The sequence below is a fragment of the Anomalospiza imberbis genome, chromosome 1, assembly GCF_031753505.1.
Source record: "Anomalospiza imberbis isolate Cuckoo-Finch-1a 21T00152 chromosome 1, ASM3175350v1, whole genome shotgun sequence".
Lineage (NCBI taxonomy): Eukaryota > Metazoa > Chordata > Aves > Passeriformes > Viduidae > Anomalospiza > Anomalospiza imberbis.
In genome coordinates, this window is record NC_089681.1 from 86,602,563 (window position 1) to 86,868,560 (window position 265,998).

General features: G+C 40.3%; 4 protein-coding genes and 5 long non-coding RNA genes across 14 annotated transcripts; 3 read left to right on the plus strand and 6 right to left on the minus strand.

Moving 5' to 3' along the window:
* Positions 1–2,542: 2,542 nt before the first annotated feature.
* On the plus strand, positions 2,543–91,344 carry BMP6 (bone morphogenetic protein 6). The gene is made up of 7 exons (XM_068199152.1): positions 2,543–3,116; positions 65,170–65,362; positions 77,506–77,654; positions 78,843–79,040; positions 86,205–86,281; positions 88,184–88,294; positions 88,386–91,344. Exons 1-7 carry the CDS (start codon positions 2,690–2,692, stop codon positions 88,533–88,535), a joined length of 1,305 nt encoding a protein of 434 aa, XP_068055253.1. The 5' UTR covers positions 2,543–2,689; the 3' UTR covers positions 88,536–91,344.
* On the plus strand, positions 22,450–23,477 carry LOC137478988 (uncharacterized). Its single transcript, XR_011001932.1, has 2 exons — positions 22,450–23,206; positions 23,275–23,477. It is a non-coding gene; the product is annotated as an uncharacterized lncRNA (long non-coding RNA).
* Positions 53,501–61,272, minus strand: LOC137478973 (uncharacterized). 2 transcript variants are annotated; one of them, XR_011001926.1, is made up of 5 exons: positions 60,987–61,272; positions 59,584–59,643; positions 55,718–55,930; positions 54,955–55,642; positions 53,501–54,387 (listed from the first exon to the last, which is right to left on the minus strand). It is a non-coding gene; the product is annotated as an uncharacterized lncRNA (long non-coding RNA). The 2 variants fall into 2 exon arrangements; XR_011001919.1 differs by having other exon boundaries at positions 54,955–55,930; positions 60,987–61,271.
* Positions 89,648–114,202, minus strand: TXNDC5 (thioredoxin domain containing 5). The gene is made up of 10 exons (XM_068199157.1): positions 113,945–114,202; positions 109,306–109,455; positions 106,442–106,547; positions 105,071–105,167; positions 102,684–102,799; positions 100,486–100,572; positions 97,638–97,784; positions 94,786–94,868; positions 91,905–92,034; positions 89,648–91,344 (listed from the first exon to the last, which is right to left on the minus strand). The coding sequence occupies exons 1-10, from the start codon at positions 114,163–114,165 to the stop codon at positions 91,222–91,224; spliced, it is 1,260 nt and encodes a 419-aa protein (XP_068055258.1). The 5' UTR covers positions 114,166–114,202; the 3' UTR covers positions 89,648–91,221.
* An 11,429-nt stretch (positions 114,203–125,631) lies between these two features.
* LOC137480864 (uncharacterized) lies at positions 125,632–126,515 on the minus strand. The gene is made up of 2 exons (XR_011003155.1): positions 126,388–126,515; positions 125,632–126,097 (listed from the first exon to the last, which is right to left on the minus strand). It is a non-coding gene; the product is annotated as an uncharacterized lncRNA (long non-coding RNA).
* A 16,603-nt stretch (positions 126,516–143,118) lies between these two features.
* BLOC1S5 (biogenesis of lysosomal organelles complex 1 subunit 5) lies at positions 143,119–151,429 on the minus strand. The gene is made up of 5 exons (XM_068199167.1): positions 151,264–151,429; positions 149,970–150,052; positions 147,723–147,852; positions 145,984–146,042; positions 143,119–143,765 (listed from the first exon to the last, which is right to left on the minus strand). Exons 1-5 carry the CDS (start codon positions 151,376–151,378, stop codon positions 143,586–143,588), a joined length of 567 nt encoding a protein of 188 aa, XP_068055268.1. The 5' UTR covers positions 151,379–151,429; the 3' UTR covers positions 143,119–143,585.
* An 8,153-nt stretch (positions 151,430–159,582) lies between these two features.
* EEF1E1 (eukaryotic translation elongation factor 1 epsilon 1) lies at positions 159,583–176,695 on the minus strand. 2 transcript variants are annotated; one of them, XM_068199178.1, is made up of 4 exons: positions 176,475–176,695; positions 174,302–174,502; positions 167,170–167,265; positions 159,583–160,229 (listed from the first exon to the last, which is right to left on the minus strand). In XM_068199178.1, the coding sequence occupies exons 1-4, from the start codon at positions 176,649–176,651 to the stop codon at positions 160,089–160,091; spliced, it is 615 nt and encodes a 204-aa protein (XP_068055279.1). In that variant the 5' UTR covers positions 176,652–176,695; the 3' UTR covers positions 159,583–160,088. The 2 variants fall into 2 exon arrangements, with proteins under 2 accessions (XP_068055279.1, XP_068055290.1); XM_068199189.1 differs by having other exon boundaries at positions 176,450–176,606.
* Positions 176,696–219,536: 42,841 nt separating this feature from the next.
* Positions 219,537–225,232, minus strand: LOC137479020 (uncharacterized). Its single transcript, XR_011001937.1, has 3 exons — positions 224,918–225,232; positions 224,432–224,526; positions 219,537–219,768 (listed from the first exon to the last, which is right to left on the minus strand). It is a non-coding gene; the product is annotated as an uncharacterized lncRNA (long non-coding RNA).
* On the plus strand, positions 225,138–237,232 carry LOC137479024 (uncharacterized). 4 transcript variants are annotated; one of them, XR_011001940.1, is made up of 3 exons: positions 225,138–225,262; positions 228,942–229,033; positions 236,782–237,232. It is a non-coding gene; the product is annotated as an uncharacterized lncRNA (long non-coding RNA). The 4 variants fall into 4 exon arrangements; XR_011001939.1 differs by lacking the exon at positions 236,782–237,232 and adding an exon at positions 234,769–234,862; XR_011001938.1 differs by lacking the exon at positions 236,782–237,232 and adding an exon at positions 232,057–232,526.
* Positions 237,233–265,998: the final 28,766 nt, after the last annotated feature.

The following is a 265,998-nucleotide window of genomic DNA, read 5'->3' on the forward strand; positions in this document are numbered from 1 at the left end:
TCCAGGCATAAGTAGCATACAACTATGGAAAGCACTTCCGGAAAAAAAGTGGAACACTAAATAAGGCACAGTGACTTCTTAAGGAGGGCATTAGCTTCCCACGTACAAGAGGAAATTTCCCTCCAGAATAAAGTAACTTAAGAGGGAACTACTGGAAGGTTTGCTGTGTGTCCCTGTCCTCAGACTTCTTTAAACTCAGATGCCCAAATGCTTCCAACTGTTATAACAGCTGCTGTTTATTGCAGTAACCACTATTTCAGATTAAAAATGTAAAGGTGATATATGTTTGAGAATCAGAGGAGCAGAAACACTCAAGAGCTGCTCCAGAGTTTGACACTGTCTGTTGCTAAATGTGCACCATCTCTTCCCGTCTCCAAGAGAAGCAGGGGACACTTTGGATGGAAAGGTTCATTCTTCAGCAATAACCGTGTAATGGGACACTTCCCTCTCTCATTGTCAAAACAGGAAGCCGAGGCTACAAAGCTTTTCTGGACACAGCAACAGGAGCTACACCCAAACAAGCTCAGAAACCGGGAAGTGAATGTCTGTGGGAAGTGGCTGTTCTCTTCCCCCAGCACGTGCGGGATAAATACCTGCCTAGGAAACGTCCCTTACTCACCTAAGGGCTCCTGCACTTCCTCCCAACCTCCAAACGCCCTTCCTAAGGGATAACAAAATGTCCTGCATCCCTCTCAGCTCACCAAGGGGACAGCTTGTGCACTGGGCTCTGCTCCTGGGGACCTGGGTTTTCCCAGCAGGATCCCATACTGCCTTACAGAAGGAAAGGTGTGTTGCTCACCACCTCTCTGGGAGTGAGCCCTAGTCTCCTCATCTAATAAAAGCAGCCCCATTGCTCTATGTTGAGAAAAGTGAATGAATGAACCAGCAGTACAAAAATTTCCCTGGACATTGCCTTCTTTAGTCCTTCCTGGAAAACACAGACCTCTTTCACGAAGGTAGTGGGATCCACTACAGCAAAAAGAGCATGTTGGGTCTGCCTATCACATGCACCCCCATTTTCAAATTTTGAGTGTCTTCACAGTCTGGGAAGAAAAAGAAAAGATAGTTGCAAAAGAAACTTGTACTCTTCCCTCCCATCCCCATGACTTCTATGCTCAAACCTCCTAATAGATGCCCTTTTTCCTATCAAAACAAGTTTTAAAATATCCAGCATTACAGTGTTCCTTGACTGGTGCAGTTAAAACACACATCTGTAACCTTGCTTTCAGAGACATGAAGGCTCAGTGTAGCCTCCACTTCTGAAAATACTGTATTCTGTCCTGAATATTCTCAGCTGTGTCTCTGGGAAGCTGAGTATGAGCTTATTGCCAATTCTGATTCTAATAAAGTTAATGGAAATTTTGCCAGTGACTTCAAATGGTCCAGATATTATTCTCAGGCCAACTCCTATGAAATTATCCCAGTTCAAACCTAGAGCAATTGCACTGATTTCAGTGGGACTAGACTGGCTTTAGTCATCCAGTCTGAGGAAGATCCATGAAGTCAGAGATCAGGGTATGGAAGAGCTGCCTCTTGCTCAACCAAACTGCTGTTATCGGAGTGTTTGATGGTGTTTGGGTTTGGGTTTTTTTTTTTCCACTCTTTGATGAAAGTCATGAAATCAGGGCTGCAGCATTACTGTAGGAAGGGCTATGTTCTTTTCTGGCAGTATAGCCTGCTCCATAGGATGCAGACCGGTACTTCATCAGAGCTGGCGTGGGGTACCTGGGTACACCCAGCCATGCACCACAGTTCCATGTTCAGTTTTGCAAGATACTCCAGAACAACAACAACAAAACAAAAACAAAACAAAACAAAAAAAAAACCCACCAAAAAACCAAACCAACCAACCAACCAAAAACCAAAACAAATAACCCCCAAAACTGTGTAGTATGTCGTAACCTGCTAAAATGAACCTCAACGCTTATTCAGATTTAGAAAACTACACCTATTTTCAGGACAAATAGCCAACACTCGCTGGAGGCAGAAAGGGTGGCCGAAACCCTTCCTTCAATAAGAAACAAGACGGCAGAGGCGGCAGGAGCCGCAGTTCGGCGGAGCGCCGCTCCAGCGCAGCGAGTCCGCGACATCCGACGGCGGCGGCACTTCTCAACCTGCTCCTCCGCCGCCCCCACCCCGCCCGTCCGCCCGCCCCCGCGGGGCCGCGCTACCTGCGCCCGCTCCCCGCCCCGGAGGAGCGGCCGCCCGCCCCGCCGAGAGGCGGGCGCGCTGCTGATTTGCCTTCGCTGTCAGCAGCCGCACTCCGGCCAGCCCGCGGGGACCGGGGCTGCAGCCGCAGGAGCCGCTCGCTCGCTCGCTCCCTGCCTCGCTCCCTGGCAGCGAGAAAAGTTTGCTGCTCTTCACCCTGCTCCTTCTCCCCCCGTACGCAGCCCCCGCGGCCCGGCGCGGATCCCCCGGGCAGGGGCATGGCGAACTGAGCGGCCGGAGCGGGCCGGGGGCGGCCCCGCCGCACCTGAGCGGCGGCGGGCGCGGGGGGCTCCGCAGCGCGGTGCCCCGCGGGCGGCCATGCGCGGCGGCGGCGGGGGCGAGCGCTGACCCCCCACGGCCTGGCCGCCCCCCGCCGGCCCGGGCCGAACCCGTCGCGGGGGGGCAGGGCTGGAGGGCGGCGGGCAGCCCCCAGGGACAGCGCGGAGCGGGGACGTCGCCCGCCCGCGCCCGGCCGAGCGCCATGCCGCGCCGGCTGGCCTGGCTGTGCTGCTGCTGGGCGCTGCTGAGCGGCGCCTGCCGCCCCGCCGAGCCCGCGTTGCCCGCCGAGGGCGGGGAGCCGCCGCCGCCCGCCGCCGCCTCGGGCTTCCTCTACCGGCGGCTGAAGTCGCACGAGAAGCGGGAGATGCAGCGGGAGATCCTCTCCGTGCTGGGGCTGCCCCACCGTCCCCGGCCGCTGCCACGGGAGCCGCCGGCCCCGCCGCCGGGACGGCTGAGGGCGGCACCGCGCTTCATGCTGGACCTCTACCACTCCTTGGCCGAGGGCGCGGAGGGCAGCGCGGGCGCGGAGCGCGGGGGCCGCCCTCCGACTCCTGCCCCGCCGCTGCCCAGCCCGCAGGACAGCGCCTTCCTCAACGACGCCGACATGGTCATGAGCTTCGTCAACCTGGGTGAGTCGGGGAAGGAGGGAAGGAGTCCTGGGCTGCGTGCAGCCCACCCAGCCACTCGCCCGTCCCGCGGACACCTCTGGCCCAGGCAGTGGGGACGGGCGGCCGCTCCCCGGTGGGGCGCGACGGGGTCGGGGCTTTGCCGGCTGGGACCCACCTTGGACTGCGCGGGTTTCGGTCAGGAGGGCAGCTCACTTCGGGGAAGGGCAAACCTCTCGCAAACAGTAAACAAAGAATATACCCCAGCATGCAAAACCTTGTGGGGAGGGAGTGAGAGGAAGGAATCAAAAAAAGAATAATTCTTTTTTTAGTAGTCCTTGTTCTGATGGTAGTGGTCAGAGCCTGTAGTTCAGAATTAAGCACGCCCTTCTCTGCTTCTTGGGCCGCAGAGCTGGGGTAATGCTAGAGTACAGGTTGCACTCACTCTATGCAAGGTCCAGCAGCAGAGATGCCTTTAGGGCTTGAACAAAGTACAGCCACGCTACTTCACAGTGTCCTCGTCGTCTCCTTTTTAAATATTTTTTGTTTGTTTTTATTTTAAGGGATCAGAAGTAGTGTGGTGGTGAATATGTGTACTACTCCGTGTATGTTATTCTGGTGATTGAGCACAGGAACGTGATAAAAAACTGTATCATGTGGAAATCTTGAATTAAGTTTTGTTAGATGTCAACCTGCTCTTCAAACAAATCATCCTGTCAGCAATGCGAAGGGCTCTGAGGCAGGCATTGCAGTGGGAAAGTCATTAAGTTTTTTACTTAAAGGAGCTCTTAGTACTATACAATTGTAAGGAAACAGTGTAATTAGATTCAGACTAATGTGGAGAATGAAAATATTTCAGTTGGCAAATAACAGTTCCTTTTTTTAGGGAATTCTTGGGAAGCTCAAGTGTCTTAGCTGATCAGCTGAAGACTATGCCTTTTTACTTGTGCTGACAGAGCTGTGTGCCAGAATGACAACCGCTTGTCTTGTTAAAAAAAAAAAAAAAACAAACAAGCCAAAAAACAAACCGAATTTGTTGTGTATTTACTTGTTTGGAGCAGGGATATGTTACTGCAACAGGAAATTTCTCAGAGCTCTCAATGCTGGTACAGGTGTTCAATAGCTTTGTGCCATGCTGTGGCATCCAGAAACAAGAGCTGATTAATTTTTGTACCTGATGGAAATCACATAGTAGGTCAGAAGAGCTGAAAATAGTTGCTGAAGGATTTGTCTACATTGAAACCGAGGTGACCACAACCCGTACGGGTACAGCTGAGCTGCCTTAGGTGCCCAGACCTTCCAGGAGTGTGGAACCCTGTTGTCTCTTTGTACTGCAGGTGTGTACCTGTCAGGGTCTCATCTGCCTTGTTTTAAGTCAGCTTAAAACAAGGGGATGTTTAGGTGGTGCTGCCAGCTCAGAGCTTGGATGTATTTGATTGAGACATCCTGAAATTGTCCATCAATGAAACTAGCATGGTCTGTGGTCTCAGCTGTCAGATCTGGAAAATACTGTACAGGTTTTAAATTCAAAGGGCACCTGTTTTTCTTCCCTCCCAGCCTCCCCAAACCTCTCTGTCCTTTGAGTACACAGAGGTGCTGCTGCTGTCTCTGTTCTTTTGCCTTGGGGATTTTCAGGACCTATACTTGGAGCTGTGAGTTTAAGAAGCGTGGTGCTGGTTGTAACTGTCTGCAAGCAACCCCCATGTCACATTTTGCTTGAGGGATGTGAAACAAGGTGCCTGCAAGGGGCCAGGCATTCTCTAAAGAGCTGATTTCAGGGATAAGTGTGAGCATGTGGTGTTTAAGAAGGTAATTAGCTATTTGTAAGGCACCAGGAGAGTATTATTAGATGGTACAATCTGAAGGTATGTGTTTCTTTTGAAAATAACCCCTTCCACTCATATGATTCAAATCAGTTCTCATAACTTAGATCTAGACACTTATGTAACAATGAGGAAAATTATTCATGTGATGTAGTAAAATAGTGCAATTGAAATGCTAGTTATGCGTCTCAGGAAGCATGAATCAACTGTAGAAATTTCTCATCAACTTCCAAATCCCAAGTCATAAAACATAATGTCATTTAATGTGATTATTTGTTACCAGAGTGTTGACAAATCAATGGGCTGGGACTGAACAGCTGTTTGGCTGTTTTCTGTGGCTTCTCTGACATACCAGGGATTTTCTGGGGTCTTTCACCTGTGTATTGACATTTACTTTTCCATTTAACTGTAATTCAGGTTGGTTGGAAAACTAGAGGAAGGCTAAGGTTATATTCCAATATAGAAACCAAAGGTTTAATGGGAGAAAGCCAGCTTGTGATCTGATTTGTCAAAGTAGCTTATTAGATGAAGTCAGAAATGCTGCAAAAGATGGTGCGATCACAGCAGAAAGGGAAGAATTCTTGGTTTCAAGCACACTGTCTGATCCAATGAAGTACATGTCAAACAACCCTGACAACTCACAGCTGGAGTCTGCTTACAAGTGGACACTGCCAGAATTATTTCAGTTGGAGCTTTCAGTATGTGGCCATATATACACTTAATTCAGTTCAGTTAAAACTGACTTCTGAAGAACTTTGTGTTCAACCTTAAAGACTTCCTGTTCCATTCTTGAAGGGGCAACTACCAAAGAGATCTGAGGGACCCTTGCTGTTCTCTCAGGGTGAGGAGTGTATGGTATCACCTAGATATGCAGGTGAATATGGCTATGTGGGTGTCAAGTCAGTGTGGGTGACCTGCCTGCAGGTGCTGATGCTGCTTCTGCTGCAGCTCAGAACCAGACAAAAGTTTGATGCATCTCGTTGTGCTGGAAAGCCATAATCTAGGTCAGCTGTACAGAGGAGTCCTATTTTGTCACGAAAGTTTGCAGGTGTTGATGTTATTATAAAAGTGCATTTAATTTTTCCAGCCCTTTAGCCCAAAGAGAGTCACTAGCTTGTAGTCACTGCTGATTTCAAACATGCAGGGCTCCAGCCCTTCTTGACCAACCTACATCCTTCAGTCTGGGGACACAGAAGATGTGTTCTCTCTAGGGAAGAATATGTGCTCAAGGTATGAGTCCTCTTTGAAAGGTCTTGCAAAGATGAGGGACTTCAGTGAGGTCTCAGATTATTCAGGCAGTGCAGGCTTGTCCCAGTCTCAAAGGTGATGGTGTTCTTGGAGATGGTTTCTATTTTGTTTTGGGGCTTTTTTAAAGTGAAATAGGAAGGTCACAGGTGTGGAGGTTCTTCACACACAGGGAGTTGCTGTCTTACAGGGAGGAAAAGAAATACCAGTCTTTGAAATGGAGAGTCTGGGATTTATTTTGCTTACCTGGTGGTGTCTGTATTGTGGTGTGGGCAATGATTCCCAGAGGGGCTGATTATGGGGGAGCTTAATGTGTCCAGGGTTTCCAGGAGATGCTTAGCACTCCGTTTTATGAAGCACCTGGAGAGCAGTATCAGGGAGGAGTGATAATTTTTTGTTCCCATTACAAGCAAAATCACGCAAGATATAAACCAGTTCAGATAATTTAAATAATAAATTTGTCAGGTTAAATACCAAAACATAATTTGACAGAAAACATAGCCTGCCCTTGGTAAATCTGGTCCCTTTTTTGGGAAGATGATCCTAGAAGTGTCTATTTCAGGTGTTTTCATTAGGATGAAGCATCTGACAAGTGCCTGTTTCTTTTCATTTCACACGTAGGAAGTCTGGATAGTTAGCACAGATGGAAAAATCTTCATGGATTCACTGACGAAGCAGGATACCAAACTTCTGTGCTGTGGAAATGGCTGTACAGCAGGGTTGTGGGGCTGGGGTGGGGGTTGCATTGTGGGCCAGCAGGTATCTTTGTGAAACGGTTCAGCTCTTCTTGTAGGAACAGCCTTGATATAAATATGTGGCGTGTCTTGACACAGTACTGTTGGGATAATAATATCTGTTAATGTTTCCTATCTGGAAAGTGTACCTTCCTCATGGCACGAGATAAGGTTATCTCCTCTTGGCAGAACAGCCTGGGGTTGGTATGGAGATACCTCTTGAGGCAGTGATGCTGGATTGACAGCTTAACCCCAGTGTTCTCAGGCACATCAGTGCTGATGGGAAGGGGATCTGCACTGCGTCCTCTGTTTCACCAGCTGGTGTCTTCAGAGTTGTGCATGCTGCGTAAAGCAGCAGCAAACAAAACTCTCAAAGACTTTGCTACTTTAACGGCATCCAGAATTATGTGTGTGCCATGAAAGGTGCTGTGAAGCAGTCCTGTGTCAGAACATGGTCTTTGCTCATGTCTTCCTATCCTGGCATCCACACTGAGAGGAAAAACAGGCATGCACTTCCTGCAATCAAACCCAAGGAGTTCAGTGGCAGTCTGAGTTTGCCATGACCCGAATCTGGGGCTGTTGATAGATGTGCAGGAGAAGTCTGAATCCATCAAACCCACCAGAGATAAGGATCATAAAAAGTGTGCTTTGGGGTGTGGTACCTGGTTTTTCAACATTGTTGCTTTTTGTAGCAGACTAACAGCACTGATTCACTTTATGTCTACTTTTGGAGAGAGGGTTTTCCCTTTTATCATAAGACCCACAGGTCCCTTGGGAGGGCTTCATGGAAAATGTTGAGGGAAAGCTCACCTTTTGCCAGGCAGTCCTGCAGTCAGCCCTGAGGCTTCAACACTATTTAAAATGGGGTTGTGGTGAAAAGCCTCTTCTATTTTTGAATCCCCAAACTCCAGGCAATCCCCATCTTCCCTGCAAGACTTCCAAGTGTCAGCTGGGGCAAGGGTGCTCCCTTTCAGTGCAAGGAAGTTGCTTGGAGGTAGATATAAGACTTGTTTTACAAATACACGCTCTCTCTCTCTCCTTGCCTATAAAGTAGCACCTTATGGATGTGATGTCTTACAAACAGGCTTTTCATCTTTTTCGCAGCGGTGACCTATCAGATTTCCTTCTAGGAATGATCTTGCACAAATCCATAGCACTTTAGGTGCAAGCAATATGCCTTTGTTCTGCACAACTTTTCACAGGAGGGAAGCAGTGCTCCAGCATCCTTACATGTGTTTCTAAAGCAGGTGAATTTTTTCATCTGAAGGATTTGATCAGCCCACCTGCCTTTTTCCCAGTACCATGCTTGCTGTTGGGAGATACGAAATTAGGCAACCAAGATGTATCAGGGATGTTGTGTGATTGTATTGATGGGACCGTACCATTCATACTGTCATCCCATCTGTTTATACTCTTGGCCACGTGTTGTAAAGGTCAAGACATCTACTCAGAGGGAATAACTGGAGTGTGTGATGCTGCAGATCTGGCTGTGCTGCCAGCTGGCTGTGTACAGCCTCACTTGCTCGGTATGTGAGCAGTGTCCTCCATGTGTGTCCAGAGCAGGCCAATATTAGAAATCATGAACCTGATGATGGGAATGAGTTTACTGACTTCTGCCAAGCCTTGTATAGTGGGCTTTGATGCTAAGACAGATTCCCAAGTGGCGAAGAGCAGCCTTATATTTGCTATCAACTGATGCAGCTTGAGGTCCTCATTTGTGTAATCTCCTTGAAGTAGCTGCTGCTTGTGAGCTGCCTGCTAGTAGGAAGCTGCCTGACAGCATGGTTAAAGAAGGGGCAAATGGTCTTTTAGAAGTCCTCAGCTCCTCTGGAATTGGAATTTGAGGAACTGTCATCCTTCTGTCTTTGGCTAGGAGCCCTAGAAGATGTGTGGCTCCTGGAAATGCTGCTCTTCAAAACCTGTACTTTTGAAATAAGTGGAGGGTCATGTGCATGTAAGCAATTTATCCAAATCTGACTTTCATCTGGACTAAGCTACTGGAAACAGACAGTGTGACATTAGTAGGATTATTCTCTGTCTTGTGAAAGCTTTTCAAAGCTTCAAAATTGACAGTCTTAGACTTCAACATTTCACACAAAATTTTCTTCCAGCAACAACAATAACAACAGCAATTTATTGTAATTTTAAAAGCTGGTATTGCCAAACCAGTCTTGATTACTTCAAGCCATTTTTTTTATCAGTAAATAAATGAAAAGTTGCATTTTGAATTAGAAACCCAGGTGTGGGATTTTTTTTTTTTTTTGTAAAAATAAAAGCAGGACTTCCTAGTTCTTTCCCTCAGAAAAAAATGAAGCTAAACCACTTCTTATAAAAAGGTTTTCTTTTGGCATTTTTTTTCCATCTCAACATGGCTTTAGTAGAAAATCACTCGGGCAGCTGTCATGGATGTCTTGTGCTGAGCTCCTGCTGGGACTGCTTGCTGCAGGCTTGTACCTTTGCCAAGGAGCTGTGGATCCTTGCTGGGTCTAGCCCGGTGCATTGCAGTGGTTACACTCTCTCTTGTAGTTTTAAATATAAACTTCTAAGCAGTGTTTGTGATTTAGGAGGAAGGAAGGTGATGTTTAGACTTTCCATGCCATGGAGTCACGATTCTTTTTAGGTCATCTTGCCTCATTGCTAACTTGTAGGGGGTTAGAGGAAGGTATGATTTACTTGGGATGTAAACAGTTTCATTGTGTGTTTCTGTTGTATCCCAGCAAATGCACAGCTATGCTGTAAAGCACAGCCCACCTCCTCATCATTTAACATTTCCTCTTGACCATTTATATAGCAGTGTGAAGCAAAGAGCAAGCACTATTGCCCAAATGGAAAAATGGCTTATGGGTGAGAGATTCCCATTTGTTACAGCAAGTATCAGACCTCAGAGCCTGGGAGATGGAGTTTAAGGACTGGAAAACTGCTGCTCACCTGATTCTTGGAGCCTGGTTTTGGATTACACCTAGGTTCCCTGTTCAATGGAGCAGCAGTTTTAAACTCAAAGAGGATAGGTTTAGATTAGATAGAAGACAGACATTTTTCAAACAGCAGTAGTGAGACTCTGAGGAGTTCCCCAGAGGAGCTGTTCAAAATCAGGTTGGATGGGGCCTTGAGCAATCTGTTTTACTGAACAATGTTCCTGCCCATGGCAGGGATTGATTTGGATGACTTTTGAAGATCCATTCCAGCCCAAACTGCCTGGAATTCTAAGGGGGAATTGGGATGGCACTCAGGACTGGGATTCTGTAGCCATGATATGCTGAGGGTGAGGGGACATGCCTGAGAAACATTCAGTGAGTTGTTTCTTTCCACCATTTTTTTCAGTCGAGGCTGGCAGTGGATGAGGAGTGGTGCCTTCTGCAGAGCTGCAGCCCTTGCAGCAGGGGTGGCTGGCAGCAGCACACTAAGTGGCCCGGTGCTTTGCACCCAGAGCAGGCTCCCACACAGTGGCTTTGGGAAGGGCATGTGGCTGCAGCTGCTGCAGGGCTGTTGCAGGAGAAAAAAGCTTAATTAAAGAAACTGAGTCCCTGTGGGATTACAGGGGTGTTTAATACCTCGTAATGGACTTTGATTCCTAAAAACTGCTGTGGATTGGGGCTGGCATTTCCTGAACTTTCAGTTACTTAAGAAACAGTCTTTTAGTGTTGGGTAGAGTTTGGAATGGATTTTTTTGTTTGTTTGCATTTTGGGTTGGTTGGGTTTTTTTGGTGATGTAATGAGATTTTTTTTTTGTTTGTTTTGTTGTTAAGGGCACAAAGATTTTGACAGCCCCGCTTTCAGCTCTTTTTATTTTACGTAGCAGTGTTCATCAGTGCACAATGACAGAATTGAATCAGTGGTAGCAACAGTGGGAACTTTTGGCAAAAAAGGATAATGTAGACAGAGCCGAAGTGTTCTGCTAACTAAAACAGTAGCTGTATTTTTCAGAGAGCTAGACATGACTGTTTTGATCCAATGTGGTGTTAATCACAAGAATACATAGCTGCTTTCCTGTGAACTTTCCCCTTAAAAATATCCAATGATATCACCTGATGTTTTGCACTAATGCTTAATGTAACTAGAATTTAGAACAGCTGGCTCCATATAAACTTGGAACATTCATAGGTCAAATATTAGTGTATAAATAAAAACATTTTGAAGATGAAAACAGAAGCACAGTATTGGAAATATACTGAATGTGCAGATGTATTTCATGGCTTGAATAGCTTTACAAATTAAACAAGACAGTGTTAACACTTGTTCTGAAGAGTCAAATTTCCTGATAGTAAATGAGAGAGTGTTTTCAAACAGTATTCCAAAGATGTGTTATTCCATGTATGTTAATGGTTGTTTGCAGTGTGAGAAATGTATGAATTGGCTATTTGAAACACTCTTCTAACGAATATATATTTGTTCAACCCAAAATCTTGTCAAACGGAGATCTATAGTTTCTTTTATCAAGTGCAGGCTGTAAAATGTGCCATGTTTAAAGAATGCACAGAGATGTTTATGTTGAAGTGTACTGCTGCAGCTTTCTTATCTTGTTGCTCACCTCATCGCATTCATGTGGTGTGTATGGTCAAGGTATTAGACACTCTGTTTGTACAAGGGCTAAAGGGTGACATAATGTCTATTGAAGCACAAGTGTTAGGCTCCACACCAGGCAACAAAGAGCACTTAAAAAATGAGAACAGATTAGAGCTCATAAGTAGGGTCTGATAGTTGCACACGTAAGCCAAGAGGTGTTGGAGGGAGGAAAGGGTCGACAGCTGAAGTGTGAAACAGATGTGCCTCCTTGCATCCTTCTCTCTCCTGGGTTTTCTAGACCACTTAAGACAAAAATCCAGAAGAGTAAGGCTCTTAGCAGTCAATTCCAGTCTTTTTACAAGGAATAAAATCATCCAAATAAGTTGGAAAATAAGGTTTAACTGTAACTAACGTGTACAAGACGACTTGTCTGCCTCTGCCTTTGTAAACTCTGTAATAATACTAAGTTGTTTGAACATGAACACTTGCTGCAGCCTAGCTTCTGTATTTTTCAAACTGCTTTAAATATCTGGATAAAGGTTCTGTAACAGGGATTAAAGAGGTGGTCAGAGCAATAATTCCTCATGGCACAGATGCACAAGCTCCTTCTATCCAAATTCAGACAAACAGAGGTAGAGGTAGCCGTATTTAATCACCAGATGCTCTGCAGGAAAAAAGGAGGAGGCATTTCCTATGTCACTTACCATGGGCTTACCATTCACATTTCTTCACTACTTTTGGCCGCACTGATGGTGTGGCGCAGGAGGAGGCCTTACACACTTTTAATGTACCTGAGTCTTCATAATGATGCCAAGCTTGGTTCTTCAAAATATTCATCTGCAAGCAGGGAGAGGCTTCTCTGCAAGCCTTGACACGTGTGCACAATTTTGATGCAAAAAAGTAGCAGGATAGTTCTAAAATTTAAGCCTGTTTTGAAATTCATGTTTTAATATCTACACAAAGATTTGATTCACAAGTACAGAATCCAGGTGCTCAACTTAAATGATGAAGGTTGGCAAAGAAACCTTTCATTTTAGAAAAGCAGCAGCCTCTCTTGCCCACTAACCGTCATCCTGAGACAGCATTTCAAGCATGCAGACCTTTTTGCTTAATTATTGTAACATCAAACATCTTTCACATGAAAGGGACCAAGCAGTGGCTATGTAAGATAATGACTTGTTTATAAAAATAATTTAAACAACATATGAAAAGGATAAACATGCATGTCCTGCCAAGATTCACTGTATGTTCTGCAGGCTTTGGTGATTGTGAATCTCTTGGCTTGCTCTTTCAATTTTTTTTTTATTTTTTAATTTTTTTTTTAAACCCACAAAGAAAAAAGGCAGAGGGTGGGAAGGGAATGAAGAGAAATGAAGGGAGACTTTAAAAAAAAAAAGAGTTCTCATATTTAAGGAAGTTCCAACTTACTATGCTATGGAAGATAGCTGGAGAGAAAATACATTTGTTTAATGTATTACAATAGATTTTCTCTTTGAGATGTCTGTGTCTTGTCTCTTGCATGTAATAGTTTTTACACTTTAATGATTGTAGCAGCTGTCCTGTCCAAAAATGTTCCATTCTGCAGGATATGTAATGCTCGTTACTTGCTAGACAACATCAAGATACTACTCTGTCTCTTATTCAGAACCTCAAAACACTTCATAAGCATTGAACTCTAACAGTGTGCTCTGTGCTCTGACACATGTAAATCACTCTTATACTGATTTTCCAAATAACTAGGCTGAGGCTCAGGGGTTATGACTGGACCAGGGCTGTGATGAGATCCCTGAAATTCTTGCTTCTGGTCTTGCAATCTCACCTGTTTTACTGCCCTGGCCAGTCCTCCAGTGGCTCATGGAGCCAGTGAAACAAGGGGGTCTTATCTGGTGAAACCTGGCTTTTTTCAGGTGGCAGCATGAATCAGCTGGAGCCTACAGGTTCTCACTTGGCTTAGGCCTTAGTTCTTCCTACTTGTGAACCTTGCTCATCAGTGTTGCACAGGCTGTGCCTTTTGCAGCTATGCTCTGTTAGGGACATGGCTCTTCAGACATGCTTGCCAACAGCTGAAGACAGGAGAGATGAAGGAGGTCACAGGCTAGTGCATGTTTCATTTCAAACTGTTGGCAAGACTAATAAAGGTTTGGTTGACTTTTGGTAATGCTCACGCTGCAGGCAAGCTAATAGTCAATGTTCTTCTGAATTAATTGAGAGTTTTGTTGAGAAGCTCCCCATAAAAATGCAGTGTAACAGCTGAAGTTGGTATAATGACTCCTTTATGTTTAAGAAGCTATTGGGATTGGGTCTGCCTGATACTGTTGCTATCTCTAGTCTCAGTAAAAGCAGTTTTATTGGGTTCCCAAAACAGTCTGTTGCTTCTGGCAGCCAGAGAGCTGGCAGCTCTGATGCACTGAGGCTTGAAGAGATAGTTCATTAATTCATGGCACTTTCCAGAATAAACATGGCAAACCTCCTCTGAAATAACAGACGGTAAATCCTCCTTGTCACTCAAGACTGCACATTTGTCTTCAGAAGGGGGCCGTGAAAGAAGCTGTCCATCTCCTAATGAATGAACAAATAAATAGAAGAAGAACTGTGCATTTGTTGTGCTTGACATGGTGAAGCTTCGGGGTGGAATAACAACAAACCTTTCCTCCCTTAGCCCTGTTAATTGTGGACCGAAAGCAAGCGATGCCCACTGGGCAGGCTATCAGATGGCATAAACTATCATAGCTCTCTGCCAGGGATCCCTGCTGGGAATGACAGCACTTTTTGCTCCTTCTTTGACTCTTTTTGGGAAAGTAGGTGTCAACATCTCTCAGCTTCAGGTCCTCTGGTCTCTCTGTGCTGGGAGATTTGTGAAGGTTGCTGCAAGCTGGAGTTGCTCGGAGCGCACAGATGTTTTGTGCAGCTTGTTATTTTCTATGTTGGAGGTTATGAGTCAGATTACTGTTACCAAAATGTTTATGTGAAATCATTTCTGAGTCATATATTTGCATCATATACAACCTGTCTGACAATCAAAACATTCAGCGCTCGGCTAATGATTATACTAAGTTTTCCAACACTCTGCTCCAACAGAACATAATTACACAGCAGAGTGCAATATATTACTTTGACAGGGCTCTTCATGCATCTTGTGATGTCAGAACATCATCATTGCTATTATTTTAAATTATCAGAGTATGTTGCATGAAACAAAGTTAAAAATAGGGAGAGGTAGTTCCTCAGAAACAAAATGCCCTGCAAATATTCCTGGGCTTTTTCAGTCCCCCAAAGAGCACATTTCAAGAGGTTGCATAGTACTTTTAACTTTATTCTCTCCAGAGAGGTGCTTGATCAGGACTTACTGGTTTAATTGACAGATTAGCTGTGGATATTTTCCTGAAGTAATTGTTTGGTGCCTGTACGACTGTTTGGTAGTTTCTCTAAAATACGTTTTTTAAGATCAAACCAGAGTATTTTTAGCAGCATGAAGTCCCTAAACTACAGTTTAATGCACTTTCTCTCTTGTGTGAGTTCTAACATAAATAGGAATTGCTTACAAACATATTCTGAATAACTGGAGCGAACATTTAAAATTACACTTCAGATGTGTGAGAACTCGGCAGGTGTGTTTGCCACCATGTTCCAATGATTTCAGTAACTCCTCTTGAACAGTTTATTCCAGAGCAGGATGGGGAAAACTGAAGTACCCCCCAGCTCTGTGCTAAGGTAATGGTCAAAGAGATGAAAAGGGCATAGGGGCAAAGGGCTGCTCTTTTCTTTGTTTTGAAATACATGTCAATGAAAAAGCACATGAATGTTCTGATGGAAAATGATGTTAGGGCTGACTTGTCTGAATTTGGTTTACAGTCTTTTGGAGCTGGCTTTGGGAGCTCGATTATAAGTGTGAAGGGCACAGGCAGGTCCCTTTAAATATAAAATATTGTTGCATTTCATCACTCTTACTGAACTGGCAGAGTGCAAAGTGCAGGACGGATTATGATGGAATTCTTTATGTTCCTAGTGAAAAAAAAAGTATGGACAATACAGTAGTGGACTTTCCTGGCCACAAGTGACTGGGCTGTACTTTGTAATTTAGGGAGCCCGCATTTGGAGCAATAAAAGCATCCCTGTGTAGTATTAGTGAGCACCATCTTTGCTTATGCACTCTCCTTGGCCAGCATTAGTGGCAAATACATAATTGGTCTATGAGGACCAATATATTGTGAAGTGTAGTGGAAAATGCCAAAATAAAATTTCAGTTGGATGAAGTCCATTTGTCCTGTGCTAATTTCTAGCCCTGTAAACAAACACAGCTGCTGAACGTAGAATCAGTGCTCAGAGTGGTTAAAAACAGTGATGCATTGCTAGTGAGATCACAGCAGAAAAAAATATGTAACACATGAGGCTGCAGTAAGGATCAAGACTATTCTCAACTCTGAATAATTGTTTCTGTTCATCTATTTATGATGTTTAGAATGTAAAGATTACTGTTGATTATCAGACCATTCAGCTGGGACAGTCAGAGTATTGAGTATTGATGAGCCAATTGTCATGAACTTTTGCGAAAGAGTGAATTGGCAACCAAAGGCTTGATAAATGTATATGTATTTATTTTATATTTCTCCCTTTTATATGAATCACCCCTTTGTCGATTCATATAAAAGAGAAAAATATAAAATATCACCGCTTTGGTCATCTGGGCTTTGTTGTTATTTGTTTATATATAAGGATCCATGCAGATAGCTTTACCTGTCACTTCATCTTAATTAAAATGTCTTTAGAAGTACTGCAATACTGAACAAGGAACATGAGACCTCATACATTAGAAATCTCAGGGTCAAGCCTGCTAGGTCATTGGCAAAGTAGCAGCACTTACACTGTAATTTGTCTCATGGCCCAGTTATATGTTTTGACATCCCTGAGCTGACTAATTGCTCTAGGGGTAAAAAAAAAGAATCTTGGTTACTGTAGTAGAAAAGTTTCCAACTTCTTCTGTCCATCAAATCCATTATCTAGGGACTGCTGCATGGTCAGCCCCAGAGCTAGCAGAGTAGGGTGCTTTTGAACAGCATCAGTTTTAAAGTTTTGGGCATTTTATAGCCATTTTAGGGCTTTGACTTGTGGTAGGTGCATCATTCCATGCTCTTGCGCAGCACAGTTTGGTGCCACCCTCTTCAGAAGTCTCCTGGGGCTTGAGGAATAATTGAGTGTTCACATTGCTGTGTGCTGGACTCGTGCCATCATGGATTTTGTCATGTCTGCAGAACATGACTGGGGTCCATCAGTGGCCCGGGTTCTGGAAACTCTCCTAGTCCCTACCCCAGCTCAACTACCGGCTGGCATGGAGCATTTAAATCGCAAACTGTCAGTCTGGCACGTTCTGTAAACACTAAATTGACTCAGAGTGGCTGGGTCTAGTGCTATAAAACATACCGTTCAGGTATTATTGCCAAGGAAAAAAAATTACCTGTAAATAGCAGACTTACAGCATAGGAGCTTATTTCTGTGCTTATGCTTTTTACATTTCCATTTTTGCACCAGCTCGGCAAGAAATTTACTTAAATGTCAAAACTATTTTTATGTAAATATATGCATTATTGAATCTCTTACTCATAAAGCAAATAGTACTTTAAACCCACACAAAACAGTTGAAGCTATATATATTTTCTCACTACTGAATTTGGCTTTTAATAACTTGGAGTGAACTGTCCAAAATAAAGTTAGGAATCAAGGGCACTTTATTTTCCAGCTAGCAACATATGTATTCTTGGCTTTGCACTGTACCAATTTGAGATGGAAGAAAACCTGGATTTGTACTACAGATCCTCTCAACAATCAAGAAGAGAGAAATATCATAGTTAAATAAACTCATTATTTTAAAATTAAAATTTTCTAAAACTCTATGAAGCTACAAAAAATATGAAGGACGATTAAGAGACAGTGGAGCCTTTGATATCAAACAGTGGTTTTCTAATGTGTTTCTCCTGCTGAAAGTGCAGCCTTTTGCCAGAGTCAGAGGCAGCAGTTACCCAGAGAAAAGATTTCACTGCTGCTATTTGAGGAGTAAGGACAGCAAAACTTGCCCTCAGCACATACAGACAAAACCTCAGCTGAGGTTAGGGATTGTGTGCTAAGCCCAGGTCATAGTGGCCTGGCAGGAGATGCTTGCTGTCCTTTGTGGGTTTCTTGGTTTGTCTCCATGTCACGGATTTTCTTGCCTCACTGCCCTCTTGCCTGTGGGAAGTTACTCGAGATCGGTTCTGGATCCCAAAGATAAGGTGGGAAAAGTCACATCAGGAAGTCATGCAGACAAGAGCTTGTTGCTGAAGAATAGCTGGCCCGTGCTCTGCCAGAGTGTCCTGGTGGGATCCACCTTATTGCTGTCTTATTTCTCCCTGCCACACCCTCAGTGTCAGAGCTGTAGCAGAGGTCTCCACTGGTTTTGCCTTGCCCTGTGCTGCAGCAGGAACTCCATGAGCATGTGGGTGTGTTCAGGCTAACAGGGATGCAAAGAAGCAAGAGAGAAGAAGAGGGGAATCCTCAGCAGAATTGCATGTGATCTGCCATCCCAGATTTCAATTCAAGCTTTTAAGTCAATTATCCAGGAATTCAGATCATTTCTGGCTGGGTTGCAGGGTATTTGCCTGCCACTGTGTGGCATGAAGGGCACACATTGCTACTTCTGCCCTTTCTTGTTGAATAAACCCAAGCCGTACTCGAGAAAAAAAAATGTTGGAGTGCTTTCTGGGGCAGCTGAGCTGTGAAAGCTGCTTTGGTTATCTGAGGCTGAAGTACATGTGAAGCACAACTGGGGAAGACCCTGAAAAAAGTCAGCCCTTGGAATGCTGGATACAATCACAAGCAAAATATGGAAGACTCCACCAGAGTTGTATTAAATGCAGCAGCTGGTCATGGGTGGGTCATGTCCAGCAAATCACACGGGCTGGCCACGCATGCCTGATTTCATGGACATGAAGGAGAAGAGAAACTCTGGAGAAGGAGGAATGAACTGGACCAGAGAGAGGGTCATGGCTCTTGCCTGTGCAGTCAAGTGAGTTTGAAGGATGGTGACTAAGAGATTCTGGTTTTCTAAAAATAATGCTTTCCACTGACTAAAACCACAGGTCTTGCTGATGCAGCTTTTGATTATTTTACCTCTTATTCTATCTTTCCTAGCTTGCATGATTCAGACTTATGTAAACACTAGTAATGTTGCCTCACTGTGGTGAGAGCAGAGCTGTGTGAAAGAGACAAGGCTCACGGGGACAGGAGATCTGTCCTGAAAGCCTTTTTGTCCATGTGATCCCCTCAAGCAGCTGCTGGAGTGAGGGGTCAGATAGCTCTGTTTGGTGGTGCCCAGAAGAGAAGTCTGAGGAAAATGATGCTGCTTTCTTTTCTTGCAATGTCCTCTCCTACAAAACTTCTTTGTAATTACTTTTGTTGTTTCTCATTAAATGCAGTCTATGTGAAAAGGCTGCTGAGAGTGGGGTGCTTCGGGTTGTCTTTAAACACAAGCCTTAAGGAAAAATTGAAACAACAGACTAATAAAGTGGTTGTTGTTTGACTTGAGCCACAAAAACTATTTTCCTTTTTAAATATGTTTTTGGAAGGTGAGGGGAAACCAATTATGACCAAGTTTAAAGCAAGTAGACTTTATTTGACAGATGTGTGATTCATCTTGACTGGCTTTTTCTTAGTTTTTAAGTCATTCTGCTTGTGTTGCATTCAGTCCCTGATCTTATTTTGTTAACCTTGCCACCTGAACAAATTAAGCACGTGTCTTCATGTGGTGTTCCCTTAATTAAGTACTTGCTGGTCACAGTGGGGACACCTATATTTGCATCTGCTTCTTTGTGTAGCCAGAGGACAATTAATGCTGCAGATTTTTTCCCAGTCTTTGAAAACTTAATGTTCTGTTTTTCCATCACTTTGGCATTTCTTTGTGTGCTTGGAGTGCAGAGGTAGTAAAGGTAGAGTACAACAGTTGGTACTTCCATTAGCAGTGGTGGTGTACACAAAAAGCCCAAGTCTGAACTAGAAAGGTAAATTCATGTCAGGACCCTCAGAGCTATTGAAAACAAAGATGTTGTAGGCATTTTGTCCAGCAAGCTCCACAGAAATCTGTTCCAGTTTTCCTCCATGTCTCACAGGTCACAGGACTTCTGCCAGCTGCCCTGAAAAAAAAAAAAAAAAAGTAGGAGTGAAAAAGTGAAAACCAGCACCTGCAGCTGTAAGCTGCTGGGGAAGATGTACTGGGAGCAGGAGAGATCAGTCACTGGTGTAATGGGTCCTTACAGCAGTGCAGCAGCTGTTAGGTGGTGTTCCCAGGTGGATGTGAACTGTTCTCAGTGTTACAGAGGGAAAAAAAAGGTACCTAACATGCAAACTTCTCCTGCTGCTTTGATTTGAGGAAAATTTTGTCACTAGTCCTAGCCTGAGCATGTGAGAGATTGTCAGTAAGTCAGTAATGGGGTCTGAGCAGGCTCTTGCCCCACAAGAGTCACTGAGGCTCTCTAGCTTGGGTCAATCAATACCTGATGCTTCTTCACAGGACCACAGGAAAAGGCTCAGATTGTTGATGTAAGTCACAAAATGTGGGTCTGATACAGTGTAACTATGGGTGAGATGAGCATGGGAAAAAGAATTATCTCCTCCCACTTTGTTGTGCTCTAGCAGTACTGACAAATTTGACACCTCTGTCCTTATTTCCCAAGTTTCAATTTCCCGTTTCAGAAGCTGCAGGAGCAGTGGTTAAATAGGACAAAGCATACCCCATCTCTTCTCCCAGTTTTTCACGTGGATGTGTGCATGCTGTGCTCATGTGCTCTTCCCCTCCTGCTCAACACTTTCAGCTTTCTATCTAAAATCTGAAGTTTGCAGTGTGAAGGTGTTGGAGGTGGCTTGTGAGAGATGTAAAACACAGGTAATGCGTATTGGCTGTGGTGGGGAATGGTCTGCTAGTTGAAATTTGACTTTTTGTTCTGACTTGTGACATCTATATTGGTGTAACCGTATAAGCATTACTATTGTTCGGAGCAGTGACTGAAAACACTGTTCGGTGAATGCCTCAGGCACGAGCATTGGTTTAGATAAAGCTTGACTTTATATTCTTCTTGTGTGTATGGTGGAGAACAGCTTCAAAGATCTCCAACTCCATGCAAAATTATTTTGAGTGGTATGTGGCCAGTAGGTACCCTGTGTGAAAGTAACTGGTGTGTCAAGAAAATGAGACAGCTTCATGATAGTGGGAGAAAAAGCCCTAGAGTTTAACTGAAGCAACATTAACAGATTGTCTCTTGGAATGCAATCAGCAAGCAGTAAGGGTTGTTAAATAGATATGAAATTCAAGTGACTCTACTCTTAATAAAGAAACAGCTAAATAAATATTTCAAGAAAACAGTGAAGTCAAATTGCAATAAACGTTATTATTTACTGCACTTTTAAGGCCCCAGGACGGGAATATATCTGCATTCAGGAAAGCACTTAAGCACATGCTTTCCTGCATAGGGACAGTCTAAGGCATATACTTAAGTGCTTTCCTGAATGTGGGCCAAAGCCTCCTAAGAGTTTATTTTAAAGACACTCTGCCATTAATTAAAACACTTGGTCAATGTAACAATTAGGTGTCAGCTTGCTTACTGTCACACAGCAACTTTCTGTAACAGCAGGCGGTAGCACTCTACAATGACTGAGGCCAGGAAGCAAAGGCTACTTCACCAGTTGACACTGTGAGAGGAAACTCAATTTTTATGGGCCTCCCAATAGTTCCCTCTGGCAAGTGCCAGAAATCTAAAATAAGTTGAAGAGCTCTGCTAAGAAGTGTCCCAAAACTGTTTACAGGGTCTGCCGTGGAACTAGCCTGAGCTCAAGGCTGGAGCTCATGCTGGTGCAGCCAGTACGTGTGGTTGGATCTCAGTCGTTCTGCCAGGTGTTCTGTTCCATTTATTCAGATTTTAAATTTTTATTTGATCATTCCTCACAAGCATCCAGTTGTTCTTTTTCTCACTCAGGTGGCTGGGAGCCAGTTGTGTTAATGACACTATCAGATGTGCTGGGGAAAGTGGAGTTGTTGCAATGCTGCTTCTCCCTGATCCAGGGTCCTGGTTGGCTCTGAAATGTAGATGAAGCACTGGTGGCTCCTCCTGCCCTTCCCTGCATTGGTTGTTTGGTGCTTTCCAGCTGGAGGAGCAAGAGTTGCCAAAGTAGTTAAGAAGTTGCCTTGCTGGGAGGGACAGGTGTGACCTGGTCACACTAGTAATCCTGAAAATGAAGTTGTTCTGGAACATGTTGTCAAGGAGTCCTTGTTCCCCAAGGACGTACCCTTCAAGCATCTCCTGTGGTGCCAGGAAATACAGAAGAGTAAAAGTTTTATTCTACCACCTTGGAGGCAGACAAGTGACTTTGATGAGAGAATTTCCATACAGAGCTCACCTCAGGTCCTGTATTTGGGGCATCCCTGTCCAGAAGCCATTTTGGTGAAGTGCTGGAAGTGATGTTGGATTCCTGCCTTGTAGCAGCCTCAGCTGTCCTATGAATAAGGAAATTCACCCTTTGGTTTTCCTGAGGAGCTGGACTTTATGTTTAAAGTGTGTATGGTTTGAATGCTTGTTGCATTTTCTTTCTCTCATGTTAGGCATAATATGCCTGCCCTCTAGCTCGTAACTAAAGCAGTTCAGTGTCTTCCCCACTTCTGCTTGTCCTTTTGAGTTGAGTCTGTTGTTACGATGGTTGCCCTGTCTCACTTATTTTTATATTCTTTGCTCTAAATTTGTGATCTGTAATTATGGGATAGCTCACAGCAATCCAAGCTGTTATCTTTTTGTATGTGGTTCTTCTGAGTGAAAAAAATTGCATACGGTTTTCATCAGGTTGCAGTAACCTTGATTTTTACATCAGCATTTAATTTCTGATGTCCAGGGATGTTAGATGTAGGAAGGATATAAAAGGTGAGGTGGAAGCAAGTCCACGCCACATTCAAAACTGCTCCTGAAAGATTTTCCCACACTAAGCCTCACATGCGGTTGTCCCTTTCTTGTCCTTTTGGATGTAGTTTCAACTTGAGCTTGGGGAGACCTAAAGCTTGCTCTTGGCTCTTCCTGGCAAAGAGCAAAGGAGAATTTTTTTTTTTTTTTTTTCTGGAAAAAGGTGAAGAAGGATGTACGATTTGGTAAACAAAGACTGAAAATTGCATCCCTGATAGGTTGAATTTTCCACTTTATGGAGAATGTGCCAGAATACTACAATAAAATACATAATGTGTTTCCTCTGCCTCTTCCCATTGTAAAACTTGAGAGTCATGGCATATTAACCAAAACCAGATACATCCATTGAGTTTCCATACTCTGAAGCAGTATAGGGTGGGGTGAAGCTGGTATTAATAGGTCTATTCATCACAATAAATGTTCCTGGTAGATGTGGGTGGTTCAGACTCAGTGAAGAAATGGCTCAGAAGTGATCAGTCTCCACCCAAAGAAGCAGGAATTTTTAGCAGGGAGTGTCCCACATACCGGTAATAAAAAATGATGGCTAACTGAAGAGTCTTTTCTTGAAGGGTTTTATTTTAAATTCAGGTGACCTGAGGTTTCATTACCACCAAGAGTCATTCTGGTTCCCCAGCTGTTTCCTAATGCAACTTGCTAATTATCAGTCCATGCTCCATAGGTAAATCTGCATTTGATTAAGAGCTGGCTTTAGGCTGTCATCTTCTCATTTCTGTCCCAGCGTGCCATAAAAAGCCCTATAAAATATGGAGGTTCTTGAGGGAATTGGCGTCTGCAGCACTGACTGACACGAAACCAGCATTTTTGTGAATTTGTGTCATTATGTAAGTTGTACATTCTCTTCAGAAATTTATCTATTTATTCATGGGTTTAATTGCTATTTCTTTTACAGCAGGGCTTGGAGTTCGTAATGAGAATTCTGTGCTGGGCGTTGTACCAATACATAACAGAGAAGGCAGCTCTGCCCTTGACTGCTAAGAGGACATGATGGGATGACAGGAATAACAAAAGGGGTGGAGAACAGAGTAGCAAAATGCTCAGAGATTAACAGAAAAGTATGTGTTTACCCACATTAAATAAATTATTTGAAATACAGTGTGTTATGTATCAATATGCAGGAATATTGGGCTTCCTGAGTATTTCATGTCACATTTAGAGATTTGTATGTTTTTTTTAATCTTTAAGAAAAACTAAGGATTGTACAAAGTTTATTTCTGTACAGGCAGAATACTCTTCTGTACCTAATCTTGCTTTCATGTCCCTGGGAGGCGTGTGTATATGGAAATCATTTTTAGGCTGGTGCAGCTGAAACGGAAAATGAGACATTGGTGGTGTCTGGGTTTAGAACTTGGATATCTGCTCATAAATGGATGTTTTGAACTCTCTGCTTGGTGGAGAGCAGAGGGATCATTTCTTATGTTGAGTGATGGACCTGTATTGATGGTCTCAGCAGAATATTCAGAATCACTTGGCATTTTGGAGAACAGCGTGTAGGGGATTGAGTCAGTTAACTGAAAAGGAGAAAAGCAAGCAAATTTCTATTTTAGTGCAAAACCCAAAGATGGACAGAAAGGAATCTTTCCCCTTAAAGGTATTTTTTTGGGAGGATGGCGAGAGTTTATATAGGGTTTATGACACAAAGCAGTCACTGAGGTAAAGGTAACCTGTCATTTGCTGCCTACATTGTTTGCTGTGGCTTTCAGAGGCTTTTAGGCATGGCTTTGCATTTCATGGTATATTCTACAGGGGAGCTTATGGACTCACTGGAGGTGAGAGAAGCACATTCTTCCTGTGTCTGCTACATGGGCTTTCTGGCCATTTTGATGTCCATACTGTGAAATCACAGAGATCAAGTGGGTTGAACAATGGACAAAAGTGCCTGAGAAGTCTGGAAATGCAAATGCATTCCCATTTCTTACAGTAATGCAGGTATTGGTCTCAGCTCTGAGTTTGTTTGCTGTGGGCTTTCTGCAGCAATTGAATACAGCCCATGCCTCAGTGGAGGAACATTGTCTCTTCAGCTATGCAAGGGCTTGTAATTTGATCAAGTAATTCTGAGGTGGTCGCATTTTTGTGGATGAATGTGGGAGGCTGCGTGCCACGTCGCACCCTTGCTGTCTTGGGTTTTACCATTTAAGCCTCCTGTTCGCTGATTACGCAAATGCTGAGGTTTCAGTCTTGGGGCTTAATTTCTGCATCTTCCTGTTCTTAACTTTGAAGAAAGTAGCAATCTCCACCACAGTCCAGCCAGTGCTCACAATGTGACTTCTGGGTTGGCTTTGTACACGCTGTGGTTTGCACTGATGATCTGCTAGCCTTCATGGGTGAGAGGTCGCTGGTGCCAGGGTGAGTTTGGACACTTGTGGACTCCTCTGAAATACGTGGCAGTGAAGAATTCCGATGGTAAATCGTGTTCCTGGTTGGTGGTGGTGAGAACAGATGAGTACTAAGTCAGGCTGAAGTGGAAAAGTGGCCAGAGGCTGGGGCCAGGACTCTGCATTGGTCAGTGATGGAGGGGAGAGAAATGTGGGACTGGTGAAATAGATGAGTCAGGCAGGAATGTTTCTGCACAGATTCCTGGGTGGAGGAGTGAATTAGGTGGATTACTGATGCGCTGTGTGAGCAAGTTGGCGTTTTAAGGTTGCTGCTGAGCTTCTGGTCATAGCTGGCACAGCACTGCAGAAATGCAGTGCTCTATGTGGAAGCAGTGGTAAATGGTGGCATTAAAGAAATTGAAAGAGTGTTCTTAAGAGTTTAAGATGCTGAATTACCCTACAAGTGATATTTCGAGGGAGTGGGCAAGTTTGCAAAGAAAGTTGGAGTAATTTTACTACTGTTGACTTTCAGTGGTGCTTTAACCTAATCTCAACCACATCTGCAAGGAGGAGGAAAAGGCTCTTGAGCACTGGGTGCCAGAGTTCCTACTCTGAGTCATCTTTTGTCCTGTCTGTGGCCAGTCCTCCTTGGGGATGAACTGGGTGCCAACATGATCCCCTCCACTTCCTGGGACCATGCTGAGCATCCCTGCCACAGATATCAAATTATTCTAAACCTTGTTACCGCATACGTGATTGAGGGGGAGGACTGGGCATGACCTCTGCTTGCCTCTTCTTCTGGAAGTGCTGGGGGCCACCAGTTTGCAGTTATTTTGGAGTCTGAGTTGCTCGCAGGTGCCAACAGTGAGCAGATGCAATTTGGCTTGAAAGTAATCCTTCTCCTATATTTTTGATTAGTTCTAGTAAATAACAATTTTGGTATTAAGTAAGTATGACTTGTCATGAGTTGCATTGCTGGGTTTTGGCATTGTTGTTGGTCAGTCGTTTTTTAAAAATTAACATTTTAGCTTTTTAACAAAAGAGCCAAAGTGTTATGGTTTGGACTTTAAGGACATTATTCTTCTTTCTATTGAAATAGAAATGAAAAATGGAAGGAAAAGAAAAAAAGAATAGTGTCTTTTCCATTAAGAAAGATTCTTTTTTCCATCCTTTTACTGTCATATGTGTTGGTTATTTGCAAAAGTTCCTTTCATATTTTTAAGACCCCCCAGCCTTTTTTTCTTGAAGGAAATGTTTTAAATATGGAAAACATCATTTTTCATTAACTTGATTTTTCATTTACTTAATTTTGGAGGGTTTTTCTTGCTGTGAGCTCAGTTTACCAACTGGAGCTACCTAGTTGGTCTCTTGAATCTGTTTTTGTCAGTGGACATCTGCATAACAGTTTCCCTCTTCTTTTTTTCCAGAGTAGGATTAGAGTGAAAGAATCAGCCAAAAGATAGAGAGTGTGCATAGATTAAACTGATAGTTCAGATGAATTATGCAGAAAACACGCATCTCATGCATTGTGAAAAACACCAGGGGTAAAAAGTGTCATCTTCTGAAGGTTAGCTTGTAGAGTGTAAATAAAATAACCAGATTGCAGCACTTTGGTGCAGATTTTTTGCTTCCCTTTGAAATAATTGAAAAATCAGTTATTTTCATACAGTCATGCATAAGTATTTTAGTGTTGACCTTGCCTTTTCATAACTTTTTCTTGCACAGCTCTTCAAAAATTCCTTTACTGTTTTTCTCTGATTTTATCTCAGAACATGTGTTTTTGTCATTAATTTCATTCTTATATCTTCATTGTTTCACCAATTTTTTGTTGGCTTATAGTCTATCTGTGTGTGTCTTATTATCAGTTCCAGTTCAGTTTGTCCTACGATATGAGCGTGATTTCTTCTCCTTCCCTTCATCCCTGCCTTTCCCCTCCAAGATTCCCTTTGTAATGCTAAGCTTCTGATGGCTGGAAGAGTGTGATGATCCTCCTGTGTTGTCTTGCCTTTGTCCCTGAACATTTCTTACTGGCCACCTTTAGAAACAAGGCTCTGGGCTTCCTGAGTTCTTGGTCTGGTCTATCAAAGCTCTTTCTGTGATCTCATCAATCTGACTGTCTGGTTAGGGCTGTAAATAAGTGTGACTTGCTAAGTGCCACATCACAGACAGAAGGATCAGCCTCAGCCCTCCATCAGCCTTTGTTGGCTGTTGTTTTGGTTGAGCAAATGAAAAGGAGGAAGATCTTTCCGTTTTTGAGCTTGTCATGAAGCAGTATCAAGAGACTTTATTGGAAATTGTCCCTTTGCTTGCGTGTTGCTGTTTTTTTTTTTTTTTTTTTTTTCTGAGAAGCTTTGCTCACATATTGCCTTACAGCACCTGGCTCCAGGGCATGAACCTGTGGGCAGTCCACCAGGGACCCACAACCACTTCTGTGATTTTTGCCCCCATCAGCCTTTTCCCACATGAAAACTGTAGGGAGTGGATTGCCAGCCTTTCTTTTTTGTGTATTTCTAGAGCAGAAATGAGCAACAAAGATCAAACTCCTCAGGCTGTTGTCTTGACTGAAAAGAAGTTGGTTAACATCTTTGTTCTTGGCTTTTCAGTCTTTCGTTCTGGATTCTCCTATAGAAGTCTAGAAAGATACCTTTATATGTGTCATTTATTGCCAGAAGGAGTTATGTTTAGTTTAGTGTCTGACTCAAAGGTTTTGAATATATGGCATCAAATGTAAATGTATCATAAAAGACTTATGATAAAACTTCTCAGTATGGGAATGGGATGAAGTGCAATATTGATGGTACCAGAGCATCAGCTGTATTGTGGCTGCAGAAAACCCCTTCCTGTTGGTCTGCTGGACAGATTGTGCACCAGGCAAGCTGTGTTACACTGATGAGAAAAAGTAGGTACCAGTAACAACTATTTCAGTTCTAGAGCTGTTCAGTAGAGGTTCTTGAGCAGATACCCAAGTGGTGAGCTACAGACCTAAGAAAAAAGTAAACCTGTTATCAATATGGACTTCGAGTTAGGAGAGCACAAACAGGGAGTAACCTTTTGAGGCAAGATTGTTTGGTTTGGACATAACTACAATTAGAAAAACAAAAATGTGCAAACAGATGTTTTGAGGTTTTGTTTTGTTTTGAATTAAAATATCCAGTCCTAGCTCAGGGTTTTTTTAGGCTGAGTTCTGGTACAAAGCAGGTGGGAGATTTAGTGACTGACTTAGAAAGCCCTGAAATGACTCAAAAACTGAGCACCAGCATAAATTGTAGTGATACCCATGGACATCGCTGACCTACAGATTCAGAGTGGACAGGGAAGCTGACCCTCTGCCAAGTGGCAGTCCTGCAGTGGGGCTGCTTTCACTGATCCTGGTCTTTGTGCTGTGCATTATGTTCTGGGAGGCAATGCTGTGTTTCTGTGTGCTTTTTGGATCCTGCAAGAATTTTGTTGTTTTGGTTTGGGGCTTTTTTGCAGTCAAGTGAGTGGACAAATTAGAAATCTGTTGCTGGCATAAGCTTTTAGTAGGGTTGTATATGTGAATTAAAAGGAGCTGCAGATTTGGTATCCATGGAACAAGTCAATGGGATGGCAGTGAATGGCCTGTTTGCAGCTGACAGGCCCTGGAAATTAGTTGTAAAAAAGAGTGGAATGAATTATTCTGACTAACAGATCTGGGTTGTTCACAAGCTACTCATTGACAACTGGAAAATGGAGTAAGATCTTTTGGCTGGTTAAATCCTTGAAGGATTATTAACCTTGAGAACAATAGCACTTGATGGGTGGGAGGACTGCTTCAAATAAATAAAGAAACGAGTTCAAGAGTTTTTGTTGCTTTTTTTCCTTTCATACATTGAAATATGGAAAGATGCCTTTCACAGCAACTGTCAGGAAAAGTGAGTGTGATATGAATTGCCCTCATCCCCTTGAGAATCCTCAAAGAGCTGGCTGCTGTCAATCTCAAAATGTCTCTTGATGATTTTGAGAGGTCATGTCCTGATTTTAAAGGGAAAGAAGGAGGATGCTGGAAATTACAGGCCTGTCAGTCTCACTTCAGTGCCTGGTTAAGTTATGGAGAAGATTATTCTGGGAGGTATGGAAAAACACCTGAAAGACAATGCAGTCAATTGGTCACAGCCAGTGCAGCTTCATGAGAGGAGAGTGCTGATTATCAAACCTGATTTCCTTGTATGGCAAGGTAACTCACTCAGCTGATCAAGGGAAGCCAGCTGATGTAACCTTTCTGGATTTCAGTAAAGATTTTGATAGTGTCTCTCACAGGATCCTTCTGGACAAACAACACATCATGTGATGGGTGAACAAATGGCTCACAGGTCAGGCACAAAGGGTTACAGTGAAGGGGGTGACATCAGATTGGTGACCTGTCACTAGCAGGGTTCTACAGGGCCCCGTCCTTGGCCCTGTGCTCTTCAAAATCTTCATAAATGACTTGGATGCAGGACTGGAAGGGACACTGAGCAAGTTCACAGATGATACAAAACTGAGAGGAGTTGTTGGCTCCTTCAAAGGCAGAGAGTGCCTGCAGAGAGAAAAATTAGAGATGGGCAATCCCCAGCTATGTGAAATTCAACAAGGGAAAGTTCTGGATTCTGCACCTTGGACGGAACAACCCTGGATGTACAGACAGACTGGGGAACGAGAGGCTGGAAAGCAGCCCCATGGAAAGGGCCCTGGGGGTCCTGGTCAGTGGCAAGTTGAACATGAGTCAGCAGTGCCCTGGCAGCCAGGAGGGCCAAGCCTGCCCTGGGGGGCATCAGGCACAGCATGGCCAGCTGGGCAAGGGAGGGCATTGTCCTGCTCTGCTCTGAGCTGGGGTGGCCTCAGCTCGAGTGCTGGGGGCAATTTTTGGTGCCACAATAGAAGAAGGATATTAAGCTACTAGAGAGCATCCAAAGGAGGGCTATAAAGATGGTGAAGGGTCTGAGGAAAAGCCTTATGAGGTGTGACTGAGGTCACTTGGTCTGTTCAGCCTGGAGGAGACTGAGGGGAGATCTCATTGCAGTCTACAGCTTCCTTGTGAGGGGAAGAGGAAGGGCAGATGCTGATCTCTTTCCTCTGGTGACCAGTGACAGGACCCAAGGGAATGGCTTGAAGTTGTGTCAGGAGAGGTTTAAGTTGGATATTTTCACCCAGAGGGTGGTTGGGCACTGGAACAGGTTCCCCAGGGAAGTGGTCACAGCACCAAGCCTGATGGAGTTCAAGTGTTTGGGCAGTTCTTTTGGGCACATGGTGTGGTTCTTGTGGACAATGCTATGCAGGCCCAGGTGTGGGACTCAATGATCATGATGAATCCCATCCAGCTCAGCATATTCTGTGATTCTCTGGCTCTGTGAGCCATCTGAAATGTATCACACTTCTTTATTCACTGGGCTGATGGGTTTCTAAGATGAACGATTTACTTCTTCCATACCCACTTCTCTGAGACGTTTCTGACACTTTATCTCAGATGCTGAGTTTTGTTTTGACTGTCCATTACTTCTGTGAGTTCAGAATATAGATGATACAAGTTTGGATTGCAGTTTGGGGGATGTGAAAGGCACTTTGGAGAATTCAGCAGGGCCCTCTGGACTGCTCAGGACAGCAGGGCTTTGCACAGGGATAACTTCTCTCTGGATCAGGTGTATTGCCTCAAGGAAATATTGCAAGGATTAAGGAGGACATGCCAGTAGCTGACCCTACATTGTTTCTCTTGGAATATCTTGGGCTGCTGAGCTGCTGCTGAATCTGGAGTCTCAGGAGAAATGTGTTGCATGTGGCAGGAGGTGCTGGGAGCGTTGGGGTCCCCAGTTCCAGCACAGGTATTACAGGAGGATCTCAACCATGAGATCTCAACCAGCTGCAGAAAAATTGCATCAAATTTAGCCCAAAACCATACTCAAAAGAAATGAAAATTTCCTAACAACTGGAAATGCTGTTTTTCTGCCAGGTACCTGGCTCCAATTTCATCTCCTAATGGAAACAACCTGCAAGATCCTAATTACTGGCTGACAGCTTGGGACAGAAGAGGTAATGGCACTGCTAAATGCAGGAAGGAGATTTCATCAGGGCTTTGTCAACTGCCCTGCCTACTCATTGATGTGAGGCAATGACTCCACTGTGGATCTGTGGTCTGGCCCCAGGTCCCTGTCTCAGACTGGAGATCACTCTGCAGTATGCATGTGATCTGGATCAGCTGTGAACAGATGACATGGGATATAATATGGGATCTAAAGCTACCTCGGTGCTTTTATGTTGGCCTTATATTGTCTGTAGGAGGCACAGACTGACAGATGACTTGGCCAGGAGCCTGCCAATAGAAATTTGAATAGGTAGCAAGGAGTGGAGCAGGTTTCAACCACCAGAGGAGAGTTTTCCTGTATCTTGGTTCTTTATCACATTTTTTAAAATTTGGTAGTAGGAGTTTTAAAACTGGATTCACCATACCAGTAAACCACAGCATCAGCATTAAAACTGGTTTTCATCCCCTTTCCTTCTGATTTGTTTAGCTGGATTGTTTTGCAGATCTGACCTGAGCTTGGATTCACACACACTTAATTCGGCACAACTAGGGGCCAACAAGAGCCACTGAGGATGTGCTGTCTAGAATGGCATCCTGGAAACAAAAAGGCAGACAGCAACCTCTAAACTGTCTCTGCCACCAAGGGATGTAGGTTGTGGGACTCCCTTCTCAGAGCTAGAATCTGCCATCCCAGCTTTCCAGCTGGCTTCAGAGGTGCTTCTTTTAGTGCTGAATGTTATTCCTTTCAAATACAGTTTGTCTTTGCCCTTCTTCTGTTCTTTTTGGGTTGTTTTTGTTTTTTGTTTTTTTTCTTTTTTCTTTTTTGTTTTTTTTTCCCTTTTCTGGTGCTTAAAACCAGTTTTGTGTATTTTTTTATTGCTGTAATTAATGACATTTTATCATTAGAATCACAAATTATACATTTATTTAGAAACCCTGTCTACAGATACTTTTTTGTTCTAATGAACCTGAAGAAGTTAAATATACTCAATTTTGTAATATGAGGTAAGAGCCTTCAAGTGTTGTTTGTAGGCCTTTAGATGTGTTCATAAACAGTTACCCCAAATGTTCTCTATTAAATCTGAACCCCAGAAAATGGTAGGGTGGGTTTCCTTTGGTCTTTCCAGAATTCTTCATTCCTGCTTGTAGGCACACATGTGTACAGATATACTGATGTGCCTAGCTTGTGTGGCAGCTAAATGTTTACATGATTTCATTGCAGCTCTTGTGAGGTGACTGTCTCTCTTGCTTCTGCCTTCCCAGAAAACCTTGTTGATTTTTCAGTTTTAAGGTTAAATATAGATAGACCTAATATAGATATTGCCCATATCAATCATGTAAATGCATGTATATGTAGAAAAAGGAATGAAGTACAGCTGGGCAGAAGGCAGAACCTTGTTTTTTCTGTATCAGTATTGATACATTAAAAACTAAAGGGAAAAAAGTAAAGAACAAATCCCATATAAAAAACTCAAACCCCGTCCCAAATCCCCTCAGCATTCTGTGGTGTGTGAAGACCCTCTAGGCTTTGCTCAAATCTCTTCTCCAGGTCTGAGTGAGAACAGGCTAAGAGATTTGTTGTCTCTTAACGTCTTTTAAGAGGGTTTCCTTTAAAAATCTGTTTATGGTTGGGGAGGACATGCCTGAAAAAATATTTGCACATAAAACAGCTGTTAAGTGAATCTCCACACACTGAGATCAAGAGAACGTGAAGAAATATGTACTTCCAAAGAGCTCTCTGCCAACTTGGAGCCTCCTTCAGAAAGTAAATACAATCGCCCTACAAGTCTCTGGTAACTTAGTTACTGAAAAATAAATTGAGCTACTTAGACCCTTGAACCTTCTTATTTTCCCCCCCTCCTCCTGCTGGGTCTGAAGCAAATGCATAAAAATTGTGCTGGAATGATATGCACCAAAGCCAAATAGATTGATTTTAATGTTTCTTTGGTATGTTGTCAGCTAGTGAAGTGCAGGCAGCGATGGAGTTCATCTGTGTGTGAACTAACCACTTCCAGTGGTGCAGCCGCCAGCCTTCCAGCAATAAACTAAAACGTCACAAAGCCCTTTTTAAATCTCCTCTTGCTGCCACTCACTAAAAAGATCACCACCTGTGAGGAGCTGTGGGAGTTGCACTACAGTGTTATTAAGGACTTTTTCTTGTTTATAGTTTTAACTTGTCTTTCCTTCTTTTGCCTGGCCCCAAAAGCAGAGGGTTCACTGTAGTGGCATGACTCAGATTTGCTCTGTTTTTGTTTTTTTGGGGGTGCCATTTGGTCCTGGTGTCTTTCTAGTCAGGGTGCTCAGGTTCCAGTTCTCTGTTGGAACTTCATGGCCCTTTAAAATGCTCTGTGGCCACAGCCAGAAGCGGTTGGTGGTGCACTACAAATGTTTTTACAGTTCGTTTCCGAACAGCTGCTTTTTCCTTCTTTCGTCTGTTTTTCCTTTATTTATCAAGTCCCTGAAGAAGGCTGACTTCTCACAACCCTGTCAGGGGTCTCTCTGTAAGAGCCATAGCACGGAGCCTGAGGGCAGACCCCTGGCAGCACCTGCTACTGCTGGGGAGGGTCACTTCAGCAGGTTGCAGGGATCCTGGGGATGGGGGTCTGCAGGCTCAGCCATGGGTGGACAAGCAGCTTCTCCTAAAAGGGTCTGGGAAAAAGATGGAAAATCACTTGAGACAAGGGTCGGTCATGCCAGGGCCCCTCTATGGTGGCTGGAGCTGTCCTCTGCCTTGAGGGAGTGACATCTGAATAGCTTTTGTCCAGCTACAGATCCTTAAATGAGCTCTCTGGCTTAAAACATCAAGGCACGTACCCTGTCTGTCATCCCGAAGAGGAGTGCACGCTTGCTCACCTGCTGCTGTCATCCACCCACAGTGTTCCCTCATGTGCCTTCAGCAGAGATTTGTACTCTACTGAAACCAAAAGTTTTGATTGCAGGTAGTGGGCAGAAGGAAGAATGAAAACAAGCCAGAGGGCCCTATTTGGCCAGCTGACAAAAATCCCCAGGCGTTCGCACCAGTCCTTGGCTCGTGAGACAGATTTTTCCCATTCGTATTCCCTTTCAGCAGGCAGATTTCTGTGGATTGTTTTGGGCAAGAAGTCCAAAGATGAATCCTTTCTGCACTTGCCTTCTAACAAAGATGTTTGTTTCTTAACTTGTTTGCAAAATCACGAATATATTTAATCTGCTGCTTTTTCTTTTAATTTTTCTTTATGGCAGTTCCTTTCTTCATTGGAGTGCAGGAAAAGTGAATGCTGTTGGAAGGCTCCAGGGTTGTTACAGCCATGTTTGCTTCTGTTGTGTGGGCCAATAAATCTGGGGCTGCGTTTTCCCAGCAAGGTTTCAAGTTTTATAACAGCAGATTTCAGATGTCTCGTGACTGGAGGATGCTGATGGAATTGGTTTGTTGAAGGTCTGGTCCAGCTTTAACTCGAAGGCCTGTCAGCTCTTTTGTCATTGTTTTGTTAAGTCTGAGCTGGGCAGATAATTACTTGTGACATCTTCACAACTCTGAGAAATAAGGTTGATTTTTTTTCCAGTTCAGACTCTTAGAGCAGCAGCTGGAAGGTTGGATGCCGAACCAAAGGGTTTGCTGGATAAAGAGACAAGTGGTAAAATGATTTCGTGTTTTGTGATTCTTTTGTAAAAGAGCTCAGCTGGCCACCCCTAATGAGGAGTTAAATTGGCTGTGTGGTCTTGCAAAAGGAAGAGCAAGACATTGCCATTCTCTTTTAATAAATGGCCATCGTGCTCTGGCTTATTGCAGAGCACGGGGAGTGGGGGCAGCTCTGGCATGGAAGGAAGAAGCACTGGGAAATCAAATCTGAATAGAGTAGATTTTTATGCAGGCTGGCAGGAAGCTTTGTGTCCTGGAGAGGAATAACAGGGGGCCTGAAGGATAGTCTTCTGCTTGAGCTGATTTCTGGGGATCCTCAGCAGAGGGTGAGGTGGAGGTTGCCTGTGGCAGGGGAGCAGCAGGGTCAGAGGGCAGCACCACTGGTGGGGGTCCTTCCTGTCCAGGGGCAGGGGGAAATGCGTGAGGTTGGGTGAATCGGGTTGGGCTTCTATCCAATATGTGCTTGTGCAGCAGGGAAGCCAGAAGGTTGCAAGGATACCTGAGAAGAGGGTCAAGGTAGGAATGTGGTGGCACTCACCCTCTGGGCTGAGGTCAGAGTGCCCATGAAAGAGAATGATGTGTAAGTAGTCATCGTGGAGACATTGCCATGTCTGTCCTTCATGCCTGTTGCCCAGTTTCCTCACACAGCTGGATCAGAGATGGACTCTTCCCTCTCTTTCACTTGAGCAGACTACTGTTCTGCAAGTGGTTGGAGGTGTTTCTCATTTGAAACACCTTCCAACTTAGCTTTTGAAAGAGAAAGTCACTTTTTGTTGGCATTTGAGTTGTGTTACTCCTTTCAATACTGACCTTTGTACATCAGTGTCACTGACCTGCACCTCCCATGCCAGATTAAGTGGGTTAAAGCTGAACATGCCAGACTCATGTGGTGTCATGCAAAATTAAATGCCATTTCTTTGCCTGCTGTGTCAGGAGGGCCAAGAACAGGGATGGCATTTGCTAGTTAACTCCTTTCCATACTTTGGGTATTTGGCAGATTTGAGCTCTTTTATCTTTCTGTTGAAGCAGTTAATTTGTTTCAGAGCTTATTTGCTGCTGAAGTAAACTCTTAAGGGTTAGTGTCGTGAGACGCAGTTTGGTATCAGCAAAAAAGTTTTGCAGCAAGTTTTTCCTATGATTTTATCATTATTATGGCATTTGCAGTATTAGGAAATGTGCTATGAAAAGTATTATAAGGCTAGAAAGATGTATTTGGCTTTCATATTTTTAAAGATGTTCTTTAGGACAAAACCACTTTTTAAGGTTAATGAAACAGTAAGATTTGGGATTTTTTTTATATCCTGAAGTGAGGCACCTTTATTCCTAATAAATAAGAGGTCTGATTTATTTTTTCAGTTCATGTAGGTTTACCAGTCCTGCCCAGATGCTAGCTTAGATAGACAGCTCCTCTTTGAAATCTACTTGCTTCTGATTTAGGTTTAAACACCACAAAAGCTTAAGCTGATACTTAAACCTGTGTACTCAGAAAAGACTCATTAAAATTTGAGTGGAATGCAGACAACTTGAAAAGCTGTGCATGTGAATACCATTTTGGAGGACTGATGGAGCATTTGGGTTCAACTGAATGAGAGCACTGCTTTGTTCTGTGTAGCTTGAGAAGCATAACCATGCATCTTCCTGAGAGCCTCTTTCTGCAACCCCCTTCTCTTACAGAGTTGTTACCAGCTGACTTCAGTGAATGATACATGCTAAGAATCTTTATCACCCATCATCGTTGCATTTCAATGACTGTTTGAAAACACTGTGTAGAAGTTCACCCTTTAGAGAAGATTATGGGAAAGCACTTAATTTCACTTCAGTTTAGGATTATTTTTGGCCAAGTTTTTTTACCAAAAAGGGCTTAGTTTCAGAATACTAAATGTGAAAATCTGTACTGCATGACTTCATTTATTAACAACAGAAAAACTGTCCCATATGCTTCACTGGCAGGGAAAACATATTTTTACATAATAGAATTAGAGTAGAAAATATTGTTCCCTCTTGGAAACATTATAGCATATTAAATATGAACTTGGGAGCTACATTTCCAACAGTTTGATTGTAAAAGCTTATTACAGTTTGATGTATGCTCTAGTATCTTTCACTTATGCTGGTAGCAGGCATATTAATTAGCTAAGAAAATGTCAATTGATGGCTGTAAAATTATGAATGTGTATCTTGCCACTCCTGAGTCTTTGAGCAATTCTCAGGGACTACCTTTGCTTTTGTGGGGTTTAAAACTGGAAAGGCAGTTTTCTTGGCTAAATAAGTGAAGGATGTGAATACATGACTGGCCTTTTATGCCTTAAGAGCTACTCCAAGCACTGACATTTATGAACATACTGTTTTGTTTGGTTTATGCTGACATCTGGAAGCCTTGATCTGAACTGGTGTTCTCCTGTAGTGCAAGGCACTGTACATAAAGATCAATCCTTGTCTAGGAGAGTTCACAGTCTCATTAAAACTAGATTCAATGTGTAGCTTTGCAAAAAATTCAAAAGGGAATGGGAAGAGGGAAATGGTAAAGCGCGGTGTTTTTTGTTGTCTCTGGATTCATGTTTTAAAGTCCTCAAATTCATAGGAAATTGTGAAAGCGGTATTTTAAGTTATGAAACTCCTTGTTTTGCTGGTATATTTTGCATTTTTTTCACAGTTGGATTTCTACAGCTGTGTTCAGATGAAAGTTTGAAGGTTCAATGGTAGAAAGATCTCCTGGTGGGAGCCTGGACAAGTGCAAAGCTCATGGAGACACATCTGCTGGAGTCTTGGACCTATGTGCTGCAGCCTCAACTGTCAGCAGCTCAGTCTGCAAAGAAACACAGGCAGAAAACTAATAGAAGTCTCTGCATTATTACACTCCCACTGAGCATCCTTGACCAGACATATAGTATATGCCTTGACCTGTTCATGATTCCAGGTTGCTCCTAGTCCTCTCTCTGCCTCTGATTACAAGCAAGTTGCAACCCATGTTGCTGGTAGGAGTGAGCCCTGCTGGAAAAATGTAGGTGTTGCCTTGTAAAACAGGAGGGTTAAACCACTGCCTGCTCCTCCTCAGGACAGGTTTGGAACCTGTGGACAGGTTTGGAATGAGCAGCAGCAATACACGCTCTGCCATGTTGTTCCACTGGTGTCCTCTCTCCTCGACCTGGGGACATGGTGGCTGCATCCCTCTTGTCTATTAAAGAGCCTTTCCACAGAGATGGGCAAGAAAGACTCATTCTGAGATGGCTTCCAGTTCACATTTCTTCTAGAACCTGAACTGGGAAAAACCACTGCCCTTCCCATCCCTGTCTCCCACTAGAAAGGTTACAAACATTTCATCAGGAGTTTATTCGTTCAGGGTACGTTTCAGCACAGCAGGGCCAGTAAGGAGACATCTTTGTGGAAACACCTACATCATAACAAACCTACTGTCACTAAGAAAAGTAAGAAGTTTCTTGTAACTCTGGATGTATGAACTAAATCTTATATTCAGTTTTTATATTTAACCCCCAGTATTTTTAATGTAGATGATTACTGGAGATGGAGATGAAAGAACTCTCTTTGGAGAGATGCCTTCAGGCAGTAAATGGAGATTAGAAAAAGTATTTGAAGACTGGCCTAAGCATGTTTTAACAATACTGAAAGAAACCAAAGGCAAAATTCATGGTGTTTTTTGTTAGCATATTAAGTGAGCTTTTGTTATCATCCTGACTGTCTGGTCAGAGAATGTTTTATTCATTAGGCAGAGCAAGTTGGACTATAACTTTTTTTACTCTGTCTTTGTCTTGCATTGTGTGTTAAATGTTCACATGTGCTTTCATGAACAATGAAGACAGTATCTTGGGTCCCAAGTAAGGTAGGATTTGAATTAAGATTTTTGATGTGGAACACACAGATGAGAACTAATGAATGCCTCTGTCAGCTGGGATTGTAGGGAGCTCCTTGAAAAGGCTTCAGGTGTTCTTAAAATCCCACCCATAAAATATCCTCCAAAATACCACTTCCCTCTCTCTGTCACAGAAATCTAGGAAGTGGTGTGATTTGTCATGAAGCTGTTTCAGTCCCAGGCTCTCTGTGACAGCAGCAGCTTGCAGGCAGATGGTTGCTCCTCTGATTTGCTTCCCTTGCCCAGACTTCAAATGAGACTCTGTGTAGGGTGAGATTTAAGAGCGCCAGAAGCTGAGTCCACATGGCTTGACTTAAGGAGGTACTGGGTCCCTGTGACCATCCTTAGTGGCAGTGGGGCTTGCAAGTGGTGCTGCTGCCCCAGGCATGTGTAACTGAGCCCTTGCTAAGGCTGCCATTGGCATCTTTGTCCAGAAAAGCTCCTGTTCATTTTGTTGGCCTTTGGGTTAGACCCTGTGTTTGGCAGGCTGTACTTAATCATGCTGTCACTGCAGGACAGCCTATTTGTTCTTCACAGTCATCCCATTACCCATGTTTATGGACTGTCAGCAAGTGCCGTAGGCTGTTAGCCACCTCTCCGTGCCCACGCTGTCTTCATAACCAGATGTTTCCACAACAGAAAAGGGGATTAGTCACAGGAGGAAGCAGGTGTGTCATATATAGGAAAGAGCATGATTGAACAGTGGTATTTTCTGCTTTGGCTTCTCCAGTGAACTGGAGGAGTCATCCTCAGCACGGCACCCCCTGTGGTTCAGCTGTGAGGCTTATGGGCTAACACCTGCATTTTGTACAGAACCATGCTGCCTTTAACTGATCCATGGGAAGTTTTCTCCTTTCTGCTTGTGAGGGAAAAAAAAAAGTTCTTGAATTCACAGTAAATATAGTTATGTTATAATTTCTTTTGTCCCTTTTTAGTTAAAGGCTTTCCATGTCTTTCTTGAAATTGCTGGGGTTTTTTTGCTGAGTTTTGCCACCCCTGTGATGGCTGGGAATCAGAGCACCCTTGTCTAAGGAAGGTGGTGTGAAGGGAAGAGAAGAAGTTTTGGCTTGCTGCTGTTGGTACCACCCAGAGCAGGTGGGGAGGTCTTCTACTCCTGTTGCTCTGCTGTATCTGTGCCTGTCAAACTATGTTTGTTCCTGACTTTCCTGGTGGTCCAGCAGCCAAACATGGGTTTCCAGAGTGATACTGTAGTTACTGGGGTCATTTTTACTTTGCCTTAACCATAGCAGGCCCTTTTTTTAGCAGAAGTTTTTCTCACATGTCAGACTGCCCCTGCTTGCAGAGGGAAGATGTGTACCTTAATTAAGACTGCACCTTGGCATCCTTCTTACTTTTTCCTATATCAAAATGGCCACATATTTCTGCTTTTCAAACCTGGGCTGCAGTTGCTGTGGAAGACTTTTTTTCTGTTTTATTTAAAAGCTTCATTTTTGATTGTTATGTTGCTAGACCAAAGTTGAACTCTGTGTCATTGGTTTTTGAGATGTTGAAACGTGTTAGAGAGAAACCTGTGAGAATTTGCACTGTGAAGCTGTTTTTTGCCTGGTTGGGTGTGAGTGCTTCTTAACGAGAAGCAAATCCAGATGAAGGGAAAATTGTTTCCTCTTTACCAACATTGTAGAAGTAAATGTCACCTTCAGCTGTACCTGTGTTGCAACTACTCCCATGGCAAAAGGGGATGAATTTAAGCTTTGATGCTCAGATGCTCTGATCTACCTTGTCTATGAGACAAGATTCAAATGGATTTTTCCCAGTCACATGTTGATTGTGTATTTATTTTTCGAATATACTCATCAATAGTTTTAAGAAATGGCTGAAAAAGTCCAGAATGTAAGTTTATTGTTCTGCTACTGTTGTTCAAGCAATTCATAGTAAAACACTACATGTATTTTGAAAGAGACAAAATAAACAGTAGAACTTTGTACCTCACTACCCTTCCACAGCTGCTCTGTTTATCAACTGCAGTAATGAAGTAATAACACAAAGATAGTTGCCTCCCTGGGGTGGTTTCTAATTTGCAAGCAGAATTTATGAGGGTGCATTGTTCAGGAAAATTATTTTCTCTATGGCAGATACTGCAACCAAGTTTATGAAATGATGTGTTGCTGAAAATAATCCCTTGTATTTCGACAGCAGCTTCTGAAACCCCCTACCTAGTTCGAGGATTATCTTAATCTGGATCAAGAGATACAGATGAGAGTTTGTAGGAGGCAAATGTATTTAGGGGTGTTTTATGTACTTCAGGCAGCTAAAGAGTGATCATGGACAAATTTTGCTGATATCCTAATTTCAGTGAGTATCTGAAATGAGTAAGGGCAAATGCCGTGATTGGACTGTGTACTTCATCCTCTGATACGAATGAATGTTGCTAACAGGGTCTCTCTTCTGTCTGATGGTCATCCTGGCAGCACTCTGCCACACATGTGGGGAAAGAAAACTGTGATAGAAACAACAGGGAAGCAGCACCTGGGCATGCAGTTATGTTAGGAGGTGTTGTTCTTGTTCAGAGGTGACATGGAAAGGTTCAGAGACCTCTGTGTTGCTGCTTTCTCTAACCTTCACAGTTGAGAGATCATATCATGAGAATATGGTCAAAATATTAGGTCACTAGTAAATAAAAGATGATTATGAGGAGCATGGCAAGACACGAATGATATGAGGAGGTTTGAATGCGAGTAGCCTTTCACATTAGCTAGTGTGAGCTGGGGGGGTTTCGCTCATAAAGCATAGCCAGTCAGCAAGTGGGATGGATGGTATTCAAAGATGGTCTCAAAGTAGTTTTGTATTCTTTCTGTCAGGGGCAGGAAGCAGACCTTCTCTGTCAGTAAAATTTTATAGAAGAAAGAGCTTTGTTCCAACTGGTGACAGGGCCAGCATCATCCCTCAAATAATTGTATCCACCACAAAAGGGATTTTGTGTCAAAGGAGCCTGACCCGATTCATCAGGTGGGTGAGGGGCTCCTTTAATTGGTCTGAAATTATGATTTTGATGATAGACATGGAGAGCAATGAAGTTAGGCTTGGCTAATTGCAGGGTTTCTGAGCAGCAATTAACATGTCAGAAATGTAGTTATGCTTGAGGGAAATGCTGATACTTTCCTTGCCTCCTATTAAAAAAAAAAAAAAAAAAAAAAACCCAAAACAACAAAACCACAAATGGAAGTCTCCTGTAAACTAATGCAAACAATCTGGTAATGCTTAGGAACCTGTTTGTCGGTGGTGTCACCCGATGGCTGTAAAGTGGGCTGCCAGCAGCTCTAGCTTTGCTCTTACTGAAAGCAGAGGGGATCACGCTGTGTATATGAGCCTTGCTAATGCCCCTGGCAGCTGTAAGAATTGCCAAGTCTATAAAAGCAGCTTATCTCCTGAGGAGGAGAGCCCCTCACCAACCCCCTCCAAAATTAGACAGATTAACTTCCTAAGAAATGGAGAGTTATTCTGCCCCAAACCTATGCTGCTCATTCAAGCTAATCTCTGGAGGGCTGAAAGGCCTCTTGTCTGTGATTGGAATCATATGATAAAGCCTTGCTTGCTTTCTCTTTTATTGTGCCAAAAAGTTTTTCTTGCTTTTGATCTAGCTGAAAGCTGAAGTAGCTTTTAGTCTGTTTATATGTCATGCGGAGCATTTTGAGACAAGAATTTTGGGTCTTGTCTCTGGGTTTCTGGCATGGTATGTCCTCATACCCCATGTGGTGCTCTCCTCAGGCATCAGCTGTACCTTCCCCTGCCTCGTGATGGTTAAGAGCACCTCCCAGGGAGCTTTTCCACTGACACGGTGGGGCAGAATGCAGACTAAACAGGGGTAAAGTTATCTCCATTTGCAGATTATATTCTGTTGGCTGAGAGGGAGAGAATGTTACAAGAAATTGTGATCACTCCTCTCCTGTGTCCTGGCCCCACATTGGGGAATGACACTTGTGTCTTCTGCTGTACTCAGGCATGACCTGTAAAATTACTCTTACTAAACACTGAACTGCACTAGCTGTATAGTAATCAAGAGATGTAATGAAGAATCTTTGCCCCACTCTTCTCTACAATCTCCTAATCCTTGCCTGATGAACACCAAGTTTACTTCTGAAGAGGTCTAACTTTGGCATAGATGTGTGAAGGCTATAAATGTTGTGAGGCTTTTTCCCCCAAAAAAGACTAACTTTCCACTTTATTAAATGCTTGAGAGTCTTTTACATCAAAAATCTGTTACAGATTTTTTCCTAAGAACAAGCACTTTTTCCTCCTCCCACACAAAAAAAAAAAAGTCCCAAGGAAAAAAAGAAATCTTTCCAATGTTCAATACATCAGGGTTGTAAAAAGGCAACAAGCCCTGAGTCCATGGGTGACTTCTCTGCTCCGCAGGACTGGATCCTCATTGCTCTGCCGAAACATAGCACATAGGCTTTGCTTGGACATGCTAAGGTTGCATTTCAGAAGGGCAGGAGAACTTCCTCCACACTGTGTTTTCAGTGCTGATGCTGAGGTGTCGCCTGTGCTGCTGCAGCTGTGTCTGTTGTTACAACCTTCCCCTCTTGGCATGAGGGGCTCTACTGGGAGGTGTATGGCAGAGCCAGAGTGTGCTAGTGCTTGGCTGGTACTGGGGGAAGCTGAGGGCTGTGATGTGGGCTACAGACTACTCCCAACAGTTGGTTACTCTGAGCTTTCCCAGGGTACAGGAGATTGGTACCACTCCTGCTTTATTTATTGCCAGCTGGGATTGAGGGTCCTGGGAAGTACTTGTCCCTGAAAGTCCTGGAGGGAGCAAGAAAAGAGGAATTGCAGGACATGTGGTTAGTTGAGCACTTAATAATTTGGGAACATCAAGGCAGACTCTCAGACTCTCTTCTGATAAGATGAAACAGTGTAAATGGTGTCAAAAATGAAGCTTCCAAAAATATCTGAATTTGGATCATGGCTTGGACCTTGACTCCCTCCTGACCTTGTGTAAATAATGTAATTTCCCCTAAGAAGCATTAGGGACCTTGACCTTTGAACCTGTGATTCTTGGCTCATCCCTTTTCTGGCTTTCCTGTTCAACTCCTGGAAGCCATTCTTGTTTGCTGTCAGGTTGAGGAACTGACTGCTCTGTCTTCTCTTTGCAGAGCAATGGGAGAAGAGTAATTCATTCATCTGGAAGCTAGTTTCTGTTGCAACAAAGTTTTTGCCTTCCTCATTTTTTTGGTCTGCCTTGCTGGTACAAAGTCTGAATGACAGTTAAAAGCCTGCCTAGCTAATGACACATGAGGAACAGAACATTTGGGAGTAATGGCGGGAGTATTGATATTGTTTTCCTGAATCCTTGAGACATGTGATGTTTTGGGCAGGGGAGCCTCTTATCACTCACTGAGCATCCTGAAACTCTTCTCTATATCAGGAGAAGAGCAGAGCAGCTGCCTTGCTCACTTTGTTTGAAAGAAACAAAAATACTTTTCGTACACAGTCTGTACTATGCTGTATGCACATATTTGTACCATTAAAAAGCATTGTTTTTTTAAAAACCTTTGTTGTTTCCCATTAATTGATCAGAAATAGAGTAACCAGTGTCACTTCAACTGTGTTTTGCTTCCTCCATCATTTCTGTCAAGGCCAGCATGGATGCTTTGGTGGCTGTGTTAGTGGAAGCTATCACTGAGGGCTTGCCTTTATTTTTTTATTTCTGTGATGATTATAAAAACCTGATGTTCCTTAAACCATCTGTGATATTTAGTGCCCTATTGTTTTTCTGCTTTGCAAGCAGGAAGGGAGAAATGTATATTTTCCTTTACAACAAACTGTCCTTTGTCAGATGTTGACTCACTTGGTGAGCTGGACTGCCACAAATGGGCTCATTGTAAATGTCTAACAATGTGTAGTTCATGCCTCATGTTTTTTGAATTATGAAATCATGTACTGATATACAGGTATGAGAAGGGCTCTGGATCCATTCAGCACAGGTAAGATTGTTATCTAGACAGTGATTAGCTTGAATAGGAGACTGGACTTGACTGTTTCCGTATGATAGCTTTACAGAGTTCAGACATTAAGATGCTTATGTTGGGGGTTTTTTTGCATGATCAGGTTGCTTTTCTTCTCACAGCTTATCTCTGTTTTAAATAGTTCAAAATAGATGGCATTTTAATTATACAGATGGTCAGATACTTTGGAATGAAACCAGATCTTTCCCAGTAAGGGTCGTGCTGAAGTTTTGATGTAATGAGAATGACTATGAATCAATTACTTGAGACTTCATTATGACGAAAGAAAACAAACATGGCATCAACAGTGAGTTTAGCAGCCTTTGTTTCAAAAGGGAACTTGCAGAACCATTTAAGGCAAAATAGAATCCCAGAGAGAAGCATCAAAGGGTTCAAATGAGAGCATAAAATACTGTACAATGAAGAATGTCACAAGAGCTTCAATGCCTTAGATATGTATGTGAAAAATTTCAGGCTGAGCCTTCCCACACTATGGGAGGTCATCAAGTAAAGCAGAGCTAGCTCTGTTTATCTCCAGTCAAAGCGACACATGACTTCATTTGGGTTTTAGACTCATTACTGCTGAAGTGTGAAGTGTCAGGTTAAAAAGACTACACGCTTTTCACCCCTAGGGATTGCTCTGTTTTAATGGGTCAGGTCAACTCTATGGCTTAAAACATTTAAAACGATTAATGTTTAATACATTTTAAACTGAAGTCCTTGAGAATACAAGATTAACCCTGTAGATATCTGTGATTGGGACTTCTTGGTATTCATCTGTTTCAAGGAATATAGTGTGCTATTACTGCTGGCAGTGGAGGGCTGAAACAGAACCAGAAGAACATATTTTTTTCAAACCCTATTGTTCATCACTGAGTGGTCCTTGCAGTCTCTGTTCTCTTGCATCCTCAAAGGTTGCCAGGATGAATTACATTACACAAACATGTCAGTCTTGGGCTATTAGAGGAGAGCAAGTGTCCAACCTAAGTCAAGCAAGAAAGTGTTGCTACTTTTCAATCGGGAGTTTCCCATTTCTGACTTTACCTTCTACATTCCTCCTGTCATATAGTGAAACTGAAAAAAAACTCCAATCGAACAAAACCAAACTAGACAAAACTGAAAAAACGGAAAAAAAACCAACAAAAACACCCCGAAACAAACAAAACCAAAGCCTCCAAAAGCCCTTACCCAGAAGGGTGAAGGTTGCAGTTACTATTGCCATTTTAGTGGCAAAAAATAGGTGGAGTGGCCTCCTAATGCCCACAGTTTAAAAACCTTCCATGAGCTTTTCCAACACACCACACAGTATCTCTGGTGACTTTTGGCATTGTAACTCTAGTGGTAGATGTCTAAAATGAGTAACTAAAAGAAACTGGTGTCTTCTTCTATCTTGTCAGGAATATCACTTTTGGTGATGGCTCATCATTCCTTGTTAAGTCTAAATAATTCAGGATAGATTGGCTAAGAAACTGCTTAATATACTGCCTTTTTTGAGAGGCATGTGGACAATATGCTTTAGTCATAACTTTAAAGGAATGCAATAGCCTCTGCAGTATAAAATCTTAAGAGGAACACATTTCTGTGGTGGTAACATTCTTCATTCAGACCTTTCCTTTAACCTAGACTACTGGCTCATTTATTTCAGAAAGGCATAGATTATGTCAGTGTTGATTTTGTGGCTGTGTAAAACAGTGGGAAGATGAGTTTAATTAGTGTATATTGCTTTGTGGCTTACTTTTCATATGACTTAGTAAAAGGAAGCACAATCAATTAAATGTTTCAAAATTTAAGATCAATGTTGTTCTTCTAGGTGTTTCATCTTTTAAAGTCCTCTCACAGCTTTTGTTGTTGAATGTCAAAGGAAATATTATGATCAGCAAGGCCTAACGGAGGGATGTTTCTAAAACAGGATTATGAATCTTGTAAATCTTTCTTTAGGAGCCTTTTTCACAGTCTTGAACATTAGGCTGGTGTGTCACAATCTGTTATTCTGGACTCAGTGGAACAAATAGCTCAGTTGACATCCTGGTTTTGAATTTTACTTTTTTTTATTTGAACATTTGTTCTTAGGAAACAGAAAGGCTTAGAAAGATGTTGATATTTCCCCCTCACCGCCAACGCTGGAGTTGTCTATTTTTATTTAGCTTGAGAGGCAGGGGAAATTGGACAACTGGCTGAACCACTGTAACCAGCATCACCTGCTTCTCATTATTTCTGATGCTTCCTTAAACTTCTGAAATCTTGAGGCTGTAAGGAAAGCACAGAGTCGTCTTCTTCTTTTTTTTTTTAACTTAAAAACCACATATATTCTTGCAAAAATTCCAATGCTTTCAAGCAATGACAGGATATACACTCTTGTCTTTGATTCTTACATTGGGAAGGGCCTCACCCCCTACCCCATCCCCATCCTCCTCCTCTTTGCAGTTTAACTTGGACTGTCAGAAGTGGTTTCAGAGTATAATCCTTTGCAGACAGAAATAGATCCACATCCCTACAAGAGCTAATTTGGCTGGCAGTCACCAAAAAATAAAGCTTGTGGTCCTGGTGTTTGCATCCCAGCTTACTTTGCTGAGAGATGAAGCACTTTTTAGCAGATGAGCTGTCCCAAGGAAAAGTGAAAGAGCAGCTCTCAAGCCAGGAGAAGAATGTATAGTGTGGATGCTGTTTTTTCTTTGTGGTAGGGTGCAGGCAGAAAAGGATGAAAATGTGGTTCAGAAATAAAATGCAGACAACCTCTGTTCGCCTTGGAGGGCACAGAAAGTGTGTGTGTGCAGGAGACATTGCTGGCCACTGACCACATCCCACTCACCACCCATTAGGGATTTTCAGAGTCCACAAGCAAGCCAATGGCAAGAGACTGGTATCTTTTTTCTCTTTTTTTTCTTTTTTTTTTTTATGAGGGGCAGTTTATTGTGAGTATCTCTTCTAAGTTTTTGCAGCTGGCGAGTTGGGTTTCTATCTGAACTTGAGGCTTTATCTGGGCTGGGAGGGGGTGGGAAAGGTTCCTTAGACAAAGAATGGGGAGTTTATTGGGGCATTTGCAAGTTCTTCCTGGGGATTTAAACTATTTGTAGATCTAAACCTCCGATTCAGCTCCCCTATGGAAGGGGATTTGTCTTCTCTGTTTTCACTCTATCCTCAGCATTTTGAGGACAGTAGCATAAGGCTTTCAAAATACTGCGCTGAATAGTCTCAGTCTTAAAAGGCTTTATTTCAAAGTGTGGTTGGCTAAGTCTAGACAAGTGGCTTAACCCATTTCAAGTCCACCATGTCATATGTTTCTAACTCACTTAAAACTTGCATTTTGAAGTTCAGCTCCTGGGATCTGGGCCGGTGCTTCCAGCCCATGTCCTGGCACTCCAGCATGCCAGGGGCTTGCACTGAGTTGGCAGACCACTGGCACTTCCCAATCACCCTGAGCTTGTATGAACACTGCTGTGGCCAGTCAAACTTCTGTAAGCAGATTCTAGCATCAGTCCTCTCATTAACCTTGACCACATGTAAAGGAGGCTAAAATTCACATTTTCCCACTCAGAGGCTTTTATCAGCTTTATCAATTCTATTTGATGTGCTTTCCAACTGGGTTTGTATATATCATAAAAGTCTTTTTCCTCCTGTACAGTTAATCAAAGCTGAATCTAACATGCAGAAGAAGTTCATGTTCCCAAAATTCTTATTCCCTTGATGAACCTCTGTGCTTGGTAAGAAAAAGCCAGGTCCTTGCCACTGCTCTCCTGGTGAATGTGCTGGAGGTGACTGGGGAACCAGTAACTTGTTTCCCTCTCTGAGTTTTCAGGTGCTTGAGAGAGAAGCACACATCCTCTCCTCCCAGTGTCTCACCAGTGGTCTCTGACAGTGCAGTATGCAAACATCCTGGTCCATGTAGCCAGAACAAAGGGAGGACTTAACTTGATGAAATTTAGTTTTTGAACAATTGTCTTGACCTCTTATTTGAGAGATAAGAGAAGTGAATGGGGTGTATGTGCCACAGAGGTGCTTCTCCCTTCCTGATGGAGGCAAGTGTCTATTGCTGGAGCTAATGTAGCACTTTGTGTGGATACAAAGCATGGCCCTCTCTAGATGATAACTGATGGTATGGAGGACCTGAGGCCTTCATGATGTGGATGCAAACTCAACAGACAAGAAAATAGTGAATTTGAACATCTGTGTAGACCTATCTACTGCCAGTCTCTCATCACTCAAATGAAGGCAAGCATTTATACCCCGTCCCACTACTGCCGGTTTAGTGAGTGTACGTGTGAGAGCAAGGGATCGCACACTTGGAAGGGAGCAACTTGGTTGGAGGGTGGAAAACCTACATGCCCACAGTGTTTTGTGAGTCATGGCAAAGGTGCAGCCAGTGAGCAGGAGAAAGAAACATAAGAGCTGCAGCTCATCTGTGATTATGCTATTACATATGCTGATCAAACGAGAGGGAGAGTTTCATTCCTTTAGTAATGCACCTACACTGGTACTTAGCAATACCATCTGCCTCAGAGCTCTTCCCCAGCTATAAAACACAGTTACATCTACAGGAAAAATTAGGAAATGGCCTGAAAACAAATTTTTTATGCTGTAACATTTGTAACCTGGATAAAAGTTTAGCAAGTGCCTGCATGTATACTAAATGAGCAGTGGAGAGTAGATTTTTAGGAGTTAAAATAGCTGTTGAACAAAGTAGATTATGCAGTATTTGATCAGGCATTTTCTAGTCTTTCTGAGTGTCTGCTCCTGTACCTTGTGATGTGAATGCTATTTTCTGCAAATGCAAACTTTTGTTACAGTTTTCTGCTATCTATAGGAATGTGAAATGAACTCTAAATATATGGAAACTTTCTATTACCTACATAGACCAAAAAGCAGATGTTAGTCTTGAGTTGGTGGAGGTGAACAGCCAAATAAAGTTCAGCCAATTTTTAGGGAAATTAGGAAAATCAAGTAGAATATTTTCCACCATTAAATTGCCTTGCTTCTCCATCATGCTACAGGTATTAAAAATATAGATTTGCTGTGGGTGCCAGCAAAATAGTTCGTCTTGTAGAAAGAAGAGCATTGTAAGGGAAGCTGCAAAATAATTTACATTCTATTTTTCCAAGGTCTTTCCAAGGTCTTTATTGGGGAAAAAAAAGCAAAAAAGCAAAGTGCAGTTGGTAAATAACTTGGAGAGAGGTGTTTTTTGTGGGAAGGGGTTTTCACAAGGCTCTTAACAATGGCTTAAGAATGGAAAGGGGTTTTCATGAGTCTTTACCTACCCATTGCAGTTTTGTGAAAAGTATGGCTATTCCATCACTTAAAAAACTTGTCCTAAAGAGCTTTTAACTGAGGCACTGTTTTGATTGCAGTGTTTCAAATAACTCAGGAGTGTGAGGCATGGTTTTGATTGAGCCGTCTTGCTCAAACCAGAAGGGCCAAGGCCTTCTGTATTTCTGGTAATTGTTTCAGCTCAGCTGAGTTCTTTGTGAATTACCAGGAGTGGCTTAAGTGTACTTTTGGATTCTACCTGATAAAGCAGCAACTTTTGATGAAACTGGGTCAGGTTTCCTTGGCCTCTTTCTCTTAGCTTGCTCTGCCTTCTATTGAGGTGAAATTAGGCCATTTGTATATTTCCATCTAGCAATTTGTGTTTTCTTAGAAGCTGGAGTTTTTATGTACTGTTAGCATGAGACCTTTTGCTTCAGTTAAATATGATTTCAGTGGTTTTGGTTCACTTTGGGATGTTTTGGTTCCAGTCTGACATTAAAGAGTATCCATTTGGAAGTGTTGAGGTTTTGAAAATGGAAGCTCTATTTCTAGCCCTATGATAACTCCAGGATCCCAAGACCCCTGGGTGTGTTCCTGTGACATTCATCTTTTAATGCTTCCCTGTAAGGCATCTGAGCTGTGATGGTGGCCATAAAGTTTGTAAAGTATTTCATATTGGAAGATAAATAAGAAATACTTGCTTCTCATTCAGTAACATTCCCTATTGAAGCTCTGTTTCCCAGTTATGTGGAATTCAAGCAAGACCATGACTTTCCTAGCAAATGTGGCTGCATTCGAAAGGGATTCTGAGGGGCAGTTTCTTGCTGTTGCTTAATGCATGAGCTTGTAATGTTTGAAATTGTAAGCTGTATCTCCTTGAATGAGGAATGAAAGGTAGGGATAGAAGGAATATTTGTTGTATTCTGAATATGACATATCAGTCCAAAAGACTTTTGATTCAGCCTGTGCTGGTTATTTAAGAGTATGCAGCCGTTCAGAAACTTTTAGTTTTAAGAAGAAAACTATTCCAAGTCAGAAAATAAAACATTAAAACTGCATATAAAAGAAATGCGAGTCTTTGAAGAAGGATATAGTGAAAATACATCCCACAGCTTTAACTGAGCCATACAGAAATGCAGCTTTAGCCTCTACTGCTGTTCTGCATACAGGACATCGTGAATAAGGAGCGCAGAATGTTAACTTGAGCATTGGCTATTTGTATCTAACAGCAGGTTGTAAGTGTTCAGGCATGGAACTATTGCATTCATGTTTCTCTTTATTTAAAAATAGCAAAACTTTTTTTTTTATTCAAAGTGAATCAGCGTGTACTTGATTCCACACTTATATATGTACTAGTTGGGGAAGTTTATCAGGGCACATTTTGCTGTTAGCAATGTAACCAAAACTAAAAACCTTAGCAAATCCAGCTAAACTTGCATTTATTTATGGATGGACTAGATAATATTTCTCCCTTCAATCCATTCTGAGAGCAGAATTCACACTTGACTGTCTCTTCAAAGCCTTTCAATCACACTTTCTTCTGTGTGCAGAGTACAGTTGGCTCCTTTTTAAAAAATTAAATAGTCCTACTGCTTCAGATACCTGACTAAAGACCTTGATATTTGTGCTTTGTAATCCCATGGTACCCAAACAGGACTGGTCTGTTTGGGACACTGAGCCAAACCAAACATTCGAGTGTAGCAAATCACAGGGGGTAATAACCTTATCTCAGGTCAGCCAAGCTGTCAGTTATCAGGCCACGGCCCGGGCCCTGAGCCATTTTGGGTGAGATGCAACTTGGTTTGGTCCTATGACAAACAATGCATTGGATGCAGGGCAGCCATCCCAGCTGCTGCTGCTCTGCTGAAGAAACAGCAGAAAGGCAGTGACAGAGGAAAGAAACTTTTCATAAAATTGAGCTAGACGTATGAGGTTAAAATAGTTACTCAAAAAGGTTTATTTAATTTTTACTGTTGTTGATTATCAAGGTTTTTTGTGTAGAGAATAAAATCTTGTCTTTGAAAAACATCTCTTCCCACTGAAAAAAATTTACTGTGCTTTTTTTTTTTTTGTTTTCCCTAGTAAAAAAATATATTTCAGATCCCAAAATATTAAGAGCATAATTATGAGAAAAGCATTTCTTATGGAAATAGTTATAAGAAAATATTTTGTCTTTGCCAGGATTTTTTTAGGTCCCCAGCCTTATCTCAGTGCCTACAGTAGAAGCTGAGAGCTCTGTTTCACCCAGCCTCTTTCTGGCTCAGCGTAAAGCAGAGTTCTTCAAGCTATTGATATTTTCCACATGGTGAAGGCAGAAACTTTTCATCCCATATAAAAGATTTTCTAATATTGGATGGAAAGACCTTCTAACACTTTGAATGGATGCTATCCCCAATAAGATAAACCTTCTATCTAAAATATTTTCCATCTCAGATTTTCCTCTGATGGAAAGATATCAAGTGATTCTTTCCATGCATTTGAGTACCGGGGTGAAAAATAATGTTGCTACAAGCTCTTCAGGATCTTGAAATACAGAGGCGGTATTATTCAGGTTAGGGTTTTTTTTTTGTGTGTGGTTTTTTTTTTTTGTGTGTTTTGTGTGGGGTTTTTTTTTGGGTTTTTTTTTTGTTTTGTTTTTTTTATAATGTCTTCATATGAAAAGTGTGGATCAGAAAGAATCTGGAAGGTTATATACATCAACACCTAACCAAGACACCAAGCATGTGGAATTCAATATTGCAGTGATTATGCTTGAAAGAATGCTCAAAAGAATTCTCCTCAGCTACCCAAACAAGTGCACATATATCAGGCAGTCACAGGTCTTCAGAAAACAAACAAAAAAGTCCACCAAATAATCCCTTCATGAGTTGGTCTATTTCCTGTAATTTTCCAAATAGTATAAAGTAGCCAAATTCTGTGGTCTAGACTGGTTTGTTCTGCAATTTTTTTTCTTAGGGATTTACAAACCACAGAGAGTTGGAATGGATCAGAATAAATATTTGCTCATGCATCTACTGATTAGCGCTTTCAGAGTCCCCAGTCTTGTTACAACACATGTGTGAGAATTAGCATTAATATAGGTTAGGCAAATATAAGAGGTTTCCTCTCTACCCACTTCTCCCCTCCTCAATTTCAGTTTCATGGAGACAACACTTTAAATGTGGTGCATTTTTCTTTTGGTATCCCTCAGTGTTTTCTGTGTGACAATTATCTGAGACTGTTACTATACCAGAGAGCACATTTTTTAGAATCCTTTTTATCCCCCTCCCTTAATATCAAGCATATTATTACTCATCTTGGAGCACTTTATCACTGCTCTTTCTGAGTTGGAGATTTCTCCAAGTATGATAGCAGCTGCAGCTAATAACATCAATTATATAACACTGAGGTTCCTGTTCTCCTGTTTTGACTGGAGGAAGTTCTTCACTAGGACTTGCCATATAATTAATTGGCTTTTTCTCTGCATGCAAACATTATAAAAGCTTTAGTCTTCCTGTGTCTATGAGAGACTAGCTATAAAAAGATTCACTTGCTGAAGCCACAATCCCACTTGTTAGGGTGGCTTAGTGTACAGGAGAGAAAAAGATTCAGTAAATTTGTGTTAAAAACGTCTGGTGCTTTTCAATTCTCCCCACTGTCTATATGTTTGCAAAAAGTGTGCTTTGATGTGCTAACCTGATCCAAACTTTCTTATGGTTGATGGTTTTCTTATTAAAACACAAATAAAAACTGAGTAGGTATGACAGCTGTCTCCATGGAATCTTGTTAATACTGTTAGATACATAGCATTACACTCCTGCTGTAACTTAAAAAAAGTATTTTAAAGGACTTAAGGAAAAAAAAAAGTAATTTTTTTAACCAATGTGCCTAAAGTCATAACCTAAAATAAATAGTCACAAACTAAATCATAAACTGAGTCATAAACTAAAATCTGTGTCTGAGTAATTTAGTTGTTGACAACATTAAAAACACTTCAGACACAACAAAAGATAAAATATGTATTTTAAGAATAAATTTGTTTAATTTGATTTAAATCAATTTAAATTGATTTCTCTCTATATATTTATGTATACTCAAATTTTAAAGTGTTTTGATGTTTTTCTCCAAGGATGGCATGCAACCAGCCAAGGCAAGAGAGGAGGGCATTACTAAGAGAGAAGAGCGGAAAAATAAAATCAGTGATGACAAGGCTGGATTGGGTGGGGCAGAGAAATGCTGGGACAGCCAAACAGCCAGGACATGATTGCAAGGAGTGAAGATATAGAATCCAAATGTCTAAAAATTAATTTGTAGGCAAGCAGCTCTTCTGAAAATTTGAACACATTCTCTTTTTTTTTTTTTCATTTTAAATTCTGTCTCCAGGAACCTGATAACTTACAGAAAAAGGGCAAGATAAACTGAAAGCCAGAAATGCTAACATACCAGTTTGTTTTTTAAACCAGTGAAGTTTATTAATTTCCTATTTGTTAACTTGAGACCTTTTGGAGTCAACTTATGTGCTATTACTTTAAGAACATTTGTAGGTAACTTTTGACTTTTAAATGCCTAGAGCCCAAGGATTGCTGTGGGTATTTGGTGCAAGTGAAGGGGGTGGGGAGAAAGGGGAGTTAAAAAAGAAAGTAGTACTTGGCAGCCTGTCCCTTTTCCTGCTGGATGTTTTTCAGGTGAGTTACCCAGCTATGCTACTGTATGTAAGTCAGGCCAACTATGTGGAACTAAGGATTATTCCACAAATCCCCTTTTAATAGTTCTTTTAATGGTGCTTTTCCTCAAGTCTTACTTTCCCCCTAGGATTTCCTACCCTGACTGGGAGTCTCCCATCATTCCCAAAGCATTGCATCTCCCTGGCTTTCACCTGGGCTGGATACTGTGCTCTGCAGCCGGGAATAGGAGCTGTGTCCCCCGCAGGCCCGGCGCGGGGCTGCCGCCACTGATGGCTTTATCAGATGGACAGAGACATTCCAAGTATGCTTCTGGTCACTGTGGGATATGGGAATATAAAAAATAATGAAAAAGGAAGGCTTAGACCAAAGGCGTTTTTGTCAAGGCTTTTTTTTTTTTTAATTTCTTTTCTTAAAGAGTGAAATTCTTTACTCCTAAGCAGATTGTTAAAGCTATGTGATGTCATTTTCTTTTCTTTTTAAGGCTGTGTTTTGAGCAGCTGAAAGCTGCAGGTTAGGTAAAACTATTAATGACCATTTTTTGACCTCTGCTCCAACCGCCCACAGCGGCTGCAAATTTTTAAACGTCTGACGGCTGCTTGGCTCTCTGCAGCATCATTATGTTGGTTGACAGCAGATGAGGTTTCAGAGGTAAAAAAGTCACTTCCCAAATTGCACCCTGCTGGCATGGCCAGTAGACAGATTAAAAAATGGGAGTTCAGTGGCATGGTAGGGCAGGAGAACTTGGTTTTTATGAGCAAGGCATGCCAAGAGTTCCCTCTGGTTCTCTCTGGCTGCGTGCATGCTGGGGGCAAATCATGACACAGGGCTAGTGTGGGGAGAGGGCTTTGTAAGGTGTTACTGCCTCAGAAAGAGGAACAGTTACCTCACATTTCTGTAAGGGCTGTAAAATAATCTGGGATTTCTGGGGGGTTTCTTTCAGTTTTCATGGTTGCTGCTCTTGAGCACTTCCCAGATGTGTTAGGGTTGCACAGTGAGCGGCTTCACAGCCCTTCTGCCTTTGCCAGAGAAGGCTGTGGAAGTGGTGAGACTTTCCTTTGCCTCCTCTGTCCTTCTTTGCCCATCCTCTCTCTTTGCCAGCTTCCTGGCCTGAGAGAGTCTTGCCTGAACCTACAGGGAACCTGTCAGAATGACCAGACAGAAGGACAGGGAGGAAGGAATGATAAATAAGAAGGGTGGCAAGAGAAATAGTGGGTGTTTCAAAGGTGCTCTGGTATTTCTGTGTAGATCAATGTCATCCAAGGTGCTGTTTCTTCCATTTGGCACAGGGAGTTGTCCTAACACCGTGGTGGTGTTCAACCCCAGTGGTGGTTGAGAATCTCCCACCCAGTGACATGTTGGAACCCCTTCCTCTGGATTTGTGTGCCAAGCCAGCACATAGTGAATGGATGCACTGAGGGGAGGTTCACTAACAAACCGTGCTGTTCCTTGGACAATATACATAGCCAGGAATAATAGGGAATAATAGTCTTTAAAACACTTCATTGTTTCTTCAGGCACTTCATGCATTTGCTCTCCTCAGTCTTCAGAGCTGTAGCATCTTCTTGCCTTGACTGTCACAAAGAGTGTTTGCTTTGTAGACATGTTAAAGGTTGGGAATTTGTGGGATCTCCAGACCATGATTTTACTCTTTTTATCCCTGTGGTCACTTTCTGCCCTTCTTAGGGGCAGTGCTTCCTCCTTTCTTGTATCTCCTGTTCTCTGGCTCATGCCAAGTCTGGTGTCCTTCATGCTGTCTCTCAGAGTGCCCTGCCCATTCCCCAAAGCCCATGTTCTTTGGTGGTCTTTTGGCTGGATGCTGCTTAATTCAGTCATTTGAAATTGGAGCCTTGTGTAAAATACTAAATATTGAACAATAAGTGAGGCAACAGCACTTCCTGGTATCAGCTGGAGTCACAAGTCATGTCAGCAATGGCCATGCCCTTACAGTGGTGGTGTAATCTCCAGGACAGCCTGACAACCTCTGGAGCAGGGCTGAATTCTTCTGTGTATCTGAGTCTTGAATGCTGGATTAAACTTTTCCAAAAATTTATAAAACCGTAAGGGCTCTGGACAGTATTTTTATGGGAAGTGATTGCATTGTGCTCAGGAGATATCTTTCTCAGCTGGGCTATTAAATGAAAAGCTGAAACCTGCCTGTTATGCCAAGAGATGAATGCTCAACAAAATGAAAGCTTGCAGCTTAAATTGCAAACATTAATCTGTTGCCTGCTTACCTACTTGCTGCTGGTTGATTCACAGTCACACCAATAAACATAAAACCTCACCTGCAAGAAAACCAGAGAGGGTAATGGCCATAAATGAAAAAAAACCAAAAAACTTCCCTACTTTGCACAACCTGCATTTTGAAATTTAGCTCAAACTTGCAAGTGAATTGGTCTGTCCTGCCTTAAATTCCTGCAGAAGGACAGATAATTTTGAGAGATGGTGTGAGATGACTCTGCCATTTAAAAAATTCTGAAAATGTTTCCAGACCCAGTCAGTGTACCCGGGGCAGCTGCACTTCCAGGGAGCTGCATGCCAGTGGCCGTGCCAGCAGGAAATGCAGCGTGACCTGTGGCGAACCTGGAGGGTGGGAAACGCTGTGAGAAGATTTCTACGGGCAGCTCTGAGTGTCCCAGGCAGTTACTGTGTGGGTATGGACACAGGAGCCAATGCTAAGCCAAGCAAGCAAGCAAGCGGGAGCAGTAGGAGAATTCTCTTCCCACCATGTGCACAGCTGCAGAGCAGTTCTGATCGTGTCTCTGTGCCGATGGGCTGACAGCATCGGCTTCTCCCCTCCTGCAAGCTGGCTCTGCACGCATGAAGCCTGGCTGTGAAATAGGAATGCTTTTTGAAAAGCATAATATTATTTTAATCACAAGTTATTTGGAAACGCAATACAGAAATAGCTTCAGATCACTTCTTCCAGAGGGCTGTTTTTGCAGTCAGGGTCTTTATCAGCTTCTCAGTGGGAACTGCATTAATATTGCCACAAAAATGCAAACAGTAGTGCCTTTGATAAAGCAGTTTGGCATCTCTTAAGCAAAAAGATGTTTTGTTTTCCTAAGATACAACACTGTTTGCAGTGCAGGGACCTGCCATATGTGCCAGCATATGGAAAGAAAACACCAGCTTTGTTAACATTTGTGTTGGGAAGCTGTGGGGAAGGAACGAAGGAGGTGGCTGTGGAAGCAGTTGCTCTGTTATTGCAAGGGGGACAGCCCAGGAAGCCCAAAAGTCAGTGTTGGTGGCAGAGGTGCTGGTGGCCTGCAGTCAGCCTCCTGGCTTAGCTGCCCCCAAGCACTTTGCCAAGGGCTCTCCTTCTCCTCAGTTTTCATTCAACTTTTCCCGTCATGTGCTAGAGCAAGGCTGGTCCCCACTGCTGCCTCTTCCCGTTGCAGAGTGGAAAAGCTTAAGTGGCCGTACAGTAGGCATCTTTGTGAAAATGTGAAAATGCCTTTTTAGTACTTTCTGTTGTCCCATGGGTATTATGTATTTGATTAGGGCATTATTTTGATTTTTAGACAGCCTTTGGTTCAAGAATCCTGAAAGGAAGCTGTTGTGCAACTATTTTAATCTGATTTTACAAGCTGATTCCAACTTGATTCCCAGCAGAAAGAAACAAAGAAGATCTCAGTTGCATTTTTCATCCAAAAGTAAAAAACCCCTCCTCCTTTGAAGCTCTTCTGTACAGTGTTATGTTTAGAGAGAGATTTGCTATTGTTTAAATTTAATCTCCATAATTGCATTGGGATTGGATTAATGATGGGTTATTTTCTGAGTCATTATTTGCTGGCACACATAACTATTGAGCATAAAGCCAGGTCTTCATCGGCTGTAAACTGGCATCACTCCACCAAAGCCAGTTGAATAATTCCACTTTATATTGTGTAGGCCCAGATGTGATATTAGAGCTGTTTTGAAGAAAGCATCCTTTTGGAATTTGTTGGCCTTGAATCTTCATATTATTGTACAGGTGTCTAGGCATTTACTTAAAACTGCATTAGATTTATGGTTGCACAGCTGGTTGTTGTGTCTAACCCACCTCAGCTGGACACGGAGGGATCAGCAAATGTTGCAATGCCAGACTGAATCGTGGGTATCTTGACTTTTTTTATGTTTAAAAACTGCCTTTTTTCCCTGTGGATGTGGGACAAGTTCATCAGGGAGGTCTGGCAAACTTTTACATGCTCTTATCTATGAGAACAAACCTTGGTCAGTTTGTCTGGGATACTGTACTGAAAATCCAGGGGAGATGTCCAAGAAGCAGAGGGACAGCTTCTTTTTGGAATTAGTTATTTTTTGCTTATTCTGCTTTTCAGAAAATGATGAAGGAGCGGGGTGGGGGGTGGGGGGTGTGGAATTTGGAGAGATCTGACATGTCGAAGAGCTGCAGCAGGAGCTGTAGGCAGTGGACTTGATGTAAGTGATGAATCCCTCATCATGATTGGGGTAAATTAACAATCATTTTTAGGAGATTCTGAGAGGCTGTGTAGAATTGCTGTGATCACAGATGGTAGTTGAAGTTGCTGGGCTGAGACCAAGGTGGGAAGAAATTATCTCCCCACCTCTTGTGCATGTTGGGCAGAAAAGGGTTTGCTTTCAGACCTTGTATTTTAGTGTCTCATCTGAGTTTCTTCTCTTTTAAAGAATTGTCCTTCTCACCACCTGTGAAATGGCTTGTTAATAAATCATAGTTTTGAAAAGGGGAAGGTTTTGCTTTCTTTTGGGTCTTTAGAGTAAAGAGAAAGTGATCAGTCCTGTCCATAAGCAGTAGTGCATTTAGGATGTCTCTGCAGTGGGATGGACCACTTATCTCTTTTGTCTTGGTGCCCAGGTGACAGTGGCACACACTGTGTATATGGAAGTGGGAAAAACAGGCAGCAGTGATCCTTTTCTGAGGCATCCTCACTACTTTCTGGAGACATCTGTTTTTGCTGCTGACCTGCTCTTGAACCTGCAGGTTCACCTAGAGCAACGTAACTTCTGTTTCCTTGTTAAACAGCAGCAAGTACCTGTAAAACCTTTCAGTCTTCTCCCCTTCCTATTTGAAGACATTAAACTGGTATATTGTGCTCTTTGTGTTGTACTCTGCAGTTTTTAAAACAGTGTTTAGGAAATGCTGCTTATTTTAGGAAGAAATGTCAGCTTTAATCTTTAAGAGTAACAGTGCTTCTGCAGTTGTGATCATCTGTCAGAGATGTGGGACTGTTGGGGAGACTTGGTGTCTTTTTTTAGATTGACCTGATGGATTTGGAAAGCACAAACAAGCCTTCAGGCACATTGTGGGCATCTCTTCAGAGTAAAAAAAATGTGCTGCAGACCCCATCCATGTAGATCCACTGTGAAACAGAAGGCAAATTGTAAGACCCAAGTAAAGACTGAGTCTTGCTCTAAAGCTGGATATCCCACAGATTGGGTGTACAAACGCCCACATTCTTACTCTCTTTTGCTTCTAAAGAAGCAACTATCAACTATAGACCAAGATCAAGATGGGAGGATTTAAGCTTACATGACTTATGTTCTGTGCAAGCAATTGTCTGCCAGTATTGAAGAAATTCTGGTGATGCCACTGTAAGTTCACAGCAGTAGATCAGTCACATATGTACATGGTCCATTTATTAGAGGGGATTGTTGGAGCTTTAGTAATGCTTAAAGCATTTGAGGCATAATACACTGCTTCATTTCTCCAGATGTGATAAATGCTGTTGACTTAGAGCAGAAGTTGGTGATGTAATACAGAGGAATTGACTTTGTGCTGATTATGTAGATGTGGTGGTGAATCTCCTATTAGCAATTGCAGTTTTCAGATGTTTTCTTATTTTATTTGGGAGTGGGTCATGTGTGAAGGCTGAGAAGAAATAAATAGGAACTACTTACATTTGTTCTCAGACTGAATTCAGGAACACTTATGCAAAACTCACTTTGCACAAGCAGGTTATGAATCCTGGCTGCTTTTCTTAGAGAATATGGCCCTGCGAAACCAAGTCACCATTAAAGATCTTGATGTGCAAAAAGATTCTTCAGTAGTTTCAGCTTTGTTGGGGTCAGAACAGATGCAGAATATCCTAAATAGTCCTATCTTAATAATCTGTAACCCCATGCCTTCTCTGCACCCTCCAAGGAACCACATTGTCATGGAAATAATAATTATTTATATAGGAAATTTCTTTTCAAAAATTACTTCTGGAGCTCTAGGTTAGTATTTTTGGCTTTATTACCTAGAGTTTGAGCTAGAGACTTTCTTAAGCCAGTGTTTTAATTCTCACCTGAGCACTTGACCTAACACTTTTCTCAGCAGCTGAGAACTGGAGAAAATCACCAGATATCATGATACTTGGTGCTGCTGTTCTAAGTGAAAATTGTGTTTCCTCAGGAAAGGCTCTTGACCTGTTATTTCTGCATACTGGTTTAATTTAGATCCAAAAAGAAATGCTTAAAATTCCAATGCAGAAGGAGAATTTATTTCCATGACTGTCATTAGGCTTATGCTTCCTTCGGTCCTTTGTGCTACACAGTCAAATGGAAGTAGGATGGTATAGTTGCCAAAATAGATGTGTTAATTTCTCAATTAATTTTTTTTCTGTGCAGTGTTTTTAAAGTAACAAGTATTGTAAGCAGCACGCTATTTTTAAACCAGGGACATTTTGTGCTGAAATTGGCTATTGCAACACTGGGTTAGAACTAGAATACACAAAATTCAAAACCACAGTAATCCTAATTTTGCCATTCTTGCCTTTTTAACTGCTCAACAATAGTGCTATGTTTGTATAGTATTTAAAAATATTTGTTAAGGGAAATGTAAAGAGCTACTGGCAGGCTTCTCTGTTAACTCTTTCTGCATGCTCTGCCAGTCTGCTCAGAAATGGACTCTACTGAAAAGTTAGGGGTGAGTCCAATGTCCAGCACTCACACCTTCCTTTGCATTGCAAGCAAAGGAGCAGCCACCAGCCAGGCTGGGGGCAGACCTGCATGGTGGAGTGGGCAGTCCCTCTGGCTCATGATGGGCTAAAATCTGTTTGACATCTCCTTTCCCAACTCACCCTGATACGTGCAGGCCTGGATTTGTAATCTCCAAGGACTTACTCCAGCAAAAGAATAGTAGTGTTTGGGATAATACAGTCTGACCATGAAGATGAATTTTATAGGCTGTAGTTCATGCCATAGCCTTACAAAGATTGGTTCTGCCTGGCTTGGTCCTAACGTTCCAGCCAGCACTCTGGGAAAAGGTTATAGGAGCCCAACACCACTCAGGGTTTCTACCTTCCAACCTGCCCCAGCTATGAACTGCGTGATTTTACCTGCAAAAGCTTTGCACAGTTGGGACATTCTTATGTCCATCGTCAGACAGAAGTTAGCTTTGGATTTCACATCACCGGTCAGACTGACCCAAATGTATTCATGTGGAAAAAAAAATAATGGGAAAGCAGCTTGAGAAATGATTTCTGCTTTTTGCTGTTGCCTTGCATTTTGGTGTATGCTGTCTGTATTTTGAATACAAGCTCATTTGATGCATTGTAATGCGATAGCAATCCAGACTGGGTTGCAGTGATTCCTGGGAACCACAGCTTGAATCTTGCCTTTCCAAATTTTGCTGTTTTAAAACTTGATTTCTTTGTTAAAAATGAAGAGTTTCCAGGGGGCAAAAAAACCCCAGAGAAGGACTGTTGGCATTTCATATTTTTAAGCTGTCTTGCTGAATGAAAACAGTTGATTATTAACTTGATGAGGTGACAATGAGTGTATAGAACTTAAATATCTCACCACTCCCACAAAGAAAAAAAAATCCACCCTCCATTGTATCATGAGAAGATACATAGCCAGAAAACTTTCCAACTCATTAAACTTTTATACTTGCTTCATACAAGCTTAATGTAGGCTTTTTTCCATCCTGTGATGTTGTTGGGCTGCTTCTGAAACGATCTCAGTGGAGAAAGACACCATCAGCTTAGCAGTATTTCTTTCTTATATCAGAAATATGCCTTTCTTATAACAGAATGAGCTGAATTGCTTAATCTGAAGGATTAAAAAAAGATTTCCTTGTTTGTGTGTTTCAGGTTGTTTATTCTGCTAAGCCTGATAATGAAATCAGTCTGAATGTTTCCCCTGTAATCAGTTTAGTCAGCTTCTATGATTGTGTGGCATATTTGGGCAAGGACAGGGATAAAGGAAGAAAGTTTGAAAAAAACAGGAAAATACTATTGTGAATATATCAGACAAGTTATAAACTGGGAAAGGGTAATTGGAGTCAAGCATCATACCTGCTGCTACTTGTCATGCTCTGTGGTAGTTGTTTTGGTGGACTTTTCTTATTCTTGGGACTTGTGTTTGACTTTTTAGGAGAGAGTGTGGGAAAATACTGATTTAAAGGACTAGAGTTTGGTTGTATCACTTTTAAAGTGCGCATTTTGTAGTGATGAGTGGAGGTCAGGCCACTGTAGCTGGCTTGAGGTCAGAAAGGAGCAACAAAAAGTGATGTTTGGGCTCATTTTGAGCTATGTGCTGTGTGGGACAGCTCCAGGCTCTCTCATGCGCAGAGAGAGAGACCATATCACATCTTGATGTGGGGCAAGAGATGGCAGGAAGCATCAATGACTCCTTTGCTGTCTCTGGTGTAATTTTAGTTTTCTGGCACCCTGATGGAGTTCTGTTGCTTATCCTGGTTGTGTCCTTCCCCTTGCTCTTCCTGCTTCTTCTTTATCATCCTCAGCCACGAGCCTGGGGAAAAGCCACCTCACTGCACCTCGCCTGTAGGTCAGCTTATCCCTGTGACAGCATGGAAGGGGGTGTGGGTTTCAGCTGGTCACTGCACCCATGAGCAAGGATGTAGCGAGTTCTAAATTGAGAACTGTTGCTTCATATGTGTGCCTCTCCAAACCCTTGGATTTAGACATTCCCTCACCATTAATTACATCCTCTCATCTTTTAGCAGCAAGTAAACGGGCCAAGCTGGGCACGTCCTGCTGCAAGCAGCCCAACGCAGTTTCTCATTGGTTGGCTACTTGCAAATTTCTCAAAGTACATGGCTCCTGTTTTTTGGGAGGTGGATCCTGTGGGACTCTCCTCAGGATGGAGAGTGATTGGGCAGCTCAGGTCCCGTCTCGGAGGGTGTACATGCAAGTGACACCAACCAGTCCGGTATTGCCGGAGTTGATCCCCACTAAACACAGGGGAAAGTGCTCCAAAGGGAAGCCCAGATCACCCATAACCAATAGCCAGAGAGGTAATTCCTGGTGGCACTGGAATTGAGTGTGTTACCATCATTGGCCTTAGTGCAGTCTCTCTTGGTGGCCTTGGTGACAGAGATGCTGGGTGTCACAACCTCATTTCTGGAAGCCATAGAGCACAATCATCCTCATTTGTCTCTTGTTTGACATACGAGCTGCTCAGACAGATGCAGTGCAAGACTAACAAAATTGGCAGCGGTGTCTGACTCTGACAGCAGTTTGAGAATTTGCCTGTTTGCCTTGTGGCAGCCCTTAACACAGCGTCCTCCAGTGTGGTGTCCCACAGAATGCTTGGCAGCAGTCACGAAGAAGTGAAAAGATTTCCAGGTGAACTTCAAAGAGAAGGATGTGACTAACTGTCTTACAGGGAGCCAGGACGTGGACGCAGCCAGATGAGGTAGCTCACATGGAAGGGCTGCCAAAAGAAAGGGAGAGGACGGATGAAACTGTGACTGGAGAATGAGGAGGAATAGGCAATTGGGCAAGGTAGAGGGGAAGGTCTCCAGGGGCTGTTTCCAGCAGCTGGGAGATGTCTGTTCTTTAGGGAGGTAACCTGTGGGTAAAGCGCCGAACCTCAAGCACACTGGCTGTCATTCCTGGCTCTGCCACAAGCCTCCACTGCCTGTCCTTGGACAAGTCACTCTCCTGGTGACTCAGTATCCCAGCTGGAGAACAGGCATTGCTACTTACTTCATGGGGATGTTGTGAGAGTAGGCCTGTGAATGCCTTTACAGTCTGGTGTATTAAATGGAGGCAGGGGGGAACAACAAAAAGTGACCATAAAGACAGACATTAAAAGGGATCTGTTCTTCCCTTGCTGCCTCTGCATGTAATCATGTCCCTAATGATAATGTAGGGGTGACTTATTCATCACTGACATACACTCCTTGAGTTCCACTGGTGGGAACGGCTTTTTGTTTTTACTTTTTGTCCCCTCAGGCTTGTAAAGATGTAATTTTGTATGTTTATATAATATATTAATGTTTTAAGCAATTTCTAGTAGAAAATTAGAAAAAATAACAAACAATTAATCAAAGTCAGACTAAACTGAGATGTAATCAAGTAATACAAGAGTGGGACTGGAAGCAGAGTTTGCAAAGGCAGCCCCAAACAGAGAAAATGTAAATCCTGAGACCTAAAGAAGGAGGAATTCTGTTTTGTGTCTGTCTTAAATCCTATGCTTGAGAGTATACCCAAGGAGGTCTAGGACCAGAAACCTAAAGTTGTCACTCTTCAGCTCTCTCCTTCTAAAATAAGCTTCTGCAAAAGGAGGGAGAGCTCTGGCTGACTTTAACCCTCAAAATAAATGTCATGTTAATCATATTCACTCACAAGTTGGTCCAATGGCTAGTGTACAAACCTGGGAGCCAGAAAACAGGATGTTTTAGGACACTTAGAGAATTGGTTGACCTGGTGCTATCACTTGGTTCTGCCTGTGCCTGTGTGTGCTAAAGCAAAATGGAGCTACTTGTCTCCTTGCTTGGAAAAGGGCTATGAGACATAGCGAAATGCTGTAAAAAACATGGAGAGCCAGGTGGAAGATGCTGGGAGTTGGTCCCAAGCTTCAGAGTTTTCCACAGGAGCAAAATGCATGGTCATATTTCATCTGTCGAAGCTGTCTTTCCTTTAAAAAATAGGAAATCCCAAAGGAATTGGCTAGAGAGGAGGAACATTCATCTTCACTTGGTACTGTATTTGAAAAGCTTTAATTGCATAAGTTTTCCTGACACTCACCAGGGCTATCTTTGGAGAAAAAAACAAGATTCTTAGTTTTTTTTGAAGGAACAGGTGGCAGCATGTAGAAACCTTTTGTTGTTAAATTTTAGTCATGGTTCCTTTTTTTTCCTTTTCTTTCCTTTTCCCATCTGCAGTTGAGTATGACAAGGAGTTCACGCCTCACCAGCGGCACCACAAGGAATTCAAATTTAATTTGTCTCAGATTCCTGAGGGGGAGGCCGTCACAGCTGCTGAGTTTCGGATCTACAAGGACTGCGTTGTGGGAAGCTTTAAAAACCAAACCTTCCTTATCAGCATCTACCAGGTGCTGCAGGAACATCAGAACAGGTATGCAAGAGTGCTCTGTGCCACCAGTTACTGTCCTGGAGAAGGCTGAGCTTATGCATTAATATTGATAGGGCTGAAAATAAATATCAGGTTTGTTCATGTTAACAGGGTTATGTTATTGCAATGGTCCTTTCCTTATGGGAAATGGGCATGGTAGGGTGTGAATGAGGGTGTGACTTAGCTGCAAGCTTTGTCTTTAAATAAAGAAAGAATCTGCTGAGAAGTAGTAGATTTTTAAAGCACTGCTGGCATTGCTGTTGTATACTGAAATTCACATATCCCCTTTCAACTTAATACTAGCAGCCTGTTTGAAAAATACTGGTAATTAGCTCAGACTTGATCTGCTCTCAGCTGGACTTATATTAAAGTAAATAAAGCAGAAGAAAATTCAACATGCTGACCACAGGTACAAAATAATTTCTGGTCTTTAAGTGGCAATGAGAGAGGAAAAGTGAGAGAGGCAGGGTAGAAACTGTGACACGAAAATCCAAACAAGTGTAAATGGAGTGATTAATTTTAAAAGAGTAATGTTTCAGATGGAGGAATCATGTAAGGCTAAAAGATGGAAATACATGGTCAATTAAATGTCAGAGTAATGCTGTGGTACAAAAGTGTTTCATTACTTCTACCGAAACTTGTCAGGACTGTAACTGTTCCTCTGCTGCAGGCATTAAAAAAAAACAAAATCAAAACCAGCAGTGTTTAAAAAAAAAGCTCCATTTGTTTTCTCTTTGAAGGCTTCATGGGCATTTTTGTTTCTGCTCCTTCTTTCTCCAGCCTTTCCATTTGGAGGGATTGGCCTTTGATGATTGGCAGTTCTTAGGACAACATCAAATAGCTCATGGTTGTTCTGTGGGGAGTGTGGCTTCTGGGGAAAAGAGAGAAATACTTGGGTAAATAGGTGATGGGGAGGAAGGTGTGGGTTTTGGGAGATCAGTGTTCCCTTTGTGCTTCAACTTGCAGATTTCTGGAGAGCCTCCTGGGGTGATGTGCCTGCTGGTTAGGATGTTTTATCAGTGCCTAGTTGAAGAACTGATCAAAGTCCAGACAGTCATGCAGATTTCATAGACGTTAGATATATTGTTCATTTGGAGACACATTGCAGGAAAAATGGCGAGTGTTAGTCTGCTTCAGATTCCAGAAGTAGAGATCCCACCTCTGGAGCAAGAAGGAAACCTCTGCCAAGTGTCTGTGGAAGAAATTAGTACGCTGCTCTGTGACAGTCACTAAAGCAGGGCACCGAGTAGGAGAACTGTCAACTTTTATGTGGATATAACATTTTTTCAGAGTAAACTGAGCAAGCAAGGCAATATAGGAAAGAGAATAAAGTATTAGATAAAGTACAGGATATGGCCCCTAGCATACTCTGTTCCTAACAAATTTACAAACTCTCTGTTCTGAAAGTGGCTGTGTGCAATAATGATGCTGAGACTTTGTATCTCTGTTTCACACACCATACCAGAAGCATGCCAAAATGGGATTGCACTGCGAAGCTGTGACGTGTCCTTTGGCATCTGCATGTCCTGGGCATCCCTGGGTGCTAGAGGCCTCCCTACGGACAGAGCAGAGGCAGGAGCACCCGGTGGGGATCACCAGGGTTGTCTCTGTCCAAGAGCTGGCGAGTATTTTGGATCTTTCCATTCCCTTCTGCTACGTTCCTTCTGCCGTTGCTGGCGGCCATGCTGAGGGGATCCCGCCACTGGGACTGGGAATCCTAATGCGGCTTCCTCCAGGCCCAGACTGCCAGCAATTCCCTGTCCCTCCTGACAGGGGCTAGGCGTGAGCCGCTGGCCCAGGGATGAGTGTCTGTAGTTCATTACTAACCTCTGACTCATCCAGTCCCTCAAGGCTCCCTTTTTGTTTCTTTTCCTGCTTTATTTATTTACTTTTACTGGTGGGAAGGAGGGAGATGTTTGGCTAAAGCATTTTGTACTTCAGATGAGTGTGTGGGACTTGTCACATCATCCTCACAGAGGTGGACAAGATGTGGCTCACAGATTCTTGCAGCTGTAGAAAGGACATGCCCTTTTCCATTCTTTTTTCCTTTCAGCTTAAAGGACTCTTTAATGTATGTGTAACATATAAAATCATATTTGAAAAGTGTGCTTCTCTATTAATACATGGATAGGCTTCTATTTTCTGTACATAATCTGTAAATGAAAGTGCATATATATTTATTAATTGTCCCCTTTATATTGAAAATATGCAGATGTTAAAAGAGTTAAGATAGTAGAAGCTGCATATTGCATATTCAGTGTTACATTCCGTTGAGATCTGACTCCATTGGCTACAAACATTCACCCTCACTGGTGACCTTGGTGGACTTAGGCCTCTAAACATTCTTGAAAACAAATGCTAAAAAATTGTATTTAGCTGTTTGCTAATATCTCTGCATGGATGTGGAAAATGCCTCCGATTATTCTGGTATGCCTGAAGAAACTATATTATTTGAGAGATTATGGGTTTTGACCATCCATTCATTGACTTGCTTTTACTGGAGGGAAAAAAGTCCAAAATGTTTTTTTTCTCCCCTCTTGTCTCAGTGGATTAATTTGGAATACAGTGTTCTCTTTTCCAGATCAGAACACTGGAAGGTTAAATTATAAGGGAAAAAAAACCCCCACTGGGTTTTGAAGGAACTTGCTAAATATTTGTAAGGCTTATATTGAATTTTAGAGAACATCTTATGACCCAGAAAATAACAGCTGCCTTTGACTTAAAAAACCAACAGGTACTAAAAAAGTTGTGTCACACTTCCTTTAGATTAATGGTTTTGAACAACAGCTTGATCTTTCCTGACTTTTATTGACATTTTATTGCATGAAGAGGAGTTTATACAGATCTTGAAGTCTAGCTGGTGAACTAGCAGGTGTGAGAGAGGAGTTGATGTCACATATTTTTTCATCTTTTTGTTCTGACATATATTCCTTCTGGTCAGGACAATTCTTCTCTAAGGGCTGCAGAAGGTGCCTGTTCAGTTAACATTTGCAGTCTTCAGAGAAAGTTCAAAGATACGATATTAATCTTGGTGTTTATGAGGTTAACAGTTGTCTGGAGCAATTATTGGTAGCTCCTAAAATACTTCTGGGCACAAATTATTCTTAAGAGGGCAGCTGGCATGTATAGGTTTAAACCAGGAGTCTACAAGAGAAAGGCAGCATGCACCTCTGGGGGAAAAATATAAAGAAAAAGGATCCTGCCTGCTTCTGTCAAAGAAACAAGTTTGACAGGGAAGGAGATAAGAGAAATCTTCAGTAAATACAAATCTTCACCAAAGCTCAGAGCTTGGAAGTATCCCTTGGCTCCAATTAAGTGTAATGAAATGGCTTAATTCAGTACTACTGGAGCAAGGGGAAAAAAAAGCTCATCTGGACAGTAACAGTGTGAGCGTGTGACTCCAGCCCAGATGTGCGCTGCTGCACGGATTCGTGAGGCATTGCTGGCTGCTCCCTGTTGGCTAAAAATGGAACCAAGCCTGAGGCTAAAATTTCTGCCAGTTACTGAATTACCAAACTGATTTTTGCCACTGTAGACAAGGCTAATATCAGGGATTATACGGGCCCATTTGAGGCTGTCTTCTAGGTAGACATGTATGGAAAGAGAGCATGAATGATCACAGATCAATGCTGATTGAAATAGCATAAAACCTCTGGGCAGAAATGTGACCTTGTCCCATCAGAAATACGAAAAATATACTTGTGGGGGCTCCAGGCAGTTAAACTCACATTGAGGACAGTGTGGTCTATGTACATTCTCTCTCAAAAAAGAAAACATTTTTAATACTGACTCACTTGTGTCAGTAATATTTTCATCTCCCCATTCCTTCCACCCTTTCATAAGGTAAGAAAAATAGTGCCTAGAAACGAAGCTTTTGTTTTTTAACCAAACCGTGGTTAACGGCCACATTTTGTCATAACACAAACTGCTGGAGCTCTCAGTGGGATGCTGCACAGAGATTAATGAAATCCTCAGGATGGATGGGTCAAGCTTGTGGCCAGCCATCAGTGGTATGCATTTTGGATTGTGTGGAGAAGAGGCTTCACCAGGCGGGGCTGAGGTGACATCTGGTTTGCTTTGAGGGGGCTGGCTGGGTTTTGAAACAGGCTGTGGGCTGTAGGGGCTGATGCTGGGAGAGGGAATGGGTGACACATCTGGCGGATGTTGCTGCCCTTCAGCTTCTGACCCCCCAGAGTTTTAAGAGACTGGGATGTTTGAACACTAGGGTAGGATCTTTTTCTTCTTTTTTTTTTTTAATTTTGATCCTTTGGAATATGCAGAAAACAGGGACGTTTGCCAAAGCACCAGTTTAGGAAGGCAAGTGTTGTCTGCTTCCAGGTGCTTGTCCCACTTTGGCTGTATCTGACAGGCTGTTTAATTTCAGCAGGCAGGAGCTACACAGCCTCAACTCTCCTCCCTTGTGTGGTACCAACACACAGCTAAACCTGGCACCTGGACTTGAGTCCAAAGTGCAGGACTGATTTTGTGGAAGAACCAGCAAAGCCCTCTGCAATTTCTGGTACCTCTTGGGAGTGGAATGCCGTGTAAACAAGACCTTTACAAGGGAAGGGAAGAAAGGAGTTTGTCCCTGAAAACCGATCATTATTTCTTTCTTAAACTTCCATGCCCTCACCCAGAGAGGTGTCAGGTCAGGACTAGGGAAGGCAGTTTATGGTTGATCAAAGATGTTAATCCTTGGTTTGGATCATCAGTATGTTTTCAAGTGTAAATATCCTGCTAATGCAGAGCTCAAAACACTCCCACACTGTCCAAACAACTGATCTATGAAAAACACAGTGGCCTGTGTTAGTGATCAAAGGAAGATACGGTACGTTAATGGTCAGTTTATTAAACAGTTTCGTTTGCACCCAGAATGAAATATGGGAACATGATGGTCAGGAAGATTCCTCCTACATGAAAAGACACGTGTGGACATAAATGTGCCCTGCAGAGCAACTGCCTGGGGACCATGTTCCTGTTCTACTGAACACAATTCCTTAAGGGTTAAGGCGCTTGTTGGTTTTAGCTGCTAGTTATAGCAGTAATAAAGTCTTCCTCTTTGCAACAGGATATTTATACAAATGTGATCCGAGCTTCTAATCTAAAGGGCAAATTGATTCAACTGCAGTGTTTATAGCTTAGAAAATAAATAACCCTCCTCGACTGGGTTTTGGAATGGGTTGTGTAATACAAATGACAAAGCTAGCATCAATCTGTTTCAAGTTGGGGTCAGATCTGTATATAGTGTGCATATATTTGTATATGATGAAGCTGTTTCCATGATGCTATAGAGGAGCATCTCTCCACATCTGAGTTCAGCTCCCACTGTGGGTATGTGATTTATCATGTTTTAGGCTAGTTGGTTTAGAGTAGTTTGAAAGTCAGAGTTATTCTGGGTGAAACATACTGGTTCCATAACCAGCTGGCATTTTCTATATAAACTAAAGAATGCCATATCAGTGCTTTATTTCTTTACTTAATGGACAAAGATAAATACTACTCCTTTGTCTTCTCCCCCATTTTTGTGCCTCAAAATGCATTTAAACTCTGAAGTGTAGTAATATAGCTGTCACTGCAGCTGGAATGCTCCTTTTTCTTATAGAATTGCAGTAAAAAGTAAAAAAAAAAGGTAAATACATTTCTCATTCCTATGACTTGGGATGATTTTTTTCTTTTCTTTAACTGTTCCAATTGGTAAAATACTAATTCCTCAGATCTGTAAAACTCAAGGCCTTAAGCTGAATGGGTTAGGACACCTTTACACCAAGATATTTGTGTTGACTTTACTGAGGATTATCTATCATGTACCTGTAGGTTGAACTTCCCATAGTCTTGGATTCTTCTAGCTCTAGGCTCTGATTTTCCACCCTTTGCCAGCAGCAGCTCTGAAACCTGTATTTCACCTTGCTGCTCTCTGGTGAGTCTGGAAGACTTAACCCTCTGTCCTTGGAGACTTTGCTGCCAGAGACAATGGACACAGTGTTACAGAATATTCTTTTCAGCACAGGGTCACTCATTACAGGGAGCAGTGGAGGTGCAAGGCTGAGTTTATCCATACCTTCTTGTACTTTTCTATGTCTGGATGCATCCAGGATGGCTTTCCCCTCCCTATGCTGAATTGCAGACCTCCTCCAGAATGTTCCAACATTCTGTGCTTTTTTTCCTCTGTTGACTCTCAGTCCTTGCAAATCAATGCCCAGCTGCTGGTCTTCTCTTCCACCTTGGAAGCAACTTCATTTGTAGGTTGACATTTCTTCATATTTCCTTCCTTGTTTCTAAGAAACTCTTACAGGCTGTGTGCATCTCTCCTGGCCTTTTGGCCCACAGGTGGCATTGCTTCTTCAGGACAGTTAAACTGAACCTCACTTCTCATGAAACAGTAGAGACTGCCTTTGCTTTCCGTGGTAACTCACTCCAGGTGCTGGCATTCCCCTGCCTGAGGCTGTCTTTTCAGGGGAGCACTGATAGATTAAATTTTCTACGCTGCTGTTAAGTCTTTGGAGTGCTGGTCATTTAGATACACTAAATGTGCTGGTTATTTAGATACACTAAGTTGTTAAGGTTTTGTATTGCATCTCTTGGCAGTACCTCGTGCCGTGGGAGTTCCACATAAAGTCCATTCTATAAGTAATAAACACTTTTAAATTTGAAGTAGTGCTTACATCTACTGCAAGATGGGGGATCTACAGGTCTGAAGAGGCTGAAGTTTCAAAGTTTTATCTATGTGGAGCTCTATCCAACTCTATAAGACCAAGTCAGTTGTGGGTAAGAGTTATTTGCCCATTGAAGGTAGATAAGAGCAAATAATCTTGCTAGTTTGCTATACACAGGATACATTTACAAAAAGTTGATGTCACCACAAACTAAAGACGCTAATCCTGAGGTATGCAGAAGAACATTTAGAAAGTGTATTAATTAAAATGTAGATTCCACACACTTCTGTGCAAAATTCCCTTTTGAGAAGCTGCTGCTAGGCAGTCTAGACTATTATGTCAACTTGTCTTTGAAGAAAAGTAAACAAAAAGGTTGAGCTGAGGAAAGTTTTAGAGACTTATAGTAATTAATGTTTTGGTAAATGGCTGTTGATGCGTAACAATCCTTTAAACACCTGGGTAATTGCAGGCTTTGAAGTTGGGCCAAAAATGTTGTTCCAAGACATGTAATTAAAATACGAGACCTTTAACTTGGTCATTTTGAAGGTGAGATTTCTGTTTGTTCTCACTGTCTCCCTGGTAAAACTTCTGTCTGCTCAGGGAAAGAAGGCCAGGGAGGGTGGGAAAGTAAAAAAAAACTACTTCAACAGATGCTTCTTTAAATTTAGCTTTTTATAGCTTTGGTGTTTTTCCTGTAGCAAAGTTCCATGTTGTAATGTGTATCCAGAACAGAGAAATTATTTTAATATGAGCATTTCACTAAGTATAGTAACTAAGAGAAACCACTTGACCTGGTTAGTAATTTGAATTCTAATTTAATTAGTGTTCAATTAAAAAGAATTAACACCTAGAGATGTTCTGTTGAAAGGTTTACACAGAGGTTTCAGTTAACAAAATATTTATCTTAGAGGGGGAAAGCACTGAAGTTAAATGCGCTCTGTTTCTCCTATAAATGCCCTGAGTACATGATTGGGATGCTGGCATTAAGAATAGTAGCTATATTTGATATTTATATCTGACAAATCTGCTCTCTGAGGACACTGGAGCTAAATCCTGCCTCCTGAATTACACAGGCCATATTTTCTCCAGTAAACTGTGTACTCCATTCTGTTTATTGCAGGCACTTGTGATTGCTGTTGACCTTTACTTCTCTATCCTTCTCCAAAGTCTTCTGAAGGCCATGGAAACACTCCCATTTTATTTCTTGAGACTTGAGCCATACTTCAGGGCCTTTATGCAGAACAAAGAGCTCCTGTTTTGAGCTGGGAGTCTCTAATTTGCATCTTCCTATTTAATCTACTCTCTTGTATCAGCAAAGTTGTTTCAGCTCATCATCTCAGTTTCTCCAATTCACTTACTTCTCTTTAATAATAAAAGGTTAATACATAATATGCCTTCAGCAGCCTTCCTATGGAAATCAGTATGTGGACTCATCCAGATGTCAAGCACACTGAAAATAAAGATGAGACTGTTGGGCCCACTAGTAACAATGAGGTGGCAGTAGCTGTGTGAAAACCCAGAGGCAGGTTTAGACAGAGAGGACGATAAGAAGCTGCCTGTTCTGTTGATGAAATTTATCTTCTGTATACTGAATTTTAAAGTCCTGTGGAGATGCCAGAGGTCCTTTGATGTCCTTGACATCTGGGGTTGCTTCGGTGTGAAACCTTTGCACTGACCCTGCTTTCTTCAGCCTATGTTAAGAGCAGATACTTCTTCCTCTCTTTTCAATGATGCTGGCTCAAAAATTTCTTCCAGCCTTTATTTTTCTATTTTTTTCTTGTTCCTCACACTGTCTTCCTGTTTCCCTCAGGATCCATCTTGCCTTTGTTGTTCTCAAAAGCTGAAGCTTTCAGACACCCTTCCATGGATGTGACCACATACACAGTTGCTGCTTCCTCTTGGAAGGCCGCTGCCCACCTCACTGCACAGGATCAATGTTATCATTTAATGACTAGAAATTCAATACTTTGTTTTGTGTGACTTGTTCATGTATGATTCATTTCTCACTTTCTTGTTCACTCTTAAATTTTGCTTTGACTGTGGGCTTGCATCTACTTATGTGTAGTGCTCTTCAGCATGATGTTTGACTGCTTCCTAAACTATTTATCTTTTGGACATGGCTATAAGGCCTCATTCTGGTTGTGCAGTTGAAAATCTTTGTAATCCCTTTTTCTCTGCAGACTTTTTATCCAAGGTCTCTATCTAGTCCTTACATGTCTCTGTGTCCCCCATGACTAGAAAAAACCCTCCACCTTTCCCTGTCTAATGAGGTATTCTTTCCCTTTGACCAGGGGTTGAGATGACATGTTCATTCCCTTTAACCTTCCTTCCTATTTCTCTTTGACCAGAGGCTAGTCTGGGAGATTTCCCAGGGTCCATTTCAAGATCAGACATCATACAGCTTTTTTTGCAGGAGTAGCAGGGGTATCTCTTAGCCACGCAGCTGTAGGAAAGAGCAGATTCCCCTCAGGTGATTGATGGTATTTGGTTTACCAGGGGGGAAAGCATGGGAAAGTATGTTCCCTGCATGCAAAAAGTCCAGAGAATTTTTTTGCTAAGAGCTGAATCTCTGTTGAGCCTTTGTGGGCTGCAATTTTCAAGTACTTACTGCTTGGCCAAATTTGAGGTGATTTTCTTAAGTGGGGAGGGACATACAAGGTTTCTGTTGTGAAAAATATAAAGGTGTGGTTAAAGACACAGTTAAATAGCTAGGAGGTTTTGTTATGTGAGTAATTTTTTCCCCCTCTTCCTCCCTAGTTTTGTCTTTGGAAATAGATGACTGAATATTTTTTAAAACCTTCATGCCAAAATGGAAACTAGTAATGATACGCAGTTCTGTGCAGCCTGCTGAGGCTTGGGTGACAAATGTTGATTGAAAAGAGGCTTAAAGAAAAGGTACTCAGATGTGTTGCCTACACATCCACTATGCCCTAAAATACTTGTGGGGTGAACCTTCATCCAGTCGAACAATGCAAAAGTCGTCTAAATAGCAGAGCTGATTGAAAACCAGTCCTATATGGGACTTTTTGCAGAGATTTAACTGGACTGGAAAGCCCGATGGTCCATTTTTCTTCATTTTACAAAGGAATCAAAATCTTTCCAAAGGGAGAGTGACAGACTGAGATAAAGTGGCTCGTTCTTGTTTGGTAGAATTATTCTTTGGTCAGGCAGTTTTCCTACTATATTTGTGGAGGACACTAAAATGGGGGATACCCATTGGAAGGCAAGTCTGTATTTTAGGCGATCTAATAATTGTGGAGGTTCAGCCTGAGGTGGGGTGGGGGGAAATTTGATTTGGTGGAAAGGACAGTTGCATTTGGACATGAAAAATCATTGATGTAGATACACCCCAGTGAATGACGGTGTCCTTTGCGGTTCAGCAGCATGAATCTAAGGATTATAGTGGATCACAAGGTGAACATGAGTTAACAGTGTGAGTTTTGTGAAGAAGCCAAAATCATATTCTGAGGTGTATGAGTAGAGGCACAGTCTGTGAGATGTATCAAGATTATCCTTCCACTGTACTCAGCATCGGTGAGGTCTTGATCTGAGCTGGGTCAATAAAAAGCCATGAGAGAAGTGAAAGTCTATAAAACAGGGCTTGTTATGGAGAGACTGAAGCTATTGTTGTAATAAGAAGGGGATATTGTTGTGACATTTAAGTTAGATAATAGAGGAGGGAGAAAGGTCACATGAAACCCATTCAATTTCCTGGAAAGATGAGAGAGTTCCCGAGGCTGGAGATATACAAGATCAGGTCAGGCAAACATCTCTCAGGAACAACATGATTGTAGGTGATCCTGCCTGGAGTTCAGGGAGTGGGCTACATGATGCCATGTGAACCATTTTGGCTTTACAGGTCTCTGATGTCCAAGTGCCTTCCCAGAGGTCAAGGCAGTGGGATTGAAAACTTTCAACCTCCTCTTTGTGTTTATTTAGACCTGACTACTATGTGTGTGTTTCAACGTTCAGGAGGGTTTGCTCTTACAGAGTTCCTTGTGTAGAGGAGTTACAGAGATCAGGAAGCAACTGGCGTGAGGAGGAAGGTCAGAACAGGTTCTAGGAAAACCCCTTTTCAGATATAGTTGACTTCAGGCATTGGAGAGGCCCAATGTTTAGGTCATATTCAGAGGTGGGAATGATCTAGAAGTTCATTCCTCTCTTAAAAGAGGGAAAGAGTGGTCACAGCTGCAGCTGCTGTTTGCAGTTGCCTTTAAGCAACATTTCAGTTTAAATATCCTGCCTGGGATAGCCCAGATCTCTCAACCTTAGGGTTTCCAAAACATGTAGCAGCTGACCAGCCGTAGCTGCTTGCTGCTGTTGGAGGTGAAGGCCAGAGTTGATCCTGAACCCTCTTCCCGCTGGAGGAACGGTGGCAAAGACTCCTGTAGGAAAGGCTGCTGAGTCAACTGCAGTGTGCAGCTACCAGTGAGGTGGAGGAAAGCCTCCGTGCTCTAAAAATAGCTGCACTAGGAGCTCTAGTACACTTAAGTGCTTATTTTTCCATGTGTGATCTCATGCAAACCAAGCTGCTGGGCAGTATGACATAGCAGTTGGCCAAAAATAAAACATAATTCAATATTTTTTTTCTGAACTTAACCTTTGGTGGGTAGGAGAGACAGGTACCCTGCTTCCTCATTTGCATTGTTGGAAAAAAAATCCAGTGGGGAAAAGAGATGAAGATGGGATTGACACTTGGTATCCATTTTGTGGTGATGGCCATGGGTAAAGGGTAGGAATCATAGCTTTCTTGCACAGGAAAGTTACATCTCTAATACAGTAAGAAAATGTACATGGGATTTCTCTGGGTGCTTCTGCAGCTGATTTCACTGAATAGAGTTTGGGTGAGTACTTGGTGCTGCAAAAAAGTTATTGACTTAAAAGCATTTGAAGCCGAAGCCCATGAAGGTGGTGCAAGACCAGCAGCCTTAGAGCAAGGTGTCCAATCATTGTTGATAAGCCTCAAAAAAATGTCTTTAGAGGCCTTTAGAGGTCCAATTTCCTTCACTGTTTGATGCTTGGCCAGTTGTTTATTTGGGTCTTTATTTTGATCCGTTGAGGTAAGCCTGTGTTTGTGTATGGGAAGCTTAAACCATGATACCCCTGTGGCAAAAGCCATTGAATGCCTGGTCATGCTGGTGGTTCTACTGGCTATTAATGTAATAAATGTTTGAATGAAGTAATGTCAGGGCTAGCTGTGCACTCTTCAGGAAGAAGAGTGCCTTGCTCATCCCTTGCTTGTGGAGAAATGGACAGCCCTGAGGAGTAGGATTGCTTTCCTCTGTCTTAGATGTGGTGAAAACCTTTATAATCCTGAATTTCACGTGTGGAAGTATGTGGCAAAACTCTGGATACAAACAGGCAGATTTGAGACATTGTTTTGTTTTAGACATCAACATAACTTAGAACTATTTTGGATTTTGTTTCTGTAATACCAAAAGCTGGGAGAGAGAATCCCCAACCTCACAATCTTGTCCTTACCCTTCTCTGCAGGGCCTCTGACCTGTTTCTGCTGGACACACGGGCGGTGTGGGCATCAGAGGAGGGCTGGCTGGAGTTTGACGTCACTGCCACCAGCAACATGTGGGTGATGAACCCCCAGCACAATATGGGACTGCAGCTGAGCGTGGTGACCCGGGATGGTAGGTTATGGGCCAGGTGACACGAATCACCCCTCAGTCTCTTGGATGCCATCTAGAAGTGGTGCTAACAGAGCTCTGCTGGGATGAGGCAGGGTGAACACTTTGCATTCCTAAGGCAGCTGTAGCCAACACCACGAGTAAGATGTCTGAGGACACAGGTGGTGGGCTCTTGGTTCCTGGTTGTCCTGTGATGGACATGTCTTTCCCCATAAGTGAGGTCAGCTATCCCTAGATAGTACCAGGACCAGCTGGTAGAGGTGGGTTTGAGTAGGGCGTCAGTTTCTGGGTTGGAGGTGGAAGGGGACATGGAACTGGGATGCCATGTGGGGTGAGGTCTGGGGATGAGAGGAAGAGAAAAGGCCTTCCCATGTGGGTTTATGTCAGCTGTCCTTGCTGCTGTGGCTGCCAGGATCAAAACTGACGTGGGAGCACTGCTGGAGATTGCACTGATGTGGTTGCTGTGTTGGGCAGCTGTAATGGCAGCATTTCACAGCCTACTGAAACTTTGAAAGGTGGAAAAGAAAAGAAGATACTGCAAAAGAGCATGAAATTGAGTGTTGAGAGATAAGCAATGGAGAGGATCTAGATGAGCAGAAGGTGACAGTGACATCTGTATTCTAAAGGAACCCATCTCCAGCCTTGTTTTTTTCTATTGCTTCATGCTGCAGTTCAGTACACCGGTGATGTCAAGTAAGACTAGAGGGGCTTGTCCACTTCTCCCTGAGGAAATGTTAGTGCCAAACTCTGCCTCCCCAGCTGGGCTGAGAGCCCATCACTGTGCTCCTGGCAAAAGCACACCATCTCTTTACCCTCTGCTGTCCCTAGACATCTCCTAATCTCATGTCTGCTTCTTGTATTTCAAAGGCAGCAAGACTAATGTCATGACACATCAGAGTTTAGTGTTTTACATATCTATATATATCTATATAACTCTACTGCCAAACTGGGACCAGAGATGCCAGAGGGGAACCAAGGAACCAGATGCTGCAGTGAAGTCTTGTGCAGCATAGGTGGAGAACTGTCATAAAAATGCCCATAGTTTGTGGTGGCAGGAAAGGAATGTTTGGTGTTTATAGAAGAGTATGAGCAAAAAGAGAAGAGACACTGCTTATGGGGATACTGGGTTGCTGAAAGGAGCACAACTGCACCGTTTCTCTAACTTTTCTCCCTTTTCTGTTTGGCTTGAAGGTTTCAGTGTGAACCCTAGAGAAGCAGGGCTGGTAGGGCGAGATGGCCCTTACGACAAGCAGCCTTTCATGGTGGCCTTCTTCAAAGTGAGTGAGGTTCACCTACGCACCACTAGGTCAGCGACCAGCAGGCGCAGGCAGCAGAGCCGGAACCGCTCCACCCAGACTCAGGACGTTTCCAGGGTGTCCAGTGTCACAGGTAATCATGGAACAGGGGTAGTCAATCATGCAGCACAAGCTGGGATGATTTCTTGTAATGGCTCTGGATGCCTTGGAGGGCAGAAGCAAGAAGGGGGTCATGAGATGGGATGCTCTCCTTGGGGGTATAGGTTACATCAAACATTTCAGCCTATTCTAAGTTGCTTGATTAATTTGCTTATGCTGCCCCCTTCGTTTTCAATAGGATCCCTGCTTTTCCCATGTCTAGAAATGACTATGCCCCAAGGAAGAGAGGCAGCTGTATTTTTCAGTCCATGTCCAAACACAGCAGAGGGAGATGAGCCAGTATTGCTGATGCTTAGCTGGTGGGAATATGTAGGCTGTTCCCTGCTCTTGCATGCTTGGATTGTGGGTGAGCCACGCTTGCACCCAAGGTGGCTCCATGCTGCCGGGAGCAGAGCCAGGGTGGGAGCCCTTCCAGGGCTGGCAGCCAGGGTTTGTGCATGGCTGTGTGTTGACTCAGCTCAATTGCTCCAGCCCACTGTGGTGATGGACTTGCCCTCTGGGCTAGTGTGTGCCAGCAGCAGTTGGCCACTAGTGGCCTTTGCATGTCCTTGTGGCTCACACTGCAGCGTGGCTGTGGGTTCCAATGCCATGCCATGCGAGTTCCAGACTCGGCTGGGTGTGAGATGGCTGGGTGTGGATTTTAAAGGCAGGAGAAACTACTTGGTTCTGCAGCCCAAGCTCCCTAGGGGAGGCTGGCCAATGCCAACTTGGCATTTCCGGAGGAGTTATCATCTAATCTGCCATGGGAACACCTTCTGTGGATCTGAGTTGATGAGACCTGCTTTGGTCCTCCTTCAGATTTCCGCACTTTTTCCAGTTTTAAAGCTGGGCATCGTAGCTGCTTGCCGAGTTACTTTCCCACGTGATGAGCTTGCCAAGGGCACAGGTAGTTTATTCATCTGGGTGTTGTAAGCCCAGCTGTTATGCAGACAGTTCTCCCACTTAGGTAGGCTCAGCTTCTGTGCTTCACAAGAGCCAATTTTTTAATGCATTCACGGTGCTTTGGGAAAGTTACATGCTACACTGCTGTTTTGTGGTGCTAGTGGCACTTGGAGTCAGGATAAGTTCCAGCTTTCTCTCCCTGGCTCTGCAAACTTCACAGTGCTGAAACAAAATTTGCACACTGTTAAATCAGGTGATGTGACTCAAAGCCCCAGAGGGGCTCCCCAGAGGGAAAAGATATGTTGGGCAAAAAGGGCCATTTGTACTGTGATGCTTTCTTGACTACAACACGCATCAGGTCATAAAATTCTAAAATGACAAAAAAGGAAAATAGCTGGTATTCTGTGGTCTTGAGGCCTTTTTTGCACCAGCTTTAATTTAAAACCTGGAATTTGGCAGTGCAGTAGTCAACAAGGTATAGTTGAGACTGTAGATTTGAGGCAGGGGAAAGGAGGGGAATTTAAAGTTAAGATGTATGTTTGGTTGGTTTCTGTGTTTAGAAAAGAGAAACTACATCATCTTGTTTTCCTTTTTAAGTGTGACACTCTCAGATTCTGTTCTCTTTAAGAAGTGGTTGATTTAACAGCCCAAGAGGCACCAATGACCAAAAAGTGTTTTTAGCGTTAGAGATCGCAGGGCTTTTTTCTTTTTTTTTTTTTTTAACCTGGGAGGATAAAAAAATCCTGGTGCATGGTGGGGCTGAGGAAGCATTTTCCCCAGGACAAAGCAGTAGGCAACCCCAGATATTATCCTGAAGGCTACCTAGCACTTCTGAGGGTGCCCTGATGCATCTGAACCCAAAGTGGGTGCAGAACTGGGATGCTGCAGTTCCCTTCTGTGCCTCTCCTTGCCTGTGCATCTTCTTCTCTTGTTGCATCACACATCTTGTCAGATTTTTGGTCAGTGCTCTTCCCCTAGGTAGGATTGCTGCTCCCTACCAGAACTTGAGAGTAGTTTCTTTTCTGCAGAGCAAGGCAGTTTTTGGTTTTGATGGGTGTTTTTTGTAGACTGCAACTTCTTTACTCTGTGTTAATCAATACACGGGGTTTTCTTTATTCAGTCCAAAAAGGAACGCCTTTCCCAAAAGATGCTGTGAGTTGTTTTGGGGCAGTATGTTTTAAAAAGCCCCAGTTACTAGATATGGCAAGTGTTTCAATCAGTTTGGAGTGCATGAAGTGTGCTGCTGGGCTAGTATTGGACCTGGGGAGGCAGGGAGTTAGGTGAGGGCATGCTGCTGTGTGTGGGAAAGGGACCTAAAGAGACCCCAGTTTGCTCCCTTTGATGTACAGTTGTCCTGCAGTCAGTACCAAGAGCTCAGATGCTAAGGCTGTGTCTGTGGCACAAGGTTCTCAGTGGTCTGTATTTTTTTGCCAAGAATGCTTATTTCCATGTATTATAAACACGTAATTATCACTGGCTTATATAAAGCAGAACTGAGCGACCCCCATGGTTTTAAACTGCTTTGACATAGAGTCCTGCGTCAATGCATTCCTTGAGCCTCAATTCTTCTGCAGAAGGAGGATGAGCAGGAAGAAAAGGGAGTATTTTCATCTGCTGAGGCAGGAAGTCACATGCCAGGTCTGGCCCCAGACATGGAGGGACACGGTGGGTGGGAGGAGCCCGCAGGTGTTTCTCTGCTGCTGTCTGCAGGGTCTGGAGGTCCTGGCTCAGCTGAACCTTGCAGTGGCTTGAACTCGTGCTCTCAGACTCTTGCTGACCCCTCCAGCTGACCAAAGAGATGGGACTGTCCAGTGTAACAGGCGGTGAACCTCTGCCCTTCAGCCAACTCCATGATTTATGGGTTTTGCACAGGGCTATCTCTTTCTCCAGTGGCGATAATCTTTCTCTTCTGCAAGTCAGCCTCCAGGCACATCTGCTCCTGTCAGCCCCTCCTCATAGAGAGAATTTAAATGCCTGATTTTGGGCTGCAGTTGCTGCTCTGAATGAAACTCAAGCCAGGTCTCTTTTCAGGTCCTCCTCTTTAATGCCCCCTGGACTGATGTGAGGTTCTTCATGAAAAATGGAGAAGTCCTTTAAGTGGCCTTTCCTTCCAGCAGACATGCACTGCACCAGACAGATTTCCCCATGTGTACAGGAACCAGATATTGCAAAGGGCAGCATGCACAAACACTGAAGGCAAATAAGGCCAAATGCTTTTGTGATGGCAAGGGCCTTGTTAATAAACTTTGTTATCTGGGAGCCAATCTTCCCTGCAGTATAGTTTTCCCTTCAGTGCAGTGTTTGGATGCAGACTGGAGCAGCGTGGCCAGCATTTCTTTATGTGTCTTCACATGCGGGTTCACGTCAGCCCAACATCTCCCCTTCTTCCCTCCCAGGCAGATCACTTTCATGTGAACTGGGCTGTTATTAACTGTGTGATCAGTTTACACCAGCTTTATCCGGACAAATCACCAAAGTCAAACACCAAGAAGAAGGGGCTGGCCTTGGAGACCTCTGTCAAAGCTATTTTGAGTCACAGAAGCAATTAATTACTGTGTGGAATTTGGTAAACTGGCACCTTGGGAGCAGCGAGGGTGTTCTCAGATGGATCGACCGCAGTAAATATTTATATGTTCTTTGCCAGCACTTAAAGTGGGAGAGGTTATAGGAAATCCAAGGTGGGTGCATAAGTATCTGTAGGAGGAAGACCATTAAGGTCAGGCTGTTCTCTCACCCTTTTCAGCAACACACATGCCAGTGTCCAGCCTTAAGAGAAACATCTGTGCTTGCAGAAAGTCAGACTTGGGTCCTGGTGACGGCAGACAACATTCAGTGCAAACACAACACAGAGACAAGCCGTCTTAGCTGTGCTGTTTTAACTGTGCTGCTCTGGGAGTTATTTTTAAGTGCAGAACTAGGGGTTTGAACTTTTTTTGAATCTGTTTTAGACAAAATTGTTTGCAGCGTGATTAAAAGCAGTGCCTAGTAAGTGCCAAGTTAGCGTTTCTGAATTGGTATGTTCAGGGGAAAAAATAGAGACAATTTTGCTAAACCCTCAATGAGCCTACAGGAGCTCCCAAAGCAGCTCCCTAAACTCTCAGAGATGCTGAAGGCTTCTGGCGTGCAATGCCTGCCAGTTGTGACATGGCATTGTAGGCCAGCCCTGTGGCAGTTGTTTGCAGCACGTCCCCTCTGCAGACTGCCTGCTCTTGGCCCTCCTGGCTCCCTGCTGCAATGCTGCTGGGAAGGGACGCAAACCCTGTTGCCTCTTGGCAGTTGGATCTTGCACTGCAAACCACCCCAAGTGGCAATTTGGGCTAAAACAGCTGAGCATGCTGGCCTGGGTTGGCTGATGCTGCTTTCCAGGCTTTGCAGAAAATGTGTTGTGGAAGCCAACTTGAGTAGCTCAGTGAGCTTTAGCTCACTGCCAAAAACCCTGTGACTCTGCGTATTCCTCTTCTTTTCAGGCCCATAACTGATGGGATTTCAGGATGTATGCCCAATGTAGGGCATATGCTGAGGCCCTAACTGTAGGGAATGGGTCATGATTATGTACATCTGTACTGCTGCATCTTTTTCCCCAATTCAGAAAGCCACTGCTAAGGGTTGCTTAAAGATTTGTGATTTACCTAAAGTTGGGCTAAAATAGCTTCCATAAAGCAAACATAGTAGGCAAACACATAACAAGAAAAGAGGGCAGGGGATCTTGGGGTGAGGGTTAAACAGGGAAGAGTGTAACGCCAGGGATGTTTAGTGTGTTGATGTTTAGAAAAGCAAAGGCTGAGGCTGGGCAAGTGAGGAGGTAGAGCTGTCTGCTTCTGCCCTGGGTGGAGAGCAGCCAGGGCTCCATGCAGAGTGTGAATCAGGTGACTCTGACCAATGAGCTGAGGAGAGTTTTTGGGGGTAGTGTGAGAGAGGACACGTTCATAACATGTTCTGCTTGGTGTAGCTTGTTAAGCAGCTCTTTTTTTCCACTCCTGTGTTTTCTTAAACTTGTGATTGCTTGCAGCCTTCCTTCCCACTCCTGTTTTCTCTGCCTCCCTTGTCTTCTTCCCTTTCCTGTAGCAGATTTGGGTAACTTGTAGCTGGATTTGGAACATAGCACAATTTTACCCACTCAGTTGTGAATAGATCAATTCCACTGTCAAATACAGATGATTTTCCTCTAAACAATCTATATATCTCATAGAAGAACCATAAAGTTGTGTTCTCACGTGCTTTAATGAAAGCCATTGATCACTAAAAGAATCTTCTCATTTTTTTTCCTCATTATGAACAAATCATTTTGAAACATCTCATGCTAGAAATGTGCTCCTGGGCTGAGCCAGGGACTGGAAAGCTTCATCCGAAATAAACCACCACACCCTGGTTTCTACTGGGTATGTCTGGTTTGAAAATGGAAAGCTTGAATAGAGAGACTCGCCTCCGTTCTTGCTACCGCGTGCTCCTGGAAGAGCGAATGTTTATGCTGCAGCAGGCTGTTAACCAGCTCTGCTCACCTGATTAAATCTGTGATTGAAGCGAAGCTATTCAAAGTCTGAAATGCAATCCTCAGAGTTTAAAACCCAACTGCTTCTAAAAACAACTCTCTAATCTTTGGTGGTTGGGAAGCTGGGTTTGAGGTGTAGGGTTTTTTTCAGCCCTCAGTGTTAACTGTACCCAGCTGTACGGCTGTGCTGCCCTTAATGTCAGTTGGATGTGCTTTTAGTATTATAGTTTTTCTTCTGAATAAATATTTGCATTTGTAGTTCCCAAACTTTGGGGCGGGGGGGGGGGGGGGATGGGGTGGGGAGGGGGAATGGTGCTGGAGGGAAGAAAAAGGAAGGCTTATTCAGAGCCAAGGAAAAAAATCACTAAAAATATTTTTCTATCCCAGCTGCCGCATTTGGGGAAAGCTGCACTGGGAGGGTGCCCTTTCAAGCCATGTTAGGAGCACCAGGGGGCTGGTAAGCCGAAAGGTTCAGGGCAGCAGGAGGCAGGGGCATCAGCCTGTGGCATCTGCCTGCTGACAGGTGTGCCTTTACTTGCAAATGGGAGCTCTGAGGGAGGAGAAGGCCCCTCTGGAAATGCATGGAAGGCATGGAGCCCAGGACAGTGACCTGGGCTCTCAAGCTGCTTGGCTGAATTTGTTGCCATCTCTTTCTCTTGTGCCTACCATCGGGTGCAAAGCACAGGATCAGCAGCTGTAGCTGGTGGTCAAGTCACCTCACTGCAAGGGTGGTTTCTGTGGCTGCTCTGCTGAGCTTCAGCAGCCACCTGAGGTGTGACAGCAACCACCCATCAGGGTAGATCTGTGCAGCCACCTGGAGATGAAAGGCCCCTCTGTCACAGCTCAGCTCCTCTGCTCACTGTGGTTTCAGGTGTTCCCATGCCGAGCTGCCTCTCTTTCCAAATATAAATGGGAAATTCCACTTGCTGTCAATAGCTATAGTTTGTGGGAGCATCAGGAGCAGGTCCTGCATGGTTGAAACATTCCCATATATTGTGCCATGGCAAGGGAGATTGTCTTGTTCAGAGCTTTGCATCTTATGTCCCCACTTTATTGACAATAAGGAGCAAGTGAATGGTGAGAGTATGTCAAATGCTGTGTCACCTTCAGATAAGCAGTTTATGGAAAGGAGAAATGTGTTTTTCAGAGCATGGTTTGTAAAGGTCCAAGGGCAGAGGTGGTGCCATGGGTCATATGAATTGTGTGGGACAAGCTGGGGTAAGGCACAGAGAGGAACAAGGACATGACTTCCCTGCCTATGGGACACCTTAGCTGTTTAAGGACTTCTGCAGACTGGTGCAGGGGCACCAGGTGATGATTAACCTTCCTGGTGCTGTAATTCTCTCCCTCAGTGAGTGTGTGCAGACTGAGCTCCCCACCTGGGGCAGCACATGCCAGAAATGGGAGCCGAGGAAGTGGGGTGAGTGTGAGCACCCAGTGGGGATGCAGCCTATGTGGGGTTGAAGCAGTAGATTTATTTTTAAGAAGTCGTTTCACTGGAGGTGCTTTCCAAGCACTTTAAAGACAGCTGAAGTAACTATAACTGAGTCACTGTTACTTGGGTTCCTCCATTCCCACAGGCATCTTAAAAGCTTCAGCCCTGCTGTGGATGTCCCTCAACACCCTTATCCTTTTAGCTGCTGAGGGAGCTCGTCACTTCTCGCTGCTGAGCCCGCAGCATGCACACATCTGGCCAGATGTGCCCTCCAGCAATGCTCGGCCTGTTTTACTTTCTAAATTCTTGTTTTGATCTTTTTCTTTTAACAGATTACAACAGCAGTGACTTAAAAACAGCGTGCAGAAAGCATGAGCTTTACGTTAGCTTCCAAGACTTGGGATGGCAGGTGTGTGATGTTTCTCTCTGGGTAAACCAGACATTTTGTTATGAAATGTTATCTAAACAGTGTCACGGTAATTCCACTCGAGTCTGCCATTATGCTTTAAAATGTCCCTTGTGCCTCCTCACTAAAACCAGTCACAGAGAAGGGCAAATAAATATTGATAGTTGTGACATTTGATAAGACCCAGAGAAAGCTTGATACTTTATGGGATTCAAGTATACAGTCATTCTCTGTCACTCATGGGAGTCATGGTACGGGCAAGGGCTTATATCTGTGTACCTCTAATGATAAGGAAAACAATCTGATGTTAAGCAGTGATTTTAACTAAATTTTTTTCTAGTGATCACCCTGATTTTAACCTTGGCCATTTTTTGAAATCCTCCACAATCCCTGCCCCACAATTAGCACTGCCTGCGGTAGGTAGACTGAAGACTGAGTTTAGTTGCAACACCATGAGGCCAGAAAGTCATTTAGAGTAAGTTATTTAGGACAAGGCTATAGTACAAACAAACATCACTTCAAAGAATGCCCTCACCTTCTCTTTTTAAATTTTTTTTTCATTCCTTCATTCAGCACTCATGAGGGAGGTCCCATTTCTATCAGCTAATGTTTCCACCAGGTTATAATTCAGGATGCCAGGGCTATACCTGCTGCTTCTGTAATACCCAACACATGCAAATCCTCTCTCAGCTAATGGGACAGCAGCATTTTTTGTGGCTCATGTGTCAACTCCAGCCCAGTAGCTGCAACTGTGGGTGTGTGCTGAACTCTATTCCCCATTACTTATGGGTGGCTTTTCACTTGAGCAGTTGTTCCACCTCTTCCTTAGCTTACTTGCTCTGCTTTTGGGCAGGAAGTGGATTCCAGTTGGGAAGTTCATGATTATGAAGGCACTACCTTCACCATTCTAGTTGCAGAAGGGTAAGATGCTGCCAAAGAAAGGCCACAGCCACAGCAGGACTCATTGTAAGAGCTGGAATCCAGGTCCTACTTTTTGTAGGAAGATGATCAAGGCAAGGTAAAACCCCTTGCAGTCGTTGGGCACTGCTATTTCCTTCAGAACAAACTTGGCTGGCAAAGCCACAGCAAGAGTGCATAGCTGCTCAGACCTACTGTAGCAAAATTCAGGCACTGAGTTAATTGCCAGGTAGAGTGGAAATTGCCTAAGAGATATATGCATGTGAAACATACCAGTATGTCCTTCTACAGGGTGACCTGCAGAGCCCAACACCAAGGGGGGTCAAGTATCTCCTGTTCCGTGGTGCTGCTTTTAATTTTCCTTTGGCTCTTTTGTGTCAGCAGCAAACAAGCTTCGTTTGGTGAATAGTCCCCTTTTTGCCTAGCATGGCATTCAGATTGCCACTGGGGCCACCTGCTTGCTCATGCAGCTCAGGCTGCCTGTCCTGTCCCTCCTTTAGGAGTCTGGCAGATGTGGAGAAGCTGTTAGGCAGCTAAGACACCACAGTGTCTTTAGCAGTGGAGTGTCCCTCTATAAGAGTGTATAAGCTAGGCTCTCTCTGTGGGACACCAGCTGTGGCTGTGACTCAACCTAGGAAAGGTATTTCAGCCAGAGGGCCTGCAGGAAATGTTGGAACATAAAGGACTCCAAACCACAATCCCCACAATGCAACCCAATGAGAGTTTTAGGGCTAAAGCCCTCTTAGTTAATGGTAGTTGAGCTGTAAATAGATGTACATCATTCTTTAGACATTAAAATCAGAAAAAGTCCATGGAAAACGACTTTTTTGACACACAAAAAGAAATTTAAAAACCCAACTAAAACCCGAGCAGTTTCAGTGAAAACACGTTTTCACCCTCAAGGAAGAAGTTAGTGGAAAATTTTCAGCTGCTCTTAATTGTGTGCAGTTGTCTGTTGAACCATGTTCTGTTTGTTTCCCTAAAAAGGACTGGATAATTGCTCCAAAAGGCTACGCAGCCAACTACTGTGATGGGGAGTGCTCGTTCCCACTCAACGCTCATATGAATGCAACCAATCATGCCATTGTACAAACTCTGGTAAGTCTCCAGGCAGCTCAGTGCCAAAGCACCAGGTGAATTTGTAAACAATATACCAGTGGCTCAGTTGTGTTTTCTTTTTTGACAACAGGTTCATCTTATGAATCCTGATTACGTTCCCAAACCATGCTGTGCACCTACCAAACTAAATGCCATATCTGTCCTTTACTTCGATGATAATTCTAATGTAATCTTGAAGAAATACAGGAATATGGTAGTAAGAGCTTGTGGATGTCACTGACAAACAGTCTTCACACGGACTCTGCAATGCTGCCATGAACTTGGATACAACCCTCCCTGTTTTCACAACCTTGGGGGAAAAAAAACCATGTGATGAACGACCCTTTAGAACACCATGTATGTGCCTTGTGGGAGGAGGGGGTGTGGGGACCACCCCTCAGGGTGGGAGCAGACTGCTGGACTTCTTACAGACTGACCCCACACCACGGTGGCTGCCCAGCTCAGCTCAGCAGCAGCAAAATGCCCACACACTTTATTTGGCTGGGATGGTCCTAATCTCACAGAGAAGCTTGACCTGTAGCAGGTGCTTGGATATGTGCTGCAGTTTTACCAGATGAGCACTCAACACCCAAAACAAGAGAGGTCTTTCTTTGGGGGCGGGGAGGGAAGAGGCAGAGAAGCTAAAGAAAGTGGTGTTAGCACTTCAGACACACAGTGTGCATCTCATGCAAGATACTTGTGGCCAGAAGGACTGGTTACTGCACCTAGACTGTTAGTCTTCTCCTGACATCTATCATGACAGTAAGCATCTAAAATTGTGCCAAAGCAGATGTTTCAGTTCTCTTATGCTCCCAGCACTGTTTAACTCTGATTTTGCAAGTGTAAGATGGCATGGCTGCACCCTGTGTTAGAAACACTACCATGAACTCAGACCCTGTCTGGTCATCCCAGCTCACCATCTGACTGAGCAATACAAATTTATACACTTGCTCTTATGCAACTTCCTTCCACTCCCCACATGGAGCTGCCTCATCTACTACCACTTGCCCAGGAAGGAAGTCAGGACACTTCTTCAGCTGTAATTCAGAAGTAAAAGCTTAGGGAGCATTCATTCTCTAGCTGGACAGTTTGTTTACAGGAAGACAGAATGTCAACAACATTTGCAATTTTTCCCTTTCAACTCATGCAACTAACAAACTGGTATAAAGGACATGCAGCATAGAGCCATGGTTTGTCTAGCAGAAGCTAATAGCAAATTGTTTTGATCAATATTAAACTTGTATTAAATGCACTTACCTCTACTTGCATTTAAAAAGTTTCTTGTAAATACAAGCTATAATTTATTGCACTTGTCACTGTATATTCATTGTGCTGTATCATTTATAGAAAGACTGCTTTTTTAAAAAGTTTTTATTTAGAAAAAATCTCAGTGTAAACAATTGTACCACTTTGATTTTATACAAGAAACTCATGAGATTGTGCTTCACTAGAAAGTTGTTAAAACATAATAAAGGCTTCCTGAAAGGCAGAAGTACACACAGTTGATCCAATACATCTGCCAGTACAACACTTAGCTTTCACTGTGGCTTTTTCACCTTCACACATTTTCAGACTGCACAGAATCAAAAGTTCTGGACAGACAGTGAAGTGAAGAACCTGGAGAAATTCACTGGTTTAAAAGTTCATTGATGTTTTGCCTTTTTTTTTTTTAATAAAAAAGAAAAGCAACCCAACTTACTCCATATGATGGACAAAACCCAGCATCTTGACAGATTAGTCAAATTAGCCTGTAGCAATCCTCATTCCTCATGAGTTTCTGTGCACATGAGACAGCAGAATTCAGTCCTTGGTTTGCTGTTGCCTTTGTATCGTGACAGTCTCTGCAATTTAAATTCTTTGGCTTTCAGTTAAGTCTAACATGGAACATCTTATGCACCAAAGAATAGATTCATATTATAATTAAAGACACCACAAAATGTGTGGTCCTAGAATTCAAACTTATCAATGCTTACAGCTTGGAAAAAATATTAAGGCTCAAGAAGAGAGGGGGAACTATTTTACACTACTGCATAAGAGCTGAATGGAAAAAAATATTAAACATTGTATTACTTGTTGTTCTCTAGGTACTCTAAGGAGCAGGTCAGCACAATGTCTGGATTCAGGCTGGGGTAGGAAACACGTTGTTAGCTCCGGAGTCTGACTGATCATTTACCATTAAAGGAGAAGTTGTAACAGCACCTATTTTTTCACTCTGGCTCTAGAGAAGTAGAGCATAGTTGTGCCTCTGGAGCTGGATGGCAGCAGCCTATGGAAATGCACCTGACACATGTACACTATGGCATCAATAATGTTCAGGCACATGTTACAGTACCATCACTTTCATTATGGCTAGACCTCCCATGCTGAGAGGATTAACAGGAAACAACCAGCTCATGGTGGCCTGGTATCTTCCAAAGATGTGTGTGTTTTCAACTTTTCAGCAGCTATATTAAGACAAATAAGGATTAAGTACAATTCTAGGGGCAAAAGTGACTCAACACAGCTGTAGCTTTTGCCTTTCTAGTAATGGTAAGAAGTTTGTAAGGATTACTTTTTAAGCAGATCTAACCTGAAGACAAAAATATTCTACTGCTGCCCTTCAGTTGGTTTTCTTAATGTATTTTGGTCTCAAAGGAAACCATTTACACTTCATTGTAGGAATGCAGAAATGCAGTGCAACTACCAATGCTGCAAATACTCTTGATTTGCACACTAACTACTTGTTAGCTTTCCTTCACACACACAGAGACATGTCTCTTAACACACACACAAGGGGAAGATACCAAAGTTTAGTACATTCAATTTCCTAGAAACAAAGAAACAAAAAAAGCCCCACCCCCCCAAATACACTATTTGAAAATTAGCAAAGATAGAAATCCCTCAGCTACTGTACAGAGACAGTCAGGGACAGAGCATCCAGACTTTTATTACAGTTCATCCCTTGCCTGACGCAAGACAAAGTTATGCAGTGATTCAAGGTCTCTTGTTCCATTGTGTTCACTGACTTTCTTTCCACCTCGGAAGAGCAGAAGTGTAGGATAACCACGTACCTTCAAAAGACACATAAAAAAAGAAACTTGCTATTAATAATGTTCAAACTTGTATCCATCATTCATATTTACCTGATTCTGAAAAGCCATCAAACCCCTCTAAAACAGTAAGCCATTTTAATTTAAAAAAAACAAACTCGCAGCAGAACTTTCAATGCCAACCTGCAATTTCTGAACATTTTTAAGAGAATGGGGTAATACATGCTCTAGGCTCTTGGAATGACAGCCTCAGCTCTGTCTTCAACTGCCTGCCTAACAGCTCTGAAAGACATTTTTTCTCTAGGAACAGAATTTGGCATTGGATACCGCAAGACAGCTTTAGTGCTTTCAGAGAGGTTTCCTAAAGTAGGGACTTCTTCAGCTTTGTCCAATAATGAAAATGACCAAGCCCGAACAAACAGTTCAAGAACAAAATGGTGTCACCTCTTTTTGGCTAACAGAGACCACAGCTGTACTGTCACCAGGCACCTGGAGTGCAGCAGCCAGTTGGGCTGCACACTGGACCCTTCAACATCTGGTACACAATACTGTCCCCTTCATTTCGGAACTTTCACACTTACAGAAAATCTGTTGCAGACGTTACGTTCCACAGTGCAGTCCACTTCTGCTATTTTGACATCAGTCAAACCTGGAAATTGCTCTTTGGCAAGGTTCTCCCAGGTTGGAGCCAAGTTCTTACAGTGGCCACACCTAGAAGCAAAGGAGGGATATTTGTTTAGCAGAAACACTTTCCACTTTATCTCTACTGTCTTGCTGCAATTGCTGTAAGTTTAACTAGCAGCCTTTCCTATCCCCTAATGATTTGGCCCTCCAACTCCCTTGCACTATTATGTCAGTAAATGAGTTAAGAAAACAAGTGATTTTATTTAAGTTAAGCACATTCTGGCCTTTGTTAGTCTTCCCTAGAATGGTATTCCAGATCTCGATACATTGACATTTCACCCCCGAGAGGAATATGAAGCCAAATAAAGACAAACAGAGTGAATATTTAAATGGAAAAAAAAGATCTCTTGGAAACCAAAATGCTTTTAGGAAGACACAGAATGTCTGTAGTACAAATTAATTTTTCAGGCAGCACATACCAGTCATGCTAAAGTTTTAATTAGGTAAATGAGATTTTAATTTCCCTATTAAATTTCTTCTAGTTCCTAATGGCCTCCTTGACCATTAGCATTAATTTTGTTTATATTTTAAACTTGGTTTAGTCAAGTTCTTAATGTGAACTTCTTACTGCCTTTAAGAAGAATTCCCAAAGAACTTTAGACTTTAAATCTTCATTGCTCATACTATTCTAACCCAGCTGCACCTTAATTAGGTTATTAAAACAGACCCATAATTGCCTTGAGGCTAGATAAGGGCATTTACAAAAATAATGAAAGATGTCTCAGCGCAAGTTTCCTTAATGCAAGCCAGTGTATATTTAAACTACCTTTTTAACACACAGTGACAGTATAAAAGCATTTCTAACCATGCACAAAAACTACAAGAACTGGATGATTTTGTGCTTATGATGCAAGTTAACATTAATATTTATCCAAAACTAACTGAAGGGCAGAGCTAGAAAGCAACATAATAGTGTTCACTGAGCCCTACGTAAGTTAATCCACTTGGAAGAGATTATGGTCATTTATATGCAGAGCACTACAGGCAGTCACAAGGCTGACTTTCAGAGCCAAAACTAGGATATGAGCTACATAAATATAGGAAGCATTTTCCTAAATGGTGGCTTTCTGAGCATTGCAGCCAGGCAGCACACACTGGTGGTGACTCTACATCCTGAAACCGCTGTTTCTCAGCCTGCCATCCAACACTGATCCTATCTGTGAAATCCAGCAGCATCCCATGAGAATCTCATGAGATGAGGACATGGTATTGTTAATAAAAGATAATCAAAAGGGTAGAATTTCTTGATCTCAAACTCTCCCAGAAAAAGTTGCTCCAGGTATGCCAACAAGCCCTGGGTTCAGAAATCAGACTGGAAGGTGCTCTTGAGCACAGGTGTGAACTGAATTTCCCAGCCAGTTCTGCAGGTGGGGCAGAAGCAGCACAGGCACAGACTCAATCTAAGTCCCTCCCAGAGTACAGAGGGGATAAAGGCAGTGAGGAAAGAGCAGTAAACGATGAGGGGTGTGCATGCTATGGGCAGGACATTTCTTTACCCAGTGGTGGCAGATACTTGCTCACATCCAAAAGCAGATCTTACAGATGGAAGAGAGCATAGCAGTGGTTCTCGAGCAGCAAAAGGTGACAATACTGGAAAAGCCTGCAGCATTGAGCTTAAGTGAAATGAAATGCTCCCAGGTAATTCTTGCCTACACTAAGAAACACATTCATGCCTACTGTTGAAGTTAAATGGCAATATTTTGAGAAGCCTGAGCACATCTAAATATGGGTGGCATTTGCTTGTGTTGCTTTGTAATGGGGCCTTTTGTAACATAAAAGATCTTTTTATATTTTACACATTGTGTTAATGGAATGCTAGTGATTAAATCAGAGATGTGTTATCTTTCACACAGTGAAATACAACTTAATTTTAATCTCTTCCCCTACACTAGGCTTCCTTCTGTTGGCTCAGCAATGCATGAGCAAGATGGCATGCAAGTTTCATCAAATTCAGTAGAGGCACAAATAAGATGAATTCTATAAACCAGAGAGAGAAGCATGATACTTTCTTTTAGTCTCAGAAAAGGAATAGTAAGAAAAAAGGGGGAATACTTTTTCTACAAGTTTGTAATACGGAGATCTTAACCCATCTGGGGTCCCAGGCTCTGTGGATATAGCAGAAATGGCAGATGCCAGACGTGACTTTCAGTTCCCCCTCCAATGCGTTCCATTGGGTATCTACACCTACACCATCTGCACTGGGCACTTCTACCTTGGGTCCCTCTAAGAACATACTGCATGAACACACACTCTTAAGAACATCTTAAAATTGTTACTTGTGTAAATTAGTTTTTGGACAGTTATTTGAGGAGTAACAGGCAGTTAATTATCCATAGCTCTACAATCTGTATCAAAACTCAGGTGCTCCAATGAGGCTTCCAAGCGAGGCTGGAGAGTGCCCTAAGGCAAGCATCCTCTCCTTTCTCAGCACTGAGATATGGTGATATGCTCCCCTCATCTTACCCTAACCCAGGGATAGGAACATACTGCACCTGCAAAGAAAGCTACACTCTCCCTGTTACGCCAGAAGTACCAGGAGGCTGACACGGTAAAGCTTCTGTGTCAGCCTTTTCACAGAGAGGCAGCTCAAGGGAGCTAAACAAGACTGAGCTTTTTTTTTTTGCTGTGACTCTTGCCAACACACACATTCTTCAGCTAATTCACAGTTTAGATCAAGACAACAAATACAGTACTACAGCACAAAGACCTACACCATCTACTGCACTCACATCTTAGGCCAGCAATAATCCTGAACAGCAACAGCTGCAAACTTCTTACCATGGAGCGTAGAATTTAATAAAGGTGATCCCCCTAGCAATGGTTGCATCAAAGTCTTTTTCAGAGAGAGAAAGCACTGCAGCCTGCCCCCAAAAAAATAAAAAGAGAAAAAAAAAGTCAAAAATTTTTGTATATACAACATCAGCCTACTGAGCTTTTACCTTCCTAAAAGGGAAACTGGAATTGGAAAAGATAATACTGTTGGTAATATAAAAAGAGTAGCAGCAGCAGACCTGCCTTTTACTTCTCAGCTGCTTTCCCTCCCCAGAGAGATGCAGAGAAAAGCCTATTTTACACTGAATCTCATCCATAACTGAAGAAACAAAACTTTCCTATTTTCAAAGGATTTGCCTGTATCCAGATTTTCAGTAATTGTAAAAAATCACCTTAATTTTAATACACTATGTTTCAAGGAACAGTCCTTAGAGGAGTTGGCTTCAAGCAGGTAATGGCCATCTGAGATTTTAATGAGGTGTTCAAGGCACACAACTGATGTTTCAAGAGCTGTTCTCTCTGTTCTTTCTTCCCCTGCATTGCATGCATAGAAACAGCTGTCACCAAAACCACAGATTTGCCTGTCAAGAGGACATCATCACACCACACTTGCATGGGTGCCAGGAAATGTTTCTACTTCGGATAATATCAGGAGCAAGGGTATGATGGGAGGAAAGCACATTGCTTGCAGTCTCATATGAGAGTGTGGAGCTCTCATATGAGACTGCAATTTCATTTTTTGTGTGAGATCTTTAAGGGTGGGAGGGATTAAAAACAAATAAATACACCTCATGCCTATAAAAGCTTCAAAATCAAATGAAAGTAAAGAAAAACAAGATCACAGCTGACAGTACTATCAATTCTATTTTAACCCCAGTAAGTTTTGTGAAGCCAAAAATAAATTTGAAAATCCAAATTATCCAGTACCTTTAAACATTTCTGTAAATAACTGTTAGTTCATGGAATTATTTCACCATGCTGATGTATTATTACCTCTAAATAATTATTTAGAAAATAGAAATTATACTTTTATACTTTCTAATTATTAAATAATCAGAAATAATCAAAGGAAGCAAAATGTAAGCACTATGCTTCTACTCTGATTTTCCTAAATGGATATCTAAAACTGATGTTCCAAACATAATATACAGTCCAAGATACAAAATTAGAAAACCGGATTAGTAACAACTTCCCCACAATTTGCACAGTAAAAAGAATTTTAAAGATCTGTAGATTACTATCAGAAGAGCAATGTGAACTATATAACCACAAAAATGAATTTAATATCAGATATCTCAATTTTAGCTCTGTGTCTCAAAAAAAGACATCTAATGCAATCACATAATCTGAGCATCTGCTGGTCACACTGCCTTAATCCACCAGGATCATTTTTTGAATTATTTTAGCCATGTCTGGCAGTAGAGAAGTCTCATGGATGTAAAAGTATAGCTTCTGTAAAAGGGCTGGCAGTACTTGGGCTATGTAAGACATGGGAAAATCCAAGTAGGGGTCAACACTGGGACACAAATTTGGAGTGGGAACTCATTGCTTTTGCTGCCTGTGGTCAACTGATGGCAAATGCAGTCAGTGTTTGCTGGCTACAGGGGCTGGCCCCTTGTTTCAAAATTCATGAAAACAAAGAGTCAGGGGGTCTGAAGATAAAAGTTGGAAGGACAAGTTGAGTCCTACACTATGTCTACTATTATTTGGCAAAAAAATCCCCCAACAATCTTTTCCCCCTTGTGTGTGTGCTGGTGAATGCAAGGCAGAAGTGGGAATTTGTGTCACATGTGGTTTGTGTTATTTCTATAAAAATAGAAAGACAACTAATTACTTTCAGCATTGTACTAATACCAGCTCATTGGGATCTTCCAAATATGAGGTCAATTAAGAAAATAAAAATTGAAGAGTATGAAAATTGCAGATCTATGTGGTCTGTAATGTTTTCTAAGCCACTTTATGCAAGATGGGTAATGCTGCTGGAGAAGTCAGCTGAGAAAGGGAATATTCTCCTGTAAGAAGCTGCATAGAAACTGTATTTATAATATTGTTGCCTAATTATCTATATCACAAAGGAGTGTAAATCCCTGTCCCTTATTTGATAAGCAGAAAATATGTTCTGCACATTTAATGAAAAATTATGTTTGAAATCCATCCCTAATTTCTCAGACTCACCAATTTTTCATTCATCTCCAAGAAAAATGGCAGATGAAATGCAAAAGGGATTAGAAAAGACAGAAAATTATATGACATGAACTACAATTGTACAAAGGTTATTTCTGTCAATTTCTTCACAACATAGGCCTGTAGCTCCAACAACCAAGATAAAAATAAGTCTCCAAACCCCAAGGAGTTTTCTTGTCACAGGGCACATTACCTTACCATATTGGTACTGGTCTTCATAATCTTTGTTCATTGTTTCTGCAAATAGATTTTTAAGTATAGAACCCTGGCTTTTTTTTTTTTTTTTAGGGGCTTAGCAGTGTGCACCATCCTCCAGGGTTCAAGTCATAATGTTGCAAGAAACGTTCATCTCTGTAGTGGTGAAATATGCTGTCAGACCCAGGTGCCAGCAGTTCCATGGGCCAAAAAGACCACATTTATGCCTGTATCTAAATAATTTATTGCAACCATAAAATAGCAATTAGATTTTTTTCCTTCTCCAATTCATCAGGTTAGTAAAAGTGTATCTAGGATTTATTATCTGATTCCACTGATTACTCAAAAAAATAACCAGGGAAATATTTGGTACAGTTTACATCCAGAAATTTTCAAGCTATCAGAGAGAGAGAAACACATAGAAGACTCAGGCAGCTAAAACAGTCTGAACACCTTACATTGCTGCAGAGTGCAGGAACACTTACCTCAACATGGGTGGGCTCTGCAGGTGGCTGTGAGGCTTCAACAGATTTATCTGCTGGTGGCTCTTTCCCAGAGCTCTGTAGTTGGGAGTCCACATATTCTTTTAAAGAATCAAAATCCCTCTTCCCTTTGTACTGGTCACCCTACAATTAGCAAATAGTTTGTGCAACCTCCAATATGCAATTGATGTAGCAAATAAATAATTACAAGCAAAACATAAGATTGCCAAGGGTAAGCATATAAATAATAAATATGATTATCTAGTTCTTAAACTTCTTTATGACATTCCATTCACTCCATGTCTTCAGCTTTTGCCGCAGATTCTTCAGTACCCGAAGGAAATTAAAGGTATTTTAGAGACAAAGAAGCAAATTTTTGAAACATTTCCACTTTGACCTTCTGGTCTCACCCTAGTCAGTTTTTTCTAACTCTACTACAAGGAACAATAAAATATCCACTGTGGTTTGGGTGTGGTCTCTGTTACCCTGTGAGCTCTACACAGTGCTTTGACAGGGCTGAAAACCTTAACTTGCCTGTCTCTGGACTACACAGTCATTCCTCTGGCCTACAGACTTGCCACAACTCCTTGGAAAATCCAATTAGTAAGGCATTGCACTCTGGACACCTAAGTTCACCTGGGAGCAAGAGACAACAGCAGCCTGCTGCAGGGCAGACATTTCCAATGGCACCACTGTCCCAAAAGTCTAATCCTATTTTTTAACTTGCACATAAAGCAGTCAGCCAGCCAGATCTTTGAGAGGCCACAGTTTACCTTGGATGCTTCCCCATATTTCAGATACTTTCCAAATCCAGAGAACATGACAATCAAGTGATTGTTAGAACAAGAAATCAGAGCACTTGTGAGCAGCTTTTAGTCTCAAACCCACTGTCGGCCCTCTCCAATTTGGCTCTTGCATGATTGCCCTCAGGGCTGTCTGTGAAAATTAGTATTAATTTTCCTGTTCAGAAGAAAGATCATATCTTTGAGGCATTACATATCCATTTTAGATAGAATTCTTGAGATGTGGTCCTATGTGATGTGGGCTGCAAGATGTATTTCCTCTTGCAGATGAGGAAGACTCTTTAAGAAACAACATACAATCTTCCATACATTAGAAGGAAGAACAGACATCTCTTCAACTTCCCTTTATCATTGGAACTCTTTCTACACATTTTCCTTCTTTAGTAATAGAAAATGTTTCCTGTAACTACTGCCTCTCCTGGCACTGGGTGTCAATCCCTAAGGAGAGAGAAGCCGGTACCTGTTCGTTTGTACCCATGCCAGCAGGGCAGGGTCAGGGTTCCTCCCAGGGTATCTGCTGCATCTCACCAACAGCAGTGGTGTGATGCCAGATTTCAGTTATGGCAAAGGGGATGAAGATATTACAGACACGGCCGGATGACTGAACCAGTTCTCCTCCTTCCCCTCACTGATCAGGAGATAGCTGCCAGCGAGAGTTTAATGAATTTCTGGGCCAGATTATTGGAAAATTGTTGAGGTTGTTCTGTGTTTTTTCAAATATGTTGTATCAGCCCATGGAGGAACATGTGATTTTGGTAGCAGTATTCCACCAAGGAATGCCACACTGCCAGCAGGGAAAGACAGTTTGATGTCAACTGAAATACATTGTTCAGATTTAAGACTGAGGTTCAGCTTTACCAAATGCAACAGCAGTGGGTTTTTTTCTTTCACTGCACTCTTGACTGAAACAACTCCAAGGAACTTCAATTATTACAACGTTTAAACTAAAGTTTAATTAACTGAAAACCTCTAGCCTTGCACATGCCACCATGCTTGATTTGAGCACTCCCTCAGCTTCCAGTTGTGCTGCTGACGTGTGTGCCGTGAGAGAGCACAAGGCTGCGCACTTATGTGAACCTGGTTAGGATTCAAAAACCAGGGGTTGCTTCATTTAAATTCCCTAGTGTCTGATCTTATAGGGGTGCTTATACCAAACCTCATATGGTGTGTACTAATGGCCAGTTTGTTTTTAGAGTGCCAGAAAATTGCCACAAGTAGTGGCCACTACACTGTTTCAAGTAACAAAACTTAAGGTTGCTGATACTGTAAATGTTCAAAAAGGAATGCAAGATGAATGGGAGAAAACCCCGTCTTCCTTTCCCCTGCCAAGAACTTAGCATGTAAGAGCTAGAAGTGTAGCCCAGGGTTCTCTTGCAGGCCTGTTTTTAATATCCATTGAATATATTTAACTAATCTTGAAATTATGAAATATAGCATAAATAACAATTTATAATATGTTTATTTACTGCTTTTCAGGTATGTGGTATTTATAAATACTTTATCTCCCCATAATTTTAGAATATTTTAGTTCTTTGAATTGCTGCAAGGAAAAATGTCAAGTGGGCCCACAAGATTCTCACTTGCATGTGAAATGCGAGTATCATGTGAAATGTTTGGGTTTATATAAGAAAGAAAATTTGCATCTCTAGACATCACTCAGCAGATGGGCACCACTTAGAGGTGAGAACCTTCTGACACACATTGTGAAAATTACAATCCTTATTATTATTTCTATTTCAGTTATATTTTTGTGTCCCATACAAAGCAAAATACTATGATAAAGTAAATCCAGAATTCTCTCATATAGCAGCATAACTGGAGATCCTGCTTACAGGTTTATGAGCATTATGTCAGTTGTTTGCAAAACAGAGAACAAAAACCTTTAACTTTTATCTGTGGACAAAGTCTATCTCTTCTAGTACCCAAATGAACATCCAACATCATTTCTCTCACAAGCAGATTTTTTTTTCCAGAATGTAAGCATAGTCCAAATACTATTCAGAGAAAAACGGTGTGATCTTTTGCTGAACTTACAGACTCACCTTTTCACCATTCCTAAACCAGAGGAGTGTGGGATAACCACGAACTTGGGTTTCAGAGCAGACTTCATAATGCTGGGTACAGTCGACCTACATTTTGGGAATAAAACCCAAAACTATTCAGTGCCTAAAACAAACATGCAACAAGCATCACAGCCTCCCTTGTTTAAAAGCTCAGAAAAATACAGGAACAAGCAATACAAGGCTTGGCAAAACTCAATACCAAGTATTGTCTTGAGAATGGTTATGTCTGCCTTCCAAACAGTGGTTTGGTTGTATAATTGGGAGGCTCTTTGTGTATTTTTTTTTTTAAGGAGGGATCAGGGAGGGAGGTATGGCTAGAAGGAAGTAGTAGCAATTACAAAGAACAGTGAAGACATAATTAAATATTTCAATTAAAAAGTACTTGGTATTGTCAGCTAATAAAATCAGTACATGGACAATGAGACACAAAACACTAATGTGAGAGAGCTTTAAAGTGAAGACATACTGGATCACCCATTTTTTAAAAGAGTACTCGTTAAAGACTTCAGAAGGGATGTCAACAACTAGCAAGTGAACTGTGTTCCAAGGGAAGCTCCAAGTGCATAGCAACATTCAATTCCAATATGTCACAAACCAGTCTGTAAAGTTACTTATTTATAAGCTTTTCACTGAAGATCAATTTTAAAGATTAAACAGTGTTAAGACACTATTCCCCCAAATTAGATGAAGGTCATGGTTCAACCTTCTTAGAAACAGTTTACAGACTTAAAATTCTAGCCAAGACATGCTTCAAGATATATTTCACAAGCTATACAGTTAAATAAAATTGTCTAAGCATCAAGACAAATCTTAGTGGAGGTACTAAATAGCAAATCTCAGTAATATGAACTGCAAACACCACAGACAACTGATTAAAGCAGAAACTTTGGAAATTTATTGTTTATTTTTCTCTGGGTAACTCGGAGAAAACTCTGGTACTGTTCTCAGAGAACAGTAACTTCATAAAGATACTTAAGCAATGATTTCATCAGACAGCAAACAAGGCTATCAAAAAGTACAGAAAGATCCAAAGGAGAAAGAGCTTCTGATGTTCCATTCTCAGAGGAAATCTAACTTTATATCCACCAGGTCTGAACATATATATATATATTTGTGTGTCTTCTCTGAAGTTCAACTGTGCTTATATATATATATGTATGTATATATGTATATATATGTCTCCTCTAAAGTTCAACTCTGCTGGCCTGTACTGTACATGTACAGCATACCTGAATTAACAGATTTTCAAAAGCAATTTAAAAAAAAAAAAGTCAAGCTCATCCCTGCAGCTGAAAGTGCTGCAAGGGCAGCGGCAGTGGAGACAGCAGAGGGAGAGTCCCTCTACAGGAATGACAACACTGCTGCCAGGCAATATTTCAGGTCAGTGGAACCACTGGGAAAGTTTAGGGACATGGAAGTTAAACCCAGTTCCATTTCCACAGTTGGCAGAAACAGAGATTCCCATCATGAGCCACCTGGACTTAGGTATGGGTCAGCAAGTAAAGCCAGTAACTGCAATTGCCAGACCACCTCCATACCTCTGCACAGTAGTCACTCCACGTACAAGTAACAAGCTCCCATGGTAAATACACCACAGAACCTGGTTATCAACCCTAAGGGAAATAGTAAAGCAGGACAAGGTATCAATTTTTAAGGTGTAAGACCCCCTGAAACCTTTTAAAAGTTTTATGGGGAAAAAGAGGAAAAAAACCAAAACCAACAAAGAAATAACTCATCATAAATACCCAGTAGGGCTAAAACTTGCTAAGGAATCCAATGCTGCAAAGAACAAATTAGAAGTCACTTTCCCACTCAAAATAAATACTGAAGTCTATCAAGTTCTGACAAAGCAAATTAATAATAAAAAAAAAAGCCTCAAAATATTATTCCCTGCATCTGAAATATCAGACTTGTTCCCAGCTCTCTGAAATGCAGAGAGGCAGCTCTGTTTGCAACAAGGCTTTGCTTAAAATGCGGGAGGTCCTGTTAATTGTGGATGTGTGAGAAAAAAAACATGACCATCTCAAAACAAAAATATAAACTATGAATATAAAAGGATTTAAGAGGTGACAAACAAAACAATTGTGATTTGCAAATTATAACACAAAAGGCATGATTCTTGGCTGAAATGTATGTTGACACAAACCATATTTTCAAACTAAGAGTGCTTCACCTACCTTACCAATTTTGACAGCTTCTGAATGCTCAAAGACTTGAGCCAGCTGTTCCCAGGTTGGGGCCAAAGCCTTGCAGTGACCACACCAAGGGGCAAAGAACTTGATGAAGTGATTACCTTTTAAGTAAAAAAAAAAAAAGAAAAAAATATTTAGCTAATTTGGAATTAACTTGGCTGCAATTAAAGCCTAGGTACTAATCTCAGGCTGCAAATTTATCATGGTATTTCCTGAGTTAAAGATAGGAAACACTGTGAATCAAAGGTCAGGACAAAATATTTCAGCAATTAGGTTTTCAATACTGTATGCAGTCCCACAGCGTTGCCAAATTTCCTGAAAATTCAAACAGCTTCACAATCTCAAGCCAACAAGTGAGGTATTAAAACTGATACTTTTAACCTAACCATTTACTTAGTGTTTAATTCTAGTATGTCAATCAGTTGCCCTGTTACAGAGTAGAAAGAACTACCAAGGAATAAATGTTGATGACAGCATAAATCGAAGTATTAAACTTCAGCTTCATGCAATGGTGTTTCCTAAGAAAACTTAAGTCCATGAATTAACTGAAAAATGTTGTTCAGTTTTCCATTCTTCTTTTTCTGCCCTGCTCTTTGAATTTTCATGTCAACTACTCAGAAATTTCTGCCTTTAGTAGATGTTCGAGGCATTTTATGCAGGGGAGAGTCCCTGTGCCATCTCCTACTAAGGTTTAGTTTAAAAGTATATATTATTATATTATGCAGAGTACCAGAATATGCAATTTCTTTCAATTAAGATTAATTAATTCAAATTGCTGCACATTTTTGCAATATATCAAGGCAAGGCTCTGTTAAATGAAATAAAAATGAACTTAATTAAAATAAGGAAAAAAAAATCAATTTGCAGGAAAGACCAGCAACTGAAGAAAATCTCTTTTTAGCAGAATTATTCATAATTCTTTGAAGAATGCTTTGGGGCTGGTATTGAATTAATTTCTAGTTTGAAGGCTTGTCCACAAAGGAAGGTCAGAGGAAAGACCGGACTTGACTGGTCTGTATGTAGAAGATTTTCAAACTGATTGACATGCTCTGTACTGGTCAAGTAAACTGCAAAATTAAATTTCCCATTAATTAATAAGAACACTAGTCAAAATCAGCTATTCTTTACCATTTACTCTGACATACTCTCCTCAACAGAAAACAATATAACTTATTTTTGTCTCAGAGCAGCAAAAAGGTAAAAGGAGGCTATTTAAGAACAGAAGTCAACTTTGCTGGTGTAACTGCTAAGGCTCACATTAAATTTAAACACTGAACTTCTCATAACTGAAGTCAAGAGAGGACAACAGATTTACAGATGACTGTAAACCTGTTTAACCATCACATATGACCATGAGAATGTCTCCTCTATGAAGGCCAATGGATACATAATAAAAACACTAAAGCATTTACAATGCACTGAACTTTACAGTCTGAGAAGGTAGTTAAGTTGACAAATACTTAGCGTATCGCTGATGGCTTAGAAGAAAATTAATTGAGAATTTCAATTGAATTCCACATTAAGCCAGACATGCTGGGAAATTTTAAGTTAGCTGCACAAAATGCTGTTTTACACATGAAAATATTTCTAATGAGCTAATGGTTACTTTAAGAAGTTCTAGTTCGACCTCCCTAGTGATTTCAAATGGGCAAACATTTAATTTTATCCAGCCTTTCTTTTTCAGATAACAGATGGAGAAAGTAGGATCCTCTGTTGTCATGCCAGCCCAAAGTTTGCATTCTAAGATTTTGCTCATTGTCTAAAAAAACATGTGAGTGGTGAAATTTCCCATATTAGGTATCCCTCCTGGCGTTAATTTTAAAGCTTCCAGACAAAATACTTTTTAAAATAGCCCAACAGACAAAGTGTTTTGCCCACATTAAATTCTGGAGGAAGGAAGCTAAACAATATCAAAGAAAAGGCCAGACTGGAGTGGGATGGGGGCTGGAAGGAGGAAGCGGGTGGATTTACTTATCCAAAATAACAGCCTGGGAGGAAGAACAAGCCAGCACCTAGGGAAGGAGGAAATGGGACTTGCAAAAACACAAAGTGGCAAGGCTGTGACTGAGCAAGGAACTCAGGAAAAGAGACAGTTTAGTTGAGCAGGCCCCACTAGCTTCTGCCCCGGAGTTAGGAGCCATAATTTTACTGCCTTCTGAGTGCTGTACTTCAACTTTCTCATAGTCTGCAATATGTAATTTAACCAATTTAACCAGCATTTTTACATAGGTTGCAGTTTCATCCTCTTTCACTAGGTATTACTGTAAAATAAAAGTGGGAAGGAGGTACTCTGAAAACTAACATTTCTGGTGCAGACTTCCCACTACTAATGTCTCCATAACCAAGTTTCTCTTGTTCAGAAAAAAGGTTACCTTCTGCTATGTGCATCTTGAAATTGTCTGCTGAGAGTTCATACATTCCCTGCTTAGGTTCAGGGGCTTTTGGTGGTTCCACATCAGATTCAGGATCCTATTCACAAGAAAAATTAACTTTTATTTCTCTTCTACAGCAAATACACAACATTTTTTTCTTGTATCACACCATTCTGTGATAGTGCCATAGACTCTGAAATTTTAAATTCCTAAAGCAATGTCCTTATTTAGCTTGATTTAGGTACCTAATGTTTCCTAAAAAACACATACATGAAAACAAAAGATGAAAAGAACTGCCACATAAAAGAGAGTTACTAGAGTGTGTGGAATACCAGTCTTTCACTGTGCTCTAGTACAGTCACAGGGCACAGTAATTGCTGTAGCATTCATTGCATCACCATACATTAACACACTTAAATTATATAACAGTGCCTCCAGAGCATCACACATCAGCCACAACTGCCATCACACCCATTTCAGTGGTCTCTGGGCTATTTAAAAATAGTGCAAAAGCTATTTTCTGTTCCCCTAGTACCAGAAGGAATGCTCTCTACCTAATGGCTCCGTGAAGACCGTAACAATGGAAATAGAGTAAACAATATATGTAACTTGCAAGAAACTCATGAGCATTTCAGCAAAAGCAAGTGAATACTTTCTAGACTCTAACCCTAGAGCCGAAAAGATTTTTTTAGGAACCTCAAAGTGTATTTCTTAAAATAATTTAGCATTTAATGTTCAATTATTAAAAATACCATGTTTGTTTAAATGTAATCACATTCTAACTGTGGTTCAGCAATCACTAAAGCTTTCTCTTGATTATAAATAGCAATCAAAAATTTAATTTTAGGTGAGGCTTGGCTCCCATATGTGAATGATACCCCTAAACTTAAGGATTCTCCTAGTGATGGTATTAGCTTATCTTACTTAACTGATCATTTAAAACCTTTTCTTTAGGCCACAATATTATCAGAAAGTAACTCAGCCAAAGATGGCAACTATGTTCTAAGAGGTAATTAAGCCCAACACAAATGCAATTTATAATGTATTAGAGCTAAATTGCTATTCTTACTCTAGAAACATTATGGCCTACAGGTGTCAAATGAATTGACAGCAAGGACTGTAACTTAAAATGTCAAATGTATAAGCATTAAAACTGCATTATGTTCTGCAATTTTAAAAGCAGGAAACAGAGAGCAGGTCACAGGATGACAGTTTTAATTACTGCTCTGACTTACATGTAAGCCGTTTCAGATTGATACTGCAACCTGACTTTTATTCTCAGGCACAGATTTTCTCCTGGAAATTGAAACCTAACTTAAAGAAATTACAGATAAGTAAGCATGCAGAAAATATTATTTCCTTTAGACTTACAGATGGTTCCTCATTTAGTTTCTCCAACATCCAGTTTTCCAGTGCCTGGAAGTCCCTAGGGCCTTGGTATTTCAGAGGTTCTTGTCCTGGTTTAAGCAACTTTAGCCTAAAGGATCAAAATATAGAGAAGAGTGAGGCAAAAATTTTCACACAGGAAACATTCTCAGAAAGATAACGTGCTTTGCTAATCCATGGCAATGCATCTCAGACTGTAGTAACAGATCTCTTGACTATTAACATCAGCATCAGACACTCCTTTCAGATGAAAGTGTCATGGCTAGAACTTAAAAGATCCTCTTTCTTTCCCATGTAAGCTTTAAGGAGATTTTTAGAAGAGAAAATAAGACATACCAAGTTAAAAATCAGAGTAGTGTAATATTACTTTGATCAATAAGAAAGATCAATTTAAAAATTGCAGCATTCAGTTATATTAATCCTATTTCAGTTTGTCAAAGAGCATCAGTTTTGTTTTGTTCACCTCTCTCCATCACCAAAGGAAAAATATCTAGTGTTTGTTTTCCTAGGAATTTCTCCTTCACCTCTTGTTCTCTGACAGCTGCTGTAGTGTAGGGCTTGCCATGTGGTATTAAACTGATTAAAAACACACTGAGACAAGTCAATAGGACAAGAAGATGACTGCTTGGAGGCATCCAGACTTCATTATTATAATGTTCAATAATCGCCATCAAAACTTTTCCATAGACTACATAAAGCTTCTACTACCAAATTTTAAGTTAAAATTGGAAGTATATTTAATAAAGGTGTGATACTGAATTCTGACCTAGTCTTATTTTTTAAAGCAAATCAGAGTTTCAGCTACTATTATCACCTAGAACTCAGCTCCCCTTGCCAAGCTGTCATTTTGTACTGCTTCTTTAGTTTCTTGAAATGCTTTTCTTTCTCTTCTTCTTCCACAGTTGGAAGAAATGAACATATGAAAGTGTTGAAAAAACACATAATGCAAATACATTCAAAAGAGTTAAGAGCTCCCACTATTTTTTCTGTTCAAGGTACTCTTGAATGTTCCTTGTGATGACAGAAAGTCAGAATAATAAGGAAGAAAAAGAAATTAAAAAGGAGAGCATCTAAAACACACCTCCTGGCAATACTTTTGAAAAGTAACAAAAGCAAATTCAGGTAACATCTTAAAAAAAGCTAGCTCCACCTTTATTTTCTGCAAACAAGGTTAAGTTTTCTCTCTCTCAGTTGAGAGAGTATATATTTTGCAGCACCAAATAATCCTGAGACAACTGTGATAGGAAGTGCAGGGACCTGCTCAGTCATTTTTTCTCTGAGGGGATGAAAAGAGGATGCAGTCTTTTCTTTGACAGGTGTTTGGAAAAGCAGTGTAGGGATCAGCATAACCTGGACTTGCAACAATACCTCTGCCTGAGGAAGCTGTGAAATTTCCCTTGCTGGAGGTTTTTTAGAAACAAGCTTGTTCAAACCTGACTCAAATAGGAAGAGATCTGATACCATGAATTCTCCTTCATTGCTATATTTCTATACCTAGCAGATAACTACCTTATTATTCTTAACTTTTCAAATAGATAAAAGCAAGCACTAACTATTCCTATATGTTTAATGACCTTAAAGAGGAGGAAGGGGAAAAAAACCTCCAGCAATTACACATCCATTGATTTTTTTTCCTACTGAAAAATCTCTGCCACTCTATTTTAAGAGCAACAGCACCATAATATAATCTATGCAAATAGGCAGCAACAACCAATGCTCACTTCTGGAGATATGAAAACTGTAATACTCAATCTTGAATATTCAAGAGTTTCAGAGCTGTAATATTCATTCTTTCTTGGTATTTGTAGTGGAAGCAAGACACACACTGCCCTTAAGGATAATTCCTATCTCAACAAGGACTATGCTATTTATAACTCTCAGCTTCTACTCAGTCACACACATCGGCGTCCAAGTGGGTGCAGCCAGGAGCGAATGAAAAGTTCAGGCTGTTGCTGGGGTTGGCAAAAACACCAGACAAAGTGAGCAAAGGGAAGGAAACTGAAAAATACAGGCTGTGGAAGGGCTATAGATAATAATCTATACAATCTCCACTTATCCCCTCTAAAATGAGTAATTAATAAAGCAGTTGAAAGGATCCCACCCTATTTGCAAGAAGCTTTAAAGAAGACACGAGTGAAAAAGAAATCCTTTTGCTCCTTTTCTCTCAGTTTAAAAGAGAACACACATCTAACCCAAAGGCACTGACTTCTCATAGATACTCAAGACCATGTTCTGCCTACCAAAGCTGAGGTAGCAAGACATACATCCTTGATAACAGCATAAACACAGCAACCTTAAAATACTAGACCAATATAAGCAAATTTAGCTAGAAAAAAATCCACACAATATCACCTCCGCTATGCTAAGTGATACTATTAATTTATGAGCACTAAGTTCACTAAAAATCTAAGAGACCACCTAAAATGCAATTATGAAGGATGCAGTGTACTGACAAATTTGTGGCAAGTTACTTTTAAAATTACTCTTAGTAGAAACCAGCTCTGTCATGCATATCACAGCTGCACAATGTACAGTTGCTTCAGAAAGAAGTACTCCCACACAAAAGAACAGGAAAATTCTGGACTTCAGTTAAACACAGCCACCTTCCAAGACATAAAACAGCTTCTTGAAAGAAAAAAAAAAAAAAAAAAAAAAAAAAAGTCGAAGAGTACTATGTATCACATGATATTTGGCAACATTGCAAAAAGGCTTAAAATTAATCTAGCAGGTCCAAAGGGCTACAAAGAAACCCAGCAAAAATATAGCTTAGAAGTTAGCTTCAAGAAATTGGCAGAGGATCATGGAAAACTAAAAGAGAAAAATAGGAGCAGACTTCTTTCTATACTTACGTAGGGTATCCTCGCACGCCAAATTCAGAGCACAGTGGAATATCTACAGTACAATCCACTTTAACAACATAGACCTGTGGGTTTTCCATATTGTTGTATTTATCTCCCAAATCATTCCAAGTTGGCTGGAGGCGCTGACAATGTCCACACCTGTGACAAAAGGAACAAGATACTGTTTAATAGCTGCTCCCACTTAGAGGGGAATGAGCCCATGGAGAAGTAAAATGCAGAACGGTTATTTTGATAAATTTAAACAAATTTTAAAATCAAAAGCTAAATCAGTTACATCAGAAATCTTCCATACTCAAGCACTGTTACACTAAGCAGCAGCAAATGCTATTAAGAACTGTAGCATGCTGCAAACACATCTCGTGTAAAAATCATCAGGATTTGAGAACCTCTTGTTACTCTCCTTTTACAGTACAAATCCTATGAATACCCCCCGAACTTAGTAAACCTATTAATCAAAGCACTGTCAGTCTTTCAGCTTTCTAGAAAAATCCTGCAAGGTTGCCCAGCTTTCTTTACATTCTAATATTTCAAAATTACTCTTTTTTTTAGCAAGTAGGTAAGAAGATAATAGTTTCTAGCCTCTTTGCAATGCCACTTGCACTTCTATGCTTCAGAGGAATTGTAACACACAAGTCAAGAAACATCGCATCCAATTTCGTGATACAGTTTCCCAAAATTTTGATGACCCTTGCGGGTCACTTCCAGTTCAGAATATTCTGTGAAAATCCTCTCATCCTATGCCCTGCCCCAGCAGGACGCCATCAGCTCTTTATATCTGCATACACACAGAAAACTGGCTTCATATAGTTCCTACAACAGCACCTCCCCAGAAGCAAAAAAAAAAGCTATTATTCTTCTCACTGTTTTCCTAGTCTTTCAAATCATTATAGCAGTACTGCATTTCTCAAAGAATGATAGAAAATTTTAAGAAATGGATTTTAATTTCTCTTTAATGGCTGCTTTTGCCAACCCTCCAAGACATCTAAGAAATACAAAGTTGGAGTAACAGAAAACATTCTCAGACTGACAGTATGAAAGCAGTTACTGCTTGGCATTTACAACATGTAAATACAACAATTTATATGTTGTAATATATAAATTATTACAACATCTGCTTTGTAAGTAACAATTAAATCACCATTAGGTCTTTGGAGAACTTTGCTTGGACTTAAAATAGTTTCACTCATGCAAATGATTTTGAGTACACTTGTAAAAAAGTTGCACAGATTCACGCCTTTCTATACTGAGATCATTAAGAGAAAAAAAAAACAACCAAACAAACTAACAAAAAAACCCCTGAGATTTACATTAAGATAAAGAATTTTTTCTGATCTTAATACGGTCCTGTAACAGGCACAATGGGTCACACATGCACCCATGATGTGGCTGAATACAATCTCTTATGTGATCTTGTTCTGAATTGTCCTGGTGAAGGGATACAATGTGTAATTATTAAAAATCAAATATTCCTTAAAAAATTGACTCCTGACTCAAGTCCCTCCATAGTCAACTCCTTCACAGAGCTTGAATTGAGAGGAGGATTTTGGATACCCTGATCCTTTCCCCTAGTGGATGCAGTGATTCAAAACACCAAATGAATACTGGCTGGTGTTAGAGAACAGAGCATGGAAAACTAGGTAAGGGAATCCCCATTAATTAACCTCCTGTTTTTTAAGCACAACAGAGCTGTCTTGTCCCTACTAAACACTGTGATCTCTGCTATACACACCCCTTTCCTTCCTTCTTTGGATTATGGAAGCTAAAACTGAGACTAAAGCAGGAAAAATGTTCCTATCTGAATCAGTAATCGACTAGTTAGTCATTCCCAGTTTGAAAGAAACCAAAACAGTATTATATAGAAGGAAATACATGACCATCCTGAAAACACTTTTTCTGAAGTTTCCAAGGAAATATCTATAAAACCAAGGAGGGCAAAATCAAAGAGCAAGACAATGCAATATCACATGCTTCCCTCAACCCCATGCACCTACACAGTCCTTTACTGCTGCCACTCTACAACACATTAGTGGGGCTGCAGGAGCTGCTGGGGACAGTGGAGACCTGGGTGTCAATGATGAGTTCTGCTCTTTCATCCCTACATGGGCTAGAAAGCTGTAAGCATCCTCAACCTCCACTGACAAGCACAAATGAAGATCCAAAAGAGACTAACACAGATGTTTCTGGGGGCCACTAGTAGAGCCTGAGCCCTGCAGCCAGCAAGGGCAGCTCCTCAACAAGGTACAGCTCAAATCCTTATCCAGCTAAAAACATAAACATGGTATAAGCAGCCTAGGACCAGTCTTGCTCTGCACAGAATTCAACTGAAGTAAAATCCAGTCCACAGAGTTGGACTCAACAACAACGAAGTCTGGTGATCAATTCTGCTGCAGCTCAGTGGACTTGCCAGGTTTACCAAGTAAGAACATATGTTGAAAATACCCGTAAGAGTCAAAATAATGAAGTGAAACTACTCAGTTGAGATTCCTTCCTGCTAAGGAACCAGGGGAACCTCACTCCTCTGTAGAAATGCAAATGGCATGGCAGACAACTTAAGAATACTTTGTGCCACCAAGGGAGTAACCTGTTCTATCCCCAAGTGTACCTACCAAGTGGGACAGCCTTCTGAACAAAAACCTTATAACACCTGATGGCAAATGACTTGGAATGCTCTCTTCTTGGAGTATCCTGCCATCTTTGAAACAAATGTAGGCCCTCATGTGTACCACCACTGTTTCTGAGAGAGGTCCTCAGCAACATTTGTTTCAAGAATCTGGAAGAGAAGGGCGGTAAGGTGTTGGCTCTAACCCAGCTCTTACTGGTAGCATTGATGATGCAACATTAGCAGCACCCACATAAATCTGAAAGACAATCCCAGCTGAACATTGGACTGTTTGCCTTGGAACGACAGACAACAGCCCGTAGGAAGCATTAGGAGATTAGCACATCACCTCAGAACAGGATGAGAGGCTCTAACATAGACTCCAGGACTGCCAGGCTGCCCACCCTGATCCCACTGACAAACTCCTGGTGTGTATAAGCACCTCTCTCAAGCTCTTGGATGTTCCCTTTGTTCTGCTCTTCCCTTGGACCTGAAACCTGGCCCTATTGCTGCCTGTCAGGAGCCAGACATCCAGATCAAGGGCCCTGAAGCCAAGAACCAGAGATCTAGAGGATTTTCTAAGGATGAAGAGAACATCCAGAGAAGCTGCAACAAATCTGGTAAAAAAACACAGTTCCCTCACACTTAAGCTGGGCAGAGATCCTCAGCCCTCCCAAGGGCACAGTGTGATCCAACTCTGCCAGCGCTCCCTTTGATCTGTACTGAGGATGTGCAGCATATACTGGATTTTGCAACTGCCCTTTTGGCAGAGGGTCTCCTACAAACAGTGTCTCAAGGATAAGAGAGAGCTCATCTGGTTTTAGGGATGTCTGTGAAAGTCAGTCAAAGTGTGGACAGACACAGATATCATCACCTGAGTACAGAAGAGAACACTCCTGCTCTGCACAGGCATTTCTTAAGCCTTACTGGACTCTCAGGCAGAAGTTCTTCGCCAGCAAGTCAGGCGTCCTTCACTTTTGTGATCTTCAGAGAACAAAGGCATCTGCTCTTTCAAGCTTTTACTTAACATTTTCACATGGCATAAATAAGTCAGTGTTAATAACAAAAAAAAGTTTTCAAAGGAAATGCTTTCCTGCTATGGATTTCAAAGACTCTCATACGCCTAAATGGCACCATGTAGCAATGGATAATTTTGGATCAAAACATAACTTTTGCACATTGTTCCCTTAACTTTATTTTATCTTGATTAAACAAAACTTGGGAGAAAAAAAAAAAAGTAAAAAAGAAACCTAACAACAGAACTACCAATAACATCTACTGGATATCAGTAAGATAAAAAAGGGTAGGGGAAGAGGCAGAGAGAAGAATATGAGCAACCATGAGAAAGACCCAGTGATGAGAAGTACTGTGCTCTTGACTAGGAATAGCCAGTAAAGCACTGTTCCCTCATTCATCTCAACGATTCTCGTGCCAAAAGTACCAGTCCAGGACAAAAGCCCAGTGCATCTCTCGCAAACCTAATTAACTCTCCAGCTCTCCTACGGATACCTGTGGCCTCGGGGACGCAGCACGGTGGTTAACACAGCAAAATTACCCTTAAATTTCGTGTATGCAAAGAGAACATAGATTCTGCAATGAAAACATCTGCGAGCTTGGGCACAGGATAAGTAAGTGACGGCGGCCAAGATGCAACAGCTCTCGGTCTCTTTGAGGCACGCCGGAGCGGCTCCCCCCGCAGCCCCAGCCGGGGGCGGCTTCGGGCGCCGATAGGTTGGACCTGATGATCTCAGAGGTCTTTTCCAGAGCCCGTGGCTCTGTGACGGCCGCCGAGGCCCGGGCCGGGCACACGCGGGGGTCCCGCTCCCCCGTCCCGGCCCATCCCGGCCCCCGGGGCTGCCCTTCCCCGCCAGTCCCCCCGCCGGCCCCGCCGCGGGGCTCGGGGCAGCGCGACCCCGCGGCCTCCCCGCCGGCCCGGCCCGGCCCCGCCGCCTCCCGCCGCCACGTCAACGGGGAAGAGGCGGGCAGAGGGCGCGGGCCGGGCCGCCCGCGCCGCGCTCGGGTACCCACCACGGGGCGAAGAACATGACGAAGTGGGGGGCGGCGGCGGCGCCGTGCCGCAGCATCTCCGCGCTGTAGAGGTGCCGCCCGTGCGGGTCCTCCGCCGCCGCCGGGCCCGGCCCCGACCCCGGCTCCGGCTCGGCCCGCGCCGGGCGGCCGCAGAGCACGGGGCCGAGCACGGCCAGGGACAGGACGCGCCACCACGCCGGGCCGGAGCGGAGCGGAGCCATGGCAGCGCCGGAGAGAGAGCGGGCGAAGCCCCGGGCGGCCGCTGCCGCCTCCGCTCCGCCCCGCCCGCGGCCCCCGCCCCCGCCCGCCTCCCTCCCTCCCCCCCTCCTCGGGCACCCCCGCACGCACAGCCGGACCCTCCTGTCTGGAAATATACCATTCTGTAAAAATGTTGTTTGTATAGCAAGCGACATCTATTTTTTAATGTTCCTTAGTAATTAAATTGCTCTAGACAGCCATATTAAAGTTTAAAATAACTGCAGATTTTATATTTTTTAATACATAAATATGCTAATTTTTTAATCCTTAATTTTATAAATTTATTTAAATACCATATAATAGCTATTTTTATATTATATTTTGATTCTATTGAGCCATAATTCTATATTAGAATTTAAAACAATAGCAAATTTTACATCTTTTTATACACAAACTCGTTTCTGGAAATAAATAATTTTATAAAGGCCTTAAAGTATTATTTCTATAACATGTAATATCTGTTTTATATTATATATTAGTTATATGGATCCATGGATTTATATTACAATTTCAAATAATAATTTCTGGGTATATATTTACACACGCACACACACTGCAATGAAGCTTTTCGTACCATAAATGAGTGATGAGAAGGCAGGTGTGATGGTACCGGCCAGGTCAGTAATGGTGCTGTGCCTCTGGGAGAAAGCCTGGCCCCCGAGGTCCTCAGTCCCAGCTCCATGCCCAACTGGAAGCAGGTCTCCATTCCCTTGGCTTGGTTCCCTTACTTCTGACGGAAGGGAACAAATGGGTGCTTGCACTGCTTGAAGGTTTTTGAACTGCAATGGAGTAATGATAATCAGTAAACAGCAATAATATTCGCAGCAAATAATAGGACGAGGAGATCAGTATGAGGTAGCTGCAAGCTGATATAACATTGGGAGAAGGGGGCTGTATTTCATGGAATCACAGAATGATTTGGAGTCAAAGGGACTTTAAAGATCATCTAGTTCCAAAACCCTGCCATGGGCAGGGACAGCTCCCACAAGAAAAGCCCCATCCAACCTGACCTTGAACACTTCGAGGGATAGAGCATCCACAGTTTCTCTGGGCAACCTGCTCCATGGCCTCTCCACTCTCACAGTAAAGAATTTCTTCCCAATACCTAATCTAATCTAAACCTACCCTCCTTCACCTTAAAGCCCTTACCCTTGTCTTATCATTCCATGTCCCTGTAAAAAGTCCCTCTCCAGTTCCCTTGCCCCTTTAGGTACTGGAATGCTATTCCAAGGTGTCTCCAGCGCCTTCTCTTCTCCAGGATGAACAGCCCCAACTCTCTCAGCCTGCCTTCATAGCAGAGGTGCTCCAGCCCTCTCAGCATCTCTGTGGCCCTGCCGTGGGCTTATTCCAACAGGCCCATAACTTTCTTGTGTTGGAGGTCCCAGAGCATTTCTATAATTGCTTCAATTTTAATTATTTTCAGTTTAGATTTGAACTTCAAGTCGTTGAGCTTGTGATAACAAAGTGGGTAATAATCAGAGATTCCCCTTGTACACTTTTATGAAAAACTAAATAATTCACCATGCACATGTGCACGCAGACACATATCTGACCTTTGTACCTGCAGCAGTCTGTGTTGGTGTAATATCAGGACTCAAAACCAGCAAGACAGGCTCATCCTGACACTGCTCTGCTCGCTGACAAGCTGCTGCTTGCAGTCAAGTGCCCGGACAAGTAGAGTTCACTTCAAATTTTGTCCTCCAGACTCCTCCTTCTCCACATAATCTCATCACTGAACGCTTCACTCTAACATCCCCTCTTCCACAGGACTAACACAAGGAAGGACCTGGCTGTGCTGCCCATGTACTTGTGTAACATCCATCTCATTTCCTGGGCTTGTTTTTGTTTAAAGCAACTCTTGGTTGCTCAGCTCACTTTTATGCCACAAAGGCCATCCTTAGAGTCAAGAGTCAACAAAAATCACTTCTTAACCCCTCCCCCCCCACCTAAAAAAAATAGAAATTAAAATGAGATGTCTTTTCTTTGAAAAATTTTTATTGCTTTCTAAAGCTATTATCTGCCTCAAAATTAGTCTTCAAAAATTCCTCATTATGTATACATGAAACAACTACAAAAGACTCAAACTACACTTATTGCCAAGCTAGAAGAAAGGACAAGTCTAGAATGTCCAGAAAAGTAGCTAACCACCTGAATCAAAATTTAATTTCAAATCACTAAGATTAAATACAAAACAGTAGCCCTTTCTTTAAACAAAGTTTCTTTCTGTGGTGTTTAAATTAAGTGATTGACTAAAAAAGTGATGCATCAAAAAAAAAAAAAAAGAAAAAAAAAAGACAAGTGTAGATTATTTCCCTCTTCAGCTTATGAAAAAAGCCAACAACCCCCCTAAATGAAAAGGCAGTATCAGAAAGGGTGAGAATGACTAATTCTCAGACCTTGCAGAATACAAGTGTTGATACAACCAGGTGAGTTGTCTAACCACAGAAAGTACCTCCTGTTGTTAAGAGAGCTGTTTCTTTTCCCCAAGAGGGTATTTTTGATCTGCTTTTTCTCTGTACATTTACCATACTTAAAAATAGACTTTTAAATTACAGATCCTCTTACCTTAATTAAAAATGGACTAATTAAAAGGTACTATAAAATATTTTTTAACGAATGTGTGGAATTAAGCCTTCCATCTAAGGTACATACCACAGAGAAAGGGACAGCAATATGACATCACTTTCAGTAGAAATGTGAGTACAATATAAGATAACATTCCCTAGAAGAACAGGTACAGATTGTAGTTAAGCTCTTGTAAATTAGCCAGAACTACTACTAGGTCAGAACAGCCAATAATAAGAATAATTCTTTCTCTGAGAATACCTCTTTCCTCTCCATAAAATGCTTATAAGTTTAATATTGCTTATATAAGTTAGTGTTTCCTGCTTGCTGATTTGCATTTTGATTAAAACTCAATTACTTTGTCCATCACCTCACTCCAGCTCCCTGCTCTTTCTACCTGTCCCAGAGTAAATATTATGGAACACCAGCATCAACCACTTATGCTTGCTGCAATTGCTTCTCACTGGTCAGCAGCTCACAGCAACTTATTTTGGGTGAGAACATGCATCTGGAGGTAAAAAACATTAGGAAAGACAAAGCTAAAGATGGTAGCTGATGGTTGCAAAAACTGATCTAGACTAACCTCCTAATGGAGAGGAAATTGCCAATACACAGCAATCAGTCCACAATGTTTATAAACATGAGGGCTCATCTTTGGATGTCACAGTCACTGCTGATTATGACTCTCAGTGAATCCTACAGCCCCTGTGCACATATGCCATCTCCCAATGTCCTCTTGATCTCAGTTCTGGAAGCACAATCTCAAAATCTTTGCAGAGAAATAATCCTGATACCTCAAACCTAGCCCACTGCCTCTTAACTCCCCATGTAGCCAGATCTCTCTAGCTAAGAGGCACCACCTTATTCCTGGTGGAAGCTTTGACCTACAGAGGTCAAAGAGGAAAACAAATTATTTACCCACATGTGCTCGGCCAAAGAAAGTCCTCAGTGGGTAGTATGTGCTCAGGGAGGCTGTGCAATGCATAGGTCTGATGTAAATGCTTTGTAGGACCAAGGAGCCTAGGACTGAAAAAGACCTCAAAGTGGATAATTTTAGACCTCATTCTGCCAGATAATAGCATCATACAATCCTATTTGTAAATTGTCTCATCTCTACTTTAAAACAAGCAAAAGGTTGGAGGTTTTTTTGCCTACCCCTCTCTGAAAGTTAGTTCCTTGCCTAGGATTATGAACTTTTTCATAGTCAGCCTATATATATTTATAGCTTAACCATACCAGGGCATTCCTCTGCCACCATTGTCTTTTCAATGAAATACTCTTTTCCCCTCTGACAGTATTTAGAGATAGCAGTGACATCCTTTCTCTCTTTGTTCTGCTAGAGTAAACAAGCCAACAGCTCCCATTCATGCCTAAGTACCATCCCACAAATCTCCTGCACAAATCAGACTGGCAAATAAAAACAATCATTCGTGTTCTCATTCATTCCCACACAGCTGAGCAGCAAATATGTGTTCTAATGCTTGCACATCTCAGTCGTCTTACCCCCAGTGTTAAATGCATTTCAGAAATGGGACTAACATCTAATCTGAGAGTTTGACTATTTTGCAGATGTTTCCCTTTCCATTCATGTCACAGACAACTGCTTCCTCTCAGTGACTCAGACCTGAAAAGGTGATATTATGTATGCATTCAGTTTGTTTCGGGGCTTTTTAAAATGTCATTTTCATGCTGTCAAACAAAGCAATATACAGCACAAAACTGCCCTGCTTGATAGAGTCCAGAAACAGGCACTCTGACACACACACCCCCTCTCTGCCTGGTCTGCAACGACCATGAAATAGTGGGGTTACTGGGAGGAACCAAGGAGAGCATGCAGCAAGCTCACTACTCTGGACTTCAGGAGAGCAGACTTTAGCCTCTTCAGGGATCTGCTTGGTAGTATATAATGAGATAAAACCCTGCAAGGAGCCCAAGAAAGCTGGTAAACATTCAAGGATCCCCTCCTCCAAGTTCAGGGATGATGCATTCCAACAAAGAGGAAGTCAGGCAAAAATTCCAAGAGGTCTGCATGATGAACAAGAAGCTCATGGACAAACTAAAACACAGAAACAAAGCCTACAAAGGGTGGAAACAGGAACAGGTAGCCTGAGAGAAGTACCTAGAAGTTCTCCAAGCAAGCAGGGATCAGATTAGGAAAACTAAAGTCCTGAGAGAATTAAATCTGTCTGGGGACATCAAGGGCAACAAAAAGAAAAAAGCTTCTATAGGTATGGTAGTGATAAAAGGAAGACTAGGGAAAATGTGGAATTTCTTCAGAAGGAAACAAGAGACTTGGTTACCAGAAAGATGGAGAAGGCTGAGGTAGTAGATGACATTTTTGCCTTGGTCCTCACCTGTAAGTGGTCCAGTCACACTGTCCAAGTGACAGAAGGCAAAGGCGGGGACTGGGGGAATGTAGAACTGTTCACTGTAGGAGGCCAGCTTCCCCCACTGACCCCACTGACCAGAGGGATATGACCCACCACAGGATGTTGCACTCATCAATAAAAGCTGGGAGAAAGAAGGAGAAAAAGGGAAGTTCAGAGTTATGTAATTTTTCTTCTTAAGTCACTGTTATGGAAGATGGAGCCAAACTTTTTTAGAGACGGCTGAATATTTTCCTGCCAGTTGTGAACTGTGAATGAATCCCATATTTTGCATTGCTTGTGAACACATCTTTTGCTTCACATATTAAACTGCCTTTATCTCAATCCGTCAGTTTTCACACCTTGAGCCTTCTGATTTTCTCTTCCATCCGACTCAGAGGGAGTGGGCATGAAGCTGTTTAGGGAAAAGCCCCCACTGGAGCTTAACCAGAACATTCACTCAAACCAAGATACTTTTCCCAATCTTTTTTTTTTTTTTCCTTTTTTTTTTTCCTTTTTTGTTTGGGGAAATTTTGGAGAAGTTTTCTAAAACTACCCAAGTTGCCCCTTCCAGTCACAGTCAAAGGTGGTAGTGAGACTCTTTGATTTAATGCTTGTTCACAGTAATTTGCAGATACTCAGTGTACAGCAGTTAATGCTATTGGAGCACAGCTGATGCCAGACAAAACCTGGAAAATCAGAGCAGATTTTACTACATATTGCATGATGTGATAGTATACAAACCAAAGGGAAAAGCCACAGGATACCAAAACCAACTGGGTCGTTATAGTGCTGTCATTTGCATAAGCCTGTGATTAACAGCAAAACTAGTTATTTTAATGTGTTATTTATATCTTGTGTGTATCATTTAACTTACCATGTAAGTGTAGTTTTTTCATTAACATTCCATTGTTAACTCTGCCTCTAATTCACACACACACACAAAAAGAGAAACTCTTCTGTACAGCCCACTAAGAGACTTTTAAAGCTCAAAATAGAGCAACTTCTATTTTGACAGCTGTCCTTTGAATTCCAAACTATAGCCCCTCAGGGGACAGATCATTATGTAATTTTAGTGACAGCCCAATTGTCATTCAGCTAGAAAGAAGGATGTTGTGATCTCAATGGAAAAGAAAAGCGATACTGCCATCTGTAAGCTTATAGACCTTTTTCTTTGGTAATTTGTACCTCTCATGAAGGGTTAGGAGTGGAAATTACTACAAGCTGTTGAGTAAAATGACATCACTTTGCCACCCACAAAATATTATGAGTTTGTCAGCCTAGCAAATGGCACAGCAGCAAGGAAAGAGCAGTCTCATGGCAAGTGAGGGCTCTTCTCTCTGGAGGAAACATACTCTCGTTGTGCTGGCAAGCCACTCTCTCTGTGGGACTCTGACCACTGTGGCCACAAACCCCAGTTTCAATGGTTGCTCTCTCCATTGTCTGCAGGAAAATAATATATAATTGCTGGGAATGCTACTCACTCCATGGTCCTCCAATTTTTATGGTTCAGTCAAATGAAACTGAATTTTGTTTTCAGGCAATTTACTCTCAATTGTAAGTCACTATGTGGCAAAATTAATAAATGGAGAAATTCACGTTTGCAATTAGAAGTTGTCAGGAAGAATAGGATAATATAGATTGAAAATTTCATGGATCATAAAGAAAGAATTTCCTGCTATTAATTCTGCAGCTGCTTTAATGTATTCCTCTTAATGATGGAATACTGGAGGCTATTTTTTTTCCATGGTTGAATTCTCTTCCATTACACTGCACACACCCTCTTAAGTAACCTGCAGCTGCTTTTATCTGCCAGTATGCTGATCCATTGTGATATCTGACACATTACAGAGCCCCTGTGATTTCTCCACATACCCTAAATAAAACCAACCTGAAGCTCAAGAAATGGTGGCTGCAGGCATGAGAAGAATTTTAAAATGCCCTGACATTGAGAAGGTGAGTGAAGATTAGGGGGAAAAAACCAAAAAGCACATCTGTAGACAGACTTACTCACTCATAGCTTTTGGCCAGCTCCACATGCTGTAACGCAAGAAAACTGGTTTTAATTATTTTTTAATCAGCAGTTTCTCCCTGATCTGCCCTGCACTCTTCTGGTGGCTCATAACCAGCATACTCCAATATCCACCCAAAGAAAATTTGGACTCTGATGTTACCCCTTGAAAGCCAGCTGCAATTAAGAGGACCAATAAGAGCAATTTTTTTCCCTTCGTTTTTCTCATTTGAACAGCGACACCACCTCTCTTCAGTAAAGAAGACCCAAAACTGTAAGGACTGGACTGGGAAGGACTGTAATTCTAACTGACAGGGCTGCCATTACTTAATGTTTGTTTAATACTTGCAGTATGTCACATAACCTAATTTGGAAGTTTTGGACCACTAATGAACTTCTTTTCCCTGCAACAGCTGATGTCAAATGCAGTCTTCAGAGAAGCAAAAAGGATGTACAGAGATTAAAAAAAAAAAAAAAAAAAAAAAAAAAAAACCAAAAACCAAAAAAAAAAAACCACCCAACCTTTTAAATGGGATCTAGCTGATTTGGTTGTAAAGAGAAATGCCTTCATTACGTGCACTTCACTCCCTTCAAAGCTGGCTGTTCTTAAGAGCATGAGAGCAGCTGTAAACTGCTCTGGCTGGCAGATCCCACCTGAGCCTGGAGAATGAATCAGGGACCACTGAGCACACACCACACTCAGCACTGCAAAATGTTACCTATCAGGGAGCAACCAGGCTGCAGGGGGAGATCTCAGAAGGGGCTGTCACTACTTACACCTTTTTGCTGATAGATTTACTCATGGCAGGTAAAGCAAAGGTCATCAAAGGTGCAAATATTATAGAAAATGCTAATGTCTTGGTAAGCTGGACACTTTAGCAAAGCCAAATAAAAAGTCTTGTGCTTTAAAATAAGGGATCATACCCTAATCTAGAGAGTAAAGGATGGTGTTCAGGAGGCAAGAGCTTCGCAAGGCACTTGGGAAGCGTTTGGCTACACAGTGGGATGGCCAAAGACAGAACATGGTGGTACCTTTCCCTAGAAACCAAAGAAGGGAAGGGAGAACACTCATGGAAAAAGAAGACAGGAAAACAGAGATGAAACGGGAACTAACAATGTCACAAAATTCTAAAAAAGACAGATCTTCAGACATGACAAAGTCATCAAGCAGGCCAAATGTAGCAGAAAAACCTGCCATCATTGCCCTGAGCACCGAGAGATGTTCATGAGCTCTTTGGAAATGCGTATAACTGTATTTCTGAAGAAAGAGAAAACACAAGAGGATGGCAGATAACGGTGATTAGATATAAAACATTTGGCTAGACCATGATTTAGCCAAATTAGGTCTTTCTAGCTCACCCTGAGGGATCTGTTCAACTCCTGCTTGGTGAGAAAGACATCAAAACATGAAGCAGGTTAAACACAGTCCTCAACAGATTTTTTACTACTACTCCTTTGCAACATGGGAAGAGGGGCTGTGGTAGGATCTTTGGAAGGTTTTTTTGATGCTTTATGATCAGTGCAGTTTCATCAGCTTTTCTGTCATTCTCCTGTGTGTCCAAATTGTTCCTAAGCAGAGACATGATCATGTTCCTAGTGTATTTGGTTTGCTAGAAAAGTATTAGGTATCTATATTTCTGACCTAATCCTTGGGTAAATACCACTAAATCAGTGACCTTAGGCATTCATCTAGGGAGAAATCAATTTTCTGTGCTGATGTTCTCAATGAAAATCTGAGGTACTTCAAGCAGTTTAACAAAACTAAACATGCTGCATTTTCTGTGAGGGCTTAGTCTATGTGATAAAATGCAAACCCTTCCTTGTTTGCCATCTTGCCAAGACACATAGACTATATGTGTGCCTACTGCTAGAAAACATTAAATAAATATATTCCCTTGCTGCAAGCTTGAACACACTTAGTTAAAGCTCTGCATGTAAAAAAATCTAAATATTATAATTACATAGTCACAGCTCTATACATTTTGAACAACTTAGATTTTAAGGAAACTCTTATGCAACCAACCACACAAGGGCAGCTACTCTGAAATTGCACAGTTAACTATTCTTTCTCTTCCCACTTAGACTCTGAAAATGAAGGAAAGACAATCAGCTGTTGATACATAATGCTGAAGTTGTCACTGAGGCACATGGACTCCAACGTGATATCCGATAGGAAAACAGCAGTAGGTTGCAAAGAGGCTGGAGGAGCAGAAGTTACTGAAAACTTAGAACATCCTACTACCAACCTTTGAACAATTTAATCTTTTTTTTTTTTCCTCCATCTGAAGCAAAACAACATTCCATTTGATCAGAAACAAGGAGGTACCAAAAGTAGTCCAGGTACATTCAACCCACATAAACCCACCAAAATTCCTGTATCTGTGAAGCCGTCTTAATGAAAACACTTCACTGGGGAGTACTGCCAGTTCCTCATGCTCTGTTTCAGGTCATAATATTCCTCTCAAAGACAGTAGGTCACCAGCAAAAGCCTCTATAAAGTTTCATTCTCTACAAGCCTTGCAGGTAAATAAAGTGCCTTTTACACCACCTGTTCTTCTACTCAACTTTCTGTTTGAAAAGGGGGGAGGGATGAATCCCTCTCTGTTTTTAAAACATTAAAAACTAATGTATTCTCACATATCACATACTGAACTTGCATTCTATATGCTGATCAATGATTTCATGTACTCAAAACCAGCAATTGCCTCAGGATGTGATTTTCTGTCGCACTAAAGAACTCTCATCCTCTGCAAACAGCAGAACCGAAGCCATAACTACTTGCTTTTCATGTTTACAAAGCACTACGTGGAGTCCCTGATGGCAAACAGATCATATCACTAAGTCAACAACACAATGTAGGCATTTAACAGCCATTCCTGCTGGCATGGGGCACAGGAGGCAACAACAAACCAAGTGCCCTTCTCACACTGGAAAAAAGGAAAGAACCTTTACTCTCATACCAGCAAGACGCTCTACACAGTGGATATATTTTTTATTCAAATTACAAAATTAACTTCAATGAATATTAAATTCTTCAGGAATATTGACTCAGCTTTGAATCACTGTTTCAGTTTTGTACTGTGCTTCAGAAACATTGGGACAGTAACAGGCAAGGGCTAAGCATGTTTTGGATGATAGGGCCGGGAGAGAGAGGAAATCCAGGGTTAACATGAAACACTTGTCCACCTGACAGTTAGACTCTTCATTCAGATATAATGCATTCATTCTATATAAGTTTAAATTAATTTAAATCCATTCTACATAAGTTTAAATGAATTTAAATGAATGTAAATCTGAAATAACTCAAGCGAAGAACAGGGCTGTGTGTCCTGCCTACAGAGTACCCCTGCTTCAAGGTATTGCAGTGAAAACAACTGTAAAGACATTTTTAACATTCACTATTAAGGCTTATGTGCCAAGGAGTGTTTCTACTTAGAGATTCATGTGATGGACTTCCTTTGATTGGAAATATCTACCTGTTCTAGGACCTGAAGAAGCTTTCAGCTAAAAAGGAATCTCAGACTTTGAATTAACCACCTTAAAATGACAGGGCATAAAAAAATCCATGAAACCACTTTTTTCCTCCATGTGTGAATGAGATGGATCTGCACAAATGCTGCCTGGAAAAAACATTTTGACCATAGTATGAGAAGAGAAAGGCATTTTGGCTGTGCCTCAAGGCATGCAGGAGCCATCCATGTGTTTACAGGCTCTGGATCCTGTTTGATACAGAGCAGATCCTCCTTGAGTCAGCAGCACCTGTGATACGAGCATTTGTTTCATCCACTGAGATGTGGTCCTGGCTAAGGTTTCTTTCTCTATTATCTCAGAGTGGAGGCAATCTAGGGTTCTCTTGATAAGACTGTGTACATAAGGCTTGTTTGGACATGGAAGTAATTTTTTAATGGCAGAACCTGCTTTACATTTGATCTTTTATTGGCAGTGTATGACTGACAGGCAGCTGGCTTGAGCCTCCAGCACTCCTGGCAGACAGGCACTGTCTGTGCAAACCTACCTCAGCAGCCATCAGCCAAAGGATCCAAACCAGAAACTCCAGTGCTACCAGGTCTGGAGAGACACAATGAGCTCAACATCTTCCTGATGAGCCACTGTACAGCGACAAGTCTGTACTTTTGCTTGGTTGAAAATAAATTTATACTCAATCCACAAGAGTGCTGTAAGATTGATTCATGAATACTTGCAAATTACTTAGGAAAAGAGATATAAATAGCAAATAAGTTTTATTGAGCACCCCAGCTAGCAAATGCAGGAACAACTTCTAGCATATGGTAAACTTTTGCTTCATTCTTCCTTTAAATTTGTTGTTTCCTGTTCTTTACAGTCACTCAAATTAGAGTGAGGTTACACTTCTTAAACAACTCTACTTGAACATTCCTACTGTGCCGCAAAATATGAAAACATGGATTTTACAATGTGATTATGAGAAATCGTGCAAAAAATAAGCTTTGTAATATCTGCTGTCACTCTTAACATCTCTTGCCACAGAGACACCTGACTTGGGAGCTCTGCAGATAAAGTTCAGGCAGTGGAAGAAGGAAGTGCAGTTCCTTGACAGAGGTCCATAAGTCAACATGTGTCACCGGCTTTATTGCAGTGAGTCATCCCTCCAAGCCTCCGTGTGCTCAGCACCTGACAGTGAAAGGAGACTTCACCATTTCAGGTACTCTAGCACAGCAGCTACTGCTTTTGGACTACAATTACAACAATTACAACTTGTTGGAACCCGAGTCATAAATTTGAGATACATACCCAAGCTTTCACAAAGTTGGAGGGCACATCGACACCAAGGGCTTTGCCTCACTCCCATCTTCAGCGGCTCCTCACTGCCTCCAGCTGCTTAAATCTTCAACAGTTGTAGAAAATGAGACACTGCAGAGAAGGATGTGGGGGTTTACATGCTGCATTTCTCATATGGACATGCCTGAAGTCCCACTGAAACAAATGGACCTGGTTTTAATGTGTAAACTATTAATTTTATGTGGCAATATTGTACAACATTTCATGTTTATAACCATTCTTACAAGGCACCTCTCTGACAGGCCCAGTACCTTAAGACATTGCATTTTCTAACTTTGTCAAAGAAATAGAGAGGGAAATGGGAAAGGAATCAGTTCATAACATATACCAAAATTCTGAAAAAGGCTTTGACAGAATGTCCAACAGCTTCCAGATACCACCTTCTGAACTGAAACCTCCAAACCAAGCTATCACCCCACACATACCTTTCTTTTGATGGGGGCTGTGCCGGTGCTGTGCATGCACCATGTCTCAAACTGTGGGAATGCCCTTGGTGTCCTCTTAATGAAGAAAAAAAAAAAAATCGCTTTTCCATTAATGTATTTAATTATTAATAGGAAGGAATTTTCCATCTCTGAGTAGAAGTATCTGTTGAAAAGTTAAATAATCTTTTAGATCTCTAGGTTTCTGATCTGTTTGGATCCTTTTAGGGGACAGATTCTGCAAAACCTATAGATCTGGATTAAATTAGAATAGTTCTCTCCTTGGCCTGTAGCTGCAGGAAGGGTTATTTGCCTTTGCCACTTTCAAATGCTGTTTCAGAGTAACATCATGTGCTCTTTCTCAGCCAGCACAGTGAGCGTGCTCAGCACTGCTTGTTCCTCAGTCCCAGAAACCTCTACCAGGTGCATTTGGCAGGTGCTAGCAAAATAACCCTACAGGGAGGGGGAAAACCACAAACAGCTGTGTCTGCCCATGTAGAACGTGAGATGGCAGCTGTAGGTGTTACCCAGCTTCTAGAGTCCTTTACTCTGTCAACAATAGAAGGCTTCTACATAGTGCAGCTACCAGCTACAATGTCTTGTGTGCTGTCTTTAAGTTTGTTAACTTTTGTGGTAAGAGAGGGCTTGAAGAAGGACAAGATACCTGCTTAGAGTCCTCTAAGCCAATGTTACTGCTGTGTATGAATAAGAAACTAAAAGAAAAAGCTGAGGGTCCCAATATAATGCTCCCTTCTGATCTCATGAGAAGGTGTTCAGCTTCCTCTCTTCCTACATTTCTCTTGGGAATCAAGTGTAGTTCATGCTCCTCATCCATATTTTGCTACTGATAAGACAAGAAATCTACATCACTTTATAAATTACATAACATCCATTCAAGATGGAGAACTGCATTCCAGCTTCCTCAAATTCTTGTGGAAACCCTTAGAATTCAAATGAAAAGCAGAACTGAATCTTTGGCAAAGTTAAGATTATGCCAAAAAAAGGAAACTTTAGGAGATATTAGATGGGAAGGAAAGGGGAACAGTGAAAACACAACAGGCAAATGGAATCAATAAAACATCATTTTAAAAAAGTAGATTAAAAAAAAGGACATCAAATAACAAACAGACTGCACATTGCTAATGCTTGTATGGCTGATTGCTTAGAAACACATGAAGTAAGGTAACGGGGTGAACACCCCAATATCTTCAGGGGAATGAATACCATTGGGTTTTTAAAGCCATGGTTGTGACTTGTTGACTCTGGGCTAACGCTGGGAACAAAGGGACACTCAGCCCCCACTCACCTGGCTGATGTAAGTAGAGAGCCATGACAACATAAGCAGCTTCTGGCCCCACCACTCCTTCTCCCTGCTCGTCCCTTCCCTCTTCTCCTGGCACAGCTGTGCACACCTTCACCTGACGGAGCCCATCAGGGCACCAATCATGCTCCAAACACCTAGCACAAGGGAAGGGCACCACTGCAACAAGGTGGGGAGCCCTGCTGAGCCCCATCGGGGTTCTGGCAGCTCACGGAGCATCTCTGGCCTTGGCTCTGCAGCCACTGCCTGACAGTGGCTTGCAAGGTGGCTCTCAGTCACTGGCCCAAAGTTCTGGTCTGCCTCGTCATTTAGGTGTCCCAAATGTCCTTGCATGGCATGGCAGTGTCTTCAATCAGGAACAGGGGATTTCATTCATAACACTGTCTGTGTTGATTTCTCCCAAGAGTGGTTGCATTTTGAAAGGAAAATATTTGTTTGTCGATTTCTTATTTTGCCTTGTGATCTAATGTACCTGTTTTTTCTTTCCTTCCTTGTCACCACACTAGTTATTATTTATTTATAGGGCAAGAAAAACTGGATAAATTCTTAGAAAAAATAGATATGGGAAAGGCGTGGTCTCTGGTGCTAAAAGTCTGACTAGATGTGATGGGGTAAAGTGGGAGTGAGAAGGCTGGAGGTTACGATGGGCTCATGGACAAAGATTACAGCATAAGTACATTTTGGATATTCCATTTTTATAATAATATTGTTGATTCACAGAAAATCATTATTTTGCCATCCTGACCTCATACCTCAGAAATCAGTAACTTTCTCATCACTTGGTCTAGTGGTTATGAAAAATTTAATTGCAAACCATCTTCATGCTGTTTTTTCACCTCTGTTGTTTCTGCTGCAAAACAAAAATAATGTTAATAGTTCAGGAAAGCCTAACTTTAGAATTCAAAATACCAGGAAATTTGAAGTTTAAAAATTGATAGCAATTTTTCTGTCCTGTGTTGAAGGAACTAGAGTCCTAAATTAGATATGATGCTTCACAGAAGCCAAATCTGAGATCTGAAGTGAGAAGTAGCATGATCAAACAAATGTAAGCGGAGCTGGAATTGAAAACTTGTTTTGGGGGAGAAGCATATGTCTCTGTGACCCTTGCAAAGAGCATTTTGCTAGCTGAAGAGTAATACATGGTACAATAAAAGCTCAAATCAGAAATTTGGGGGAAATTGTGGAAAAAAACACTCCTCAGAAAAAAAAGTGGAAGGATCTGAATACCATCTAGCTGTATTGACAGGGAAGAGGGAAAAATAACAAAAAATAATCTGTACTAAGCCAGATTGGAAAGACAGTTTCTGACATTGAGTCATATCAAGAAATAAATTTGATTTAGGACATATAAGAGATGCAGAAAAAATTGCACGCTCCAGTTTCTCCTTAATCTGAAGTGGGTTTAGCAGTATGAATGCCAGCTGTCGTGGACAATCCACAACATACCATTTCCCATTTCTGCCCACTCTAAACCCTCAGACTTTCTATATTCTTTTGTTAAATTAAACATATTGAGTAGTATTTAATGAATCATGATAAAATTTGTGTAACAGAACTTTTATCTCCATCAGTGTTCCAGTTACATTCAACATGCTATTTGGTAAAATGAGTCTTTTGTCCAAAAAGCAATGCAAATATCAGCTGCAAAGCTGTAACTTAGAGTTATCATTTTGGTGAAGCCTGCGTTTCTCTGACTAGCTAGCAGAGGGATCTCCTCTCAGAGAGAGCTGTAATGCAGCTCAGATGTTGATATAGTTTTTGTAAGAGAATTTGCCTCAGGTGTGGCTATAATTTTACCCTTGAGCAAAAGAGTCATCCAGATCAAACACAGAAGCATTGATATGAACAGGTGATCACTATTTTGTAGAATAACACTGGAAAGAAACAGGTTGAAATGTCAAATGTGAACTGCTGTGAGCTCGTTTCACATCACCCTTACTACAGGACCTGACTGCTGCTTACATGTGAAAAACACGGCACTTCATCTGAGAAGACCTCAACCAACTCAAGGATGTGTGTGCATTTGTGGACAACATTTACCTCAGGACCTAATTATCTTCAGGGTTTTGTCAGTGTGGCTTTGGCACCTGAAAAAAAAGCTGCATTAGGCTGGTACTAATAGTAGACCACTTAAAATGACTGGCTGGCTCTCCCAGAGTGTTCCAGCAACTGCCTCCTCCTCCTCCACTAGGTAAAGCCTGCAATGCCTGTTGGCTCTGGGTTGCTGCCTGCTGTTTATCTGTGGCATGCAAGCAGAAGTCCCTCTGCTTCCAGAGCTTCAGCCTCTCCCCATGCTGGTGATAAGTTACTCCTCGAGTCCTTTCTGCCAATTGTTCTTGGCAAAAGGACCAGGGAAGACTTTTGTTGTTGCTGGCTGTTATCTCTGCCTCTGACTCCACTTGGCAGAGGTGCAAATCCATCTCTCTGGTGTGGAAACAAGCTGCTGGACTTTGGATGAGTCAACTCATTAATAAACAAAGAGTTACAAAGGAAGCAGGGATCAGTCTTAACAAAATAAATGCTTTGAAAGTTTGGATGCTAAGGTATTTGTCCTCCCCAGCATGACACTCCTTTATCTTGGGCCCCAGCCTTCCTATCAGAAAATGGGGAAGTTCGTAGTTTATCAAATTTTAATCAGCTGAAATGCTGATGTGTTACTTACATAGCATGGAAAGTATTTTCTCTGCTGTTACTAGTGAAAGTGGGTTATTTTTAATTATTAATTCATATCTGTTTCTATACCTTCCCTGCTTTGTGGAATATGCCAGTGCTAACTGGAAGACCTTCCATCACCGACTGCTTACCCTATCTCTCTGAAGAAACCTAAGGAAGCTGCTCTGTGGGAAGCTCAGGACTGAAGTATTAGGTTCCCATTGAATTCTCTTCTTTGCTGAAGTAGAAGTATGTGATCAGATTCAGGAACATGGGACTTGGAGGATGGGGGGTTGCAGCTTTTTGGTGGATGGGGTTGGTGAGGTTTGCTTTGTGTTAGTTTATTTTTTTTCAAGGAGAAGATATTTGGATTTTCTCCTTGTCCATAGCCCACTGCTGACCAGGAAAAATTTCCTTTGGATGGAGCCTTAGCTTTTGTTCAGCAACACCACTGTAGTGGTAAAAAGGAAAGCCTGGCTCAGCTTTCTGATGCTCCTTATGCCACCCCTAAGGACAGCAACCCCTCTTTCCTTGTGCCAGCACTGGGAAAACCTCACAGTTTCCTCATCTGCAATATGTCCACAGCCAGATGCCCTTCTCTCACCTTCAGAAGCCAGTCTTGCTCTCCAGCAGACACTTCAACAGCCAGCCCCTAGTGAAGTCCACAACTATTCCAGTGATATAAAAACAAAGCAAGATAAGTACTTTACACTTCAGAAAAGCTGTAAGCAAAAGGTGCTGTAGGCAACCATGCTGCTAGACTATTAATTCCACATAAAGTAAATATGGACACATAGATAAAAAGCTTATTTACAGCAAACTTAATAAGCAAGAGCAACAAAATACTACAAGTTTGGCATAGACTGCAGTCACCTTGATGTTCAATACCTTTGCATGGTAAATTTATTTGAAAGCTTAGAAAGTAATTCTAATGGCATAGATGTACTTGCTTTATAGGGCAAAAAAAATGGGATCCTTTGTATTTTCCTAGAAGAAGCATGTCCTCTCTCTGCGCCAAGTCAATGTGTCATTTAGTTTCCCCCCAGGGCACCTTTCAAAGCCATGCAGGATCCAATGTCACCCCACCTCCTCCAAGGTATTCCCAACCAACTGCTAGGAATGAATTAACAAAAAAATCTCACATTTTACTGGAAGTATGATGTATCATTTTTCCTTTAACATTCCCGCATCCTATTGCACCTCACTGTTTTCCTGGGTAGATAAACATTCATGTGCATTTCACAAAATTCTTGAAGAAGAGAATGTACATATCTGGTCATATCTTGTTTATTTCCAGTGTTAAACTTGTCAGTGAATTTTGGGCAGAAAGTTGTTTAAGAGTTAGGAAAGGTCACAATGAAATTAGGCCAAGAAAGCCAATGGAAAGTTTCCTAAGCAGAGTCCTTTGATGAAGCGTGGACAATTTTCCCAGAAAGTTCACTGACAAAGCAGTTGGTCAATGGCAACCTACAGTGTGGACAACAAATCAATTGCGTGTTACATGAAAATCCCAATTTCTCTAATCAGTTGTAACAGTCACATAGATTTAATCAATTTTCTCTCTACTCTTGGATAATAAAGGAATATTAATAGATCTATGATTTACTTTGTACTGTTTACTGTATTAAAAACTTCAGACTCTACACCATGCCTCTAAAATTTTCTCCCTACATACACACCTCTCAAAACTTCATTAGATTTTTGCTGTCCTTTTCCCTTCTCAGTCATATTCCTTCTGAAGTGGAGCAGACTGTATTTAATAGTCCAAGTACATACTATATATCAAGGTTTTATATTATTTTATTTTTAGTACTGTTCTTTATTCTTCTCTTAATACTACCTAATTTCCCATGTAAGTCCATGCTTTTGAGCCAACATGGTGTGATGGAAAGATCCTTTCTCTCAGTTCTTCACAGCCACATCTGCGTCCTTTTCTGACCTGGTTTCAATGAATTAAAATCCAGTATATACAAATAGTCAACATTGTTCTCTAAATCACATTACACTGCAATATCAGCTTCATCATCATGTCAGATTGCCTGATCTTTGTTAGCTCCTTCCACATTTCCTTCTCCTCCTTTCTAAATGTGACTGAGTAATTTCTTTGGGGCACGTGTTGATTTTACGATCCCACTGCTTGTGCCTTCCTCCAAATTAAACATTAGAGAGCACCAGCACAAACTTTGGGGGAACTCCACTTAACCTTAATTAAACTCTATGAAAACAACTTGCATCCACCTTTTCCGCTGTAGAGCCTCATACTTTCTACCATAAAGTAAACCAAACTGACCTCTTCATGTTAAAGAAAGAAAAAAAAAGAGGAAAAAAACCCAGAACTGTGCAATCCCTGATATAGACTTGTTGATGAAAAAAGTGGGTAAAAGATAGAAGTTAGAGCTCAGAGGGCATCATTGCTCACTAGGAAGCCAAGTACAAAATAGAAAGGAGAAGAGAGAAATCAGAGGAGTGAATGCGACCCTTGAGGGTGAGTCCCACACCTCTCAAGGAAGCCATACAAACGATGGCCACTCTCTTGGTCAAACCAACACCACCTGGCATGGTTAAAGAAGGGACTGGTCATTGCTGAAACATGCACGTCCTCGAAGACCTCATCTCCTGCAAGTCCAAAGGCAGCTGTTGTACCCATTGCCAAGGGTTTATGGGATGAAAAACCAAGTCATAAAAAAGGAAAAAAAGGAAAAAAAGGAAAAAAGGGGGGGAAGAAATGTGCTAAAACTCTCCAGTCCTCCCAGGTATAATTACAGAAAATAACAACAAATATAAGGTAGCTTTTGGCACTTTTGGTGTTCTGAGGTGTTTACTGTTTTGAGTCTCGACTGCGGTAACGTGTAGGATGCATAAACTGTGGAGCTGGCCAAGCAGAGCGGGCACGCAACCTGCTAATTGGGGAAAGTCTGCCCAAGCATCCGGCCACGGGATGGCAACACAGCAGCCCCCAGAAAGTCAATTTTAATTTTTTAATAATTATCTTAAATGGTGGCTCAACCACCAATCTAAACATTAAATGACTATCCGTTTAATAAGCAAAATCAATGGGTTTTGTTCTGAATATGCATTAGCTTTCATCCCTTCTCTGTTTGTAGCATTTAATAGTAAGGAATATATAAAAATAACATAACTGCCAATGCCTTATCTATGTAGTATTTCTGTCTCTACAGTCTGGGTTTTCTCCTTTTCCTTAGTTACACAGAAGTTACACAGATCCCAGGAGCAAGAAATTATACTCACCACAAAACACAGCTATTCCACCAGCATATTCAGGAACCACCCCCCACAAAAAAAAACCCCAAAAAAGCCCTACAACTCCCCCTGCTACTACACTTGGATGCACAGTAAATTTACCTGTTAGAAAGAAACACAATTTGAGACCTTTTTTTCCCTTTCAATTTTATAGAAAATAAATTTGGAGCCTTCATGACTCAGTTACTTGCACACTAAGAAAAGGTGACAATCCTGTTTTCTGTAGACATTAAAATAACGGCAATAAATTCCACTCTTCTCTAATAAATTCCATGTTTGTTTTTGTTTTTTTTTTTTAATATACAATAGATCGCCTAAGGTTTCCAGACAACATATTCTAAAATATAGTTTGCTTCCAAGCAAGCTGACACTTGAGTCTTCTTATCTAATCTTTAGCTGTTTATTGCTCAGTTAAATTTCTTCTGAACAAAGGGCTTAGCAAAATCCATATAGATATTATGGAATACCAAGACATAATGACTCTTCACTTACTTTACTCAGTTCTCTGGGACTGTTTTTTCTCCCCTCCTTTTTCTTCCTTATGATCCCATATGGAGTGAGGGTCTGATTCTCAGTCCAGGTTTTAGCTAATTGCACAGGGCCGCAAACACTTTTTAGGTAGGTAAACTACATACTTCTAAGTGTGAAAGGTGGCAACCAAGATAATGTTTCACATTGTAAATTATCTGACCTCTCAGTTAAACATCTGTTACTGGCTTAATGGCCACTAATGGTGCTCCAGGAACAGAAATAATTTACTGCCTTTTTCTCCTTTTGTATTACTGCCAACTCAGCAATGGGCTGAAGTAAAGCCAAAGGGACAGCACTGGTGGAAAGCAGAGCATCAAGCCCCATGGCAGTCATAAGTACAAGGCCATGTGAAAAAGGACAGGAGGTGAAGCCTGTAGGGCTCTACCAAAACAATTGTGGAAACTATTAGCTTATCACCTCTTTACTATGAGCAAGAGTAGAGATGGCAAAATGGAAATAAGAAGTTCACCTTCATATGTGCCTGTTTATGCATCCAGGGCTATCAGGTAGGAAAAGAAAGATCTACTTAACAACAAACTAAATTTAACCTCTATTATTTTTTGGTTCATGTAAAAGCCATTGTAACATTTTGGGTAAAAGACAAGGTACTCTTATTACCTACCCTTCACAGGTACTAACAACCAGCTTACTATTCATAAAATGTGGCATGAGCCATGAAACACGTTAAAGTTCTTTGACCTCATTACTCATGAGATGCCTTCAAATTTTAAATGCTTGGAAAAAGCTAATTTTGAGTTGTGATGAACTACTTAAATCTTGATACAGGAAACAGGATCACATCTTCACTATTTCATAAAAGAGAAATAAATAGCTAAGTTGAAAACCTACAAAAATAGATTCAATTTGACAAAGATCTAAATAGCATGGACATGAAAGTTCAGTGGCATGAGAACAGTGATTACATTAATCAGATTTCCTCACCAGAGTTCAAGACCATTATTTGAAAATGAGACTAGTTGCTTCTGTCCTCAAGAAGTCATGCCTGATTACAAAACCCCCGGCTAAATTCTAGCTGCAGCGACGTTTATGTGAATTTTGCTAAAGGCTTCAGCAGGAGCAGGATTTTGTCCTGTTTTCCCTGGCACAAACACAACACAATGGGGAGACATGCAAAGCCCTCTTCTGAGTCCAGGTCTTTCTGGCCAAGCAATCCCTTGTAAATGTTGAATGTGCTTCCAGATGCTGAGTCCAGACCAGCCTCTGCAGCCTCTGCTGGTGTGCTACAAGTGATCTCACACAGCCCTGGAGCTCGTAGAGCTCTGTCAAGCCCTCTCAAAGAAACAAGAAAAGAAAAACAACTCTAAGGAAGTCAATATGATATCTATATATTCTCATTAAACCAGCACTATCTCCCTTCTGAATTAAATGAAATCAATACCTTTTGCTTTTAAGAATATTTTCTTCATACTCCATCCAGATGCAAGAATGAAAGTAAGTTCAGTTAAGGGTTTCTGGTTTAATTCTACTTGATTTTCGATGTGCATTGACTTGCAGTTTCCTTATTATAATTTCACAAATTTAATAGTGCAATGTTCCCTGAGCTGCCTTACTAAGATTCTTGATTTTGGATCCAACACACACTTTTCAGAAGTATTTTTCATTTGCTTGATTATTAAACATGTAAAACAAGCTCTTCAAAGATCAAGAGCATCAACTCTTTTCCCAGGAGCAGTGTTTCATTTTTTTATATGCCAATATAATGTCTATCATTCAGTCCAAATTGCAATCCCCTCTAAGACCTACTCAAACACAAATTAATGAGTAAGCTGAAGATTAACCTGCAAAAGCAATTATTATTATTAAAAGCATTAATAAAACAAAACAAAAAGAAGAGGCATAAAATGAACACAGAAAGCAGATGCAGTCATTGAGTGACAGAAACTGGACCAAGATAATGCTGGTAAAAATGACACTCATTGAGATGCATAAGAAAGAGATAAGAATGCTTTGTCACCACTCATTTTTTTCCCATATGTTTTCCTGGTACAGCACATTTCTGAGACCATGTCACTGGCTTTACTTCATAGAGATAAAATGGGAAAACAATGTCTGTATTGTACCTTCCTATCTCTAAATAAATTTGATTTGATAAAGGTACTTTGCCATCAGGTTCCTCTTCCTTCTATGTGTTATTCATGTGATTGCTAATCAAAGCTCATTAAGAAAGAAGCTTTTGCCTGTCACCGGACAAAGGAGGATGTAAAAGCACTTCATTGTTCCTGCTCTGAAGGAAAACAATTTGCCATAGCCAGACCCCCCCCTCCCAGCAGTGCCAAGCACATGGTAATTTATTACCTCTGGATGTCTGATTCCAAGTGAAGGAAACTGAAATGTCATACCTTCATTCATAACACCGTCTCATGGAATTATTTTTTCCGGATTCCTGGGAAGTTGAAATATTTGAGAAGAATATCAGGAACTGTTGTTTTAGCCTGTTTGGTGAATAGATAATTGCCTTCCAACTCTATTCTTTCAGGAAATGATGTGAGTGTTGCATTGTTCCTAGATGGGGGCAGCAATGTTTTTTAACAAGACACACACATACATATTTTTAAAAGAAACAAAACACAATAAAAACATGCATTCTATGCCACTGGACTGGACCAGACTTTTTGAATCTGGCAGAGATAAGGGGTTGGCCCAGACAACATGTCCACATTTCACATAACTCAGAGCATTCTTTAGAAGGGATGTAAGCAACACTTTTTGTTGAAGTACGAAAAAAAAAAAGGCATTTCAAACAAAACCTTTTATGATGTGAGAGTAAAAAGCTCATTATGTTAAGTGATATCAAGCATGACCAGAAAAGACCCTAGGGAGAAATTACACTTTCTTTATTGGATTCTGTGGGACAAACCAGTCTGGGAACTTGAAAGAAGAAGGAAGGTGCACGTGGAAATCACATCATATATGAAGAATAATTCCTTACCGTGTGAAAATTATTTGGAAATAGTTTTCAGCTAAAGTTTCTCTTCATGGCAGCCTTTTCAAAGGGAGCACACTGAGGCAATGACCTACAGTAGCACTGATACAATGGCTGCTGGATAACCTCCTCACAGAGGTATGTGGTCCTAGTCCAGTTACGTGTCAACAGGCAAAATATAATGAGGACTGAAACTTGTAAGAACAAGGGCTCAGTTTGAGCCTCTTTCTTTATTTTGACTAAAGATAATGGCGAAAATTTAACACAGTTAAACTTCAAAAGAAATAAAAGTTAACACAGTTAAATTTTTACAGTTTTTCAATTTAATTTTTGATTGAAGTAAAATTTGGCCTGGAAAGGGTGTACTACTTCTTCTAAGGGAGAGGGGTTTAAGGACTAAGGGACAGCATTCAGGAACTCTGCTATGACTTTCCATGCTCCAGATTCACCACCACACATTTATCGAGAGCTTGCATCCTCTGAAAACAACATTAGGAAGATTTTTGCATTTAGTGACCATGTGCTGATGGTGACCACCTCAGTGGCAAATACAAACTGTACAACAACCTGGTGTAATGGGCTGCATTGTCCATTTCCCCCTACCTAAACATCTGGCTAAGAAACAAATGTCAATAATTAGACAGCTTTATTACATAATATTCTGTTTCTGGATGTTTTAAAGGAGATTGCATTTGCTGTACCATCTGCAAGTCACAGCTGCAATAAAGTTACAAAACACAATGCATCCTGGCCACCTCAAATTTATTTTTTTTTAGTACATGTGTATATATTTTGAGATTTGGTGTTTCGGATTTTTAAGTCTTTTTGAAACTAGAGATGGTAGCCAATGATTACGCCCGCTTGTCCTGGATACATGGGTACACAAAAAAGTGTTAAAAAAAATGAGAGAAAGGTGCTGTCCTACACTAGGTATCTGTACAGTATTTGTATTCTGTACAAGGTGCCCCAGACAACAAATTAATCACATTGGCTGATAAAATGAGCATCTCAAGACACAAGTATCACAGTCCTGTTAGCTTCAAGTGCTTCTTGATTCCAGAAAATTTTTCAACTCTGGTGATGTATTGCAGGCTGCTTACTGTAAAAAAAGTTTTGAATCCTTAGGACTTTGAGAACTTGATAGTTAACTGTTTCTTAAGATTCCAAAAGCTAATTTGTTGTTTGAAACCAAGCTGCTACCTAGGCATACTACTGTAATTCTACTTTACAATTTTGAACATTCATTGTTTAGTAAATAAATGATGCCCAATTTTCTTTCAAATCAGTACATTGGAAGGATGCACAGAATTTCCTATTTATGTAATTCAGCTTAGAAGGTTTCTAGTTGACATAGTAAATATTGGAATATATTTAGAGCCATCTGGAGAGGGGATTTTCAGGAACCGGAATTTATTTAATGAGGGCTAAAAACATCTGGAAAGGACAAACTTGTATCCATTCATAAAGGACTTCCTATGACTTCAAGCAAACCTGAACTAAATTTCCCAGGCCTAAAGCTACTGAAAAGTGCTGTGCACAGTCTAGAATACGTTGCAGCAAGAGGCATTTTTGCATATCCTATTTTGGGAAAGCACTGACTAGGGACCATCCCACAGGCCTAAATCAAGATGGCAAATTTATTTTACAATCAATTCAAAGACACATAAAAATGCTTATCCAGCTCCTGCAACATTTACAGCAGCAAGAACAAAGGTTTGGGTTTTTTTTTCCCAGATTAAAGAATATTGGGACCATATGTCACGAAATGCTGGATAAATTTATAGAATATGTCCATCTCAAAATGTTAGTAATGAGTACCAAGCAAAAGCCATAAATAGTACTTTGGTTCCCACTAAATTCCATTACATCATAAATGCAATGTCTGATAAAAACCAATAATAATAATAAATATGTATATACTCAAATGAGGGTCTCCTTGTATCCACCCAGTGAGGCATTAATGGAAGACTGAGGAAATGCAAGGTTGTATTTTAAATTACAGTTTTAACATACAGTATTGTCCACCCTTCAGTACAGTTGTCTTGAAAGCTCATCTTGCAAGGGTTGTCTTTTTCTTCACCATCTACAAAATGAGGTTAAATAAAAATCTGAACCAACTATGTTCTGATTTGGCCCAGATAAAGCATGGAAGGTGGCAAACAAACTTAGCTGGATAGTTCTACATGATTTCTATTTAGGAAGTACAAGCCTGAGCCCAGATTTTCAAAGCTACAGCTTTACACCCTAGCAGGACTTCCGCAAGGTTTTCTTCTTTCTAATGCTCACAATTGTCTTGAGTAAATTTGTTCCTACTTTGCTCATTGCTTATACATCAAACCACCAAGGTACTGCAAGCAAAACTGTACGCTCTGCAGAACTGGAAGTTACATGGATGTGGAGTAATGTATTTTACAGGATTTCTTTCAACCCCTAGAAAACTCCCTTTGTTAATTGCTTCAAAATAGACTCTGATGCTTTTTGACTTCTGCCTTCTAAGTGTCTACATTATTTGGATTTTTTGAACAATCTTTGACTATTAAACTATTTATGAAAGTTGTGGTAACCATTAACATCCTACTACAGCTACTGCAATTCCATCTTCCTGCAAATTCTGCTGCACCTTGACACACAGACCAAAAGCTTGGCCAACAGCACTGGGCATACTGCATCTTTAAACACGTTGAGAAGTTCATTGCATCATAAGCAATTAAAATAACTGGCCTGTTTCTAAAATGTGTGGTACAGTAATTTGGTTCAAAAATTTTATTTGCAGAAGAGCCCATTTCCTTTTTATGGTGTAATCTCCTTCAATAAGCTTAAATTTTTGCATCAAATCTTCAGAAAACCTGATCCACTAAAACCAACAGTAGTGTTAGAATGCAGCTCTTGAAAGTTTTAATGTCCAACATTTGAGTCTAATCTGAGACTGTAATAAATTTTAATTAGAATGCAAAAGAACTGCAGACAACATTGTTCACATCAGCACGTTAAATAAATAAAAGTGTCCTGTTCTAATGGAGCAAACGCCACTTGTAGCAGCCACTTGTAAGTAGTGTCACCTTATATTATAAAGTATGCGGTTTCATCCATCAAATGTCTTTTACTTACACAAAACTCTGTGTTACAACAGAACAGCAACATTTATGTTTCATACCTCGTATAAAACCAGGCTTCCCCATGCTCCTTCTCCAGACTACACTGACACCTGCTGGGGAACTGCTGTCAACCTCAGAATCCACACCCTTGAGACTATATTCAGCATTTTTCAACTCAGCAGTGAACTGATTCAATTCACTGCCTGATTATGCCATCTATCTGCTGTATAGTTTGACTTCTGAAAAAAAACCCCACAATTTTTGAGGAAAGATCTAACAAGCCATAAATTATCAGAGAAGATGTAATGATCTACCTTTTCTTTAAAATATAAGTAATTTCTTTAAAATCACCTAGTGTCACCATGAAAAGAAGCAGAGGAAGAACATACAAATCAGCATTCTCCTTCATTCCTTGGAATAAAACAATGTGGAAGGCCTTAGATATAAAACATTCCAAGAACAGCACTTAGGTTCATTGTTAATATAAGACAGTTAAAGAAACCCCAAAGCCTTAAATACCTCTCCAGTTCCTCAATTTGTTATTGCTCCTAAGCAGGGGCAGATTTCATAAAGCAGTTCCAAGGAAGACACCAGCTTCTTGCTATGTGTTCGTTAGAACAGAAAGACTAGGAAAATATTCCAGTGGTTACATGACACCCAACACCACTTTCAGTTCCAAAGAACATTTCAGCAAAATAAGCAGCACTAATATTTAAACAAAAAGTTATACACACAGCCTGGTACGAAAAGGATTGCAAAACTCACCATTCATACTAGAAGTTAACCTAATATTGAGGACTTTTTTCAACTCCTACTGGAATCCAATGCAAACTTCTATCAGGTTTAACAGGGATTAAATAAAGCCTCAAGATTTTTAAAACTATGGAATCCAGTCATGTAAAATTGCAAGTATAATGTAAAACACTTCCTTCATCACCAATGGCATAAAACCAACTATTAAACTATTGATTTTTCTATTTCTCCCAAATAGCTGAGACTATGAATAACAAAATCTGGAATTTTGCAAAGAAAGTTGCACTGTGGAGGACTATTGTGCCCAGACAGACCATAGTCCCACTTTGACAAAAAAAATGCTGAAGATAGGAATATTTATCAGTCAGACATACTGAGATAGTACTGGACACATCAGGTATTGGTTGAGATTTTTTAAACATTTGGACAGAAAAATAGGTTTTCCTACAAATGTTGGCAAGTTGCTTCAAACGTGATTAAACTTTTCCAAGCACCTACAGCATATAATGCAAAAAAAAAAAGTGAAAGTTACTAAATGAAATTATTTCAGGAACAGATATTTTTCATTTAGTCCCCACAACAAATAACATTGACCAAGAGGAAGACACATTTTGAACAAGTGCACTTTCAAATGATCTCCAGCATAAAACATTCTGAAAGAGGAACGCATTTTCTGTGTTAGTACTTAAGAAGCTTTCAAAAAAAATCAGGAGTACACATCCCACTTTTAGGAAATACCACTTTATTTTCCAGTGAATATCCAACTTGTAACACTTGCATAATTGCTTATGAACCTTCAAATTGATGAAATCCTAAAACCTACATGTCCAGTGCACAGTTACTTAGATATCTAAATCTTAATAAAAATTATCAGTGCAAAAATAAAAATTAATTCAGAATGCGGTTAAATGCATTTTGTTAGAAAGATATTTGGGCTTTGAGCACATATACATGAAATAATCTGGTAAGAGAAGCCACTTCCAGTCTGTGCTCCAAACAAAACTATTCCCCACCCAATTCTAAAGACAGGCAAGAACTAATTTTTTCTTTTTAAATGAAAAGTCTGAGCTTAGTTACAACATTCATCATGGGTACACAAGCTGAGAAATATTACAGAAGTCGCTCTCTATTCAGATAGGAGTTGTTCAAAAAAGAGGCTTTCCTATTTTTCATGTGTGGGATCCTTTTGAGACATCTATGTTTTTTCCATTCAGAACAGAGAATTAACAGCATTCCAGCGTGCCCAGTGTTGGCAAATCCTCTTTTCAGTCCAGATACACAATGATGATTGATGAAGCTGTTGGGCCCACGGTAGCAGGCAGAGCACCTTGGCAGGAATTCAGTGTTATTGAAAGAAGTCTCAAATACTTATTCCATCTCCTCCACAAACTTTAATCACACTATCAAAATGCTGCCAGGAATGGAGCCTTGAAACCAAGCCATAAACCTACACAAGCAACCCTTGTTGGTACATTACTGCTGCAATACAGGTAAAGCGTAAATTCTGTTTATTTTTACCTGTTTCCATTCTACATTGGACACCAGCTAAATTATGGAAAGATATTTCCTGCACTAACGGTTAGCTTGTAGCAAATTTCATTATGGTACTATGTCTCATTTTCCTTAGTTCATGAACTGATTGAGTTAACTTCTTCAGTTACACTGCTGGTAACTGCAATTTTGGGATAAAGGAAAGCAGTGCAGGAGCGTATTTCACATACACTGTAAAAGTTGGTAAGTAAGCAGATCAGTACTACAGGCATTTAACCACTAATCTGCTCATTTGTTATGCTGATAAAGAAACAAAAATCTTACCTCAATTGCTTCACAAAGTTCTGACAAACTTATCCTCAGTAAACCAACAGCATGCCAAATATTTAAGCTAAAACTGTACTAGCTACAAAGCTAATACAAAGACTGATATGTTTCTCATGATCACTTTTGTAACTTGTTTTGGCTTTGCTTAGAACAGTAAAAGAGATGCCTGAGACATTTACAGGGAGAAAAAAAAAGGAATTGAAGGAATTTTTGACCAAGCTTACCTTACAATTTTTTTTGTTAACAAAAGCCATTCAAATTGCAACTCTACTTCATAATACTGAACATTCAACCCAAAAGTTTGAATTACAATTGGATTTAAAACTCTGTTGAGATCTTTCACTGGTTAATCTTCAAAGTAAAATATTCCATAAGACAAGTTTATTTTCTTTAAATCTACAAGCAGAATATAGTTTTCCCAGTGAATTCACAGCTAACCATGCTGGAATCTATTAACCTACTTTTTGGGAAAGGGCTGTGGCTGCACACCAGGATAATTGATATTACATTAGTCTCTGTTTTCCCAAATGATACGATACTCTGATGATGGGAGAGAACTCCAATTTGCAACTCCCTGAGCTTGATGTAGCCACACAATTTCCAGTTCCACCTTCCAACAAAGAAAGAAATACTGGCATTCCACCTGCCCTGAACCAAAAAAGCATAGATAGGCACTTAAGTTGAAAGTATGCAAACCTTTTCTTCCTGTACCAAGCCTGTAGAGGAAATTCTCCTTTTTTCTATCAGCTTCAGCTTTCCAAAAGAACCTTAATTTAAGTCAGAAGCAACTGAGCATGGCACAAATCCAGCATTATTGAAAAAAGTCTTAAAAAGAAGCGTATTTGGCCAGTTCCTTCTCCATCTCAGAGTACTGCTCTTTGAGACGCTCCATAGCTTTTCTGTGCTCTTCATCCACCTCTGCACGTTTGTTCTGCTGTTCTTTCATGAACTCCTCCCAGTGGGCAATGCACTTCTCCTCACGAGCCATCACCTTGTCTGCCTGAAGCTGACAGGAGGAAAATAGGAAGCTTTTAACAATCATTTCCATAGTAAAATAGGGGGGTAAATGAGATCTACATAATGTTAAAGTATCTGGAAACTAGCAAGAAAACATATGGAGAGGGGAAACTAAAAAGAAAACATTTATTTTTGTATTGCCAATCCAGAGCAAGTGGTAATATGTCTGCAATATTATTAATGTGATTGTGTTAGCAATGATGCTATTTCTATAAAATACGATAACAGAGATATTAAATGTTTTGAAACTGGCAGCTAGTGTTTCTGCTTTAGCCAGCTAGCTCTCATTGTGATTAATGTCTTCCTTTACAAATAAGTTATTTTTCACCTCATATTTTCCTACTGCTTGGCTACTGTTAAGTCTAATTTCATTCACTGTCTTATCTTGAAAAAAAAATCTAGATAGCTAGAAAAAGAGATCATACACACATCCAATGCACATAACAAAACACAATTCTGTAATTCTGTGGATTGCTTGCAAGCTGTATTGACAGTCAGGCCTCCTTATATTACAAGTGTAGAAGCCAAAATAAATCTAGGCAGTTGTTCTTCCATTTGCTCTATCTCCCAGCAAAACAGAGGATTAATCCTTCTTTTTTTAGCCCCTCTACTTTTCAGTGTATCAACAATGACTATTTCTTATGTGTGATATTTTTGTCAACTAAAGGCACTGGGAATCCATTTATATATTCTTACACACTCTGCTGTTCTTCAAGATCACAGAGCATGGGCTAAATACACGACTTTTTTCAATGCAGCCTTTGATACACTTTAACAACATTATGTCAAGATCCATTTTGTTTGCACCCAATACAGTAACATTTCCTGACAAGATACACTAGTGCACACTAACAGTTTGACTGATACACTACTTTGTATTCAATAGGTTTTGAAACACTGGTGTTTCAAACACTTTTTGAGGCAATTACACATCACCTAACCAAGCCTGATGCTACATTCTGCCAAAATCTCATTATTTTTTCAGAACACATCATTTCAGAAAAGTAAGGAAAAGGTAATTCACCTCAAGTGGCTGCACTACAATGACAACTTTTACCTTTATTTTATAAAAAGCTACCTACACGTTGCTACTCCCATTTGGAAAGTTTCAAGCCAGAAAGTTGTACTATGCAAACTTTAAGAAATGCTACGAATCCTGGATACCTGTAACTACGCTTCCACTACATATTAAAAGAAAAAAAGAGTGGAAAATACAGCTAATATTTTTAAAAAAGATCAGTCACCATTCTTACTGACTGTTCATTTTCTAAGTTATAAATTTCTTATTAAAGTTTTTCTTACTTCAAACAAACAGTAGCAGAACTGTAAGAATCTCCTACCTCTCTATGAATATCTACTCTAGTGTCAGACACAAGCAAATTCTGTCAGTGCTCAGACGTGTGTGTTGCCCAGTACCATATTCAATTAAAACTGCCCATCTTCATCAGTTGCAAAAAAGGAAAGAAAAGCATGACTATCAGCTTATATCCATGAATGCACAGCCTGTTTTGCTTGATGGCCATGGAAATGTCTTTGGTTTTTCCCAAATTAAATTATAATCAACAGCATTTTGCAAGTAAACAGATAACACAGGAATACAATAAAGAAGTAGTAATTGGAATACATGAAACTAATTTCTTGTATAATTTTCCAGGTTTTAGATTCAGAGCACATGTATTTCAAATAAGCAAAGTGTAGCCAACTGAAAAGGTTCCAATGATTCGCATGTTCCTATAATATACCTCTTCATTAAATAACCCATCCACAAGTGAAAAAAAACACTTCCTTTTCAACAAGCAATATATATAATATGGTCAATGTTCTCAGCTAACTAAGAAAGATTTACATTTCCATTCTGGTAGGTCAGTAGATGTTTTTTGTTCCACAGAAAATAAGCATTTTTTTATATTTAAGCTTTCCCTGTATGTGACAAATGTTATAGTCTGAGCTAGGAGGAAAAATAAACCAAAGGAAATAAAAAAAAAAATAGTTTCCATATATCAGGAGATTGTAGAAAGAGTTAGCTAGATCCATTAACTTTGCAGTCAGCATTTTGTAAGTGCAGAAATCACCCCAAAAGAAGTTTTACTGCCACTATATAACATATTAAAAAATATGTTTTTAAGTTTTGCTATACTTAAGGCAGACAAACTTGCTGTGAAGCACAAGACTCTTGGATCACAAAAATCTCTCCATCCATACTTTACCTTTCTTGCTTCACACTCCCTCTCTTGGAGTCTATGGATCATAGCATTGGCAGCTTGCACTGAAACAACAAATTGCAGTAGATCAGTCTGCTGTTGGAAATCAAAGAGATTGCCTGAAAGGGATTTAGAGGATGCAAGTCTGTTGCAAGGTGAAGATTATATTCCACTGTGTCATTTAACTCTGCCCAAGAGTCACCCGTGCTTGCAGAAAATGCTTTACACTTACAACTTTAACACTTATAAAAGTAAGCAGCTTATTGCAGAATTCAACCTTTGTATGTTCTAGAAGTCAAAAGCAGGAAGGCAGTGAGGCCCTCTTGTGCCCACACTCTTAGTGCTGCTGATGAGCTGGAGTGCACTCCTCAGCACCTCAAAAGACATCAAAAACCACTCTCAAGTCAGTAAGTAGAAACAGGTGATCAAACTCTAACTCTTAAGTTAGTTGGGTTTTTTTTTTTCTTTATTTTTCCCCATCAGCTGTGTATAGACTCTACATATACAACATCTTTATGCCGAAGTCCATCTCTTCTCTCCCAGACTAAGCCTGGGAAAACCTGTCAATGGAAATAGGAACTGTATTGCCACACACTTCCCCCCTCCCTCATAACTTATTTAACACTTAATTTTAATGCAGAATTAAACACACTAATTTCCCAAGCAGTAACTGGATGCAGTCCTGGACAACTGGCTCAAGCTGCTGCTGCTTGAACAGTGAGGTTGGACATGACCTCCAGAGGTCCCTTCCCACCTCAACTATTCTAGGATTCTATTACTGAAGATGTACTGCACAGCTGGCCATGAGAAAGTCAGGGAGCAGCATCGAAGGTTCACCCCAGTTAGATGGTATTAGGATGCCGTATTTGCATGACTAAACTTTAAGTTTCAATGTTTTCCTGCAATCCTTTTGGTGTGTAAAGCACCATCTACCATTTGCTATTCTGTATATGCCAGATGCCATATAAATAAGTTATAGGAAATTAAATGCTTATACAACATGCCACACATAAACTGTAACAAAACCCAGAGAGGCATGTTTCAACTGCATAAAGTTGCATAAACTGCATAAAGTTCAACTGCATAAAGAGTGTACCCACACTCTTAGAATCTCTTTTGAAGAAGTCATCTTGCTAAATGAGTAAGAAAAAAAAGAACACTTCAAAACTAGTACAAATTTGAAACCTTCTTTTTAAGTCTGTGCAGTAAATAAATATATTAATAAGGATGAAACTAGGATTAGCATGCAATTACTATTACTTCCCAATTTGTGACTGAATAACATTAATAATATAAAATTTCACAGCTATACAGCAGGAAGTTTTGTTTTAAGTGATTTAAGGGAGACAGTATGCACTCCTGTGGGAAAATTTAGAAACTTGAAGTTCACATCACAGCATGCTTCCAACAAACCAGGAAACTGAAATTTTGTCCATGGCTTTAGTCAACGTGGAGCCCTATTTCCAAGTGAATAGGAAAAGAATGAGCTGAAACAGCTTCTACTTAAACAACAAAAAACTTTAATGTAACCTTAGCAAGAGCTGATTGGCTGGACTACTACATATCAGAAAACATCCCTGTTGTTTTCCTTTTAAAGTTGTTCAGAAGTGAGAACAACACACATAAAGAATAGAAAATTACCCAAATGTGGTAATTTTTTAACAAATCATACTTTGAATCCAAACTATTTAAATTTTGATTCCTCAAAATGATGCATCAAGAGCAATAAGAAGCAACCTGCTTACATCTCTTGAAGGTTTCACTCAAATTGTCCTGCATTGCCTGCTCACACTTCGGAAGAACACGCTCATTTGTTTCAAAGATTGTATTTTTGAGATTTTCAAGTACTCGCAGTTCTCGGAAGCCACGTTTTTCCTGCCACAAAAATGAAAGAAAGTGAGTGGCTAGCAAGGAATTCCACTTCACAAATTAGAGATGGTTTCTCAGTTGATAAACTAATAGCTTTATCTCAAAGACTAGACCATTGTCTACTGAAGTGTTACTCTACTTATATAACAACATAGATAAAATTGCCAAAAAAAGAGAGCAATGTCCCATTCTTCACGTTAAATTACAAAAACCCTTTCAATGGCTCCTCTGGCCCTTGTGAGAAAAGACAGTATTAACTATTTACACACCGTGGCGAAACATGTCCTGTTTTGTATAGATAATTTACAGCATCGTAAAAACAACAGAAAGCAACAGAGCTTGAAAGCATTTCATTTTTATAATTCAAAATTGAAGTTACTGAGAAATAACATAGTAGTGATTCTGCTTGCTTGATGCCTGGCCTTCCACATTTAGTATGGCAGGAGGTGAAAACAATGCAAGTATAATTGTTTTAACTGAAATAAAACAATGAAGTTGACTAAAAAATAATAAAATACAGTTGAATAAAAAGGCAGCTCTTCTAGATCACTACTGATCATGATTAATTACAAGTACACTAATTATAATCTTGTTTTATTGTCTAAATTTACAAAATAATCTATTTGTCTGAAGCCACAGCACTCTCCCCACTCTGAATTTCACCAGCATTTTATTTTAGATAAAAACTCTACATAAACAAAAAATACCCTATCACATGAAGTGGGACAGGGATCACCACACCCATTTTAAAACTTCAGAAACAAAGACACAGACAAGCAAAACTCCTTAACTAAACAAGCTCCAGATTTCCTGAGTGCAAATCTCCATTCTTTGCACACTAGGTGCTAATCATTGAAAAAACAAGACCATATACCAAAGTTAGAAACAAGTGGAATTTTTGGGTGCTGGTGGTCCTAAGCTCACTTAAAAGAAATTCTAAGTTGCAAAAATTTAAACAATTCTCTACTTTGCTATTTTCCCCCAAAAAATTATAAACCAGTAACTAAATTTCAATAAAAGATCTAAGAATGTATTAAATTTGTCTAAGAAACAGAACAAGACTCCAAGTGAAATGACACAAATACATCAATTATCAACCTAAATATATAAATTCTAATTTTGTCCAGGAGTTTAATGCTTTCCTTCCTGTGGAATGACATTTAAAACTACTTACTGTATCCTACAGCTTAGTTAGGGAAAGCAGAGAAAAGAAGTAACTTCTTATGACTCTCAAGCCCATATGATACAGATCTGATGAGAGTTTATTTCATATCCATATTTTGCTAAACCAGCAGAGACAAAATAGACCTGCTTGAAATATAAGCTGCAATCTAGGTTGTGGGGGGTGAGGGGGAAAGACATTTTAATGTCATTCAAATCAGGTCTGCATACTGGTATTTTGAGGGGTAGCTGCATTTTTAGTAACATTTTTAAATTCCACATTCTGTAAGAAAGAAATTCCATACAGAAACAGCCTTTTGCTGGCATAGGATTAAAATTTTCTAAACTTTTGCTGCCATCTTGTGGAAACCAAATAATACTTTCCAGGCAAAGCTGTACATAAACACTTATACACATTCAGTATTTTAGCCTTATTTGCAGCCAATCAAATAACAGCTATTCCATTTTTAATGATTTTATTACTTTGCACAAAGTGTTCCTCTTCTCTTCCAATAGTATAACTTTCCCTTGTGTAATGAAAATCAAAGAAAATAAAAATACAACTGTGCTAGCTGAATCTAGCTGAGGCATAAAGTAGCTTCTCAAAAAGATGTAAACCTACACTGGCCAACAATACTTTTCTTGAACCAACCACACTTCTCTAAGATGTTAGGACTACATTATTCTCCTACATCAAAATTCTTGCCAGTCTTCTGCAGGAAAAAAAAAAAAAACACAAAAATCCACATTTATTTTCAAAAGTTTTAAAAGAAAAAGACCTAAATTACTGCCTTGTTTGGTAAAGATGCAGATTGTATACTACAGGTGTATTATTTTGGGAAAAAACAATCCAGGTCAAGCCCTTTTGAAGACTGTTCTGTACCTACTATTATATCTAAAAAGATGCTAAAGCTGTCAAACTTTCAGACCCTGCCAGTATCCAGTAAGATACAAATACTTACTTCAAATTCTTTAACAAAGTAACGTATTTCTCCCTGAATTACTGGTCGGTGATCCAGCAGTCTTGAGTACACTTCCCCAACATCTAGAAGATTAATGAAAGCCAGAATTTTAGTTTTTCTCTCACTCTCACACCAGGCGACACAACACAGGCAGCACACTATACCTCAGTGTGAGGAAGGACTACTGCTCACCAAGCTCATACAAAACCAAAAGAGCACCAGAACTGAATTTGTAGGGTGACCTGTGTATCCAGCAAACTGCCAGCTTAGATAAAACACAATGAACCAGTATTCCAGATGCCAAAGACACCTTTCTGGGAAGGTGAATGCTCTCCTCTGCGGCTCAGTATCCTTTGTCTCAATCCTCTTCTCTTCAGCACAGCTTCCATATCTGATTGTTAGTGCTGGTAAAAGACCTGAGCTAAATGCTGCAGCTTAACAGAGATCCACAGAGTAAGTGTGGGAGTCTTCTGCAGCAAGAGACAGGAGGAATCCTCACTACAAAGGAAAACTGTCAGCATTTTCTTGTATTCTAGGGCCAGACTTGAAATTTAGTCTTGGGAAAGAGTATTTACTATTTAAATATATGTGAAGAAACAGGCTTGCCTGTCACGAAGAAAAAGGCTGCTAAATTGGAAAGAACTGTGAGAAGATTAGCAAATACTGTTTCAAGAAACAGACAATGCAGTCCCAAAAAAAAGACTTTCAGGTGGCACTGCCATATAAAGGATGTGTTCTCCTGCCCCAGCTGATGGACCTGCCCTGTGGCTCTACTGTATCCACCTGTGTTTGTTCAACACCCTGAACCCCACCACGTTCGAAATGGAACAGAACGATTATTTAGAAATTCGGGAAGGTCATGATTGCAGTAAACAATGCACGGGCTAAGGCACAATGCAGTCCAAACGCTCCTGAGCACGGGTTAACCACGACAAAACTTGGGTGAACAAGACCAAAAGTACGAATTTCCCAGGAAACTCCATGCCCGTGGCAAGATCCTCCCTCGGTGGCCGACTCGGCTCCCCGAGAAAACGCCACAGAGACACCCTGGTACCCAGTTCTGACAGACGAAAGCCAGCTGAGCCTCCCAGGCGTCCAGCTTTAAACCTCAGCACACGCCGCCGGACTGGGCGGAGAGCTGGAGGGCGCTGGAATCCCGGAGATCTGGCCCGGCCCTGGAGGGTCCCGGGACACTGCGGCCGCTCCCGGGGCCGCTGGGCCGTCTCTCCGCCGCTGCCGCAGGGTTACACAGCGGGCTCGGCACCTCCGGGGGCCCGCACCGCTCCCTCCTTACCCTTTATGATGGGCTGGATCGGGGACCCGGCGGCCGGAGAGTCCCGTCTCCTGTCGGCGGGCGGCGGGACCGCCGCGCCGCCGCGGCCGGGGGACGCGGGGCCAGCCCCGCTCATGGCGCTCGGCGGCCCCCGGGCAGCGCAGCCCGGGCCGCCCCGGCCCTGCCCCGGCCTCCCTCCCGCAGCGCTTCCGCCGGGCCCGCTGCCGCGCCGTGAGGTCATCGCGGCGCGCCGGCCGCGGCGGCGGGCACCGCCCCCGAGGAGCCCCGAGCCGGGCCGAGCCTGCGGGCGTGGGGACGGCTCTTGCAGGGGGAGGCGCGCACGGGTCCGGAGAAGGGCGGCGGCGCTGGGGAAGGAGCTGGAGGGCATGTCCTGTGAGGAGCGGCTTGAGGGAGCTGCGGGTGTTTGGCCTTGAGGCAGAGGAGGCTCAGGAGAGACCTTACTGCTCTCTACAAACGCCTGAAAGGATGCTCTAGCCAGGTGGGGTCGGTCTCTTCTCCCAGGTAACCAGCGACAGGACAGGAGGACATGGCCTCAGGGCGTGTCTGGGGATGTTCAGGTTAGACATCAGGAGGAATTTCTCCGCAGAAAGGGTAATTAGACACTGCAATGGGCTGCCCAGGGACGTGGTGGAGTCACCATTCCTGGAGGTGTTTAAGGAAAGATTGGACGTGGCGGTCTAGCTGGCATGATGGTGTTTAGTCATAGGCAGGATTCGATGATCTCAGAGGTTTTTTCCAATCTAATTGATTCTCGGATTCAGTAATTCTATTGAGAGACATACATTAACACAGTTTGCTTCTAGGTGCAGCAAATGTGAATAACAACTGCTGGACACCCAGGCTACAAATAAACAAACAAAAACCAAACAAACAAATAAAAAAGATCAACGGTCTCTTTTTACAACTATTTTAAAAAGCAAAAATGACGTAAAATCCCTGTACATTTCTTTTAAAACCATTTCAGAGCACAAGAGAGGCTCTCAGTATGAGAAAGACATGGAGCTCCTGGAGGGGGTCCAGTGGAGAGCTACAAAATTGATTAGGGGACTGGAGCATTTCTTGCAATGAAAGGCTGAGAGAACTGGGCTTGTTCAGCCCTAAGAAGAAACATCTGAGAGGGAACCTTATCAATGTTTATCTGAAGGGAGGGTAACAAGAGGATGGAGCCAGGCTTTTCTTGGTGGTGCCAAGCAATAGGACAAGAGGCAATGGGCAGAAACTGATACACAGGAAATTCCACCTGAATATGAGGAAGAACTTTTTACTGTACAGGTGACTGAGCACTGGAACAGATTGTCCAGAGAGGTTGTGGAGTCTCCCTCCCTGGAGATACTTAAGTACCTTCTGGATGAAATCTTGTGTCAAGTGCTCTGGAATGACCCTGCTAGGGAGGTTGGACCAGATGAGCCACTGTGGTCCCTTCCAACCTGACTCATCCTGTGATTCTGTGAGAGCATTAGGATATTTTCAATTCTCAGTGTCACTGTATGGTCAATGAAGAATAAACTAGACCAAAAATTCTGCTAGAGCTACTGTAGCTTCCTTCCTACCTGGAATACCAGAAAGGTGCCAGTTTAGCTGGAACAGTTACTAGTTTATTAGCAGAAAACAGAAGTAGTACGCATTCTTCGTTAGAAATTAGTTCTGCCCATGTTCTACTCTGCACAGCTTTTATAAGTGGGAGCAATTGTGTGGATCAGGAAAAAGGGGGACTTTTTTAAAGCTGTTTGAACTGACACAAAAAATTATATTATTAAATCCTGTGCCACATTATAAAAGCTTGGAAACTGCTCATGGAAATTACTATATGGGGTGGTTTTTTTTTTTTTTGGACAATATCTATAATCTTCTAAACTCAGGCTTTAAAATGAGTTAATTGGTTTTGTTGTAACAATCTCCCCCAAAATCAGGCAAAATATAGCTGCAACCTGTCTAAATAATAAAATGAATCTTACATTGGGAAGTGTTCAATACTTCAACTAACATAATTCTTAAATTTAGCATAAGTATATAATGTAAAATAGTTTTTCACTCCTTCACTGTTACATAGTCTGTAAGTATTACTTTAATTAAACAATAAGTAAATAAAAGAATTACTTTAAAAATAGTTCACTTCTACATTATCTATTTCCTGAAAGTGACCAGCTGTTACAACCTGTAAATTAGCATTTTTATTTTTCCACTTGAATCCAAAACATGTAAGCATTTGACAATCACCAGAAAATTACAGTCATGCTCATATATTAATAATATCTGAAGGATATTCCAGCTGGCTTAATCATCACTACTAATTTGGGTAGAATAGTTCAAATCTTAATTATACCCATTCCAGCTTAGCTGCCTTTCATAGCCTCTCAGACAAGTTATTTGCCCCTCTACGCCCTATGCTCCAGCTTTTTATTTGTTAAGAAGCAAATCCTGTAGTTAAGGAGCTTTGTGACTACTGCATTTCTAGGAAAGAATTTTTACATCGTGACTAATGACAGGTTCAGAATTATGGGACTGCAACAAGAGCAAATCCTGTGATGGATAGTTGCATTGGTTTCTAGGACTACTGTTCTGAAACCATTCCTCCTTTGTTTGAATAATGATTTTTGGTTTTTTTTTTTTTTTTTTTTTTTAAAGAAGATGCTATTTGTTATATTTATGCCTGGTTTTGTTTTTTGTTCCCCTGCTTACCGAGTCAAGCTTATTTTCAAAACACATTTTAAAGAAATTAAGGAGGACTTAAAGAGGTGATGGCTATAAAAAGACAATACTTGTGGAGCCCCTAACCTGTCATTTTGTAGAAAGTAGTCATCAAGTCACAAAAATATGGAAATAGCTATGGCTTGGAGCATGAAAATCAACATATGTAGTCATCATGTATTTTTTTGGAAGATAGGCTAAACAACCTCTGTCATTTTTGCCGTGCAATGGAACCCGCATTCTCTTTTAGGGATCACCCTGCCACTTCCCATTAGCATTAGCAGCACTCTGAATTGCAAAATCTTCAGATGAACGTGCCGAGTCCTGTCATTTCCCCCACAGGCTGTCTGGCGATGATAATCCACTAAAGGATTATTTCATCCAAGTGGCGGTGTCCGAGTCAAATGCCGGCAACAGGCAGGAAAGCCCAAACCTGTTGAGGCAGACATCTGCCCAGATGGGAGGAATCGGAGCGACGGCCCTTAAGAGGGCGAGGCAGGGGACATACTTTGTGCCAGCAGAATAAGTCCATGGGCTGCACCCGTGATGGGAGAGCAAGACCACGATGGTGATGGCTGGAAGTTTGCGGGCTGCGATGCCGATGCTGGCCAAAGCAGGCCCCGGGCTGTGCTCTTTGGAGGAGTGCCTTGTCACATTAGCCGGGCGGCCACTGTGTTTGATGCTCAACCTGGACAGACAGGCCTGCCAGGCAGAAACTGCTCAGGCAGATGATGCTGGGGAGGACAAAAATTATCCAGCGCAAGACTGAGAAGACAGATGACACCCAGCAGGAACAGCAAGCCAAATCTGCAGAATCCACAATGCAGCTGGCTACCCCGGGGCTACCTGCCTCTTTGAAGAGGAATAGACATCACCTACGAGCTGTCAAATTAGATCACCAGCCTGAAAATGCTGAAAGAGATTTAGTTCTTCCAACAGAGAAGGGAAAGTTTAATGGATTAAAATCTTCCTAAAGGGGCCAAGGTAGTGTGGGAGGGGAAAGGGGAATCCTTCAGATGCAGCAACAATGAAAAATTAATCACCTCCCGCCTGCCTGCAGAGTGAGAGATGGTATGCGCTGTAGTCACTACCAGCATGCAAAATAAAGGCCACGCCTGCAGGAACGTGCAGAACAGCAACAAGTAATGCTTGTTACAAAATCGATCCCCCTTTCCAAATCGGTGATATCTTTATGTTGCCCTGGAGCTGGGCTCTGAGGTATGATACATCTCACATTCAAGACATGCAGTGGTGGGATACAAAGGCCTACTCTGAATCTGAAAACTCAGCAAAGCAAAAGGTGCATGATGGCATTTCCCCTTTAATTTCTTTTGCAATAAAATTCCAAAACAAAGAAAATGCGTGTAATTGAAGTCAATTTTGATACATAAATAGAAAAAAAATCTTAAGATTACCAAGTGAGTAAGCATGTGCTCAGGTGTATAGTGAATATGAAACCTGGCATTTCCATCAGGGACAGCAGCAGCATGATCCAATTATAGATGCAAAAAAGAAATACTGCTCTTAGGGGGAAAATATTAAATGTAGCAATCCATTAAACAGCTGTATCATTGCAATTACACTTTGAAGTTAAAGACTGTGAAACACACCAAGATTAAAAGAGGTGATAAGATTAAAAACCAAGAGGGGAAAAAAATCAAATAGGCCTACTGATTCCTCTAACAAAAAAAAAACCCCAAAAAATCAAAAAGGTGGAAAAATATTACATACTAGGTTCTATTCTTCTGAATAGAAGAGCTTACACTGGATTTCTTAATAATGATCTTATAGTTCTATCTATTCCTTTATTTTCATCTCAGCTAATACTTTTTAAAGTACATTGTCCTCTTCCAAATCAACACCTGTGCTTTGATCATCTATTGTTTTTTTAACCAAGCAGAAAATAAAGATAGCCAAGTTCTACTGCTCTTTCATCTGTATTGTTACTTGGGTGTATTTCACAGCCAAAACCACTTCTAAATCAGATATTCATATATAATAATTAATATAAATGAATGTCTTATTTGAATTGCAAAGTACATTTACGTTAAACCTTACTTAAGAGTCTCAGCTCCCTGCGAGTAACCCAAGATCCACACCCACACTGAAGGGTCCAGATTAATCTTCCATCAGCTACAATTGAAATTAATGTTGTGTATGTGTGAGAATGAAACAAAGTGAAGTTGTAGAATTATCAAGATACTCCAAAGCTGTAACACCTATTGGGAAGTCTAAGGTGCACCTCACAAAAAACTGGCTCCTCATTTTTGGGCCTATGTGCTTCCAAAGACTCAGCCAGTAGCATGAAATTCCTGAGAGAAGGTCTATTTCGGTTTACAAATATTTTGAAGAGAGCTGGATAGACGATAGAGAAGGAATACAAGATGAAAAAGATTAAAAATATGTGAAAATATCACCTCTTACAGGCAAACAGCTAAGGTGTTTGCTAGGAGACTGCATTGTTAAAAGGTACTTTCTACACAAAGAATCTTGGGAAATTCAATAGATGCAAACTTACTCACAGCAAGTACTTACTCTGGGTGGGGTGAAGAAAGGTAACAAAACTGGCTGGATTGGACTCTTTCAAGTGTGAACCAGAAGTAATACCTTCTAACTCATTTTCTGTGTGAAACAGTGGGATGCCAGCCTGTAAGGTACATCACTCATGACCAGGAACATGACAGAAAACATGTTACACATTTAAGATATCATAAATGATTTCTTTAGTTTTGCTGCTCAAAAGCCTTCACTTTGGTTCCATTTGAATGGACAGATCTTAGTCCCCAGGTCTAAACTGGAACTATTTTTTCTTTGTTCAGTGTAAGCTTTCCAGATTTCTCATTCCTGCTCAATCTTTCCTAATCCCGTATTAAACCCAGATTTTTTTATAAATCACTGTTGCCCAGTTACAAGTCTCAGAGCAAGGAACACCCCTAGAGACTTCAGAAGTCAAACTGAACTCTCACTTAAAAGTGAAGTTACACACACAAAGATAACTAAAAATCATCAGCACATTTCTAACATATCTCATGCAATACTTGAACAGCGGTTTCAACCTGGTTGGTCTACAAGCAGTCATCTTGGCATCAAAAGGAAAAAGTGCTACATGTAGGATTTCACTGAACACTTACAATTATCATATTTATTTCACTGTTGAATTCTTCTGTTGCTGAAAGCTTGTCATGCAGCACTATCTCACCATATGGCAACACACTCAAGTCCCAGGGGCACATACTTATAAGACCATAACATGTCAGGCCCCTTGAATAAATTAGAACAATTATGCAAAATAATAATACTGCAATGATGAGATACATTAACAAATGAAAGTGATGCTGTTCATGAAATGCTGTGAAAATAAATTCCACACATCACTGTGGTCATCATCATCAAAATGCAAAGCAACGAAAGTAAAACATCATAGTGCCCTTCAGCAACTGGAGTTTTAAGAACGGAGAAAGGGGTTGCAAGGGAGCAAAGTCTCTTTTACTAATGTTCAGTGAAAGTATAACATGTTACAGAAAGAGGAAGTAGCTATAAAAGCAGCTCAACATTCACCCATGCAAACCCTTTACACAGACCATCAATATTAATTTGAGAGCTCCCACTATGTATCTTATGTTTTAAAATTATGATGCATAGTTGTAAAAAATGTACCTCATACAGTCTCAGACCAACTCAGATAGAATTATTTGATTTTTCAGAAGTTTTCTTACAGATTTATTTGTCCTTGATCAAAAGGCATTAGGTAGAAAGGAGGAGAGGCAAGAAAAATCAATACCATCTGGTTTTCTCAGTCATCTCTCTAAAGGCAAAGTCTCAATTCATCCTTCTTTGCTTTTAACCCTCTATCCCCTAAAGTTTCTCCAAGCAGGGGAAAGAAAATTGAATTATGCTGAAGTTACTATACGATAATGACCAAAGGCCTTTTAGATAGTAGAGAGTTAAATATTACTAATCCACTTCTAAACATTTCATCTTTCAACTAGGTGAACTTTTTTTTTTTAACATTTCAGCAGCAAGTAACACTTTTGTTGTACACCAGAGAAAATAAAACTGGCACAAGAGGCTAGGGGATACTGCAGCAGTAGCATGTAGCCAACCTGAGAAATCCCAATACTAGCAAACAGCAGCTGTTTGGGATTAAAAAAAGATGACATTTTGTAGCATCATCTCTACAACAACCTAACTGAAAAGATGACAGTATTGTTCCCAGCAACATTTAGCTCTGTCTCAATTTAATTCTTCTCTGCTGTAATGTAAGCTATTTTCATTGATGAAGGCTTGCACATTTGCTTTAAAGAACTTAAATAATTTTCACTTGCAAAAGCATAGTTAAAAACAATAAATCCGTAAGATGAACGTGAAACTTCCCTAAACCCTGACCAAATGCACTGACTCACACCCATGCTCCCCCTTCTGAAACAGAAAATGGTTCATTATAGCAGAATTTAGTAGAAATGCAGGTATTTTCATAAGTCTTACCATCACTTACTTTCACACGTGAGGGGAAAAAGCAAACTCACTCCAATACATACTATTAGGTAACAAAATTTTGAATAAATTGGATATTAAGAGTACAAGTAATAACAGTAAACACCTGAAGCACTCAGGCAGTTGAATATGACAAGATTTGAGAATGAAGTTTCTAATGTACATTTGTACTAAAGCCCACTCCACAACTCTTGAACAGATGTCAAGACTTCAGAGAGGTCTCTGTAAGTATGTAAGGTGAGCTTCTAAACAGCAAGGAACAAGAGTAGCTAGAAGTGGAGAATTAGGTCCCCAGGAAATTCTGAGAAATTTCTTAGTTTTGCCCTTAAAGTAACTTGGTGTGCCTGTAAACCTTCAGTAAAAGAATTAAGAATAAAATTATGTATATCTATAGAAAACACCTATTAGAGCCTGGAATTGTCCTGGTTATGCTTATCCTTCCAAGTTTCTTCTGTCCATTTATGTGTCAGGATATATTTTAATTACCTCATCTCATTATCAACTTTTTTTAAGGCCTTTTAACATTCCAAATGCTCAAACGTCTGTCCAAGATAGTTTTTTTTTTTATTTACTGGGTGAGAGGCTTCTAAGTAGCACATAAAACAAAAGAATGTACAAGTGAAGTTGTCTGCTAAGCACTGCTGAAGAAACCAACATAGAAGTCCATTTATCAATTAAAATATCAAAGTATTTTCTTTTGTGTCTTAAAAGAAATGTTATCTGAATTGTGCTGAAGGTAATTAACCAATTCAAGTTAGCACTCTTATACTTGTTACAAATAAAAACCAGAGGACCACATTCTACAGTAAAATGACCCATCCAAATTTGTAACTCAACAACAGTGTAGTTGGTTTTAAAGCCCATTTTAAACAATGGTAATGAACTCGATAGAGCAGCAAATTAGCTTACATTTTGGTTAGTTTTGCTGGGGGGTGGGAAAAGTGCATTTGCACTTGTGTAAAAAATGAAGCGAGGCACATGCAAAATCTTTAAGAACACTAACTTTGCTACCCAGTTTGAAAGGAAGTATTTTTACAGTCAAAACAGTACACCACAAAATGAAGCAGGAAGTGAACTAACCTTTTAAAATCTTCTTTACTGAAGAAAAACTAGAAAGTTTCACAGCCAAATTAAGACTACAGTTTTAAAATAATTTATTCGGTTACATAAATACTTTGTAACATTTTCATGTTCCCTTTTTCACATCCTTGGCACACAATATAGCTCTTAACTTGTACAAAACTAGTGTAAACATCCATGGAAAACAAAATGAAAGGAAAGCTGGTTGACATACATAAACATTCAATAAATAGCAAAAGGAGTGAATAATTGATGGTAAAGATCATGTAATTTCACTTGAATGTTTAATTAAAAGAACCTTAAAATTAAAAAAAAAAAGTGAATTAAAACTCCATTTTTCCATCTTTCTACCGTTTTTGTGTTTAATTGGATACACAATAATAATTCTTAAGTTCAGATTCTTGAATGAACAACAGCAATTCAATGCAGTTGTATTATTCGAGGCATTGACAGTTTCGGTTCACATACAGAAGGTTACAAAACAGTATTTGCAGGTTAGTGGCTTTGGACAGTACAACTTCTGAACTCTCACACCTCATTCCAACACAACATTAAAATTTGTCTTAATGAGCATTAGTGTACAATCTGTTCTTGATAAAGACGACGTCGGACAGATGCTGTCGGACACCTGGGTAATGCTGAATGTGGTTGAACCAACGAGACACATTAAGGTATTTCTCCTTTTCTTGCACTGTGAGGTCCACCTGCATGGGGAATAAATACAAGGCACCAGTAACACCAGGCACTGCATCATTAGAGTCATAACATGTGGTAAGGTGAAATAAAAGTGGATCGTTTAACAAATGATTTAAACTCAAGTAACTTGTCACAGTCCAGCAGTGTTCTATCCTAATTTCACATAGTAAAACTCAAACCCATAATATGTACGGGAATTTAACCTACTCAAAGGAACAGACCTGGAGGTGGAATATACAGTTGCATGATAGAGAGGGGGGGAAAGCCTGCATGAATTTAATGCATCTCTCTATTCATGGGGTCAGCATACACTATTGGGCAGTGCAGGGAAGAGTTCCACAACATGCACAACCTTTTCATGTTCATTTAGCAGACAGTCTTGCCTCACAGGCAAAGTGACTACATCATGCTTCAAGGTGCATTTTAAGTACAGGAGCAAGCTTTTTCCAGGCAATTTCAGACTGGATAGGATAACTGGAAATTGTTTTGTATGACTATTGCTCAAAATAGAATAGTTACTAAGAATCAGCATAACTTAACTATTCAGATCTGCTAGCTTACATTATTAAGACAGCAATGGCATTATTTGTATTACAACAGTAAAAGAAACTGGAAACCTGCCAATACTTCATCAAAATATTTAAAGTACTATCACACAGAACAGCTTCAGGATCAATCAGGGAGAAGTCTCTATCACACTATTGCAACAGCTCCTTGTCACAGGATATGTGGCTCGAGTAATGCAGAGCTTCAAGTCTATCCTTAATAAGAAGACTGGCTAAGGTTAAGTTATCTACAGTTAGAGATCCAAATTCTACCTTTAAAAGTCTTTGAAGTTTGGGTCAGCAACACCCTCAAAGCTTTACTACAAAGTCTGTTATTACTTTGGAGTTTTTCAAACCAGCGGTAGAACTATTCCCATCTTGTATCACTTGTATTACTATTCTTGATTAGCAATTTTATGTCTTCTTATTTTTCTGTAAACAAGTTGGCTTATCAGTTTAGAACATAATCTCTTTTCTCACATTGACATAGAACAACTGAATTACAAATGGGGTTGTCCTCAAAACAGACTATAAAACCCGCATCAGGAACAAAATGTGATCCTCACATCAACTCCCCTATCCTACCTCACCAAGAGTGAAACCAATCAGTGCAGGATTCACCTCACTTCATTTTCAGTTAGCCAATTCACCATCAAGCTTAACTTAAATCTTGACAATGCCAGCAGTCAATGAAAAAGGGCACATCTGCAGAGGACAGTTTTACCAGATAAACAGTGATCTAGACATGCCTAATATTTTTCATAGTTAAATTTCTAAAGCTAATCAAGGTTAATCTCCTCAAAAGCTAAACAAATGGCATATTCCTTACACTTTGTTCTACAAACAAGATTTTATAGATGCTGCAGGTTCACTGAAAATTTGGTATTGGGGACAGGACAGCTGGAAACAAATATGTTTCAACAAACTTTGGATCACAGAAAGAGCTAAACATACTTATTTAGATATTCAGGTGTATGAGTAAAAAGCTGCTCTTTAAAACCTCATCTTGTCTTACATTTCACCTTGTGACATGCCCCCCTTTTGATTTCAGGAGTTTCCTATCAGATTTGCTGCTTCTCCTTGCTGTTTTCTCACACAGCCCAGCACTTGGCTTAGAACTAGGAAGCTTTAAACATGTAGCAGCAAAAAGAATGTAAGGATATATACTACAAGATGAACCAGTGGAAAAATACTGAGGGAGAAGAATTTCAAGGAGTTACAGAAGGGAATTCTAAACCAATGGAACACAGCATTAAAGCTCAATTAATGAGAAGTTAAGAGCATAGTTACTGTGGCAGTAACCAAAAGGCAGGGATCTTGCAGCTGCTCCTAAACCCAAGAAGCTGCTCTTCCTAGGGAACATACCTGCCTTAATACAAGCACAGCCCTACAGATGTATTTCCTTCTGCAATTTTGTACTGTTATGAACCCCAGTTCAGGCAGTATGAGAAAATCTGCTCTTCTTGCTGCTGGCATGGAAATGTAAACATTGTTCCTACAGTTGTAGTCTGATAGAAATGTGCAGAAAAACCATAAAAACCAGCCACATATTTTTGCAGATCTAGAAATATAAGAGAGTTATTGGCAATTAACGAAATGAATAGCACTAACCAGAACAGCACTAACAAAGAGGGGGAAGAAAGTCTAGAATTTTTAAAGGCACTGCAAATGAAAAGTAGAATCTATAGTAATATAACACTGTTTCAAAAGTTGCCTGAGTTTCTGCAAGTGCACTATATTCAGGACCAAAAAAGAAAGCAGTACCATTTAGGGAAAGATGCTTCTCATCACCGGCAGTGTGTTATAATTAATGGTAGCTGGATGCTGACGCTAGATATGAAGTTGAGGGATCATTTACAAAGTTACACAGTGCGTGAAAACAACAGTGTATGTGCTCTAAAGCAATCTAAAACTATTTGAAGTGAAGAAAGGTATTTAAGTATGAGCAAATACTAAAATACTGCAACTTTAAGTTCCTTGAGTTCACAATAACTTTTTTCAAAGTCTTTAATGGATAAGCACCTGGTTATGGAAAGGCTGAGCTAAATTTTAGATTTTGCAGCAGATACAGTATTTCCTTCCCATAATCTTTCACTGCAAATTCTTGATCTTCATGTTTCTCCAATGTAAATAAAAAACAGAAGTCTGGAAAACTAGTCCTCTTTCATTCTGTTAGCACAGTGAAAAAACATCTGAAGGGCAAAACAGACAGCTATGCTAATAATAAGACCTCTTTTTGTACTCTAGGTACAACAAACAAGATATTTTTACTTATTTACATAATGTACTCTATCAGTGAAATATATTAAAAAGCACTTTGTGGCATGCTCTACTTTTTACTCAGAACATAACTCTTAGGTTAATTGTTTAGAGATCACTTCCTAGGCATTTTTTACAACATTTTGTTAGATGGGTATTTTCTGTTCTTCCTCATTAAATTAGATAATTCCCCCAAGTTAAGAAAGGCTGCTGTTCTGCTGTTAAAATAATTATTTGCTATTAAAGCAATTATTTTAATAGCAAAGAAGCAGACACTTAATTTGACAGACTTTTTTTTTTATCATGTCATGAAAAAAAAGTCTTTTTCTTCCACCACAAAGCTCAATGAGGGGAACCAAGGTGGTTATCATACAATGCAACTTGAAGAGTTTCTGAAAGGGCTAAAAATACACAAGCTTTAATTATATTTTTTTTCTGTAGCATTGGGGATGCAGGCATAAAGCCCCATTCCCACAACCTGCAGGTCATGGAAAATCTAAAAATACCTGCCTATATATGAACCTCTTCAGCATCAAGAAAAGCATAGATACTACCTGACTTTTTAAAATTAGCCTTTAGATATGGGAGAAAAAGACAAAAAACCCAAACAGCTGAATGGTATATTTCATGACATACATGTACTTTCACATAATTTTGTCTAATTTTCTGCTGTTAAAGGAATAAGCTTAAAATGACATTTTTTTAGGTTAAAACTGCTTCTTTTGCAATTCAGTTGAAGAACCATTTTTAGTATCATAGCTTAGAAGAAAAGCCTATTACCTCAGTACTAAAATAAGCAACTTATCAGCAAATTTTAACAAAAAGTCATGGCAATCTGTTTATTACAGGAAATATTCCTTATGAAAAAAATAACTCCAAAATAAACTACTATTGTAGTCTCATTACAGTTCAGTATTAGTGGTTCTGACTCAAGGACAACTGCTTAGCTTGTCTTGTACTTGTTCATATTTGGTTTGACACCAAAGTTTTGACTGAGGCATCTTCCATGTGCAGATATAAACTTCACCCATAAGTAATTTTCCAGACGTTATTAAAGAAATTTTTAAGTCAGATAGACTTGAGATCACTTCCTTGGTTCTGAAAACATTTTTGAAGTATAAAAGCAGATCAATCATCATATTGATTACTTATCTTGAAATAAAACTGGACTTGAGCTGGTCAAAAATATTTACGAATTAAGGCATCTGAAACTTTAAAAAAAAAATTAAAAATGCTCCAAATTCATTACCACAGGGAGAATCTAATATTTACTGATTGCCTAAGCTAACCTCAAGCAATGCTTCTAAATTCATGTTTTCTCTGCAATCTATGCTTTAACCTAGTAGAACTTTATTATTCATATTTATCCACACGTGTATATCTGGAATTGAAGTGTCTATAAGACAACAATATTAATGTTACATACACAGAGACACATCAATTATATATGACAATGTAGATCACATTTACTGAAAATGCAGTATCAAACATTACATTTTTTGGGTGTTTGTAACCTATATTATGATGCAGAACAGCATGTACTATTTTGTTCCTGCCTTATTACTATGACTGTGTATTTCTAATTAAAAGACCCAAAACAGATTCTGTCTTCAAAATCCCTGAAACACTACCTGTGAATCTGATTCCCACTGACTGAAATAGTAATTCTTTTCCCACAATATGGATTTTTAAACACATTGCACTACTGTGTTTATAAGGTAACTAGAAGGGACAGAGAGAATGAAAGGCAGGCACACAGCTGCAGAATTAAGAGTTGCTGCTGTTCAGTAAACAAACTGTCAGTTCAAATGGATGATCCTGGACAAGTGAAGAACCAGACTCCAGAACCCCTCCTGGATAATGGGAAGGGCAAAATGAAGATGGGAGGGGGGAATGAATACAAAGATGCATGATCTATACTCAGAGAAACCAAGATATCACAGGTGAAGAACTGAGCTATAGGAGTGGTTGGTCTTAAAAACTTTTTCAATGAAACGTGATTCAGAAGGGTTTTAAAGTTTTACTACTTGTCTTATTCAGGATGACCATGGTATGTCAGTAGTATTTACAGTATCCTATCACTAATGTCTGTGTTAGCATGTAGTTTTTAGTCTATCAAAGGCAGAGATAAACCTTTAAGGTACTACCAGTGATATTTTCAGATCAATTTTCTAGACAACTTGATGGACAGCAGCATCTGTGGGTGTGCCCTATGCCCCATGTCTCCCATTTCTACCTCCTTTCTTAAAGCATCATAGGAAACACGTATTGATATTTTGCACAAGGCTTAGTTGAAGCAATGGTGGATATGACAAACTGCTTCTCTGAACTACATCACATGAGATACAGCAGCTTTCCCTGCCTCCCCCATAAAGCTTAGGGCAGAGCAGCAGCTCTGGACATACTCTCTTCTGATTACAAGATAAATAAAAATAATTAAGACATTAAAAAACATAAAATCACAAGATTCTACAGTTGAAGATCCTGCCTCTGTGTGTTTATCAATTCTGAAACCTTCACAATACATGTCATTCCTAGTTAGTAGCTCCTAGATTTTCATATTTATTTAGAACAGTCACCCTGTTGCTTGCCCTTTATACCTTTCCGATTCAGAAAATTATCTTTGATGAAATCAAACATTTCAGAAACAGATGCTGTACTATAAACTTGTCCCAAGTAGTGTCTAGATGGTTGCAGGCACCCAGGAGCACCAAGTCATTTGTTTTTACCATCTGCTCTATTTCCCAAAGCAGTAACTTGTATCTTTTCATCTTGATTAGGTGGTCTACTCTAGAGCAAACTCTAAATTTAAAATGTTTGGATTTTCCCCTGGCAAGTTTGTTTTAAAAAAGTCTCATTTGAACTTGAACTCTCTTACAGAATATACAATCTTATTTTTAGAAAATACTTATAGTATTTTTTATGTCTGCATATCATATATGAAAGGTAACCCATTCTGACACTGTAATCAACACATCTACTGCTTAAGATATTTTACAAGGTAAATAATTTAACAGAATTAATTCTATGTGACTTACTCTAGCATGTTTTCAAAAACCTTTTGAAATGAAGCTTCCCTCTCCTGTGCTTGACACTCATTTGAACTTTTACTCCTGGACAGTCAAGATACAGATACATAAGTTTTCTTTCATTTCTGCTAGAATTTCACTACTTGATTACCCCTCCCCACTGCTTCCATTTTGAAATGTATTCTTCTACACTTCTCCCAGAGCTCTACTTTTAATTGTATAAAAGTAACCATTCACCCAGTTGATTGAATTCAATTCTCAGACACACATGCATTTGTCAGAGGCATCTCCTTCTAATTATCCTCACTCCCCCCTTCAATTTTCTAATGCAAAACTGACTGATTTCATCTTTTCCCAAGAATTTTTATGTGAGTCCTTTGGTTTCTTCCCACTCCAGAGAACGACAATGGCTCATTTACAAACACATTCCAGCCACCAAAATGCAAATAGCGTCTACTGGTTTATCTTTAAATTAGCACTTGGGTTCAGAACTCAAGGTGCACTTCATAGTAGCCTGAGCTGACTACAAATAATCTCAACATCTTCCCCACCCAGGACAAATTTATTTTTGGTGTGGGGCTTTTTTTCCTTCTCCTCCTAAGTACCAGCTCCCCTTGTTATTTTCATATTATGTACCTTATCAAGCCTTATCATTTAAGTCTGGAAACGCAAATGACAATTTGTTATGGCTCAAACTTTTTTTTTATGTATTAAGGAGCTTGATTTACATGCATTTGTATTTCTCTAATACTAATGAAGTTAATACTTTCAGTTCTGACACATCCTTTCAGCCTCATTTATCTATTTGCCCATGTACTTATGTGACTGTAGTTCAGTGATGTTTCAGACTTGAAAAGGCAAGAGTCCTCAATCGTAGAAACAGGGATAGGTATCATCCTTTCTATATTTTGCAGAGGAAATGAAAGCATTCTGACACTACAGGTCTTTTGACAGATCCATAGCTAAATATTCAAGAATAAAATGGAAAACTTAAAAACAAGTTTTATTTTCCTCTGTTCTGTTCCATTCAGTAAGTTAACTTCTACAACAATACCCTTTAGATAAGTAACAATTATGATAGTTGTACACATAAAAATGATATAAGTAATGCTTACCATGATATGATGCAATCCATAGTACATCAAAATGTCTGCTAAGGTAAAAATGTTTCCTGCAAGGTAGACTTTATCTTCAAGGTGCATGTTAAGATCCTAAAAAGGAAGAAATCATTATACTGCTGTAGTATGGACTTGGTGAAACGATATATTAATGCAGTTGTTAAAAATAATAGAAATTTCCTCTGGAGACCATGCATATAAAATAAACACCAGTTTTAAGTTATCCGAACTCAGCAAACAAAACAGACAATAAAAGAAAAAATTCTAGAAAGCGACAAGATAATAAAATATCCCTCTTTGACAGTGAAAATTAGGTAAAAATTTAAATGCTGATCTGTAAACAAAGTGCTTTATATGTAGTAAAGTTTTTGTAAATGCAAATGTTAATTATTTTAAGCTAACTCCACAGAAATACTTTCAAGTCTGTCTTTTCTTGGCTTCCGAAGACTCAATTCAAAAATTAGAGTTGTATATTAATTATGATTGCAATTTCTAATGTTCAACATTTGATTAATAGAAAATGCAGTCCTATGATAAAAGGACAGCATACTGTTCTTTCAGCAGCAGCTATGCCTGTCCTCCAGGACTCCGTGCAGCTGGCCAGCAAGGTTCTGGAACTCCAAATGTCTAAGAACCAGGGAAACACACAGGAATAGTGGGGTGGAAGACAAGGTGTTTCAAGCTTGATGCTGTTATCTCGATACCCATCAGTTGCTATCACTTGACACCTGCTTTTATTAATATAGAAGTTACTGCTAGCAATTCTTTGTGACTGATATTGTCAATTCAGCTGCCATCCAAGTCTCTAGTAAGAGAGAATTTCCAGCATTTTAAGATCATCTCAACTGTTCCAGATCAGAGGCTATGAGGGTGGGTAGTAGAAGGTTTCCATTCAGGTTCAGTAAATAATTATTTAAAATGCATATTAACAGGAAGACTCCTCTCCATGGCTTTTTGTATGCAGCTATTCTCTGCCAGAAAACAAGAAGATGACAGGCTCACTGTTGTCCAAGTTTATCAGTTCTGAGGACAGAGGCATCACACATCAGCTCTACCTCTTTACCCATCCTTCCTTTTCTCCAAAGCCTACCTACTTGTCATCCAATTTATCCACCTTTCTGCCTCCCTCTTTTTTCTAAACAAATATAACAATAAAATTACCTGGACTCCAGCATAAGCCAGCTTTTGTTTTACAGTATTATTTTCAGACATCTACAAAAACAGTTTCCCAGCTTTCCCTTGGATTTGGAAACTCCCCTTATTCGAAGGAAAAAAATAAGCACACAATGCTTAAGTGGCTTAAGCCACTCCCTTCCCCTGCCCTAGAAACAGAGGTAAGCACCTTAACCGTAATTAACATTTTCAAAATTTTAATTTTTCAGTCTCAATTAGAGCACATTCACTTTTCAGACATTTTATTGAAAAAACAAGTCTTGGACAAGGAGAAGGAGGTTAATACTTATTAAATAATTAAAAAAATATATTTGGCCTTTAGCATGTTGCACTTTTTGGGGTTACATAATTTTCCTGATGTCACGATTTCCCATAATGCATATATAGAAAATAAACCAAGACCAAACCACCAAACTACAACGTTGAGAATTTAAGACATCTAACCTTGCATTTGCTTTTGACAAGTTCGACTCCATTTAGCCACCTTACTATTCTTTGATAACCTCTTCATGACAGGACTCCTGTACTTCTGTAATATTTGAACAGCCCCATGTCTGCTTTGATTTCTTTTATTAGAACAAATCAGGGAAACATATTAACCCCTGCATAGTTAAAATTCTGTAAGGTCAACTGCCCCTGGCTATGTAGCTTCTTTTCTTTAGAATGGTTTACTGCTTTGTTCATGTTAGTAGGTGCTCAAATTACCTCACACATGTAACTACAGTTCTGTGGAATTTTCTACACGCAACACAAAGGCAAATCCAATATTAAGAAGAAAAAACTTGCAGGAAGAAAAAACTCCAAACCTAAAGATCTGCTTTATTGGGAAAAAAAAAATCCACATACTTGTCTGTTTTGAAACAAATTCTCTGACTAGCATTTTTTATTTCAATTAACCAGAAATTCCACATGCATTGTAATGAATACTATCACCAAAGAAATTATATCTTCTCCCCCTCCTCCCTCACTCTTCTGGGCTTAGGCTATGGAATCAGGATTTTGTAAAGGAAAAAGCTCATTATTTCTGAAGGCAGCATCACCACAGTTATTTCCCTGCTGAAAATTTTGGATTTCTTCACCAAAAAAATTATAGCATTACTCAGATAATTCTGAGTTTTATATTGCATATTACACTCAAAATAGTCATCAATTAAAAAATCCTAAAACTTCGTTGGCAAGGTAAGCCATTACAGCATGAACAATTATTTATTCTGGTTCATCAAATTTTATGAAGCCAGTTAACTGAGCAAGTTAAATTTGACAAAAATTGTTTAGTCTTGTATAAATTAGCATTAGCTTACAATTCTGGTTTTGAACATGTACTTTCCTCCCCTAAAATACAGACATTGTGATTTCATTCTGCAAGTCACACTAATTCAGAAACACCATATTTTTTTCATGTGCATTAGGCACATTTAGTTAATCTTGCCTCATGGGTTATACTTCCCATGGATTATTTTATTACTGGCTAATAGCCAAATGTGCTAAAAATTCCTGAAAGTCAAGTTTGCTCAAGTGACCACAGTATTAAAGTGAAATAGTGTTCCAGTCCTGGAGAAATTAATGAAAATATGAACACAAAACTCTACAGAATTTCTATCACATGCAGGAAATTCAGGTCTGCTTGCTGTCAACTGAATAATTTCTCTTTCATGTACTGAACACCATTAATTAAATGAATTCCATATATACAAACCCAGGATTAAAAGACTAAGACAGTCCCGGAAGTTGCTTGTACCTATATAAACTTACTGTTGTATTCCCTTGAGAAACACAAATTTCAGACAGGTACTTAAAGCATAGCTGCATTACAATGCATTAAAACTGCATACACTGATCAACTGCAGCAATTCAAACACCATTTTTGTGTATGAGGGGAAAAAAAGCAACAGAAAGAGTTGTTGCATTATTTATGGACTAAATGATGGATTTCCATTTGCTTCTTCTACGTGGAAAAAAAATCCTATTTACAGCCTCTATATAGCAACAGCTCAACACATGCCATTCAGAGCACATGTCTGAGCACCCCCAGCACTGCTTACTGCCTGTTAAATATGCAATCCAATGGCCCCTAATCAATTTAATCTGCTCAGGCTGCTGAATCCCTGCCAGTCACTGCCAGTTGTGACAGTGGCTCAGATATGGAACAGTTGCTTCTTAGGACAACCCAGGAGCTTCGAAAGGACCTAATCACACTCTGCTTTTGTTCTGGATATTTTGCCTACAACGCCCTACTGGTGTATGTGCTTCCCTTACACAGACTTCCCGTCCTTTCAGTCAGCAAGATTCTCGAGGTCATTTATGCCCTAAATGCTTTTATGCCTCTCGCACCATGCAGAGACAAAAAGCTGAGCACTCCCAAATGTTTCGTGAAAGCCCCTGACAATGCAGAACCCAAAAAAGGGTTTCTGCAGCACATCCAAGAAAAGCAGAACTACACTTTTGATACATAGACGTATTCTTAATTCTCATGCAAGACTCTTCTCTCTAACTGACAAACTATGAGCTAAACCTGGTCTGGAAGAATATTGTATTACTGAGTTTCCTGTAAAAGAAGAAAAATAAACAGACATTGCTGCAATAATAGAAATTCAACCTTTAAATCTGTAAGTGTGTAAAAAAACAATGTACAGAGCTGTGGATTAATGGCATGAACAGAGCATGGATTAACCTGCTTTTGTACATGCGGAAAGAGTAATTTTTCAAGCAAGCACATTAAATAGAAATTGAAGCTCTCTTATTCAGATTTTGATTTGGATTTCATGATTACAGCCAGGCAGCACAGGAGATTGCGATAAAGCTAATTGAAATCATGGAACATTGTTGTCTATGAGACACTTAGTTATTATCCTTCAGAGACCAGAAGTTTCTACATTTATGTGGATGCTTTTATGTGAATTTAACAAGCTACCAGTTATTTGTCAGCGGTTTCTGAAGATGTGGTATGAGGGGGGAAGAATCCTCAGGTCTAAAATACCTAAAATTGATAAAGCAGAGACATTAAAATCTCCTGAATAGAATTCACTAACACCTAAGTAGACATTTGATGGAATAGAGGAACAGAAAAAACACCGGTTATCGCACATGACAACTCAAATTTTCAGATTTTTTTTTTTCCTATGCAGCTTAAATTACCACTAACTAAACATGAGGGAAACAAAAGATTATATACTCTTTTACCCTGTGGAAAAGAAAGTTAATATAAGGCATTGTATATTATGCTATCGCTGCTATTGACATTCGTAATTCCTATGGATCTGCTGAGGAACAGATTTGGAGCAAAAGTACTGCTCCCATTAATTCTGTCAAGTACAGAAGCACAAATCAGAATGAGACAAAACTCAACAAGCCCTTTATTGGTCCATTCTCAACATTGTGGCATTTGCTCTGGATGAATATGAAAACCCTGGTTGAGATGGTCTGCTTCACCATAATTTTCCTGCCAAGTAACAGCTTTAGGCAACACATTAGTAAGAACAATTTAACAACCTATTTTCATGAAGCAAACAGAAAATCCTTCCAGTTCAAATTAACAAACATGAAACCACTTATTTACTGACATTTTGTAGAACCCGAACATCAGTTAAGGGTTAAATAGAGGCAGCCTAAAGTTTATAGCAGAAGTTACTGAACTGTTTTTGGCGCAGCTTATTATAAATTGTGGCTCTAGGCTGCAACTGTCCCAAGACTGCCATTGTGTATTCCAGACACGTTGTAAAACTACAGCCTCAGACTTCCCTCCCTATTTTAGGTCTTCTTTTTTTTTCACCCATACTCCCTTTGGCACAGTATACTTTAATGGTAGGCTGCCCCTTTTCTGATTAATCATGGTGGCAAGAGAACAAATTAAAAAAAAAAAAAAGCTCTTAATTGCTCTACTATGAAATTATTAATGCTGAAACAATTCCACAGCAGCCTTGTGTTAAAATAAATTCTGGTTATTCAACACTTGCTTAAAAAAAATCCACAGAAAAAATTTTAAATGCACTTCAAGGCAGAGATTCTCTCTAAAGTAACACTGTTTGTTTCTCAGTAAGGAAATTTTGCTTTGCTTGGAAACACTTGATATATCTACATATTTGTATTTCAGCATATTGTCTTTTCTACACAACCAGTGTCACTAAGGCCAAAGATGGAAAGGGATCCCAAAGGGATCCCAGCTCCAGCAGGAAACTACCATATCTCTGCATCTGGTTTTAATGCTCCAATGCAGTTCTGCAAATACTCTTGCATGTGCTGACACTGCAGGTATCTTCCCTAAAACTATCCAGAGCAGATGAATTTTATTATAACAAGACAGAAAACTTGCTTTTGGTCTTTATAAAAGGCAAGAGAGGTAAATGGAAGTTAGTTATTTGTTCTCATCTGGTTTTCTCACAGTTTGGAAGAACAAAAAGCATCACAAGTTTCAAGTTTGTTCGAAAAAATGACTGAAACTCTGTGACCCTTGTCATAAAAGTTTAGACAACAGGGACCTCCATGGGCCACCTCATCATACCACAGCTAAACCCGAAGTTAAACCCTGATTAGGCACTGCCTCCTTCAATCAAGTTCTAAAAATCCTAAAGAGTAGACAGTTTTCATGCTGTATCGGTAGAGTAACCATGACTGTGAAGGTTTTGATAGCATTTGCACATAGAAAGTAAAAGCAGATATGTTACAATGTAAACATAAACAAATTAATATAATTCAATATACGCAATGTAAACAAACTCATTATTAACCAATGGAAGATATTCCCCAGATCCAATAAAACCAAGATAACTCTGATTATTTGGGGCTCAAGTGAGAGAAATGGTTTGTCAGGGTTTTCACAAATTTGGTAGGTAATGCAGGCACCATAGGCCTCACGACCAAGAGGGCTATCAGCTCTAAGAGTAACAAAGATTTTTTTTGTATCACTTTAGGATGCATATTCCTTTAAGTAACAATGTTAACAGTGCTTCAGTTTGTCTTTGGGTTCTGCACACCTTGTCAGAGCCAGAAGTTAACAGGACTCGGCCAGCTTCAAGTATCTTGCAGCTCACAAATTTCTAAACTCAGACTCACTGGCAGCACTGGCCAATGTAAATCTCCATCTAAAACATACTTTTAAAACTAGAAAAAATAAACACTTGAAAAATTGATCGAATTTCACTGCCCTTTTATATATACATACTTTGTAAACAGTGCTTAACAGTGTAAAGCAAATTTTCTCTTCAAGTTGTTCCCACAGACTGCAAAAATACTTATCAGCAGTTGCAAGGAGTAAGGAAAATAGGGTAAGTTTTGCTATCCGCTCCTTGCCATCTGGCTGCTCAAACAACAAGGGGGACCCTTGAGATCCTCTTTTCTGCTTCCACCTGTTTAAGACGAAGTAAGCTTCAGCCTACAATAAAAGTTTAATAACAGCAGACCAAGGACTCCACACAAAGTAGCTCAATGTTAAGGACAGTTTTGTAGAGGCTCCTTTATGATATCAGTTTTCATACACAATTCTCTCCAGTACCTCCTTTTAGCATCAATACCAATTACCACAGCATCAAGTATGGCTTGTATCCCACATCATTAAGAACAGCTCTTAAAACAAACAGAGAAGTGTTACCCTGGAACACAACACCAACTTGCTTATAACCAAGGGTTTATGAAGATGGTGAGAAACTGGCGCCTCACACAGGCAGCTGAACAGTCTCTAAACTGTGGGAAACACCCTTCGCAATTTACAGCCATTGAGCACTGCAAGAGCTCTGCTTCACGTATGTTACAGTTTTAGCTGTTTTTCTGTTTCAGGCTGCTGGGTATTTTTGTCAATAAAAGTGAAAAGCAGGAAAAGCCAGTACTTAGTGATACTGTCAAGCCCTTAGATTTTGTTAAATTTTATTAATTGGATGCTCATACACACATGAGCACTGTAATAATCTTCTTCTAGGTCCAGTCACTCCAAAATTCAGTGGCAAGGCAATTAAGCACTCCTTACCTTCAGAATTGTCCTAGTATCTTCCTTACTGGAGCCTCCATTTACCCGGGTCACTCTGTATTCCAGCCACTGCTGCACCACAGCCTTCTCCTCGGCAGTGCTCCCCAGCAGTTGGTCTTTCCTAGCCTGCCTGACCAGGTGGGCAGCGATGGTCATCAACCCTGTCAGCCCAGGGCCTTTGTTGGTTTGGAGAACAGGAACCTGGAAGTGGAAACAGAAGGGGAGTGAATGGCTATTGGTTTTTTATGCTCCCTCAGAACATAGAAGCATTCAGGTAAAGGTGGTGCCATCAAAACCAAGTCTGTGTTCACTTTTTGCTCTATGGGGTGTTTTATTTTCAATTCTTACAGAAGAACATGAACAAATCAGGACACCTTTAGCTCCAATTAAGCAAATTCTGTCAATATTAGGCAGAAATAGCATTGCTTGTTATAACACTGGCAGAAATCTTATTATTAACTGACTTCTAACTAATTTCCAAATTCAGGACTCTGACTTAAGACTGTGAAGTCAGTGGCATCCAACTTCTCTCTAAGCAAGCAGGCTGCAGTAACCAAACCTCCTGAAAAGCTTATTCCTACATACTGCACCATTCCAAAACACCCTGAACAGCAGTCAGGAGCTCACTGGTACCAGCAGGACAACACAACAGAGCTCCAGTTTTAGGCATGATGTCTTTATGAGTGACAGCAGCATGTGTTCAACTGTGGGAAAGGAATCTGGACCATCACCTCAAGAAATGAAGTGAGTGAACTGAACTCACAGCAACAGGCTGAAGCCCATTCAGGTATTTATGACATAAAATAAAAGAAACTGACGAAAATGCAACACTTTTAAAGTATTTGACCGCATAGAGCAGTCTGTTTATGTCCAGATTTATTTAATCTAAGGTGCAAGCTGAAACATAATATTATTTTTGTACTTATATCAAGAGTCTTTCACTACTATCAAGTTTTTTTTTTTTCCACTGAGCCTCCAGCCACAAAAACTACACAGAGACCTAGTTACTTGGACTTTTCAGCATTATGCTTTATGGTAATAGCACTAAAATAACAGCTGGGCTGGAAAATAATTAAGGCAGTTTTTGCAACTGAAGAACACACATAGATATTCAGGACTCTAGTCATAAACTGTCAATTAAAAAACCCCAAAACATAAGACAACTGCAAAGCTTCATTTCTCAACCAACCTTCTCCAGGAGGGAGGATCAAACAAAGGGCTCATAAATTTGTGACACTGCCAACTCTAAACTGCATTTTCATGCCTTAGGTGCCCCTTAAACCATGGAACCTAATGTTTCCATGTAAACTTTGAAACACTAAGACATCTAGGACCATAGAATCATCAAAGTTGGAAAGGACCTTTAAGAGCATCCAGTCCAGCATCCACCCAGCACTGCCACTGCAACCCTAAATCATCACCCAGTGCCACATCCAGACAGCTCTTAAACGTCTCCAGAAATGGATACTCCACCCTGGGCAACCTATTCCAATGCCTCAGCACCACGAGGGAAAAACATCTGCTAATATCTAGTGTGAATCTCCCTTGTCTCAGCTTAGGCCATTCCCTCTGGCCCTCGCACTGCAGGCTCCCACCCCACTACAACCTCGTGTCAGGTAGGAGTACTTTAAAAGAATAAAATGTTTAAGAGCAACACGTCCTCAATGCAGACATATTCCTCTTATTAAAACAGCACCTTTTTCTTCCCATGTAATATAACCAAGATAGCACAGACGTAACTCGCAGGGGCATAGGAAAAGGAAAGTGCTGAAAGAACAAGTATAAATCAAGCCGAAATCCCTTCCATGACACATGATGACCCTTCCCACAAGCAGAAGGAAGGAGTTTCCAGAGCCCAGAGGCTCGCAGGCAGCGAGGCCCTACAACATCCACAACATGTGAGAGTTGGTGAGGGAAGGGCTGGAGGGAGCACGGGTGAGACCCCGCTCAAGGAGACGTCGGCTGGTGTGGTATCTGGGGGGGGCGCAGCCACCGTCACATCGGTGTCTGGGGGGAACTGCCAGGGAGGCGGGAAGGGAAGCTCGGAGGGAAGGAGCCACTGGGGAAAGGAGACCGGAGGACGCCCGCCCGCCTTCCCACGCGCGTCGCCACCGCCACCCGCTCCAGGCCCCTCCTCGCGCCCTTCACCTTCCGCTCCCCCTGGACGCCGTACTTGTTCCCGCCCGGCAGCCCCAGCAGCCGCTCCAGCAGCTCCAGCTCCTCGGCGCCCCGCACCGCTGCCGCCATCTTGCGCGGCGGGACACGCGGGACAGGGAAGCAGGGCGGCTACAACCGCTCGCCCCATTGGCGGACAGCGCCACGGCGCCGCCGAAGGAAGCGCCACTGCCATTGGCCCGAAAGGACCTGCCAGCCAACGAGAAGCCAAGGGAGGCTTCGCGTTCAGCCGTTCGGGGGGGAAGGGAGGAGCAGCGGGGGGTCACGGCCAGCGCATGCGCAGCTGCGCCTGCACGTCCCCGGCCGCATGGCGGGCCAGGCACGCGCGCGCCAAGCCGCGCCTCCGGGGCGGGGCCTCGCGGGGCCGGGGCAGCCGTGAGGGGCGGACGAGGCAGATCCGCCCCTTTGCGCAGTCCCGGGGCGGGGGCGGCGCGGGAGGCGTCCAGGCTCTGGGGTTTCACGGGATCGGTTTGGTTGGAAAAGACCTTAGCGATCGGGAAGTCCCATCTGTGACCCAACACCACCATGTCAGTTGGACCATGGCACCGACTGCCACGTCCAGTCTGTTCTTCAGCACCTCCAGAGATGGTGACTCCATCACCTCGCCGGGCAGCCCATTCCAGTGCTAATTCCACCTTTTCTTGGGAAAAATTCCTCCTGATGTCCAGCCTGAACATCCCCTGGTGCAGCTTTAGGCCATTTCCTCTTGCTCTGTTGCTGGTTGCCTGGCAGAAGAGGCCGATCCCCACCTGGCTGCAGCCTCCTTGCAGGCAGCTGTAGAGAGGGATCAGGTCATCCCTGAGCCTCCTCTTCTCCAGGCTCAACACTCCCAGCTCGCTCAGCCACTCCTCACAGCACTTCTGCTCCAGACCTTTCCCAGCTTTACTGCCCTTCTCTGGACAGTTCCAGTGTTCCAGCCTGCTCGGTTCCATGGATGGCTCAGTGCTACGCAAGGAGCTGCCCTGATGTGTCCCTGGGGGATGCCCCCAGGTTGTCCACACAGACCGTCCCTCCCTTCTCCTGAGCTTCTCAGGAACCATTGCACCACTTCTATCCATCCGTTCGCACGTCCTGCCTTCTTCCATCTAGCAAATCTTGAACTTCGCCAAGTGCAGCCGAATTTAGTAGGGGAGCTGAAGTTTTGTGGAGAGCTACATCACTAGGGATCTAGTGAAAATATCAGCCAGAACCAAGGTGCTACTCAAGGGCATAAAAGAAGGAGGAGGGATAAAAGTAGGGTTAAGAAAATCATCCTAATCACCACCGTTAATGGTAGTAGTGGAGCTAAGAGATAAACCCCACAAAATCTCAACTGGCCATGAAATAGCCTTACTTAACTGCACTTAGTGTATTGGAGATTTGATGAAGACATGATTTAATGACCTTTCCAATGGAAGATGCTCTGCTGCAGATGTCATACTTTTATGTATGATCATAAATGTTACAAATTAAAACAGTTTCAGACTTCCAGATTTATTTGTGCAGACTATCAAATTGCAATTCTTGATAGAAGACTACTAAACACCAAATTAACATTTTTTACTAGAAAGAATGAGCTACTCTTGTCCTAATGCTGACATTTTTACAATACAGACTCAGGGCTATCACTGTGTTAGTCATCTCAGATAAGATGATCCTGACAAATGTCCTGTTTCTCCAGTGAAACACTTTATTTTGATTCAAGGTGACATTTAGATTTGTACCTTCTGTTGTAGAAAAAGTCTGAAAGTGGACACTGAGCCTTCCTCTGGCTGGGGTGCCAGAGTGAAATTGTGAGTGGATTTTTAAACTTTATAGGATCTTTTATATTAACATCTGCACAGCACTTAAAAAAAAAAAAAAAAAGCCTTGAAAATGGCTTTGCTCTTTGCAGAGTTTTTTAAAATTAATCAACTCCTTTCTTTAAGCAGTATTTTGAAATTATACTGTTCCAGTAGTGTTCCAGCTCTGTGATATCAATGAATGATCTAAAATTATACAGAAGGCTTCCTCTTCAGTGGGAAAATTGAAAGAAATGCTTTGCCCCCTGTTTGAAAGCTAGTTGATAGTTTCATTATTGAGCAATTTTACTTTTGTTAACGAAACATCTATCAGTAAATATATGCTTACACTTACAGGTTATTTTATATATTTATACTTTTTAGAAGCTTTAGAACCTAGAAGATGCAATCTACCTGTGTAAAATATTAGTACTGTTGTGTTGAAATATCTATCAGTTAAAATAAAAAGGTCACAATTTCAGTCAGCTTCATTTTTTTTTTTTCTTATGACTTTCTACCATCTGACCTCAAAATTTTAAAGACTTTGGAAAAGGAGACTTTATAAATTAGATGGAGGAGATTAACTGCTTGCGATTGTGTAGTAGTTTTTCCTTGATAGCAGTGTTTAGCAAAGTCTCTCTCCCTTTCTTTTTCTGGGCACAGTTCTCCCTTTATTCCATTAGGTGGAGCTTTGTGATTAAGGCTGCAGAAGAAACTTGCTTCCGAGTGCAAAATAATTCACCACGAAATGGCTGGGGGAGGAGGTGAACGATGCCTTCTTTGCTTAGAGGTATCGTTGTCCTGTACACAAGCTCGAGACACAAAAATCTGAATCAAGACCCTCACATACAAGGAAAATAAATTGAAAAATCGATTCTGTCAAACAGGGCCCTGCTCTAATCTGCTGTTGTCATAGTCAAGTTCCAAATCTAAAATACCTTAGGTTATAAATTAAATGTCAAATATAATTAATTTGCCACTTGAAACATGAAGTGGATGACTGTCCTTTGGAGAAAGCCTGACAGCTTTATGTATGTCACATTGGTATCTGTTAAAACAAGCTTCACATGCCAGATGATCCTTGTGTGAATCATATTGCTGTTAGCTGTACCAGAATTTTGTCGATGGAATAAGTCTCAGAACAGTTTTCTCCTTAATTGTCTGAAGCTTTTGCAAGACAATATAAATCAAGTGTCATCTGCATCATCTGTGCAGAATAGTGGTTTTATCATACATCAAACAAGCAATTTATTTCTTATTCATTACTACAGAAGCTATTGTTGAATATTTACATACAAATCTATATTTTATACAAATGGAGAATATTTTCTGCCCTGTGCTTTGAACCTGCTGCAGTTACAATTTGAATCCCGTTTTCCTTCCATCTTCTTAACTTCAGCAACGGCGGCTGTAGCCCTGCCATCCTCTTCCACAGGGAGGCCAAGGTTATAATTGAGTACCACTCCTTCCTCAGCCCACTTCCCTGGGGTGTGGAGATCCTGTTTGCACGGCCTCCTCCCCTTGCCCAAAACCAGAAACAAAGAGTCCTTTTCACATTTTGTGTTTTGGGTCCTTGCTTTGCACAATGAACTGTGCTCACCTTAAGGCTTGTTTATTCACAGGTACCCTCAGGGAGGTGGAGGAGGCAGTTTTACCCAATGGACACTTTTACACAGTTGTTGAAATAAAAATGTCAGTATACCGTGTTATTTCCCACTAACAGGACCAGTAGGACCTTCCTAATCCAAACCCCATACAAATTTCCCAAGCAGGATGCTGCAGCGAGTTTTCACCATTAATTTTTTAAATGTGGGTAATGAACTGGCTAAATGTTTGTGGGTGATACCCTTTGCACTGCCTGTGTGATCAGGGTATTCATTTAGCTTAAGAGAAAAAAAAAAAAAAAAAAGAGATTGAGACCATGCTGCTCATTGAAATGAAGGGAACTTGTACAGACAAACTGAAAGATCCAGATTTGTTCCTGGTTCCTGCAGTGGCTGAATGAAGCAGAGAGGAAATTGACTTTTTTTTTCCCAAGTGCTCTTTGAAAATTGAGCACACGAAAAGAATGGTTCTTGTAATAGCCAACTCTCCTCTGCTTCAGCTTCTGTTTTTTCCTGCTCAACCCCATGCTGTATAAGAGGAACATGAGCCCTAGGTCTGTGTTAAAATTTAGCCATTCTTGTATGTGTCAGGCAGAAAACAACTCCAAACCAATATTTTAAACCTAAGAGGCACAACAATTTTTTCTTTTTGTCTCATTTTCACTAGGTTACGCTGACAAAAGGACTGCTACTTAGAAGCCTTTCTGCAGGCAGGCACTCAGAGAGGTTACTGTCCCAGCAGCTGATTTTAGCCCAAGTGCATATTGAAGGAAACAGGGAAAGGAACATTGCTGTGTGATTACTGCTTTGACAGTGCACCACCAAAAGCAGGGAAAGGGAGACTTGTCATACTTCTGAGAATACTGACCTCATGCACAAGTATGCCTTAATTTAGCAAGAGATGCATATATTTATATTCATTTCAGTCAGATCAACAAGAGGGTTGGTCACTGACCATTATAAAATTCACTGATTTCTTTTTCACTTCTGTTCCATGGAATACAATTGCAAGTCATGGTGCTGCCCAGGTGCTGCAGTGAGTTAAGGTCATCATCTTAGCTGCAAGACAGGGCCAGATCCACAGGCGGGATAGCTGCATTACTGCACTGCTGCATAGAAGCTAATTAACCCAGGTAAGAAGAAATCAGCTCCACACCACCATGCCTAAAATGTTCCCAGACCTGACTTGTGCATAGCTCAGAGCTCCCTGAAGTTTGTCTCTTATAGGCATATCTACATTTGGGTCTCAAAAACCTTGTGACTCAATTTTGAAATTAAACAACTGTTGAACACAGGTGATAGTTTGGGTTTGATAATTCCAAAACAACTTTGACTGTTTTCCATGGATTTGGAGACCAATCAACAGAGTGTGTATGTATTCATAAACACATATATTATTCTATAGAGATTGTCTCATTGATGTTCCTTTGGAGTATTCTTTTGACAGAAAGCCCAGGAAACTTTATTCTTCAATAAGGAAAGAGTCAACTCTTAAGCACTGATTGTTATGAGGTTTATTTCCCTGAGACAAGAAAATATGGGCTTACACAGAAAATTTACTGAGAGTTCTGTAGAGACATATTCTGCTCTCAGCTTCATCCTCTTAAGTAAAATTTACTATCCTCTATTTCTCACTTGCCTTCCAAATTTGAAGATATCATTAAATAAGCATTATTGCTCGGTGTATGAAAATTCGGGCTTACAAAAAATGGCACAGAAGAGAACAAACTGGCATCTGACATACCAACCTGAATGCTTAAGTTTGTTTCAGCTGTGGACCACTATTTTTTTCAGCAGTTGTGTCTATCTGGCACAAGCAGTTCTGTCCCTGACAGCCAAATAGATGAAGCAGATGACAGATTTTAAAGGTGATATACCTAGAAAACTACACCTGGTTTATCATGTTTAAATGTGGTACATTTGGTTGTTGAAATATAATCTGCAGCTTCTTTTACAGATAAGTAAGTGCTGGTTTAGTCTGTTGTGGTTTTGAGAACATGGTCATTGTAAGTGAATTGCTGCTGTCAAGAAGCTGTTTTTAGTGGGGTTGCCCTAATTACATAATGCAGAGTCCTGGGATGAAAAGGTTAAGCTATTTCAGTGTACCCTATCAGTAATGTGCCACGTTTGTCCAGACTAATTCTGTTCTTTGTTCTCCAGCAATGGCTGTGCTGAGCTGGAAATATGTCCTGAATATACACTAGATGGCAGGCGGGTCAGGGGGCTGGAAGTGAGCCTTGCCCATTCATCACACAGCCCTCTCTCGTGCCTCCAAAAGATCAATTGGTCTTCCCCAGGCCTCTACAAAGCACATTTGGCTGGCTGTACTAGATATGAGTATGCAGTCAGCGAACTAGAAGCTGATGTAGCCCTCTGCCCACAGGATGCTAGGCCATGTTGTTTCTGACAGATTTGCTTTTGCCTTTTAGCCGACAAGGAGAAGATGCCCGATCAGTAACAGCTCGATCAGTAGCAGCTGTTGTTGAGAATAAGGCTTGTGTTAGAGAAGTGGATGTGTTAAAGAAGTGTTGTCAGCACCTGAGGCAGGCTCTGATGGTTTGTCTTCAACAGTAGACTCCTGTATTTGCCCTGCAGGAGATGATGGCAGCTTGTCGCAAATTTTTTGTAGCAGAACGTCTTTCCAATGCTCTGTGATGCCCCAGGATGAAAGATGCCCTCAACATTGCCCTTAAAGTGGTGATCTCATTGCAATGCCAGTATGTACAGCCTTGAATACATTATTGCTTACTGGAGGATCCTTTGGGAGCTATTGTGACACAAGGTCAAATTCAGCCCTCATGTAAACTTGTGGTGCTCGCTTGACCCACGACTCTGTCACTGTAACAGAAATGCTGTCAGCTTTCACCTCTCTTGATGTCCTTGAGGAAAGGGTGGATTTGAAAGGAGATGTCACATCTAATGATTATGCTAATGTCATAGGTGAGTCTCACAGGGCTCTAAGAATGAACCACATTTTAAAATAGTCATTCCTGTAGTTCTGTGTTTTTCCATTATTGGTAGCTGTAGGAAAGCCATGAGTGGCCATCAATTGCTTTTCCTGTCTCAGACAAAAAGTTTCCTCAGTGTTGAGTTGCAGTCAGATGCATTTAGGATTCCTGCTCTGGTGTGAGAATTTCTGAACTGGTGCACCTCTTCTGATTTTAATGATCAAGTATTCGTCATATTTTAAGGACGCAGCTACTCCACAGACAGACTCATGCTAATACAGTTATTGGTACAGATAAAACAAGTTTCTACTGAGGATCTCAGGTAGTTTCTTATATCTGTTTCAGGGCTCAAGTACTTCCATAGAAGCAAGGCAGTTTTTATTGCCAGTTCATCTAAACCTAATCAGCACATCTCTGGATAACAAAAAGTGGAAAACATGGGTTTTTTTCTACACTCCTCTAAACCTACTGCTGCTTGTGGCTCTGTAACAGTTGAGAATTATGAAAAAGCAAATGCTTCTGTAGTTTCAATTGCCTTAATGAGTAGTGAAATAGTTGAGACTCTTGAGAGTAGCAATGGAAAAATCGCACTTTGAATAAACTTGTATATTTTGGTATTTAGAGAATGCAGTAGTTAAAAGAGTAAAAATAAAAAAAATAGGGAATCAGGATTAGATAGTTCCTAATCCAACCATCTGACACTTCCTAAAGTACCTGCACATTTTCTCTAACAGGACATGAATGAGCAAATACTACTCACAAACACATTTGTCTTTTCTTCTTTTTGAGTCACTGAGGAACCACTCACTAAAATGAGGAAACATTTCAGAACAGGAAAATAAGAAAAGAGCAATAGAGACTTGGCAGACTGAATAGGCAGGTGTATTTATCCAGACACGAACACTGAAAGGATCCTTCCCTGAGCAGCAGCCAGCCCCAAAGGAAATCTAAGAAACCCTTCCTCCTGTAAATGTGGTTTGAGACAAGTTGCATGAAGACAACAGAAGGAAACATCAGGTCACAACCAGACAATGAAAATATGGAGCTAATGACTGACCATAGTTTGAGATCTCCTTCATATACATGCAGTCACAGGGTTTATTTGCAGCAAAGCTCTCTGAAGCTGGTATTGCTAGTGAAAGTAAATGAGAAGTAAAAATGAAGGTTCCTACATTTGTTCTTTGCTTCTCTTTCCTTGGTCTCTTTTAATTGCTGGAGACAAAGATATACAATGTAAGATAGCAAATTAAAAATATCAAATTGAAATTTGGCAGTACATTATATAACTTTTTAATGCAAAATTTTCCAGGAAAGCAACTTTCTTAAAGGTAAAATGTGTTTGGAATATTATTTAGACACCCAGGCCAACACCAGCTCTGTCTGTGGGAGGCTGCCTTTGTGAGAGGAAATTTACATTTAGCTTTTGGCAAGTGTGTTAGTTTGACATTAGCACATACCTCTCCTAAAGAGAAATCTGTATTATTATGGAGACATCAGATGAAGCTCTGCTACTGTGATTCATGGCACTTTACCCAGGATTGCAGGAAGGAGTTACACACAAACCTTATAAGTTTAAGAATTTCAGGTTATGTTGACCATAACCCATGAGTTTGATAATGGACCTACCAGAAGAAAACAGGGTCAAAAATAGAAGATGATCTTGTTGTCCAGTGCCTCTGCAAAATCACACAATACCTCCTTTTCTTAGGTGTTAGGGTAGTTTTTGGTTTTGTTTTGGTCTTCCTTTTAAAATTTTGATTTTTGTACTGATATCTCCTCCTTTTCCCTGTTCCTCCCTGCAGTGATCCTCAGTGTTGCTTCTACTCTCCATCCAAACTTGTCAAAACCATATATGGTGAGACAGACTTTTTTTAATTGAATGTTTATTTACAACTGTTTTGGAAAGTATTTTGTGAAGGTGAGGAGCAAGGATTATGTGATGATGAGTATTTGAACTGATTACAGCAAGGAAGTATAATGCAAAGGAAGCAGGTTATGGTTATAAGCTGCTGGGTGTTGTTCAACACATCAGTGACATTTTGAAATATCTGGTTTAGAATTATTTGAGCCTATAGTCTGGGGGCCTGTAATTGAGTTTTACTTCTTGGGAGCTCACAGAGGTTCAGACAGTGGTTTACAAAATATACACAGAGACCAAGTGGTTTGAAATTCAGACTGATTTTCTATCTTCTTTTTTTTGTTTGTTTTGGTGTGGCAAAAAGGAATAAACCCTCAAAACACTTTCATCCAAGGCCAGTTCCTGCCAGCAAGGGAAATTTAATCCACTTGAACCACCAAATCATTGAGTACATTTATTCATTAAAGTAATCAATCAGTGGAAATAGGTTTTTCTTTTTATCTATTAAATGGCAAAACTGATGAGTTCATAAAAATGTCAAGAAATTTTCATCTCTGCTATCTCTTTTCTAAGGTCAGCTGTCTTCAAACATATTATCCCATTTGTGGGAATCTTACTTATTCTGTCTTTCTTGTAGAAAGCTGAGCATTGAGTATTACACAGAGATTAAAATTGAATAGAAACTATAGAAAATGTCAAACATAGCAGAAATCATGACACTTGCTCTTTTGACTAGGCACAAAAGCATCAACAGCTGTTAATTTTTGAAGCTAGTACTCTGGCAGTGTTACATTAATACATCAGTCACAGCAACTTCTTGTTTCCATTTTTGCTAGCATCTACAAGTTTGTCAAGATCTATCATCTCTTTCCCTTATGCAGTTGGCTTCTTTTATTTTGACAAATGGATACTTGCCAAGAAGTTATGTATGTGCCTTGCACATCATCATTTAGAAGCAGGAGACAGTGTTGGAATTATCATTTTTCTCTACCATTTATAATGCAGTCTGCTTCTTTGAGATCTTTCAGTGGAAAAGACTGGGGTAATAAAATCATCAACTGCCCATTTGCCATGGGAAATAAAATTAGATGCATTGTTTGCCTGACTCCCTCTAAATCTAGAAATTAAGCTCCTTTTATTTTGGAAAAGATTAAGTGCCTCCCAGGATTTTCTTTGAGCTCTTGTTCATTTAGGAAAGGAGGAATATAAAGTGACCAACTGCATCATGAAATCATTGTCTTACATCTGTAAACAGTCCTTTAAAACAGACTAACCCAAATTTATGAAACACTCTTTAAGACCTCTGAGTGAGAGACCTTACAATTGTTATAATGATTCTAAACCTAAAAAATGTTGCTACAGGTAAGGAAGAGATGAAATAAAAGGCACTGCCAATATTTTGGGTGAAGTAGCAATTTCAAAGGTGGCATTTCCACATCTTCCCCGGAAGATACAGGACCGTGGGCCATGCCCCAACCTCCAGAGGAGGAAGGATATTCCCAGGTAATTTCCTGAAGTGAAATTCTGTCTTGAAATGTCTTGGTACCAAACCATTAGCTTGTTACTATTGAATTTGGTGATGGGTTTAACGGTGTGAGTGTGAAAAAGGCATGCTGATCTTCCTCAGTAGTGTCAGGAATATCTACTACCTCCCCCAGCAACGCAGCTTCATCTGGGGCCAATTGACAGAGGAAATTGATTGACAGCAGCCCTGAAGTATGGACTAATTAAATATATCATAAGTAGGTTGCAGTGAACACAAATCAGCTTGACCCAAAAAATTTTGGTTCCCAGATGTCAGCAAGATTTTTTGTTTAGCTTTGTAATATGGTCAGGGTCCAGAAGCAGTCTCTAAATAACAGGGGTATCTTTGATGCCAGTTCTTAGTCCTCACAGTTTTAAAGTTGACTAACAAGTGTTTGTGGAGCAAGCAGACTCTAAAGGGCAGCCAAAAGCCTGTTTGTGTGGAGAAATCAGCATGGGGTAAGGCAAGATGAAAACTGAGGGTACAGAAGCTGTCTGCACTCATTCTTCACAGGGAGAGTGGTGAGCCCTCAGGGTATGCTCAGACGGCCCCTACCAGTGCTCCCTGAGGTAGTTTAAGGGGTCACTGTCCCTGGGTGTCTGCTTTGTCCTTTTGCTGGAGATTATGGCCCTTATTCCAGTGGAGATGGAAAGGAGCTCATGGCCACCCTTCCACCGTCCTCTTTAAAAGACTGCTGTGTTCACTGAAATTAGCCATGAAGACTGATTGGTGTTTATGAGCTGAGCTGCTGTTGATGGAGGCTGAAGAACTGAACCACACTTGGGTTTGCTGCCCCAGCTAAGGGAAGAGGACTGCTTTCAGAAGCATGGGGCATGTGCCATAATGTTAAAAAGTTTTAAGAGCAACCCTTTGTGAATGTAGATATCATGTATTTAATGATTAAAAGACTCTACACAGTGGATCAGGGCAGAATAGCTGGTGCCTTGTATGTTTCCAGATTACGGTCTTGCACTAACTTCTTGGAAATATCAAAACATAACTCTGCAAATTTCAGGTATTCAAAGACACAGTAAACCTGTTTCTTTTGGGGCAGAGGAATACCATATTATTTAGTTATTTCACTAGAATTTGTCAGTCCTCGTATACTGGATGACATTAAACAGATCAGAACTTTGCCTGAGTAAGTGCAGCTACAATGCTAATTATCCCTAATTAGAATGACAAAACCTGTTCAGATCCTGCTGAGCATTTCCTTATATGTCTACTGCATGCACTGCAAATCAATTTTTCTTGAGGTTTTGATGTGTTGTACACACATCAAAACATATCCTAGGCCTTGGGACTGGGCTCTATCAGCTTTCTACAGAGATGCAGTGTTTAAGTAAAGAGAGCAAAGAGGCTGAGATGCAATCTTAGAGAGAGTCTATGCAATTTAGAGATCAGCTGTCACTGTGTAATAGTTCCTTGAACACTCAGCAGAGAGCTAACAAAATATCTTCAATTGCTTTGCATTTGGAAGGAATTCAGGTATCTTAAATGTATGCAGAAAACACTGTTAAGTGTCAAGCTACTGAAATTTGGGCTCACAGCCTTAGCATCTTAGCCTATGGGCTAGAAATGACCAATCTTTACTACCCATCAGAAATATCTACGGATGAATGAACATTAAAAATATTGTGAATTCATGCTTGCAAACTAAGCTTATCTTCTGCTCATTGGCAAAATGATCAATTTTGGGATAAATAGGCTATACACAGAAAAGATTGATATATATGCCACATGATTTAGCTCAGTTGGTTGGAACAATGTCAAGGTTTTGGATTCTATCTCTGTATAGCCCAGTCAGTTAAGAACTGGACTTGATGATCCTTCTGTATTTTTCCCAGCTCAGAATATTCTGTGGTATGCTGGCTGCAACACATCTTTCTCTTCTGTATCCAATCTTTGGCTAAGTGTAAATGAACATACCCAGTAACAGGAACAATTCACAAAGTTGAATCTAACAATACACCATGCAACAAATCCTAAGGTGGTCTGCTGTAGCAACCCCACCAGCATGGAAACTTTCCTGACAAAGTTTCATCTGCACTTGTCTGGGTCTAGTCAAGGGAGAAGAGTTCAGGAACTTCAGGCAGATCTTTTGCAACAGGTTTCCTTATGATAAATAATACCATGTCCTTATACAAATGGTTTTATGGACAACATGAAAGGCAGCTGGGTCAATATTGATAATAAAGAGGAGAAACTTGGAGACCTGTAGCTCTTCCATGCACCACTGCTCACACCAAAGAGCAGATGTTTGCTATTTTGCATGTACAGTTACTTTGCTGTAATGGAGGCACCCAGCTCTGCTCAGCAGAGTTATTTTTCATCCTCCTCTGATACTGATGCCAAAAACTCAGCTCCAACATATCAGGTCGCTGTTTGTTTGAGGAGCAAGTACATGAAGGAGTCCTTGGATTTGCAGAATGTTTTGTCTATTTCTGTTTCACAGTTTGTCTCGCTTCTGCTGGACTTTATAACATCTGGATTCTGTATGGGCAATGGAGCACATGTTGGTTCTGTCAAATGCTTTCTGCCCTGGAACAACAAGTGCTGCTGGTCAAAAGGCTCTTATTTTGTGGTTCTGCTGAGGGGGGAATGCAAGTGGAAAACAGGTGGAAGAAAATTATCAGTGCTACTCAAAAATGCTACTCATATCAACTGAAAATGCTTAGTAATGCATTCAGAATCCTAAGGAAAGGGAAATCCTATGAAAACACACCATTCCAGGCCCAAATGAACTTCCACTCTTTACAGGGGAAGTTTTGCCACCAGTTAAAATGAGAGCACTCGGGGTAAGCCTTCTGCAGCCACTGATCCTTCCTTTGTTCATTCATACGGTGACAAAACCACACTAAAACAGAAGGGAAGAAGTACTTAGAGCTCTGAGGAAACACAAGGCAGATCCTCGTGTAATTAAATTAGTCCAGTTCCCTTGCAGCCAGTGATGTGTACTGTTTTCACTGAAGTTACCTGTCCAAGGCTCAGGCTGACAGTGTTTGAACCTATCATTGTTCCATAGGCTGCTGTTCTTTCTGTACCTCTGGGTGGGGTAGAAATCAGAGGGCAAATGTAGTCTTCAGGCAACACTTCAGAAGTGTTACATTTTGTATTAAAAATGTAAATCATTTTAAGACTGACTTTAGTTCATTTCTCCCAGGCTACTTTTACAGAGATGTGTAACTGCGGCAGGACACTGCTTGTAGTAGTTAAACTTCATGGCTGTTGTGAGGGTCTAGTCACTTGGAGGGCTTGCAAGTGCAGCTGCTTGGTCTTTGCAGCCACACTGGAGTCATGCTGCTTTCACTCACCTGCTTAACCTCACAGATGAGAGGCAGAAACTTTTCACCTGGCCTGATCTCTCACATAGGTACAAATATGCTCATGTTTATAGCTGCAAATAATTAGCATGTTTTAAAAACAAACAAAATAGAAGCAAACATTAAATAGAGACATAGGATGTGAAGCATGTAAGCATGCTGGCGGTAAGGCCCAGTTTCCAGAGGCTGCTGACAATTGCCTCGTGCCATAGGGAGAGCTGCTGCTTTCCATAATGCATGGAGCCAATTATACCAGTGTCTTGACAAAGGGGAAGGGGGAGAAATCTTTTCACTGACCCTGACAGACAACAAACTTCTACCCTGAAGCCTGATGTCTGATTAGTTTTTCAGATTTTTTACTGAAAGGCTGTTAAGTAATAAAATAGTTTATTCCTAAGACCAGTCCTATTTCATTTACCAATATACCATTTGATGTATTCCTCCTTGTTTTTTTCTGACATCAACTTAAATACCTGTTTTTCCCCTCCTGAAGATGTGGAATTGCTAACTGACAAGTCCAGTTAGTGGGAGCTGAGTCAGTAATACCTCTAGAGATTAAGGGGGAAGAATATTTATAAGCAATTTAATGTTTTAGAGTACTTTTCATAAAGAAAAAGAAATCTAACAATTAGGTATTAATATAAAATGAAAGAAATAGTATACTACTAAAAGGTCAGGTTTATATAATATGTTTTGCACTCTAACCACACAAAGAAAAAAGTTAAGTATTTGATTTCACTCTGAACTTTATGCCTTTGATAAATTTAAGATTATTATTGTATTTAAGCCATTTTATGTCCTCAGTGGGAGTTAAGGCACTCAGCACTTGCAGAATTGAAGTAAGGATGTGAGCAGTAATTTGACCACTTTTGAATTGTATTGCCTAACATCTAAGAAGGATCAGGAAGACAATCCTTAGCCCTGAGCATTATATACAAATGAAATAGGGGTTATCTGGGGGCAGCATAATTCATTAAATGTTCCTTCTAAATGTAAAACACCAAATTCCCTCGATACAGTCAGCCTTTCTATCTGCAGTCTAGTTGTGACATAAAAAAAGATATCACAGTAAGAGTAAACTGAAATTCAGAAAAGCCCAGAAATTCACTGTTAAAGCTCATTCTATTTTCTCATTGCAGCTTTTAACAAACAGACAGAAAAAACTTTATAAGAATCACAGTCCTCTGCAAAAAAAGTTTGATTTTTAGAAGATGGGACTAGATTCTTAGGTGGTATCAATCAGGAGATTTACATTAATTGTAATCCAATTACCCTGTACCTCTATCAGCTGAGAATCTGATCCAGGAGCTGTAACAGAAAAGCATCCATTTATAGTTTCATCTTCCCCTCATACATCTCTCTCTTTTACTTCAGGCCGGTCTGGGAAAAATTTCAAACAAATACTCTGATCAGATTTTTATGAAGACTGCATAGACTTACACTGGGGCAAAAACCCCAGTTTATTTCAAGGGAAGATGTAAGGTAACCAGACCAAAGTTAAAAAAAATCTTATAACTGTAATTGTACTATAAGACATGTACATAACCCCATTACACAGACTGTGTGTTCTTACCTTTGATATATTTATTCTTACACCAAACCCTCTCATGGAACAAGGAAGGGTTTGTTGTCCAGTTTGGCCAAACAGGACACAACAGGGTAAGTAAGTAGTTTACTCAAGGCTACCCAGGAAAACATATCAGAAGAGCATGAGTCTTTCTCATGCTGGGCTAATGCCACGGTCCCCAGACCACTTCTCCTGCTGAGGTCTCCATCTGTTATTTAATTAATACAAAGGCTATCGATAATCTTTGGAAAGTCAGTTATTTATGCTCCAGCTTAACCAACACAGAAAAGTGAAAACGTCTGTCTTGTGAGCTGACAAATGGAGAGTGTTATATAAAGGCAATTGATTTTAAATTTGCTGCTGCCACGCCATGAACAGGACAGCAGCCCAAAGACCTGGATGATTCAAAGGTGCTCCCCTTGGCTCTACCAGCACTGCCTAGTGCCCTGCTTGTACTTGGTGTCATGTGAGAAAGAGGCAGACAAGTAACCAGGCTGGTCCCCCTTCATTGTACAGCTCCATCTGTGCTCACAAAGCTGGCATGAAGTCTCAGGCTCTGAACAAAGGTACTGCTGATCCCACTGGATATTCAGTTATGCCAAGTGACACTCGCTTTCAGTTTTAATTGCCAACAAATAGGAAGGAAAGTGCAAGAAGTCTTGGACAACAGTTTTGTAGGATTTACCCTAAATTAGACTATAAAAATATATAAAAATTTGTGGAGAAAAGGGAATGGAAAAACCTTTAAAAGTAGCATTTATGTTTCCTTTTCCAGAATTATGTTTTAAAATTTCGTCATAGAAATGTTGCTGATTCATGTATTTTAAAAATACTCTCTTCCTGTTCAGCCTCTCCCACAGTAGGTCAGTCCTGATTCACTGTCAACTGAAGTAGATATTTGTATTTCCTCATGTTCGCATTAATCTTAATACATCTAGGGTCCCTCTAAAACTTTAGAATACTTTTCAACTACAGATATTTTAAGTCCTTTAAGAGAGTGCATACTAAAAATGATGCTACAAGTGGGTAGTAGAAAGATTTTGTTCCTTATTATCTGTGACCATACAGAATTGCAAAGGAGACAGTGAAAGAAATAGGTGAATCTGGCAACTTACTGGCTTTTTATTACCTTTATACAGTGAGATAGAGAACAAGCAAAAACATCCCTTTTTCTGAGTGATTCCTGTTTTATTCAAAATCCATGAGGGCTTACCTTAAAAATATATGATGCTATCGAGTTCAGCAAGCTGCATGATTTATTCAACTGGGCTCACCATTTCTTCCTGTCAGTTATATGTGATCAGTTATTGAAAGTGTCTATCACTCATTATATATTTATTTTTTGGAGTTTAGAGACAGTCTTTAAAAGATTTCACACAGGGATATTAGGGCCCAGTACTCAAGAGCTGACTATTAGTTAGTCAGTGAAATAAGTGTTCTGGGACACATTATCAATTGATACAAGTCCTTGTAAACTTCATGCTTCCAAATTACCTCAGCCCTGAGAATCTGTCCTATTATCACTGACCTTGTACCTGGCCATTTTTGGTGCAGTTTTCCTTTGGCATGGTGCAGTGTGGCTGAGACATTTTCCCAGAAAAAAAGCAAAATGTTATACACAATCTCATGTCAGGTATTTTGTACCTCAATTTGGTGGAACAAAGCATGTTATTTCCACTTAGTGGGAAGAAACCAACATTGTTATTTCTACTGCTCTAGTGTCAGGGCTTTTTATTTCCACTGCAGTGATTGTACAGGCTCTCATAACCAATAAGCCAACATCCACCCTGCCAAAAAAAAAACAACAAAAAACACCTTGGTTGGTCAGAAGCACATTAGAGCACACAAAAGAAAACTAACTTAGGCTGCAGATAGAAAGGAAATGTCTGTTCTCCTGATAGGGCAGAATTTGACTAAAAAATACATGTTTCTGACAAATGGACAACCTCTGGATCATTTCCAGTTCTTCAGATGATGCAAGTACAAAAACCAAAACAACAAGCTGAGGGCATGTATAGATTCCTAAATTCAAAAAGGGGAAAGAAAACATGCACTACTTGCTTGTGGTTTTGTAAAATAAATGCAGTTCATGTTTAAAGCTTCTGGACACAAGTTATCAGATCTAAAGGGCCCAGATACACCATATCAGACAAAAAAATGTCATATCTATCTACAGCAGTGTAAGTTCTTAGAGAATTTCCTCTGACTAAGGGACACAGAATCACTTCTCAAAATTTTCTGCAATGAGAAACAGCTTCAGGGTGAAACTGTGGCTCCCTGGAAACTTTGTCACAGAGTTGATGTGAACTAGTTCACTGTGAACGCTGGCTGTGCCCCATTCCCAGATTGCTCTTCCCACTTTTCAACCTCAACTGCCCTCAGTCTTCAGCCCTCTGAGTGACCTTTTCTTAGAACACAGCATGGTGCTCTGACCTACTCCAGCTCCCAACAACAGGCTTTCTGTTGAACAGCATGTGAACCTGGGCCAGAAAAAGATGGCTTAGATTTTATGAAGATTGTGGACTACAGAGACATTGCCCCTGAACACACAGAAAGCTTGATTCTTGGGTTGGTGGAAATCTACAATAGCTCACGAATGTAAATAGAACAAGATGCATTTGTCTTAGATGAGTGCAGATTCTGGGTCTACCCACAATTTATTTGCTGTGCTGAGAAATAAAATATCTTGGTTTTATTCTTTATCAGTAGAAAAAATATATTTCTATTATCCACAAAACTAAGACTGACTCACATTTATATGGCTTCAGTAACATTATGTGTTTTTAAATGATGGAAACTTCACGAGCAAAACTTAGAAGATGCTTTTAGGTGAAAATGATGATTCTGTTATATGCAAACATCATGATCTCAGTTCAAAAAATTAGCACTAAATGTGGGCAGAAATATGAAAATGAGCACGTGAACAGAAATGATCACCCTTCACCTTGGAATGTGTATGTTAGTGCTCTTAACAGCATTGTTTTTTTCATGAAGATGAACTGAATAATTATGGACTGTGACTTGAGACTTGACTTCTTATATTCACAATATAAGAATATCAGATATATAATTTTGAAAAGCGTAGAAATTTTTACGAAATTGATTTACTTCATAGAGAATTTTACTGAGAATTTTTTTCATGTCACCACAGCCTTTAAATTTGAGGCTGACATCAGCATAAGATATGTGCTGTTTATTACTATATGTTGGGGGGCAGTTTCAAAAAGTCTGCTACAAGTGCCTGCAAAAATTAGTACAATTAATTTTAACCCTTAATAAACGGTTCTCACTGGTACCAGCCAACCTCCGCTTAGTTACTGCTATACATCCTTACCCAGCGACGTTGGAGGTGTGGCCATCCTGAAGCTTGTTTCTCACAGGGTCTGAGGATGGGGACTTGGAGAAGATTTCAGCCCAGTCTGAGATCTCAGATCCTGCACCTGGATCTTTATCAGGGAGAAGAGCAATAGCAGGGGGCGGGAAAGCGCTGGGCACGCTCCCGCTGGAAGCACGGCACGGCAGAGCTGTGGTTGCGGTCCCCGCCGGGGTGCCGGTGCCGCACCGCCGGTCCCTGTAGCGCCGGCTGAGGTCACTGTGGCTCTGCACCTCCCGTTGCTTTTGGAGCAGCTTTTTGCTGCTGGAAGAAAGGATACGGCAACAGATTTTTCTATTTTTTTTTTCTCTCAGCACATATAGTTTCTAAAAATGGGGACTAACTGATGGTTGTAATTTTGATGGAGATTTACCTGTAGGCAAGACGGCAATCAAGCCCACACTATTAACGGAAGGCTGATTGAGTTAATGAATATAATTGCCAACTCTGCAAACTGATTCAGTCTGTCTAACAATCTATCAGTTTGTCTTTCCTCTTGCAGGTTGTCCCTATTTATATTTTGCTCTATGGTGGCTATAGGTGAATACCTAAAATCCCCATAAATATAACTTTGTTTGAGGGAGGACTGATGAATGCTTGGGAAAGAAAAGGGGATATGCTATACTGGGTAGCTGAATTTATCACTGTTCAATTAAACACAATAACTTTGGACTAGGCTGAAATAGTAGGTAATATTAACTTTTATCATACATGATAAAATCAAAATGAAATTCAGTCCTTTATTCATTAGATGAAGCCTGCAAAGGACTCATCCTGAACTTAAATGACTTATGGTCTGAGGAATGAAACAGTGTACAGGAAGCATTACATATAGATATGAGGGACTGCTGTTCTAAAGTAAGAACAAAATGTTCTGTGGAGCAGGGATGAGATAAGGAGATGTGAGAAACCATAGAAAATGCTTTCTGTGAGTCTGAATTTCAGGCTTGTCAAGCCTGCAGCCCACCAACCTAAAATGAACCACAAAGCCCAACACTGCAGGAGATTTCCTTCCATACAGGGAACCCCATGGGCCTGTAAAGAAAGGCTTTCCATCCTTCCCCTTAGTTCCGAGAGAAAAGAGTGCTATATTAGAAGATGAAGACTAAACTACTGAATAGTCAGAAAAGCTTAATTCACAGCTCAAGCCAGGGACAAATCCAATTCAGAAGAGCCCTGTAAAGATCACACAGCCTTTCTAGAAGCAGTTTCTCAAATGACCTTTTTCAGATGTATCAGAAGAAGTGTACATTCGACTTCTGATAGAGGAAGCATATTCTGCTTCCTCAGAGGTTGAACCAGTCCTCAGAGCTGCCATCACTGAACAGGTGAGGGCGAAACTACAACAAGAGAGTTGCCTGCCTTTCCCCTGGGGTCTCTCAAAAGAGAACAACAAAAATGAGACGACACTCCACGTCTGTAATGAACATTGTAAAGCAGTGTGACATTGGAATAATAATACCTACCTTTTACACTGGAAAAAAAACCCTGTATTTGCAGAGGAGCCACTTTTGAACTCTGCTAGTGAAAGTAAGGAGCAAGAAGCCACAGGGATAGATCAGAATTACTCCCCAAGGCCAGAACCTCTCTCTTTGGAGCAAAATAAGAGATGTCCTTCATGTGGTCCAAGGGAAAGGTGAGGTGGAATCAGATTGCCCCAGCTCTACTTGTCTGTCTGTAAGTGAGGCTTTCATGCCTCTAATGGCAGGGACAGTCAGGCCTAGGTAGTCCATAGCTGTGTTTTAATAGAGGACACGAGGCTGTGGCATGGGCCTATCTAGCTTAACTCATGGAAAGAAGCACAAATTGCCTAAGTGAGGGTTGAAGTGCCACATAATTATATAATTTTAAAAGAGAAGTTGTCAGACTTAGGTAAGTCTCCTAATAAAGAGGTAATCAGCTTTTCTGAAATCCATCTCATATACCTGTGTGTAGGTAATGCTGTGTTTTGCAGTCTTCCTTTCACCTGCAGGACTTTTTCTACACAAGCATAATAATACAATACCTATCTGTCTTCTGACATGAATCTGTGTTCTTAAAGCCTTACATGTAGCAGATTGAGAAAGATTTATAACCCATTTGCCCATTTGTCAGCTATTCCTTCATTAGGTCTCACATATTATTAGTTTTATTTAATAGAAGAGTATTTTGCATGTCCTGTCGTGCAAAATTGCAAGCCTCTTTCCAACATAAAAGATTCTTCCCCTCCAAAATTTTCTTATGCTGTATCACTGTGTGTGTCACAACTAACAGCTGCTGAATACACATCTTTTGTATAACTGTGAGTTTATCCTCAAGTTAGTTGGATTAGACAGTAGGTTCCAGAGACCACACTGCCATTGAATACTCTTACTTCAAATTTAACATAAAGTTTAATCAATAAAAATAACAACAATAAATTTGTCTCATTCTGCCTTTCTTATGCTGTAGAAATGCCTGAGTATAGATGGCTTTCTCTTGTTCCTCAAGAGATACCTTTGTCATTTATTGAGCATTTTGTGCTTCACAAGAATTCCTATTACAATGTCACAACTTAAATTTGCCTTGCCTCAATGCTTTTGAAATGCCTCACCAGCTGATGGAGAAGGGAGTATCATTTGGTGCTTGTGTGTAGGTGCCATCTAAATCAACAGTGTCTATGATCTATATGCATAGGCAAACACTAAAATCCCCTGAAAATAGAAAGAAATATGATTTAAGAAAAGTGAAAAACCTCTATTTCAAATAATAGGGTAGAATTGATTGTTAGGAACTTCAGTGAATGAGTCAATATCTCTTGCTTAAAAATGAAATGTTAGCTAAAAGTTGAATTAACTGAATAAGCCAACTCATTGGAGTCTTAATCGTGACCCATAAAAATAATAGATTTGTTTGCTTTTTAAAATGTATTTTATGTATATAAAGACTGTCTGATAGGCCTTTTTCAAAAGGAGGCAAGAAGAAAACAAGGATTTTATGTTCACTGTTCAGATCCTGCCTTGCCTGCCTGCCTGTAAGAACCAAAAATGTGTTTAAAGCATAACACATTCAGGAGATTCAGGAGCAAAAAATGTCAAGTCTTTAGGGGAGAAAGGGTTTTTAGCCATGACTGTTTTGATTTTTTAATTTTGTTTAATTTTAGTGTCTAAAAAGCATTTGGAAAGAGGATGTTTTTATTTAAAATTCAACATCCACAATACTTACATTATGGTGTGAAAGCTGCACTAGATGACTGATATCTTGGCAGATCTCCCAGGGGCTTAAGCTGTGCAGGATTTTACCCATTATTTTTAAAGCAAACAAGTATAAGGAAAAAAAAAAACCAAACCGAATAAAAAATATTCACCATTTCATTGTAATAAAGAAATAATAATAATTAAAAAATCTTTGGCATATATGGCTTTCACAGAAGAGGTTTTGATTGACCACTGGGTCAGGTTTGTTATCTGAAAATATCTGCCCTAAATATAATTCAAAAATAAAAGGGGGTTTTGTGTGGTGGTGGTAATTTTTTTTTTTACTTAGTACTTTGAGAGAGACTTACCCACCATTTTACCTGAAGAACTTACTAAAATTTGCAATCTGAAATACCAGCTCAAATTCAGACACATAGATGAACACATGGCAGACTGTTTCTCATTGGAAATGGCAAGAAACCTTTCCACTTACTTTTAACACTTATTTAGTAATTTTTATGCAGCACCAGTAACACCGTTATCTCAGCACTGACAGAATGATATAAACTGTAAAATATCTTCTTTAAGACATTTAAACCTTTGCTGGATAAAATGCTAGTAAATGTGATATTAATTAAGAAATAATCCTGCACAATAGTAAAAGACATTAGATCCTTATAAGTAAAAGTAGTTCCTCCATTTTTAATATTTTTAAATCTGTGGTAGGCATAAGATAATATTCTTAATTTGTTACTTTTTAGTAGAAGATCAAAGCGCATTATAAATTTAACCTTGATTTGAACAATACATTTCCTTCATATTCTCTAGGCCCGGGGTTTTTTGAAATCATCAACTTTTGAGTGGGTGTGTAAGGCAATATGTGCTCTCTCTGTGCCCAAAAAGTAATATAAGTAAATTTCCATGGTTGAAAACTTAAGTGTAACCATTTTTAATCTTAGAATCTAGGGTAAAATGGTTGCCCTAGCTTTCCAAATGTGCTCAGGTACTATGGTGATGCACAAAGCACAACAGCTAAACTCATGAGGTCATGTTAGAGAGAAGATCGTTCAGTACACAGGTGGCTGCTTTAATTTGCAGTAACCCACTGTTCAGCAGCTCTGGGATCAGCTTTATGAAGACTTTCCATTCCTCTGCCATGCTAAGGTATGTATTCCAGGAGCTTTATATTCACATACTTATTTCATGTCCCTGGAGTTGAGCTTATTGATTACTCACATACTTAAACATTCTTAACTTTAAAAATGGGGACTAATTCACTTACAGTCAGTCCCCATTTTGTGCAACAGGGATATACATTTTTAGAAGAGAAAAAAAGGAACAAGACAAAAAGTCTATATGAACTTAAAACAGGCTTTAGACAGATTTGAGGCATTCCAATACATGACTGAATCTAGCCCATAATGTTAAAACTGCTTTTCTTCCAAAACATGGGCAAACCCATTAATCACTGAGGGCAATAGTAACAGTGGCAGCATGTGGCAGACATCGGTAGTGAGAGAAAAATAGTCTGAGTAAATGCAATACTTTCTTCAACACTGCGCACTACTTTAGCGTAACTTATTTTGAAAGGTTAAAAGATGCAATTTTGAAACAGCTAGTAAGTATAGTTTAGAATTACTTCTGATCCATATTATGCCATTTTCTCTCAGTTTTAAAAATTTTTAAAAAGAAATAATTTGACTGAACAAAGGTGAATTTCATCATACTATTTCCACGCATCTATTTTTTTAACTTTATAATGGTTCACAGGTTAACATTATATGAAATCACCTAATACTCTTCACAGAAATATTTCAGTCCAGTAATAAAGAGAAGTAAGTAAAGTAATAAAGAGAAAAACCCATTTGAAAACAGAAAAAGGAACAGATGGATAAAGCTGAAAATATTATTTCACTTAGATCTAATTAATTACAGAAGCAGAAAGATTTTTTTCAGTATTAGAATTTGCCAACGCTGAGGCTGATTTCTTGCTCCAGAATACAGGCCTCAGAAAGGGCTATTTTGGACTAATTGCATCAAGGGGATGGACAGATAGACAATTTATTTCTCTGAGAGTTGTTTTCTGGATAAAAATAAAGTCCATTATTTTTGGAGACAGCCTTCAGTCAACCTTTTAAAACAAAACTGTTCTTCATCCTGACTTCTCTCCTATTTTTTTATTTTATTTTATGATTGCAATTTGTTTGCAAACACTCATTTTAACCAAGCAGAATTTACTTACATCCTGCAGTGGGACAGTAAGCCCCCAAGAGATATGCGTTTACAGGAACCTCTTCTGTCCCATTTTCCAGCTGTGGGAAAATGATTTTCAGGAAAGGGAAAATGAGTTGTCTAAAATCACACAGTGAGATTAATGATACAGCCAAGCATTGAATGTTTAGGCTGTGGTCAGATGATCGCTAAGATTGGATTTATGCATTACTGGATCACCTGGCCATACAAATTTGGTGCAAGCAGGCATGCACTCCTGTTGATTATTCACAGCCCATCAGATAGTGCTTATGTCAGCTGGTGCCCTGAGATAGCCCCAAGTGCAGCGAATCCCATATGCCATTTGTTCTCATCTCTCAGGTGTAGTTTGGGATGATGGCCTGTTGCACTGTGCAGGAAAGTTAACTTCTGCTTATGAGGCTGTTATTACTACAGGAAAAACCCTAGAAGGTGACCATGTCACAAGCAAGGCACGTCTTTAATGTCACAGCATGTCAGGGCATCACAGTTCCAGGCTGCAGTAGGTGGCAACATGGATCCTGTTGTTGGCTCTGCCCCTGGTAGTGCCCATTTCCTTCTACAAGCTGGTGATGGAGGAGTGCAGATGTGATGTCCAGAGTATGGTGTTTCACACTGCGTTGCATGAGCAGGGAACAGAAGACAGAAATAATTGTTTTGCCAAACCTTTTCTCATTGCTGATTCAATGGAGCACAGTAAGGCCAAGAAATGACAGGTTCCTGTTTGCTGAGGCATCTGGGTTGTGAGAAGAGCTATAACCACAACAGAAGGTTGCACTTAAAATAGGGGCAGATCCAGGATATGAGGAGAGCTTCTGAAAGGAAGTGTTCCCAAACATGACCTTGTAGTCGTTTCTCAGGAAGGTAACCACCCTACCAGTGAACACTGAGGAGAAAGGGACTTCAACTTTCTGAGAGGTGGCAGCTCTTGACTCTTAGCATTTGGATTTGAATCAATTTGGGCAAGATTGATTGCAACTTCAGCAAGACAATGCTGAAGTTCAGAATGCTCTTTGGAAGGGTCCCAGCTCATGATCTGAGTGAGCCATGCAGGAATTCAGAGTGAAAGTTGTTCAACTGCGTATGTATCCTCTCTCTCTGTACTGTGACCTGTCCTGATTGTTTATAAACATCTTGGGTCACTGCAATATTGTGTTGGAGTCATCTTCATCTGGTTTCAGAAACCTCATGAAGCTTGTGTTCTCTGTAGTCCTCAGCTGATGCCCTGGAGACAGGACAGTATGCTGTCATGGTCATGTTATTTTGTGCTTCCAAAAATATCCCATGCCACACTTATTTCAGTTAATCCAGCTCAACCTAAACCAGAGATAAGACAGTAGAATTATAGACTAGTTTGGGTTAGAAGGGTCCATTAAACTGATATAGCCCCCCCCCCCCCCCCCCCCCCCCCGTTCCAATGCAACATCTTCAACTAGATCAGGTTGCTCAGAGTCCTGTCCAGCTTGGTCTTCAATATTTCCAGAGATGGGGCATCCACCACCTCTCTGGGCAAACAGGTCCAGGGCTTCACCAACTATATCATAAAATAGTTCTTCCTTAGATCTAATGGAAATTGACCCTCTTTTAATTTGGAACCGTTACTCCTTGTCATATTGGAACAGGCCCTACTGAAAAGTCTGTCTCCATGTTTCTCATAGGCTGCCTTTATGTACTGAAGGTCCAGAATAAGGTCTCTCTGGAACCTTCTTTCCTCCTGGCGGAACAAACTCAACTCCCTCAGCTTTTCCTCATAGGAGATGAAGGTGACTTGAGAAGACCTGTCTGATTAGGCTTTGAATCTTTAGGATTAACATAATCTGTTCTGGTGGCTCAACTGTGAATTGGTAACCACCCGCTGAAAGATGGTAAATGACAACTGAGGACAGTAATGAATTGTTAGAGGTTGTAATATCTTGAAGGCTCCAATTACTGCCATAGCTACTCTGTGACTGTGCCTGAAGACAGAGTGTGGGAGTGACTCGACTCTGCCAGTGACTAAGCAATTAGCCCCAAAGGCAACATGGCACATTTCTCTGGGCCTCCATTTCCCATCTGTGGAAGCAGAGCAGTGCTGTGCATTCACTTTCACTTAGCACATTCTGCTTTGACACTAAGTGTGAGGATTCAACTTTAAACTGGGATTTCTGAAATGCATCATGAGGGAACTAGGCATCTACTCAAATATAACTAAAACAGTAGTTAGAAATTACTGGAAATGAGCCCATGTCCTTGCAGTAACAACAGTTACACTTCATCTCCTTCATATTCTCTTTTTCATATAGAGAGAGCAGAAAGACCTTATTTCCCCATATTAAGATCACATGGCAAACGTTTTCTTGGAGCAAAATGCCTGCTAAAACATTTTGGTTTATGTAAAGGCACAAAGTGGTATTACCTATGGGGCTTCGGGCTGCAGGGGCCTCCAGGCAAAATACTCTACATGCTGAAGAGGAAATGCAGTTACTGAAGTCAAGTTTATGTTTTTTAACCTATTTTTCTTGAGATAACTTTGTCAGATTGTCAAACAAACTCTCCAAAGGGATTTGAGTCACAACCACATTAAACTGGAATCCAATCTTGTTATGCTGGCCTCAGCGAGTGGATATTCCCTCTGAGCAAGCCTGCACTGTATTAAGCTGCCTTCTGTTTCTTCAACCTAAGCTGTGAATGTATAATCATATTTCCTTTTGAAAATGACTTGGCTTTCTTCATTACAGAAACAGGATTGATTTTCCTACAGCGTGTTACACTTGTCAAAGCAGCTATAATCAAATTTCAGTGTAATGTCCCTACACAAGTAATTTCCACAATTAAAACTGTAACCGTTCTGGATACCTGTTGGGTTAGATTCTAACCTTCATGTGTATCTGGAATTGGTCCACTGAGAACATGGGCCAAATCCACAGCTTTGCAAATCAAAGTCACTGGAGCTGTATCTGTGGGCACCAATTGTGGATATAACTGACTACCTTCAATGAAGTAAACAGAATCACTTATTAATACTGGTATGAGAAGAGCAAAAATAAAGGACCAATAAGTAAAAATAAATTACCTTTTACATCAATGAATGACAGAGGCTGCATAGTTTTTGTAATTTTCTGATATTCTAAACCTTCCCTCATGTAACCCTTGAAAAAAATTAGTTGGATCTGGATACAAGGATAGCAATGTTTCAAAAGTTGGCTCAGGAGAGGCTTCAGTGGCCCAAGAACTCCAATGACAAGCCATGTTAAGAATTCACTACCTCAATAGGCTACATTTTGGGTGATCAATCTTTAATTTAATTTAATGAAGATATTTATATCAGCCTTGAAGAAAGCATGGGCTAAAACTGCATCATTTTATATGCGTGACACTCAAGTGCTGCCTTTGCTGTGATATTACTAAAATGATCCTGCAGGTAATTCTCCAGACTTCCAGTCATCATTTATAGCTCTAGTCAGGGTGGGCCAATCTGTTCAAATTCACCTTTTACCTTCTAAGACAAAGCAAATGTTGTTACCTTCCCAAACCTTTCCTGTGCACTGGTCACCGAGGAGGAAGCCACAACACTTGTTAAATGGCATGATGCTCAGTCACACTCCAAGTCTTCCTCTTTTCTCTCATACACTATCACATCTACATCCACATACTCCTGCAAAATGCTGACAACCTAAGTTAACAGCAAATAATTAAGACAAAAATGCATTTGAAATATAAAGGTGAATCACAGCTCCCAGTGGCTGGCAGCAGCTAGGTGATATAAACTATAAACTTGCCCTAAGGGTCAGCACTGGAATTCCTCCATTACAGGGGAATTAATGCTTAAGGCAGTGCAAACAACTGTGCTGCTGAATTTGCAGCTCCACCTATTTTCTGAAGGTCAAGCAGCCTGAACTCCCTACAGACACATACTGCTGCATATGTGCACGCACACACAGAAGTAAGAAAAAATTAACAAATTATTTACCAGCATGCCTTTCACTTACATCCACTTAGTATTATCTATTGTAGTCATTCCATTGGAGAACAACATGTTATTAAGGGAGGCCAGCTCTTCCAAGTGTTAGTCTCCCAGAGGGGACTCACCCATGTGTTAAACATTCTAGCTCTCGTAATGGAAGGCTATGCTGTATATTTCAATGACAATTCACTTAGTACTTACAGATGAGATACTTGGGAGTGCATCCCAGCAAGCAGTGTTTGCTTTTGATACTGAGAGAGTGGGCATTAAAATCACATAGTGCATACTGTTTGTGAGGCAGATGCTCTTGTGGCAGCCAGCAAACCAGATACTCAAGTTCGTCTTGGGTGCTCAGTGTGTGCATCAGACTTGCTCTGAACAAGGAGAGCCCTGAACACACTCGGCTTCCAGAGGCAGGAAATGATTAGGAGAGTGGAGTGGCTGAAGAGCTTAAGAAATGTAGCATTTCTTTATAATCAGGCAAACAGAGACTGCTTCTTTATACACAGCAGTCATTCTTAAGACATCCTGTAACAAGGAAGATGAAGATATCTCAGGCTGCTTCATCCGCTTTAGAAGGGAGATGAGATTTCACAAAACTTTGTTGCTATAAGCAGAGACTTATTTAACATGAAGGAAGAAAAAACAGGAAATACAGGAAGGAACTAGAGATTCCTCATGGGGTCTTTCATGCAATACGCTTCTCAAACAGTCTGGTGTCCTAAAGTGGCTTGCACTACAGAAGAATGTTCCAGTCCTGGTTTGCTTTAAGTAGATTTGACTTTGTCTCATTTAAAGAAAATGTGTTGCTTTGTTGATGTGAAAGTTTTGATGACACACCACCCTAATTGCTGCTCTTGAGAAACGCAAACCTGCAGCCAATGCTCTATGACATGCTTTTGTGTTTCTCATTGTTATAGCTTTCCACCAACTGATCATCACAGCAAGTCAACCTGCAAATAAGTACTCCTGAGCACTTTAATGAGGCCCTTATCTCTGGCCAACTTAGGAATACTCATTGGGCTTTCCCCCTGTTGAACAGCAGCAACTCCAAATAATCCTTCCATTAAAACAAATGCACTGCTGTCAGAGATGTCAGGTTGAAGGGCCAGCAGGCTTCTGAAGCTGCTGTTGCATCATCCTTTTGTTGGGCCAAGGTACAATGCCTACTGGAGTGATTAGAGCAATTACTCAGCACTGTTTGTCACAGTCAATCAGATCTGACCAGCATGAACGCAGCCGTGACCTAGACCTGCCTCGCCAGCAAAGCATTATTATTGGTTGTCATCTCTGTCTTCAGTAGCTCCATGCATGTGTCTAAGTTGGAAATGCACTAAGAAAACTTCCTAGCAATTATTTCTCTTTCGTTTCTCTCCTTGATGGGCCTCTCCAATCATCTGATGCATGCTTTCTTCTCTTTTGTCTTACTGCCAGTGTTCCTGCTGATATATACTGTGACTTTCTGCCAACGAGTTCAGTAGCAAAAGCCACTTAAGAGTCTTTAAAGTTACCCCTTCTCTGGTTTTTGTCTAGCACAAAACAGAGAAGGCTGCTAGATGGGAGCTAATGGAAGAGAGGAGAGAGAACTCAGTAAGTCCAGTCCTCTGTGCATCTCCTTTATAACATTTTCTATGGCAAATGCAATCTAGTATGGGTGTTTTGTAATAAAGTGCTTATCAAGATTAAAATACACAGATTAAAAAATCTGTTGCTCAAATTAATGTAAACAAGTTCCGTGAGTTGTTTTTTTTTATGCCAGGAATTAGGATATCGAAGAAGAATAACACTTGAACCTGGTGGCTGAAGTGTCTTGGCCCTTGTATACTGCTACTCATTCTCACTCTTGCTTTTCATCTTAAACTTTGCTTGAGGTCTGCAGGAAAGCAAGGACAAGCACATCTCTGCTCTCTGCCTTCTGTATAAGAGCAAAAGTATCCCAGTGGGCTACACCTTTGAACTGCCACATTCTCGCCTCTTTTTCATTTTTTATTCCAATGCACATACAAGAAAGATACTTTGTCAGCATTATCAAAGAAAGAAGCAAAAGGCATAGAGACATACGTTTCAGGAGGCTGAGATGTCACATTGATGCAGCTTCAGACAGATGAATGGATGAAGAGCTGCCTAGTGCCATTCTGCAGCACATTGATAAAAATGTCCTCTATGCAGGTGTGTGAGGGAGACTAAAGGACATAATTTCATGCAGGCCATATCAGCAGAGGTTCTTACACTGATCCTAACTGTGGTTAGTGAGGAAAGGAAGAGCTCGTGACAAGAATGTGGACGTGAACAAGACTTCAAATTTCAATAAGGGGAAGATGTTAAATGTACGTTGTTGTGATTATTGTTAAAGGGCCCTCTGATCACAAAAAAACCCAGCAGCAGCTTTGTCACATTAGTACAATAATTTCAGTATTGCTTTTAAAACTGTTCAAAGCAAACAGTAAACAATAGATTATTAGACACAAAATGCTTTGTAATTGTTTTTAGAGGAAGTAGCTACACACTACTGAAATTATAACATGTATTATATTCTATGATGGTATAAGGACCCTGAAGTTTAGACAGTTTCCAAAATACTTTGTGAGAATGAGGAGACATTTACCATACACAGGCTACCAGTGAGGTTTCTTTCCCTCACCCTCAAAACTATAATATCTCAGCTAGGCAAAATTAGAAGTTCAGCACTGATACTCTTTGGAAAATATGGATAAAGGTATTGAGATATGGGGCACAACAAAGAGTATTTCAGTTGTCTGACTTCAGGGATAAAGAACTGGCATGCTTTGTAGTTTGTCAGATCCTTAAATCCTTTGAAAAGGTTTAAGGATAAAAACCCTACAGTTAGCTAGGATGTAATGCACATTAGAAATAATAGAATAAAATTACAAATAGATGAAGTAAGAAAATGTATTACTAAGATTATACTTAATAAGTGCCCTTAGCTGATTTAGCATCTCAGCTTCCTGTCAGACTGGCTGATTAGCCTTTACAATGTACCCCAAGGCTGGTATTCCCTGCCAAAATCTGAAAGGTGTATATTTTTCTCACTGGTAAATGTGGTTGCCAGAGCCATCCAGTGCAACTGCTGTGCACAATCTGTTTCTTTGGTAGTTCAGAAAAGAGTAATTGTCTCTTCCTGTTCACTCTTCTTTATTGTCAGTAAGGAGGTGATGCAGGGGATCACTTGTTTTACCTTTCCTTTAAGGTTACCAATTGCTTATCTTAATTGGAAAATTCCGGTCTTCAGCTTTAATCTGTCTATTATTTCAATGTAGAACACAATAACAAAGCTTTATAAATCTTACAGCAATTCAGTAGATGCAGATCATTAAATTTTTATTTAATCAGACTTTTGACACTAACCCATGTGTTCTAATTAAAAATGAGGGATGGAACTCTGTTTTGGATTGGATTGGTTTGGTAACATCCACATATTTGCTGTTAAATAAGGTAGGGTCCTTTCATACTTAGCTTAGAAGGTAAAGCTAAATAATCTGGGTGAAACCAGAACCACTCCAAAACTCTGCCATTGACTTAGTCTCATGTTGACCATTTGCACAAACTCTTTGGACATTTCTTTAGTCTGAGTAAGGGTAAAAGTGAATGTTGGTACACTTTACATGAATATTCTTATAATTTATTACTAGGAAATGCATGGTCATGAACTCAATGTGGCATGCAAAACAAGTAACTCAAAACCTCAAGGGCTTGAAGATATGTTTTCTAAAATCTAAGAAATTAGTTTTACTTAAATTGTTACAAAATGGGTTTTAATCAACAAATTTTTTATCTGCTAAGTAGCTGACAGGTTGTGATAGGAGCGTTGCCAGTTCTGCTGCAACTTTTCCTCTTGTTCAAAATGGTTTCAGAGCAAGTGCTGATATCCATAGAGAACACACCGGATTCAGTGATTCTCCATGTGGTGAGTGCACTGCAGAACCAGAGCCTTAATGTGGATTAAGAACAGGAAAATTCTGTTTCTCACTGTTTGACTACCCTCAAGTTGGAAAATGTAGAGGTGGACATGCTTCTATTGTTGGTGAAAGACTTCATAGTAATGACACTACTTGTGAAACTCAGGGAACCAGTAGAGACTGGTGAAATCTGTGAAAGGGTTAAGTGTCCATGGAATGGTACAGCCATGCCATTATCTTGGTAGATTTTTCAAAATTGTGAACTCTACAAGATTCACTTATCCATATAAACTAGCCACTAAACAGTAATCCCTCATGTGTTCAAATATTTTCCTTAAATGTTCTGCATTCCTACATGTTTTGCATCTCACACTGGCAGTTTTCCTGCTGTGAGATGGCTATCAAGTTCAATAAAATATAACTTTTACAAATGAAATTCCCTAAGGAAATAAGGTTAATACCTCTTAAATGAAACAATTTTCCTAGTGCTATGTGTTTATTACTTGACTGAACTAATGGTATAGTTCTGCTCTTTAATTAATTGTTAGTAAAACTGTGACTAATTTAAACTTTGCCCACATTGGGTTGGGGAAGATGGCAGATATTAGTGACTCTGAAAAGTTAGGCTAATTTTGAGGAGAAGGCAAAGAAAAAGAAAAATCAGGTTGTTGGGTCTGATTCCCCTACAGCTGATTGCATCTGGCAGTCTGTCTCCATCTGACTTGCTAGCTGAGTACAGTACAGGGCTGCATCTTTTTGCATTCAGTAAATCTGAGTGGATTTAACAAATCCAATTATTATCAGCTTTCTTTTCCCTACTTTCCTGACTTTTTCTGGTAGGAACAGACTTCTCTCCATACCACTGAATCGTTATTATTCTTATCACCTGCTTTTTAATCACAGACAATACACCTGGTGTTGTACAAGACTAAATCTCTTTTACAATGAATTTTTGATCAAAGTTAGAGAAGTTTCATCTAGAGCATACTTACTCTTGAGAGAGTGGCTATACTTTAGCCATCTGGAAGAAAGATTTTCAAAAGCAGATCACTAGCAGCTGCATGATGAACTTTTGCCAAGCCTCATGAAAAGCTTAATTTTCTAACTGTGCTTTTGGAAAACCTTGGGGAACTTTAGTGCTAGTCAAGTGTGTGGGCTTACTGAGGCTAGTTTCAAATGTTCTGTGGGGCTAGCTGTTAGCCTAATCAGGTGCTCCACCTGAATTAGTCACTCTTGAGATTCAGCAAAACCCTATGATAAGCTGAGACAAATGAAAGGCTCCTTTCAAAAAACAAAAACCCATGAGAATCACTGGTTGCCTTAGAGTAGATACTTCAATGTATGTAGATGTGCTGAGGTGGTAGTCGCCCTCCAGCTCTACATTGAGCCAGCAGCCCAGAGAAGAAAAGATATTAGCTGAATAAATTTGTGGCCACAGTAAATCTAACAATAGGGCACTAATTCCACATCAAAAACTTTTTGGCTGTAGGATTTAAAGCACTGAGCTGGGATAATCTCACTCCAGCAATTTAAATGAGGTAAAAGTATTTGTATGTATTAATTTCATACTGCTGGGGTTTCTGCCAAATTACATACTGTCTGCCTGCTTCATTCAAACTTTTGCTCTAAACCAGCAGCTGATCTCCCTCAGCCTAATGCAATATTCACAAGAAATAAAGCTTGCATAAACTCTGTATAATGTAGCCAGGCTAATTCAACAGAAAAGCAGTCATGTATGTGTGCATATCTAGATAGGACCTACAGCACTCTATGCTCCAGAGGGCAGAATGCTTGATGGGATGAGTGCAGAACCTTCCATTTAGCATGGGAAATAAATGCAAGGAAATGTTTCCCCTTGGCCAGAAACCAGCCTCATGAATTCTCACCTTGATCTAAGCTAAGTAAAATATTAATTGCATAGGAATAATCTGTTCCCATGGTTATGGGAAGTGGGTTCCTTTGCCTCTGCTGGGCTCTTAGTCCCCAATTCATCTGTGGTAGTGTAGCTGTAGCCAATACAGACCTATGACGTCTGCTCCTGTTATTGTCCTTGCTGTTAAATTAAGTTTTTAAACCCATGTGTATCAAGTGCACAATATCTGTATAGGAAGCCTAAAATAAAAGAAAGTTAAAGTTTGGTCTGGTATTTGTACCAAAAAAAAAAAAATTGGTTTCTCTTAAAATAATTTTTTCTTTATGTTGGATGGAGAAGATCTTCCCCCTTTGCTTTACTTAAGGTGCTTTAGATAGAACAAGACAGGGGAAAAAAAAGAACAATATAACCAAGTGCAGCAAGCAACTAGATCCAGGTGGATTGAAATATGCAACTCAAGATTTTTACAGCACACATTTACTTCCTTTGTAACTTTTCTCTTTAATTTTCCTCAGCTGATTATTTGTACTATATATGCAAAACCTGTCAAAGCTGTAGCTAAATAAGTGAAAATTGTTAGTTTAGGCTTCTTGTTTTAGGCTGGGCTATTATGTTTAAATATTTCCTTCTGCATTCACATTGAATTTCTGGCACATAGTTCTGCTATTCCTTACCACAAAAACTGAGACGTTGGCTCTGGGTGCTTCAGGTCTTTCAGACAGGTGTTATTTGCCCAATAGCTTAATTACACTCTTCCGTGGAGTATGTACACAGCAGGCACTCTGTATTTATAATTTAACTCTTCAAAGACAAGAAATAGGAAATGACACGACACAGACAGCACAAAATCTTAAACCCAGTTATACTGTCCCTATATAAATGAAAAATTCAAATCTGGCCACAGCAATAAACTCTATGCAGATTTCATGCCTTAATTTTTTCATTAATTCCAAAGGTTTTTTGAGTCAGGCCAGTCCTGAATCCCTTTTTCAACACGGTATTTTTGGGACGATTAAGTCTCTGTCTTAATATCTCTGTTCTAAGTAAACTTGCTCTGCACTAGCTGCTACCTGATTTTAAAAGTCTTTCCCTGTAACAAGGATATATTCCTCTCATCCTCTCACTTGGCATGGGCTTCCAGTCTTGCTACATGAGCTTCACACCCAGTACTTGTGTTTCCTACAAGAAATTTTGTAGACTATAATTCTTTCCCTCACAGAAAAATAGGATGGGTTATGCTCCTCACTTCAACCAGTTATTGTTACACTGAGTGTGCATTTCACTGGGAGATGACTGATATTCAAAATGCCATATTTTTGAAGGCAGATCAATATATGATACAGCACAGATAGTGTATGGTAGATCCCACTTACATTGATATATTTGATGATAGAGTAATTTCACAGTAAAATTAGAATTCATAAGATGCATATAGACAGATTTCCCGTTGTGTCACAATTTTGTTTTACAATGGGAAGACTTGCTTGAGAGGCAATGCTCATGGGTTCTAATACATTTAACATCATCTTGGTGATGAAGCTAAACATCAGTTTGAATTAACAGTGTGAAGATGGTAAGAAAGAGCTTATATGTCTTGCCTGAAGTCACCAAGGTAGAGTGCAAAAACACTGGGGTAAAATTGTCTTCTGAGCCCCATTCTTCTGTCCCAGCTACCATGGCTCACTTATCTGTTACTCCAGGAGCAGTTTAGCAAATTTAGGTCAGGCTGTTTTTTAGTTAAACACAGTCACCCATTAGTGGAATTAATATATCATTCCAGCTTGCATTTTAACAAGATTTCTGTTGGAAAAATGGAGCTAGTTGAACACAATAAAGTTATTGCAGCAGTGGATGCGACTGGGTGATTTTTAAAATAATACTTTAGAATTTGCTTCTTTATTTCAAGAATGGCATAACAAAAAGAGCTGCTCATGTCTTATGCAAGAGCAGGATATATGCAGAAAGTATTTGCTTGCATTACTATATAACTAAAAGACTGAAAAGCTGAAAATAAATAAAATACTGAAAATAGTGGATAATAGGCTTTTCAAAAAAAATGACAAGAAGAAAATTGTACCAAAGTGAATACACTGAAAACCTGCCCCTTAAAAATGACTCTGTCATTACAATTTACCTGTTGACTTGTTGTGCAGGACCTGAAGGGCACTTGCTATACAATGTTAAATAGGTTTTCAAGTAACTTCTTTGTTGTTTTACCAGAGGCTGTTCACAAAAATAAGGTGATTTTGCTCAGAATTTTATTTCAGAGCCTTCTAAAATAAGGAAGGGCATGCAAAACCACTGAAGATTCAGACCTTTGATGATGGTTTAAAACTTTCACTTTAGCTGGTGATTACTTGTTTTTCAGCTCAGTTGGTTCTGTGGCAAAGTGTAAGAGTCATTTTTCCAAACAAAATGGAGTTCTCTCTAACATATTTATTTTTGCACCTGAGGTGACAGATAGAAGATTCCTTGCTAATGTTTAACCTAGAGCTGTGCTTAGTATCCAGTATTTCTTCTCACCAATTTCTTCATGAAATTATTGATAGAATTTTACCAGAGTTCGAACTCCCTTATTTTATGATCTTAAAGGCTACATCTACAGTCTATTTACCATCCACATAGGACAAAGGCTTGTGGCAAGGCAGTGTGTTCAAATTCTGATTTGTCAGATTCTGAGAGTATGTCCTCTCCTCCTTGCCGGGGTTTCCCAAAGCTTGGGTGTGATCTAGTGTGGGTGCAGTTCTTACAGTCAGGAGATGAAGACCTTGGTGACAAAAACAGTGCCAACCACTTGACAGTACACTGTCTTTATAGATATTTTTGGCTTTAAATTCATGGTGGCTTGGATGCTTGGTGAAAGAGAATTCTCCACTTCCACTTAAGGCATAGTTAATTAAAATTGGCATTTTTTGGGCATATAGTGTTGACTATGAACAATTCACTCATATTTCTTCCTGGCAAGCAAGTCCTTCTTCTTTTACCTGTCTTGTTGCTATTACCATTCTTACCATCATCATTAGGTTTCTGCTTTTGAAATTATGCTTATATGGATTAATGGATCATTTGTAACTAAATTGTGTGTGTGATGGTTCATTCAGTGACTGAAAAAGGCTATGGAGTCTAATTACCTGAACTTGATGGTATTTTACCTGTCAGTACAGAGTAAGCTTCACTATTACCAAGATGTTATTGTGCTGCTGTCACTGTTTTAACTTCAACCATTATTAAGGGTCAGTGTGAAGCGTAGACAAACCCATGACATAGAAAATCAGCACTGCATCTAAAAAAACTTTGCTTGACAGAAATTTAAATCAAATTTCCATAGGAGCTTCACCTGCACATTTTTAAATGCCAAGAGGCTTAAAATATCTCAGTGCATGAAGTTTCACGGCATCTTAGTCAGAGAGCTCCTCCAAAATGGGTGACTGAAAATACCTACCTCTGCAAATGGCAATATTCCTGCTTTACAGAAGGACAAATATGCATTCAAACAGTGACTCACTCAAATATAGTGACAGAAGATATCTGCAGCAGAGGTACTAACAGAATTCAGATCTCCTGCATTCAGTTCTGTATTTTATCTCTCTAAAGATTTCCTAATTTCTGTGGAGGCAGCATTATGGAAATATTTACTATTGTATTGTCCTGCTTTGGTAACAGAGAATACCATGACACTTGTTGGCAATAGCTCCATAACAGGTTTCATTCAGTACTTGTTATCAAGCAGATAACAAATATGGTTACATGGGGAAAGGAGAATGAAAATACTTGGTCTTGATGAATTTGGTGCTCATTTCCCAGTTCTACAAATCTACAGTCACATAGTAATAACTGTGACAGCACTGGGGCAGGGCATTAGTTGCAGATGAGAAAATACAGTTAGTACTACCCTCAGTATGTGAGAGAGTTTGTGGTGATAACTTTTTGTAGAAGATGACTGAGCAGTGGGACTAACTGAAGTGCTCCTGTGATGCTGCAGTTGATAATCAGAACATTTGGAGCATGTATGATGTGCTTGAAACAAACATGTAATTAGATGACCTGTATCTCATTAAAATATGCTCACATGATGCAAATCCATAAAACGAATTATAGGGGACATTTTAAGGGACATATCCTGATGGGAAGAGCTATAGATATTAATTTATTTTAAAATAAATAAATAAGGTCTCCAACATGTTAATGTGGCTTATTTAGCTCAGCACTTCAACTGGTTGTTTGCTATGTCATGCTGATCTAGGACTGCTCTCTTATCCGTTTTAAAGCTTTTGACATCCTGTATTCAAGATCACTTCAGATTAGTAGGAATTCCAGACTGTAAACTTTTGATTACTTGTGACATCTTTGTTCATTTGGTCCAGAAGGATGTACCAATGGATCATTTTATTTAAATTACAAAAATCACTGCTTCTCCATAATCTTTAGTTTTCATCTCCCATCCCCATACTAGAAATACACCCATAAGCACACATGTAGCCAGTAGGACTTACAGACACACATCCACAGTAACACGATCTGATATCACAAACTGTAACAGGAGCAGAGCAGTAACACTCAGGTCCCTAAGTCGATGTGGCATTGTTTAAGCCTCAGGCACACAAATTAAAGCACCTACTAGCTGGCATAATTTGCTTGGTCAAATATCAAGACAATTCTTCCACTAGCTCCATCCTAAGAAAAAAAAAAAAAAATCAAAACTTTAAAACCTGCCTCTGCTTTCTTCTATTCCATGTATCCTGGAACAGATTCAAGTACCGAGGAATACATGTTGTTGGAAAATAAACAAGGTGTAGCATCAACAAGTTGCAGAGACCATGGCAAAAATGAAGCAGAGAGCTTCTTCACTACTCAGAAAAAAAGGTCCTTGGGGATAAAAAGGGGAAAAAAAAATCCCAAGTAAACTTTGTCAAAAGTTACTGGTGTAAAAAAATGCTGTAGGGCCTTTAAAGCAGCTTTCTTATTGCAGTACAATTAGATAACTAACATGGCAGTTCAAATTCAATGAGATTTGGTACTTAACTCCCTTAGCTTGGCATTTCCTCAAGCATCTGCTATTTCCACTACCCAGGAATTACAGTCTTTGTAATCACACACCTAATTTATCACAGCATGATTATTCTGGTTTCCTGTTGTTCGGTTATTTTTTTGAACTGCAAAGCATGGTCCTGTTGCTGGCCAGAATCATCCACTGGTGTGATACAAATATTTACTCATGTTGGCTAACATATTTGCTACTTGGCTACATTGCTTATGAAATCCATGATAGGACCCTTCAAACATCTCTTTGTAATTTTGGGTAAGACATCTATTTTCCCTATCAGGTAAAGGCTGGGAGGGCACTTCAGCAAGACACCAGTTTTATGATTAATTGTTTCTCAGGGAAGAAATGTATTAAAATAAAGTTGAGCTGAATCCTAAGTTTCTTACCAACAAGTTTCTCCTCTGTGTTTTTCCAGTTAAGTTGTGACTGAACTCCATAAGAGTTTTCTTTGTAAACACCCTAGGCAGAACTTTTAAATGCACTTGAACAACCAAAACAGAAGTCAGACTACAGATGCACAGAGCATAAATAATCTAGAAAAACTGACAGAAAAGCTGCTGAAATGACTCAGCAATTGTGCTGCTATGGACAATGCCTTTTTTTTGTGGATCTGTGCATGATGATAGTCTTGTTCTCAGGCATATTTTTTCCAATGTGACCACAGCTGAGCAATTGAGACACTTGGCAAAGTTTTCTTGTACTTTTGTTGCAATGTGTTCTTTATCAGATGATGGGGAGACTGCTTCAAGAGGCTGTTTTGCCACATTTAAAATTCTAAAGTATATTCTAGAAAAAATCAGGTGATGTGACAAGGGCTGAAACTAGGTGAAGGGATTTTCTCAGCTCATCTGGCAGGTAAGGAGTGGAAGTAGGAGTTGCACTCCTGATCTCTGGCCCCATCCACAAGCAAGCTCATCATCCCATCCCATCACCCAGCACACAGACTAGAAAGAAGGTGGTGAAGGTTTCATGAGGAGCCTGAAAGACACAAGACCAGTCAGTGGGAACTGTTTGCAATTTGCTAGCTCTCAAAATCCAAGGCCCCTGTGTCTCCTCATGTGGCTTCTGAGCATTCTGAGGGAAGGCCTGTTTCCCAGCTTAGACACTTTTCCTTAGTACTGAAACAATGCCATTTCTCAGCAAATAAAAGATTTGTCCTCTCCCACACAGAAGTCAGCAAAGTGCCCTTCTGTGGGACACACCTAAGAGTCCACTGGGAAATTATGAAGAACTGAGTACATCTATTTCAAATGTGCAGAACCAGGCTGGCATGAATTCAGACCAACTTTCACCTCTAGTCTCCTCACAGACATATACCAAAATTAAATAGACAGTATGTGTAGCATCCTAAATGTACTTCACTTTGATCTTACTATCAAATTAACTGGAAAAAAGGTATATGGCTCTGGCCTACTTACAATAACAATTTGAGAGGCTTATCTTGAACTAATTTTTCAAAATTAATTTCAGAGACACCTGTCACACACAGTTGTAAGTCAACGAGAGCAACTTTTCAGTGAAATGATGGCCTTCAGTTTGTGAAGAAGTGATCTGGAAGCTCTGAGTCACAGAGAAGCCACCACTCCGCAAGTCAATGTTTCAACACATCAGAAGTGTTTGTGTTGTAATGTTATTTTTGTGAAAGTGGAGAAATTATGTTCAAAATGCTAATACATTTCTAAAATAGGTAGAGGAAATAAAAGAAAGAAATTAATGGAATACAGTTAAGAAAATGTTACATTTCATGAAAACAGAACATGATAAAATATAAATTCCATCATATGATTCCTCTATTGTGTTATTGCTACTATTCCTCTCATATATAAACAAAAGGGTCATAATCCAGATCTCCCCATACTGTGGAGAAATGATGGCCCAAGATTCAAATATGTTTGAAGTTCTGTCATCAAGGCCAGAACAGATTGAAATACATTGTTAAAATTTCACTGCCCCACTTTGAGGTGTTGAGGAAACTGCTGCTATTTATCAACCTATTTATAGAGAATATATCTTCTAAAAGGTGAACTGTGCTACATAGGAGCAGAGCCTGCCTTCTTTTTCTCCTCTTTATGTAGAGATTAGCAGAATATACCCCTCATTCTTCAAAACTGGATGTTTGGAAGTTTTGCTAATATAAAAGTTCTAATCTATGTAACTTTTAGTATTAAAACACACTGTATATTCATGGTAACTCTTTTGCCTTCTTCCTAAACAACACGGTTTAGTCCTGAAATGTGAAAAGAAATCCAAGTAATATAACCTAAAACTGTTCATTCCAGATTCTCTTGAAATTCAAAAATATCTGAAACACATATTGGGGTCCAAATAATCTCCCTTTGTGACCAACTTTGGGTTAATTTTTAATCTTTTTTCTCTTTTCTAACCTTGACTGCTGTTTACAAACATATAGTTGACATAACATTATGGATGGAGGATGCACTGGATAAATTAATCAATATTTAATCTGTCTCTATTCTTTTGGATTTATCTTCATTAAAGTAATATCTCTTTTTATGTGTAGTCATGGAATTCTTTAATGAAAGCCTATTTGATAAGCGAAGTTTTCCCAAACAAACCTCAGCTGAATTCACCTTTCTCTCTGAAAGCAGATTTTGTTCCTTGACATGAAATCCAAGATGGAAATGTTGATAAAGACTTCCAGGGAAATCTTCCAAACATTCTTCATAATATCATGTGCGATATAGTGACAAGCTATATGTTTCCCTGGCACCGAGATTGAAAATGGAAATGTTAAGTATAAATCTTTGTGGAAGTTTCAGTAATTTTTAATAATTTGTTCTTTTGTGGCATTCATATGTGAATGATACATTTGTCCTAGAGCAATGCAAATTCATTTCCCCACATCTATAATATCTGCAGTAAGCTAAATTAAAAATACATTTGTACTTGTACAGTTAAATGATCATATTTAATGAAATGTCGGAGATGAATCTCAGCAAATAGTCAGGAAATTATTTCAGAAAGAGCAGCATTTCATTACTGGAAGTCAGGGAAAAGCAAAGAGATTAAACAAATGGTTTACTACTCCAAGATATCAGAGGAGGTGGGGGTAGTTTTGTGCAGGAGGGTGGCTGGGAATATGAGACCTCAGCAGGGATATTTACCTGCGAGCATGGAAGCATTTGCACAGCACGGGACTGGTGGGGCTGATGCTGGGGGTGAGAAGGAGCTGCTGGTACCCGGGCCTGAAAAGGTTGCGGGTGTTGCACTGGTGCTGTTTGGCTTCTGGGAAGCTTGGAGCCTGCACAGCATTCAGCGATTCCTGACAGCTGCTGCCATGGGTGCCACTCCAAGGGAGCCCTGAGGGCTCTCTGCCCAATCCCTGAGCAATCCTGGAGATAAACCCCTGGGCTGGGTGAGCAGGAATAGGGAACTATGAGACCAGTGGAGTTAAAGCAAGTCTGACAAGGTCAAGATGAATGGGGAGTGGGAGAGGGACTGCTCAGGGGCAAAAGAAGACCAGGAAATTGTTTTTGCTGTAAACATTATGGCAATCAGAAATGGTTAAAAGGTGGAGTGTGGGATCCAATCTAGCCATCTAGCAACCTTATTTCCATGATACTTAGGACTGTGCTGAGCCCTTGGAGCCATCAGCATCTTTAACCAATCATGTAGCTTTGAAGGATTCCAGCCCATCAAGGAAACCTCTGTGGCTGGGAGCACAGTTGCCTTTGTCTCCCTGTTAGTCCATGGGAAGGCACTCGTAGCAGAGACTCAGATCTCAGGCAGGCTGACCTGGCTTCTGTGGGCTTCCTTTCTGTCTGCTGCCTGAAAGGAGTTGTCAGCAGTGAGGCACCTGGCTCAACTGTGCTTAGTCTGGCTGTGCTGTGAATCCACTCTGCCCCTCCACCTGTCTTTGTAAGCTGGGACACTTCCCATGCTGCTTTCCCACCTTCCATTTCTCTTGATTATTTAAATTACAAGATCTTCAGGCTACAGACCATCACAGGTCAAATCAAGTCTGTGCAGAGGATCTGGTCTAACAAATCTCTCTATGGTACTATAAAGTGACTGCTGCTAATGCATAACATAAAAAATCAACATCTATCAATGGGAACAACATTTTAACTAATTGATATTCTGAAGTTCTATGAGAAATCCTGTAGGAGGACTGAACTAATCGGAATATCAAAATTAAATTCAAAACCAAATATAAACATTTAAAGAGAGTATAGAAATGACAGACACTATACTAATTTTCTGGATTCCACAGACAACAGAGGTGAAAGAAGATGTAGGTATGAAGACTCTTTGTTGGCAAAAATTCTAATACTAGAAGAAACATTTTCAGGAGTATGGCATAAATGCAATATCTGAACCGCATCATTTAATTATTTACAGATATTTATGTATGCACATACACATATATATGTACACACAGAAGACAATGGAAAGGTGATAAGGCTGTGGAAACATGGGCACTTTTGAATCTCACCCATCCAAGCACCCATACATTTAGGCTGGGCATTCTTCCTTTCTGATTTCTGCTCTGTTTTGGACCCCTCAACCACCCCATTCTGCCTTTGCTTTATTTTCCTTGCTTTTTTATCAATAGCAAATTAAGAAAGCAGACAATATAAGTTATAGTTTAGTCTTACATCTCCACTCATATTATATTTGAAATAAGCATCTGAATGCAGCAGCCTGCATAGAGGAACTTACTTGAGGTTCTGATTTGCAGTGGAAAAACCCCAGGATTAGTTAAGTAATTAATCAGGTGTGCAAAGCCATATGATTTCTCTGAACAACACATTGTAGAAGAACTCAGATCATGTATACAAAATTGAATTATGGAAAAATGGCTGAGGCACATCAGGTCTGAATGAGGAGAGTGTCAATCACTTCTGTTTGTCAAGGTTCTTTGAGATGTGAGTTATCAGCCTTAAGGAGAGACAAAGGATCTGTGTAGGGATCAGCATAATTCTTATGTCTGATCTGATTACCTTCAGGGACATACATATAGACTTGCCACATATTTCTAAAAGGGTGCTTACTTTTGTAATCATCTCTTTTCTCCTTTGGATTTCCCTTTGGTGTTTTTGCTGTTGCTGGTCTTCAGGGAACTATTTTAGGCAGGCAAATTCTGTCTCATGGCCAGTCTTGTGAAGTGCCCACAATACCACTGGGAAGGCTGTGGGAAGTGGGAAAAAAAGACTCGAAAGAGGTTCAAAACACAACTGCAAAATTTGTTACACAATAACCTGTCTCCATTCTTCATTATAGAGCCTGAGGTCTGAGGGTTTTTTGTGACAGGAGAAAGGAGAGGGTTTTCTACACAGGAATGCTAAAAATATTCTTTTGCTCCTTATGATACCGGGCTGAGAACCTGCACAGTAAATTCTTCAACAAGCCTTTTTTTCTCCTAATTACTGCAAAATAGATATTCACCCGCTAATTGCTGCAATACAGAATGCCGCTATTAAAACAGGCACTATCAGCTGGTCACCTTTCAATTCCACTGAATTTTGTTTGAATTAAATACTTAACCCTCTACTTTTTGCATATTCAATTTCTCTCAGCTTTTGTTTATTTAAATTTCTTAATCAGGAAAACACAGAGACCCCTGAAGTACCAGGAGCAGCATTTTACATCCTAAGCAGTAGTTGCTGTGAAAATCTAGGGCAGGAACAAACCTTTCTCAAAGTATGTTATATTAGGAGCAGTGCAAAAAGCAATGATGAATAGCTACTCAGGACACACAGATTCCAACTGGAAGACAGCAGCAACAGCAGCAGCCAGAGCTCTGCTTCCCTAGGAAAAAAAAATGATCTTGTGCATTGGATAAAACACAACAACATCTTAAGATTTCATCCTAGCTGCACTAGAACAGCAGGAACCAAAATACTTGTTAATGTTGTAATATGTTTGCTTTCAATCAGAAAACAGAAGAATTTATTCCATTTGCTCAGTATTTTGCCCTCCTGAACTCCATTTCTGCAACAGCTTGGCAAACACATCTGAGCAATTCCACAGTGGGTTTTACATCCATGGTAAGTCATGTCTGCTGGGCCTATATGCAGGATTTGTGTTTTACAGAGACTACAGTGAATGATTCTTCCCAAAATTTGATTCTGTAAAAAGCTACTTGACTGCTCCAAGTAATCTTTTTTATTCTTCATCTTAGTTTACTCTTAAGGGTTTTTCGTTTCATCTTTTTCTGCTCTCCTAATGTACACAAATCACTTTTAGAGATAGTGTCATGTGTATGAAGGGAGCAATTTATCAACACAGACACCTCTTTGATGAGGGATGGTTTGTCTTTACAAGGCTGGACAGCCCAAACTGAATTTCAATTTGCTATGGCATGCAAGGGATTTAGGGATTAAGGTTGGCGAGAGGCTTTAAGCATCAACCACCTTATTATTGCTGAAGGAATATGTGATTTGAAAACCTTGCCTGTCTTGATTTTTTTTTTTCTTTAGTATGTGGGGGTGAGGTGGGGAGGGATGAGTAAGAAAAGCAATAACCTACTTGATGAATTAGCAGTTATTACTTTTCTTCTGCTTTTCAGTAACTCACTGACTATTTTTAAGGGGACAGATAGAACTTAGAGGGTCAGATCCAGGTGACAGCACCTAAATATCTACTTGAAAGTGTTTTATGACTAATAGCAAATATAAAAGCTTGTAATAAAAATAAAGCTGTTGGGAAGCAAGAGATGGAGAAGGCAAAAAATATGTATCATAAGTATTTATATAAATAAAGAGGTCATGAGCTGCTACAAATAAATATTGTTCTGACCATATCATATAATCCGTTCCTTAATGCAAGCAAATTGATAAGGCATAATATTTCCCAGTTTAAAAAACATCATATGTCATTCACCTGCTCTTTCTTGGGATGGAAGAGTGGAAGGAAGTCCAAAGGGCTTAAGATTTGTGCACCATGATATTAACTAATTTCTAATGAATAAAAAAAAATACTATGAATCAAAAGCAAGCATTGCTATTATTTTTTGATTTCTGATTCCTTTAAATAACTAAACTACTATAGGACTCATTTATCTGTTATGCTAACAAAGGGCCAGTGTGGCTGGTGTTACACTGCTGTGTAACTGAGTGCAAAGGAGAATTACAGCTGTGAAATCCTTCCCAGGGCAAAAATCCGAGATCTACTATGTATCCACTTCCGGGGATTTGCTCTAGCTCCCAACAAATATATCATCTCTTTTATTCAGAAGGTTTTTGGACAGATATATGCTTTGATAGAAAGAAAAAAAAAATGCGTGAAGTAGCTGTTCTCTTCCCCTTCCCTTCTTCTCTCAGATCCTGTGCTTTCAGAGGTAGAGACTAAACTGCTGCCTGCATCATCCCTGCCTGCATCCTCAGAGCAGCACAGCACAACAGAGAGAAGATGGAGTGCATCTATCTATCATCCATCTATCTATTGTCTGTCTATCTATCTATCTATCTATCTATCTATCTATCTATCTATCACAATTAATTCAGTTTCTTGCCAGGGTTTCCTGGAAAGCAGCTATCAGGTTGTTCTCACACTCTCCTAAATGTGTTCTAATGAGCATTTAAAAGTTTCCCAAGTCGTGGAAACATTTCATCAGGACATAAAACATCCTCTGGATACTCAGAGGAATATTCTGAGCCCTTCCCAGGAGAGCTGAGATTTGAAGTGAGATCTTTTCTCGTCCAGTCACTCTATGGTGCTCAGGAGAAGCAGAATAAAATTGCAGGAATCCCAGCGGTGAGAATCTACATCTTTCTCAAGGAAAATTGGTACATGTTATTAGAATAAAATCTTCAAATGGAAATAAGATGTTTCTCCATCCTCTCCCAACATTTTAAAGCATATTAAAAATACATATATATTCCAACATTTTAGCATTGATTAAATCACTCTCCATGCATGTCATACTGTATAGAGACTTCTCTATGTCCCCTCGTTGCCATAATGCTCCTTCTCTCTACTCCATGGACCATAACAAAGGAGAATAAAGAAGAGTTCATGGTTGTGATGTCATATCTCTTTGACAAGGTTGCTAATAATTAATGCCAAATATCTGTCATTAATCAGTTATCTTCTGTGTTGTGCATAGTGGTTGTCTCTGTGCTTTCCTACGGATTTTGTATATGATTTTTTTCTGTAGTCCTCTTTTTCTTTTTTTCTTTGTTTTGTTTTGCTTTGTTTGTTTGTTTGTTTATTTTGTTTTCAATACAACCTCTTTATGGCTTGGCATAGCTTGGATGTGGAATTAGACATCTAGAAATCCCAGCATGTTATGAGAGAAAGATGGTCTAAAATGGGCTGTGATTAGAGATTAGACAATTCATGACAGCAAGAAAGTTTCTTCTGCACACAGACAGAAAAAAATCTTCATGAAAACAGGAAAATATCAGAGTCATGCAAGACCCAAGTTTTCTTCCTTCATGCGTGAAATGTTCTTCTGCCTTCATGTGCTATTCAGCCCCTCCCATCAATGCTTGTTTCCCCTGGAAAGGAAAGACATTGCATGCTGCACTGGTGCACTCTGTTAAACCATCCCCAAGTTCCAGTCCTATTCAGAGGAGTGGTTAATTGCAGAGTATACCACTGGCTGTAGCCTCCACATGGTGGTATCCTGCAATTTGCCACACTTTTACAGGGGTGATCATTTATACCTTGCTGTTTCATTTCCCCATCTTGACTTTCATGTACACCTGCACAGATGTATTTTTGTAAAGCTGTCACTTGGTAAGACATCACCACAACACCACATGATCAATACAGCAGCTTGGGAAAAATACATACACTTACATATCTAGCAGCATAAATGAAATCTCTACCTTCTATTTCAGGCCAGGCAACAGGAGACAAATGGGAAAAAAAAAAGACAACCAAGAAAAATCAGATTTTCTATAATTATATAAATTACAGCTAGAATGACTGTAATCACCTAAAATGCCTCTGGGGAGTTGGATTAGCAGAAGACAATTTCTCAGATTCACACTCCAGGGTTTAAACCTACAGCTGATATTTAGAATTAGACTACCAAGCTGAGATAATTAACCCTTGGGAAGCTAAAATATGTAACTCAAAGGTGTACTATCTAACTGAAAGGGAGGAATATGCAATCGATGTTATTTTAAATTTCCTATGGATCTGAATATTTGACCAGGCCAGTCAGATCATAGACTTCAGTCCAAACTGTGAGTGTATTTAAATTACAAAAATCTTTCCAGTCTCCCTCCTTTTAACATGCAATAAAAAGGCAACAATTACTCAAACAAATATCCCTTAAAACCAATAACAGACTTCCTTCAGTAATATATGTCTATTGCAAAATGGATGATGAAAATACAGATTAAAAAAGATACAGGACTAAAGCTGATTTGTAAGAAAAAAGGCTAAAATATTGTAAAGGAAATTCAAAAGCTGCCTAGACATGTAAGTAGTGTGGGGGGTTAGGATACTAAAGTAGATATAGAGACATAAATAAGAATGCCCTCTTTTGCTTTATTTTCTTCAGATGAGTGAGACATTAAAACTTCTTTTCTGGCATGTGAAGAATGTCCCTATTTTAAGAAGTAAAATGCTCCAAGGAGGTTCTCTCCCTTTCTAGTTTTGAGGAGAGATCGTGGATGGGGCAGTGGAGAAGGGCAGAGTGACCAGATCAGAGGTTACTCTTCCTCTACATGGATGTTTCCCTGGGTGCCAAGAGTGTTCCTCTGTGCCTCAGCTTGGATATCATACCAGCAGTGTCAAGGGATTGACTTTAAACAGAACTGAGAAGGCATGAAGTTTTATTGATATTACCCAAATCTCCTGCTTCTCTGTGCTGCAAGTTTTGCCTGTAGTCTCACCTCATGCTTTGAATCCATTATGCTGCCACAAATATCTAAAACTTGAAGCTGCTGAATCTGCTACTATTGGTGAATCCTAGATGAGATGTTACTGTCTAAAAATGAAAACATCAATAATTTCCTTAATCATGGCAATGTGTTTTTTCCATGTAGATATTGCTTTGAGAATAGAAGTTTGTATGAACAACATCAATCAGGGAGCTCACTCAAATGAATAACTTACAGCCCCACTGGCAGCCACTATTGAAGATTAATGCTGATAAACACCACATTCAACATAAGACGAGATTTCTGAAAACAAACCAATTTGTTGGATTCCCAGACATATGTATTTTGTAGTCAGCCATTGATTACTGACTCAGCTGATTCTGCTGGTCATTCATCACATGTGCTCTTATAAAAGCTGAGCTATTCTCTTTCAGGACTTCATTTAATATACAGCACAATTACTTGTGAAGCAGTACTGTTCCAGTTGAAAGAAATTACCTTTGAAAGCTGCATGCTGAGGGGGCTCCTTTTACATAGCACAAACATGACAGACATACAGATATATTTTGTGGGGATAAGTATTGTGAGTCAGAGAGGAACTGTTGCATGTTGAACTCTACTGAAGGTTTTGTGTTGGATACTACGGATGATTCTTCACTGTTTGAAGAGGGTGTTGGTGTTTATGACTTTATTTTTTGTTTATGAAACAATGGCAACAAATGTTAGCAAACAAGAAGGGAAAGATCTGGTCTTCAGTCCCCTACCATATAAGTACAGAGTACTTCCATTCTATTTACTCTTACTTACACCTCAATAATCCTGAGGGGTTGGCATAAACATCAGGTCTATAAGCAAATTAATGCAAAAGAAAGGATGCTAAATGGGTGAAATATTTGGATGAGATTTGATTGTAGGAATGGCAGGATAACTTCCTAAACCATTGTCAAGCCTTTCTTCACTTTGCTTGAACAGATAGGCTTTTTTAAGCACGTCCTGACTGTACAAAGTTACTTGAAGAGATGAGGGGCTCTTAAGTTTCATACTTGGTGTTAGGCATGCACTTAAGATACAGATGAATTAAACACCATTCATATTACGTAAAAAAGATTGGCTTGAGAATATACTTTAGTATTACAAGAGTTAGGGAAGTATCAATTGTCATTATATATGTTATTTTCCCAAATATGTTCATGCTGCTTTTGTGATAAGGCTTTCTTGGTTATGTTTTGTTTTTAGCCAAACCCCATTGTCCCTTTCTTTTTAAAAGTAACGGCTGCTTCTTAGTGCAGTGGGGTTTTTCTTGATAATGACACAGCACATAATCCTGAAAGACTGGAAGTAAAGTTTAACCATTTGAAAAAATGCGCCTCAGTACTATTATGAGAACTAGAAGGCTTTGGTGCTCGAATTTTGTTCCTTCCATATTATAGAAAGCAATTCAAAACTTGTTGCTCAGTGTGCTAGTTTTGGCTGGGGTGGGGTTAATTTTCTTTAGTGACTAGCATGGGACTGTGTTTTGGATTTGAATTGAAAATAGTGTTGATAGTACAGGGATGTTTCTCTTATTGCTCAGCAGTGTCTAAATGAATGAAGGCCTTTTCTGCTTCTTGTACTACCATGCTGGTGAGGAGGCTGAAGGGTATGTCCTGTTTGCAGCTGGGATAGAGTCAATTTCTTCTCAGTGGCTGGTTCAATGCTGTGTTTTGGATATAGAATGAGAATATACTGATGTTTTGGGTTTTGCTAAGATGTGTTTATCCTACGCCTAGAACTTATTTTTTTTTTTGTGTGTCTCATGCTGTGCCAGTGAGAAGGTGTATAAAAGAAACTGGGAGGAAGCATAGCTGGGACACTTGTTCAGAGAGTCCCTTTGGAAGCAACCCTTAAAAATGAAGGGCCTGTAGCTAGAATCACAGAAAACACTTGTATGATCAGCACTTCTGTATTTCTGGGTAGAATGTTGGTTGTGCCATCTTTTTTATAAATATGGTGAAAACATGATGACAAGGATAAAAGGAATCCAGGGAATGAAATATTCTTCAGGAGTTGGTACAGCTGAATATGATAGTTTAGATTCAGCAATTGCAGTTTTACAGTGTTACCAAAGATGAAGGAAATTTTCCTTTCCTATTTCTTATCTGGCAACTTATTTATTATTGGGTAAATATTTTTTGGTTTTGATTAATTGATCGAATCCTGGAGATTCTTAGATTCTGAAACACTTCTGGTTCTTCATTAGGACAAATATTAACCTAAATGCTCCAGAAGCAGTAGGTAATCTAATTTTGTGCACAAACCAACATTTCTTTTGTGCTTTCTATAATCCACTTCTCTAATCTTCTTTTCACTCCTAGTTCTCAGCAGATATATATTAATTTGGTGTCCATCACTGGGATTTCCTCCACAGATGTTGCTCTTCTCTGTGGAGTCAGAGTAAAGGTTGTGCTACCACATTTACCGGTGAATACAAAATTCCTTGTGTCTGATTTGCCTCTGTTTTCAGATTCACCAACACTTGCTGATGGTTCTATGTATTTAACTTCATTGTTAATATACTTTAAATTAATTGTGCTAAGGCTCCTCCTCACAGCTGACCCCTTGCTGTGTTCATAAGAAATAAGGTACAATTGTCATGAAACACGAGTTAGCAAAACCTGCTACTCTGCAGGAAGAGACGTGCACTGTGCAATGCCAATTTAATATAGGCATTGTTATTTTTTCCTCCAAGTATCTCATGGCTCTTTATGAAAATGGGAGTACAATCAGCATGTTGAGTCTACAGAGCAATTTTATTCCCATTGGCATTGGTAGAAGGAGCAACACATTGAAAAAGAGCTTTCAGTTCTGCTTTGAAAGTAACTAAATGCTATAGCTTTATAATATTTTATGAATGAAAGGAAGATAATCCTGTGAGTGCAATGCAAAGGAAGTCAAAGCCCAGCAACCAAAGAGTTTTAATAGGGGACTAATTAAGCACCTTTGATAATTCTGAATATTCATGAAAGAGAATGTAAAATAAGTAGATTGAAGAACACAGTCATATGTGCTTCTGTGATTGAGATAAATTTGTTTTAAATCATAAGTAAAAGTTGAAATTGATAGAAAATGATTGCTAGTTTGTTAAGAAGCATCATGATGCAAAAACATGCTGTTCTGAGAACACCAAGTAAAGAAATATGTGTAACCTTTATTCTGGAAATAGAAGGAAAGATATTGCTTATACTAACAGCAGCAAAACTGTTCTGTAGGAAGCAGGATGAAGCACAAATCAAGAAAGAGAGAAATAAATAGATGAGCATTATGCAAAATAAATGGGATTTCATTCTGAAAAAGTTCTGAGAACAGTAGAAATAATGACACCCGTGTCCACTGGTAATTAAGCCATAACGAAGAAATGGAGACTGGGAAAATGATTTTGTCAAGGTCTATGAGAATTCCCACAAGAACTGTAGGATTCTTGTGAGGATGAAGACCCTGGACAAGCTATATTCCTTAAACATACAATCTGAGTCTTTTGTGAGTCTGGTTATAACAGGGTTGGCAGCATATTGGAGGCCATCACTGCTTGCACTGAATTTTTTCTTTACAAGAGAGTGGACTTCCAGTTAAATTAACATTTGATTATGTATTAAAATATACATGTTTATCAATGGAGGACTCAAAGCCAATAGGAGCTGCCAGTATTGTGCTTGATTCCATATGGCCAGTGGAACAAGTGCCATTATTTTGGCAACACCACAAGTATTAATCAAGTGCTCAATTCACTGTTGTCTTTCCATGTAAAACTGTTCATTCCAGTGCAACGTGCAAGGAAGTGGGGTTTAGATTCCTACAAAATGACAATGTTGCTATTTTCAGAGTCAAGACTAATGTAATGTCTACATGCAATGGAAGCCATCATAAACTGAGTTGGAAATTTCTAATACTTAGCCGGTCTAAAATAGTGCATTAACTACAGTGGTGATGTTATTCCATTTATAATTGCAGAGAACTTGTACAATGATCTTTGATTTAAAATGTAGATTCTTCTCAGAGTATATGACAGAATTTTCTATTCTATTTTACTCTATCCTTGGTAATGGTTTGTGTAATATGTAGTAAACCTTGTTATTTCTTTGGAAGTCTCTGCTTTCAGTTGTATTATGAAAAATTAATAATTGCTTCACTGAACTGCCGTCATACTGTCATGACAATAACACAACTGCCATTGATTACTGACATTTTGTACATAGTCTTACTCTCACTCCTCTGTACAATCCAGGTTTCTGTTGATTTAAACTAAGCCAATTGCAGTACTGACATGGTCTTCGAAGACAGCTCCATCAGTCTCCAAATAAAACAACAATAACATCTTTAAATTAGACTGACGTTTTGCTTTCAAAATGGCTTTTACAATGAAAGCATCTCTCTGTACTTCACTGCTTGTATGTTTATGACAATCTGTTGTAATTGTGAGAGAAATAATTTAGGTTTAAAAGCTATTAGTCCCAGATGTACAATTGAATTCTAGTCTTCATTACAGAAAACACAGCAGACTAAAGAAAAGCAGACAAGGTCGGAGCTGTCTAAGGAGCAGTGAGAGGAAAAGGTGATTATCCTGGCAAAAGCCCACAGGTACATTGCCTTGTTGAGTCATCTGATTGGGGAAAAGCTACATCTTTAAGGAATGCTGCTGTCCTTTTAGAGGTATTGTGTGGAGGCAAATGCCAGGGAGATTTATGTGCTTCATTCCCTGACCTGTGATAATGCATCATTAGAGCCCTCCGTGTTTTCCACCTTTGTGAACAAAGACTCATAACGGGGACGATTATGAAAAAACAAGAGGAGAAGCTGCAGCAGTGGCAGCAGGGGAAGCGTGGCTCAGGCACACAGAACTTCACTCAGAAGTTGAATAGAGATATCTTTTTTTTTTGCATTGCACCTTCATTTCACTTAATTCTAAGGACTACATCTCTCCCTGCTTCTCTGTCCAAAGCTCAGACTCCTTGACAGAATTGGAACATAGCACAAAGCCAAAACACATTCCTCCACTACCCCAGTTGTCCTCCTTATTTAACCCTTCACCTTCTCAGTGGACATTAAAATAAATTTAGAGGCATAAGAAACTTACAAGGAGAGCTGAGGTCACTTGTGATCCCCAGTGAGAGCTCTATCGGGAAATCTGAAGTGCAGTGATAACAGTGAAAACTGTTTCATGGCCCTGCGTACCTTTGCTTTTATCCTGACCCCAGGCAATCTTTTTATTTCGCTTGCTGAAATACAGGACTGCTGCTCTAGCTGACTGACTGGGGAATAAGTTTATATTATTTATTAGTATATATAAGTGTATATATAAGTTATACTTATATAACTTATTAACTTATAAGTTATAAGTATATTAGTATATATAAGTATATATATAAATATATATATAATATTTTTAAGTAAATATTATTTATATTTAACCAAACCAGACTAACATCCCCTCTTCTCTGGCCATGGATGAATATGGATTCAAGCAGTTGTAATGCTTTTCTGAGAACATTACCAAGACATTTTAATCATGGCTTACTGCACTGGTAGATTAGTACCCAAATGCAATGACCTTCTTTTTGCTGTGGACATGAACATGCCAGAAAACCAAACTGTATTATTCTTTGTCTTGATCCAATAAATTAGGATTAAATAAACCAGAGAGACAAGTGCGATGTACTTTGAAAATCTGAGTGCACCTGTTTTGTTGTGGAAAATTGGATATTTTTTTTTCTGCCCTCACATAAAAATGCTGCTGCCTGTGTTTGTCTCTTAGGGGATGACACTATAACCAGAATTTATGCGTGGCTTCCTACATGTTTTGCAATTGGAGGTATTAGAATTACATTGGTCTGTCTATTCCTCTGCTGCAGTGAGGTCTGATTCCACAAATGTGCACAAGAATGTGTTTTCTGGGGGGGCAGAAGCATGGAGGAAAGAGCTACCTGAAAGCCTTGTAACCATATTTAAGAGCAACCATTATCCTGAAGTGCTACGACCAAATGATATGTTCTCATGCATTGTGGTTTTGGCACTTCCATTAAGGAAATGTAAACATCAGATACTTCCACATCAAACTACCTGGGATCTGTAAACACTTAGTATTAATCTGTCTGTATTAATATTAGTATTAATCTTAGTATTAATCTGTAAACACTTGATATTAATCTATATTAATCTGTATTAATACTAAACACTTAGTATTAATCACAGAAAGGAAGGAGGGTCTGATCCTGTAATAGAATATCAACTTCTCAAGCCAAGAATATCCAGCCCAGTTCTTTTCTCAATCTCACTTTCTTCTGGAATCAGAATGAGATGTTTTACACCATGTTGGAGTTTATGGCTACATATATCAACAGATATAAAAGTGAGCATGTCTCTAGGCATCTTTGCCTTCTTCCATGTCTTGGAAATGGTCAGAGCAGCATCTGCCATCTTTGTGGAAAGGTGCAAGTGCATCAGTTATCCTTCTCTGCAGGGAAAAAGTGCTGAGTTGGATATGCTTTGTCACATTCCACCTGCTAGTAGCTGGTTTCCATCAACAGTACTGCATTAAAAATTGAGAACCTCTGTCATCATTATTTGGCATGTCAACATTCAGACTAGAGCTGCAATGCAATGCTCACTTTCCATGTTGAGGGGAGTCTATTTCCACATGTGCAAGTAACCAGCTGGCGTCAGAGGCAATGGCATGTTCTGCACATGTTCACAGTCAGAATTCAAATAAGGACCACTGTGATCCAAGAAGAAATAACTTTACATGGTAAACAAAGGATGAAGCCTCTATCTCTTTGAGCTTTTCTGAGTGTTTGCTAAGATAATTTCACCTGTTGATTACTGAGTGCTTGTGATGATGTGGAAAAAATATTTCAAAGCAAACAAGTAAAACAACCAAGAAACATAAAAAGGTGAGGCAGAACAGATGGTTTGCTTAAGCATGGTTGTATAATATTGGCATAAAAAAAGAAAGTGTTTTAATTCTTTTGTGTCCTGAAAGGCATGTAATAAAATTAATTTTATTACTACCTGGTGTGTTCATCAGGTGGTTGGGTAAAAAAGTAAATATATTTTTATAATGGTTATAAACTTTTTTATGATATCTTAATCATGTATTATCAAAAGTGAGATTGTACAGAAGGTTTTGATGCACAAGACCAGTGCAAGGCAAGAAAGATTGCAGTTTGTGCAGTTTTGTTATGTTATTGAACTCCATGAAAGCAGCTCTGCAGGTAGAAAGTTGTAGCTGACTACAGAAGTATATATTTTATATGATTTATTTTATGAAATGGCAACTGTAATTCCAGCACTTCATTATTACATCCTTGACTCATCCAAGTGCCTAAGCGTCAGGCTAGGTTTAAGTCCCCCTGAGATAAGTTGCTGCGTAAAGTTAGTCATAGTTAAATCTGTGGCTCAATTGAGCTCTGTTCCAGTGAATTCCCTAATACTCCTGGCACGTGGGTGTCTGCTAAAGCTCTGCTTATGCAGCCAGATGTCCTATGGAGAGGGTGCCACAAGTCAGTGAGGTTTTAGAGAGCTGGCCAGGTAGAACTCTAATAATACTACATGCTATGACACTAAATATACCAGGGCTTTCATTGCTTTTTATCTTCCACTGATAGATCTGCTGTGCAGGTAGCAATGAGGGAAAATATCTTAGATGGGATGCTAACTAAGCATGCTGAATTATTGGGAAAGCAGAAGTATTTCAATTATCTGAAGCACCTGATATCCAGTGTTGCTAATCAAGGTTTGAGAACATTCGAGCCTTAGATGAACCTTCCTAACATGTCAAGTGATTTGGAGTCTGTTCCCCTTTCTGTTGAGGACTTCACAATTTCAAAACTTTTGATAGATAGTTATTTTCCTTCCTTCCCAAAATATCTGCCTTCAGACAATAAGCCATTTCAGCAGACGATGGCTAAAAAAGATGAAATATTGCATTCATTAGAAGTTAAATAAGTAGTTATCTCTGGTGTCCTTGACCTTCACAATTAGTAAGAATGATAATAATAAGTGATAATTATTAATAAAGAGGGATTATCAATAAATATAGAAATGCTTTCTTAAACTGCATTTCAGCTGTATACCTAGCAGCCCTCTGGAGGTGCAACATTCTCATTTTATAAATGTGAAAGCCAAAGTGAGATTACAGCTTTGCAATAGCATTTACTGATATGTTTCTAGATAGAATTACGTTACATGATGAAACCAAGAAGACACTTATGACCAAATCACTTAGGTAGGGTATCATAGGAAAAAAGGTAAGATATTTGTGAAAACAAGTCTGTCCTGAGTTTCACACTCAGTAAGTGCATCCTCTTGTAGCAATGCCGTATTTATCTGTAAATATTGCTGTGCTGCACACAGCCAGAGGTGTGTGGCTCACCTGCTATTGTTCCTAGCAAAGCGCTTGGATGACTGAAATTTCTATGACAGACCTTTTTCTCACAGACACTCTCTGTACTTTCACTGCAGTCCTTGGTTTTGATAAATTTCTTTAAATATGCATTATTTGGGTACACATATATTTTTTTTCTCTCATTTAAACTGCTTTTATTACTGCATTACCTCTTTATGCAGCACAGGAAGAAGATTGCAGGAACAAAATAACACAGGAAAAAAGTGCAAGTACCACAGTATGCTAGTGATACAGATGATAGGTGGGAAGGAAAAATGAAGCTTTTAATCTGACAGCTTCAGGGGTATGCAACTGTTTTAGGAAGAAGGTTCATTAAATACATGAGAAAAGTAAGTGGAAGAAGAAAATTTGAATATCACTAAGTCAAAGGAAGTGAATATATGCTTTCTGAGGAGAGATGGAGTAAATGGAGACAAGGCAGATTAATGAGAACAGTGAGCATTGTCCCAGAAGAACAAAAGAGATACAGATGCAGAGGGCTTGCATCACACACTGATAACTAGTTGCTGTGTTTGTAGTGTCAAACAAAAAAATATTGCTACTTTATAGATGTGGATGCTCAGGGTATCCTCTACTGGTGAAACTTTAAGTAAGGCAGTTTTAACATGCACACAAATCTCAAACCACTCAGAGCCCTGTAAACCTGACTGGTCCTTTTACTAACAATGGGAGGTGTGGGATAGAGGGTCAGGAGCAAATTACACTCACCCCTTAGAAGCACAGTGGTTGATTCTGTAAATATTGCATACATGGGTAAATGTTGCTGCTCTTTCAAAACCTGATGCAGATGTGTCCACATTTCAGAGCTTTTTAATCTGGAAACAACCTGGAAAAACAGGAAAGGATCTTTACCTAGTTAGTTCATTAAATAATAATGGAGTAGCTGATGTCCCAAAAATTTATAGTTCAGTTGCAAGATATCCTCCCATAAGTCATAACTTCTCATGCACAGAGGTCAAATGAGTTTTCTAACATCATACACTAGGATGATAGTAGATCCAGGAATCTGAATTCACTGCTCCAATGGAAATAAAACTTTGTCCTTGTGAGCTGCTGGAAAGCCTGGCAAAATCTGGATATATGTTAAAACTCCTTTAAGTGGTGTGAAATCCCCCTCCTTTTCATGCAGTTCTAGAATTAAAAAATAATATCCATGTAGTCAGACTTTAGAAAATAGTGCTCCAAGAACTGCTTCTGTAAATCTTGACATTAAACCAGTCTCAGCATTGTCTTGCCACTTGAATCATTTATTTAAGCGGTGATAATAAAAGGTGTCAGCAATTCAGTTGCAAGCTCTTGAAGATTTCTGTGCGCGTTGACCTTTAAGTGTTTGCATCTTGACAGGTGAGCCGTTCCTAATGTCTCTTATGAGATATGGTTGGGGCAAGGGGTCAGGCATGCTAATGATAAAATTACCATTTACCTTTTACCTCACCAGCCTCAGTGCCTGACATTATAAATGTAGGTAACCTTTCACCTGAAGGCCTTCTTTCTTCTGCAGTGCTAGGGATTATGAAGAAATGAATGTGCTCACAGCTGCAGAAGAGGCATAAATCACAAAAAAAAGGTGCTTTTGGTGATTCTTTCCCTTTAATTTTCTTTCTTTTTTTTTCTATTTTTTTCAACTAAAATCATGTTTTTGGAAAAAGTATGAAGAGTTTTACCCCGTTTTCTTTTACGAGATGGTTATCTGGCTATTTCTATTCTAGCATTCCTAATCTAGTCAAGATTATTCTGCTATTTCTTAGTAAGATGAAAGCACTATTTATTAATTGATTAATGCAAATGATATCATAGAAATCAATAAGGTCTCTTTCAGATAAGTGACCACATTAATGAGACTGTATTATGATCTTCATTGTTTGCCATAGCCCAAGAGAGTCAACTTGTTCACTTTTATATCCTGGTCCAGGTTTTCCTGAGCTTCACCAATTTTCTGACTTGAGTCAAAATTCCTCTTCCAAAGGCAACACCATTTAATCGGTAGTAATGGGTACATGATGAGAGGAAAGCTTTGGAGGTATCAGTGTCTGAAGATAGCTCAAGGACTGCTGATCTTCCAGCCACCTATGGTGTGCCTGATTGCTGACAAGTAAACACTTAGACAATAGGATGTACTGTGAAGATTACCAAGAGTGGTGTGTATTTACTTCTCCACATATGAAATAGTGCTGATTTGTAAAATTCATGTGAGTTGTGAATAGAACAACTATCATGCCTAGGAGAAATATTAAGATGGTGCTAGGTGCAGAGCCTGCATTTTTTGGCTGATTCATGGGCAGAGGATTCATATCCTGATTTGAAATACATATTATTGTTGCCAGAGCTAAAGCATATGAGGGTGGAAAACATATGAAGAGACAGACACAGAAAATAAAATTCAGTTTATTTCACTGATCAAGAGCCAAATAATCACAAGCGTTAGTAGAATAAACTTCCAGAAGAACAGCCCCTTTCTGATAAATGCAGCCATGTAACTGCTAGGGCATAAATTGTGCAAATTGAAGACTATAGTTCAAATACAAATCTTTATATTAAGTTTAGGGAAATTTGGTATTGTGTGAACATTATTCATGTCTATGAATCTTCAGGCACAAATCTTGTTGCATTTTATTTGTGTTATAAGGATATACATTTTCCAAAAGTTTCATTCAGTGAATATCAACCTTTATGAAATCGTGTTCCAGTAAGTCTATAAAAATTGTTGCATCTCCCTCACACTGGAAAAACCTAAGCAGACCTAATTCTAGTTTAGCTATTCATGTACACACACAGAGTTCAAGCATCTTATAAATGAAAGATATGACTTCATTTCTGTTTGAAGCTGGCAGAGTAAGTAAAAGGATTGGCTAGCACATATTGAAAGGACAGTCAGGTTGCAGACTGAAAAAGAAAAACCCACAGAAGAAATATTGTCCCGTCTAGAAAAGTGCATAGGTCTACTCTCACATTAGCCTGCACTGCTTTGGCCATCAGGGAGTTTGTGAAGTGGTGAAGCAGGATGGAGAGCACAGGAAAAGCCTTCCTCTGGGAAGCTTGTACTCAAATCAAATGTGTTGAAAGAACACAGACAGGGATGTCATTTGGGCTGGATAGCCTGACAGAGTTATTTCCAAGCTTATCAGATCATGTTCCACTTGTCTGAATACTCTTGTTTTACTTCTGTGCATCAACACAAACTCAGCCCCCAGTACCAAAACCAGATTCATTTCCACAGTACAAAGGGCTTGACTGTTCTTTTCAGCAGGTTTTCCTCCTCCTACCCCTCTGCCCATCTTTCTCCTGGAATAGATTGCTGCTCCTACATTCAAATTCTGTATTTACGATGGATTAACTATTTCCTAATTATGGCTTAGACCACGGAGCACACGCAGTGCCATACAGAGACGTAGGAACTTTCATAAGAGCTTGAAAGTTTGCAGAGACTCCACAGGTGTAATAGAAGTTACTAGCAACATTTATAAATGGGTTTTATGGGTTATTGCCTAGTCCCGTCCACTGATCCATTTCTCTGGGACTGGGACTAGTATTCCATGCTTCTGCAAAGTTTCAAGCATGTGGTATTAAATCTGTTGAGGAGTAAAAAGAATCCTGGCAGTAAAAATTTCTTTCCCCTTCTCTACACTCCAGCAGTTTGAAGGATCAGTACAGGCCAGGCTCATGCATCTGGGCAGTTAGTTGCTGATTCTGAGTTAAGAAACAAGAATGTGACCACCTGAAGGGCAGATTCCTGTATTGGCAGAGAACACACATTTAGCCCTCACAAAACCTGCAGTGTTTCTCAGCATGGACTAACACGATCTTTGCAATATCATGCCAGTAAAATCCCTCAAATACTGGATTATGCTCTGTCTCATCCCCTTTGTGTTCATTGAATATATATGATGGTAGCTGGCTTGAAGGAATCTTTCTTTTGATTTCCCAGGGGATATCCACTGAAGGTTTGATCCTGCAATATGCTGAATAGGCTGAGTATTTAAGGAAGCTAGAGGAATTTGAGAATGTAAAGCTATCTGCTGGCTGAAGACATAAAGAGATATGTTGCACTAGTTATGTTGTGCTCAGTGTCATGCAAAATATTTAAAGGCAAGAAGAAATAGAAGTACTTCAAAAAATAAACAAACAAAAAATCTAACAAGAAAAATATTTCCTGGAGACCTGGAGGGAGAAGAAAATTGTACCAGATAAACCACATTCCTGAATCTGCAAGGAGGATCTGGTTTAATGGCAAGGACAAGGTCAGATGAGAAGACCTTTTACGTTACCACTACCTGCACCACTAACACCTATTAAGTCCAAGAGGAGACATATTTTGCAGATTGGCTGGAAAACTAAGATAAAAGGACACATTTAAAATACAGATGTTTCCTTCTGAGTGTATGTTTATTGATTCTTGGATCTTTCAAAGCCACATTGATCATGTGGCAAAAAGGCAAAAAAGTAACATACCAGTTTAGGAATGAAAGAAAAAGGAAGTGACTTTTTCACAGAAAGGGCTGTGTCAAAATACTTCTGAAAATTGAACAATAGTCAAATCAGTCTAGTGAAGAATTGAGCATTCTTTCATGGACAACAGGATGCAATACATTTTTTTTACAGTTTTATAGAAAATATAGTTTGCTAATATAATTAAGTGGATGTCTTTTCTTACTTCAAAAAGGAATTCAGTTTTCCAGTAAAATAAAAGTGGTTGCAGTGCTGGTAGGAAAACTTACTTACAATTTAGCAACACTTTGCAATATGTTCAGTTTGAAAAACAAGAAGAGTTAAAGTAGTTTGTCCCTAGTATTCAAAGCATTTTCTATTCTGGGTAAAGATTGGAATTGGCTTCAGAGAATGGGTTCTGGATCTAGTCCTTACACTTAAAGCTACTGCATGACCTTTTGCTGTGCTTAATACACCACCAAGGACAAGAAAATTGTTTAAAAATTAATACATGGATTTTTGTTTTTATAAATATCTGTAGCAGAAAGGATTTGTTCAAATGAAAAGTGCATATTTCATGTGTTCACTTTCTAGATTCCTCATAAATTACAAAGTTTAATCATGGGATGGGTTAAATTTCTTACTTATGGTGTGGTATGTGGTACAAATATTTCCCCTGTGCAAAATAACTGTGTGTGTATTTGTCTGTGTACACAAACACATAGATACATAAATAGGAATGCAGGTATAATGTACATACATGTGAGCATGTGGGAGTGCACATCCTTAGCAGCAACACAAAGAACCAATGCATATTGCAATTAAATGCAGTATGTAATTTCCCAGTTAAGATCAAGACCTGGGAAAGAAACTCTGTGTGCAGGGCTGGCAATCCTCTGGGGAAAAAGCCAGAAGAGTTGACACTTAAAAGGTTCATTCACTGCTTCTTTCTGCTCTGAAAATGCTGAATGGGAAATTCAGGTGCAGCATCTCCAAAAGCCTGCATCAGGACCACTCCTGCCCGCCAAGGAGGAATGTGATGGGAAGACACCTTCAGCTTTCATGCAGATTCTGCTCCTTCAACCAGCCTTTTTGCAACTGCTGGGAAGAAAGATGTGGAGATCCTGTTACTGTGATATCTGGGGGCAGAATTTTTTTACAAGCCAGGTGAAAATCCTTTTCTTCTAATAAGAAAACCTGTAGAACAGCTGAAATCCCACAGGTTTTTAGTCTTCATAGTTATCTTCTCAAGCATTTCCACTGATGAATGCAGTAGGGGCCAGAGCTATCTGTGAGGACATAGTGTTGCTACCTCTTATTAGACATTTCCATTTCTTCCAGCCTTGAAGCTTTCCCATACCTTATTAGATTCATTAATTTGTGTTTATAATACTGCGTTGTACTTTGATGATTTTAGGATGTCTGAGACTGGAAGGGAATGGGATGACATTTCTAGTATAATTTGTTCTGCATAAAACCTGTTCCCATTAATACTGAAGTTCATTCTCTATTTGTGAAGCTACTGGACCAAATCAGCTCATGCCAACAGGCACGCTCTGCTGACAGCTCAAAAAGCTTTGCCAGTTGACACCAGCTAAGAATTTGGCTCCACATTTTGAGGGAGGGAGGGACAAAGATTAAATAAGTGTTAGTGTAAGTGTCAGATTGTATTTCCACTTCCATCAGATCAAGTCCAGAGTAAATTCATTTAAAGCAAGGGATTTTTTTCTATTTTCTTTAGTGTAACGGAAGAGAATTTGTCCCTGAGAATTTATGTCTCTAAAAATCTCAGTGAGGCAGAAAAAAACACTTTTTAGCAGTCTCTGAGATGCTGATGAAACTCAGAGCAACCCACTGATATGTAAAGTACCTTTACACACACATACATGTATGTGTATATGTGTATGTATACAGACAAATACACAATTTAACTGAAAAAAAAAAAAACCTAACCCTAAGCAAAAGAAAAATTTCAGGACTAGATACAGTACCCTTTAAGTACAGAGCTGTTTAAAATATCAATCTCCTTATTGTAATTTGATGTGTGAAATTCAGGCACACATTTACAATTCAGATCCTATTCCTTAGGGATTCCCATTTAGGGCCTGTTCGTATGATTTATTTAGTGTCTTTCTTCACTTACTTACGCTTGAGATCATTAGGTATAATGCACATATATGCACAGGGATAAAATGTTTATCATCATTATTTCAATGAAGTCATTTGCCATCCTTGACACCCTCTAATGTCCCAAGTGCTTCAACCCACTGGCTCATTTGCCCAGCTTTGCTCTCTCTTCACTTTTTCATCTCAAATTCTCAATGTGTTTCCTTCATCAATCACATATGTTTAGTGGGTAGCAGGAGGAAAGACAGCAGAATAATTATCCAAATATAACAAAAGAAAGTCCCCTTTGTGATTCAGGAGGGACATGGATGGGGGAGGGGGAGCAGAGGAATCAGGAGTGTGGATTTCATGCTTCTTTGAAAACATTAATGATGTTTAATGGAAACCAAAGGATCCACTGGAAGTTACCATGGCCTCAAGTCAGTGTCCCACATAGCTAACCTGAGGACTTGGTCCCACCCAAGTGCCCTCCTTCTGCTCTGCCTCTCATTGCCCCAGGTTGCCAGCATTTCACCACCTCTGATGGTTGCAGTCAGAACCACTTGGAATGTACGCTTTTGGATCTATTTTTCAGAAAACTGGGATCCAAATCACTGTGCCCTGACTACATTCAGCTAATTGGCCCTTGCTTTCGATGACATCCGTGGTGTGGGGATGAACAAATTGAAGATGAAAGGGTGGGCAGGGGTGGGGGCAGGGGGAAGTTAGCATGGCCTGGGGCACAGTGTCGTGCACAACTGGGGAGAGGCGAGAGAGTGTGGGGTCCCCAGGTGGCTGTGTGCAAGGTGACTTTTTCACTTTGAAAGAAGATTGGTCTCACATTTCTCTGCCTCCCTGGTACAGGCACCAGCTGTAACGTGGTGTTTCTCCATGATGTGAAGGAAGGAATATACACAAAGCCTTGCAGAATCTAATGCTGGGGAGACAGATCCTAGAGATGTTCATGCTCAGGAAAATTAATGTATTTAGTGGTGCTTCAGAGCTCAGTCAAATAGTGGTTGCCAATGTGTGCTAGAGTTCAGACAAATTAAAACAGAAATTTCTCACATAGACCACAAAATCAACACAGAGTTTGACACAATCAAACAATTTAAGATGGAAACGAACAACTATTTATCTACTTATTTTTCCCAGTAAGTCCATGCTGGGCTTTTATCATTTACTCAAGCTCAACATTCAATCAGAGTGACAATTACCAGAAAGAAAACTCAGGGTTTCTGAATGCTACCTGACCATTTAAAACACATCAATAAACAAATAGTTAGTCATAGCAAAAGTTTTATCTGTTTACTCTTCTCCCTTTCCCTAAATATGAAGAACTTTGCCATGCACTTAGGTGGTGGATCTGACGTGATCAAGCAAACACTTCAGAGAGAATGCATGTAGTTTTCATAGGTAACACAGCAGCAGTGCTTGTCTCTGATTACAAAAGGAAATTCTGCCCTTGAACATACCTACTGCATCAGCTGGTAGAGGCAAATGTTCTACCAGGGAATTCCCAATCCCCTTTTTCACAGCTATAGGGAAAGAAATGGAAGATAAACTACTGGTAATGAAAAAGAAAGGCTAAAATCCATACCTCTACAGAAAACTAAATGTTCTTGATTTGCCTTTTTTTTTTTTAAGGGCCTGTATGTAACCTGGGATACTTATAATTAGTTCAGTTTAAAGTATGTGAGCTAAAGGTCATACCTGGTCACCAGAGTGCCCATGGACTTCTCCAATCTTTTTGTCTCCACAACATTCGATGGTAATAAGTTCTACTGTTTAAAGAGCCAATGTATGAAAAGAAAATAATGGACTTTTCTAGATCTTTGATAGAGATTTGTCATTTTTGCTAGCTGAAAGTGAAAAGAGTGCAGTTTTTCTTAGCCATTTTTCATGCCATATCTAAGCACATCAAAACCAAAGTAGAAGAGCCAGTTTTTCCCAGCCCCTTCTCAGAATTATATGTTGGGACCCTTTTCTGCTTTTCAGAAATGGTCACTTCCAGGTTAACAAACATTCAACATTCACTCACTCACTTTTCTCCTTTCAGGGCCTTCAGGAGGAGATTAGAAAGACTGTGCTTGAAGATTATGAAAGAGATGAAAGAATTTATCCCAGCTGCTTTGACTCTTGCAGAGTCTGAAACATAATTAGAGCCAAAACCTTAGCAAGTCATGTTTTTTTTTTTTTTTTTTATCTGAAGTATAAAAACAGTGCACTGTGGCACAAAAATATTTTATCAAGCTATGGAGAAAAAGCAGAAAGTAATTCCTCAAAGGGAAAATGAATCAGCATTCTTTCCAGGGGAATGGAGAGAAATGTAAAATCGTACAGGCAGAGTACTTATCTATGGCATTTATTTTTTGTTAATACCTTTTAAAGGAATACTTGGAGTGATTTAAGCACTTATCTTTATGTTCACCATGAAATTTGCTATCCTGGATTACCTATCAGAACTGGTAAACACCAAATAAATAAAGAAAACCAATTCATAAACCATTCAGAATGCTACTCATGTCCCAGAAATAAAAGGAATTTACAAATGTTGGTCTGTTTAGGTTTTTACCTAATGCAAAATCCCCATCCTAAAGCATTGCTGTATTTTCAAACTGGGACTTACAATTCATGGCAAGTGGTGATCTGTATCTTTTACTCTCCTGAATGCTTTTCCAGAAACAGGTAGCATGTGTCCAATGTATTGAAATCATACAAGACCCTGTCAGACCCAGCTCTTCAGGGTGAAATGTGCTGTGTAAATAAGAGGTAGAGGAGCAGTAAAAGCTTCTTGTTTAAAGGCTAGGATTCTCCATTTACTTTTCCTGACTGGCTTCGTTCTATCCTATTGGTGTAAAGCTGGTCCCTGAAAACAGAGGTGTTCTGGATGGTATTTGTAGCATTACCTTTTAATTATTGTCTTTGCCAGCAACTGTGGCATTCATTTATCTACTTAATGTATGTAACCAGGGCCACCTTTAGACACAGACACAACAAATGTTTGAGGAGGCTGCTAAAACATCAGGACCAGGTTCCTCCTTGCTATGGTGGTTACCAGGCAGGACCAGAGCCTGGGCAATCCTGCTGTCTTGGGCTCCAGCTGAGACCGGGCAGAGCACAGAGAAGTGCTGATGGAGGTGGTGGCATTGTTGGTGCCATCATTGTGTGTCTCCACAGAGCAGCAGGCAAGGCTTCCTTTGTACCTGAGGTCCTGGCTGGGACTTTGGTCCCTGCACCTTTCCTTTCCAGGGCAAAAATGTTATGCCCCAGACCCTCCTCTCTTGAAGAAACATCATTTATTTCCACCAGTGCTGCTGGGGGGGCATCTTGAATTAGCTTTGCTAACTCAATTTAAGACAAGATGCTCCACACCTCAGAAATTTTGCAGTCCAAACACAGAAAGTTAAATAGTCGGAAACTCCAGACATGCCACTGTAGAACAGTTTCCCCCACTGCACATTGTCATAGTATCTATGCACTCTCTTAACATCAAATTTAGAAAGTGACAGGATATTTTCCTTCCAAAAATGTCCCTCCTCAATGGTCAGTGAAATCTGGCTCTGTGGTATTCAGAAGTTACAGCAGTAAAACTCCTCTTTTCTGACACGCCAAAAGAATAAATGCAGCCTTGCAGGGCTCCTGGCTGAATCAGGAAGTTAATGAGTACGGAAACAGCAGTGAAGATGATGGCTAACCAATCAATAATGACTGAATTACAGTTTAAAAACTGGATGTGTTAGATAGTTATTAACAGTGTAATTATTCATAAATGTGCCTAATTATTCATAATTATTCAGAAACCTTATTACTTCCCTGATTGTCATAAGTGATCTCCGAGGCCAATTATTATTTGATTATGGCCACAGGACTCTATGTTGGTATTACTCCTTTTGTCCTAGAAAAGTACGGAGAAATCTGGTGAAGTGAAACTCATGGAGGACTATCTGCATTGAGTAGTCCTTTAAGAACAAGAAGCCTGTGATTTGAAAGCCTCTGTTGTGTTTCCTCTTAGCTCTTTCTTCATATTTCCTTGATTCCTTTATTACAGAAGCTGCTGCTGCCTAATTAGGGTTTTCTTGTTGTAATTGCTGCATTTGATATCTTAATAGTGTTACAGCGAGTGTGAGGGAGGAAGGGGGAAAGGGGCAGAGGGACTATCAATGCATGTGTTTGTGGAGAAACCGAAAGCTCCCCAGGCTGTATGACTGAGCCAGAAAAGCCCAGGAGCCAAATCCTAGCTAGCTCAGGTATCTTGTAACTCAGCAGGGAGCTCTGTCAAATGCAGCTAGGGTAGTTTCCAGCCCCTGACAATAAGAATGACAGTGCCTTTCTCTTTAAACAAACAGCTGGGCTGGATTAGTCATTTTCACCAAAACAGGTGAGAAAATTGTATTTTACATTTGCTTACATTTGACTCACAGGAATGTAAACTCAAACCTAACTGCAAGCTTGGTTAAGTGCTAAACCAGATGCATCCAGGGTGTTGATGCAAAGAGACCTCATCATCAGAAAATCTGGGATTTTTGTCAGAAGACACTTCAGTAATCAAACAGGACCATCAGATCCTTTCCACTCTCTTTCCTCCCCTGAAAACATTAGAGCCAATATATTGTGGGGCGGCATTAGTCATGTTAAATTAGCATATAGATGAGTTCTGGGGGTAGGAAGGAGGGGGAGATAGGTTATGATAACCTGATGCTGTAATGCAGAAATCTTTTGGCTTATATACTGGGCCCCACAGTGCCCTGAGCTTGTTGCACAGGGGAAATGCGGTTTTCCAAAGGGTTGCAACCAGCTTCTATTGTGTGGTTTTACTGACAGTGTTTAATAAGAAAACACACACCCAAGCACTGAAGAATCATGAACCAAGCTCCACAGAATCATCCAATTGTCATAAAAATAATGAGATTCAAAACCCCATATGTTGGGGTTTTTGTTTTCTATCTTCTCTTACTGGATAAGAAGGGCTGGAAATCTCTTTGCTCTGACAGCCAAGATTGTCCTTCTAATAACTTGAAGGGGCAATAAAGAAAAGCATTAGACACTGCAAGTGCTGTAAGATCCATTAGTGGCTCACAACCACTATGGTGTGAAAAGAAGGGCTGCCCAGCTGAGTGGTCATTTTAACATCCTTGAGCCAAATGGGAGTTCAATGGGAAGAATTATGGTTCCTCTAAGTTTTCCCCATCCCATTATCACAAAGTCTGTGCCCATATACTCATGCAGGTATATTTCAGTACTGTCCTCACTTCAGGAGACAAGGCCAGATTCTGGTTGTAGTTACAGCCCTGTACCCCTGAAGCTGTTTCACAGATGGCAGAGGAATCTGGCAATGAGATTCCTAATGGTATTCTCACAGTTGAAGATATGGTGGAAAACAGTTTCATGTTGAGGGAGTGCTACCAAATGTAAGAAATGCAATAGTTCAGCAGCAGCTGAAATGTGTATATACATAGTTCTGGGTTTCTTAAAATCCCCTGGAAAGCTTAATAGGTGCATTTCTTCTTTTTGTCAGACTATGTGATATAAACAGTCAAATACTAGTAACCCTCTTGTTTTGCAGCATTCTCTAGAATTTCTGTAATTGGCAATAAAACTATTAGACAACTTGAACCATTTGGTCTTTTGTGAAGGCTTCAATACATGATAGGTCTCAAATAACATAAGTTGCTGTGCTCAACAGTAACAGTAACAATAACAGTAATTAAAGGAATATACTTGATTTTTCAAGGTATCTCTTTGTAGGAATAAGAATTTTGTGAGATGCATGCTTGCAGTCTGCATTTTTGCAAAAAGTACACAACAGGAGGTTTCTATTTTCTTTAGAATATATAACCAAAGAAAAGGAAAATACTACTGTGTCAGACAAAGACTGAAGACAACTACCTCCTTCAGAATTCTTTCTTTCAGCACAAAAGTGAAATTTCTTTAGTCATATTTGCATATCTTTGGTCTTTTCTTATCAAAATTGTGATGGAAATTCAATTTTTACAAGTGCTATGGGGAATCCGTGCTCAGTTTGCGCACCGGGGATGCTTCCAGGCCATTCCAGCACAACTTGACACAGTACGACGGAACGCTTACCAAACTCTTTGACAAGATCTGTCAGAATGGAAGTCAGGATTCTTATTTTGCCACAGTTCAGGCTCTATCATATTACAGCATCCAAGTCTCAGTAAGTCAGAATAGGATGTAACTTCAGTTTATTCAGCTAGGATGGTGTATATAGTAATTTTGTAATATGGACATAAATTGATCTCTTCTCCTGTTCACCTAATATTACTGCAGCTAATACCTGCTGCAGCTATCCTTGGAATGTAGAATTCTTCAGTCTTGGCCCAGAAATGCAAAGTTAAACTAGCTGTTAAAACCACTAGGCATATCTGATCTGAGATTAAAAATGGAGTTCACATATTGTAAACACTCTCTCTGAACTTTTTTGACTACTGAGTATGTATTATTTATTTCTTATCAAAGCAGAGAAGGGGAAGAAAGAGTAAAAAAACTTTCAATTCACATTTAATACTACAGCATAATTGCTAAGGCAGGGCAGAATATCTCATACATACCTTTTCTATCATGGATGCAGCTTTCTGACTTGTAACACAAGCTATAGCTACCACGCTGTCTTCTGCCTTTCTGATTCTCAGTGAAATATATTTCACTGTATGCTAAAGGATAAAGCTTTGATTGTTCTTAACTTACATAGGATGACAGCTTAATTTTGGTAAATCCTGAGCCTGAAAAATTAAGAAGATGTTTTCTTTCCATGAATCTGAAAACCCAAGGCTGCTTTGCCACAAAGCACAGTAATCAGCCATGATGTATTCTATTAAGCAAAGTTAAGCAAAGCTCTAAGCAAACTCTCACAGACTCTATGAGCTACAAGCCAGAAAAAAACCAACCAAAACACCACAAGAGAAAATGGTTGCAAGTGTGTGTGTTATTTGTTCCCCCTCCCTTTGTGGCTTCAAAGGGTGAAAATGGAAGAATGTGACTGCAGAGCATAATGGGTCAACACTGCAGCTCTGATCGCTGGAGCATACACTCTAAATTTCACGCTACATTAGGTAGATTTTTAAACCTAATCTGCCGCTACGACTGTTTTATTGGTAATTCTATGAAGGTACAGATTTCTTGACAACAAGGGAGACATAAGAGAAGTACTTGGTAATCCACAACTTTGTGACACCCCAGTGACCCAGCAGTCCAGCACATTCAGTGTACCTTGGCTCATGGGGGTGCACCATAACAAGCCTCCTTTCAGCTCTCATTTCCCTCTGTTATGACAGAGAAGGGCATTCATTTAACCAATTACAATATTTTCCTTGGTTTCTCCATAACTCTGATGTATTGATCTAGTAAGGATGCATTCTGCATGGAAAGCTTTACTGATTGGCATAGTTTTAAAACCAGTTCCTGTATTCAGCCAAACACCATTTGAATGTATTGGTTTACTCTGCCTCAGAGCTCTTAAAATGCTGTTCAACAGTACCACTCACTTTTTTGTTTTCCCAATTTAAATTTCTCCAGTTTAAAACAAACCTTGGCTGGAGTGATGTAATTGCTGAGCAAGAGAGCTGTGGTTACTCTTCCTGTGGCTGGCTCTAGTAGTGTTTCAATATTCCACTAAAAGCAGAGCAGCAGCAACAAAAGCAACTGGAACTGCAGAAAAGGCTTTAATATGAACTGTGCATCTCTGCCATGATAGAAGCACTTCTGGCCACCTGTTTGTGGTGAGTAAGCTTTACTGCTGAAAACTATGGGACTGGAGGTTTTGGGTGCCACAAGAGTCAGTTGGACGTTTGGCAGGTGGCTTCAGGGTCAAATGTGATACTAGACATCTGAAGGGAAGAGATTATAATCTTCATGACTATCTCGTCAACTAAAACAAGGCTCAAACCTACCCACAGGATTTAATCTTTGAGAAGTCAACCAGCGATCCTTTCTAACAGAACTGGGAATGGCTGGATTGAACCCTCCTTCAGTAGGGTTCCATGATTGCTTCCATGCAATCTTTAACACGTTTTGAAAACCTTCTCTTTTTGTTCTGTGCTTGTTGTAACCCCAGCTGTCCTATAATAGCATAATTCTTATGGACAAACTTTAATTTACAGTGCTTTTTCTTTCTCTTTTTTTATTGCAATAATTGTTTTACAGACGTTTTACAAAAAATCAGTGTCCTGTAAACTACAAACAGTGGCACAAAGGCCCAGATTGAATAGTCAGGTTGTAATTCAGTCTCCAGGCTGAGGGTTTGCTACCATATCCAAACCCTTAAGCAATATTCTTCAGTGTGGGACATTAGCAGGATCCCTCAATTGAATTACAGCATTGTATTCCATCTGGGACTCGGTATTGTAGTGTACTTAACATTGTACTACATAGGGAGGCATGAGAGTAATGGAATTTTACAGTAATAAGATTTTTTTTATTAAATGAGAAGTAGGCATATAAGATCCCCAACTATGTAACATTAGTGGAGTTTGAAATAAAGACTCTGTAAAACCTACCTAAAAATAGGCATTTTAAAAATTTTATAAATATTGTAATGTGCTGTGAATATACAATAAATAAACACTAAGAACACTAAGTCTTTCTCAAAATGTCAAACTTGCTATGCAGTTTTAGGTGGATTTTCATCATGATAATTGCAATATATTGGTAAGTGATTTTTGAAATGAAGTGTGTGTCATCCCCCCAGTTCAATAAAGTATTTTGGCAAAGCTTTCAATTCATCCTTATAAGCTCAAGTACATGTGCATTTTGCAGATAATTTATATCAGACATAAAGTAGACATAGTATATTTGAAAAAAAAAAATATAAGGTAATTATAAACCTGTAAAGGTTTTTCTGAAATCAGTGCTGAAAGTTATTTTTTATTTTTTATTCTGCTTAAAAATCCATATAGTAGAATAGCATTAAAAAGCAAGTAAAGCAAGTGCTAACATCAGTTCAAAATCTGCTGCTTCACTGCACTGACTTGGGTAATATCATATCAAGTAGTTAGTAAGAAACAAATTAGAATAGCTCCAATTTTTAAAGGAAGACAAGAAGACATAAAAACCAGGCAGACACATCAGAAATTACTCTCTACCATATATTTTTCTTTTAAATTAATATTTCATGATCAGCTAACCAGCAGTCTATTACCTTCCTAATAAAGATATTATAACCAATAAAAAATATTTATTGCCACATTTTATGTTTTAATCAAGGACAAACCCCTCAACATATTTTTCTTAATTCCTTGACATGGTGAATGATTAAGTAGAAGAAATAGCTTTTTATGTTAAAAAGAAAATGCTGTGTGCTGATTAGTTAATTAACACAGCATCTTTTGGAAGTACAATAAATCCAAGGAATCAGAAAGAAATAGAGATAAGAATCTGCAAGATATAGTGTGCTACTCAAATTCTGGATTCACTGTGCTAATATCAGTTTTGTCATTGGCTTCAGGGACCAGAGCTTTCCCTGTAGTCCTCACTGCAGAGATAGGAAATGTAATGGGAACTTAGAAATCCCCAGGGAAGTGCTGGGACTTACGGTTTCCAAAAAACACAAACTGATGAATTTGCAAATGCAAGCAAAATGGGCTATATGGATCAAAATGAAATCTTAATGGGCCCCTGATGTGCACTGGAAGAAATTTACAAGTACTGGTGGGTAATAATTAGGCAAAATGAATTAAGTAGGCAACTTAGTCAGTTCAGACGTGAATTTGGATTCTTCTCTAAGCAAAATAAGTCATGTGTCTTAAGTAGTTGTTATTTAATTTTCTCCTTTCATTGTTGCCATCTTCCTGGCTACTGTTCGATTAATCAGTTTTTAACCATTTCTCAAACCCCAGAAATTTTAACCTTGAGGCATAGACAAGGACTACTACTACTACTTTGACAACACTACTACTAGACAAGGTCTTTACTACTACTATGTTGCTGTTGCTACTGCTGCTGCTACTCATACTGCTCTTGTTGTTGATGTTAATTATTATATGAATACATATTTCTAAAAGCAATAAATTCAATTTGACTAAAGTTTTGGCAAAAGTATTTGGAATGTCTTGGCCTTTGTTTCACAGAAATACACTGGACAGGGTTCCTGATCCTCTGGGAAGGATTGAATTGAGAAGGATTTAGATATTGCTCTCAATTAACAGCTCTTCATGGGACTGAGATGTAAAATACCATGACAGCCTAAAGGATAAGACAAAGTTAAGTATCAGGTTAAAAGAGAAAATATGAGGGATGTGATATTAGAAACTTTCTGTTTTCCTGAGGAAGATGAACAAAAAGAGTTTGCAAGTCTTGCTGTCCAAAAATGATATGCTTCCTCCTTCCATGCAATGCCCTAGGTAGTCACCCTGTTGCACAGCCAAGGGAATGGTGTGAACTTGCACCTCAGGGTTAACCACGGACCACTGAAGGGTGGTGATGATGCAGAGCCTTACGTGCTCTGTTCCGCAGCTGCAGCCACGGGACAGAAACTTCTGGAGGAAGGAAGGCACGTGTGGCAAAAGGAAGCGATGTTGTACACTCCAGTAGCTACATTTGTCAGCTGGTCTGTCAGAGTCCCTAGTTAGAGCACAGTGAAGCCAACAGCCAGTTCAAGTAGAGAGATTTTATCCACTATTAGCTTGGATAAAGGTGAGTGGGTAATCTTGGCTGGTACAGAGAGGTATATCCCCTTTTATTTGCTACTACCTTAGAGTCTTTGCTCAGAATATATTTCCTTAAAAAAACCCCAAAAACCAAACCCAAAATACCACCTTAGGTTTGGTCCTATTAAAAATGGGCAGAAAATATGCACCTGATCCTACATCAAAATTTTTGTATGATCCAGTTTCCCAGTTAGTGATACAGTGGAAAAGTGACAAGATGTATTGTACCACAAATCTATCTTATATACATCTGCATTTACAATATGCAAGTTTAATTCCTTAAGAATTTTTATCAAATGTTAATCTCTCCTGTTGTTTCAGGGTTTGTTGCTCTCCCACAATAAAGATTTTAAATCTCATGGATTAGTATCTTATTTAATAGATTCTAGAGTTAAAATAACAATGATAAAACTGAATGATGTGTGAGGATGAATTCAAAGTCAAATTAAACTGACTTGTACTGCTGAGAAAGCAGAAGAATTTTCTTCCTTTTTTGGTCACACTTCATGTTATTCTTCCAGATATAAGAAGTGTAGAAAGAGTAACTAAATTATTTGCAGCTGTTTTAATAAATGGACTACAGCAGCCCAATACCACATAACCAACTACAATTGCACATACTGATATGCATCTATTGCATATACTGATCACATCTGAAATGTGCTTTTAACATCCATTAATTATTTATTAACCTTTATAAACCGCTTAACAGTGGAATGCTAATATTGAGTGCAATCTTGTGGGGACCAGGGATAATTTTTCCCAGCAGATAAATGGTATTTTCAGCCTGATCATGTGATAATATTGTATGTTGTGAACAAAAGCATAGAGAGAATATTTTTGAATATTCCAGAGTAAAAATTCCCAGCTTATTGCATGCTTTAGTCACAGCTTCATTGAAGGATATAGCTTGGGGAGAGTGGCCATTTTGTACTTAGATGAGCTGCAGTAGAATTCAAAATCTTATTCATATGAGTCCTTTTATAAAAACAATACTTCTTTTCCAAGATGTTATCATGTTTCTAGGACTCTGAATATTCAATACAATGCTCCATTTTCTCTGAAAAAGCTGTCATTCACAAAGGTTTTCTTCTTTTTATATTCCTCTGTCTGGGGATTTTTGAACTGCTTTGCTCTGACATCTGAAGTACAGAGGTATTAGCAGATATCACTATTTGTGAGAAACTAGGAAGTGAACCAGTAGAAAACTGAATTTCATTAATTTCTTCTTAAAGGTACATCTTGAATTTTCATATTTGCAGTAGCAGGGCTGAAAGTCAAAAAGAGTTTTCCAACAGCTTCTATTTCCCTCTCCTCTCCTCTCCTCTCCTCTCCTCTCCTCTCCTCTCCTCTCCTCTCCTCTCCTCTCCTCTCCTCTCCTCTCCTCTCCTCTCCTCTCCTCTCCTCTCCTCTCCTCTCCTCTCCTCTCCTCTCCTCTCCTCTCCTCTCCTCTCCTCTCCTCTCCTCTCCTCTCCTCTCCTCTCCTCTCCTCTCCTCTCCTCTCCTCTCCTCTCCTCTCCTCTCCTCTCCTCTCCTCTCCTCTCCTCTCCTCTCCTCTCCTCTCCTCTCCTCTCCTCTCCTCTCCTCTCCTCTCCTCTCCTCTCCTCCACTTTTGTGATCAGGCCCATAGTTTACCTTGGGAGGAGGAACTAATTTTTATGGTGTCATCTGTAAATGTTTTTTAAATACTACCTACAGTGAAATTAATTCAAGTAGAAGTTCATTCTGAAGCTGAAAGAGCATGTATGATATACTCAGTACTTGCTTTTGCATTCAAGGCTGGTGCAGGCTATGTGTGCAGGACTGACAGCATCCTTGTTATCATCTAAAGGACAGTCCTCAGCAGTCAATCAAAAGCCCAAGGTTGAAAGAAGCTGACATAATGCCCATCAAAGTCTTCTCATTACAACTGATTTCAGATTGTAGGTTGACTCTCCTTGACCAGAATGACTCTGTGGATATTCATGTAGTGTGTAGGGCATTGCTCAGACAGTTGGTAGCCCCAGCAGCAAATTGTGCAACATTCTGTATGGCCAGGGGGTCAGATGAATTCTGGGATCTTCCTTGCACATCCACTGAGGCCAAAGTGTTTGGGCTTCAGTTGTTTCTGTTCTATTAATGAGGGTGATATTTAAGTGCCTCTGAGATTTCATGGGTAAGGATGACTTCTACAATATCTGACTGCCTCTCAGGTTACAAATTTTCACTGCTACAACCTCTACCACTACACATATTTTTCTTCTTCCTGTCTTTTTTCCTGATGTCATTCTCACCTCTTTAAAAATAATCCTACATGCTTGATGTCAGGGTGTCTTGCCACTGAGGATTTCTCTAGACTGTACTACGGAGCAATGCAAAATATATTTTTTTAATACAGCATGTTTACTTCCATATTTTTGTACAATTAACCTCTCAACTCTTTCTGGTTATGCATTTTTCATTTGTAATACAAGAAGCGTTGCGTTGGTATATGTTTTTATTTTCTTATTTTGCAGAATTGCTTTTCCTGAGATTGAGTCAATTATTATTTTGAAAAACAAAGCAGCTTTGTTTTGGGTTTTTTTGGAGGGAGAAGACAATAATAGCAGAACTACACTAATCCTACAATGTACAGGAAGGACCAAAAGTACCCCGAGATTCTGAACATCAGTGTATTTCCCTTGCTGGTTGCATTACAAGGTTGTGTTTATAAAGCTGCAGTTCATCACTTGAAGTGGCATTTTGTAATCTCAGACCAGAGAATTTGCTTAAATTAGGCAACTTTTGTGCCACCTAGCGGACCCTCCTCTCTGAGAAATGTGTCTGGCATTCCCTTTGCTTAAAATTCTGCAGGCCTCTGGGCTTTAAATATTGTAGAAAACCTTCAATAGTAGTAAACTGTGAACTAAAGAGTCAAAATCACATACTTTATGAAGATTATCCTTTGATATCTTTTCTTGCAGTTTTTATTTGGCTGTTTACCCCTTATCCCTGCAGTCACTTATCCATGCCTGGCCTGTTCTATGCAGTGAGAATTATCACAAATGTGAATCTGTATTACTGGAGTTTATTTCTGGCATGCGGTCTTGTAATTTCCAATCTCTTAACACTTCCCTATTTTGGTGCTCTCAACAGATGAGTCCTCAATTCACCCTTACTCTTGGGGTCGTTGAAAATGGAACAAATTGCCGCCACTTTGTCACTCAGTGGAGCTAAGTAAGTATAGAGCAGAAAAGGTGTTGAACCTTCTCAAGTAACTGTGCTGTTAGCTGTACTAGCCACAGCTTTTTGAGCCTTGAAGTCAGTCACCTCCATCTATATTTGGACAGTAAAACAGCAGTAGAGCTAACACGTTCCCAGAGGCTGCAAAAATGAATAGATCCCATTGGCTTCAGAAGGTATTTGAGATGCTGACAATGCCAGCCCATCCCACATCTGATCTCAGGATAACTGTTGTGAGGGTCCTAAGGATTCATCTTGTTGCTGTGCTTCCAGTGATGCACTTCAGACACTAAACCCCAGTGTTCAGCCTAGCCAGACTGGCTCCTATTTGGCAAAGTCTTTGGTTTTAAACTCTTTATGTTAAATATAAGCCTAAAGCTAAGTGCAGAATACTTTCACAGGCAGCAATGGGCAATGAACAGGGGCTGCCAAGAACTGAGAAAATCTGCCCTGAGAAGATCTGCCTGTGTTTGAAGAGTTGTGCAGTTCAGTTACATTAATGACAGAGTTTCACAGACCCACAGAGGACCAGCATGTATGAGGGATCGGTTGCTGGACACAGGCAGTCTGACACATGTTTTTTTACACTACTAGCCAGATTTTCTCCTGCAGTCTGTGTCACAGTGCCATCTGGATACAACTCAAACATTCAGCATCTAAACACTGATGTCAGGAAGAACCAAGTTATGGGTTCTTTTTGTAGCTGTCCTCCTGGCATGCACCTGACAGAGTTTGACAAGTGGCACTGCACTGTTTATTTCAATTAGAAGATCTAAACCCTTCTTCCCCAAATCTTTACTGTACCCAGGGATACTCTATTTGAAAAAGGACTTAATTATTATGATATTCATTTACAAAGACCACTGATTTGAGAAATGGCCCAAATAATAAATGCTGTCAGAATACATATAAGACTATGAGGCTAGCAGTAGTGATGTTTGCTTTGCTAATTGTACTTAATTTACTGTGAAGTTTTTCAGTGGCTCCTGTAGCTTTGAGTGCACTGAGTTGTGGTGCTGCTGTATAAACCAGGGGGAGAAAATTATCAGTGAGGTAGCCCAGTGAGAACCATTTCTGAAATGATCCCAAGTGGCAGATTCTCCAGTACTTTCATTACACACAGCCAATGCCGTGGGTGTCACTCTCCCTGGAGCTCTTGGGAACACCATGGCTACTCACACGGGGCAATGAGGCAGCCAGCAAGCTCCAATCTGCCACTGGGTGCACATGTGAAGACTTTGTTCTATTTCCTTCCTTGTTTAGTGCCTTAAACTGGCGTGTCTCATCATGGAAAATTTCGGATGTGTTGGGCAGGGTCAGAAAGAGATGTCTGTTAGCAGTGGACGCTGACAGGCAGCAATGCTGGGACAGTCACATACCTACAGACCACCATGTGGCTGTGCACATATTATCCTTTTGTAACTGGGTCATGTGGTTACCTGTTATGTCTCACGGGACCTCATGGGAGTCCTTCAAAAGGGAAAACCCTATCTTGAAAGAAAGGAAAAAATCATTTGGGAAGTTTAAAAAAAAAAAAAAGAAAAAGAAAAAGTAGAGCGATAAAAGAAAACTTAGAAAGAAAAAATGGGCAACACACTGAGCCACAACCCCAGCTTGCCTGTTGGCTGATTTTCAGGCTACTTGACAAGGAACAAGATCATGGAATAATTAGTTTCCCTCTTCTTATGCAAGTAAGTGTATATATCCTATCCTCCTTGGTAAATTTTGAATCTTTTACCAGTATCAGCAGAATTTAATAGAAAAGTAGAGATCTCTGAGATATTAAGCAACTTTTATAAGAGCAGGTTGGAGGAAAAAGTTCCTACTGACGTTTGAGTCCAGGCAAAATGCTTAAATCAGGGCTTATGCCTTCTCAGACAGCAAAGCTAAAATCTACAAATCTGTAAACAGTCAAATTCTCATGGCCTTGTTAAAAAAATAAAATTAAGGCCTGTCCTTTTGTCTTTTAAAAGCAAGGTAGGTCTATAGTGAATGTGGCCAGACTAAGTTCCCTGAAATCACTATTTTGATTTAGATTAGCAGAGCTGACAGTGGCTGAACTCTGTTTACCTCCCTGCTTCTTCTCCCAGTAGAACAATGGACTCAAGATATGCAGGAGGTCAGCAATGTTAAAAGCTTTTCATGGATGGACTCATGACCATCAAGCTCATCTGACATCTGAGTGTGGGCTGGAAAGAATCTAGTGTTATGACATATGCCAAGCTCCTCTCAAATGTCAAGGCAGGTGACAGGAGCTATTGCACAGTTTAAACCTTCTCCTTTTTGTCTCTTCTGCCTGTTACCTGTTTTGCATTAGTGAGGCTGACAAGACCCATAATAAGATCACCTGCCTGTTGCTTTTGCCCCTCTTCTGTCCACTAGATAGAGATCAGTGCAGGTAAGGGGAAGAAAGTGGATTGATTTAGATGGATCTAAGAAAAGTGTTCTCATCTGAAACCAGGTGTTCCTAAAGCCTGCCATAAGATTTATTGCACTCTGCATCATGCAGCCCACACTGAGCATTCCTGAGTAATTGGGTTTCTGTATCCTACCATCTGATGGCCACTGACCTCTCCTTGCGATCTCTCTTAAGTGTCTGAGCCTCTTTATTCCATCTCCCATCCCCCAGCCTACCTCTTCTGTCATATCCCAGCAGATACTTTATGACATGTTGCCATGCCAGGAAGCTGGCATGAACAATATTACTCCGCACCCAGCCTGGGCCTACTGTGAGAAATGGTGAAGTATCTGAAGTTTAAGCTAAATAATATGATCTTAACGAGCTCATGTGGGCTACAGATCAAAAGCATAACCAAAAGGTAAAAAGTTCAATCAGCTTTTTTCTGTGTGCAATAAGAATGACCATAGTAACTTTGCAGGGAGTCCTTTTGCAAGATTACTGGAGAAAAAGTGTCTCAAACGGAATGGGTAGAAGGAAATATTTATCTTGAGCAGTTTTGACCTCAAATTAATGCAGAGAAACTGTTACCCACTGCTATACAAATTGAAGCTGACATACCTGTGCAGGTACTGACTATCCTTTTGTCTAGACTCGGAGTCCAATATGGAGTCACTGTAGTTTACATCATGAAATTCACTTTTGTATCAGATCTTTTTTTGGAAATCCCCTGTGTGTTAAAAATACTTGTTACTGGCTTGTGCCAATAACAGCATAACTCAGTTCAGCTGTTCCTCTTGTAAAGAGTCCTAATGATCACTGGGTCTCATTGATTATCTTTTCAAGAATTTATTTTCCAGTCCTTAAGTTCAAAGAACATTCCAGTAGCACCTGTGAATGCACAAGATTGGTTTGACTAAGTAGGAAAATTGAAGGGCACTCGTCTGTGATACTCCCTGGTTGTCAGACTTTCACCGTCATGGTAAACTAATACCTGCAGAGCCAAATAACCTGCAGAACCTTGAAAGAGTTTGCCACTGAGACAAAAAAGGGACCATAGCACTCTGGAAGTTGCTGGAGCTGAAATCTGGGCTTAGCATAGCTAAAGCTCATGGTCTCATTTATCACCATTTAAAGGCATAATCACCTATGTTTTGACATATTTATGCCATAGGTTTACACTGGTCTTTCTCTCTCCAAGCCAGACATGTACTTGGGCTTTATATTAGAAGTCACATTTTGCTGAGTGGCGTACAAATGATCTACCTACACTAGTAAAGGTGTGGTTTGGCTGAGAATCCTTACACCGGACAACTAGAGGAAAGAAGCAGCAGGAAGGCTGTGCTTGCTATGTGACTACATTTACACTGATATTCCTACCCCCCTACTGTGTCACCTCACAGTGTTACAATTGAAACTCATGCTTTCACAGAACTTTTATGTGTAGGCCAGGTTTGAATTCATCAAAAGTCTTTGGCGATCTTTGGTTTTAATGAATACCAAAAGCAGGTAACTTTGAAGGTTAATAGATATTTACTACCCTACCTTGCTGTAGAGACAGATCCTGCCATGCTGATTTAGCTGTTACAACTGATTAACATTTTGATGTTCAGGAAGATATCAGAAGGTTAAACTCAATTAGCAAAAGATCTTGTACTAAAGCTGATCTTTTGTTCATGGCAAGCATCCTGCTGATGTTATTTAAAATCAACAAGTAAGATCAAACAAGAACTGTGCAAATCGCTGGGTTCCCTGCATACAACTATTAAATATTGTCAAACTAAAGGCATTGCTAGACATTGTGTGTGCAAACATTTAAATTTTTATGCAAGTGGAGCTTGTTTCAGGACACTACTAGTAATGTCTGTGACATCCATTATCACAATTTCTAAATGGATTTTTTCTGGTTAAATGCATTTACCTCCTCAAATGTATTGTGTAGACAAAATGCTCCAGCTTCATGAGATAGGGAAAGACTAATGCTTGTTCACTATGTCTTGTACAGTCCTCATGTGATACACAGACTTCTCCAATATCTGTAACCCTTGTGATAACTCTGTTTTGGGTGTTAGTATGTGAGTGTGAGGACCAAACTAGGGCATTCAAATTCCCCTTTTGGGTACTAAGATCAGAAAGCAGTACTGAGGTGCCCATTTTATCTGCTGCTCTAGACAAAACTGAACGTAGGTATTTTGGTAATTTTATTAGAAACATAACTGAAGTGAAAGAGAGGCCATTGTATTAATACAGTGAGAGCTTGCTGAGGCATCCCTGCTAAATATGTGTTCTTAAAATCCTGCTATATTCTGGACAATTTGCAACAACAGCAGTTTTTTCTGCCATTTTATAGCTGTGTATCATTGCCCCTTTCCCCTCACATTTAAACACCATTAATTGGGAAAATGCAAATACCAAGGCAAAAAGGTAAGCATCACAAAAGGTTAAAAGCAGGATTACAACCCTGACTTTCAGGAGAGTAGACTTCAGGCTCTTCAGGGATCTGCTTGAAAAAAAACCCATATGAAATGGCTCTGGAGAGAAGATGAGTCTAAGAAAGCTGATTGATTTTGAGGGATCACATTCTCCAAACTCAAGAATGATTTATCTCTATGCGCAGAAAATGAAGCAAAGGTGGCAGGAGGCCTGCACAGATGAACAAGGAGCTCCTGTCAAAATTCAAAAGTAAACAGGAAGTGTAAAGGAAGGAAGCAGGGGCAGGTGACCTAGGAGGAATACATGGACACTGTCTGAATATGCAAAGACCAGGTAAGAAAACAAGGCCCATTGATTTCAATCCAGTGAGGGATGTGAAGTGTAATAACATCTTCTGCTACGACATCACCAGCAAAAGGAAGAGTACAGAGAATATGCATTCTGATGAATGGGACAGTTCATCTGGTGTCAGGGAACAGCAAATAGGTCAAGGTACTCAATGCCTTCTTCACCTTGGTCTTAAAGGCATGACTGAGCTTAAGGAATCCCAGCTACCTCAGACCAATGTGAAAGTTCCAGAGCAAGAAAGAGCCACCCTCAGTAGAAGAGGGCTGAGTTAGGGGTTACATAAATAAATAGACGTTACATAAATAAATGAATGCCTGGGACTGATGGATACTCTCACATGGTGAATTGAGGTCAACTTCATCTCGATCCTGGGGAAGGTCAAGTAGTGATTCCTCCTGCAAACCATTTCTGAAAACATAGAGGAAGAGGAGAATGCATTTACAAAGAGAAAACCACACTTCACCAACCTGATTTCTTTTGTGATGAAAGGACTAGCTTGGTGATTGAGAGGAGACCAGGGGTTGTTTATTTTGGCTATAGTAACACTTTTGACACTTTTGACACTCAAACATCTTTGTAGACAAATTGCAGAAGTATAAATTAGATGAATGAACACTGGGTGGGATATGACAGCCCTGATTGCATCAATTTGGAGTGCTGGATGCAGTTTAGGGCTTCTAAGGACAGGAAACATTGGAACAAGGCCAGCATAGGACCATGAGGATGAGTAAGAGTGTAGAGCTTTGCATGAGAAGAGGCCAGGAGAGCTGGGACTGTTCCACCTCAAGAACAGAAAATGTAAGGGAACCTTATCCAGGGAGATTGGACTAGTCTATCTCCAGAGGCTCCTTCCATCCTCAATGCTTCTCTGATTATGTGAAAAGCGTCCATACAAATATTTCTGTTGCCATGTAGCAACAATGAGAAAAGATTTAAACACTCTAGAGAAGATCTAGGCTATTTAAAGTTAAACTGTAAATGAAAAACATTCAAAAGCTCTCCTTTTTGTGGCCCGTATTTAACATTAGATTTAACCATAACTGATTTTTGTAAGAAGAAAGTACTGGCTTTTATTTTACATAAACATGTTGTTCACTGAAAACCATGTAGTTATTTACCCTAGGTCTGACAAAACAGAAGCCTCCCATCTCAAAATTAGGGCAGGAAAAGTTTAGTGTGAAGACAAAGTGAAATTCATGGTGCCATTTGTCATTTTTAGTGACGACTATTTGGGAATAAGATACAGACTTTATAACTGTGGCAAACCTGCAGTGAACATTTGGCTACTCTTGTGTACAAAGATTTTGCTTTCTGGCAGAGAAGCACTTTTGTTCCATGGCCTTTATTGAAGTTTAAAAGAAGTGTTGACTTTTCCCTGTATTTCATGCTGTGGAGGGAAGAAACAAACTGCACTCTGAGCTGACCTTTAGGAGATGTTGTGTTGCCTAAAGCTCTGTCATTAAACATAGCAGTGAGCACTAATGTTTATGATAGAATGCTAAAATAGAATCTAGACAATAGGAACCCCTCTTTACTTTTCTGCTGCATCCTGCTGTCCAAATAATATATGTATATTGTCTGGAGTTACTTCGTAATTTATATGTATGGATATATTTTATGCACATAAAGGAATAATATGAACTATCTATGGATGTTCTAAAAATCAAAAGCATTTTTTCAGGACTGGTACTGAGCAGGAACATATGCCTGTGGTTTCAGTACTTCCTTGATGCTTATTTATACCAGTAAAACTTCAGACACTGGTTTCCCTTTTGCCCTCTAAGCATTACGATCAACAGAATCAGGTAAAATAACAATTGAAAAAATTTTCTTTTGCTAAATATCTGCTGCCTTCATAAGATCACATCCTCTGATTTTTTCTTAATTTTTTTTTTGGTGCATTTAAGGCCTGAAAGCAGTGACCTTGTTGCTAAGCAACTGAGATGCTTGGGCCTCAGCCCTGGTGGTTGAGATGAAAAAGGTCAATTAATGTGGCATGCCTGTCCTTATCAATATGCTACTGTGGCACCAACTTTTATTTCTTTACAGTAATATATCATAATAAGTTTTGTAGGTCTTTATACTGCAGATCTCCTTTTGAATAAAAGCATAACTAAGACTTGAGGGTATGTCTGATATAACAGAAAATGTAACCATAAAAAAAAAAAGAAACCCAGAATAGAAATCATCTGACTGCTGACTATCCTGCTGTGCTGCCTGAGGCAGTTACACATTTCCATTGAGTTATTTTATGATCAGGCCAGTATGTTATTGAAATATTATCTCTTTAGCCTTTCTCATTCTGATAAGAAATGACAGGCTCTCAGAACACTAATACACATGGAGAACAAAATATGGAGCTGTGGAGTAAATTCAGTTGGGGCAAGGAACAGCAGCTCAAGTATATTCCTGTAAAAACTTCTTCACCAATCTTGTGTTGGATTTTAAATAACTGTCCTTATTTTTATTCCAAGGTGAACATCAGAAACATTTACTCCTAGTACTAGTACTATTGTTACTACTGCTGCTGCTACTACTACTATCGTTACCACAAAATTTTGTCAAATTATTTAGCAGTATGAAATACTTGCTATATGGAATGTCTTCCATAATTGGGAAACATTTAAAAGGCAGTGAACTGCTCATTACTGGATTTGTAAAGCATTTTGAGAAATGAAAATCCACTGGCTGTTCCTGTTGTCTTCCTCTGCCCATTGATCAGGCTCCTGGCTGAGAACATCCCTCCCCTTCATGAAACTTTCAAAGGTAAACACACCTACACAGGTGTCTGTGGTTGTTGTGGTCACTTTGGGGTCAGTGGGAGACAAAGGCAGCCACCTTCCTCTCTTCCAGAGTGCGTGGTGTCTGGGTTAGTGTGAGCAGGTTCCTCCTCCTTTCCCACATGTACAGGGTAGAATGGAAGAAGCACTCTGGATGCCCCAGGAATTCAGAAGCACTCTCTGCACAATCAGGCACAACCAGTAGGGGAAAGTGTGTGGCATCATGCATTAGTTGGTACTGGGATGAGTAGTACCCAGACTAACTACCATACGGAGACAACAATTTTCACGTGATGATTTGAAAACACAAAAACTGATTTGTCTGTATTACTGATCATTATTTTTGCCCAAATGCTATTAGGGTCACAAGAAAACTTAGTTTTCTATATTTTTGACAATCTTCTCTGCTCAAATGCTGCACTATCAAGAGTGATGCTCAGTGCAGCTGTTAATGGACGGGGAGTGTCATTTTTTGCCTGCTTTTTGCCCTTCCTTCAAGATTATCCTCTTGTGCAGGGCAGGAAAAACACCAGCCTGAGCAAGGTCTGAGTACTTAATTATGTATTCATTCCAGCAGTAATCAAGGATTGCATTTAGTTAGTGATGCTAGTTTCTGTGAGTGATCCATTTTATGGGTAAGATAGCGTGGAAGAAGCTTGGTGAGGATCTTTCTAATGCCTACTAGCATCCTGTTAACCTATCCTTTTCTGCACAAAATAGGAGTTAAGAGCAGGAATGGCATCCTGCTTTTAATCCTATACCTACAGCAGAGAGAAATCCTCCAGAAGACCATTTTGTTGCTGTCAGATGAAAGAAATTCAAACTGTAACCTTTCACATCTTATTTGCAGTCACTTCATGATTTCAGGTACATAAATGTTACCTGGCTAATTACTGTTTATAGATAAGAATAAAAAGAAAGGTCTCATTCCCTATTCTGAAAGTAGGACTATCCCTTCTCTTCCCCATACCTCCTATCCAAGTTAAATAACTTTCTTTCATGAAATTCCTCTTGACTTTACATTAATGGGACACTAAACACAAGGCCTACAGTTGTCACCCTGCTTCAGAGAGTGGGATATCAAATCCCCTCAGTTCTTACACCCCGTGGACAGTATGGCATAAACTGACCTCCAACTAACTTGGAGCGAGGATTCTCAGCTGCTCAGCCCAGTTTCACTGTAGTTACAGAGCTTGTGTGTGTTTTGCTTCCTTGTTTTATAGCATTAATGGAGAAGCAGATGTTGCCTTTCTCCCTGCAAATGCTATATACAGTGAATCATCTTAGTCTCTCTGTAAAATTTCAACTTAATGGAGTCCTGGCATTTGTGATGAGCTGAGGAACTTAATTTTATAGAACAACCTATTGAACAAGCTGTTCTTGGACATTCCCATCTCAACTAAATGTTAAAAGTATTAAAATTCACATTAGCACAAAAGGAAATTTTGCATGGGTAATCCTTTAATACAGTGTTTTATGGCTCTATTAGCTGCACAGCAGCTGGTGACATGATGAATTTAATCCATTAAAAAATTCAGTAAGAGGTTTAAAAGTCAGATTTTAAAAACATAATCTTGCTGCAAGGAAAGAGAACTTCTCCTCAGGGCCAGAGACATGGTGAGTTCACAGTGTGGCAGGTACACAAAAATACACCTGCATGACAGGCTTTCGTATGCTTATGGTTTCACACCTAGCAGAGAGCTTATGGTGATGAAAAACAACTCAGGAGCACACAGGAATTCTTAAAGGAGCATGCTTAAGTATTGCATGTGTCCAGCTTTCTCTCCATCTGTTTTTATTTTTTCTAATAAGGGGCTTAATACTGCAGAGTTAAAAGGTTGCCTTTCTGCTTCTTATATGTGTATTCCATATAAAGATGATAACACAGGAAATATTTACTTCTCTTTTGAAATTTACTACTTGCCAAATCTTGGTAGAAAATTTACTACATGAAGAAGAATTACAGATTTCTGAAAAGCCCCTTGTTTTTCTTTTTTTTTTTTTTTTTTCCATACAAAGACAGAGGTTAGCATGTTTGTGTGCCACATGTGTTTTATAAATGTGCATGAATATACAGTCTTGCCAAGTTCTTATCTTACCACGGTATTTAGTAGCCTTCTTGAGCAAACTCCTATAGTCACACAGACTTAATAAAAATCTGAGCTTCCATTCACTAGTTTTTCTTAGAAGTTTCTTTGCATATGCAAAGAAACACACGAAAACATGAATTAAATTCCTACAGCCTTGTAACCTAAAAAGTTAATAAAAAGTACCTAAAAATTAATTATTATTATTTTAACCTGTGTTATTTTTAGGACATTTTAATTATTTTTGGAGCCCTCTCCCAACACTGCTGGCAGTGTTATTATCATATATCCTTGTTCCTTGCCAGCCTTCTGGAATCAGCCCTTTACAAAATTAGACTGACTAAAATTAATTTTTCTTGTCTGTGCAGTTTCAATCATGATTTCCCCATACAAATATTTCACCAATATTGACATTCTTCTGGATGACTTATTTTGCCAGGCACAAATACATTCTAGCTTCCCTTCCCAAATATTCACCTTTGCTATGTTTCCCTGGGGAAACACTACATGGACTTTTGATCAGGGTAAGCGCATCTCTTTATGTAACCCCACTGGTAATTTTTATTTATTGTACATCTAATTATGATCTATGATGTACTGTTGCACATAATAAAACAATAAAGGGCACTTTAAATAAATAAAAAATCAGTTCTTTAGCCAATCTAACTACACCAAGGAAGATTCCACAGTGCTTTAGTAACATTTCCCTTTAAATCCTTCATCAAGTTTAAGAAAAAATCCAGTGGCATAAAATGTTTTTCTTTTGTGTATCCTACTTATTCTTCCTTCTACCTTTGGAAACGGTTGACGTGTAAGTGAACAAATACTGTATAGAGAAAATGTATTCAGATTGACTGAAAACAAAACCAAGGGAAACACTTTTTTTCTTCATTGTATTTGAAACTATGTGACATAATTTTATTTACTTTTCCTATGACTTCGTGCTTCTTACTCTTCAGCTGGATGCATATGAAAGTAAGCTTAATTACAAAATGAAGTCAATAAAAAGAAATTCCTGAAGAAATTGCATTTAGTAAAAAAAAAAACATACAAACCCCAAAGCCTAACAGGAATGTCTGCTCTCATTTGAGCTAGCTAAAGGCACATCTACATACTCAGCTGCCTGATGTTGTGCAGTAGCTGTGCCCCTACTCAGAATAAATTCATGACTTGGAGTCTCAGAACATCCAGAGATTAATTGTTAACTGGTATATTAGAAATGCAGAGAGATTTAGTCACAGGAAGCCATTATAGTATTCAACATCCTCTTACCTTGTTTATGGGGGGGATCTCTCATAATTTACTTTCTGATCACTTGGAGACTATTTCACTAAATAAAGCTCATGTAGGTGCTCTATTTTGCATCTGCTGCATACATCCACTGTATTAGAGAGGCACCATGACAGCGCCATTCTTATATTTTAGGAGAGCATTTTGACATGAAGGTGTGTAGAATGCTGCACTGAAGAGTTCAACTTCCCTGCTGCTTCATGGTGTCTAAACTGGGGGATGTGGTCTATGTGTGCATGGGGGGATTATGGGTGTCTTAGAGTCCATCCTGGCTCTACACTTGCTTTACTTACACTTTTATGGCCATACCTGACATTATTTCTCTGTTACCATTGCCTCTCTTCTGACTTACTGTCACATCATTTGAACAACTGCCCTCAGTGCAGTGAGTTGGGTGGGTCATTATAGAAGTATGTCTTTATTGATCTAACCTCCAGAGTGTGGAGGTTATTAGGGTGGTATATTTAATAATCATGAAACTTGTACTTGGCTGTCCTTAAAGAAATCCTGAGATTTGCAAAGGACAAAGATAATCTTTAAAAAAAAAAAAAAGAGAGAGAGAGAGATCAAAATAGAAAGTAAAAACCACACATGCTCCTAAAGATCTCTGCCATGCTTTTCCTTAAAACCTATTTCCAGATAAACTGCTGTGAAGGTTACAACACTAGCTAAAAGAACACATTGTCCTTTGTCCCCTAAAGTGCTCTGGTTGTCTAAAGTATATCAATTTGCGTGGCTTTTTTGGTTTCTTGATTACGTGGTGTACAGTGCAATTAACATCTCCAAAAGCACAGAACAAACTTCCTTGAGATGAATGTAATTACCATTGAAGTAAAAATCTAAATTCAAACTACTCTTAATCACCACATGCAGTACAATTAGTAAAGAGAGAAATAACTTATTTGCCTGTTTAGAGTAATGAAATGTGTTATAATACATCCTTAGTCATAACTTATACTTAAAATTAGGTTTATCAGAGTAGCATTTACTAGCAGCCTTGATTCCTTTTTTTGTTATTGCAGTGTGTATCACAGATGGCTGATTTATAGACATTCAAATAGCTGACTGTTTTTCACACTTACAGTACCAATGATTTTTAAAATAAGATTTTGATGCAGGGAGCAAAAACTGAAGAAAGATTTAGAACACAAAGAATAATTCATTCACAGAATGATTTGCATATATATGTAATATATACATGCAGACACATACAACATAAATGCTTTGCATTTTAGAACTGTGAAAACATGGATAAAACATCAATTAATAAATGTCCACGTCATATCTCTGAAGTATACATTGTTATTTCACTCACATAAATAACAGAAAAGAGTTTATCAAATGTAAATGGGTGGTTCTTAATGTTTTTATTATTGAGACACACAATTTAAAGTGTTTACTGTGTAGCAT

Coding starts and splice junctions, on each gene's coding strand:
- BMP6 (XM_068199152.1), top strand. CDS start 2,690: ATGCCGCGCCGGCTGGCCTGGCTGTGCTGCTGCTGGGCGCTGCTGAGC. Junction 3,117..65,169: donor CATGAGCTTCGTCAACCTGG/GTGAGTCGGGGA, acceptor TCCCATCTGCAG/TTGAGTATGACAAGGAGTTC. Junction 88,295..88,385: donor ATGCCATTGTACAAACTCTG/GTAAGTCTCCAG, acceptor TTTTGACAACAG/GTTCATCTTATGAATCCTGA.
- TXNDC5 (XM_068199157.1), bottom strand. CDS start 114,165: ATGGCTCCGCTCCGCTCCGGCCCGGCGTGGTGGCGCGTCCTGTCCCTG. Junction 106,548..109,305: donor GGCGTGCGAGGATACCCTAC/GTAAGTATAGAA, acceptor TTGATCCTTTAG/GCTAAAGTTGCTTAAACCAG. Junction 102,800..105,070: donor CAAGATGCACATAGCAGAAG/GTAACCTTTTTT, acceptor TTTACTTAAAAG/GTAATCACTTCATCAAGTTC.
- BLOC1S5 (XM_068199167.1), bottom strand. CDS start 151,378: ATGAGCGGGGCTGGCCCCGCGTCCCCCGGCCGCGGCGGCGCGGCGGTC. Junction 150,053..151,263: donor GATCCAGCCCATCATAAAGG/GTAAGGAGGGAG, acceptor TTAATCTTCTAG/ATGTTGGGGAAGTGTACTCA. Junction 146,043..147,722: donor GAGTGAAACCTTCAAGAGAT/GTAAGCAGGTTG, acceptor TTGTTGTTTCAG/TGCAAGCTGCCAATGCTATG.
- EEF1E1 (XM_068199178.1), bottom strand. CDS start 176,651: ATGGCAGTGGCGCTTCCTTCGGCGGCGCCGTGGCGCTGTCCGCCAATG. Junction 174,503..176,474: donor GGGCTGCCGGGCGGGAACAA/GTACGGCGTCCA, acceptor TTCCACTTCCAG/GTTCCTGTTCTCCAAACCAA. Junction 167,266..174,301: donor ATACTAGGACAATTCTGAAG/GTAAGGAGTGCT, acceptor CTTCCTTTTTAG/GATCTTAACATGCACCTTGA.